The sequence below is a fragment of the Toxorhynchites rutilus genome, chromosome 3 (genome assembly GCF_029784135.1).
Source record: "Toxorhynchites rutilus septentrionalis strain SRP chromosome 3, ASM2978413v1, whole genome shotgun sequence".
Taxonomy (NCBI): Eukaryota; Metazoa; Arthropoda; class Insecta; order Diptera; family Culicidae; genus Toxorhynchites; species Toxorhynchites rutilus.
This window is the reverse complement of record NC_073746.1, coordinates 259,895,210-260,183,567: the sequence shown is the minus strand read 5'-3', so window position 1 is coordinate 260,183,567 and position 288,358 is coordinate 259,895,210. Positions and strand designations below refer to the sequence as shown.

General features: G+C 38.4%; 7 protein-coding genes, 2 long non-coding RNA genes and 1 pseudogene across 11 annotated transcripts in view; 4 read left to right on the top strand and 6 right to left on the bottom strand.

The window, feature by feature from the left end:
* Positions 1-3,304, bottom strand: part of LOC129775594 (uncharacterized) — a 93,443-nt gene extending 90,139 nt beyond the window's left edge. The window contains exons 1-2 of the mRNA XM_055780503.1: positions 3,248-3,304; positions 3,113-3,186 (exon numbers count right to left, since the gene is read on the bottom strand). The gene's annotated coding sequence lies outside the window, so the exon portion shown is untranslated. The remainder of the gene's footprint in view (positions 1-3,112; positions 3,187-3,247) is intronic.
* A 498-nt stretch (positions 3,305-3,802) lies between these two features.
* Positions 3,803-6,161, bottom strand: LOC129775593 (MAU2 chromatid cohesion factor homolog). The gene is made up of 4 exons (XM_055780500.1): positions 5,549-6,161; positions 4,961-5,486; positions 4,425-4,887; positions 3,803-4,366 (listed from the first exon to the last, which is right to left on the bottom strand). The coding sequence occupies exons 1-4, from the start codon at positions 5,951-5,953 to the stop codon at positions 3,928-3,930; spliced, it is 1,833 nt and encodes a 610-aa protein (XP_055636475.1). The 5' UTR covers positions 5,954-6,161; the 3' UTR covers positions 3,803-3,927.
* Positions 6,162-8,805: 2,644 nt separating this feature from the next.
* LOC129779002 (uncharacterized) lies at positions 8,806-9,806 on the top strand. The gene is made up of 2 exons (XR_008743545.1): positions 8,806-9,430; positions 9,496-9,806. It is a non-coding gene; the product is annotated as an uncharacterized LOC129779002 (long non-coding RNA).
* Positions 9,807-11,475: 1,669 nt separating this feature from the next.
* LOC129779084 (uncharacterized) lies at positions 11,476-12,476 on the bottom strand. Its single transcript, XR_008743563.1, has 2 exons — positions 11,852-12,476; positions 11,476-11,786 (listed from the first exon to the last, which is right to left on the bottom strand). It is a non-coding gene; the product is annotated as an uncharacterized LOC129779084 (long non-coding RNA).
* A 5,715-nt stretch (positions 12,477-18,191) lies between these two features.
* Positions 18,192-18,960, bottom strand: LOC129778161 (28S ribosomal protein S10, mitochondrial). Its single transcript, XM_055784894.1, has 3 exons — positions 18,831-18,960; positions 18,547-18,782; positions 18,192-18,487 (listed from the first exon to the last, which is right to left on the bottom strand). Exons 1-3 carry the CDS (start codon positions 18,837-18,839, stop codon positions 18,241-18,243), a joined length of 492 nt encoding a protein of 163 aa, XP_055640869.1. The 5' UTR covers positions 18,840-18,960; the 3' UTR covers positions 18,192-18,240.
* A 2,742-nt stretch (positions 18,961-21,702) lies between these two features.
* Positions 21,703-24,293, bottom strand: LOC129774167 (uncharacterized; annotated as a pseudogene).
* Positions 24,294-26,417: 2,124 nt separating this feature from the next.
* Positions 26,418-114,453, top strand: LOC129778136 (protein neuralized). 2 transcript variants are annotated; one of them, XM_055784867.1, is made up of 3 exons: positions 26,418-26,894; positions 111,319-112,895; positions 113,013-114,453. In XM_055784867.1, exons 1-3 carry the CDS (start codon positions 26,870-26,872, stop codon positions 113,325-113,327), a joined length of 1,917 nt encoding a protein of 638 aa, XP_055640842.1. In that variant the 5' UTR covers positions 26,418-26,869; the 3' UTR covers positions 113,328-114,453. The 2 variants fall into 2 exon arrangements, with proteins under 2 accessions (XP_055640842.1, XP_055640841.1); XM_055784866.1 differs by lacking the exon at positions 26,418-26,894 and adding an exon at positions 108,461-109,132.
* A 16,614-nt stretch (positions 114,454-131,067) lies between these two features.
* On the bottom strand, positions 131,068-243,769 carry LOC129778714 (Kv channel-interacting protein 1). Of its 2 annotated transcripts, none has more exons than XM_055785787.1 (6): positions 242,726-243,769; positions 152,450-152,990; positions 139,137-139,206; positions 139,008-139,078; positions 135,815-136,009; positions 131,068-135,757 (listed from the first exon to the last, which is right to left on the bottom strand). In XM_055785787.1, exons 2-6 carry the CDS (start codon positions 152,603-152,605, stop codon positions 135,629-135,631), a joined length of 621 nt encoding a protein of 206 aa, XP_055641762.1. In that variant the 5' UTR covers positions 152,606-152,990; positions 242,726-243,769; the 3' UTR covers positions 131,068-135,628. The 2 variants fall into 2 exon arrangements, with proteins under 2 accessions (XP_055641762.1, XP_055641763.1); XM_055785788.1 differs by lacking the exon at positions 242,726-243,769 and adding an exon at positions 153,802-153,913.
* Positions 243,770-269,202: 25,433 nt separating this feature from the next.
* Positions 269,203-270,612, top strand: LOC129774166 (uncharacterized). Its single transcript, XM_055777863.1, has one exon. The coding sequence runs from the start codon at positions 269,203-269,205 to the stop codon at positions 270,610-270,612; it is 1,410 nt and encodes a 469-aa protein (XP_055633838.1).
* An 86-nt stretch (positions 270,613-270,698) lies between these two features.
* Positions 270,699-274,507, top strand: LOC129774165 (uncharacterized). The gene is made up of 2 exons (XM_055777862.1): positions 270,699-271,250; positions 271,376-274,507. The coding sequence occupies exons 1-2, from the start codon at positions 270,699-270,701 to the stop codon at positions 274,505-274,507; spliced, it is 3,684 nt and encodes a 1,227-aa protein (XP_055633837.1).
* The last annotated feature ends 13,851 nt before the right edge of the window (positions 274,508-288,358 follow it).

Genomic DNA, 288,358 nt, shown 5'->3' with positions numbered 1-288,358 from the left:
TTTGTCGTTTTTCAATTCCGTTTCTCCTCTGCAGTCGGACCTAACGGAGCATTTAGCGAAATCCTAGGTAACGATGATAATTCGATACCGATGGGTGCCATTGACTATGGATTTGATAGTGAAGAACTCGATATGATATGGTGTAGTGGATATTATACTACATATCAATATTTGTTTACGAATGCTGCAATCGATCGTCGTTATTGGTAAGTTGGAATTGTTGGGAAGGGGGTCTTATTTTTACTATGTAATTCCGAGGAGGAATCCATTCCTTCTCAAGTGTTAATAATCCTACCCCGGATCAACGATGATTCCAATTGTCGTGGCTTGAGGACTGGGTACTATTTGCGCTGGGTATTTCCGAGGAGGAATCGATGCTCCCTTTGAGCGTTAATAATTCTTTTCCGACTAAACGGAGTGATATGTCTAAGAGATGAAATGTCTAAGATTTATATGCTTATTAGTTATTTATTGCTAAGTCAATGTTGGTCCTACGTCCACTTCACGGTTATATCAAAGATATAACCCACTTCTAGTTTTTTTTTATATTATAGTGATTTTCAACACTTTTGGCTGGTTCGTCACATCAGAGATCACGAGTTCAATTCTCACTCCCGACATTCTTCCAAAAATGGAAGTAAAAGTGACGAACCAGCCGAAATGTGTTGAAATTCACTATAATAGAGAAAAAAAATTACTGTTTTCAAACAAAGAACTTAATTTCGTTGTCTGATTTTTTTTACAACTCAAACAGCCAGCCAGCTTTAATAAAAATACTCGAGAGTATTTTCACAAGTGACATTTTGGTATGAATATGGAGATAACGTAGATAAAATTTGGAAGAAAATAATGAGCTTCCCAGAAAATTTTGAAAAAACATTAAACAAATCCTAGCTATAAATATTGGCTATCATTTTTATCAATAAGATATGGAATAGAAAAAAGAAACCAATTTTTGAAATTTAAGCGAGAAAAATTTAATGTTATTGATTTTTTCCCAAAAACTAGAGGAATGTCCACGTGGACAACAGGGGGAGGGGTATAAGAAATGTCCACGCATGCGAAGGTTTGCTGAGCAACTCGAGAACTAATCAAACAAATGGAATCAAACTTAGCATATAGAGGTTTTAGGGATCGATAAACGTTTCTATGGTACTTCGACACTCCTCCCCCCTCTCTAAAGGGGGGCTCTCATACAAATGAAACACAAATTTCTGCATAACTCGAGAATTAATCAAGCAAATGAAACTAAATTTGGCATGTCGTTATAGAGAAAAAATAATTTTAACATTAAAAAAAATAATTTATTTACTACAAATACTAGATTCACATTTGCAAGTCATTCGTGTGTTCGATAATGCTTATACATAGTTTTTTTTTTAATCTAGATTGCATACTAGATTCTTTTTTTAAATTTCGAGCTGCCACCACGATGTTTCACCAAATCCTTTGATCTCAATATAGCGTTCATCGTGTCGTTGCGTCTGATTCGATTTCAAAGCTTATTTTTGATCTGATTATATTACAGGATGTCGATTCAAAATTTAAAAAAAATCCCTGATATTCCCTGATCTTCCAGTATTTTTTTTGGAAATATCCAGATGCATACCAGCAATAAAATTTTTTACTACTTCTGTACTTATATTTTTTAAAACATTTTGTGAGCTTAAACGGTGAAATTTTCGAAGGTCTGTCGGATCAACTTCACGAGACTGCAAAACATGTGGATTGCACCTAAATTCAAAAGCTTTTCTTCTCCGTTTTGAAACTCCAAGTTTCCCTTCTCCTCTTCATCTCAAAATCTAACATTCAGATATATTTGCAACCTCTTTGTAGACTTGTTCAAAGACTCGTCGAAACAAACGATAATGTATAGCTTGAAAATTTACTATGAAAATTACCAAAAATCCATACTTTCGCTTCAGTTAACAGTTGGGACAGAATGCCAGAAAAATTTATGACTCTAACGTAACTTTCTGCTTACGCATACATATCTGCCAACTGCTAGCAGAAACAGCGCGAATGTAGAAGCCTTCTGAAGGACTAACTTCACCTACTAACAAAACCGATCTACATATTTGAAAACCTACAGAGAGTCAAACTAATCAAATACAATGTTTTTGTATCATTGTCTTTCTGATTACTGCAGTAATCAAAATCGTCGGAATTGCATTTTTTTCCAGTTTTGTGACGAAATTCCCTGATATTCCCTGATTTTTCCTGACATTTTATGAATTCCCTGATATTCCCTGATTTTTAAGGTTTTTCCAGGTAGTCGACACCCTGTATTAAGAAATAAATCGCTCGACAGTTGCCGAGGAGTGAGGTAAAGTGAGAACATTACAAACAAGGCATCGAAGCGCCAAAGAGACGAGCCAACCGTCAATTCTTTTTCGGCATCCAATTTTTGTCCAACAACCCTGCACATGTTCGTTTTCTGAAATTGTGATTTCCTTACAGAGTAATTTTATCTTATCTTAGCCTACTACAGAATTAATCCTCCTCATCTTGTACATTCCCATTGTAGAATCCTGGAAACGCTTCTAAAACAACGTTAATGCTAGTCAAATTGGAAAAATTTCTGGGATTTAACATTGCCGTAGACTTGAGCGTCGAATCATCAAAATCGAATCTTTTTCTCATTTGTTTGATCAGCTCTACGAAAAAACTGCGACAAATATGCTTTGAAATGATCAGCGAAACAGCCGAAATCCATAATTTCTTCTGCTCAACAACGAAAGATTCCTCGCAGATATTAGTGAGAATGATCAAATAAAAATCTTTCAGCTCTTCATGTGGGATCGTGAATTCAGGTTTTTCAGCCTGGAATACACGATCCGATCAACCGATTGAGATCTGGGGCAGAACATACGTCGCACCGTCCGACGCAACTTTTTTCACACGATCCTTGTAAGTAATTTGGTCCTCATGAAACTGATCAAATCTGTACTCTGTACCGTACAGAATCTGTATAAAAAAAAACGAAAAAAGCTGTACTGTTCGGACCAACCTAGAACACCAATTTCAACAGCAGCGTTTTGTTGTTAGCAGCTTTAAACTGAAATATTTTTTATTACTTTCTATTTCTTTTCAGGTTCATCTTTTTACTTACATTTATAGTTTTTTCACCTAATCCTTTCTTTTCTTTATTTTCAGGTCAGCTATGGCGCTCGCGATTCCAGACAGCTATAAATTTTCTGATTTTCAATAAATGTTTCAAAATAAACGAACCCTGTATTTTTTTTACCTTACGCTTCTACACTTCTACGACTACAACTTCTTCGTAGCTCTTAAATTCTGCGTCTCTCCACAAATCTGTTCCAATCTAATTTTTCACTCTTAACTTTCTAATTCACTTAGCAATAGCAATCCAATTATATTCAGCCATTACAATTTATTTTTGTTTATAAATTTCTTACGCACACACCCACGTTCTTTCACTGACGTTCAGCACCAACGTCCTTCTTATGAGGTCGGACCCGTCGCAAGATATTTATATGGTGCTCGGAGGTAGGCACATGTACCATTCCAGATAAATCTGTACGTGTAGCAACACTGGTTCTGAAAAAATCATATGTATCAAGTTTCAATAAAATCGAAGGGGGTCGCGTCGAAATTTGCCTTTTTTCGGTTGATTTGGCATGGAATTGCTCCACAGCAACCCGTATCAAAAGTAGCCCCTCAGAACGAATTCAACAGAATAATGTCGTTTTTCATAAGAGCCCGAGGATTCAACTGAGCAATAGAGTGGCTATTTAGTTTAATAATACTGCAAATAAAATTATTGGAATAAAGATTCATCCGAATCAAAAAGAACTTTGAGAACTTTATTCAACTTTTATGATAAAAAAAAACGCGAACACACCGCAGAAAAATCTCGAAGATTTGCACAGTTCAACACTCGCAATCATTTAATTGCGATACCCGCTAATAGATCACCTGTTGTCCTGGTTGGCCAGCTACCCGCACAACGGTAGCCGTTGCCTCCGGTAGCTCCTGGGATAATATTGGTAACGGTGGATCTCCTTGGGTCCAGTGGATAAGTGAATGCTCCGGAAACTTGGTGCACTTCAGCTGATCCGCAATCAAATTCTGCGAGAAATTAAGATGATTATTGTACGCTTCGGTCTCAAGAGCCGGCTCCTTAAGCATCCGATGGAGATCCTTTAATATGGCACTGCCCCACAACTGCACATGGATATCTGGAATCTTGGATGCGAGCTGCATCGCCGGTGTGACCATGTTCATGCTTTCCTTCGAGTTCCCAATGCTCAGAAACACATGACTAAGGAGCACCAACGAACAGGAGGTCAATCGATTTAGATCTTCAGCGTTGGCCATTTTGAGAGTTTCACGAAGGAATCGTCTACAAGAAGTAAATGAAACTTAGTTAAAATGATATAATAATTTCAAATCAAACCTACTTTGCTTCGTGGAAGCTACTTTTATGAAATGCATTCAATCCTTGGACGTAATAGAAACTGCCCATCAGGGCCTGACTGTTGGAACATTGAGAATTCTCCTGCTGCACCTGATCTAAAATTTGTCGCAACTCATACTCTCGTTTTGTACGCAAATAGACGATTGCCAGATTCAGATTCGCGAACAATTTCAAATCTCTTTCGTTGGTATCATGGATGCAACTGAAGAACTGCCTCTCGGCATGATCGAACAGACTGGCAGACATTGCGTACAACCCGAGCAAACAATGCAGCTGAGCGGAATGCTTCTTCAGAAGAATTTTATACGGAGATGATAAGCAAACATCCTTCGCAAGTGCGATTTCCTTGATGGCAAGTGATTTATTTCCCATCACCAGTCGACACATGATGATGTGTTCCAGTAGAATTATTTGAAACACTGCTAAAATAGGTTTGTTCTCTTGAGCTGAAATAAACAATAGTTAATTCGTATTCGATATAATGAACTTCACTAAACTAAACTATGGGTTTATACATACATTTCAACTTCTCAATTTGAGTGAGTGCCTTTTCTGTGTACTTTTGGGCCTTATCCATATATCCTGCCATCATAGAATGTGACACAGTCACCAAATAAACTAGCACATATAGCTGCTCCTTGGGTAGCCACATGAACATCTCAGTACTGTTTTGGCCGAAAATTTGCTCATCAGACGGCCAATTGGGAGCCATGATGGTCTGAATACTTTGCTGTAATTGCTTCAAACTGGTTTTGACGGTTTTAACCTGTCCCAGCTGCAAATAATGACACACTTGGAGCACGAAGAAAAATACTTTTAGATATTCCTTCAAATGGATATTTTGAATGGCGTTATCAATAATTGCCCCTGCTTGATTCAGAATAGCCAACACATCACTGTTCCTTCGCTCGATCATCATTATCATAGCACGACTAAGCAGGAATAATGATTTCAAGTAAGTAGCATTGGATTCATCTGTTGACTCCACTCCGACTGCGAGCAACTCAGAAGCCAAGGCGTATTCTTTATCGGTGGCGTGAGTTTGCTAGAAAAATAAAGCTATATAGAACATTCCGGTGATTTGATTTCCCACCCTAGGCAGCTTACCGCCAACTGAAACAACAACTTGCAATGCCAGTAAACATTATGTTGCGACAATTCGATCGCCTTTCGCAATACCGGCTTCGCTAGAGAGCTCTGCTCCTGCTGTTGATAGAGCTGCGCCAGCAGACTGGCAGTGTCAAACTTTACATCGTCAAAATTGTTGATGTTCTCCGACAGCATCCACGCCTGCTCCAAATGATTCCTGGCCAGTTCAGTATTTTTAGTATACGCCATCAGGATTTGACCGAGCTGCAGATGCGTCCGAGCTTCCACCTTCAGCGGTGGCTTGAATGTGAACAACGCCTGCAGACACTGAATGCACTTTTTAATGTTTGGTGGTGAAGAGGTTCGAAAGTATTCCGCTAGACCAAGTAAGGAAATGTAGCAAGCATCTTGGGAGGAAGTCATTTGGACGGAATTTTTCCGCGTTTTACACTAACTGCGAGCTAAGTTTGGGATACTGACGATGAAAACGAGAAATGGAAATTATGTTTGTTTTTGTTTCTGGAGCGGCCAAACCCTTGTTGACAGCAAGGCGCCTCTATATATACCAGGTGAAACAATCATATGAAATGCACTTTCAGCCATATTGGAATTGCTGTCGGTATTGTTTACAAACAGTATCAGAACGCTGCCGGCGGCCCTCTACAAACTGCTGCGATGCTTATTCGAACGATGCCTACTTTGTTTGGCTTTTGCGAATTTATGTGAAAAAGACGGGATGATTTTGTAGAATTTCATTCTCATCCAGTTCATCCACTACTCTCGCATGTGAAAATGCAAAAATGGCGTATCCTAGCAATAACAAAACAAACAACCCCCGCTCCACAAACCGTAATTCCCTTCTTAATGAAGTGATGATGTTGCTTCACCTGTTATACATTGATATAAGCGCCTTGGTTGACAGCTAAGTGGTGCGGACTCAATCCACTTCATTTTCAAGCAAATTTATGGATTTTTTCAAGCGATTTCTTGCAATAAATTCTCAGACCACCAGAGATGCCAGATTAATAGATATGTTAGTAAATTTACAGACATATCTGTAAAATACTTTTTATTTTTGTTGCAGACTTTTTGGATACAACAATATTTCACAGGTTTTTGAAAAATGAGAGACTCTATTTATCACATCAAAGATATTTGACTCATCGTATTACATTTACCCATAGTTTTAATACATAAAAAGTTTTTATATTTAGTTTATATGAATACACATGACGTTAGACCTATTTTTTGAGTAATTCATAAACACTTTGTCGCCCGGCGTAACCACAGTCGTTATGTGCGCAAACTAGAGCCTAACTGCCGGTATCACCACAGTGATTACGTGCGCAAAATAGGTCGCATTGCAGTGATGTCGTGAGCATAGTATCGCTCAGTGGCCGATGACAGTACTTCAGTATCTTTTGCATTCTGTTGGTGTTTTGTTTGGTAACAATAAATTGTATACGTCAGTGTTTTTCATTATTTCATTTGCCCTGAAATCATTGCAGGCGAAACAGACACTACGATTCTTCACGATGAATGAAAAATTGCATTAAATGTATCTATACTATACTTCAAAATTTCATGACAGTGAGGGAACAGAGTCGAGAACTTATGAGAACTATCGATGAGATTGGTAAAACTTAACAGATTGTAATTTACCGAGAATATCAAGAACAGCCGACGACAAACCAAGTAAACCGAATTAGCGCTGCCGCCGCCAAGCGAATCATTTTTTAGCAAACGTACGGTGCAACATGTGCGTCGCTAATTTCCTAAAAAATGACTCTCCTAGAGGGGTATCCTTTGAGCAAACGACAGTGAGTTGATTCTCAAAGCCTTAACCCTTTCGTTACGGGCGTCGTCTATTGACGACAACCACGTGACGAGCTGTGTGTACGAGCGTCGTCTTTAGACGACATGAAATTCATACTGCTCTTCGATCACACCAGCGCGATGTGCATACTTTTCGGCGCAGTACTCCGTACAGGGGTAGCACTGCGGCGGAGCACACATTTTTGAGTAATATTAAGATTGACTACAGCCGAGCGAAAATGGAAACCCACGGAGTTTTATCCCAGTCCCTGAGCATCCCTTCAACCTCGCACTGTTAGCCTATATCTATCTATATAAATGAAAATGAAAGGCCAAATCTGTTCGTAAGCAAGCCTCGAAGAAGGGATGATCCGATTTTAGACTTCTTTATTTTGTTGTATTCGTCTCTTCCCGTAGATCAATATAGTGGAGAGCAAAATCGGAAAGTTTCCGGAAAACTCAGAAGGAATGTAGGAAAATTCGGAAAAATGAATTCTCATATGACCGAAAATTACATCATGATAAGCGCGTTTAGTCCATTCAATATTTGCGCTAGCGAAGGTGATCTTTGTTCGAAAGTGGAACTGGATTTTCAGGCAATACAACGCATTCCTATATCTTTTATCTATCTATATGAATAAAAATGGAAGGCTAAATGTGTTGCTTATCCGCAAATCCGATGAAGGAAAGGTCCTTTTTGAGCTGTCTTCATTTTATTGTATTTGTGGTATTCTGCCCACAGAACAATGTTATGATGAGGAAAAGTTTCGAAATTCGTTCTATAGAATTCATATCAAAACAATAATGATATGACATATACTACATTTACTAGCTGACCCGGGACGAAGTTCGCCGGGTGAGCTAGTATGTGTATATACAGTTATTCACATTTAATGCGACATGCCGAGGCACCACTCAGTGTCGCATTGGAGGCTATTTTGACTTGTAATTAGACATTGGCGATGAGAGTGATACAGTGTCGACGCCTGGTTGGGACTTTCAATTTGGGACCATAATTTAGGTCCCGAACTTGATGTTTACAAAAACGTCCAATTAAAGGTAAAAATGCCCAATTAAACGTGTCGCATTACAGGTCTGTCAGCCATTTCATGCCAATAAAGTGGTTCTCAAGAGGAAAAATGATTTTTCGGACCACCGGTTAACTTTAAAAAATCATATCTCAATAACGAAAAAAAAGCATCTCTGAAATCGAGATATGTTATGTATAACAAGCTTTCAAGAAAAGTATAAAAAAAATATAGCGCCCTCTAGTTCAAAATAATAAAAAAATACAATCGATAAGTACAAAAACAAAATCCTTTTTTTCCTTACAATTTCAATATATTATATTTTAATGAAAAGCTAGCTCATTGGCTTCAATTAGATATGTCGATAATCTAAATCGGTTCAATGATTCAAAAGTTATGATTTTTTGAAAAAAGTCAGTTTTGGGTAAAACTGGGGAAAAATGATTTTTCGGACCACCCTAAAATGGAAATGGTCACCCTAACGAAAAAAAAGGGTTTAATGTTTTGCAATAAAGAACAAAACTACCACTTTTCATTGAAATCTGAGAACCACTATATCGGTTTGGCATGGAATGGCTGTATATATAAAAGATGTACATATACAAAATATACAATAATATACAAAAGACAATCTAGCGTGCATCGCGATGTACAAAGTATCAATGAATCTGGAAAAATTAACATTAAAAGAGATTTCTACAGATTCGCACGCTTTTACAGACATTTCCACATTTTTAACAGACTTTCTCATATGTTTACAGCCTTTTTTTAAAAATCATCTGGCAACTCTTCTTTCCACTTTTCATCGAATGTTTTCAAATCACAGGAGTAAACATTTACGTGACTGTGACTTCGTTTGTTTTTATTTCGTTCGGAGAAAAATTATATCAGGGAAAGTGGACATTAAAAATGCGTTGCTCAGTGAAAGGCTGCCCGAATACGAGTGAAAATGTTCGCGTTAGCTCTTATAGCTTCGGAAACGTATTTACAGACGCACTGGGTTGATTTTTGCGGAGACGACAAACTAGTTCCGAATAAGGATTCGCGTATCAGTGGAGTAAGTACGATGTTTGAATTATTGGAAACCAAAAGTGTAGCAAACCTTTCATACACATTTTCAAGATTATTTTGATAGCGTCTTAATGCAGTGGACTGTGAAAACTGCTACTTAATCCCGCTGCGAGATACCAAAGCAGCCTTTATGCGGATTGCCCAACGTGAGAACCCAAAATCCCCCCGTGGGCGCGATGCAGACTGCCTTCATTGCAGTGATGCAGCGGGGATTTTCCATTCGCATGGAAATTCACATCACTGTAGCAGATTGAGGGACTCGTTTCATCGGAGACAAAATACAACACACACTTAAACTACTATAACTATGTACATTGTATTTTACTTAATACTATAGAAATATACATGAAATTATACAAGCACTTAAATTTCTTCTTAAATTCTGCTTCAAATTTGCTGCTGTTGCGTACACTCTGTCTTTAATCGAACTGGTGTGCTGTCCTTGTACAGCAAAAACTATCATCCAATCCGTTGGCGGAGCATGTTGGAGTGAACTAAGCGTTATTTGTAGTTTGTTGATATTCGGTCAAGTTCTGATACCTTGCAATATGAGATTCTCTTTCAGAGATGCAATGGCCAATTAAACAATTGACGGAAAAATGAAGTTCGTTCATTTTATAAGTTTAATTATTTTTGCATTTGATAACAATACCTTTTTTATAGTGTTGATTATCATAAGAAAAATAACACTCCTGATCGTTGGATCTCTTTTGACATTTCAATTGGATCTTTTTTGACAGCCGTTTTGATTCAGTCCGCACTACCTAGCTCGGAACATGGCAGTTCAGTATAGTTGTATTGGTGAACACGAGTGCGAACCCGTGAAACATCTCAATGCGAATCCAACAGCTTTGGGTTGAACCTAGTGCGAAACTAGGTTAAAACTGAGTGAATAAAAAACTTTTTGACAGCAGTTAGGTTTTGGAATTGGGGTTGAAACTGAACAAAAACGAATTTTCCATGAGTGATCTAATGCTTGTTTTAGAATGATCGAATTTATCAGGTGCGAAATTGGTTATTGCGAAATGTTTTCGCTAAAGTCATTCACATTGAATTACGAAAACATGCGAATCTGTCAAACTATCGTCCTTACAACGAAAACAATCTGTACCAGATTGGTGGAACAAACTCATATTTCTCACAAATGTGAGTTCAAGTATGTCTCGAATTTGATAGATTTCAATTTTAGAAAGTTCAGTATAATATAAATAGAAATTCGGAAAATTATTTATTATCCTGCAGCAAGCTTGAATATTGCTTACATCGTTCCATCGATGTCTTCTGATCGAAATTCTTTATATCTTGTCGCACCTATCTTGATTGTCTTGTTCTAACTTTCGGATGTGGGCAGAGGCACACAGCAAAAGCTTGGGAGGTTCTATCTGTTCTCGCTCTTTCGCAAGAGATCCCGCGCTTCGTTCTGATTCGAAATGAAATTCGCGTAAATTTGTCTTCATTGTGAAGGATTGAAAAGCAAGCTTAATATATTGTATTTCATTTTGCAACAATATTCAGCTAGAAGTAAAATTCTTTTGGCATTTTGTAAACAAAATCACTAAAATGATACTTCAGTGTATGGTTTTGTATTGCTCCAATCTGGAAACCCTGTCGAGGCAACTGTCAACCTAGGTAGTGCGGACTGAATCAAAACGGCTGTCAAAAAAGATCCAATTGAAATGTCAAAAGAGATCCAACGATCAGGAGTGTTATTTTTCTTATGATAATCAACACTATAAAAAAGGTATTGTTATCAAATGCAAAAATAATTAAACTTATAAAATGAACGAACTTCATTTTTCCGTCAATTGTTTAATTGGCCATTGCATCTCTGAAAGAGAATCTCATATTGCAAGGTATCAGAACTTGACCGAATATCAACAAACTACAAATAACGCTTAGTTCACTCCAACATGCTCCGCCAACGGATTGGATGATAGTTTTTGCTGTACAAGGACAGCACACCAGTTCGATTAAAGACAGAGTGTACGCAACAGCAGCAAATTTGAAGCAGAATTTAAGAAGAAATTTAAGTGCTTGTATAATTTCATGTATATTTCTATAGTATTAAGTAAAATACAATGTACATAGTTATAGTAGTTTAAGTGTGTGTTGTATTTTGTCTCCGATGAAACGAGTCCCTCAATCTGCTACAGTGATGTGAATTTCCATGCGAATGGAAAATCCCCGCTGCATCACTGCAATGAAGGCAGTCTGCATCGCGCCCACGGGGGGATTTTGGGTTCTCACGTTGGGCAATCCGCATAAAGGCTGCTTTGGTATCTCGCAGCGGGATTAAGTAGCAGTTTTCACAGTCCACTGCATTAAGACGCTATCAAAATAATCTTGAAAATGTGTATGAAAGGTTTGCTACACTTTTGGTTTCCAATAATTCAAACATCGTACTTACTCCACTGATACGCGAATCCTTATTCGGAACTAGTTTGTCGTCTCCGCAAAAATCAACCCAGTGCGTCTGTAAATACGTTTCCGAAGCTATAAGAGCTAACGCGAACATTTTCACTCGTATTCGGGCAGCCTTTCACTGAGCAACGCATTTTTAATGTCCACTTTCCCTGATATAATTTTTCTCCGAACGAAATAAAAACAAACGAAGTCACAGTCACGTAAATGTTTACTCCTGTGATTTGAAAACATTCGATGAAAAGTGGAAAGAAGAGTTGCCAGATGATTTTTAAAAAAAGGCTGTAAACATATGAGAAAGTCTGTTAAAAATGTGGAAATGTCTGTAAAAGCGTGCGAATCTGTAGAAATCTCTTTTAATGTTAATTTTTCCAGATTCATTGATACTTTGTACATCGCGATGCACGCTAGATTGTCTTTTGTATATTATTGTATATTTTGTATATGTACATCTTTTATATATACAGCCATTCCATGCCAAACCGATATAGTGGTTCTCAGATTTCAATGAAAAGTGGTAGTTTTGTTCTTTATTGCAAAACATTAAACCCTTTTTTTTCGTTAGGGTGACCATTTCCATTTTAGGGTGGTCCGAAAAATCATTTTTCCCCAGTTTTACCCAAAACTGACTTTTTTCAAAAAATCATAACTTTTGAATCATTGAACCGATTTAGATTATCGACATATCTAATTGAAGCCAATGAGCTAGCTTTTCATTAAAATATAATATATTGAAATTGTAAGGAAAAAAAGGATTTTGTTTTTGTACTTATCGATTGTATTTTTTTATTATTTTGAACTAGAGGGCGCTATATTTTTTTTATACTTTTCTTGAAAGCTTGTTATACATAACATATCTCGATTTCAGAGATGCTTTTTTTTCGTTATTGAGATATGATTTTTTAAAGTTAACCGGTGGTCCGAAAAATCATTTTTCCTCTTGAGAACCACTTTATTGGCATGAAATGGCTGAAAGACATGTAATGCGACACGTTTAATTGGGCATTTTTACCTTTAATTGGACGTTTTTGTAAACATCAAGTTCGGGGCCTAAATTATGGTCCCAAATTGAAAGTCCCAACCAGGCGTCGACACTGTATCACTCTCATCGCCAATGTCTAATTACAAGTCAAAATAGCCTCCAATGCGACACTGAGTGGTGCCTCGGCATGTCGCATTAAATGTGAATAACTGTATATACACATACTAGCTCACCCGGCGAACTTCGTCCCGGGTCAGCTAGTAAATGTAGTATATGTCATATCATTATTGTTTTGATATGAATTCTATAGAACGAATTTCGAAACTTTTCCTCATCATAACATTGTTCTGTGGGCAGAATACCACAAATACAATAAAATGAAGACAGCTCAAAAAGGACCTTTCCTTCATCGGATTTGCGGATAAGCAACACATTTAGCCTTCCATTTTTATTCATATAGATAGATAAAAGATATAGGAATGCGTTGTATTGCCTGAAAATCCAGTTCCACTTTCGAACAAAGATCACCTTCGCTAGCGCAAATATTGAATGGACTAAACGCGCTTATCATGATGTAATTTTCGGTCATATGAGAATTCATTTTTCCGAATTTTCCTACATTCCTTCTGAGTTTTCCGGAAACTTTCCGATTTTGCTCTCCACTATATTGATCTACGGGAAGAGACGAATACAACAAAATAAAGAAGTCTAAAATCGGATCATCCCTTCTTCGAGGCTTGCTTACGAACAGATTTGGCCTTTCATTTTCATTTATATAGATAGATATAGGCTAACAGTGCGAGGTTGAAGGGATGCTCAAGGACTGGGATAAAACTCCGTGGGTTTCCATTTTCGCTCGGCTGTAGTCAATCTTAATATTACTCAAAAATGTGTGCTCCGCCGCAGTGCTACCCCTGTACGGAGTACTGCGCCGAAAAGTATGCACATCGCGCTGGTGTGATCGAAGAGCAGTATGAATTTCATGTCGTCTAAAGACGACGCTCGTACACACAGCTCGTCACGTGGTTGTCGTCAATAGACGACGCCCGTAACGAAAGGGTTAAGGCTTTGAGAATCAACTCACTGTCGTTTGCTCAAAGGATACCCCTCTAGGAGAGTCATTTTTTAGGAAATTAGCGACGCACATGTTGCACCGTACGTTTGCTAAAAAATTATTCGCTTGGCGGCGGCAGCGCTAATTCGGTTTACTTGGTTTGTCGTCGGCTGTTCTTGATATTCTCGGTAAATTACAATCTGTTAAGTTTTACCAATCTCATCGATAGTTCTCATAAGTTCTCGACTCTGTTCCCTCACTGTCATGAAATTTTGAAGTATAGTATAGATACATTTAATGCAATTTTTCATTCATCGTGAAGAATCGTAGTGTCTGTTTCGCCTGCAATGATTTCAGGGCAAATGAAATAATGAAAAACACTGACGTATACAATTTATTGTTACCGAACAAAACACCAACAGAATGCAAAAGATATTGAAGTACTGTCATCGGCCACTGAGCGATACTATGCTCACGACATCACTGCAATGCGACCTATTTTGCGCACGTAATCACTGTGGTGATACCGGCAGTTAGGCTCTAGTTTGCGCACATAACGACTGTGGTTACGCCGGGCGACAAAGTGTTTATGAATTACTCAAAAAATAGGTCTAACGTCATGTGTATTCATATAAACTAAATATAAAAACTTTTTATGTATTAAAACTATGGGTAAATGTAATACGATGAGTCAAATATCTTTGATGTGATAAATAGAGTCTCTCATTTTTCAAAAACCTGTGAAATATTGTTGTATCCAAAAAGTCTGCAACAAAAATAAAAAGTATTTTACAGATATGTCTGTAAATTTACTAACATATCTATTAATCTGGCATCTCTGGTGGTCTGAGAATTTATTGCAAGAAATCGCTTGAAAAAATCCATAAATTTGCTTGAAAATGAAGTGGATTGAGTCCGCACCACTTAGGTTCCGAGCATTATTTTGGAAAATCAAAAAATGAAGACTATGAAAATGGAAAACCTGCTGCTTTTGCTTTTGTAGTATTGGAATCATAATCCAATTTGGATTCTGATTTTAAAAATATTATTCATATAGACGACATTAAGCTTGCGTGTGCTTTCATTGGGAGGCGAAAAAAATGTGAGTTTTCAGGTGGAATGAACATGCTTTTAAAATAAAAACTATGAATAAAAATTTACTTCTACGTATCAAATATGTATTTTATTTGATGACATCAGAAACTTTTTTTTCCAAATTGCAAAAACATATTAAACGAAAACTATGTCTGATGATGATTTTATATTATGATGGTAATTATTTGTGGAGCAAAAGGAAATGCATCGACGAATGGTTAGGTTAGTGTTAGGACTACATGTGTTAGGTGAACATGAAGTAGAAATTTTCATGCAGACTTTTATAATTTTACACTACACTTGGTCCATCTGATCTGATAGAGATTAGTTTACCTCCCAAGCACTAATATCGCCACTGTACATTTATCGCAAATATAAACAAATCAGACTGTATAACGCACACCAACAAACCTCCTCATTCGTGATCCCGAAAACGTTCTTTTATTACAGAGCTTCGATTCAAAAACGAATTCGCTATTACTCATATAGATAAAATAACGTGCAGAATCACGGTATTACATTCGTAAAATCTAACAAATTTATAAATTTCGTTGATTCAAACCTATTTTCCGTTTGTTTTTTTCTCACAAGATTTAACTCAGGAAAAAATCTAACAAAAAAGTCATAACTATTGCCGTGTTCTAATTCAGAAAGTTCTTGAATTTTGTCCCTAAGAAATGTCGACCAAATAGATGCTCCTCCCGGAGTTTAATTAACATGAAGTTACATGAACGATTCAAGTTTACCGATCACTACTGATGATTTTTCGACACAAAGATAGGGATGAATAGGCACAGGTAATTTATTCTTTTCGTTGAGATTTGTCTGCTTTTTGTCTCCAAAGAATGTTAATACAGGTCTGGATACCTCGGGGCCAATTTGGAGATTGGAAGCAACGGTGTAATGCAACCATCAATGTTTCAATAATGAAGCTATTGTTTATGGACGCTACCAACAAGGCATACGACGATGGGCGCTTGCCAGTTGTCAGAAGAGAGCTAATAATCATCCATGCAAAAGTTTTTTATTATTTGAAAAAGGCTGGTTAAGCAAATCAACTCAATGTTTGTGTGTCACAAAAGTTAACGCAGAGGAAATCCTTTGTCAAATTGGCCAAGTTTAGCGAGTAGTTTATAAGACGCTAGAAAATCGACGCATTTTTAAGGGAATCATCACGAGGATGAAACACTTGAGAGCACGCACAGAGGAAAAATGCCTCTTAGAGATATACTGGGACTCAAAGATATAGAGTAAATGAAGATCATCAATTCCTTTTTCAAAAAGGCCGAGATTCGCTTATAAAAATGATATTATATATGTATCTGTATGTAGTTTGTAAATATTTTTTTTTGTTATTTTGTGTAAATCGTTACATTTAAGTTTTCCCTCTTTACGCCTTCTAATTTTTAGTATTTAGTGGATATTTATTAAAGTTTGTAACATGAATTTCCGGCTTTGACATGGTAGTTGCCTTTTGAGCCTTAATAAACGTTGCAAAAAAAAAAGGGAAATACAGGAATATTTCTCTAAAATCTGTACTGCTGATAAGTTCTGCCACTATTACTGAATGTGTTCACATCATTCACCTGGACTTATATCAGATGTATTTTCCTGCTTCTTATACTTTTCTTGGATATTTCTCCCACCAGTGGAGTTATTGCATCACACAACTTTTTTTTAAAATTTGATTTGAGTTTGCAAAAAAAAAACATTGACTGATGAAAAAGCGTATATTTTACTCATCTTATCACTTGGGGCCTGTTCAAAAACCCCGTCCACAACTTCAGGGGGGAAATTAAGAGTTACGAAAAAATACACGCTTGTCCACGATGGGGGAGGAGGGGGATTGGATATTGTCCACGTGGATACGATGAATATTTTTATTTTCAAGAATTTTCGTACTTTCCGCCCACTCTGGATACTCTTTATTCATGAAGAAAAAGGGTTGAGCTGCCTGAGAGTGTCAAACAACCATATTTTTTCATATGGCAGAACTTTTTCCCTAAAATGTGTGTTCTGAAAGCCACCCAAGTGAACTGAGAGCAATAAATTTATTTCCATTGGTAGGAGAGGATTATGCATGCCAGGATGAAGACAATCGAAGAATGTTAAGACGCGTCCACATTACGCCGAGCGGCCTTGGACGCTCAGTAAAGTCGACTAAATGTGGATGTACCGCCCGGGCTTGCCGATTTGCCGAAAACCGACTCGAAACAAACCGAAACTAACCCGAAACAAGTGGGTCCTGTTCGAGAAAGTCGAACCAAAACAAAACGAAGCAAATTAGCGTTGACCACATTGTGCTTCGTGTGGTCGTGACGGCTTCGTACATCCGATGGGGCTTCGGTTTCGTGCACCCGATGTGGCGTCCACATTACATAACGAACCGAATATGCCGCCTGGTACAGGCCGATCGGTATCATTCGGCATAATGTGGACGCGCCTTTAGAATTTTGTAATACACCCGACAAAAAATTAAAGAAACAAAGTGCAAATTCCAAAAATTCTAGGGCGAATCCTCGATTCTATAAATCGAATCGAGGATTCGATTAAATCACAAGCAAAATCTCATATTTCGTGAATCGAGATAATCTTGTACCGAGTTCGAACTTCATGTGTTGCGATTGCATATATTTAGACGTTTCTGAAATGTTTCTCAAGGAAAAATATCAGGGACGCAAACCAAAACATCTAATTCTCTGAAAGTATGCGACAAACAAACCAAACTCGAAATATTCTGAAAGCTGCACCGATAGCTATCACTCGCTCGATGCTATCGAATTGCTCGGTATCTGTAATCGTAAAATATGGCTACAAGCAAAATTCTTATCGCCTCGATTTATATATTAGGGCCCATAGAGTTCCCTCTAATTCGACATACCGAAGTATTACTTTGTGCCGCGTTAGAGGCGATTATGACCTGTAATTGGACATATCAACAAAGACTGCACAATGCGAAAAATAAGTTAAAACAGGAAAATTATTGAAAATCTAACAAATAATCATCGGAAAAGTATGCCAAATTCATACTCTAGGTTAAAAACTCCCAAAGACCTATCGCGTGGTAGAAACTTATACAAAGATATTTATTGAAATGTCCAAATAGAGACGAAAATGTCGAATTATTCGTGTCGCATTACAGGTCTGTCGAATTAGCTAGATGTCGTAACTTACTGTATATGAAATGGATAGATATTGAAGTGAAATATGGTTTATTCATTACTACATAAATATAAAACAGCTTCTACGATTCCGACCTCAAATGTTCCGGCAATTCTTGCAGTTCCACTTTGGTCACTTTCAGAGCTATCCCCTCCGGCAGATTACGTTCAACGTATTCGAGAAACGTGTCCAACGTGGATCCGGTGAGTTTATGAAAGTGCATAAAACGGTAGTAGTTTCTGATTTCATACTGAACTCGATGCTTCTTGTAAATGTGCACTGATTTCAGAAGTGTTAGACGATCTTTAACCGCCTTTCGGAGGGCCCAGCTAAAAGAATTTTGCATGAGAAAATTAAACGTTGAATGAAATTGCTTGAAACAACTTACTGCTTCCCCACTTCGATGTCTAAATGCTCGGCAGCAGTTTTTGCGAAATAAGCATAGCTTTTCATAACGGCCGGATCAATACCTTTCATCTGGAGTTCGACCCGACTATATAATTTATCTGGATTTCCACTTTCGGCCGCACCAGAACTAATCACTGTTCTTTTTTCGGTGAAGAAAAACCTCGCGTTATTGAACCATAAAGGAGCCGGCGACAATCCTCTATACAGGTTAAGCGCCTATAAATATAATATTAGTGTCTCCCAGTTTACGATATTCCGTTGTACCTTCAACATTTTATGTTATGATAAAATTGGATTTATGAAAATTATTGGGTAACTTCTATGTACTACGTGAAAATATGAAAACAAAATAAAGTTACTGTTTGACACAACGGAAGCGATGTTTAAGATAATCACAAAATATGCGATGTTATATGAGATCTTTGCAGTGGCGTACATACCATGATGGGGCAGTAGGTGAATAATCCGATAAAATGCACTGATAGTTTTAACTCCTGCGGGGATAGAGCAAATTTTGCGAGTAATTTGTCCTTACAACAAGCTTTTAAATCGTAGAGGCGCACTTAAACCACGCCAACAAATGAGTTCAACATTACATTGGATCGACCTAGGAAGCCAAGGCAATGATACCGGGCTATCAGGGAATCAACAGTGAGAAAGACCATAATGTCCATAAACAAACTTTGAATTTGACAGATAAATGAGGCGTTACTAGTAAAACAATGACGAGTTACTGATAAAACAAGTACTAATATTATTAAGCAAGGCGCAAATTGAGAAGCGTATAGCGCTCGTAAACGAACACGAGACCACCAACACGATTCATACGTGCCACAAACGTAGCGTGGTGGAGCCGCATATTCAGTCGCAGTTTGGTGTAAATAACGTGCCACTCGCATACAATGTCTGATTCACACATTATTTACCAACACAATCACCCGACCGGTACGACCAGCACGAGAAACTGTGGTTCAGCCACAGTGTCACGCGAGTCGTGTCTGACGAGCGCTCCACAATCTCGCGTCATCTGGCCAATTTGCGCCGTTCTATTTGTTTTCATCAACCACAAAAACAGGCGCTATATCGCGGCAAGATACTCGCGCTATACGCGTCTCAACTTGCGCCTGGCCTTAGTCCGATGTAAGATTATTATGCAATGCAAAATATTAACTTCTAGACTTGTGACTTGTAACTTGTAACTAATACTATGAGGCTGATTATGCAACAGGGACCAGATTAGAAGGCACGAAGTTAGTTTTCAAATTTGAATGAAAATTTTCACTTTATGATATTTAATTGAAACACTTACTTCTGACTTTTATGTTACCATTTGTCTATACATTTCCAACATAGTTACTGGCACTTTTCATTACAATATAAAGTTTTCTCCAAAAACAATTTCACACAAGTTTTTTTTTCATCGCCTGAAAAAAAGTGTTTTTTATTTAAATAGAATACTAATTTGGTACGGAAAAGTTAATTTTCATTCATAATTTCAATTTTAAAAACGTTTTCTTTTCGTCTAAAAATCAATTATTGCCGAATGCTCAATGCCGTCAACGCGGATGGCATACGTTATAGGAAACCATGAAGATTTCCATAAATTATGAAAGAATTCAAGGCTGCGTTTTTCGTTATTTGTTACTTATGGTTTGTCTGAAGTTACTGAGAGAGTGAGAGTGAGTCCAAGAACCGTATTCTCAGCATCACAAAATTTTGTGTACGGCACTCTCATGTAACTTTTAAAATGGTTCAATGTCACATTCACGTCAACTCACGGGAACGAAGCTTAAAATTGTTCAATGAATTGTTTTTAAAAGGAATCGCTACTTTTACTACTAGCAGTTAATCTTCTTCTTCTTAAATGGCTCTAACGTTCCTAGAGGAACTTCGCCGTCTCAACGTAGTATTACTTGCGTCATTTTTATTAGTACTTAGTTGAGATTTCTATGCCGAATAACACGCCTTGAATGTATTCTGAGTGGTAAGCTGTAGAATACGCGTGACCACAGTGCAAGTCGGAGAAAATTTCTTTGACGAAAAATTCTCCCGACCAGAACGGGAATCGAACCCGAACCCCCGGCATGATAATGTGTGACGCTAACCACTCGACCACGGGAGCACCTAACTAGCAGTTAATAATAACTCTGAATAACTAATAAAAAGGTTGTTCCGTGACTTAATTTTGAAGCTGAAAATTCGAAACGGAAAATACAGCAAACAGGAAATCATTCGTTGAATTATACTGAAACGATAATAGCAGCCGAAAGAAGCAATAACTCAAAATGCCCAAAGTACGACTTCGTGTTGTTATGATTGCTTTGACAATACGGACATTTCAGGTGTCAGAGGAATGTGACGTCCAAAATAACAGTAAAGAACTTAAAATCCGAATCTGTACATTAGACATTTTGTGATTAAAAGTGATTATCAGTGATTAAAAGATGAGGGGTTAGATATTTGAGCGCTTCTTTTTGCAATACATTGATTGAAAAGTAATAGTGTGCATCCATTAATTTGTTTACGCGAGAAATGTCTTCAAAATGAAGGCGTATCTTCACATCTTGCATCTCTGCATCAAACCAACAGGGATCTACAGGATTTTTTTTTATTCATACTGATTTTTCAAACTTTTTGTAACCAGAAATCTGTAGTTACAGGTTACAGATTTTTTTTGGGTTTCATACAGAATTTACAGCTTTTTTAAAGTAACGTTCCAATATTAGTAATGGCTTGATGACAATAATTTGATGTCTAAATGTATTTTTCCCATCTCACCAATTTTAATCATATAGCGTTTGAATCAGTCCGAATGAGAGTTATTTTAGCATTCATAAATAGCGTGGGTACATGTATTTTTAAAACTTTTTTTTAAATATTTTTTTTTATAGTTAAATTATTTAAATTTAATTATAAAAAGAAAAGTAGAGATTTCGCGGATGTTTCCTTTTAAATCTTCACTGAAGGTAATGAAAACAAAATGCCGTGAAATTTTTAGTTACATTTGAACTGAAAAGAACAGATATAACAGAATTCCTTCGAAGTTTTTTTTTGCACATCAATTGAATGATGACTTAATATTCCTCCGAATAGAATATTAGAAATGCCTTATTGACACAATGAACACCGCGATGGTTCATGGGGACTGACAATGAATTTTCCGTCTGGTTCGCGACAGTCTCGTAGAACCGCCCAGCTGCAGCACATCCCACAGAAAGCCGTACTCCGACAGATGCACGTTCATGGCAAATGCTTACCGAATTAGTTTGGATGAATATGCTACTTTGATCGGCTATAATAGCGATTATGTTGAAACTGAATTGCGATCTAATATGAATATATTCATGAATTGTCAACGCACCTAATATGACTTTTGCCATACTCATATACGATTTATTACAGATATATAAAAAAAGCAAATGTTGCAAAATATTTTCGTAAAATGTTTATTATGGCCTCACGAATCGCCATTTTTATATATGAGTATTTATATTTGTAGAAATAATAATTATTCAATTTACTTGTGTTGTGAGTGGAATATAAATGTTTAAAATGGCACAGATTGATGTTTAGTGAAAACTGATCCGATGTGGGTTCGAACTCCGGTCGTCTGGATAATCATCCACCAGCTATCTCGCGCGGCTATCTGAAATTTAATTCAACAGCGGTTAGAACTCATACATATGATTCGATATGATATAACCTAATACATTCTATGCAGTAGGATTAGTCATTCCTGGTTGCCGATTTTATTATTTAAAAAAAGAATCTTTGATTTCCCTATTATAGTAACCAAATATATAATATCATTGAACTGGAATAATAAAAAATAAATGAATATCAATGAATCTATCTCAATTTTAAATTATTTTTATCACAATTTCCACTATATAATTTGTTTTCTCAATCATATCCAACCAAATTCTGATTACTATTATAATGAATAAAATAAATCAATCTGGCAATCTGCAAGCGATGCGATGCAATGTGCCAAATTCGATGTGGTATATGTCTAAGATTGGCGTTCAATGGCGTAGTTCACTTCGTTTTGCTGCATATTTCATTAGAAGAGATGTTTGCCGTTGTAACTTTCATCGAACATCCGCAATTTCGAGTGCTGATATTCAGAAGTCAATTTTTGTAAATCATTTGTCATTGTTGAAGCATTTCATTGACATTTCAATATGATGTAATGTGTTCTTTATTAGGATCTAATATGATTTACTGTTTCATGATTTTCTTCAGCATGCAACACGATTTACTGCAGTACTGAATCGAATTAAATTATACGCTTATACGACACACAAACTGCATCAGCGTAATATACGCATTTGATGCGGACTAAATATATATTTATGACAATGTACATCATAAAACTGATGTTTATTATATCGAATTGCGACTTAATTTGATAATGATATATAAAATCGAGTTTTTACATTTTATGCGATTTCAAATATACACGATACATACTTTGATTGATATTATATGCGATTATGATTTATTCTGATATCTTGTAAGACTTAGCACGTGCAAAATTATACGATTTAATGTTTGCTGGACACGTGTCCAGCAGCAGAGCTTTCTAGCCGAACTTGATGCAAATCTCCGGCGAGATATTTTCCTCCAGGCAGCGGTGCACGAATGGTCGCACGCTGCGCCTAGCGGTCACGTTTAGTGCGATGCTTGTGGTCATTGGTGGCCAGCTTCTTGGTGGCTTCGATTAAATCGGAAAGTTCCTCGTTAAGAAAGCCGTCTTCGTGAGAGCGGCCACTCTCCAGGATGAGTGCGATGGTTTCCCTTGGAGCCATTATTACGTCAATATGGGAACTCTGTAGCATTCCGACGAATTTTCGGATCGATGGTATCATGGCGTTGTTACTTTGAACAAGGGAAACCAAATCCCCCGAGGGAACAAGCCTGTGCAGTAGGGCCCAAGTGCTAAGAGCGTAACTCTAAGTGGCAGCATCGCATTGGATTCCCTCGAAGCTCTTCGTCAGTGACAACAAGTCCCCAATATCATCCTAACCAAGGAAATTGAGTAAACCCAAAGCTATAGAGCACTTTGCCTAGACGTCGTGCGAGGCGGCGGTATTCTGTGCCATCGCCAACAGAACAGGCTTCAGCATTTTGTACATTTTATAACATTTATCGATCGATTGTCGGTACTGGGGACCCTTACCGGCAAAAACTATTGCCAGAAACGCGAAGTTTTGCAAACCCCCACGACGGGAAACTACCGCAATGTATTGAATTATATTATCCAGGTTGAGACTTCAAAGTTGGTTTCTTTTATCTGAAAACAGAAATTCATGGAATGTTATGAAACCATGAACATGAAACCAATAAAACCAAAAAAACAGCAAACTCGAGAAGATCAAATATATACGTTCCTCAAAACGTTCTTCCTCCTTTCGAGGATAGTATCTTAACATCATCCAAAACATTTCCAAACCTGATTTCCAAGTCAGTTGTTGCATATTTAATTTCTTTGGACAGCCGTTCGGAATCGGCAGTGAGTTTTGGCTCACCGAGTTGATATCACCAATACAGAGGGCAATGTTGGATGATTCGAATCGTGTTGATGAATACTCCTCGCACATTGTCTGCAGGTTGTGCGCCTCATCTTGAATGATTATTGTGTTCGAAAACCTAGTAACTAAATTCAAACATTTCAAATAAGAATATAATCTTTTATAGAAAATAATAAACTTACCTTACGGCCATATTGCGGAATGTTTACTAACGTTTACTTTCGGGCATGAATGTCAGGTGCACAGATTGATCCGTGTTGCTCAATATTCTTAACATGTCTCAGGCCTAAAATTCATTGAATAATTTCGTTAGGGTTGATAAAATATAAAAAATGACAAACTTAGCTGAACAATTTAAATAGAAAATAATTTTTACACAGATTTTTACTAATTTAAAAATGAATGGATAAAAATTACAATGAAAAGATCTGGCATATCTTTTGGCAGTTTTATTTGCCACTTGCCACTTTGTTTGCCACTCTTCAGTTATCAACAGTGGCAAATAACGCCGAACATCAAAAATACAAAAAAAAATTACTGAAATATTTAACGTACCTCAGTACATGGTTTGACAAATTGGTCTGAAAACCTTTAAGCAAACAAGTACTAAATATTTGCTCGTCGTGTTTGTAGAGTACAGAATAGGGTGATGAAATAATAATAATAACAACAATAAAGAAACATGAGAATCATGCCATGAGAACTATAGACCAATCACATGTAAGGAAAAGATGAGCCAGGCTATAAAAGCGCGAGCGACTCCGCGCAGCGGGCATTCTTACAACGGACGTGATACGAGCAACATCTAACAAGGAACACCAGCAGCAGTGGAGCAGCGAACAAGGAAGCTAACTCGAGCAGCCAATATCGAGCTGGGTGTCGCATCGGTCTGCTTCAATAGCAGCAGCAGCAACAGCAGAAGGAGCATCGGACACTGAAGCTAATCCGAGGAACCATCAAACTGGGCGAACAGCAGGAGCAACAGCAGCAGCGGACATGGTAGTTAAGCCGAACAATCAACAATCGAGCTGTGCCTCGCATCGCATTGGACTGCAGTAACATCACGAGCTAAACATTGTCGGCACTCTCTCTCCGCTGATAGCGCGAGGACGCGCTTCCATTGAGCTGGGAGAGTGTCACAGTGTGGAACACAACCAATGCCGCATTACGTGATTAGCACCCACGTACTAGCCGGCTTCATAAAAGAGTATATAGAGTTTTCCTCGCTGTAACAAGTAAAGAACTTCCCGGGATGAGGCTTCATGTTTGAAGCCCATCTATCGATCGCAATGGACGATTATATTGGCGGTCGCGACAGTGTTTAGCATCAAATATATTTGACCAATACACGTTGATCAAATTTTATCTCTGAAAAATAGTCAAATATTTGACTTCGGCCTAACAGTGTATGAGCACTCTAATACCAGGGACAGACATACAGCTGTACTTGCGTTGTACGTGTACAGCGTTGTACAGATACCATCGTACCATGACAGACATACTTTGGTTGTACATTGTACCGTATGTCAAACTAACAATCAGATATTTTTTCCAATTTCCACCACATATTTCAATGAAAAAGGTTTTTATTTAGTGTCTAAACTATCAAACACAACAAACAAGTTTCCAATCTGAGTTATTAACTTAAGAGAAAGTCAATGAAAAGAACGTTTATCAAGTGATTTGATTCTGCTTGTTCATGCTACCCACCACTAACCGTCTATGGCGCTGTGCACAGTACAACTGTAGCCATGTACAGCGGTAAAACAGGTCGGTACAGGTACAGCGATTGTACCGAGTTGCATGCATGGTTCTAGCGCTGTACATGGTGACAGACATACAATTTTCGAAGTACAACGCAAGTACAGCTGTATGTCTGTCATAAGTATAATACCAGGGACAGACATACAGCTGTACTTGCGTTGTACGTGTACAGCGTTGTACAGGTACCATCGTAGCATGACAGACATACTTTGGTTGTACATTGCACCGCATGTCAAATTGACAATCAGAAATTCGACCAATTTTCACCTCATGTTTCAATGAAAAAGTTTTTTATTTAGCGTCTGAACTATCAAACACAACAAACAAGTTTCCAATCTGAGTTATTAACTCAAGCGAAAGTTAATGAAGATAATATTTACCAAGTGTTTTGATTCAGTTTGTTCATGCTACCCACCACTAACCGTTTGTGGCGCTGCGCACCGTACAACTGTAGTCATGTACAACGGTGAAACAGGTCGGTACAGATACAGCGATTGTACCGAGTTGCTTGCATGGTTCTAGCGCTGTACATGGTGACAGACATACATTTTTCGAAGTACAGCTGTATGTCTGTCATAAGTATAACCAACGTCATAAAGCAAATCTAAAACATCGAATTTTTTATTCATACCGCTGACATCCCTATCGAGTTTTGACAGTTAAGAACATGAAAGAATTTGTGAAAAATGTTATGACAGCCGCAAACCTACAAAACGGGCCAATTGTATTTTCGAGAGGTTTTGCAGCAATAAGAAACATTGAGTGATTGGTTTAAATAAGTATTTTTATTGCCGAAACTAATTTCATCGATTTTACTAAAAGTGATTTGGGTGTCAGTTGCAGTAACCGGAACCGGTGAAATTGATTTAGTCTGTGTCTGTTGTGTTCTAGTTGAATCGCATGCATTGAAGTAGCTAAAGCGTTTACGGAGAGTGAATGTGTTCTTAGTTTCTTATTGGATCTGCATTTGGCTGAAGGAATTTGGTGGAGTCCAATGAGAATACCATGGGACAAACGATCAGTAACTCTGGTAAGCGCCCTCTTGTTTTTCTTGATTCTGCAATTATCTGGAACTTTTAACAATCCTCTCTGAAAGTGGCAACATTCTAACTGTGTCCTTACATAACAGCGTTTGGGAGGATGTTGAGGAATGTAAACAATAATTTTAAGGTGCAAGGAATTCTGATTGGAGTAAACATTGTCGGTCAATGCCCTTCTTCTGAATGTAGCGCAAATGGGAGATTGTGTTTCTCTATCATAATTTTAGGTGCAGTATGTGAAATAAGGGTTAATGGGTATTTTTCTATGATGTATATAATATTTAAAATTCGTATTGAATTATCTATTTTTCGCATTTGCGTATTTTTAGTTTCATTTGCAACATCTCTTCTGAAGGCAATCAGTATTAATAAATCTGTACTGTTCATTTACTGTAGAAATGTATTCTAATGATTATGTTGAGTTTCGGATTTATCTTTTACCAAGTTCTTCACCAATGGCTTGGTCAGAACCAGCTAGCTGCCATTACGATGATATTGAGGTAACGGATTTGGATGTTCATCTCATAAATTTCCCCTATAAATTTTTCTTCACCTCAGAAGAGCTATCCGCCGACTTCGCATACTTGAAATATTCAAAAAAGAATTAGACTACTTTTTTAAAATAGCCAAAATTGTTTTCTTGATTTTTTGCAAAAAATTATCACTCAAAAACTATAACACCCAAAAAATTCGAGTCAAAGGATGAAATGTAGAAAACTATTTAAATTTTCATAAAAAAATAACAAAATGTTGAAAAAAAATTTCGCTGAAATAAAAATATTTTAAAAACAAAAATTTATTTAAAAAAAAATTTTTCTAACAACTTTTCCATGTTTTTTTTTTGAAAAAATTAATCCTAATCCTAATTTTGTTCAAAGTCAAGATAGCAATATAGTGTATTCGAAAAAGTTTCTCTTTAAAATATGAACTTTCGTCGAAGACGTCAATTTTCTATCTCTTATAAATATAGGGCATTTTGGTATGGAGACCTCTGAAAAAAAAGGTTTACTCGTTACTTTTTTGTTTGTAAATTCTCACGTTTGACATGTTTTTGGCACGTTTCTGAATAAGAAAAGTTAGCAGAGCATGTAAATCGCGATAATTTATACATAAAAATGTTACGAATTGAACATTAATAGTAATTTTTCAAAGAAACATGAAAAAATTGTTGTTCGAAAAACTTTTTCCCTGCAAAAGTGCCCATCTTCCGATGTATGGGTGACTTGTTGGAAATTCTATGGGCTATTCAAATCTGTTTTATCAGAATTTGAAAAAAAAAACATGTTTACAAGAAAAATTTTAATTTTCAAATCATTTTTTTTTCAATGATTATTTTTATCTTGATAATTTTTAATAAAAAAATAAATAATTCTCTACATTTCCCTATTTAAATAACATTTTGTAGATCTTATAGTTTTTAAAGTAACATTTTTCGAAAAAAAAGTTGAAAAAACTCAAAATTTCAAGTAATTTTTCACACAAAATCCATCAGACTTACACAATTTTACTCAAAGAATGAATTGTAGGGAATTATTTATGTTTTCATTAGTAAATATCAAGTAAATTGATGAAAAATAAAATCATTGAAAAAAAATATTTTGAAAATTAAAATTCATTTTTGTCGAAAACATTTTTTTTAATCTGAAAAAATAGATCTGAACAGCCCATACAATATCCAACAAGTCACCCATACATCGGAAGATGGGCACTTTTACAGGGATGAAGTTTTTCGAACATCAACTTTTTCTAATTTTTCTTTGAAAAATTACTATTAACACGTTGACTGCCACGTCAGTCACCGGCGACTGACACCAAATTTTCGCTCAGGTTTCGTCAGTCACCGGTAACTGACAGTATATACTAATAATAACTAATATATTTAAGGCAACTAACTAATATAAGCATTTATCTATATGCTCTGCTAACTTTTTTATTCAGAAACGTGTTAAGAACATGTCAAACCGGGAGAATTTACACACAAAAATATAAAGAGTAAAACATATTTTTTTTCAGGGGTCTCCATACAAAAATGCCCTATATTTCAGAAACTATAAAAGATAGAAAATTTGACGTCTTCGAGGAAAGTTAATATTTTTATAAAATCTAAAACTTTGTCCAATACACTATATTGCTATCTCGATTTTAAACAAAATTAGGATTAGTTGTAATTTTTTCGAAGAAAGGATGAAAAAGTTGTTGCTTTAACAATAACTTTTACCCTGTAAAAGTTATTGTTAAAAAAATTTTTTCCCTGTAAAAGTTGTTGTTAAAAACAAATTTTCCCTGTAAATGTGCCCATCTTCCGATGTATGGACGACTTGTTGGAAATTGTATGGGCTATTCATAAAAAATGCCTTTTAGAGAAAAATGAACCTTAATTTTTAAAATAATTTTTTTAAGCGATTTTTTTTTTAAATTGGAAGGGGTTGTATCTACCGCATATTTTCGACGTAGAACTACACAATTATATTATGCAATCCATTCGTCCGTAATTAATTTTTACCCGCCCTTTTGGCAGCGTTTTATTTATATGACGGAGAAACGCCAAATCCTCGGAATATACGATATATCTGAAAACGACTCATGCCAAAGCTTCATTTAGAATCGGGAATTACAAAATCAAGTAAATATAAAAAATGAACAGGGATTCTAACTGAATCAAACCTTAGGTCATGTGTCATTTATCGGAACAAGTGACAATGGGATGAGGTAATATCTTGTGAACACAATGGTCAAACGAAAACTAAGGCAGAACTTCTCCTTTTTTGCGACATGCGGCCGAGCATTGTGGCACCTTAATTTTGAAGTCCAATTTCCACAGGTACATCGATTTTGAAGTCTGTGTTGGGGAAACCGTAAATCGGGCCAATCAAAACTTGGAAGTTAGGGCGTTTAGAAAACGCATTACATTTTACTGTTATTCAATTGTTCATCTCATAAAAAATAATATTTTATTAATTGTGATAGATGCATAGAAATATTTCCTATCAATTGATGCAAACATCTGTTAAGAAATGTTCGAGTTATAAGCATTCGCAATACGAGTAGAGTTAGCAAACAAATCGACAGAACAAATGTATGGGAAAAAGGAAGTTCTTCCAGTTTTCATGAATTCAAACCGTTTAGAGATTAGCGAATTGTAATGTATATCATATCAAACAAATCTTAGAGAATTTCCGATTCGATTGGTATGCAAATCATGAGAATTCGTTCACAGTGAAAATAGTTATTAACGTTAACTTTGTTTCATAAAAACGTGACCTGTTTTCTGATTTGGCACCCTTCCAGAAAGACGTAGTTCTACGTCAAAATTTTTTTCGTTATATAAAGAAACACACTCGATTTGAAATAACATTATACATTTAGCGGCCTGCTGTTTCAACCGGAAATTGACGATCACCGTCAGGTTGGGTTTCGCGCATCTCTTCGATGAATCGATGAATCCCCGACGCAGAGGATACGTGTGTGTAACGATTCACGCTAGGCTCGAAGTCCGAGCGAAGGGATGTTTTGTTTACACCTGTCGTAATATGCACGAACAGCGAAAAACCGAAGGCAAGAAGGGTGAGGTAGAAGGTTAAGGTTAAGTGGAACAAAAAACGAATGGATGCAACAAGTGCATTGCATCTGTAAGGTTAATTCTCAAAAGCTAAAGCCGATCGCTTTACACCTTGCGCTCGTAGTAGCAGTTGTTTGCCGCAGATAGATAACTATTCGCAGAGCATGTCAATCTTGTTGTTACGCGGTTCACATTTTTACTATCTCAGTTTTTATGAGCTTGATGAATTAAATAACTAGCTGATTTGTGTTTCGACTTTGTGTATTTGTGTCGTTTAAGTTCAAAAAAATCTACTTCTTTCGCTTCCAGAAGTCCAGTGCCTTCCTTGGAAAAATCCAAAGCTACTATTGTATTTTTGGAACTTTTTTAAAAATTATTTTAAAAATAAAAAATTTTAAAATTTAGTTAAATTATTTAAATTAAATTATAAAAAGAAAAGTAGAGATTTCGTGGATGTTTCGTTTTAAATCTTCACTGAAGCTCATGGAAACAAAATGCCGTGAAATTTTTAGTTACATTTGAACTGAAAAGAATTGATATAACAGATTTCCTTCGAAGTTTTTTTTGCACTGAATGATGACTTAACCCTTTGCGCTCGAGCGGTGCCTCTCAGGCACCACTGCATGTGATGCAATAACTCGAGCGGTGCCTGAGAAGCACCATTCAGATCGATGTGTCTAAATGTCTTATCTCGGGTGATTCTATCGCCATAGGAGATGAAAGCTGTACCGCAAACTGTTTATGTCACAGACACAAGCAACCTTTTCAGCGTAGCCGACAGGGCCACCATAAGTCCCAAACTATGCGTGAATGGCTGCTTATCGTTACGATATTTAGTCTGCGGCACCACTTTCATCTCTTATAGCGAAGTAGGACTTTGTCTTCGACAACAGTTCAAACTCAGCCTTCTTGGCAATCGCAATATTTATTTCAATGTTAGTGAGCCCAATAAGTATAGAACACGACAAAGAAATTACTTCTAGTGAAGATGCTTTAATAATTGTATTTCATTAACCTAAAAAAGTATGTATAATGTTAAAATATACGAGTTGAAAGTGTCTTATTATGTCTAAAATTATTTTAAGTTAACAATAACGAACTCATGAAATAAGCAGGAGCGCATGAGATTACTCTCGAGTTGCTGGTTCACCCGACAGAAAAGCGCCTCGAGAGCAAAGGGTTAATATTCCTCCGAATAGAATATTACTAATGCCTTATTGACAAGTTGAACCCCGCGTTGGTTCATGGGGCTTGACAATGAATTTTCCGTCTGGTTCGCGACAGTCTCATAGAACCGACGGTAGATTTTTCGTTTGGAGAGCTTCTGCACTGGAAACGAGAATAGCAAAGCTGGAGAATGATTATCAGAAAAGTCTACTATGATTAGGGGGGCATACGGAAACTTCATTGTCAGTTTCCAGCTCAGACGGGGCTCAACGCGGTAACAATTTGACTGCCAGTGGAAGTGTTTTACCAAAACGCAGAGAGCGCTGTATATCTTTAGGTTAGTTTAAAGTAGTGGTCTCACGCTGGCACACATTCTAGTATAGGGAAATTTTTCATAACTATTTTATTAATCAAGAAAATACAACACATTATATCGCACCAGTCCACATATATCGGTTTAAATTGAATACAAAAACAAAATACTTTCAGCAAATAATTTTGCGCAGATTACATCTCGCTGATTCCAGAAAACACACAATATTATCTGCTTTCTAAAATCATCTGGATTTTAGATAGATCCGATGCGGAAATGGCCTTTTTTGACGTAAAACTACGTCTTTCAAGAATGGTGCCAAATCCGAAAACATGTCTCGTTTTTACGAAATAAAGTTAACGTTCATAACTATTTTCACAGCGAACGAATTCTGATGACTCGCATACCAATCGGATCGGAAATTCTCCGAAGTTTGTTTGATATACTATACATTACAATTCACTAGTCCCTCAATGCTTTAAATGAAAACTAGGAGCATTCCCATTTTCCCATACATTTGTGTGCTTACCATCCCGTACCGTCAATAACGAGCAACTGATACATTAGTTTCTGCTCGTTTTTAACTTACTTGGTATAAATAAGCCATCCGCGATTTGAAACCACAAAACTTCTCATTTGGTGGTCATCGAAGTAACATCGTGGCCGGTGTGCGTCTACCGGGAGTAGATTGTCTCTCTAAAGGAGAAGTATGGAGTAGAGTTTATTTCCACAACGGTCCGTCTCAGGGCTAGAGGCAAATGAACGGAAGAAGTTTAAGGTAGTAGCCCGGTGTGACAACCGAAATTACGACGTTTATTAACCCTCTACAGCCCAAGCCCGCCTTTAGACGGGCTTCGCGGATTCTGTTTTCAAATTATTCAGACATTATTTTCAATGTTCACCCCCCAACGTCTTTAGACTATTTTCATCTATCACACATACACATTGTTTTTATGCTGGCAGCTTTCTGCTAGGAGGGAGGCGATCTGGCGTAGTGGTAACATCCATACCTCTCACGCAGAGATCACGAGTTCAATTCTCACTCCCGACATTCTTCCAAAAATGGAAGTAAAAGTGACGAACTAGCCGAAATGTGTTGAAAGTCACTATAATAAAGAAAAAAAAATAATTTCTGCTAGGAGTATTTTTTGTTGAAAGTCGGAAATTCGAGATAAAAGTGGAGTAGTTTTTTTTAGATAAATAAAAAACTTGGGAGGTAGAGGGTAAATAATTTTTTTTTCACAAGAAAATAAAATGCGATCGTTTTACAATTTTTACATGTTTTTATTAGTGTTTCAAAATATAGAAAAAAAAATTTTTTAGTTTATTTTACATAAATTTGTTTTTAATATTTGACGTCAGAGTGGAGTCTTCGAAAAGAAGATGAAGCTGGTTCGGGGATGATGCTTGGTTACGCGTTCGTTTACCAAGCGAACGATCGTGAGTTTAAACTCAGGGCCCTCAATTGACCATCTTTGTGTTGTTATAGAACAACTACGTCCACGCAACCATCATCAGCGATGGAAATCGATCCACGGTGGAACAAAGATCGATTCATCCATACAACTGCTCTGCTCTGCAAGAAACATCGGGCTGCTGTTCTATAAATAACCCAACAATGATCAGTATCAACTGTCTCCGCTGTCCGGTCTGCTGAACAATAGAAGAACAGAAAGAATACCCTTACGCCTAAATATGGCTACTACTGTGTAATTTACCATAATGTAATGGAACAGAAAACTTAACGCCTAAATGGCTACTACTAACTACTGTGTAATTTACAATTTATAGAAACATAAATATGTACACGATTAAAACCCGGCTCTGTTACAGCTAAAATGCTAATGAGCCTGATAAATAAATAAATGGGATAAAAAAAAGGTAACGTATTTAGGTATGTGTGTCTAGAATAACGGATAAAATTTTTAGCCAAAAAGGTTGAATAGTTTTGAGCCAGTGCTTCCTCGAAATTTGGAAAACATGGTTTTGAAAAAAAACGCGATCAACCCTCAAGCGGAATATCGGAGCAAATGTGTTTATAGTTTGTGATCGATATCTTAGTAGCAAGAAGAAAGCCTGGTGCGAGTTGGCACAAATTTTTGGGGTTTGGAGAACGAATTGTAGAGTGCTTTAATTTGGTTCATAGTAACAGCCAAATTTTAGTATGCATTCTTGTGAGAAAATTATAAACAACTTTCAAGTTTTCCGCTTCTTAAATGGCATTTAATTTTCTCAGCATTGAAATCAGTTTAGCAAAAAAAACGAACTGATTTTATTTACAGATATAAGTTCAAAAAAAAATTTCAACGTCAAAAGACAAGCCAATACTAAGTTTTGTCGCCACAGAGCCGATACGGCCCCGACAAGGCCCTTGCAGCCAAATGGTCCACCAAGACACAAGTCCAACCTCCAGCCTTGTTGTGGATTGACTTGAATATCCCATCCAGAGAAATTGAGAAATTTTCCTTCACGAAAAATTTCTAGACCGGCCCTTACAGAACTTTTAAATTTTTATCCTTCATATCTGCACCACGCGCGACGCTCAAACTTTTGTAGACTACTTTTATTTTTTTATTCAACTACTACTATATAAAAACATAAAATAAAAATAAAAATAGTCCATCATCACCAAGATCATGACAGACATAACAGAGATTAATACAAAATAGAGAAAAAAAATAATATAAAAAAATTAAATCATCTACACATTATAATCTGTTCAATATAAACTTCGTCAGATACAATATTCAATGAAACAAATAAAATAAAAAAGACTGTAAATTAAGTAAATTAGAACCAGTTTGAAGCAATTAGCCATATGCGTAGAAGTTTTTTTTCCACCAATTATGATCCTCTATTACCTTCTGAAAGGCTCCAGACATTTTTTGTTGTTGTAAAAAAGATGTTTTTGTATATAAAACAATAAAAAAAATCCGACTACAGTGAAGAACAGTGAAAAAAATAGAGACTGTATATTAAGGTGCCAATGAATGTATGGGAAAAAATCGACCCTAAAATTTCAAAAAGTTACCCTATACAAAATGTTCACCACCTCGAAAAAGCACCCTATGCCGAGTTTCAGCTCAATTGGACTTAAGGGAGATTGGTGCAAAGCGGTCAAAGTCAACGGGGGAGTAAAGAAAATCAGGGGTTTTCGAAATTATTTTTTTGATGCCAAAAGTCTCAAATGCATGAAGCGTCGAGATCTAGTGTCATCTCGAAAACTTTTTTTTTATCAAAAATCGACATTCTGCGACATTTTTTTTCGGAGTACGAAACGAAAGTATGGTTTTGGGTGCCAATAAAAATAGTTATCTCGATTTTTCATTCGGAACTTGCTACGAAATGTTGATTTGCACGATAATATATCCTATGCAAAATATTAGCTCATTCGGGCTTTTTAACGTTTATGACACCAGTTTTTATGGGAATAACTCTAGGTTGACGAAATGTTATTCCATTTCTGCTCCTTCGAGAACAAAAGTTTATCGGTGGTTTAGTGAATATAAAATGGGTCGAACAAGCACCGCAGATGCACCTCGCTCTGGAAGGCCAAAAGAGGCTACGAATCCAGAAATCGTAAGAAAAGTGTACCGACTCGTTTTGAACGATCGTAAAGTGAAGTTACGCGAATTGGCTGAGGCATTTCAAAAGAACGAGTGGGATACATTTTGCACGACATTTTGGACATGAAAAAGCTATCCGCGTGATTGGTGCAAAAAGACTAACTAGAAGATGTAATGAACAGCTTTTGTTTTACATAACAGTAGACAAACTCTCGGTCATGAGCGACCATATATTCTACTCTGACATGAAAGCACTTAAAATAGTAATTTTATTTTATTGTTTCGAATTATAAGTTGCTTGCTTTCAAAAAATAATATCCGAAGAGGTAAACATGCGAATTGAATAAAATGTTTTCGTAGTCCTATGTTAAAAATACGATCTTGCCTTGGACAAAACTCTATAAGTTTTTGGTTCTTTTTTGAAATCGATGTGGTAAATTTTAATAAATTATTTTTCGACGAAGCAATAATTTGTCCTCGTAAGGTAGACCGGGGCGAGTTGAAACACTGGGTAAGTTGAAACGGAAGCCATAACTTTGACCAGGAATGATGGATTGAAATGATATATTTTCCAGTAAACAGTACCTTCTAACTCATCTTATGATAGTCATAACCAGTAGAGATGTGCCATCCGCTCATGAGCTGTTCCGAAGAATCGACTCTTTGAAGTGAGTTGACGCGGAACAGCTCGCAAAAAAAAATCAAACAGCTCTTCAGCTCACTTTGATGATGATGAAGGAGAGAAAAGAGCTGTAGAATTGAAGAGAGTGTGTGAGCTGTAAGATTCAAATGAACTGACCGTCTCTCGCTCTTCGTGTTAAGACATCAGTTTAGTTTCATTTGTCCCTCGTTTTTTAACTGTTATATTCGCGTTGACGGCATTGAGCTTTGTTTACCAGTTTAGGGGGCGCCAAAAATAATAATTGGCTCTCAGGCAGAATGAACACGTTTTTAAAATTCAAATTATTAATGAAAATTAACTTCTGTGTATCAAATGAGTATTCTATTTCAATGAAAAACACTTTGTTTGCAGGCGGTGCAAAAATCTCATAAGATTTTTTTTTTTTGAACAAAACTTTCTATTGTAATGTAAAACCTCAGTAAAAATGTCGGAAATGTTGTACTCGCCGAGTCTGTTGTAAATAATAGTCTGGAATACGTGTTTCAAGTAATTAATAATATGGTGTGAAAAATTTCATTTGAATTTTAACATTTTCAAACTGGCTTCGTGGCTATCGAGTGTGGGACCCAAATTGAAAGTCGGCACTGACAACTGAGCTGAAGAGCTGTTCATAAAGAACAGCTCATTTAGATGAGCTGATATGATCAGAGCTGTTCATCATGATGAGCTGATTTGCACACCTCTAATAACCAGTGTTGCCACACGTATAGATTTATCTGGAAAGGTACACATTTTTTCGTTATTTTTGGTACAGATTCTGTACGGTACAGAGTACAGATTTTCGTTAAAAAGTACAGATTGGTACAGATTTTTTTCCGCGGGTATCTTACATATGAACAAAGCTATATTAAGGTGCTGCAGTATCGCTTGGTGCGGCAGCTCGAAGCTTTAAATTAATGATGTTATGCAATCTAGATTCAGGAAAACTATGTACAAGCATAATCGAACACACGAATGACGAATGAAATGTGATATTTGTAGTAAATAAATGAGCATTTTTTATGCTATGCTAATAAAATGGATTTTTCTCTTCAACGAATATTTTTGATGGTACAGATTTTATGGCACAGATTTTTTGAAGAAAAAGTACAGATGGGAAAGATTTCTAACCCCTCTGGTACAGATTAAAATGTGGCAACACTGGTCATAACAAGAATATTGGAATGCCTTAACGCAATCCACGCCCTTGTTTACTTTCCCCGCTTATGAAATCTAAACGAACATTTCTCTGCGCTGACTCAGTCCCTGCCATACAAATGAAACACAAATTTCTGCATAACTCAAGAACTAATCAAGCAAATCGAGCCTATTTTGGCATGTGGAGGTTTTAGGGTGCAATAAATGTTTCTATGGTGGTTCGAAACCTCTTCTCTCTCTCTCTCTCATGTGAATTCTTTGCAATGATACACTCATTTTTTCCTTCTTTGGAACTTATTCTCACATTTTTAATATTATTTCATTCAAATTATGTCTACAAACAAACTCGTTGACAATATCTATTACGTAAAAAGGAAAAAACAATGGCATCATTCGTTATGACTATCGTCCTGATTCGGGTCTTTTCCATTAATTTCGAGTGTTTGAATTGGAAACAACTAGCTTTACAATGTTGGAAAAACTTCACAGTTGTCATTTTATACTCAAAATATCAACAAATCGATATTATACATAATCATTCATAATGATCGTTCTTTCTAATAAGATGAATAACGGATTATTGTTTCTCTCACACTATCACAGTGACTTTAATTTCCATTTTATGGTGTTGCAAGTTTCTTTTAGTTTACTCCTAAAAATAGAAATAAGAAATTTTTATACCTTTTGTTGTTTAGAAAATATGCTCAGTATTTCGCATTTCCAAAAAAAAAAGAGAAAAACATGCTTTCATGGGTTGCATATTCTGAGAAAAATGTGTTGTATGGGTCACTGTTTCTCTAAATATTGTTATCGTATACATTGTTACAATTGTTGGATTAGCCCCTTAGACTACGATTTTGATGGGTGACGCATCGAGTAATTTCACTATTCTGCTGAGGGTTCTAGCGCCCTGCGATAAGCTAGTGCACAATGAGTGAAACTCGATGTTGTAAGTGAAGGGGTTAACAAAATGAGTCTCCAATTAATATCCTAATCTTATGTTTCGGAGGATTCATTTTCGCCAGTAAACGAGGCCATGAGCTTGAGGAAATCGTCAGCTCACTCAGATTACTGACAATAATCACGCCAGCAGATCGGTAACACCAAACAAAGGTCGACGCATAACCCTTCAAGCTGCATCTACATCCTAATGACATCTGTTTCTTGACGCCTAATTATAATATTTTTTCAAACTTTCATTTCCAATCCCTGAAGCTGGAGAAGTGGAAGAGCAAAACAAGGCAGCAAGTGAAGCCAGCTTGCGTTTTGGCCCTTTTCATCCACTTGCTTCCCACCGTAGCCCGAGAAGAAGTTTGGATGATGTAAAATGTTCAGCTGTTGTCTGCTGATAATGGCCTAGCTGGCCAATACTCACTCGGCAGCGACAGCATGGTGCTTTTCTTCGTCCTGGCCGGGTCTTTGCATATGCTTCGTCTTCTCGTTTTATGGTCATCTCGGCTGCTGTGGTCATGATGCACATGGCTTGCTGCCCGGCTGGAGAGCGATAAATTCGACCGATAAGTTTTATCAGCAGTAGCAGGAATCAAATTGCGCGAGAGAAATGAGTGTGGAACGGAACACATGCCCCACGGTGACAGGAAAAAGGGATGAAATTATATTTCAATATTTTTATCAAAAATAAACTGTTATTTTTCTGCCATACAAGCTGCTGCCGTTCTTTGTCTTTCTTTTTGTTTGGGAAGATGAATTTTATTTCACACGTTTCAAAGTGCTCAAGTGAACGAACAGTGCATACGACGTTGTTATATATTTTTTCATGATGGGTGATTTTGGAGGCGGCTGCAATGTGACACTAGAGATACAATGAAGAATCCGATTGCAGGGAAGATGAGCTGTCACAACACGAGTGTTGAGAATGTTTTCAGACATATTGTGCAAGAAGCGACAGATGATTGAATTCATGATGAGTTATCATATTTTCTTGGAAGTGAAGCTACTCATACTCCCAAATCCAAAAAGTGTACATCGTAAAACAAACCTTATCGCGCAGTATAAAAATATATGAAAATATTTGAATTCATCAAATTGTTGCAAAAGATAACGTCATCTCGTTGAACATAATCAAAATATGATGAAATATTCAATATTCGTAGGAATTTTTATTGAAGATATAGGAAACCATAAGAAAATATGTTTCATGTACAAAATATGTTTTTTAGTATTTTGTTAGGACCTCTGACTGATTTGGTTGTACGATTCTTGGTTAATTTTTTCGAGTTTCTGATATAACCTTCGCACGCTGTTGTAATAAAAAAAAATGTTTTTCGCATATCCAGTCCGTCGTCATTCCTTTCGTCTTTCGGTCGCTAAGACACTTGGAAAATCGATTTACCTACGCAATCTGTTAAGTGCATACCCTCACGAAAATCTTCTTTTGTTTCTCCTCTCCGTTATTTCAACCATCATATCCAATGCTTGTTCCTGAAAGGACAGCTGGCACAAAACACACAGACGACGTGTACACATATCCAAGCAACAGAACTAGAACAAGGGTCCTCCGAAAGCTAGGAACGAAAAGAGCAACAACGTAGGGAGAAGTATGCCAAATAATGCGCAAAATCGATTACGCCAAGCTTCGTTTGGACCCTTACGGTTGGTTAGCGCAAAGACCCTTATTTTTCCCATCGTTGTCCCTAATGATGTCTTATATCAACAGCGATATTGTTACCGTGACTTCGAGGTACGACATTTTTGTGAGCGAAGGAGTGTGTAGCGCTCGAATCTTACGGAATAAGAAGCTAGCATGCGTAATTAAACAATGGGTCACGTTCATTGTCTTGAGTTGAGGTCCCACCGGGTGGTACGATCCTAAAGTGTTTGCACTCGGTTGAATTGTACCACAGGTTAATTTAATTCTTTTCTAATGAGAATTGAATTGGGAAGGGGGGTGCAATAGATGGACATCTGGCAGATCAATGAAAAGACTTAGACTTCGAATCTGAAGAAAATGAAACTTTTCCCAATCTCACAATAAGCGGGAGAGGCGAAGAGCACCAACGATCGAACAATTATAAATGCAAAAAATGTTATAGTTAAATGTAATATACTTCTAGTGATATTATTATTTAACTCCTTAAGGTCACACATTTGTTTGATAATGGAAATAGCTCCAGAATATTTACCCTCATGAAAAAATCAAAAAAATCATGAAATATGGTATGTTGGTACATCATATTCGTCACTCAAAACACATGAAAACGTGGTGAATAAAAATCGTAACTAATTACAATAACATCTCAATTATATAAAGTTCAAATGAAATTTTAGCGTGAATTATTTGAAACAAAAGCAATCCTGATTTTTTTCAACAATATGTCTGATTCCGAAATTGTTATTCAACATGGCAACATGTACCGTACATAGAAAAATATTCATGATATTATTCATCACATGAAAACGCAATGAAACGTATCATAAAGCTTGTTATTACTTTATTTGGTCGCATAAACTAGGACATTTCTTAGCATAGAAATAACGTACAAAAGAGGGAAGGATGGCATTTTATAGGTTTTTCGATAAACTTTAAGGAAAAAACACATGACAGTTATTCTTCAACTGTCCGGATGAATTTTCGAACTTTTCGTGTGATACCATTCTTCATTTTCTGCACAATACTGCCGGTAACCGTATTTGCTATCTTGTTCCACCACATTTCCATTTGAGATGTTTTTTTATGGTTCTGCCACATTTTTTCAGTTTACCTTCGATAATTGCCCAATATCTCTCGATGGGACGAAAATCCGGCCAATTTAGTGGATTGATAGTTTTTCAAATTTAACTTATGCTTATTCATAGACTTTGCTCCTTCCGATCACCATTTGTTTTCATCGATGAGACGCATTCTCGCGGCGCAGGCACATCAATTTTTACGGAAATGGTCGAAAGTGGTTCGATTTTGTCTCAAAAAACGAATGTTTTCCGACGAAGCATTCATAAATAACCTGAAAGATGGGAAGAATGTGCAGCTTCCACTGGCCATTCCTTTAAATTAAATATTTGAAACAATACAGAAATAAAACAGTACATTTTTGAAATAAAAGTTCAGTTTTATATTTATACACCAGAAAATTGCAAATGCTTCAAATAATCGAATTGGCGGGGTAAGACGGATAACTTCTAGCGGTAAGACGGACAGTCAAAAGTTAGCGATGGAAAAAACATCCAACTCGCACTTTCTTTATTTCACTTTGTTTGTTTTTATTTCATTTGCAGAACAGACAAACTTTGAGAAAGAGAAAATATAATTATTCCTCTCGCGAGCGATAAACTTCTTCGCTTCGCGTATTATGTTATCTGTTACGCATCGATAAGTGATCGAATCGATAATTTTGTAAAAACAGGATCTAAGAACAGTATTTTAAATTGCATTAAAATTTTGGAAAACAAAAAATAAAATGGAAGTTTTTCTAACTCCGTCAATTTTATTTTCTGTACCTCTACCTATCAATTTAATGTTTTTTTTAAATTAAACCCTCCACTCTTCCCCACACCAAGAAGCTCTATAGTGAGCTCCCTGGTAGTAGACACACTGAACTCAAACAATAATAAGGATTATAACAAATTAAAAAAAAAATTGAAGCTAAACTGTTGAGGATAACTAAAGAAAATCAAAACAATAAAAGGAGAAAAAGACAGTACATGTGCTTCTAGTGGATTTGGAGTTTATTTAGTTTTTATTTAGTTTCGACCTACTGGCCCTACCCCATGTTACGATCAGATATCTCATGTGTGTGTGGATATGGGCAAAATAAAAAAAGAGCATTGCATTCCGAGGGAGAAAAGTACTGACTCGTCTTGAAATTCCACACATTGAAGCTACTTTACCTGCGACCTTGTTTTTGTGGACATCCCAAGATAAAGTGGAGTCTAGATAGACCCCCAGGTTTTCGAACGAGTCAACTTTTTCAATAATGTTAGCGTTCATACCTAAAATTGTGACTTGTGGAAGTGTTTTTCTCGGCGAACGGAAGATCATGTACTTGGTTACTTGTAAGTTCAGCGAGAGAAGATTAACTGAGAAGCAATGGTGTAATTGTAAATCCTGATTCATGTTTAACATGATTATATTCAAGTTAGAATGCGGATAAAACATAGCTGTGTCATCAGCAAACAGCCTGGGTGTACCATGGAGGTTTCTTTGGCTTGAATCGTCAATATAAAGATGAAAAAGTTAAGGACCAATGTTGTTTCCCTGTGGAACTCCAATGCTTATTTTCTTTCTAGGGCTAATTTCTCCATCATATGCAACATATTGACTTCTGTCCCTCAAATAGCTCCGAATAATGCCGTTAGCAACACCTCTTATGCCAAATTTATCTAATTTTCTTAGCAAAATATTATGATTGAGAGTGTCAAAGGCCTTCTTTAGATCAAGGAACAAGACACTCACATTTTTTCGAATCTGTGTTTTCTGTTCTGACCTAACAGTTCGGCTGAAAAGTTCATAAGGTTGACGTCTAGATGGCGCCTCTTGCAAAAATCTACTTGACTATCACGAAGCACCATCTTTCAATGGATACGTGCCAAAATTTGACAGCAATCGGTCGTTACACGAACCGTTACAGCATTGAGAGTGAAGCAACTTTTGTTGTTGTGAAAAAAATGCAAAAATCACAAATCAATGAAAACGATGGCAAATTTGCATGAATTGGGCTTCGAATTGCTTCCGCATCCACCGTACTCTCCAGGTGTGGCCCCTAGCGACTATTTTCTGTTGGCACACCTGAAGAGAATGCTCGCTGGCAAGAAATTTAAAACATATGATGAAGTGACTACCGAAACTGAGGCTTGTTTTGGAAAAACCGAAAGAGTACTATAAAAATTGTATCGAAAAGTTGCAAGATCGCTATGATCGCTGTATCGGCCCCGAAGGCAATTATGTTGAATAATAAAATTGAATTTTGCAAAAAAATATTTTTACAAAAAAATACTTTTACTTTTCAGCCGAACTGTTACAAGTTCGACTACAGCCACAGATGTACTACTGCCATTACGAAAACCATATTGCAGGTTGTACAGTATGCTATGTCTGTCTAAGAAATTAACAATACGTTCAATAGTAATTTTTCAAAAAAAATGTTGAAAACCGACAAGGTCGATATGGGCCGATAATTGTCGGTTTGACCTGAGTCGCCAGGTTTGAATATTGGTATTACTTTAGCCGTTCTGAGACAATCTGGATACGAGTCTGTTTGAACCATCGAATTGAAAGATTCACTAAGAATACGTGAAAAAAGATTGTTTTCAACAATTATGGTCGGAACATTGTCAGGACCTGGGCTTTTTTCCAACTTAAGATCGTTCATCAGAAGTATATCTTCATTCACAGATGTTGGTCGTAGAAAAATTGAATCGGGAACAAGGTTTATGTAACGTAACGGATTACCCCTTCCAGCAACTAGCAACATTTGCAAAATGTTCATTGAATAGTTCACGAATAGATTTACTGTCAGTAATCGGAACACTATTACTAGTTAACGAAAGCTTTGATTTGTTTACGGATTTACCTAAAATAGCATTCATATTTTTCCATAGTTTAGAGTGAAATGTATTGATTAGCAGATTTTCGAAATAATTTGGCTTGTCTCTTGGCTAAATCTAATTTTTTTTTAGATATGTTTCAAAAGCTCAGCTGCTCGAACATTATCTGGATTTCTGCGACATTTTTTCAGATAATTAGTTTTAATTTTTGTAAGTCGTCATAAGTACAAGTTCCTCCAAGGGCACTGTGTATCTTTAATGTTAACAGATATAACAGTTTTACAACAATTTTTCAAGATAGTGCTGTAGCTTGGAATAATATTTCCTAAGTATCCGTTTACATCACGAACTGTATCAATGCTTTCCAAATATCTTTTGAATTCTTCCTCAAGTTCATCATGATTGATTATGCTTTTCGATAGAAGAGTCCTGCTGGAGCTAACATTTAACTTAAATTCAGATATGATCACTGATATCACTAAAAGCAGTGTGATTGCAAAGTTGATATGCATCAGCCATTTTACAAAGAATATGATCCAATATTTTAGAGCTAAGAGGTCTTGTAACAAATTTAGTAGAACAAATAAACCCATAAACTGCAGCAAGTATTTGCATTTGAGAATTGTATTATTGTTGTCCAGATTCACAGGTATATTTATATTAGTGATGAAACGAATAGTAGTTAGGCCAGATACCGGATACCGGAAATCCGGCAAGCTTCGATGCCGGATAGCCGGATATTCGCCTCTTTATTCGAAACTGTGAGAAACTGCAAGTGTGCATGAAGCGTATAAATGTTGTATTTTAGGGAGTAATAAACACATCTTTACATAAAAATAATGAACTGTGAATCAATTTTCCGTATAGAATGAATATCCCTTAATAAAGTATCAAGTTTTCTGCAAGGAATATTGAACATATGATTACATTTTTGTAAATATATTGAAATAATTTTAATACTAGTTGAGGTAGAGTAAGTACTACGAATTCAAATAAGCAAAAAACATCAATCAGTCATTTTCATTCTAGATTAAAAAACTTGGAACTGTCTTCAGGGATGATAATCTGAGAGAGGGTACACTAACTTCACCACAAATAAAATTAAACGAAGCAAAAGGCGAAACTGAATTAAATCTGATACGCGAAGTTCACGACACCTTTTGGGACAGTTTTAACGAAGTGTCAAATGAAAACGATAGTCACCGTCCCGTTCAGCAAAAAATCCTACTGCTTACGAAATCGATTGTTATGTGAAAACATTTCGAATGGATCGCAATCGCGTTCCTTAAGTTTGATAGTCATTAAACTCTAAGCAGTACCCCAATTGGCAAGGTTTGCTAGAGTTTATCTTTCAGCTCTTTACAGTAGTGTTTACGAAGAAAGACGGTTTTCTAGAACTACGAAGCAAAGCGTAATCGGTCGGTTTAAAAAATTTATAATAATAATCATAGTGTTGACCCTAAGATGTCCAAGACTAAATATGCCATTACAACACAATATTTTAGCTATTGTGGGTGCAAAGTGAGAGAATATTATCAGAAAAACATAGCACGGTGTATAGGTTTCCTATAATTTCATAGAAAATAGTGTTCCCTATGGACCATAAAAGTAAATAAATGAAGAGTTAGGTTTATTATATCGGTATTTTATTTATTGTTTTGTAATACAAACAACATAATAAAAATCATCAGAAAAGTAAAATAAATAGTTAGTTGTGGTATTCTACGAATGGGGGCTTATTGTTAATTTGCACATGCTTCTATTTCTGCTTTCCCATGGTCGCATTCCCATGGTTCTCCACATTGATTCGTCATACTGTAACGATGTCAACAGCAACTGTATGACTCAAGGATGTGATTAGAAACATAAATATCTACTAGAGGACCGGTGGTGGTCGGTTGGTTCTCATCCCAGATATCGGGATGTGTCCAGTTGGGCAGGAACCAAATTGATTTCATGCCTCGTTTGGGTTGCTTCTTGCTCTTTTCGAACAAATCTGTTACTCAAATATTTACCATTCTCTTGCTTGATCAACTTGATCAACTGATTTTGGAAACTCTTGAAAATGAATCAAAATGAGAACTTTTTCCATAACTGCGCCATTCCTTTTTAGTTCACTTTACGTAGCATTGCTTACATACTTTGAAATATATTTTAGTTTAGGTCTCCTTTTCCATTCTAAAATGGTATAAGCTAAATTGGTAGTACACCGATTGTGAAAAGTTCGAAAAAAATAAATAAAATTTGTTCCCATTTCTCCGACAGCAGCTGATTCGATTGACGGGTAAAAAAGCTTATTATATTGAATGTTTCTTGAGTTCTAGAAAATATCGACTAAAAACTTTTCATTTGATGCTCTAAAATTAACTTCTGATCGGTGGAACTCAGGACCAGGGTCCAACATTTTCGAAAGCGAAACATGAAAATTAACTTTCCTCTCAGTCGCTTCTTCTCGAACATTTCCATAAACTTCTTCTTCTCTCTTGTTATTGGCTCACAATGAACGCATTCGTTGTCAAATATGACTCGTTCGTCAGTTAATTCCGCCCCTACCGTTCGTTAATTCATTTTCAGTTGAAGCAAATGGTTGTTTCAATTGGCGTGGCGAATGAATATAAATCTGCTTCTTCATTCAATTTAACTACTACTCCTCCTCGACATGTACTTCGTCGTCCGCGTGTATAATCTTATTTTAACTTATTTCATAGTCCCTTGGTGATTTTCAAGTATTTACAAGGCAGCAAATGTGAATATAACTTTGCACAATCCTGCTCAGGACTATTGATCGTATAATATTGGAAACATTGGTAGGAAACAGAGAATCTCCTAATTTTAACTTATAAACAAATATTCAACACCTTCGATTTAAAAACCAAAGTTGAATAGTACAAGCTAAACCAAATATACACATAAACTAAATGCCACACATCAATCACCCCAAAATTCATCGGAATGAAACGAGCACGGGACCGAGACGTAACTTAATTACAGCACGTGTCCGGAACCGGGCGTCCCTCCAGACGCCAACTATTTGTTGTTGGTTACCGGTTTATGGTTACACTTCCTTCGCGTAATCATTCTCTCGCCCATCAGGTCATTACAAGCGGAGGTTATTAACTATTCATGAAGTTCCATTCATAAGCAACACACGGCGCCGACTGGCGCAACAGTTGGAACAGAAGTTGAAAAAAAATGGAATATCTCCACTGCACGCAACTGGTGCGTCAACGGGCGGAACGCATAGCGTCACACTCGTGGTTCTTGATTAAGAACACACGCGTAGCGTTATTTATTGTTTTCGCTGCTTGTTGTCTGGTGCTGAGATGCGAATCTTCGCGTGTGCCAATGCTGTGGAATCACATTTTTCTCCTCGTTTAACATACATGGTGTTGTGTTGAGAGAAAACACTATGAGGTAAAATGTGGTAAAAATACTGTTGGATTGCAGCTGTTGGCAACACGCTAGTGACGAAAACTTATTTACGGCTCTCGACCAATTGTGAGCGAAAGAATTTATTCCCTCATGCCCATTCCCTGTGGATGCCGAAATATAGATTTGTTTGAAATTCCTATAAAAGCTTTGTTCAGCTATTCAATCCAATACATTGTAATTGAATTCGGCTTGAAGATAAGAATGTACGAAGAAACGCTGCAGTTCCATATCAACCATATGGCTGAATACATGTGGATATTTCGAAACTACTTGTTCCTAGCTTTAGAATTTGTTTACGTATTTTTATAATGAAAAAAAATGTAGTGAAAGTTTGTGGGTGTAACAACATTATCCATTTAAGCAACTTTGCATACATGAATTCTCCAAAAACATTAGTAGGGGAGGTGGGGGTAAAACGGACATGTTGAGGAGAACTTCAATTATATCTTTGGAAACTCATGTTTCCCAAAACTTTGATGCAGTTTCTTGCAATTCAATATACTGTTTTTTTACCTAATAAGCCAAATATTTCACAAAAAAGTGTTTTTTAATGTTTTTTACTAAAATTAAAACAGACCGAAAAGTACAAAAAAAATTTCGATACGAGTGATATGGACATATAGTGGGGGTAATATGGATAGGTTTGTAATTTATGAAGCATAAAGGTTTATCGATCGCTAGAGGAATAATTTTATTCAACCAAGGTCTGAACTCATCCAGAATGTCCGTTAAATGATGGAAAAATCCAATTATTCCACCTAGAAGTGATATCGTGCTTTTCAGCAGTATAAACGGACAGACCCTCAACTATTTTGCTTTTGGTTCCAGTCAGCTTCTAAACAGTCCACATTTGGCGATTTAATTTCCATTTATAGACGCAAGGCACTCCTTAGGAATAGATTGAACAGACTTTCCACAGCCCATCTCACTCCCACTGGAAACTATCCGTTTTACCCCACCAGTACAATTATTTCAATAATTTAAATTTTCCACTTGAAAATGAATTTACTTTTCCGTACTTACCTACGGTTCCCACGGTTCACCTTCTTTTTGAAAAAAGGGAAAGTTTTTTTTTCTCAACTGTTTACAAAAATTTCTAACTCAAAAACTAGAAGACCCACAAAATTTTGGTCAAGAAATGAAACGTGGGAAATTGTTTAAATTGCCATTAAAAATACAAAAAAATGTTTAAAAACAAATTACCCTGAAAAAAATTATTTCAATAATAATCAACTAGTTATCGACCCCATACAATAATAAACTAGTCATCAGTGTTGTCGCACGTACAAATTTATCTGGAAAGGTACAGAGAAGGAACGCGGAGCTCAATGTTGTCTATGTCGAATTGCGTCGTAAGGTTGACACATTTGCACAGCTCGATTGGACTTGAATCGGACGGATTTCATAATGCAAATTGCAGTCCTTCCGGATAATTTTGACTTTGACGCTGTTACGGCGTTGCTCATGATAGCGTTTCTTTTTAAATCGAATATGCTTTTGCTCACCATAACATTGATCTACGGACAGAGACAAATACAACAAAATAAAGAAGGCTTAAATTGGACCATTCCTTCTGCGGGTTTTGCGCTTAGCCTTCCATTTTTTTATATAAATGTTATTTGAACGCATAAAACACGTAGAATTGAATCAAGAACTCAGGTAATTTTATATACTTTTTCTGAAATTCTAACTAAAACTCATTATTATAAAATAAAATTACTACCAGATATAATTTTAGTTCAAGATTTTTCACCATTTGCAATGAAAAACTCTTAGCCGTAGGACTGTCCTTCTTCCGATGTAGCAATGACTTATCGGTTATTTTATGTGCTATACCTATTTTTTCCATAATTCCATAATACATTTTTTCATGGAAACTCCTGAAAATTTAATGTTTTACTCGTGACAGTGACAGAAAACATGAAAAATTTGTTGTTACAAAATCTTTTCCCCTGGTAAATCGCCCATCTTCTGACTATGAATGACTTGTTGGTTATCGTATGGGTTATACAGATATTTTTTTCGTGGTTTTTTAAAGATACAGTTTTGAGAATTTAAATTTTTAAAATATTTTTTTCAGTGTAAATAATTTTTTTTTTAAATTTAAACAACTTCTTACATTTTATTCTTTGATCAAAATTTTAGAGTTGAGAGCTTAAGAAATTTAGAGTTGTAATGAAAAATAAAAAAAAAACTTTGTCCCTTTTCAAAAACTAGTCTAATTTCTTTTGAGAGCTTAAGTATGTAAAGTTGCTCGTGTGGCCAATGTTATTACACCCGCAAAGTTTGACTGCAAAGGTGTTGGTGTTGCAAACTTCTAAGACGAGTGTGCATGAAATTTGTTGTAACGTTTATAATGTTAAAATTAGTGATGAGACGGATAGCATTTTGGCCGGATACCGGATACCGGACACCGGCAAGCTTCGTGGCCGAATGACTCTTTGTTTGCGACGAAACTGGAAGAAACTGCATGTGTGCATGAAGCAAATGAAGGATTACATTTTAGGAAGTAATACTCATTTTTACATAAAAATAATGAACTATGATTATATTTGATTAGAATGAAAACTCTGAATAGAGTGTCATGTTTTCTGCAAGAAAAATTGAACAGATTTTTTTTCTGTTGATGATTATCTATTACAGTGATGATATTTTTGTGGAAATATTGAAATAATTTTAATACTAATCGAGTAAGATTGAGTGCAGAATTAATATAAGCAAAAACATCAACGAATTATTTTCATTCAAGATTTAGAAACATAGAACTGTCTACAGGGATGAAAATCTGAGATAGAGTACACATACTTCACCCCAAATCAAATTAAACGAAGCAGAATAGACGAAACTGATTTAATCCTTATATGCGAAGCTCACGACACCTTTTGAGACAGTTTCAATGAAGTGGGAAATGAAAATAATAGCCAGAGTTCGAGTTCAGGAAAAAGTTCCATTGCTAACGAAATCGACTGCTATGCGAAAACATTTCGAATCGATCGCAATCACGTTCCTCACGTTTGGTGGTTATAAAACTCTAAGCAGTACCCCTAATTGGCAAGGTTTGCTAGAGTTTATTTTTCAGCTCCTGCAGTAGTATTTACAGTGAAGGACTGTTCTCTGAAGCTGGCCTGAAGTACGAAGCTATACATAATCGGTCGGTTTTAAAAAATTATAATAGTGATAATAGTGATAGTGCTACTTTATTAATGTTATGAGTTAATATTAATTTAATTTTGAAAATAAAATGATTTTTCTTGGGTTAACACATAATGGACCGCTCACGAGTTTTCTCGTATTTTGCGTCCCATCTGTTGCAGATCGCTCACAAGTTTTCTCGTGTTTTGCGTTCCGTTACGGATGGACCGCGAAATAACCCGTGATTTCTACACTTGATGATTAAATGCTTGGTCTGCCAAGAATCTAACAAGACCCACCGATGGCTCGCCTTCGCCACACCGAAGGAAACGGATCTCATTCGTGGAATCCGAAGAAATAAAACGCATAAGTTTGCCTGAAACGTGCGGTCCCAGGCGTATGTCTTATAGATTTCTTTGCGGTCCTTAATATGTTAATGTCACTATCCGGTATCCGGCCAGATAGCAAATATTTCATCTCTAGTGAAAATGTTCATGCCGAATATGAACCACGAATTATAAAGTCATTGTTAATTCATTCATAGTTGAATGGAACAGTAGTTTTACACAATGTTTTACCTCGAAACAGGTTGCGAAGTCACGCTTTTATTGAAAATCAAAACATTTCTTCTTTTTATGTATCGAACCACGAATTGGAGAAACATGTAACAATAAGAACCAGTTATAGTTACATTGGTTTTATTGGTATGGCTTAGACCAAAAAGCTTTATGGCACTTTATGGTACTTGTCGTCCTCATAAGTATTGCTTTTATCATACTTGGATTCAATTGAAGTGCAGCTAACATGTATTTTTATTGAATTAATTTCTGAACAGTTGGCCCGCCAGTGATATAAAATATATTTGCATAAAAATACTTTTTTCTAATTAATTTTTTTCTTGTCCAAATTATTTAGGTTAAATAAATGAATAAATTAATAAAAAAATATATAAAAAACTAGCTGACTCGACAAACGTTGTTCTGTCATATAAATTATTTCTAGAGAATATTTTGGGTGCTAAAAAAAATAACTAAGGTATTTTAAGCGTGTTTGAATGTTTTAATGACCTATAAAATTATTCGAATGTGATCGATAAAAAGAACGTATGAAACGATTTTACCTGAAGTTTGTATGATGTTTCTTGATGCAATGTATTTCATTAATGTAACTATTGATATGTTTGATCTCTTAAAAGTAAAATGTAAAGAGAAGAAAGTATTAAATTTTTGTCGTAAAGTAGAAAAATGAAATGAAGAAAATCAATATTCATTTTGTTCAAATGCTATCTCGCTGGAGAAAAATATGCGCTTCTCATTTTCAATATGGACGGCTAAATTTATAACTGCTGGGTATCGTTCATAAATTGGGAAACCAACGATACGCCAGGCAACTGCGATGGAGTTGATGTGCCGTTCCTATTTGGAACCGCATTTCTTTTTTTATAATTCGTTTATTTACGATTTGTTACTCAACGATTTTCAATTTCAATATCTACCTTGTTGATATTTGTGAATGATTGTCCACCATTATCAGTATTTAGTTGTGATATATTAAATATCCGCCTACGCTTGTGATCGTGTCGAAATCTCTAGGAAAACGCTTTGTACATACTCCATCTACCATGAAATGCGATAAAAGTTTCAAATTACTGCATAGATCATACACCATGCCTGTAGTGACAGTATCTAACAGTTATTCATATTCCGGAATCCAATTGGTTTGAAACTTTTTCTTTCTTGAATCCGTTCGACTCAAATTCAATCGTTCTATGCAAATGTGGCAGCCTTACCTTGTCGCAAAATAAATGTCTAAATAATTCATACGTATTCGTAGAGCAATTCACTTTCTACCAGATGGGCAGACCCGAAAACAATTTTGAATTGTTAAATTTGAATGAAAATTATCACTCGACGTCGTTTAAATACATAGAAGACATAGTCCTAAACCTAACTTAACTTTTTGGTCTATAAATTTCCTTGCATTTCCACCAAAACTTTATCCATAACATAAAATCATCGTCAGACACAATTTTCGTCCAAGATTTTTCCCCAATTGCAAATAATGTGTTGCTTTTTCACATCGAAAACATATTTGATATCAAATATCTATTTTGCATTTTTGCTTCACAGAAATGAAACACGGAGCTCAATGTTGTCTATGTCGAATCGCGTCGCAAGGTTGTTTCATTTGCACAATTCGATTGGACTTGAGTCGAACGGACTCAGTGTCGGCGTGTCGGCGTTGTTCATGATAGCATTTCCACAGTGAATGTATTCTTCCTCACGCCACTTATGTTGATGAAATCATAGGAATCGCAGTCTTTCGCTCTCTACGTTCGTGTACATGTCGATCATGAATTGTTGGCGTAGCTGACGACATCATAGAATGACATCATACGATACATATAGAATCCATCGAGCGCACTCCTTTGTTTTATTTGTCTAATATAGTGTTGTCGGCGTCGTTAATAAATATTATTCCAAAATGAGTAATTGTTTATTGTTTATATGTTGTAATGATGTTCATAATGAATTTAGTACATGTGGCAGGATCACGTCGTCTAATGTTTGTGCAATATTCGTCTTGTCCTTTCAAAACGACCGTTACGGAGTTGTTCTATAACGGCCGTCGGAGATATTACTTTTGACTTGCATTGTGGTAACACACATTCTAGAGCTTGCCACTCAGAATATATTCAAGGTATAGAAATCTCAACTAAGTACTACTAAAAATGATGCCAGTAATACTACGATGAGAAGACGAACGTTGTGAACGTTAGTGCTATTGAAGAAGAACATGGAGAGAGTCGTATGAACGATGTGCGTCAGCGATGAATTCCAGATTATTGTTTTTCCTTCGAATCACAATTTCTCGCGTCACTGTGCAGTCGACTTCTATGATTCTAGTAACACATGCGCATTGAATCTAGACACGTGCCCCCCAGATGGTGTTTCATCGGAATTGCGTGAATAGCGTGATTGTCATTTCGTAACCCGAGCAAGTATGATTTGAAGTATTTCAATGATTCGTTGTGCTCATCTAAAAATACTTCCAGCTCGCCGGAGATACGCCATACTTTAGACGAAGTGAAGTTACTTGCGAATGTGTGGATGAAAGTTCGATGTAGCGGGCCTAGTGCCATCTGTCATTTAACAACATAAATAAATAAATTCTGTTTGATAAACGACAGACGGTTAAATTATTTGAATATTGTTTATACGAAAATACTAAAATCGCGATCAAAAATAGGGTATGGGGGTTTAAATCTGTGGTTAGATGTATTGTTTGAAGCAAATTAAAGAAACAAAAAAATCAAATTTTTTTCTGCATAGAGGCACTCTAATCGGCATTAAATATTTAGTAATCGGTATCCTAGCGTTATCGTATATAGTTTACAACCTATTCTCATGCTTACCAAGTTTTTTGTGCATAATTTCATCAAAATCGCTCGAGCCATTTAGGAGGAGTTCGGTTACAAACACCGTGAAACGAGATTTTTATATTATAAAAAATATTCATTGAACAGAAAAGAGTTGTAAAGTATACGAAAAATAGTATCGTAAAATAATTGTTCTTGTTAATTACTTTCCGAGCAGCCAGCCGGCTAGTAATGAAAAATGTTTTAATATAAAAAAAATGATTGAATTTTTTCATGTCAAAATTATATATGTGAGGTGTTGAACAGATTTTGCACACTTTGTATAATGTAGTATAAGCAAAATAGTATTGTTACTAGAATGAATGTTTTTGTTCATATTAATTCTTTGGCCTGTTGCATCCGTTCCGGATATTTCATATACCTAGGAACCTCGCCAAGCACAAACGGTGTCACGCATTACCGGTGATGCATGGTGGATCCGGTGCGCTAGACCCATAAAGACCCGCAACTGGTCACGAGCGTAACGATATAGACGGGTATAACGAAAAAAAAAACGAACAGGATAATCATGACTCCGCCGATGAGGTTCATGTGACTGAACGTACGTAAGCTGCAAGCCATTCCGTCGCTTCACGTACAGAAAAATAAAGAGACGCGCGGCGTCAGTGATAGGTGCGGTGCGGTACTGATCAGATCATATAAAAGGCTGACATCGGGCACGCTTCTGTTGCGGCGGCTCGATTTAACGTTCTGTTGTGCTCGAAGGTCCAAACGAAACCACACATTTCATGAATGCAAGGACGGGGGAACGGCGAGCGGCATATGACAAGAATATAGCCCAAAAAGTGATCGTGAAAAACCGATGGCACGCGTACGAAGCGGAAGTTGGCGTTTTCTTTCTGCTCTCATCTTCGTCGCCATCCGCTGACTTGGTTTGTGATGCGTGCTGCCCCTGGCTCGAAGGGACGATGTGCGGAGGAAAGCATAATGGAAAATTCAGAACGGTTTCCAACAATACACTACACAGCACACAGCAGTAGCACGTATGTTACCTTTGTGCGCTCTACATATCATATGGGACGATACGAGATGGCTTCAGGATGTGTCTAAGGAGGCCCTCAACAAGAATAAGCAGGATGCTGTTCGACATAAAGGGAGAAAAATTGGAGAACATCAGTGCGGCATAAATTTTTTCCTCGCTGTACCAATCAATTTATGTGAAGCACCAGTAAGAAGTGCACAGTTTAGAAACAAGTTAAGTTGGCACATGTTTTTCGATTAAATCCTGATGTGTAAAGCTAAGGGAAGTTTTAATACATGAATGTGAAAATTGGATTTTTTTTACACAGAACCAAACTTGTGTCAAATATTGAATCCTTGTATCAATCATTTGTGATCACAAGTTTAACACCTTCTGGTCTTTGGTATACTCTTCGATAGTATCACCTTTCCGGTCGAACTTTTGCAGCGAGCTGTGCTCGCTTGCATCCATAAAGGATAAACATAACAACAGAAGACAAGAATAACCGCAAGCTTTCTGCTGATTGATCTCATCGAAATGCAAGAGGGAAGCGTAAGGGATCAGTAAAAGATACCATCTTGAGCGACTAGACGGCAGCATGCTGCCATTCGCACGTCTCGACTAATAAAAAAACGAAGATGTCTCGCTTTCGCAGAGCAATTCCTTACCATCATTAGGTGCATGTAGTCCCATATGCGATTTGCTCTTCTTCCTTGTTGTTTGCTTTGTTGAGGTCGGACTCGATGATCTCCCGTTCGGCACAATTGCATTTGAAGAAAGGAAAACATTTGCTGAATGCCGTTTCAGGGTTCCTGCTGTTTTGAAGGTAGATTTCTGCTTTTACGACAATCTTGCGGAATTGTATTGGGGTCGATGATGAAATTTTTCACATACACATACATATATCGAATGAGGACATTATTCAGAAAGCAACGGCGTTTGTTTGTTTTATCGCCAACATTTCATTTATTCCCTTCTAAATATCGAATCATGTCGAAGAATTAATATTAAACGTATAAATTAGTTTGGTAACTTTCCGAAAATTGTGAATGGCTCGACGGCTGATTCGGTCATTTCATAGCTGGAACCTGAAATGTAAAATCAACTTGCTTTGTTGGATTTCTTATCTTGAATTTTGAACCTGTGCAATCTGTGATTCTTTAATCTGCTGTTGTCCAAACAGTATTACGGCACTACGGCAGTACAATATCTTAACAGGTAAAGTCGTTCACATTCTAATAAGTCAATGCAAACAGTCATTTTGAAATTTATAAACAGCATAGACACCCATATTGAAAGTCGTGATCTTACATAAAAAATAGTATCTGTAACATCAAATTGCGTCATTGGAAAATCTGGAATCTATACCTCTAGCCGAAGTGTGGAACATGACAATGAAATTAAATTCAAAACATGAATATGTAATTCGTTTATCGAACGTGAAGTCTGATACATGAAATCTGTAATTTAGGAACAGTAGTCGGTATTCTAAATACTAATCCTGTATTGTTTCTGTGCTTCGAATCCGAAATGTGTATTCTAGATCCTGGATCACGAATCTAGAATCTGAGTTCATAACAGAATAATACCATCTGAAATTTATAGAAATCCAGAAATTGAACAAGCGCAGCTCTGTTATTAGAAATTCGTCTGAAATGTCTGAACTCAAGATACTCAAGAAAATTGTCGAAGTCAAGAAAAAAATATCAGATGCGCTAGTAATCACTACTGGAATTGTTTTCATTACCACCTAACATCTTCAGGCAGAAACTAATTTAAGGTCACATTTTTTTACACCATACATTTCTATAGTTCCATCGATTACTTCATACAATGATGCTTATGCAACCATCCTTTCACAACGAATCTTCACGTTCCCGTGACCTTTTCGAAGGGCCTTTTGTTCGTTCCTCTTCGTCCTGCGCTCTCATGCTAGGAATGTTTTCATTTGTCAGTAGCTCAACCCTTGATCCCGAGAAACCGCATCCCAGGGGATTATGAGAAAGTGAAGGTCGATTGCACTGTCAAGTATTGTGTCAGGGCAGAGGAAAAAAATAGAAATAGACTGGAGAAAAAAAATAACAATTAATAACTGTGAGAAGCTGGGGCAAGCGCTTACTGTTCTGTGCCTCTAAGAATCGATTTAAAAAATAAATATTCAATTTTATTTACGAATTAACTTTGATAAAATTACTTATGTTACGATGAATTCGTAATTCGGCGATGATGGTTTGTATGTTTTCGAAGAATAATGGAAAACTGGGGTAACAGGCAGGTAAGTTTGCTACGGTCCTACGTTTGTCCCCACTAGTGAAGGCATTGGACCGAATGTTTCTTCTCCAACGCTAACGATAATCATATGTTCTGGCGTTTGTTTCATCCTTGAAATATCTTTTTCGATATTACGTTTGCCAGTTAATTATGAGGATCGTGGGAATCGGTAGCAGCTGCTCTCGAAATTGTGTGTTTTGTTTTAATATACTCTGCTATTAATTATAAATTGGACATATTAAAAATACGCTTTTGGATTCATGTATACCTGGCTTGCGTATACTTGTGATACTTGTACAATGTACCTTCTTCTTTTTTGGTGGCACTAACGTTCCTAGAGAAACTTCGCCGTCTCAACATAGTTTTTTTTTGCGTAATTTTTAGTGTGGAAAAACGCGCTTAGTGGTGTGTGATACACCATCTTATATGTACCGAGCGCCCAGCACGCGATCAGCCGATCGCTAAGTTCAATTGTACTGGTGTATTTCGTGTGATTCACTGTGAGTGAGAACGTGAGAACGAGCACCGAACTGAAACGTGCACAATCACAGCGGAGTCTGCGATCATTCGATCGAGCAGCAGCCGTTACCGCAATCATCGCAATGGTGTAGTAGTTTTTTTTTATTGCTATTATTGCTTTTTTATAGGTTTTAGAAATCATTTCAACTCATTGTATTTATCAGCCACATAAATGATGGACAGGGGGGGGGGTCTTTTAATATGGAGATTTCTTACGATGACTCGCTTTCGATGTGATACAGAAGAGTCGACGATTAAAAAGCCCCTCTCTAAGAAATCTGTAAACCTCGCCACTCATCCCCCGAACCCTCCCTCAATACTCAACCATCGACCTCGCATTCCTCATATGTTGCTCCCAATCCCCCTCAACCATCCACCTCATCTCTCCCCTCTAACGTCACCGTTCCCGCGCAAACATCGTCCTCGTCTTCTCCTTCTGTTGTGTCCTCTCTCCGTGTCAAGGTTTATCCAGAAGATGCGCCTGGAACTGGTCCCTGGGTTGTTTTCTTCCGACCCAAACCCAACGGGAAATCGCTCAACGTCATTCAGATTATGAAAGATCTGACAAAAAAATATTTCTCCGTGGCCGAAATTAGAAAGGTTAGACCGAACAAACTGCGTGTTTTCGTGGCTGATCGGAAGCAAGCTAACGAGATTGTTGTCGACAATAGGTTCATCTTAGAATATCGCGCATATGTACTCTGCCATAACGTAGAAATTTAAGGGGTGATTACAGAAACGGGTCTGATGAGCGAATTTATACGGACGCGATTGCTCTAGTCATCAAATCGAATGCATTTAAATTTTTTGGGAAACGTGGAACCATTGAGAATTTTCAAACGTATTTAGCCCTTGAAAATCAATTTAAAAACTTGATCAAAGGGAAAAAAACATGCTTATAGGCGAAATTTCGTGGGAGGTTTGTCACGAGAACCGTCAATGAAAAAAAAAATGGAAAGTAGCTCGAAACATGAGAAATCGCTCTTCAACGAATGAAAGCGAGGAATATCCACATCGATGGATTTTGAATTTTGTACGGAAGGTTTGTCCCGATTCCGTCCCGGTACAAAAAATTGTTCGAGATATTTCACAAGATAGGTGCGATCTTGATTCCGAGTTTTCGATGATAGAATTCTCTCTCGCTCTCCTTTCAATTCCTAACAATTCTGCTCCGGGATCGGATAGAATTAAGTTCAACTTGCTAAAAAACCTCCCTGATGTGGCAGAACATCGCTTGTTGAATTTATTCAATCGGTTTCTGAAGCATAATATTGTTCCAGATGATTGGAAACAAGTACGAGTTATAGCTATTCAAACACCCGAAAAGCCCGCATCCGACTTCAACTCATACCGCCCAATAGCAATGCTGTCTTGTATACGGAAATTGTTGGAGAAAATTATCTTGTTTCGCTTTGATCGATGGGTTGAAACAAATGGCCTACTCTCAGATACACACTATGAGTTCCGCTGGGGCAAGGGGACGAAGGATTGTCTTGTGTTGCTCTCTTCAGAAATTCAAATGGCTTACGCCGAAAACAAAAGGATTCAGTATTCTTGGACATAAAGCGGGCCTTTGATTCTGTTTCAATAGAGGTTTCGTCAGACAAATTACACTCTCGGGGTCTGCCGCCTCTTTTGAATAATATGTTGTATAATTTGCTTTTTGAGAAACATTTAAACTTTTCTCACGGAGATTCGGCAGTAAGTCGGTTCTCTTACAAGGGCCTCTCCCAGGGCTCATGTTTAAGCCCCCTTTTGTACAACTTCTATGTAAGCGACATCGACAATTGTCTTACACAAAATTATTATTAGGTACCTGAGTAAAAAAATGTCAACAAAGAATAAATTTTCTCCGTACAATTACCGGCCATTGATGGGGAGCCCACCCAGAAGACCTTATAATGTTGTATCGAACTACTATTCTCTTAGTGATGGAGTATGGCAGTTTCTGTTTTCAATCAGCTGCCAAAACACACCTCATTAAACTCGAACGAATTCATATCTTTGTCTCCGTATTGCGTTGGGATGTATGCCCTCAACGCATACCATGAGTCTCGAGGTTTTGGCAGGCGTACTCCCACTAAAAGATCGCTTCAATTTATTATCTCTTCGGTTCCTCATCCGGTGTAAGGTTATGAACCCAGTGGTGATGGGAAATTTTGAGCAGCTGATCGGCCTAAATTTTCATTCTGGATTCATGAGCTCATATCATGAATTCATCTCCATGCAGGCTGATCCTTCTTCGTATACTCCCAACCGTGTTTGCTTTTCTGACTACATCAATTCCTCTGTGCATTTTGATCTGTCCAGGAAGTAGAAAATCCATGGAATTCCAGATTATTATCGATCGGAGTTCGTTCCAACGATTGATACGCAAAGTATGGGCGTATCAATTGTGATAATATGTACTTTACTGATGGGTCCTCTATGAATGAGTCTACAGGATTTGGAGTATTCAACGAAATTTTCAGCACCTCCCACAGTCTTCAGTTTCCTTGCTTAGTGTATATTGCTGAATTGGCAGCAATTCATTGGTCACTGGACAGCGTCGCCTCAGCACCTGTTGAACACTATTACATTGTAACGGATAGTCTTAGTTCTGTCGAAGCTATCCGTTCAGTGAGGCCGGAAAACACTCGCCGTACTTCGTTGAGATAATACGATAATTTTTTTATGCGTTCTACAGGGTTTTCCATTCGCTATCCAACTCTTGACGAGTAAAGTTCAGTGTCGGTATTGTGCGTTGCCACTTTTGCTATTGTGCTATTGGTACGAGTGAACCGTGTACGAGTGAAGGTCATTGCTGTCCGCTTTCGACCTGACCATTTGTGAAGTGGAACGAAGGAACAAAGGAAGCAGCTCTCTTGCAGCGAGCCGGATTGCGGCTGTTGAACTGATTCGGCATAACGGGATCGCCATCGCGTGACTGTCGCAAACGGGATTCATCATCACGTGGCTGCGTAAGCTATTCTTGCGCTATTGTGTTGTCTCCGTAGCGCGTAGCCTCTGTCTCTCCCTGATTAGGGCAGTAGAGCGCATTATTGGAACAACTTATATATTAAGGTACACATATTTATTATTAATATTATTATTCAATTCATTTGTTCATTGTTTGATATTATTATCATTATTTTTTTTTTAAGATTATTGTTAAAATCAATAATAATTTAGAAATAAGACAGACATCTTTTTGAATGGAGAATAGTGGAGGATCTCCAGAGATGGAGATCTCCGATAATGAATCTCATACAAGATCTGGGAAAAAACATAAACGAGTCCCTCATAAGGAAGATAATTCTTCTGGGGACGAATCCGCTCATCCTACCAAGCCCCCCTCTAAGAAAATTGCAAGCCTCCCTTCTCAACCCACTGTTACTTCCACTCCCCCTCTCCCATCATCGATTTCGCTTCCCCCTTCTGATGCTTCCGATCCAACCCAATCCTCGTCCTCGTCCTCATCCTCATCCTCGTCCTCGTCCTCGTCCTCGTCTTCCCCCTCTGTTGTCTCCGCTCCACGTGTCAGAGTTTATCCAGAAGATGCACCTGGAACTGGCCCTTGGGTTGTTTTCCTCCGGCCAAAACCGAAAGGAAAAAACCTTAACGTGATTCAGATCATGAAAGATCTGGCCAGATACACTTCTGTATCTGAAATTCGCAGGGTTAGACCGAACAAATTGCGAGTTGTCGTGAATGAACGGAAACACGCAAACGAGATTGTTGCTGATCAACATTTCACTCTCGAATATCGAACATTTATACCCTCCCATAACGTAGAAATTGAGGGGGTGATAACTGAAACGGGTCTGACGAGCGAACAAATAAAAGCAGAAGGAAAAGGCAAGTTCAAGAAGCTCCCCTCAATGGAAGTGAAAATCTTGGACTGTCGCCAACTCGGGAAACTTTCCCATGATGGGGACCAAACTACATTTACGCCGTCCGACTCGTTTCGAGTCACCTTTGCTGGTGCCGCCCTCCCTGACTAAGTTATGGTGGACAAATTGAGACTACCTGTGCGACTCTTCGTGCCAAAGCCCATGACTTGCAACAAATGCAAGTCAGTTGGTCACACTTCGGATTATTGTGCCAACAAGGAGCGCTGTGCCACTTGCGGAGAGCAACATGAGGGGAAATCCTGCAGTGCGACTGAGCATAAATGTCCATATTGCGGGGGATCCCCACACGAGCTCTCAGTTTGTGAAAATTACAAGAGTCGCTGGGAGAAACAGAAGCGCTCTTTGAAGGAACGCTCGAAACGCACTTTTGCGGATATTTTAAAGGGCGCTTCTCCACTGGCCCAACAACAACAACCAATCAACACACAAAATGTCTTCGCCACGTTGCCCGTTGACGAAATAGAAGCGGACACAGCTAACGGGGGCACACCGTTCATTTTCCAAGGGAATCCCCGGCGCAAAAATGTGACCACTCCCAAAGTTCAAGGACAAGCCCCTCCGGTGATACCCCCTGTTAGCATGCCTAAAAAATCGAGTGCAGCGGACAAGCAAAATCAGGTTCCTCCTGGTTTCCGTGGGAATAATTCACCTTCGAATGGCCCAGCACTCGAGGGGACATCAAAAACCCCAACTGTCCCTGTTATTCCGTCCAGTTCAACTTCCCAATCGGGATTTATAAAGTTGTCTGACCTTTTGGACCAAATCTTCAAGTGTTTTAATGTTTCCGACTCCATCAGAACCCTTGTCATCTCAATGCTTCCAGTATTAAAGACAATTTTGCAACAATTGATGCAAACATGGCCCCTCCTTGCAATGATTATCTCTCTTGATGTCTAATTCAAATAGAGAGGTCGGAGATATCACTGTTTTACAGTGGAATTGTCGTAGTCTTATCCCTAAATTGGATACATTCAAATTTTTAATTCATAACTACAATTGTGATGTTTTTGCTCTGTCCGAAACTTGGCTTTCTTCGCGAGATGATATCTCTTTCCACGATTTTAATATTATACGCTTGGACCGTGATGATAGATACGGAGGGGTGCTTTTGGGGATCAATAAGTGCCACTCATTTTTTAGAATTGACCTTCCACCTATTGGAGGGATCGAAGCTGTTGCTTGTCATGCAAACATCAGAGGCAAAGACCTCTGTATTGTCAGCTTGTATTGGCCTCCGAGAGCTGCGGTTAGCCGCAAACAACTTGATGACATGTGCTCACTCCTTCCTGAGCCACGATTGATCTTGGGAGACTTCAACTCTCACGGAACTGCCTGGGGGGAACAGTACGACGACAATCGTTCATCGTTGATATATGACCTTTGTAACAGCTTCAATATGACCGTTTTGAATACTGGGGAAACAACACGTGTACCTAAACCTCCTGCTAACCCAAGTGCTCTTGACCTCTCGCTTTGCTCGAATTCACTATCGTTAGATTGCAAGTGGAATGTAATCCAGGACCCCAACGGTAGTGATCACTTGCCAATCAAAATTTCCATCACCATTGGGTCGAATTCTTCTGAATCTATAAACATGGCATATGACCTCACAAGACACATTGACTGGAAAAAATATGCGGACGCGATTGCTCTAGCCATCAATTCCAGAGATGGTTTACCTCCATTGGAGGAGTATAACTTCCTTTCTCGTTTGATCTATGACAGCGCGGTTCGCGCTCAAACGAAACCCATCCCAGGTTCCACCATTTCCCGAAGGCCTCCCAATCTATGGTGGGATAGCCAATGTTCCAAGCTTTATGTAGAAAAATCGAATGCATTTAAAGCTTTTCGGAAACGTGGAACCCCTGAAAATTTTCAAATGTATTTAGCCCTTGAGAATCAGTTCAAAAATTTGATCAAAGGGAAAAAACGTGCTTATTGGCGAAATTTCGTGGGAGGTTTGTCACGAGAAACGTCAATGAAAAAATTATGGAAAGTGGCTCGAAACATGAGAAATCGCTCTTCAACGAATGAAAGCGAAGAATATTCACATCGATGGATTGTTAATTTGGGCGGATGGTTTGTCCCGATTCCGCTCCCGTACAAAAAATTGTTCGAGGTATACCACAAGATAGGTGTGATCTTGATTCCGGGTTTTCGATAGTAAAATTCTCTCTTGCTCTCCTTTCTTGTAACAATTCGGCTCCAGGAACGGATAGAATTAAGTTCAACTTGTTGAAAAACCTCCCTGATGTGGCGAAACATCGCTTGTTGAATTTATTCAATCGGTTTCTGGAGCATAATATTGTTCCAGATGATTGGAGACAAGTACGAGTTATAGCTATTCAAAAACCCGGAAAACCCGCGTCCGACTTCAATTCGTACCGCCCAATAGCAATGCTGTCTTGTATACGGAAATTGTTGGAGAAAATGATCTTGTTTCGCCTTGATCGATGGGCTGAAACGAATGGCCTACTCTCAGATACACAATATGGGTTCCGCAGGGGCAAGGGGACGAATGATTGTCTTGCGTTGCTTTCTTCAGAAATTCAAATGGCTTACGCCGAAAAAAAACAAATGGCTTCAGTATTCTTGGACATAAAGGGGGCCTTCGATTCTGTTTCAATAGAGGTTTTGTCGGACAAATTACACTCTCGGGGTCTGCCGCCTCTATTGAATAATATGTTATATAACTTGCTTTGTGAGAAACATTTGAACTTTTCTCACGGAGATTCGGCAGTAAGTCGGGTCTCTTACATGGGCCTCCCCCAGGGCTCATGTTTAAGCCCCCTTTTGTACAACTTCTATGTAAGCGACATCGACAATTGCCTTACACAAAATTGCAGCCTAAGACAACTTGCAGATGATGGAGTGGTGTCTGTCGTAGGATCTAACGAATCCGACCTGCAAGGACCCTTACAAGATACTTTGAACAATTTTTCAACCTGGGCCATTGGGCTAGGGATCGAATTCTCCACGGAGAAAACAGAGATGGTGGTTTTTTCTAGGAAGCATAGACCAGCAAAACCAAAGCTTCAACTTTTGGGTAAACCGATCACTCATGTGATCGGTTTACCCAATGTCATTCAAGTATCTTGGGGTCTGGTTCGACTCCAAATGTACTTGGGGGGCCCATATTAGGTATCTGAGTAAAAAATGCCAACAAAGAATAAACTTTCTCCGTACAATTACCGGCACCTGGTGGGGAGCCCACCCAGAAGATCTTATAATTTATTTGTCAATTCATCAATTCATCATCAACGGGCTGTAAGGGCCCCAATGATGTGCTTAAGGATATATAAAATTCTAAATCTACATTTAAATCTAAACATGAATCAAATGACATCGTGTTACAACTGATTACATCAAATTACAGTCATCACATATTAAAGATACACTTAAAAACAATAATCACGTGACTGTTTGTTCAGTAAAAAAAGAGCTAAATCTCCGACGAAGAAGCGTTCGGGATAAATGGTAATCGAACAGCTGGGCTACCCTGTTGAAAAGTCTTTGTAGACCATTTAATCCACCGAACATGCCGTAGTTTGTACGTAGGGCGGGCAATCGTAACATCAAGTTATTTCGGAGAGCCCGAGGTCGAACGTTGAAATTAATTTTTTCCAGAAGACCGGGACAATCGATGCGTCCTTGTAAGGTATCAGCTATCATCAAAGCCCTGGCTGTGTCTCTACGAACCGACAAAGTTTCCAAGCTGATCAGCTGACATCGACTCTGGTAACTCGGTAATCGGAGGGGGTCAGTCCACGGCAATCTACGCAGAGCATATCTTATAAACCTTCGTTGAACTGATTCGATCCTTTCGACACCGTTGCTGTAGTGTGGAGTCCAAACAGCTGCACCATACTCTAAGATGGAGCGAGTGAGGGAGCAGTAGAGGGACTTCAGACAGTAGATGTCGGTAAAACTTTTAGCAATCCTGAAGATGAACCCCAGAGTTCTGGATGCTTTATTCACCATGTATGTGATGTGCGGTTTGAAAGAGAGTTGCACGTCTAAAATGACACCCAGATCCTTGACTTCGCTGACACGCTCAATTTCCGTGCCGAACAGGACATAGTTGTGCAATATGGTCTGTCTCGTGCGCGAAAACGAGATGACAGAACATTTAGCGGGGTTAACCTCCATTCGGTTTAGAATACACCAATCGGCAAAAGCATCCATCTGTCGTTGAAGGAAGCGACAATCTTCAATCGAGCTGACCTGAAGGTAAATTTTTAAATCGTCAGCATATGATAGCCGTGGACCTTCAATTACCAGATTTACGTCATTAAAGTATATCAGAAATATCAAGGGGCCCAGATGGCTACCTTGTGGTATACCAGACGTAGCAGCGAAAAAAGGGGATTGGCAATCACCTATAACGACGGCTAGTCGACGGCCAGTGAGGTATGATTGAAACCATTGTAGAAGGTTGCCGTTAATCCCAAGCCTGTCCAGTTTGGCGACAGCTATACTGTGGTTTAATCTATCGAAGGCTGCAGTCAGATCCGTATAAATAGCGTCCGTTTGGGCATGCTTCAACATGCTGTCGGTAATGTAAGAAGTGAGGCACAGTAAATTTGTGGTGGTGGAGCGGCCCGTCATGAATCCGTGTTGGTCAGTACTTATGTACGGTTTGCTGAGAGCGTCTAGCGGTTCCAAAATAACGAGCTCAAATAGCTTTGCCAAAGCGCAAAGCGAAGTGATGCCGCGATAATTGTTAATATCTCGTCTATTTCCCTTTTTATGGACTGGGAACATATGCGATATTTTCCAACAGGTCGGAAAAACACCGGTGGCTACAGAGAGTTGAAATATGTGGAGCAGCGGGATCAATAGGTCATTCATGTGCGTTTTGAGAAAAGCTGAAGGAATACCGTCGGGTCCCGGGTTGAACAACGTTTTGAGCTTTGAGAATGACCTTGAAATCATCTCCGTATTGATGTCGAACCTACTCAGAGTTTGGCTAGAACGGGGGAGGTAGCTAGCAGCATGCCTGATATAGTCGTCGGTTAATGTTTCATCGGTGAAAACACTGGCGAATTTTTCTGAGAATAGGTTGCAGATATCCTGCTGAGTAGAGGCCGCAATTCCATTGAACGTCATAGACGATGGCAGGCCAGCTTCATGGCGCTGCTCGTTGATAAAATTCCAAAATTGTTTTGGGCGGGATTTGAGTTTCCTCTGTATTCTGCGCTGATAATTCAGGAAAGATTGTTTCGCGACACGTTTGTATTCGTAATTGATTCTCGCATACTGGCATTGAAGAGATTGTGTGCGGTATCTGGTGAACTTTCTTAATGCGGCCCTCTTTATGGATTTCATTCGTCGAAGTTCGCGTGTTTGCCACGGTTTTCGGGACGTATGGAGGCACTTCTTCTTTGGCACATATCTATCAATGACATATGCCAGGACGTTGGAGAATGTTACAGCTGCAGACTCAACGTTAGCGGTATCTAATATGTCGCCCCAATTGAAGCTAGAGAACAACTGGCTGATATTACGATGGTCAGCATTTCGAAAGTCGTAAGAAACGACTACAGGTGAAATATTGATATCCTGTAACAGTTTTGTGCCAACGGCAACCAGCAAGGGTGGGTGATGAGGGGTAAGTTTCACGAGAGGAGCGGGAGCCTCGCATAAGAATGGGGCTGTGTCCTGCGCACTCACAAAGCAAAGATCCGAACAACTATTCTCTCAGTGATGGAGTATGGCAGTTTCTGTTTTCAATCAGCTGCCAAAACACACCTCATTAAACTCGAGCGAATTCAGTATCTTTGTCTCCGTATCGCGTTGGGATGTATGCCCTCAACGCATACCATGAGTCTCGAGGTTTTGGCAGGCCTACTCCCACTAAAAGATCGCTTCAATTTATTATCTCTTCGGTTCTTCATCCGGTGTAAGGTCATGAACCCATTGGTGATCGGAAATTTTGAGCAGCTGATCGAGCTAAATTTTCACTCCGGATTCATGAGTTCATATCATGAATTCATCTCCATGCAGGTTGATCCTTCTTCGTATATTCCCAACCGTGTTTGTTTCCCTGACTACATCAATTCCTCTGTGCATTTTGATCTGTCCATGAAGCAAGATATCCATGGATATTCAGATTACCAACGATTGAGGATCGCTCCAACGATCTTCGATGAAAAGTATGGGGGTATCAATTGTGATAATATGTACTTTACTGATGGGTCCACTATAAACGAGTCCACAGGATTTGGAGTGTTCAACGAATTTTTTAGCACCTCACACAGTCTTCAGAATCCTTGCTCAGTGTATATTGCTGAATTGGCAGCAATTCATTGGGCGCTGGACAGCGTCGCCTCACGACCTGTTGAACACTATTACATTGTAACGGATAGTCTTAGCTCTGTCGAAGCTATCCGTTCAGTGAGGCCGGAAAAGCACTCGCCGTACTTCCTTGAGAGAATACGAGAAATTTTGAGTGCTTTATCCAGACGCTGTTATGTCATTACCTTTATCTGGGTCCCTTCACATTGCTCCATTCCGGGTAATGAGAGGGCTGACTCATTAGCAAAGGTAGGTGCAATTGAAGGCGATATTTATCAGCGTCAAATCGCCTTCAATGAATTTTATTCTTTAGTCCGCAAAAATACCATCGCTAACTGGCAACGCAAGTGGAATGAAGATGAATTGGGTCGGTGGTTTCACTCGATTATCCCTAAGGTTAGCCTCAAACCGTGGTTCAAAAGTCTGGACTTGAGTCGGGACTTTATTCGCACCTTCTCCCGACTCATGTCCAATCACTGTTCGTTAGATGCACTACTCTTCCGTTTCAATCTTGCCAGCAGCAATCTCTGCGTTTGTGGCCAAGGTTATCACGACATCGAGCACATTGTTTGGTCGTGCGAGGTGTATCTGGTCGCCAGATCGAATTTAAAAAACTCCCTTCGGGCCCGAGGAAGACAGCCCAATGTGCCGGTGAGAGATGTGTTGGCTCGGTTAGACCTTGATTACATGTCCCATATATATGTTTTCCTTAAAGCTATAGATCTTCGTGTGTGATTGCCCCTACATCCTTATACCCTCCTTTCCTTCCTTTGCGGGTAATTCGTCCCCTTGCTATAAATAGTAGAATAAGTTGAAATGTAAATACACTATAGATATACGAATAGATTTATAAATTGAGTGTTCATCAACATTGTCACAATTTCCTTATATCCCATCCTTCTCCTAAAAATATGTCACCCTCCTAAACTCGAGTACACCGCGAGTAATCGGTTTTCCACCTTACTAACCATAGATGTAAGAAAATTGTTTATATATATAGTTTTAAAATTATATTTAAGAATTCGGCTCCTTTAAACTTAAGTAACTGAGCCTGTAAAAATAAACGAATTAAAAAAAAAATAAATACAGGGTTTTCCAACTTTAAATTGCGAAAGTAAATTGAAATAAAACACACTTAGAATTCGAATTTCGATGAAACTTTTATTTCAAATTAAAGTTTGGTTTATGCCATTATGTGTGAAATACAACATCATTCAAATGTCCACCTAGGGCTTCCTCGCACACCTTGATCCGGAATAGGTAATGATCAGTAATGACTTTTCGGCACATATGGGGCGGTATCTCGGTAATAACTTCACGAATGTTGTCTTTCAAATGTTCAAGAGTTTGCGGAGAGTTGGCATAGACACGGTCTTTCGCATAACCCCACAAAACAAAGTCTAGCGGGTTCAAATCGCATGATCTGGACGGAAAATTGGCATCACCAATACGCGAAATTATGCGTCTCTCAAATTTCGTTCGCAATATGGCCATGTTAGGTCGTGTTGTGTGGCACGTGGCGCCGTCCTGCTGAAACCACATGTCATCCTTATCCATATCTTCAGTTTGTGGCAAAAAAAAATCGGTTAACATGCGGCCATAGCGCTCACCATTCACAGTTACCGTCTCGCCGTCCTCATTTTCAAAGAAATACGGCCCGATGACTCAACCAGACCATAATGCGCACCAAACAGTGACTTTTGGCGGATGCAATGGCCTCTCAACAATCACGTGTGGATTTTCTGAGCCCCATATACGGAAATTTTGGGTGTTCACATAGCCACCGAGCTCGAAATGTGCCTCATCGCTGAAGAAAATTTGATGCGAAAATTCAGCATTTTGCTGCTGTTGTTCGTTCACCCAATCGACGTATGCCCGACGCATTCCATGCTCACCACGCTCTAATTTTTGTACCAGTTGGACTTTATATGGATGTAGGTGCAAGTCCAAATGCAAAATTCGCCACAATGATGTGTTTGACAAGCCCAATTGCTGAGCACGCCGTGGAATCGAAACATTCGGGTCATCCTCCACACTGGCAGCAACAGCAGCAATATTTTCGGCATTTTCACATTTCGATGATGCACAGGTTTCACAATATCCGCTACGGATCCAGTTTGTTCGAATTTACGCACTACATTAGCGATTGTGTGCTCTGTAGGCCGTCCATGACGACCAAAATCCGTCCGTAATGCTCGAAAAACATTTGCCGGTTTTTCATCATTTTTATAGTATAATTTAACAAAATTAACACGTTGTGCGATGCTAAAACGATCCATATTGTAAAATGGCAGACATTCACCTAACGATAAGACGCTTTGGTTGACAGCTATGTCAAACGGTTGTCAGCGCAGGGCTGTATACTTTCGGAAGCCCGAAATGGAAAACCCTGTATTTTGTATCAGCAGTGTTTGTACAATCTTAAAATCACGTCAAAATCGAAGATTTCACTGTCTTGACAAACAATTCATCATCTTTCATCCCAAAATCATGTATTTTGGATGAACCGATCCAATTATCAGTGTGCCTTGGAATGATGTCTGATGATGTCAAAATTTCAGCCGAATCGGACTCGTAGTTTTATTTTGACCGTGTGCGGAAGCGGGCGTGTCCGCGGATTTTAGGAAAATGGAAAAACGGAAATTCCGCCGTCGCCAAGGCCAAATTGGTCGAAATGTACTACGAACTGCTGCCCCATCCACCGTACCCGCCCTACTTTTTTTTGTTTCCAAACTTGAAAAAGTCACTCGCCGGGCAGAAATTTGAGTTGAATGAGAAGGTTATCGCCGCCACGGAGGCCTTCTTTGCAGACTTCGAGAAAACGTATTTTTCAGATGGATTAAAGAAGTTGGAGCATCGCTGGGTCAAGTATATCGAGCTAAAAGGAGACTATGTTGAGAAATAAATCGCCACATTTTTTTTGTGAGATAGATACTTATCGGAATGTCGTCGTAAGTCAATAATCTATAAATCATTTCGTGTATTGTGTGTCCTATAGTGGAATTATTTTTCCGCTCTCAATGAATGAAATTTTGATCGAAAAGAAGGAACTAGAATTTGAACTAGGATGCCACTAAACTTTCACGTTAGTATGTTCAAGAAACCAAATTAGCATAACATTATAGACTAAAATAATATTCACTAAATATATTTTTTTGTGTTGACATGGAAGTATATACAGACAAAGGCACATATGATCACACACAAAAGCATTATATTTCCATCGAATGAAGCTAGAGACATCTTGCCATTCGCAGACAAGCATCCTGTCGGACAGCTGTAGGCTCAACAAAATAAGTGAACATGATCGCAAAAAAAGCAAAACAAATGTCGCTCGTTTATGACAGCCATCATTCTTTCAAATGCCCCTGTGAAAGGGTTAGAAGAGGAACTATCCGAAAAGAAACACCGAAAAAATTGATGATTCGCATAAATGATATATTGAATTTCAACGTAAATGAATTTATACCGTGCAGCACATAGATTATCAGTAGGGCCAAATGTTTACATTTTCTAGCAGCGGAAAGCGAAATTTCGCTGCACAAAATTTGAACTTAGTTAACAATACCATAGGGAGATATCCCTTCGACTGCCAGTTTCCTTTTGTGCTATTCGCATCCTTGCTTCTCTTCTCTGAGGAACTCCTCGTTTCTCGAACATTTTCTCACTCGCCCAAACAGCTGTTCAAGAAATCGTCATAAAAAAGATAAACACAACATACGTCGTCCTATCGGAGCATATCGAGAGGACCCGAGTTTCAGTTCCACGGCAGTGGGTTTGCTGTGTATTTATCGGAGTTCTCTCTGATTCTCTTGTTGAGGAAAACAACGGTGCATCTGGCATGCGACCTGGCGTGCGAGTCGTCTTATGTATATACCTCTAGCACCATGCCGTATGAGTATATACGTCGTTTGGGTTTCTTTCGATTTTTGTACGGTTGTGCGTAAACACCAAGCAAGAACACCACGACCGGCCACAAAAGAAAAAGATGAAACTTTCAGATTACTATAGATCGTGGAAAACGTATCGTGAGATACGGCCAAAGCGAGTACAGGAGAATCGTTTTTGGCTATCCTTCCTCGTGTGTCCGCCGGGAAACTAGGCCGGTTGAGCGCAGGGAGTCGGGATCAAAATAAGTGTGATATTTCCAAGTAAATTCGGACGAAACACGATTTTTTAAATTGAATTCGATGAAAAATCTAGATGTTACAGCATATTTCAATGTCACAATTTTGTGAATGCTTCAAAAATTGACACCAGCAAATAGGAAATACGCAATAATTTACAGTTTTACATCGATAATACCGAAACCCCAATGTGAATAGAATAAATGGCCCAGATATTGTAACAACCAATCACGCGTAATTTTAGTTTCGTCGATTCCTCTCCTGTAATTTTATGTCAAATCTTTTTCGATGGCGCTAGCGTTCTCAGAAGAACTTCGCCGCCTCAACATAGTATTGCTTGTGTCATTTTATTAATACTTATTTGTGATTTTTATGCATAATAACACGCCTTGAATGATCTGAGTATTGAGCTCTAGCCGGCCACTTGTCAAAAGTGGTGATAAAACAATGTATAAAGTACTACCGTCATGTAAGCATTGTTTCGATGTTCAAAAATTTGAAAAATATCATAGGAGGTTTTGTCCAGGACGAGATCGCATTATTGATGTAGAGCTACGAAATTATTTTATTCAATTCGCTTGTTCATCACTCATAATGCTCTCTGTGATTTATCTGAATTACATTTGAGAATAGCAGACCATTCTCATTGTGCGAATATCGGGGATTCGAGCTTTAAATAGTCAATAACGGTGATGTCCTTACAGCTAAATAGCCCGGTGATGTATTCCATTATTTATCGCGCGTATGCTTTGTTCTCCAATCCAACATATACTTCAACCCCGACGACGGAGAGTAATTCTTGGGAAACCTGAGAAGGTAATCTAGAGAACTTTTCTGAAACCAATCGTCCTGACGATATGTTTTGTTTTATGCATCGCCGAAGGTAGATCGGAGTGATTAAGAGGCCAGGCATGAATCATCAATCAACCATCTGGAACAACTTCTAAGAAACCACACATCGGTTCTTTTGAGGGCCATCAAAACTTTTAACTAAAGTGCTATTACTAAAATTTCGCTTCATTCTACAATAGTATTCGAAGTGATCGACAAGCGAATTGAATATACAGTGGTCCTAAGTTAACAATGCTGTCATGTTTCGAACATAACGCCTTCTATTTTTGTTTACTCCCCATACCATGTTTCGAGGGTTGCATGGACCATGAATGCATGGCTAAAATCGCATCTTTTATCATTTCCAATGGAACAATCTGTGCAGTTGGATCACTTGAAATCTGAAACTTTTGAAGAGTCACCAAACATATTCACTATCATGACGGCCTTGTTTGAACCAGGGATTCAACTTAAGTATACATGAAGCTGTTATAGCACAAAATATAACAATTGTTCACTTTTGAGCAATGAATTCATGTAAATACGTCGTTATTCCGTTCGTTTCATTCAATATTTGCTAAAGTGTTTCCGTAACAAATATATTGGCTTGCATGCTAATCTTACATATCATGTGTAGCAATAAAAACGTGGATTTTGTTCTTTTTGGCATTTACATCAACTATGCTATCATGGACAGTGTAGGTATAAATATTCACCAATTGATTATTTGGCACTGAATTATTAACAATTATTCACGCTTTGTTCAACAAATTGATAACAATTGAACTTGGTTACGACTTCATTTTTGTTAAAAATCTTGAAATAAAACGTCATAAAACACGAGAAACACCAAAATGCACAGATTCAAACAAACAAAAAATCATTATCCAAAGATAAGTAGGATGGTGTACGTCGTACCAAACCTTAGTAGCTAGGTAGAATCCATAAACCTGGAATGCCTAGTATCAACATTAACTCTCACAAAAATAGTATGATCTTTTCCTTACAAAATAGGCCCTTGCTAAAAATAATTTTATGGTGGTAAAATAAGTAAATCGTTTATCTAACAAGTGTTTTGAATTTTTTAGGAAAAATGAAATGCGTTCTTGTTTTATTCCGCTAAAGTTTTTCTGAAAATATGTCTCCTCTTCAATACGGCAGTAGTGTATGATAGTAGCATACATACAATCAAATGTTGGAAACAAACTTGCAATTAGTTTGTGTAAATGAAATTCAATTTAAAATCCGGTATACATTTTTGGACTTAGGGCATCATATCCTACACGAAAATATCAGTTGATCCTTCAATATGCTTTAATATAGTCGAGTTTTGAAATGCTATCCTGAATTTATCTGTCTGAAATGCTCGTTTTTGGACACACCGTACCGAATTTCCTCCCCTAAAAGTGCAATGTGCATGCGAAGTAATCCCGTATAGAATAACACAGCCCCGATAGGCCAAAAATAAGCGTGGAACCATGCGAGCGAAGGAGAAGCGGCAGCAGCAGCAGACGAAAGAGGATCACAGAGATGTAGCAGCCGGCAGCAGGCCAAAATCGAAACAATTATGCTGGCATCGTCCGCAGACACGCGACAGCGACCAATCAGAGAGCAGAGATCCTTCGAGCAGTCGCGCGCCTGCTGCTATTTTTCCCGAAAACAACAATCACTCTGCTGCTCACGGTGACGACGCCGACGACTTCAACCCAGCCACAAGAAGAAGGAATCGAAATCGTCGAATGTCGAAGGAAGGGAATATATAATGCTGCGCAGATGTTTTACATGTGAGAATGCTGCCAATTTTTTTGAATGGAAGAGTGATACTGACTTTTGAAGAGCGCTATCAACTTCTTCCGCTTTGAGGTGCGGAAGCTAAACGAAAGCCGTGGCAATCAAGAAAGCACCTTGCGTTTTTCTGCCAACGGCATCATTATTATCGGAGAAGGAGCAGTTGCAACCTGAGATGATAATTTAGTAAGCGGTTCCGAGGGTGACAATGTATAGTGGTTTTCATAAACTTGTTTTGTTTTCGCAATGCTCTTGGCCCGCCACTTGGCCGGTACAATGTAATAAACATGTAGAATGCGGTCTGCGAATAAAAAAAGTCATTCAACACACACGGCATACATTTGTCGCGTGGGTCAACATTGAGCGCGCACAGCTGCTCCGGTTGGCTGTAAATATTTGAATAATGACAGAAGCGCGATAAAAACCAACAAGTTATACACAGCCAAGGCGCGGAACGCATTCACCCAAAAGCACGTTTTTATCATGCGGGTGCAGACCGCTAAATAAACAACAACGTCTCCGAACATCAGCCAGGCTATGTAAATTTGTGAATGCTTCAGCCAATATTTATAATGCGTCCTGATAACAATATTTTGGGGAACGCAAAGGGGACAAAACCTCCCGCGACGCTATCATTTTTGGTGAATATTTTTGTTCTATAGTTTTCTTCTCAGAAGAACTGATAGCATAAGTTTTATCTAGGTTGCACAAATGAGGCACAATTCGATGGAACTATGATATTTGGAATTGGGTAGTTATGATAGAATTTTCAAAAGAGTGTATTGGATTTAGAAGGATTTAGTTTGGAAATTTTTTCTTATTAACAACGTGAAAAGAAAATGGTACAAGGAAAGATTTGCTTCTAAAAAAACTTTAAAAAAAACCGGATTTCCGCCAATACTCTTTTCTGAAATCTTCGATAAGCACCTGTCATGGGCTAGAGTTATCAAAAAGAGTACAATTATAAGAATTAATGCAAAGATCATTGAGCCAGATGAACCGATGATGTTTTGTTTGAGGTGCCGCCGTACTGATGCCCGAAATTAGGATACGGTGCCAAACATCATCGGTTCCATGTCTGGATTAGCATCCGGCATCCATATGCCATACAATTTAAAAACAAATTTCTGAATTACTCAAGAATTAATCGAGCAAATGAAACCAAATTTGGCATGTGAAGGTTTTAGGGTGCAATAAATGTTTCTATGGAGGTTAGACTCTCCATCCCCTCTCTAAGGGGGGGCTGCCATACAAATGAAACACAAATTTCTGCATTACTCGAGAATTAATCAAGCAAATGGAACCAAATTAGGTATATGGAGGTTTTAGGGCACAATAAATGTTTTCACGGTGGTTAGACACTCCACCCCCCTTTCTAAGGGGGAGCTGCCATACACATGAAAGACAAATTTCTGCATAACTCGAAAACTAATCAAGAAAATGCCAAATTTGGCATGCGAAGGTTTTAGGGGACACAAAACGTTTCTATGGTGAATAGACACTCCACCCGTCTCTCTGAGGGGGGAGGGGGGCTGCCATACAAATGAAGCATGCATTTCAGTATAATTCAAGAACTAATAAGGCAAACGGAACTAAATTTGGCATGTGAAGGTTTTATGGGGCAGAAACATTTCTAAGGCGGTTCGACACTCCTCCCCCCTCTCTGAAGGGGGCTCCCATACAAATGAAACACAAATTTCTACATAACTCGAGAACTAATCAAGCAAACGAAACCAAATTTGGCATGTAGATGTTTCAATAAATGTTTCTATGGTGGCTCGACACTCCTCCCCCCTCTCTTAGGGTGGGCTGTCATACAAATGAAAAACATATTTTTGCATAACTCGAAAACTAATCAAGCAAATGGAGTCAAATTTGGCATGTGAAGATTTTATGGGGCACGAAAAGTTTCTGTGGTGAATAGACACTCTAGACCCTAGACCCTCTCTAAGGGAAGAAAAGTGGAGGGGTCTATTTTTATTCTATCATGTTTTCTGTATCAAACATTTATTCCATGTAACGGAGAAACATGTTATTTGCAAGTGGTTGAAAAATCTTGAATGAGAATTGTGTCTAAAAATAATCTGATATTATAATGATGAGTTTTGGTAGAAGTACTAGTAATTTTATAGTAAAAGGTAAATTCAACGGGGTCGATTAGAAGATCAATCAATGAACAGTTCTGCGATTAGGCTATGAATTAGAGTATGAATTCAATCAGTATGAAGATCATTTGTCAAGCAGGAACATTTTCTGAAATTATTGAATTTGAATGTTCATATTTAATGAATCCAGCTGACTCGGCAAACTTCGTCCCGCCCAAAATTTATTTTTTGTTATCAATGCCTTGAAACATTCACGTTTTCTTACTAAGCGCACGTTCATGGGTCCAATCGCAGAACTGTTCATTGATTGATCTTCTAATGAACCCTTTGAAATTACCTTTTACTATAAAATTCCTAGTTATTTGCATGTTATTTGCTATTACCAAAACTCATCATTATAATATCAGATTATTTTCAGACACAATTCTCGTTCATGATTTTTCAACCACTTGCAAATAACATGTTTCTCCGTTACATGGAATAAATGTTTGATACAGAAAACATGATAGAGTATCTATTATAAGTTTTGCATAATATGAATAATATTAGTATAATATGAGTTTTGCTCTTAGTAACACATTCGGCGATCCATTTTTATTTATATAGATAGAAGAAGATATGGGAATACGTTTGATCACATTAAAACCCTTTTCTCGTTCGATCACAGATCAATTTCGTTAGCGCAAACATCAAATGGACTAACAACGCTTGTCACTACGTAATTGTAGAACATATGGTAATTGAATTTCCCGAATTTTCCCATTTTCCGTTTTCCGAATATTTTCAATTGTCATGTTTGGTTGGAATATGCTTGGTTAAAATATGTGTAATATTGTCATAGGATCCACTCTACATGCTAAATTTGGCCCCATTTGCTTGATTAGTTCTTGAGTCAAGCAGAAATTTATGCTTAATTTATAATTGTTCTAAAACACATCTCGAAAATATGACGGAATACACATAATGCAATTCCCAAAAACTTATCGCAGAAGAACTGCAAAGAGCATTATTCTGAATGAAATTTTGAAATATCGTTGCATGAAAAATCGTAGGATTGAAATTATTATTAAAATTAAAATTAAAATATTGCATTTGCATGCCTATAGGAATGTACGGAATATTGATAATTTATGGCGGAAACTGCATTTTATTACTTTTTTGATAGACTGCTAAACTATACTATACTAATAAAAACTAAGAAACGGAACTAATGACAGAAAATCCGGGTATTGTGGATTTCAGACATGTTGATTGATCGATGTCGCTTCAAATTTAGTGTATGGTTTATGGTTTATTTATTACTTTCTAATGTACTCGCAATAAACGCCAATATATTTCTATCGATGTGAGGCAACCTTTTCCATTGCATCGCTGTCTTATGATTTTTCTTGAACGTAGAACTTGAACACGGAATTTGCGGTATACGATTTGTTCAAAAGTGAAGTTTTGAATAATTTTATATAGTTTACGTTATGTGTTTGTTCGATTCGCAGATCATTTCGAAGAGGGTAAAGGATTTTCACTGCATACATCCTCAATTTCTACAATCTCGGAACAATGATGATGATGTCATTTATATGTCCATCCAAAGATTTACGATGAACATATAATTGGCATTATCATCATAAACAGCCTTTCAATGACGAAGAATCCTAGTTGGAATCACATTTTAACAGTAAAAAATTACGGAAGAACACTGTTAAACTCGCAGTGGTATAGCACCAGTACAAGTGACCGTACCATAGACGCTTTTTGAAGCTGAAACAGTGTGCATATTACTTCTCAACCGACCTCGTATGTTTTCTCCAAGTAATAAACATATTTCATATTATTCCCCGGAATATGCTAGCGATTTCTAACAACACCCATCCATGCACGGCTTAAGATTCATTCTCACGTAACCTGAATCCTAATTGCTACCCAAAATCCAGATGCTCATCTGTTCTCCTCCTACATATGCCATCCATTGGGTCTTCTGAGATGAAAATCCTAATTCTAATTTAATACTCCGGCAGCTCCGGAGCTATAGAAAACTTCTTTCTGCTGCTACATTTTTTTTTGTTTGCTTCATCCTCCTTCCCCATTAAAATCGTTTCCTGTGGATAAAATTTCGAAAAAACAGCATCGGAAGTATTTCCTTTCGTTCCACCCTCGCCGTGCGATTTATCACAGAAGCATCACATCCTTCTTCCTTTCGCTTGCCATTCCCATCTCGGATATCCTGTCTCGCAGCAAAGTTCTTTACCTATGTGCATGTGTACATGGACCAATACACGCTGACACATTTAAGATCCCCGCGTTTATTGACCTTCAGCCTCACTGATGTGCACATTTCCCTCCGTTTACGACTTCTGCGGAGGAGACATGCATTCGGTGGATGGAGTTCTCGGGGAAAATTACCTCGTAGCATAGACTAAAACATCTGGTTGTTTCAGTCATGGTCCTCTGCTTGTGGACGATTTGTAATGGGGGAAATTCCCGTGTTCCTAGTCTCGGTTATTAATCACAGAAAGTAACCGGAGAAAATTAATGCAAATGCTATTTTAAGGTGAGCGCCTCCAGGGAAGCGCATCTTCCATATTTGCATTGCGATACCTACGGAAGGAAGGGCGCGATAATGAAATGCAAACACATCTGGCGTTAAGTCTGCTTGCCGTTTTGTATCCCGACGGAAGGTAATTAGAAGTAAGATAAAAACCAACCGAAAAGTCTCACCTTTGGCAGTGTTGTATTAACGGGCGCTCATCACCCCGGAATAATTTTTGTTTTATTGCACACCCCTGCCATTATTTAGCACATTCCGGAAATACCGTCTATCGTCCGGAGGATAGATCCCAGCTGTGTGGCGCAGAAAGGAAGAAAGGAATTTGCATATCCCCTCATTATCCAATCGATATCTGTTGTTTTAAGCCAGGAAAACCACACCAGCCGAAGTTTTACACGTCAATGTTAATCATCGTAAAACAATTCCCGTTTCGTGGAGACTTTAAGCCAAGAGGCGATTCCTGGAAGCCAGTGAGCGCCAGCTAATGGCTAACAATTTCACAAAACGTTCCCAGCCAAGCATTTTGAACGATGGGAAAGTTTTGTCGTAAAATCGAGCGATAGCGGAGGAGGGAGAGCATTGATAGTTTCGAGTTGGTTTTTTTTGCTCGTCTTCCCAGTGCCCAGGTAAGCGCACACTATTTCGGCTATAAATAATATTGGAATAAATGATGTTTTCCTCCTCCTTCTCCTTCTGGAACAGAGCAGATTCAGTCGATCAGTGCCTTTGTCATCAGACGATGAATGATATGCTCCGATGTTGATGGGTGAAATCTAAAAATAATAATAATGCATCAATGTACAAATACGTTGCTGCTGTTGTGCAGCAGTACATGAGTGAAATTGAAAGCAGAGATTTCTTTTGGTTAGGTCGAACAGAGAGAAGTAAGCAAAGGCAAGCAAAAAAGTACGAAACGGATTCATCGGCTCTCGTGGCACACGGGATTCAACGAGAACAATTGTTTTTTTTTCTTTTTTTTAAAGCTCCAGCAAAAGAGACGAAAAGTTGGATTGATTTTTTTAAAGATTTAAATAGCTCTCGATGGAGGAATGCCTGTGGATTTGAAGAGAGAGAAAAAGGACTTTTTTAAATAGTTTGCAAGAAAAAGTGCATACATAGAATTGCACAATCGCTTACAATATATTATTTCACAGGAAATTTCGATTCGAAACTTAGAGTAGAGGAGAGTAGAATAATTAAAATAAAATAAGAAAAATAAGAAACCATATTTGATGGATCGTTGAACGCAGAGTATAATCGTTCAGAAAACAAACTAGTGTCGTCACCATATTTATTTGTACATGAGACTTCAGCTCAAAGTTTCAGCAATTTTTGCGACGAATCGCCGAAGTCGATGTGATTATGTCTATTTTGGAAGTGCATTTTATCACGAACATCCATTCCATACAGTTCAGATATTTTTTTTATTTACGTTCCATGGAATAACTTGTTTAGTAGACTCTCATTACACATTTTCGACAGAAGAGCTTCCCACGGTCTGTCTTACGATGTCGGCAATAATTGGAATGTCGCTAGATGCTGCAAGCTATATTGAAGTTATCGTTAATATTGGTGATTGTTGGTAAAAATAGCTATTTAATGAAGTGATACAAATACAAAAAAATACAATACTTCCTGGTAGGGGCGACAGTTTATTTCTGTAGCTCATAGTAGTCGTCTTGGGTTCTATGGTATATTGTATATGGTATATGGTAGATGTTAGATGGTATATTGGGGGTCACTTGTCTTCAGACAGGCTTGTCATTAATTCAAAACCATCGATTGCGTCGAGAGATCGCAGATTGGACTGCGATAGAAATGAGGCATATAGCCTTCTTTTGTAGTTACATGCAAACCTGTTTTTGTGCGAAGGATAGGGACCGAACAAAAAAATCGTACTAAACTTCACCGGAAGCTTAAAAAATAGTTTTTGATTCACAATTTTAGAAAAAAAATGCACTAGCGAAAATAAATATAAAAGCATAAAATGCATAAAAAAGTTTCTTTTAAGTAACTAACCCCAATCCTACACCCAAAGTTGATTTTTAGCACATGTTATGGCATGTTATTTATTACATTAAATGACAGAAAATGTTATACTCTGAAAAATAACAGAAAATGTTATACTCCCCAACACATGTATATCATTTGTATAATATACATGCTAGAGCCAATATGAGCGAACAAAACAGGAGACACATTTAAATGAAAGCATATGAGAGCTTTTCCTATAGTTTTCCAAATACACGGCCCAGATAGAGAAAGATATATTCTCGTTCATGTTCTTTTTTACCTCTTAGAAGACACTTTCCAACTTCATGTAATATTATCACGCTTCTATATAACAGCACTGGCAGCTATATGGATAGCGTGGTCGTGTGAAATAACTTTGCATTCCAGCCGGCCTTGGTTCGATCCCCATTGACGTCGTATGTACTTTTTTTTGGCACAATCCCAGCAAACGAAATTGCATCCTTTCTGCCAAAGATGAAATGTTTTCAGCCAACGCTAGTTTGGGTGAACTAATTCCATTCGAGATCAACGTTCGATTTCCTTTTTTCCTTCTTTACGTTGAGACATGTTGCCTCTTCGTCGAAAAATTGCACAAAAAAAATCGCTCATAAAAGAGTTTACAAAAACAGATTTTGCTGTACAAATGATGTATTTTTTCCGATTATTTCACAGTCGCTATTCATTGTTCTTTTATCTAGCTGTTCTCATACGTGCCCGACAGTAATGAGCATGTGATGAATGTTGGGCCTGACCAAGCCTTGTGAATCATGAATTGATTCAGATGCAACTTCTAACAAATGATTCCCAAATTAGAGGCGAATGAACTGCAAAGTTTAAAGCCTCTTAAAAACAAAGAAAGAAGAAGTAAGGATTTTTCTGCCTTATAATCTAATACTAGATCAGTTACATCACTGTATTGAATGAATCCTTAAGCAATGTTCGATGTATCAAAGAATTTATATTATCATTCTCGCAATTCGCGATGAGCTTCGGCTTATTGATGAACGATCGTCATTTAAGTTCCAACACTTCTCATTGATTGATCTTTTAATTGGCCTTTATCTAGTTAGAGGTCAAAGCTTTGTACGCCCAAAATTAATTTGTAGCACATGTTTTGACATGCTGATTTATAACATTAAATGAGCTTAAAAATAACAAAAAAGACGGGTGTGTAATGTCGGGGACATAACCGGAGAGACGTAGGACTACACCAACTACACCAATTCCATTATTCGAATATCATGGAGCATAGATCTTAGAATGATCAACTTTTCATGTACAAAATTACAGAAACAAAATCAATAGGTAAAAAAAACCTCAGCACTCAGCAAACACTCAAACGTTTAGATTCAAATACGAAAAAATCAAAATTTGTCGTGCAAATGTTGCAGGGGTTATTGTTCAGCCGGCAACGAACACATACTTGATGGTAAGCATATCGTAATAAGAATTTACCGTCTGGTATCGTGATATAATTGGGCTTTGCACTCCGCATGAATAACTGTGTTCTACTAGTCAAGTCCTTCATTTGATACCCATATTGATGGGGTTTAGAGAAAATATGTAATCCGCCATTTTGTGGTGGTGGCCATTTTGGTTTTGCATTTTTCATAAATAACTGTGTTCTACTAGTCAATCCCTTTCATTTGATACCCATATTGATGGGGCTTTGAGAAAATTTGTAATCCGCCATTTTGTAGCGGTCGCCATCTCGGAATTTTAATATCATGAAATATGCAGTTTTATAATGACTGCAGAGATAAAGGATGTTTCAAATTTCAGATCAACCGGTCAACAGGTAAAAGAGGTAAAATTTCAATTAATGTGGTACAGCGCCATGGACAAACATAATACATACAAACATACAAATATGTCACAGCTAAAAAAACCGTTTAAAAACTCCAGCATTCTATCTAATCGAGCGCGATTAGCCACTCATTCACCCGGCGCGACGCTTCCACCGCTTTTAATACACTTCGATAGGCTCTCCTGCTCCACATCCCATTGAAACTCCTGTCTCTCACTCTTGCGGTATCGCACCGCATACATCCGCGGCTAATGCAGCAATCTCTTATGCTGAAAATCAATTCCAAGATAGCGTCTTTCCTGCTTGGCGTCCGATGATAGAATGTGGCCAAGCCCCACCATCGCTCACTTTATATAGCCATATAGTTAACGTTGTAGCGACCGCATATATTTATTTATAATCTCTTCTTTGTCTCCTTCCTACGTCTTGTCCTTACGGTTCGTCCGTTCCCGTGATTGCTTGTAATGAATAGCTGTTTATTGCGGGAGCGCAGACAAAATGTATGGGAAAATAGGGAATTCTTTCTTCCAATTTTTCATCAATTTGAACTTTATATGAGCTGAAATCCCGTAATGTGTAGCACACAAACAATTGCTGAGGATATTTCCTATCAATGTGTGTATTTGGAACCAAAATCCATTCATTAATTGAGGAGGTATTAGCGTTCAAAAACTGAACACTTTTTCACACCGAAATATTGAAATGGGCTCCTATATTGAAAGGTTAGACGTAGTCCTACGTCAAAATGTGTTACTTACCCATATTAGTACAGCATTTGTATATTATCTTATATGCTCTAAGATAATATTGCTATAAGAACAATAAGAAAGAGCGAAACAAGAAACAAATAATCACGCATTATCCCTTTCTCATACTCTGCTACATACACGGCCTCGATCGAAAAGGATACAAATTCACGTTCATGCTTTCCTTTTCACTTTTAGAAAAACACTTTCCATGCATAGGTTTAGGATCCAACTTCATTTTATACTGTGGTGTAATATTTTCACATATTTGTACAACAGCACCAGTGGCTATGTAGATAGCGTGGTCGTATAAAACAGCCGTGCATTCCAGCCGGCCTTGGTTTCGATCCCAGCTTGGCATCGTTTGGATATTTTTTTCCAAGCTAACGTTCAGTCTAAGAGAGAGAGGTCTGCTCCCATACATACAAACGTTTTCCAACTCGTGAAAAAGTGCTTTTATTCGTTCATTCCACCCTTCATCTCACGGAAAGCATTTTTTTCTGCCAACGCTAGTTTGGGTGTAGTCTGAGTCTCTATAATTCTAAAAAAATCATTCAATTTGTGATGACAAATGTGTGTTGACATCTACCGTGGTATGAAGCAATTTACTCTATCATATTAGCAAGCCCGAAGGCAGTTTTCATTTGTTAAAATTTGAATTAAAATTATTCTTTGATAATATTTGATCACATGAAACACGTAGTTCTGACCCTTAGTTAACAATTTTTATGTGAATTTCATAATATTTCTGTCAACGCAAATTTCAATGGGAAAGCGAAACGTGGAAATTAAATTTTTCTCGAATTTCTCGAAATGTTTATTATTCCGAATATTATCCTAGAATACAATACAAATTTTGGAATTAATTTTTAGTAAAAAGTTTCGGTGGTCTTGAAAAAGGCCAATGATTCGTGTTGTGTTGTAGAAGCACCTAAAAATGGTCGATAAATGATTCATTCTTTCCCTCGCGAGAACAATACACAAGATGGCCATATGCCTGATTTGTTTCGTTTTTGTCAATGCGCGCTGCACTGAATATATATGCATCGCAAAAGTTCTTCTTCTACAGACTATCGAAGGTTATTTTTTTGTAATTTCTATATTATCACGAATATCCTTAGTTTATTTTCTATTTTGGTGGTGCTCAAACGCACCATGAAAAATGTAATCTGATAGCTATACTTGACTACATCACCCAATCCGCGCGCAACACAACCTTAACGAGAGAGACCACGAGATCACGAGAGTACGCAGCACCAAACACCCCAAGCGAGCGTGATGTAAATAAATAAACGAACAAATTCATTCATTATTTCTGTGGATGTGGGGGTGTTCTTTTGTTAATGTGTGGATTTAATTCAAGGGTTTTTGTCAATTTGGCTCATTCGACAACTTGAACCTGGTATAGTACACATTTGTCTGCTTACGTTTCAAAACCGCCGCTGTAATGGCCGGACATGTGGATGAAATAGCTGCGTACTTTGATCTTAAGGATGACAAAATTGTGACCCAGAGCTACGATGGCGCCACTGTAATGTCCGGAGATAAGTCTGGTGTACAAACATTGGTGAAAAAACGGTTTCCAAAAGCTGGAATGGAAAAAGTGGAAAAAGTGAATATCACTGTCGCGCACACGTATTTTAACTTGGTGTTGCTTCCAGGGCCCGAAATCTTCGAAGGTGAAAAATGAAAACCGACTCTTCTCTCAGTAGCTTCGCTTCGACTAGAACTGCTTCGGTACTCGCCCACAACAAAAAGTGACGTGACTAGAAAATTAATTGACTAGTGTTGACTAGCGAGGATGACTGGGGAACTTGTCTAGTCAGTGGTTATTTTAACTGACTCGACCAATGAATACAAATCTGCCTCTTCATTCAACTGACTTCAATCATCACTTCCATTTCCCCCTGACACTAATTTTATACCCGCGTACGCAATCTTATTTTTACGTCCATATAAAGAGGAACTAAAACATGATTTCTGATGCAAAAAAGAAGTTACCCCATCATTGGACGGTTTATTGTCTACCCATCGTGAACTCAAACCAACGAATTTAGACATTTATCAAGTATGCTATAAAGGTCCTCGCGTTAGTATTAATAAATAGCGTACAAAATAGCGCACGCACACTCCGCGCTATTTTATACGTGTACGATACAAAAGAATCTAGCTCACCTGTAGCGTATGTCAAACCAAGTTGATTCGTTTTGGGGGAAGTCACTTCAAAATGCAATGAGGACAATTTGACTGGGAAGAATGAAATGATATAGTCGAGTCGGTAGAGGGAGATAGCGACTAAACGCCCGACTGACTGTTTAGTCGTTTTGGCGTAGAAACTGCCTGAAGAAGCCAAAAGTCATTACCAACTGAATACGGATATTGTCAGTCAGATAGTCAGCTGACTACCCTCAGTTGACTATGACTATGCAGAGCCCTGGTTGCTTCAGGCGGCTCGCACACCGCAGCAATAAGCAACTAGCAAACTGCAATACGCAATATACAACATGCAACATATTTTGTTGTTCTTCGCATACCAGAGCAATGAAAACCCCTGACATTATGCAAGCAATCGATTTAATGTACGAAACTTGTCAAAATATGGGCGATAAGTTGCTCTGTTGCTAGCGACATGTATTGCTCTATAAAGGCGACAGCGATATCGTATTGCGTCGGTGCGCGAGATGAACAAAAATTAAATGGAAAAATCAATTGGCGATAATATTGCTTATTGCATGTTAACAGTTGCTAGTTGTTTATTGCTCCGGTGTGCGAGTCGCCTCACTCGTGCCCAAACAACAAGAGAACGTGAAGGTATATACGATCACATCTCTTGCGGAATTTTTCTCGCAGTCACCAAAACGCACTGAGACATTGATGCAATTTAGGAGTTTGGCTCCTTTAAACTTATGTAACTGAGCCTGTAAAAATAAACGATTTAATAAAAAAAAATTGATGCAATTTATGGAGACCAGAATACCAAATGTTTGCAAAACCATATAGTCATATAATTGCGAATGAACAGAATAGCTGATTTGAATTATGCACCTACCAATGAATGTTTGGGTAAGATTTACCTTGACGACAGTGTATTTGATGCTGAAACTTTTACTACATCCAGAGGTCTTCACGCATTCATGCTTGAGTTCAACACTGTATTCTTGTTCAACCTATTTGCGAATATTTTTGCACATACTTCATCAAACCTTCTACGAAGCGGCTGGCCAGAATGATACTGACATTGCCTAATAAAACGGCATCCGCCGAAAGAACTGTTTGTGTTGTTCGACGGATCAAGAATTATTTGCGGTCTAAATCTGACCAGAAACGGTTATTCGGAATTATGATGATTTTGAAGTTCCGCTCATAGTTGACTGAAGGATTCTTTTGTTATATAGATAAATGTTGAGAAATAAAAATGTAAAAATCTGTCATCGCAATACTGTTGTTTTAATGTTGAAAATGTAGATTGAACAGGTAGCTCATTTGGTCACGTTTGGTCCAATCAGCGGCGACATTTACTCAAGCGAGAGGCGAGTTTGTGTATACGATGTATATGTCAGCATTGAAAAATAAGACACATTTGTGCAAATATCAAAGATTTCACGTTAAAATACAGTTTTTACGCTCTCCGTCTTACTCTCAGCATATTTTCAACTCTGACGTGTATACTTATTAGATCCAATTACATTTGAGAATGGGGTGTAACATTCTCGTGCACTGGTATGACGGCGCCAGTAGTTGTGTGGTTAGCGTGGTGGAGTAGAACAGCTTCACAACCCAGCCGGGCTGGGTTCAATTCTAGTTTAGCATCGTTTAGGATGTTTCTTGGTACATAGAATGATGATTGAATGAGAAGTCTGCTCCACATCTACAAACATTCAAAATTTATAAAAAATCTTTTGTGCCAAGAATGAAATATTTTCTGCCAACGCTAGTTTCGGTGTATAAGATAATGAAAAATGGGGGTCTACAGCTACATTGCTACATTGGTTGCGCGTTCGTTTACTAAGCGATCGATCATGAGTTGAAAACTCAGGGCTCTTAATTGACCATCTTTTTTTCGTTATATAATAACTATGGCCACGCAACAATCATCATGCATGTTCTGCTATTGGAGAAGCTCTGCTTGCAAAAAAAAAACACCGGGCTGTTGTGCTATTTATAATACAACAATGATTATATCAACTGACTCTGCTGTTCGGTCTGCTGAACAAATGAAGAACGGAAGGAATACTCTTACGCCGGTGCTGATGTGGAGCTTACGCTGTAATGGTTTTTTTTGCGCAAAACGTTGGGTAATTGTAGTGGTATATAGAAACTGTGCATCGCAGCTGCATTAGTTGCTCATTATAGACGGCGTGGGTAGCCAAGCACATAAATGCCAGAATAAACGTAAGGGAAAATAGGTTTGCTACTCATTTTCGTTAATTTAAACCATTTTCGGATTTGGGAATTGTAATGTATAGCATATTAAAACGTTGAACCGTGTCGGTCCCTAGGGACTAATAAACGGGATAATAAAAAAAAAATTTTCGGAGGTTTTACGATATGTGGCTACATTCTGGACGAACATCTGACTATTTTCTTTTTATACAATAAATATCTTTGGGAGCGGGTTTCATCACTGCTATTATTTAAATGCTCTTGATGCAGCATGAATTGAATGCATAGCAAGAACAATTCGGGACTCAATGTGTTAAACAAATCTTAGAGTTTAAATTAATATGCAGATCATCGTTGAAACGTTAAAACTATTTCATAAAAACGTGAATAGATGATCCGCGGGAGGATGAACTGTTTATTTTTTTGCATTCAATGATGCACAAATCGATTTTGGACACAATCTTTTTTTTGTGTTTGACGTAGGAAATCGTCATTGCAGATACACAATTACGAACCCTCAGTCATCCAGCTAACGACCGAACGGCAACTTGGTATTCTCGAGAAGGAATGAATAAATCATAATTTGATCAGTATCAGTTGATTCTACAAAATTACAATTTGTTAACGGCCGAACGGCAACTTGGTATTCTCGAGAAGGAATGAATAAATAATAATTTGATCAGTATCAGTTGATTCTACAAAATCACGCAAACCACCTGCTATTAACGAGAAAATTCAATAAAACAATTTCGTAGTCCTATGATGCGGTCGTACCCTGGACACAACCGCGAATTTTTTTTCCTTAAAAAAAAACCTGCAAAAAATATTTCACTGAATCGACCTTCAGTTTCTGATACTAATTATTTTGCGGAGAAGGCAGAAATTCCGTCATGACAAATAAATTTCAAACAGCATCCAGTTTTAGTAATGCAAAAAACGCTGTTTGTCGATTGTCGAATGAAAAACATGGCCAAATTCCTCAGCCGAACGCAGCTGTTGAAGTCTAAAAGTTTTATTACAACTGGCAATATGTTTGATGATGCTCGACGCAAAGTACTATTATTTTATAACCATAACGATTGGTATGAAAGATGAACTACATGACTTGTCAAATATATAAATGTGTTGACAATATTGCAGTGTTCGTAATTCTTCCGTGCACAGTCATGACTAGTTTAATAAGCTACTTTATTTTGAAGAACTCATCTTGAAGTGTTACTGCATTTCAGAATCAAAGTCTAGTGTTGTCGAGGTCTTGTATTATGCCTCTTGTGTAAATTTGTTGAAGAAATAACTGAGAATTTTTTATTGAGATTTTCATTCATTATCTTTCTCCCGATTCTCCCTCTCACCATATGCACGTTACGCATAATGATTCTGTCTTGCTTCCATAAATATCCGGAAGTGACTTCACCTGTTCCATGGAGACTCCATTTAGGTAAATAATTACGGAATTGGTAGTAAAAGGAAAAAATTAAAATAAAATATCATCAAACCCAGTCATTGTACATTATTACTGGGAAAGTTTTCAATCTGCTTGCGTTATAATTAACAAACAGGGGGAAAACTTACGCTGCTCGCAGAATGCGCTTTATTCGTGCACTCTTTCATGTACCTTCAACTGTATGCACTGGTCAGCTGTCATCAATTAATTACAAAGATTTATAAATCCCTACGATGTCGCGCATGAGTTTTCTCTCTGTGTAGATAGCTGGATACTACAACACCCAATGTGGCTCCAGAATTACTTTTTAAGTGTTTCTCATATCTATTTAAAAACTATTTAAAAACTCCATGTTTCATTCACTTAGGCGATGTTTACTTTATTTTTGAATGTCACAAGGCGCAGCAACTTCGTAGCGAGGTGCAAGGCGCAGCAAGTTTGTTTCTGTTTCGAATAGTGTCTGTTTTTTTTTTCTTCGGCCGAGCCTGAGGCTATCCTTTTTAGATTTGAATATTTGGTCAAATAATTCACCCTTTCGAATTATGCAATATGCAGATTCAGTAAAGCACAACTTACCGTGCTTTATATCGATCAGCTCTATGAGGCCCGAGGGAATATATTCCCCATGACTTGAGGCTAAAGTTATGAATCAGTAATGGGATTACACTCTGCGGCAGATTTTTTTTCAGTTTTCGCGACCGAAATCAATCGCGTTTTTTATCATAGTTGATAGATGCTAATGAAAACACATTCGTTCCATTTTATAATTTTTTGTTGCTATTATGGCTCTGATTTCATGATGTTGGTGTCAGGATTATGACGTTGAATGTTGTAGAGCAACGCAGAGAAGATTTTCAACGCCAACATTCATTTTTACATCTTTCTAATCTCACTTTTCTATACTAGTTTGGAGTCAAAATATAAAAATCTAGAATATTGAAAATTAGGGAGTTATTCGGGAGTGTGTTAGAAATCTGGAATCAAATATCTCTTCTCTGAGATTTGAAACGAATTATAGAGATGGTTGAAAATTAAATCTGAAGTCTAGTCTGGGATCCGGATCTGAGTCTGGGTCTTAAAATTCAATTTCTAACTAGGATTGGAGTCTGCAACCTCTTAGAAGTGCTCAACAAGATGTTAAATTTACTCATTTTACCCATTTTTACTTTTCAATACAATCATTATTTACCGCTAAAATACTGATTCTTTGGCAATAAACAATACAAAGAGCTCATTATTCAGCCGTTAATAAAAATTGCCACCTTTTATCAACCGAGTTCGTCTTGCAACTTTTTATGATAACAATCTAGCCTAGACTCGCGAAAGATCACCGCTTTAAATCTTGCATATCTACTCGTAGGCTCACCAACGACAGTCACGATCGCCAAGTTTGTCCGAATTGGCTATGGTCCACCCAAACCTATAAATCAAATCATGTCCAATTAAAACTCATTTGTTAACTCTCATTTGATTTCATGGCCATTTCAGATTAATTTCATGCCGGATAGCCTAGTGCATGGTGTATCTATACACACACACATCCTGATGTGTGATTGTGGAAGACTAGTGTTGAAACAAAAGACCTTCGGCACGACTTTGCTTAATTGACAGGTAATGAAAAGCAATTTCACCAATAAAAACGAGTGAGAGGGCAGAAATATCACCACCAGTCTATGAATGCGCTGGAACGGTTACCAAGGGGAGCCCGATGGGCATTGTGGAATAAATAAAAACAACCACTTCACGGTACCTACACATTGGCAGGCAGCGACGACGACGACGATCGATGATGCCGCTGAGATTGAACCGTACCAAGTCAGTTTTGAGCGCGTGGGAACCAAACGGTTCGCGCATATACACAGACTTATCTTCTTACATAATCGTCGGTCGGACACTGTTTTGTACATTAGTAGTCTCCGGCGAGTTATCTCCCGGTCTCTTCGTCTACCGTCCTGCAGTATCTATGTTCAGAGTAAGTTAGGATTAGATGGAAACCGCGACAGTAAATATAGCTTCTCCGCTATCCATTATCGTACGGAGCTGCTTTTTGTCTCGTCTCTTGTGTGGCAGGTCAGGCTACTGCTGCTAATAGCGTCGTCTTTAGTCATCGCACGAAGTTGAGTCATTGTTTTGTATTAAACAGTTTCAAATTGATTGAAGAACCTCGTGAAGCCAAATTGGTCTACGAGTTCAAGTCAACCGATCGATATTGGGATCGTGGTAAAGATGATTGGCAAAATATACAGAGTTTCAGGAAGCTACACGACTGCTATGACGCGACTTTGCGACTCGGTATGGGGACGGATCAAGTCAAACGGCTCAATAAGCAAAATTATCTAATTTCTCATGGCTGAGACAGAATGATGGGAATAGATGACACCGTTGCATGAAATTATGAGGTACAGGTTTCGAAGCACAACGTCTCTGGAGGCAACGAGAGTTGTTGCAGTAAGTGTTAGGCGGAACAGCCTAGCCAAAAGCAATCACCATGGATTGCGCCTCCAAGTCGTTCATTAAAATATTTTCCCATCCATACTATTCGCTGGCCAAACAGAGCCCCCATGTGGTCCCAGGCGAACGGGTGACGGCATATAGACAGTGTTTCGTGTATGTCTTTGCTGCTCAATGTATCGCTCAATATTCCACGGTCTAGTTGGTATCTTCTTTCGTGTATCATTTTCGCCGGTGCGCCGGTGCTGGGGATGTACATGAGGTATTGTGTAACTGCTCAATTCGTATATTTTTCCGGTTTCGATATGATTTTGTTTTTGGACTTGTTTGAAGGATTCTATTATCAATTTTTTTAATAATAATTTGGTGGTCTTGGATAGGATTGTTTAGTTTGATTCTTGGATATTGTTTGTTCGTTTGCTCCACCAGTGTTAATGGCAGATGCTGAAGGTGAATGATATATGCTCAAACAGTCCTCTGCGACCCTGGATTTGGACTCCTGCGTTTTGTATGCATAAAACAATGAAAAGTATGAATAATGTGAAAAAATAATTTCTCCATTGAAATTTACGCTTCAAACCAACGGAATACGAAGATAGATTCTTCAATGCGAATTTCAAATAGACAAAAAAAAATACCGTTCAAATCGAACGATCCGTTCTCGAATGATGCGCGAACAAACATTAGTGGCAATTGATATTGATAATTGAAGATTTGAATGATTGGTTTCAGTTTTGAAGCTATTTCTAGCAAAACTGCTATCAGATAGTGTTACAATTACATTTATACAGGCAAACTTTTTTTTGTGCGATCCTTTCTCATGAGAATTTTTTTGTGTGAAATTTATCCCTGTGCGATTTTTTCTTGTGCGGTATATGAAAAGAAGCATGTTTGACGAAGTAATGGCCCATTTAGTTTTCTTCGATGTTTTATATGCATTTCAGTGCGAAAAGAGCATATTTGTGTCCACTATATTGCGTATGACATGATTTCGACATGCAACTAAAAGCACAACACATCCACGTGCAACCGAAAAGGCAAACTATTCGTGACCAAATTTTGTAACATATTCCTCTTTTTCTCCATTGCACCTGAAAAGCCACTCCACTTGCGCGTTTTTGACGTAGGACTACGTCTTTCATATCTGTATTGGGGTGTAAGTTCAAAGTTTCGAATACAAGAGCGTTACGTTGGAGGTGCAAGGTTTTGAGTGTTAATATCTGTTTGCTGGTTAAACGAAGTGATATGATAAAATAAAATGTCCAAGAGTCATATGCTTGTTAATTATTGACCCGAAAACTTGATTCAATAAAATGTCTAAGAATTATATACTTATATTACTGATCTGCAAACGGGTTTCCATAGTTTAAAAATTGCTTCGAAAATAGCATATTGAAATCACACAAACCTGTATATAAACTGGGGCACGACCAAAATCCATTCAGTTATGATTGCGAAGTGATTAGAGAATGGTCTCGCTCGCTCGCCATAGCAGTGATTATCACTTTATTCGAAAGATAAAATGTCTAAGAGTTATACGCTTGTTATTTATTGACCCGAAAAACATGTTTCAATAGTTTAACCCTTTCAGTACGAGCGTCGTCTATAGAAGACATCCGCGCGATGAACTGTGTGCACGAGCGTCGTCTTTAGACGACATGAGAGTGATACTGCACATCGATCACACCAGCGCGATGTGCATACATTTCGGCGCAGTGCTCCGTACAGCGGTAGCACTCCGGCGGAGCACACTGCCATGCTGAAAGGGATAAAAAATGCTTTGAAGACAGACTATAACAAAAATTTGTATATAAGAAGGTGCCAGCTCAGAAATCCACTAACACGGACGAGTGACCTTCGGTTCAAATACTCTTGAAAAATAAGAACAGACCAGATGATTGTGTAGTGGATGGAGCATGTACTCGCTGACAGCCAAAACACCTCACCAATCCCGTTTCTGTTTTGCTCCCGTTCTGAACGAAACCTCTAGCGAAAAACGACGTAATGATAATAATTTTGAATCCTATCCTATTGAGAATGCAAATTGTACACAAATCTTGTATATTGTTCTCACGAGAACAAGAATGAATCATGTATCAACCATCTTCATTTGATTCAACAAAACCACGAAAACCCTTCGATTCTTTTCAATACCCAGTTCAAAAAAGCTGAATTTTATATATTTCCTTGTATTAATTCTAACTCAATACATATGCTTATCCACTCACACACTTAGAAGAAGAACGTTCTGCAAACTTTCAAAATATCCATTCATTCATTCATTGAGAATTGATTCAGATATAACTTCAAACATACTACATGGGCTGAAAAGTCCCGGGATTTTTCAACAGATGGCGCCGCTAAAAATGAACAAGATTCATTTCGAGAGGTTCATCTGTCACTAGCTTATGTGTGAAGTTTCATGACATTTCGTTCATATGTTCACAAACTGCAGTTGTTTAAGTGTCATTATCTGAGCATTCGTATAGAAAATGGAAAAAGAGGAATATCGTATGTTGATCAAACATTGTTTTGACGTAGAACTACGTCTTTCATTAGGGGGCCAAATCAGAAAACAGGTCACGTTTTTATGAAATAAAGTAAAGGAGAAAGTAAAGGTTTCCAAGGACCTTTTTGAAGGTTAGAGACGATTGAACTGAAGAAGTTTAAAGTCTCACGTGTCTTAGTTTCGGATTGAGCTGTGGACGCGACCAAATTACTGACTCGCTGATGTCTCTAGCACTGCAATAATTGCATCAAACTGACGCCATTCCATTAAGGTTCTGAGCTACACAATTGTGTGGGGAATCATCATGCTAGGCTATCTTCAGCTCACCAAGAAAATAAATGTTCTGGAATTTTGTCTGTGATTTGGTTTCACATGACGGTAGCAAAACTCTCTCCACAAAGGATGACAGCTAAGCTGATTTAGACCGGCAATATTAACAAAAAGGGTTTCTGTAGAGAAGAGCGCAAAACGGAGATGAGTGTGTACATATTTAATTGCTTCAAACCATCGATATATGAAAAAATTATTTGGGAATACCAAGTTATTCAATAAGTTATAATAAGTTATAAATTTATTGGGGTTCGCGTGCCAGTTGCAAAACTCTCTTCAACTAGGATTGCACTTATCTTGATCATGATGAAGCAGTGCTACTCTTCTCGAGGTTGTTGAGATTAACAGGAAGAGTTTATTTCGTTTATTTAGTCACCAGGAAAGTAAATGTCGTTCTGGAATTTTGTATGTGCTTTGGTTTCGCTTACCAGTAGCAAAACTTTCTCCACTAAGGATGATAACTGCGCTTATCTCGAGCATGTATTGTTCTGAGAGGACAAGAATGAATCATCAAACAATAATCGTCAAATGATTCTACAAGAAAAAAATATTTCAAGGCGATCAAACTGGTAGAATGGTTATTCCTAAAATTTCGTAGCTTTATAAAGTAATATTCGCAGTTATAAACAAGCGACTTGAACTAAACTACAGCGTAGTTCTACGTTAACAATGCGATCGTGTCTTGGACACAACCTCCTATAATTTTTTGATGGGAAGAACTCCTGACCACCAATGCAGTGGTTGACGAAATGTTGTTCCACTTCTGCTTCTTCGAGAACAATAGTTTATCTGTGGTTTAGTGAATTTAATATGAGCTGTACAAGCACCACAGATGCACCTCACTCTGGAAGACCAAAAGAGGCCACGAATCCAGAAATCGTAAAACCAGTGCATTGATTTTTTTTTGAATGATCGTAAAATGAAGTTACGCGAGTTAGCTGAAGCCGTAGGCATTTCAACAGAACGAGTGGGATACATTTTGCCCGACATTTTGAACATGAAAAAGCTATCCGCGCGATGGGTGCCGCGTTTGCTGACCATTGACCAAAAACAGTGGCGCGTTGATGATTTAACAGCCGGTTAAGCGTTGTTGAAGCGTAATCGAGTGGACTTCTTTCGACGTTTTGTGACAATGGATGAAACGTGGATCCATTACCACACTCGTGAGTTCATTAGGCAGTTTGCAGAGTGACTAATAAGCATATTTCGAAGACTACAGAAATGAAATCGAAATGTTGGAAACTCGCTATACCAAGTGTATTGCCCTCGAAGGAAACTATATTGAGGGATAAATACAGCTTTGCCCAAAAACGATTGTTTTCATGTAAAATCTCGGGACTTTTTTTCATATCACAGATATAATTCATCTTTAGTTTTTTGGAAGCTGCTGAAGATGGTTGATTCATGATTCATTTCGCCCTCGCGTGAACAATACACAAATTGACCATATGTCGTTTTTGTCAATGTATCTTTCAATCTCAACACACTATCGAACAGCCGAAGCAGAGGTTTCGTTGTAATGTTTTCCATCTTTTGAACGGAATTTCGAGCAAGCGATTCACGCTTGACTAATTTGCACAGCAGAAACCGATTTGATATTGTTGGCACCCGAAAATATATTCGTAATATTCGTTCCCATGATAACCTGGCACTTGTAGGCAACGATGTCAAATTAACTCTCAGCATTAACATGATCAACTGTTCACTGTCTAGAGAAACACTAAAACACTGATGATAATGATGTATTGAATTCCTCAAAACACTAAACTACATAAAACACTAAAATACTAAAATTGCGGAAAACAGCTTCTACAATTGCTGCACAGGCACAATTGATCGCCGCTTGCTTGTTTTAAAATGTTGAAATTAAGGGGCACAATTTGGACCAATAAAAACGTGGAATTTGGTGTAGCAGAAAATCAAACCAAATACATATTGTATTGCACAGTCCCGGATTCGTATTAAATTAGCAACTAGGAGCAACTAGGTTTGCTTGTTTCAGTCGAGCAATCTGAGACCCAAATGTTTGTTTAATTTCGTTTGTTTGTTGTTTGATAGTTAGTTCCATAAAATATATAACTTTATTCATTGTAATATATTGTGCCCAAAATCGATTGATGTAAATATCTCATAAATCTCTAAATGATTGTACCATAAGCGTTTTTCTACGTTTTTCTACGCACCCCCAATATGTTCTCGAAAGACGTAACCTTACGTCAAAACCAGCCATCTAAATCACGAATTTTTTTTCCTACTGGACATAGGTTTTGCTGTTCAAAAATGGATAGCAACGTTGAAAATGTTCGCAGAAGTAAAAAGAAAAATTAATTTTTTATTTGAACTCCCTGACTAGAGCGACATCCCTATTGGACGAATTGGTTTTTCTCGCGCATCATCAGCCATCCCAATACCGTACACTCCAAACTGTTTTCAGTATTTAGAAGTTCCCTTTTCGCTTAGCCCATCCGCTACAATGATTACAACAAGCATTCGCATCACAGTTCAGTAAACACCGTGGGCAAAAAGAGGCTTGTTGCTGCGGTTACCTCCGTTGCAATTGCGGGTGCTGGTGATGGCGGGCGGTGGTGGGCACAAGAAGATGAGGTGATGGCGCAAATCACGACCGTATCATCAGCAACACTGGAGGCGTGCATGTTGGAGGGAAGTCGGGTGATGGTCGAGGCTACAAGCGTTTGCTGATTTTGATATCCCAGAGAGATTCACATCACTGAGCAAGCTACGAACCGCGTTTTTTTCTCGCACTGTTCACTAATCATGATAGAGCCATTCGATCGAGGAAAAGAGAGTGAAATCTCAGCAAAATTGAACTGCGAGAGAAAGAGATAATGTTTGTTTTCATGCTGTATGATGAGGGGTGCGGAGGCGTGTGTCTTTTCCGCTGCAATGCCGCGTGCTACCATGTTTGTGTTCGTTCATTTGGGGAAACCTCGATGTGCATTGTGGCTCCGCGGTAATCATAGGGGCATCCCTATAGGGTCCAAAGACGTGAGAAACGACAGAGGAATCCCACGAACTAAAAGTACCGTACTTTATGCCCCCCTCCCCTTCTCAACTGCACACAGGTATCCTACTGAGAGGTGGTTCCTACTAATAGAGTATTAACAATCGTTCGAAATGAATCATCCCACTCATTCATGATTGCTTTCGGTTTTTAGGACGCTTGGGCTCGGTTTGGTTTTGTTGGAGACTTGTGTAATACAAGTGAGTTTATTGAATCATTGTGCGCCTCGTGAACCTCCAATGGATGCGCAACATGGAATAGATAGCTATACGGAAAGAGAAATTGTTTGTATACTTACTAGAGAAAGATATTCACTGAATGAAACTAGTATACATTGAAGTCAATTACTCCTATGATTGTGGGCCTCTGAGCAGATGAAAGGGTGGGTGTAAATTGGAGATGGAATGTGTTGAATCGTGCAGAACATGTAGTAGCGATGTGTGTAATTTCCAGGAAATGAGGAGTCGGCGTATGTATGTCTGCTTGGAGTCGTGGGAACGGCGATTCGCATTCGCGGAACGAACGGCGTTTGAGCTCATTAGTAAGACGGTTGTGTTTCGCTTGTTTTGCGTAAGAGGATGTAACCCATTCAACGGCGTGTTAACAGTTTGGGAATACTAGGCGTCATTTTGACCTGTATTTCCATATGCAAATATACATCACACCAGCTGTACGCGAGTGCTATTGGTTAACAGCGGAAATTAGATGGTTGATTAATTTATCAAATAATCTATTTACGACTAAAAGAGTAGGATAGAATCACCATGATTTATGATTACGGAATTACCATGATCAAGGTATTGAAAATCCGTTAACATTAAGTCTTTCAGCAATACTTTTGGAGGATTGTATCACGAGTGATCAATGCCTTGATCTTTGAGTTGACCGCTCTACAATTTTTTTTACATCACATCATGATTTTTCACCATACTAATGAAGAAAACTAGTCTTGAATCAAACCTTTATTCCTTAATGATCGATTCAGGACTACTTTTCGCGTAAGTATGGATACAATTTATTCAAACTGTGCTCCACATCAGAGTACACATACTCCGTTAAAATATATCTTGTTGAGATACCAGCTTATCTTAACGATAAATTCTTAAATGTAGGGCGCACATTGTTTGTAGACAACTTTTACACGAGCTATGACTATATTTATATAATATTTAATGTTTTATTTTTAAATTTAAGACGTGTCACCCATATATGAGTGACGGGGCGACGAACGTGTCAATTAAGATAATTTTGACTTTGAGGATCTTACTGCTTGTCGGAATATAATCAATTGTACGATGACGAGTAATCTGGAAAATGTAAACAAATGTAAATAATTAGTAGAGATGCCGCTATGGTATGAACCATGGACAATTTAATTTTTTTTTCATGTTTTACGAATGCCACTGAAGGAAATGACTTCTGCAAGATGATTACATGATTACAGGACCAGCGTGAACGTGTTAAACAGTGAAAAGGCCAGGATTCGTTTCGATTCGGTTGGAAGCAAATCACAGAATCTTCTAAACACGCCGGCTACATGTACCGGTTTTGCACCTATTCCTCGAATATGGCCGAGCATTTCAGTTCAAGTCATACTCCCAAACATCCACTCAATTAACAAGCTTACCGTCGCAAAAAATATTCAAATTGACCTCTTTTCGAATTGAATCGCATGTATTTTGTTTCAGTGATAAAAACAGTGAGGTTGTGTTGGTTGATCCAATCTCTCAATTTGTAAAGATTTTCCGCCAAACGGACGTTGGAGTTGTTCACATGATTCGTCAACATAAACCAGCACAATATCATCCGCACACACGAACAGAACAACTCGGAAGGTTATGTCCCTCAAATTGTTTACAGAACAATTTAAAAAATTTGGCCCTAGAGTGCTATCTTGAGTCACAACATAATCTATATTTCACATCATACTGTTCACATTTTGATCCTGTACAAACTGAAATCGGCGTCCCAAGAAGCTCCGGAACTATTGCATAGACCGACCTTCCACACTCAACTCACTAAGCCTTCGCTTCAAAATTTGTCTGTCACATGTATCAAATGCCTTACTCATGTTAAGGAAAAGCATTTTTTTATTTTTCATCACAGTGTCTCGACCTCAAAGAGAACAGTTTAAGTATTTGATTTAGTACGAGATCCGCATTGCTTCGATGAAATCAGCGTATTGTATCAGGATGATTTATTACCTTCTGCTTTTTTTTTTTCAATGGCAGAAGGTACATTTATTGGGCGGAAATTCAAAAATTTTCAGCCTGTAGGATTTATGAAATGTCAATTACTTCAAATGACTTCAGAACTGATGGAAAACAACGCTGCAAGATGAATTGAAGATCTGTTATTGCTGAGGTTATGGTTTCGTCTTTACAAATATTGAATATTTTTGTCTGAACTTTATCAAACTCTGTTGACGCAGATGGAGACCATCGATTATTCGTTGAACTTCAGCAACCGTCGCTGTAGTTGATTCCAAGACAGTAACAGGCGTACACCGGCGCACACAACTAAAACTGAGAAGGATGCAATAAAAGTTCTTAACTGGAAAACGTTATTGCACCCTATGTATTCTCCAGATCCGATCCCGTCAGATTATCACTTTGCCGAACATTAAGATGCCGAAAAACGGGTTGGCGAATGGTTTTCGACAAAACAAAAACAAGTTTTATTGGAAAAAAATAAACAATTTTACTGAGAGATGGGCGAAATGTGAAGAACCTACCGGGGTTACTGAAAATTCCAACTTGCACACCTGGTATATTAACATTTAAAACCAAGATTTTTCGAAACCTTGAATGTTGAATTTAATATTAGATATGTCCCTTCCTAGACGACCGGTTGCAAGCGTCGTGACATGCTTTCAACCATTTTTTTTAAATGGTTTTCATCAATTTTCCGTCAAACGCATTTGATGGCTTCGTAGGGGTTGTCCTTTTGTTAGACTTGGCCCCAAGAAAATCTATGGACGATTATGAAGGACGAGGTTGCAAAACACCATTCGAAGATTTATCTGAAGCCGTGATATGCCTTCCACGAAGATTACATATGGTCCTACGAGCCGATGGTAAGTGCTTTGCCTTGCTTCTGCATGTAATGTTCCGGACAGGGATAATATCGACGAGGCAACGAAGGAGAAAATACTGATCATTATGAAATATTTAGGTTTGAACTTATAGTCATGAATAGTAGTGCCCCGATTATCCGCGGAATCGGTGTGGATAACAAAAATCAAGAATAAAGTGATAAAATACTAAAACTGTGATGGGAACATGAAAAAATATGTTTCAGCATGAAAAGTATTTTTCAATAACACAGTAACGTCCAGATTATGTGACTATGCGTTTTATCACGTCTCGTTTATGTTTATGACACATTTTTCCGAAACATGAAATATAACATGAAAAGTTCAATTCTTCCTTAAAATATTGGTAAAAAATAGGATGAAGCAAAAAAAATACTTTTAAGGGTCCATGCCAACTCTTGTTAACAGCATTCACGGTTTTCATGGAAAATTTTCTTGCCTAGCTTACTGTAGCTAATTCTACGTATTTCTTTAGAAAGCTGCTCGTACTATTTGCATAAGTTCAGAATCAACAACTAATGTATCGTTTGAACCTAGTATATAATTGCGACGAATCTAGTTGTTTTTTTTTGTAAAAACTGCAACCGTGTATTAATATGGTAGATAACACTGCACTGCGTGTCATTGAAGGATAGGAAGCTTTAGAAAGCTGCTCGTACTATTTGCATTAGTTCAGAATCAACAACTAATGTATCGTTTGAACCTAGTATATAATTGCGACGGATCTAGTTGTTTTTTTGTTGTTAAAACTGCAACCGAGTATTATTATGGTAGATAACTGCACTGCGTGTCATTGAAGGGTAGGAATTTTCTCTGATAATAGATTAATATGAGTTTTTTCGAGCACCGTATGCAACATCTACACTGTGTTTCACAACTATAGAACCACTCCATTTTTCTGTGTTTCCAGAGATATGTAAAAAGTCGGTTGAATTGAAGTATATAGTGCATAATACAATAACTATCTTCATTTATAAGACTGGCCATTTGAACTTTATTTTTGTGTCCAGACGCGAAACATTCAAAAAACTGAAATTCCAGTATTTCATAACTTTAGAACTCTAACCCCCTACAAAATTAACGTTAATTTCGCATGTAGGTCAGCTTTAGTCCTCAATCAGTTCAAATAACACATTCGGGGAGGTTTCGACCAAGCTGCGCCATATTGTAGTGTGTATCTCGTTTTACGCAGAGGATACTCCTCGTTTAAGTTCTTCAAATCACTCATGCTGCTTGTAAGCTGCATCTACTATTCGTTCGATCACTCCTCATAAGTTTTGGACTGTGTTTTGATTTGGTAAACAAACTGACCAGTCCAGAATCTGAAGCCCCTAATCATTAAACCATGCCATGACTTTCCGGATTTTAAAAATTAATATTAAATTAACCAATTATCATGGTGTTTTTGATGCAAAAACAGAAGAAAATCATTCTGAAGTACTTTATTGCACTTCTGACTGTGCATTCGTGTTGATGAAAAGCTATCTGAACCAGGTCTTTTTGAAAACCATCAAACTGCTGCCTGTAAAGTTATGAGTTGAAAAATAACATGGCACGTTCTGTGAGTCGCTTCAGTATGAAGAAATTCTATTCAAGATGAATTTCTTTTTATCAGAGAAGTTTTCCTGAAATACTGAAACCCATGGGATTAGATTCTACATTAGTTTTTGAATCCGCAGGGATTTTGATGGTTTGGTGAAAATTTTCTCAAAAAGGCCTGGTTTATATAGCTTACCATCAACACGAATGAACAGTACTTCGGAATCATTTACTTCTGTTTATTTATCAAAAACAGTGTGATAATAAAATCCGGAAGGTCATGGCATGGTCTAATGAATAGGGGCTTCAGATTCTGGACTGGTCAGTCAAGAACTTATGAGGAGTATCCTCTGCGTTGAACGAGATACACACTACAACATGGCGCATCTTGATCGAAACAGTCCCGAATGGGCTATTTAAATTCATTTGAGAACTAATGATGACCTACGAATTTGAAACTTATTATAATTCATGTGAAAGTGGCGGTAACTTTGTAAAGAAGTGAGAGTTTTTAAATCTGGTTCTATAGACTCAAATAGTGGTACCGGAACTTGTAGAAGATAAAACATGACGCAGTGTCACATGTTATCAGTATAGAGAATGAACAATTAGAAAGGAGTGAAGATATTGATTTCAATGAATAGAATAGTGAATAGTGAATAGAGGTATCACCCGGAAATAGCAACTCTGAATTATGTGGTCGAATAACATCAGCAGAAGTTCATTCCCACAGAACGATATGAAACAATTCAAGTTATACGATCGAATACGCAGAACAATTCGAAAAATTGATATGAGAAAAGCTTTGCAACAATAATTTCGATTATGTTATATTGTGTTTCAATATGTTTAATAGAAACAAAAATCTATTTCTAAAATATCAAGTTTCCATTACTTCAAGCGAAGTTTTTTTAAGTTATATAATCGGGCCGTTACTGTAAAACATTAAACTCTCTCCCATGATCTTGAAGTCATGTAGTGATCAGTGACCAGATGTCCTATTCGGGAAAGTATATATTATAACGATGCGCGACAAACCCGTCATCAATGTTCGCATTATAGCAAATGCAAATGTGCTTTCTTTGTTGCTGGCACTTGAATTGAAATTGATTTCTTTGAAGATCGTATTTTTTGTGTGGAGTTGGAGTTCTTTGGTAAAATATGACAAGTGGAGGAAACGGTAGCATTAACAAAGCAAGCACTTTGATTGTAAGAAAATGTAAGTTTTCGATCATGGTTTTAAGGTTTTTTTTTTCGCTGAATAAACAAACTTTTCGTTTATTGGGCAGTACAGTTCTGTTCGTCTACACAAGAGGAATTATTTGGTGCAGCGAAAATGTAAGTTTGATAACAATAAATGAAATGAATTGCATTTTAGTTTTTATATGCTGTGTGGGGTAGGGATTGCATTACCGTGCCAAAATTTCAAAAACCGGTTATTCGGTAATGAAAATTTCTGTAAATTACCGGTTAAAACAAACTTTAAAAAAAACATTTACTTGAAGTAACGGCTTTTATTGATAATCATTAGAAAGACTTAGTTTGTTAGTTTGTTGGTTAAAGTAATACTTAAGGACACAAATAATGCTAATTTTGTCGTCTTCTAATCTAGATAGGATCTCATTAACAAAATTTCCAGAAGAGGAAAACGCACATTCAGAGTTCAATGATGTTAGGCATACAATATGAAGAGCATCGATTACCATTGGCATGTATTAGCCTCTGATGCCCTGTGTACAAAAACTCTTGTCTGAGGGTTTTCATCAATCCGTTTATATATGATGAGCTTGAGCTGGACGTTGATTGCCGCAATCTCGTTCAAGTTTTTCCTGATGCTCAACTCTGCCCATGTTTGCATAGAAGACGTAATCACCAACACCATTAGTGTTGGGAAAACTGAAAATAATAATTATATGAGCAATGTTTCAATGGTTTCTTATATTCATCTATTAGGAAACACTAAGTAGTAATATACTATGACAGGCATGTTTGGACTCTACAAAGAATGTGATTCACATGTAGATTTAGCTTATAGCACATAATACTGACAATTGTTGATTTTCGAACGATTTATGAAAGCTGTATGCAACTGTATGGTGATTTTTCGGAAACGTTTTTTTTCAAAATTGCTCAAATGTTTTCGAATAAAAAATGTTTGTTTGCATGTTGAGCAAACGTAATACGTAGCGTGGAATGCAAAATGGCGAAAAAGTCGATTTTGCTCATTTTGTCGTTTACGTCTCCTATACAAACATGGGTAGTAACTGTTCTGCAGGTTCTGCATCTTCCAGTGGATTTTTCCCTCCCGTTGTCCAGTTACTGAATCAATACCATAATCCTCAAAATTTCATCATATCACGAATTTTTTCAAGCGCCTGCTTGATCAATGCAGTCCGTGACATTTGATAGAAGACGCCGTAGTCATCATTAATTCCGAAGTCATCATAACAAATCTGCATATACGAATTTTTTTTTGCAATCCTTTCAAACAGGGCTTCAACTGCTTCGAAATTTCTGATGGTTGTTCCGATAGCTGTTCTAGCATAAATTGCAATCTGACGTCAACTTCATAAAGGGCGCAGTTCTTCCAGCATAGCAGTTCAACAGCGACCAAAACTGGTTCGAGAGCATCAACCATTTTTTTTATCGCTGTTAGTTCTTCATTGCTAAAGCTTATCCTGTATTTCGTTTTCAGAACGAGCAGCGATTTATTTCGAACTGAGGTTCGGAAGTGGTAGAATCGGCTCAACATTGCCAGCTGTGTTTTCTCGATCTTATTTTGATTCTCGAGTAATATTTCGTAGCAGCATAAAGGCAAATATTTTTTATGATGTAAAAATTAAAATTACCGAAATTATCGGTTATTAATTGTAAAATTACCGGTAATTCGGTAATGAAAAATGCTCCGGTATTACCGGTAAAACCGGTTAACAATCCTTAGTATGGGGTGATATGGAAACGTTTTTATCGGGTGAACTTCAGCAAAAAGAGGGTCGACAAATTTGCCAAGAGGTACTTGGCGTGGCAGGCGATCTGTGGGTGCGGCAAATTCTACAAGCCGTACGGTTCCGACCGGCACCATCAACGAACAAATATATATAGAAGAATGATTCCAGGAGCATCCGTTTCCCTTCTTCCGGTCCCACGAAGGTGACACTCTGTTTTGGCCGGATCTAACAGTTTGGCTCAAAAGTTTAAGAGGTAACACAGTTTGTTTTGCAAAATTCAATTTTATTATTCAACATAATTGCCTTCGAAGGCGATACAGCGATTATAGCGATCTTGCAACTTTTCGATACCATTTTTATAGTACTCTTTCGGTTTTTCCTCAAAATAGGCCTCAGTTTCGGTAATCACTTCATCATCAGCCTTAAATTTCTTGTCAGCGAGCATTTTCTTCAGGGCTGCGAACAGAAAATAGTAGTGGAGAATACGGTGGATGCGGAAGCAATTCGAAGCCCAATTCGTGCAATTTTGCCATCGGATTCGAATTTTGGATTTTTCCATTTTTTTCACAATAACAAAAGTTGCTTCACTCTCAATGCTGTAACTCACGAACCAATTGACCGATTGCTGTCAAATTTTGACACGTATCCATTGAGAGATGGTGCTTTGTGATTGTCAAGTAGATTTTTGCAAGAGGCGCCATCTAAACGTCAACCTTATGAACTTTTCAGTCGAACTGTAAGAGTAAGTCCAAGATGCTAGTTTGTCAAGCAATGAAAAAATCTGGAACCTCTAAGGTAAATCATGTAGGTTTGTCCAGTCGAAATATGCTCTTGGTTTGTCCAATTTGTTGAATGCACTAGTTCAGCGTACCTGTGTCAAATCAGATATTCAAATGTTTCAAAACAGAATATTTTTACGGATTCACGTGTTTTAGAGGTAGGTGGGAGCCCTTCATTTGAGCTGATTTTTATAAACCGCCAGATGATTATTTGGTACGTATTCAAACATCTTCTGGATTATAACACTTATCAATATAGTAAACATCATGTTTGCACACCATTTGTATCAGATTTATGTATCTAAATCATGTAATTAATGCATCTCGATTACCTCAATTCTGATCATTGTTTGTCCGATGCGATGATGTTGGTTTATTCACATGGTTACCATGGCAACCGATTAGAACGCTGCAATTTGTTTATTTTGTTTTGTTGTCCTTCGCGTGAAGCACAAATAAAGTTTCCCTGTGTTGAGTGGTGTTCACCTTTAAAATGCTCAAGAAAAGGCAATATTCTGAAGAGTTTTTTCATTCTAAAATGGTGATTTCAAAAACCGGACAAACCACGATCATTTTCGGAAAAAAACATGATCAGAGGTGGACAAACCAAGATCATTATTTCTCTTCGCAGGAGATCGTTAAAAAACATAAACATTTGGGTAATTTTAACGCTTTATGGTATTATTAGTAACTAGAGACTTGAGGCTTTTCAACAAACCCAAACTAGTCTCGATTATATGTGATTTTTCATTTTCTAAAGCATAATCGTCGTGATCAACCATCTTCCGAAATACCGACATTTATCCGCACTGTTTCACATAGTCCGAAACTGACGAGGTGAGATGTAAGATGATTGAAACAGTAGCGGAAGCCGCTCATGTGTGAGAGATAAATATCTTGTGCTGTGGGAGAAAGCACTCGCCGTCATGCGAGAGGCCAATCAATAGTTGATGACTTAATGCTGCTAATCCCCGGAAAATGTGGTCGGATGGAAGTACCACCAATGCAAGTTTGGTTTCCATTTTTAGTGGGAAGCGAGCAAACATTTTCAATTTGTTGAATTTCGGCACGCTGTGTGTAAGATTTATATTGGAAATTTCTCCGCAGCTTTTGCTTTTATTGATAGTGGATTTGAATAATGTCGAGTTAGACCTCTCATCTCCTGGAATACTGATCAATTATTAAGCGGCCCAATCGGTTCGCTTCGAATTGATTGGCTATCAATCAATAAATACAACTGAAACCGACCCAATTTTATCAAGCCTAACGTCACGAACTGTGGGAAACCACAGTTCTGCCAAGCGGCAAAGTTTAATAAGTTTTTATAATCTTTTGTTTCTAACCCGTGGGAAGTCGAACTTCTCCATCAGGTCCGCAATCCACTCGTCGTGCCTTGTCTAAATTATTCCACCAGACTATAATTTTTCAATGTCTGTTAAGGAATCTACAACTTCAGCCCAACCATTTCGCCACAGTAAGGAAGATTCGATGACCCTCGGCCTTTGGAATATGCCATCGTTAAGTATACGGTGTGGGTAGAGAAATTAAAACCATTCCTATGCATAGAAAATTGCACACGGTCGGTACCGATCCACGGCTGCTGTGGCGTACAATCATGGAAGATCATCCAGTGGTGGCCGATTGTCGCCCGTTGTTCCTCTTCTGGCCCATCTTTGTTGGGCGGATTGGGAGTTTCAACATGAAAACATACATGATCCTCAAATGTTCACACGACTCTTTGAACTTGTGCATTCTTTCTCCACTCTTTCTTCTTTGGCGAGATGGACACGGTCTGTTTCGCGAGAGTATTCTCCAGAAACAGAAATTGAATCTACAGCGGGGGGTTGTGTGGGGGGTCTGCATCACCGTGGAAGGTGCCGATTGTCGCGATCTATGTGGGGAAGCATTCGCGTTCGCAATTCGTCTGGTTTTTTTTTCTTGCTTCTAATGCCAAGTTTTGCGTACATCTCCCGTGCGAGAGCACGACGGGAAAGGTAAAACAGGAGACACAGAAAGATGGGACAAAAGGAGCTGCCGAGGGAAAAAGAGCAGATGGAAACATTGAGAGTAGCAGCAGCATATGCACGCAGCCGGCCTCCTGTCGTATACATAAGCAACCGTGTACCGGTGCTATGGGAGTAAGCGAGAAAGAACGATTGGCAACATAATGCTGTTTCGGTGGGCCGCGAGTCGAAATACGCAGGAGAAGTTCACTACGATCATTAGTTCTGAGCAAGCCGTCCATCGACGAAGACGTGTTCTCTCGTATTCACATCGGGGAAGTAGTTCGGGGTTTAGGTTTTATCCTTGCATTGCATTGAACTTTGTTGAATTGAGCAGCTGATCTATAAGGAGATCAGTTCAGTTCGGGGAAATAGTGATTGTGCGTTGATAACAATTTCGTAAAGTTATATTATTCAGTGCACAAACGTTTAAAGGCTTAGTGCCGTGAGAAAAGTCAGTTGAAAAAGTGTGGGAACCTACTGTGGATGATCAATAAAACAAGAAACGATTTCTCGTCATAAATACACAAACAACCACGCGCGGTAAGAAAGGAGTACGCGCGGAGCAAAAAACGTGAAGAAAGAGTTAAAAGAAAGCAGTTGAAAAACAAAACATAAGACGGACGATCGGCCTGGGAAAAAGAAACTGTTATGTGTGATTAATTCAGTCGCGAGTTTTCGAACGTGTACGACGGTACTTGGCTGATTTTGGATTTTTCGGTGGTGCTAAAGCTTTCGAACACTAGTGATCCTATGGGTGTACTGAACGTGATCGGTCACGGTGCCGGTGCAGCAGTCGAGTGCCAACCGAAGTGCAAGAAGAGCGATAACATTTTTTCGCCCATCAAGAACAAGATGAAGGTCCTCAAGAAAATCAAGAAACGGATGGGACTAGGTTAGTATCAGTGGATGTATGGATCTAAAAGATGTTCAACAATTAGAGGAAAGCTAAGCCTCAGGATTGCGACACTGTAATCTCCCGCGAGAACAGCAGCTGCAGTTTTCCCCCTGTGCTAGGTGAACTGCATTCAACGGCTTCTGGGAGTGTAACGAATTTTTTCCGACTGTTAGCCAGAGTATTTGCCCCCTTTATAATACGCGTTCTAGTTCGTTAACTGTCTGGCCGTTGGAACGGGTGAAATTTGAGCGAGGGGAAGTTTTTTTTCCTCATATGTACCTTTCATTCATACTTATCGAAGCGTGTAGTTCCCCTTTACTGGGTACTCGCTCAATAGTAACGCTCTTTCCCGTTGGAGTCAGTTACACAGCATAATAGGGTACATGAAGTGCGAAAAGTGAACGTTAAAACAATGCCAAACAGGAAGGTCTGAAGTAATCTCAGATTTTTGAGTCCAACGTTACAATATTTTCTTCTGTTCAGACGCTTCACTTCGGAGGAACTGTGCTACCCCATTACGAGCTTCCTGCCCCGACCGGACGTTAAAGTATGTTACGCTTCCATGGGTCGAGCTAAAAGAACGACCCGACCGGCATTCCTGTGCCGGTGCCAATCAGCGGTAGACGCAATTCATTTAATTCCTGTGCAAACTCCCAGCGTCCAGTCATCCATCGCCGCCGTTACCTCGCCGCTGAATTATAATAATACCAAATAATTAATTCCTTCATGCGATCATATTAAACTGTCTTCAATTTATTTTCTTTCCCCGTTTCGCTCGTCTGTCCCTGCTTCACATCAAACTTTTATTGCATTTCTTCAAACTTGAAATCTCCAATGTGTGTTCACCTCAAGCTACGGCTCTTCGCAACCAGTTCTGCCGGGCACATTTATAACTGTGGGAATCGCCACTCGCGCCACCGTGTAGTTAGCTGATTAATATTCCGTCTCCGAATGCAGTTCTTGTACTACGATGGGAACTTGAACCGCATCTCCGGCGAAATGTCACACGCGCACTCACGGCGACCTCCCGGCGGCGGGGATGTTGCGAAAAAGCGTGGAACGCGCGTTCGTAGCCTAAATACGGGAAGGCAGGCAAGTCGTGAGTTGCGCTTTTCCTAATCGAATCGTTTTGTGTTTTCTTCGCTTGGTTCAATAGCAACCGTACACTTTCTCCCACGATCGACGCTTGGCTGGAAACATCATCGGCGCGGCAGATGTTTCGTTTTCTTGCAACATTTAGTAACGGTTTTTTCTGTCACCTCGATGAAACTGCGTTCCTTTTTCCTTTCCTCCCTTCGGTATCTTTCAAGGATTTCAACCCCTATATTTGAGGGAAGAACATACAGCTGTCCGTCTCGAAAGCAAGGAAGAGGGGAAGAACGCTAGAAAGAGTCCAATTCTACAAATCCATACGCCTATTTTCTCGAATGTTGTGTTTCTGCATCCCTTTTGTAATCGAACAACGCGGCTTTTCGTTCCTACCACTCGGTTTCGGCTATTTACATTTTCAATCAATACAACTGTCTCTGTTCTCGGATGCGAATAGATACCCCGCAGAAACCTCCAGAGATTTTTGACGTAATAATATTGCGAGGGTGTCGTTGTCTTAAAACTTCTCGCTAGCGGGGGTGTTTTTGCAAAACTTTGCACAGATGTGTTTGATTAACCGGGCCCTCTTGGGGGATCTTGTTTGATCAAACAACTTCACGACAGATTCCGACCAGTGAGAGCGGGAGATTCCTATCGGCGGTCTCTTAAAGGAAATTATTTCCTACGACGGAAACTACTGAGACACACATTAATGCCTAATTGATTGTGCGTCCCTCCGGCGGAAAGAAACGGTTTCTCGCATTAAGCACGTGTGATGTACATACCGCAAGAATTAAACGAAAAAATAAGGGGAACGACGCTTGAAGCGCACTTGAGTCGTACGTGCTCAATCGTCGTCATCTCCAGCAACGACCGGATGTCAAAAACTTAAGATGAAGGGAAACTATCCGGAGAAGCATATGAGTGGAAAGGAAATCGGAAATAGCGTTTCCGATCTCTCTTAGTTTTTCTTTATTGCTTTTGTTTCTGTGCGTGTTTGCGTTCAGCGTTGCATATGTTTCCAGTATTGAGATTGATCACCTGCTCGACATTTGAGACTAATGGTTTACTTTCTTTTCTGCCTCTGTTTACAGCTCCCCGCAGTGCGTCGTCCTGTCCTGGTCCAAACAATCTGCCACCGCTTCTGTTCCACAACGTGCATGGTGATAATATTCGAATTTCACGCGATGGATCCGTAGCTCGGCGGTACGAGTCATTCTGCAAGGGAGTTACATTCAGCGCTAGGCCAGTTCGTGTCAACGAGCGGGTGTGTGTTAAGTTCCTTGATATCTCAAATAACTGGAGCGGAGTGATCCGATTCGGATTCACCTGCAATGATCCAGCCAGCCTCCGTGGCAATCTACCCAAGTATGCCTGTCCTGATCTGACGAACAAGCCAGGCTTCTGGGCGAAGGCACTCAATGAACGTTACTGCTATCGCAACAACGTTCTGTTTTACTACGTCACACCTTCGGGAGATGTTCACTTCGGCATTAACGGCGAGGAGAAGGGAGTGTTCATCACCGATGTTGATGCCCGTGGCCCCTTGTGGGCTGTGATTGATGTGTATGGAAATTCTACAGCCATCGAGTTCCTAGATTCGCGCATTTACATGTTCCAACAGCAGCAACAGCAACATCAGCAACCACAAACCGCACAAAGCCAATCTTGTGGTCGTCGCTCGGCCGATCAGGAAATCGTACCTCACATGGAATCGCTCAGCATCAATCAACGTAACCAGCAGCTGTTGGAAGAACGTCCTGCTCCGGCCAACACCGTAGCTAACTCCGCAGCCAGCATGCGGTACAACAGTCCAGCACCTGGACTTCTACCTCTTCCATTCCATCCAGTGCGTGGCCGAAACATAAAATTCTCGACTGACCGCACGGTCGCCACACGCACAGAAAGCGAATTCTGTCAGGGCTACATTTTCAGTCCCCGGCCAATTAAAATCGGCGAACGGCTAATCATTCAAATTCTCAAAACTGACAACATGTTCGTTGGATCACTGGCCCTCGGTCTCACATCCTGTGATCCTGCCACCTTGCAACTAACCGATTTGCCCGATGATTCCGATCTTCTTCTCGATCGTCCCGAGTATTGGGTAGTGAGCAAGGATGTCGCTTCTACGCTGGTTCGTGGCGATGAACTCTGCTTCTCTATTTCCGTCAACGGCGAGGTTTCCGTCAGCAAGAACGGTGGAGCTCCATCTGTGATCATGCACATCGACCAAAGTTTACAGCTGTGGGCGTTTCTGGATGTCTACGGATCGACGCAAAGTGTTCGCTTGTTTAGTCACTCTATTCCTGCACCGATGGCTGCTGCTTCCTGCTCAGCTCTGTATGATCCTCGTCCGCTTGCCTCTTCTGCCAGCCAACGTAGTCTACAGGTGCAACAGTCCGCGCAACCCCAACCATCCCAAGCTATACGATCGGATATGATCCAAATAAATCCAGGAGGCACGGTTCTGGTAGTGAATTTGCCACCAACAGAAGTAATTTCCTCTGCTGCCTCGCAACCATCTGTCCAACAAGCTCAGGCCACAATTGTGTCACGCGGTCTACAAAATTCTGCATCAACGCTATCTGTACCCTTGTCGACACTCTCGCTTTCCTCGCATACTGGTTCCACTGGAACCGGTGAAATGGCGCCCGCATACAATTATTCTGAGGTAAGCATCACACTTACTTTTCACTCCTCAATTGAACCACCCTAAACAATAAAACCCCAAAACAACAGTAAGACAACAATCATCTAATCCACGCTTTTTCTCCATTTCCACTTTCAGCCTCTACCTGTCTTCAATAACGCAACCAACTACAACACGCTGGCGGCCGCCGGAACGAATGCATGCAGTGGTGGTAACGCCGGCTCCAATGTGGCTCCGGCTCTCGCCACCGGGATCGGTGCTCCAATCTACAGCTCTACCGGCGTTGACTGCACCATTTGCTTCGAGAAACCGATCGACTCGGTGCTGTACATGTGCGGTCATATGTGCATGTGTTATGACTGTGCGATCAAGCAGTGGCGTGGGATCGGTGGCGGACACTGTCCGCTGTGCCGGGCCGTTATTCGGGACGTGATTCGTACCTACAAATCTTAATTCCGGAGGCGCGTAAGCAATTGGAGGCAGTCAGTTCCAGTTACGATACCAAAAGCAAATTGAAATGTGATTTTATTTCCCAAAAAAAAAAAAGTAACGAAACCTATGGGCATCGAATAGAGAAGAAAACAATTTTGGAAACATTCTGGTCAAATTTACACTTATATTTTATGCAAGTAAACTATAAAGTAGTCAAAATTTTAGTCGAGAGAGGTTCGTCGGTCAGGCAACAGCAACAGTTCGGGCATTTGTTGGTTTATTCTACGCTGTGCGCTAGAAGGCAGTCAAATTGTTTAGGAATTGTTACAACGGCGGCATTTAGTTCCACTTTTTTTCAAAGTCGCTGACGAATGCATTATCTAGTGTGTAAGATAGTAGAAGTAATTAATTGATGATGACACCAAAAATAACTGAAGTTCGCGGGAACATAAGGAAAGCAAAAAAGGTAGAACAATGAGCAAATGGCCAAATAATCATCACTTCCCAATGGAACGTTGAGTGCGAGCGAGCCGAAATGCAAACGAGTGAGAACAATGGATGGACACAGACTCATAATTAGATTTTCAGCGTTTTTGATTTGTATCATTCCTTTCCGGCAACATCGTAATTTCCCATTAATGATCAGCTGGATATGTGAAATGGTCAACATGAATATTAAGGCATAATTTACAAAATTAGTACTTTCTAGTCAAGAAAAATTGAATATTATTGAAGCGAGCGATAACCCCAAAGGAATATTTAACTAAGAAAGGGAACCTTTTTTTTGCAAATAAATTATTAACTTGCGTCCGTTTTTTTTACGATTTTCCTAACATCGTGTACTAAGGCCCTATATCCTTTTGTATAGCATATGTACATATATAAATATTTAGAACTTAATTAATAGTTGTTTTTCCAAAGGCAAACAATGATTCAAAGTGTGACTCTTTAACAATTTGATTGAACGATTGACGGATGCTGTGTGAGAGCGAGAGAACAATACTTATAAAACTAAAACAAGGAAAAGGAAAACAAACGAGTTGACACTTCTATTAATTTATTGTTATTCAACCATTTACAAGTAGGCCAAGCAAACATCATATTTTTGAAGTTAGCCAAATGAAGAAAATAAGAAAAAAATACAACTCATTGTGCTAAAATTTAACAAGCGTCTACCAATTATGGAAGATATCACATTTCTGTCACCCACGATGCACGTTTCTTCGTCACTTCAGAACCAGCGTTTTGTGCACCATGGAAAATAAATTTTTGTATGCAAAGGTAAGGTAGATGCAATGTAATGATTTCTAATTAATTATGGGTGTGCTTCATTTTAGGCTTCTGTGCGAGATGGGACCAATCTTGGTTACAGCGGTGAAATAATTCATTACTGAATCACGATTCAAAGGAATGCAGGTCTATTCCTCCACAATGATTAATTAGAAGAACACGACATGATAAATATAAGGTAGGTAAGGCTATTTTGACAAAGAAAACATTTCTTACCCCCAAGACAATGCACTGGTGCACATGTGCGGTGTTTCATTTCATTTACAGTGTCGGACAAAACATAAAGACCTCTGCTCAAGCAAAAAAAAGAAAGTGACAAAACTTTGAGAAAAAATAATCCATTCAATATATGAATATAAATATATCAATATATCAATATAAATGAAATAATTTATTTACATTGTTCGAAGAAAAGTATGACATCTGTAGTTAAAACAATTCTCATACATTAAAAATTCGTTTTGCGCATACTTAACAACTAGAATGAAGCGACAAAAATTAAGACCGGTTTTAAAATTCATTTAGCATTGAGCAAGTTGCACAATATCGTAGGTGGTACGAATTCAGAACTGTTAAGTCAAAAACTAGCCCACATCCTCATTTAGAGTTTTTAATTTTTAGATATTTGGATTTATAGATATTAGATTTTTGGATTTTCGGATTTTTAGATATTTTTTTTAGATCATTAGATTCATAGATTTTAAGATCTTCAGATTTTTTGATTTTCAAATTTTTATATTTTTAGATATTTGTTTTTTAAGATTTCTATATCTTAGATTTTGAAATTTTAGGATTTTTAGATTTTAGATTTCTGGATTTTTAGATCTTCAGGTTTTTAGGTTTTTGGATGTTTAGATTTTTAGAATTTCAGTTTTCAAATTTCTTGGGTTTTTAGATTTCTATATTTTAAATTTTTAGATTTTTCAAGATTTCTAGATTTTTGCTCTTTAGATTTTTAGATTTTTAGATTTTTTAGATTCTTAGATTTTATAGATTATTAGATTTTTAGATCTTCAGATTTTTGGGTTTTTAGATTTTTAGATTTTTATATTCATATTATTTGCTTAGAACTTTGATTTCCGGGATCGTTCTAACAATCGTTTCCGGAATAGCACCGACACCGAGATTGCTACATCGGTGAGTGGAAAAACACCATCACTATCTCGCATCATCAGCGAGCAAGGAGAAGTTAACTTCTGTAGCATCCGATTTAGCTGGCATTGCTGCATGTAATACCGGTTTTAAAATTCATGGTAAAAAAGTAAAAACAAGAAAATTCATACTGTGAAAAGCTTCAAGGGTTAGTACTTGGTCGTGTATCCTTTGTTACGCATCACTTCACGCACCCGGTTCGGCATGGATTCCGTCAGCTTCTGGCACGTGGTGACCGGGATGGCGTACCAACAAGCTTGGATCCTATCTCACAGTTGCTGTTTATTCTTCGACTTCTTCGTGATGTACACGATCTTTTATAGGATAGGTTCTCTATAGGGTACAGATCTGGTGACTGCGCTGGCCACTCCATTTCTTCAAAAATCGGTTGAAACAGCCGAAACAAGGAACTGGTCCTAAATTTTGTCGCGTCATTTTAGTTGTTAAGTATGCTTGAAACGCATTTTTTATGAATGACTATTTTTTAAACTACATATGTTATAAATTTTCTTCGAACAATGCAAATAAATTATTATAAATGGATTGAAGCACTGGATTGGATTATTTTTTCTCAAAGTTTTTTCACTTTCTTTTTTTTGCTTGAGCAGTGGTCTTAATGTTTTATCCGACAATGTATCTATGAAAATTTTTCGGTTTCACTATGTAAAATATTGTGGGGCTAGTGCATCCGATATTTTCTATTTTAGCATATCTGTCGTGCTTTTCGAAAAAAAATTGAGCGTCTGTCTAGCAGCAACTAAAAATTCTCATTTTTCTGAAAATATTAGGGTAGTTTATAGCTTCCACAAGTATGTTACATTCTGTCGAATGAAGGTTGGACACGAAGAAAAAGAGACACACAAAAATGATCACCAGAAATTCAGTTTAAATCGGATACTTCGCGAATTTTCAGGGATAAAATAACAATATATTAGCTATGTTTTGGCATAATTTATTTATTGAATTTCCTCCCCCAAGCTGAATACTCGTACATTTCTCTTGACACTGCTCATGAGATCTTGGGCGAGGCTTTGCCTATCTTCCTTACATAATTTCTCCCAGTTTTTCTTCAAAGCATCATTGGTTTTGAATGTTTTTCCGCTTTTCTTCTGCGAGATCCGGCCAGAACAGCGTGGGATCACGGTGAGAGCGGGGGAAGGGCAGCAAGCGCTTCTGCAAGCATTCCTCTCGATAAATCTGCCCGTTTATGGTGCCGGTTGTAACGAACGGCTTGCTGTACCGTCCGCATCCGCAGATCGCCTGCCACAACAGCGAAGCAATTAAATTTTTAAAATTGGCCACCGAGGTTGTGACATTTTTCCACTTATATTGTGTTGCCACCTGATGATATTCAATCGATGTCTGAACGCCCGCACAGGATGGCCGTAAGTGTGTCGATTGTCTCGAAATTCGGATCAAACTCATCCAGCAGATTGTGAACGCTAGATAATTCCGAGTGTTGCAATCGGAAATAGTGGATGAATTTGCCAGCGTCCAGCTTTGGGTGACGAAGTTTGCATTCGCTAATCAGATCGATTTTGCAGAATGCTTCCTCGCCGTCCAAGCCTATGTAATATTTAGCAATTTCTATGAATGTGCGAGCTGATCTTGCTCGTTTGTTGGCATTTCCGCTTGCACACTAATTTGCGTTGCCGGAGTATCTTCAGGAACAACTGACTTCAGAATAAGCGAAACTCTCTCAATGAGAAAATCACACACTTCTCAGCAGCGACGTAGTGAGGGTAGACAGCGCCCCCGGCAAACTATGAAAATGGCGCCCCAAAAAAATACCACTTTGTTCGATTTTTTCACTAACTTTGAGTTTCTGATATTTTGAGAAAGCTACGCACTTATACCAAAGTTCACTTTGAGCAGTTTATCCGTATTTAGAAGGTTAGGAAAAATCATTACCAGCTTCGCTTATTCTCTAGTCGAATCTTTGCCTTGCGTGCTTTAACTGAAGCAAAATGATCCTTAATTGCATTTAAATCAAGATCTGTTAACGATTCATTTTCGATCGAAGAAAACTGCCAAGCCATTGAGTCGGCCTTGGTTCATTTTACGCAGATAATTTTCAATCAATTTACGATTGCTGAAACTGTGTTCGCACGATGCGCGGTCTGTGCCATTTTTTCTATAGTGTAAACCATACTAGCAAGCTCCAGCACAAAAATTGCCTTCCAATAACGCATACATTATTTAGAAGTATGCGTTCTTATCATGCAGCTTAAAAAATAAAATGTGTTTCAGTTAGAATTTGGTCACTTATTTTTATTCACTTCAGCGCCCCTAGTTGTCACATCGAGAAACTATTGACAGCGTTTTGATCCGGGTGGTTTGTTAATTCAGTAGTACAGAATTCGTCGAGATTGAAGGATACATCCAAAGTTATCGACGATGGAACGCGAAAGGAGAAAAAAAAATCGCACAATCACATTGAGAACCCGACGTGGTTGACAACGATGAAAAATTGAAGAAAGTGAAAGAAATGGTGCTTGAAAATCGTCATACCAGCTTAAGAGAGATGTCTAGTGAATTTGGCATTGCATATGGAACGGCACAGCATATTCGGCCTTATTCTAGTTTTCGAACGAATAGGATACGTACGCAAATCCCATCATTGTTTTCGAACGAGCCATTCGTCGTATTTTCAATTTACAGTCGTACTAGATCAAATTATTGATATACTTATTTGCATAAACTACATTATCGATCTCGATGACAGATGTTTACATTTTCACACTTGTTTTTCTTGATTGAGCTCGGTTTTTCCGATTAGCTTGCTCGGCTGCAGAAAAAGTATTCCAAAGAGGAAAAATCGCAAAGTGGTTTCGATGGGTATGCTACGCTACGGAGGTTGGCTCTCTCGTCGAAAAATTCCTCTGGAAGTCTGTTGGACGGTACCCGGAACAGACATGCTCACGTCGATTCCAGATACAGCACAAGCGATGGAGGTTTCAATGGTAAACATTGGTCCTAGGAAGAGCCGCACGATATCGATGGCACCTATTCTCCCAAATGGTCGCCCATTCCAATGCACACAGGCTGCAGTGGAAAACCACCACCAGCTTTAGTTGCACCAACAGCAGCATCTGCAGGTGCAAATGGTCTTTCAGTTCTGCTCAGTGATGATAGCCACGGTAGTGTTGGCATAATAGGTTCGCTTGAGAAAGAGTTCATGAAAGGTATCGCGCTGCAGGATCAGCTCGAGCGAAATAAGCTTTCGAATAAGAATAAGTAATATGATCGCATTCGGAAGAGTCCCAGATCAACCTATTTATTCATCCGTAGGGTCGATATTTCTCCAGAACAATATTTGACTCTTGAAGATGCGAACGCTAGAAATTATCCAACCTTACAGGTATATCTGATCGCTATATTTCATTCAAATTGTACCTCATAACATATTTCAATATTCCTCTTGCAGGGAATACAAGAAGGTGTCGGCAGTGCAATCAGGTTGATATCTACCGACCCAAAGAGCAGCAAATCCAAACACGCATCACTCTTCGATCAACATCTCCACGCTTGCCGCGTTACACCTGAATATTATACGTTTCTTATCCAAAAAATAATAAAGGTTGGATAAAACTCTTAGTCTTGAGAAAACCGCCGTGCATGACTATTCGAATTAAAATAATGAGACTTTGTAGTAAACAATACGTTCACTTGAACTTCTTTATCATCCAACAATCATGAAATTATTTTTCGCGACTATTGCTGAAATTCATGAGCTTAGCTCGATCTGGTTCTATAGTTCGTCCAGCATCCATTTCGACCATTTTTTAATGAGTTGTTTTATTAACCAACTTTTTTAGAAAAATGTATAACTTCTCTTTTCTGCTAGCTTTTGTGTCAGAAAATAACTGATAGCATCGATTCAAATTCACTGGACATCCTGATGTATCCGGGTTAGGTCTTCTACAATCTTGATTATATCATCTACGGCCATTTCCTTCTTAGTTCCAGCCACGTAGGTCTGCAATCCCAATGCATCGTATATTATTTCCCGATTTAAATCCAGAAAACTTTCTACAAGGTCTCCATAAATAAATCCCTCGCAACGTCCCGTTTCCATTTCGGTATGGAAACTACGCCAATACGAATAATCAGTCTTGCCAACAGATTTGATTGTATTAAACTTTCCTGTAACTTTCGAAGAAATTCATAATAATCGAACGTTATTTGTGATCAGTCCACCATCAGTTGTGATCGCACCGCTTACCGTGCCAAATAGCACACAGCCCTCGTTGTCGGCGTCGTTACATACATTCACCATATCACCGAGATGGAATTGAGGAACCTCTGGCATTTGTTATCATTCGTCGTCCGTTGTTGTGACCCTTCAAATAAATACAAAAATTGTTCTTATGATAAACAGAGCTACGGAAACCCTACTTACCTATCTCTCAGGCAAACAAATAGATAGTTGCTGTTGTCCACCCAACGAACGCAACGTCATCTAATATTACTACTGCTGTCATCCAATTTGATTGATAATCGCGAGCGATCTCCTCACAACAACCTTCCATTTGCTTGTAATGCAGCAGTGTGAGAGATGGCATCTAATCACCCACCAAAATGAAGTTATTTAGAAATTAGTGACAGCATACCGTTATCAAACGTTTGAGAAGCTTTCTGGTATGCGAGACGACGTGGTGATACACCCATCAGCACCGTTCGATTGTCCTTCTGATTGAATTCGAGAAAACCAACTTTTGGTTAGAGCTGTAAATAACAGTTGGGCGATCCGAACAGGCGAACACTTTGTCGTCGAATGTGACCGGAACGTTTTTAGAATAGTCGGCTGGGTTCCAAGCATAACTTTTGTTTTGGTCTTTTAATCGGCTAGCATTTTTCCTCACGACGAAGTAAAATACTGAACCGTCTCTGAGGGCGCACAATAAACAAGAAAAAAGTGAAGGTAAGCCATCAAAATAAAGCAAGGAATGATTTCCGAAATGAATAGAAACAATAAATCTATTTTCCCAGAATGTTTCTCACAATCATACCTTCTCCGAGTTTCTCAGTGTGAACAAATTCAAGCATACGAAGGATACAAGCAGATATGTCGGACCAGAAGCCTATTACAACCAGTTCCGAACGGCTGGAACTTTCGTTCAAGGGTGAGATTTCCAGACATGCTACCTCATCTAGTGTGACAGTGTTGAGGGTAAAAATGTTATTATGAACATGTGCAATTGAACATTTCATACCTCTTGTGCACCAACTTGCCTGCTTAAAATCGTCATCGTGGTAAACTACCGATTCTTGTCCAATCACAATTGATCCCCCAAGTGCAGTTGGCACCGGGATCAACTTTGCTTCTGCCTCAGCGTTATCCTGTTTTCAGGCGATTTTAAGAATGTCCTTAATAACCTAATGACATGAATACTTTTTTTTTATCCCATTTATGTATTTATTAGGTTCATTAGCATTTTAGCTGTAACAGAGCCGGGTTTTATAGTGTACATGTACATATGTTTATGTTTCTATAAATTGTAAATTACACAGTAGTAGTAGTAGTAGCCATTTGGGCGTTAGGTTTTTCTGTTCCATTATTATGGTAAATTACACTGTAATAGCCATTTAGGCGTAAGGGTTTTCTATCTGTTCTTCCATTGTTCAGCAGACCGGACAGCGGAGACAGTTGATATTGATCATTGTTGGGTCATTTATAGAACAGCAGCCCGATGTTTCTTGCAGAGCAGAGCAGTTTTATGGATGAATCGATCTTTGTTCCATCGTGGATCGATTTCCATCGCTGATGATTGTTGCGTGGACGTAGTTATTCTATAACAACACAAAGATGGTCAATTGAGGGCCCTGAGTTTGAACTGACGATCGATCGCTTAGTAAGCGAACGCGTAACCAAGTGGCTACGAAGACCCCCACGACTTGAAAACTTGAAGACTGAATTTCAAATCAAAACAGAACAGAAGTGTAAAAATGAAAAACATCTGTCATCGATAAAACAGGTCACCCTAAGCAATCTAGTACACAGAAATACGGCCGTAAATCAGAACAGCTTTTTCTCTGGCGACGAATCGTATCCGACGAATGAATATACGGATACGGCCGTAAATGAGAATAAGGGTGATTGTTTTGGGTATGAGACGCGTGGTAGCCAGGCTCGTTCCGAAGGATCTGAATTTCGTGCAAAAACACCATCAACAGACAGTTGCTGAAGAGATGATTTCTCAAGCTCAAAGTGATACAACTTTCGTGAAATGATAGTTACGGGCGACGAGACATGGGTCTATGAATTTGACATAGAAACGAAGCAAGAATCGTCCGAGTAGCACTTCGAAGACCTGAAATAATCGCGTCAAATCCACTCAAAAGTGAAGGTGATGCTGACTGTTTTCTTCGATTGTCAATGCGAAGTGTACTATGAGTACCTTCCACCGGACTAGACAGTCAACAAAGAATATTATTTATCCGTTTTGAAGCGTTTGAAAGATGCTGAACGTCGCAAACGACCAGAAATGTGGGCCGACAATTCTTGGATTTTGCATGATGATAACGCGCCATCGCATCGAGCTAGAATTGTACTGAATTATTTGACCAAACATAGGATATACAGGGTTTTCCAACTTTAAATTCCGAAAGTAAATTGAAATAAAACACACTTAGAATTCGAATTTCGATGAAACTTTTATTTCAAATTAAAGTTTGGTTTATGCCATTATGTGTGAAATACAACATCATTCAAATGTCCACCTAGGGCTTCCTCGCACACCTTGATCCGGAACAGGTAATGATCAGTAATGACTTTTCGGCACATATGGGGTATCTCGGTAATAACTTCACGAATGTTGTATTTCAAATGTTCAAGAGTTTGCGGAGAGTTGGCATAGACACGGTCTTTCGCATAACCCCACAAAACAAAGTCTAGCGGGTTCAAATCGCATGATCTGGACGGCCAATTGGCATCACCAAAACGCGAAATTATGCGTCCCTCAAATTTCGTTCGCAATATGGCACATGGCGCCGTCCTGCTGAAACCACATGTCATCCGTATCCATATCTTCAATTTGTGGCAAAAAAAAATCGGTTAACATGCGGCCATAGCGTTCACCATTCGCAGTTACCATCTCGCCGTCCTCATTTTCAAAGAAATACGGCCCGATGACTCCACCAGACCATAATGCGCACCAAACAGTGACTTTTGGCGGATGCAATGGCCTCTCAACAATCACATGTGGATTTTCTGAGCCCCATATACGGAAATTTTGGGTGTTCACATAGCCACCGAGCTCGAAATGTGCCTCATCGCTGAAGAAAATTTAATGCGAAAATTCAGCATTTTGCTGCTGTTGTTCGTTCACCCAATCGACGTATGCCCGACGCTCTAATTTTTGTACCAGTTGGACTTTATATGGATGTAGGTGCAAGTCCAATTGCAAAATTCGCCACAATGATGTGTTTGACAAGCCCAATTGCTGAGCACACCGTGGAATCGAAACATTCGGGTCATCCTCCACACTGGCAGCAACAGCAGCAATATTTTCGGTCGAACGCACATTACGATGATGCACAGGTTTCACAATATCCGCTACGGATCCAGTTTGTTCGAATTTACGCACTACATTAGCGATTGTGTGCTCTGTAGGCCGTCCATGACGACCAAAATCCGTCCGTAATGCTCGAAAAACATTTGCCGGTTTTTCATCATTTTTATAGTATAATTTAACAAAATTAACACGTTGTGCGATGCTAAAACGATCCATATTATTATCGTGGCAGACATTCAACTAACGATATGACGCTTTGGTTGACAGCTATGTCAAACGGTTCTCAGCGCAGGGCTGTATACTTTCGGAAGCCCGAATTGGAAAACCCTGTAAAGGGCGAACACGAAATTATTGCGACACCGAAAATGTCATGCCAATTTTCTTATAATGTTTAGAATTAAACCAAAATTTTAGGGTAGTTTTATACATATATTTACTTCAAAAATCAAAAGAAAAGTTAATCGATGGAGCCTTGAGTGTAAAACTGAACGCATTTTCGCTTGATGCCCTCCATCAAAGTCTTTACAGTGTCATCCGGTACCAGTTTCTCAGTTTTTCTCCATTTTCTTAACATGTCCTTCTCGTCTTTGACTGTCTTCCTGCTCTTCCGAAGTTCCCGCTTCATTATTGCCCAGTACTGCTCCACCGGGCGCAGCTCCGGACAGTTTGGCGGGTTCATGTCCTTCGGAACAAAATGGACAGAATTGGCCTCATACCACTCCAGGACACTTTTAGAATAGTGGCATGATGCCAAATTTGGCCAAAATAGCGGAGCTTCGTCGTGCTGCTGCAAGAACGGCAAAAGGCGCTTCTCGAGGCACTCATATTTGTAGATCTCGCCATTTACTGTGCCCTTTGTCACGAAAGGCTCACTCCTCAGTCCGCAAGAGCAGATGGCCTGCCAAACGAGATATTTGGAGGCGAACTTCGACATTTTCTTCTTCTTAAATTTGTCGTCCACATCGAACTTGCTTTTGCCGGTGAAAAACTCCAACCACGGAATTTGCTTAAAATCGGCTTTTATATACGTTTCGTCGTCCATCACACAGCAGCCATATTTTGTCAGCATCTACTCGTAGAGCTTCCGTGCCCGAGTTTTAGCCGTCGATTGTTGCCGCTCATCGCGGTTTGGAAAGTTCTGTACCTTGTATGTATGAAGTCCAGCTCTTTTCTTTGCCTTCTGGACGTAGCTCTGCGACATGCCGATCTTTTTAGCCAAATCACGGCTTGAGACGTTGGGATTTGCTTTAATCATCCGCTTCACCTTTTCCTCCGTCTTTTTGTTCTCCGGTCCCGGTTTTCTTCCAGCTCCTTTGCCGTGGTCCAACGTCAACCGCTCCTGGAACCGCTTCACCACTCTGGAGACGGTAGAATGGTGAATGTTCAACATTTTTCCCAACTGCCGGTGCGACAGGTCAGGAAATTCCAGGTGTGAATTTGTTCTCTCGACTCGCGTTGGTTCACCACCATTTTCGTTGAATCGAAAAACTCGACTTCGAGTTTGACAGCATGTAGACAATACACATCAATGAGGAAGTGTGCAAAATTTGGTTGATTTTTACCCAATGGTAAAAAAGTTATGCCCTGTTGAATGTGTCGCAATAATTTCGTGTTCACCCTTTAGGCGCCTTGGATGAGATCAAAGAGAATGTGACGAGGGAACTAAAATCATCCTTTCGTTAGCCTACCAGGGATGCATGGAGGACTGGGTCAAGCGTTGACACATGTGTGTTGCCTCAGATGAATCGTATTTTGAAAGAGATAAAACAAATTTGCCTGAAATTTATCTTTATTTTGTTTTATTTAAAAATCCCGGTACCTTCCGATCATAGGGTACGTAAAAATGGATTTTTAGACAAATAGTCGGTAACAAATTTTATCTTGTCCAGCGTAGGGTAAATTTGTTTACGCAGATAAATAGTTGATGATTTGGCAAGGGATCTGTAATTGTGGAACGACGGCAATGGTTGTCATCACTGGGGCAGCAATTACAAGGAGGAGTGTCTCCAGAACAGGATCTCGTCATTCATTCTAACACACAATGGTCCAGTGAAGTTCTGGCCTGACTTGACAAGCTGCCATTACAGCCGGGATGGCATCGAGTGGTATAAGAGGAACAAAATCGACTTCATTGAAAAGACTATGAATCCTCCAAATTGTTCGGATTTTCGAAAGATGTTGGACAATATCAAAGGCAAATTGAAGAAATGTGAACCATCAAAAATACAATTCAAATGCACCAATTTTCCAAGAAGATAGCAAAACAGCTACCAGCAGTACTGTGCAGAAAATGATGGGTGGTATCACACGAAATGTTCGTAAATTCATCCGAACAGATGACGAATAATTTTCATGTTTTTTAACCTTAAAGTCGATAAACCTACAAAATAACATCCTTCCCTTTTTGTACGTTATTTATATGCTGAGAAATGTCCTACTTTATGCGACCAAATTCTAACTGAAACAGGCTTTAACTGTAAAACATCGTACGGCCATTCACGGCCTATTTCGGCGCCCCTTCCATGCATCTGTTCTGCATTGCATGGAGAGGCGCCCAGGTATGCGTAGCGAATAATCAAAAGGGTATTGATGTAATATATGTGGTGTTGGGTGTTTCAATTTTGCGAAAATCAGAGAGAGGTTATTGGTTTTATTAATGTACGGACAGAAGCAACTACTCATGATGGGTGTTTTTTCCTCAATTGAAAGATGAAATATAATTGTAGGAAAAATGCTATTCAAAATTCCTGGATTTTGGCGCCCCAAAGGACCAGCGCCCCGGCAAATGCTGGGTTTGCCGCCCGCACACTACGACACTGCTTCTCAGGATATCGAAAATGAACAGTCACAACATTCCTGACAATTCTCGCGTAACTTTTGAAAATGTCCAATGTAACATTTTCGCCAACTAGAGAAAAACGAAGTTGAAGACCCGAACATTATTTCGCGAATTGTTCTAAAAGCTATCGATCGTTATCACTGTTTTCACCACTAGCTGTCAAGAATAACTCCGTAAGACCAATTGTAACTGTTGTTCCGTGATTTGAGATTAAGGTGGAAGCCTCGGAGCGAAAAATGTTACATTGGACGTTTTGACTGCCCGCGTTTGCACATTGGACATGTTACGTTGCACTATAAGAATTTGAAACTGACTAATAAACAACAATCCAAATATCAGCATTTCGTTCTAAAGACTGATTATTATTGTTTTCACTCGTTGAATTGCACTGAAATCGATAACAACACCTGTAAGAAACAAATTCCAAAACGACCGAAGTACGACTGCGAGTTGTTTCGAATGCTTTGTTACTTCGGACGTTTCGGCCGTCGGAGGAAAGTGGCGTCCGAAGTAACAGCCGGGTGCTTAAAATCCGAATCTGTACATTGGATATTTTTTGTATCGGCGACAAAAAGAAGAAGAAGATAGATACGTGAACGATTGTTTTTGTAATACATTCAATGATTAAAAACTAATAGCGTGCATCCATTAACTCGATTTGTTTACATTTGTTACATAGGACCTTTTCAAAAGTTACGCGAGAATTCAATGGCAATGACTAAGTGTGAATGACTTCTCATGATTCGAACTTTGGAGAAAGCTCAGATAGAGCAGAATGAACAGGAATGAACAGCAGTAAATTTGTTTGACGTCGAATGAATGATGACAGTATCGCCAAGCAAAATAAACCAGGTGTATGGCACGATTATCGCTATCTCACTCTACCTACCGTCATCGCATATCTCACTATCCCTCTGCTGTAAAAGTTCATCATCGACATCACGATATGTCAGATGGTGGTAAATTCAGGGGTTAGACATCAATTGAATATAGGCTACCCAAAATCAAAATCAATATGGCGTCATTTGTTTGCCAACATATCATTTGCGAGGATGGAAATCGTTGAAATAACGAAGATAGTAAAAATAAAGAAAAATGCGCTGCTTTATTTGTAACTGCAAGAGCGATTTTCATATTCCGGTTTCACATGGAGGTGTTCACATTTAACATGGCGTTTAAAGTTAGCTACTATTCGACTATATAACCGGACCGAGTTGTAAACAACAGTAATTGACAGAACCAAAATGTCAGTGAACCGCAGCAATATTGGGTACACTAGTAATAAGAGGGATTTGACGTTTTAGTCATACCCCTGGGTAAATTGGTAATTCGCGATGGTGTCGACGTCTGGTGGCGATTTCAAATTAGGGCCATAATTTGTGTCCCAAACTCGTTAGTGTAATCTCTATCAGATTAGAAGACACGAAACCGATTTTTAAATTTTAAAATTTGAATGAAAATTTTCACATCATGCTATTAAATTACTTGAAACACGTATTTCTGACGTTCATTCAACTGTATGGCTATACAATTCCAGAATTGTTGCTGATTTTTTTCATTATAATATAAAATTGTCTTCATAAACAATTTTCGTATGAGACTTTTTCACCAACTGCAAACAAAAATGTTTTTAATTCAAATAGAATACTAATTTGATATGCAAAAGCTAATTTTCATTCATAATTTTAATTTTGTAAAACTCTCATTCCGACTGAAAACCAGCTATTCGTTGACGCTCCCCTAAACTAGTAAACGAAGCACAATGCCGCCAACGCGGATCGCTGTTTTGAAGAAAATAAATACTTTTGACGCTTGAGATGTTGGCACCAAAAACATGGCGGGTGTCATACAGCTGAAATAAACGCATTACACTGATAAAAACGTATTTTCAATGTTACTTAATAAGCTCGATATTTCCAAGCCATGTGCTTCTCACCACTGTACTGCCGTTCTACGCATAGCTGTCTCATGTTCCAAAATCAGTAACTGAGAAAAACGTATTCAAAGTTTTCTAGCACATTTGTCTACCAGAAGCTCTAAGCATTTTGGTTTAGCAATGCACTGGATTTTAGATAAGCAGAAAACTATTGTTTAATGAAATGTGAAAAGATCCTCTCATTTGAATCAATCAATCTTGGTTACGGGCTTAAAAAATAATGTTGGGACAGTGCCGGGTTTGTCACATCAAATTGCATCACGGAAAAAACGCTGTAGAAATTTAATTTTTAGGAATTATATATTCAGCTTTCGCTTATAATCAGATAAGAGTGTATAGATCACGTTGGCCATGCTTCACTGTCAATTTTTTGTAAATTTGGAAAAATGTCGTCGAACGAAAAAGAGCGTCGTGAATTAACCCTGCGCACTCATTTCGAGAATCCGGAGTTGTCACATCGGGACATCGGTAAGATGCTGGGAATCGTCCAATCCACGGTTAGCAGAGTACTAAAACGATACTTCGAGAACCTAACCATCGACCGGAAGGTGAAGAACGGCAAAAATGGATGCTCCGTCAGTGAAAAAGATCACAAGCGCGTAGCTAAGCAGTTTAGACGTGATCCGAGAAGTTCGGTCCGGGATGTCGCCAATAAGCTGAATTTGTCAAGTTCATTCGTCCAGCGGACCAAGCAGCGGGAGGGCCTGCGTACATACAAGGTTCAGAAGGTTCCTAACCGCGACGAAAGGCAAAACATGGTGGGGAAGACGCGAGCCCGGAAGCTGTACACCGAAATGCTGACGAAGCCGCATTGCCGGGTAATGGACGACGAAACCTACGTCAAAGCGGACTTTCGTCAGCTGCCGGGCCTGTTGTTCTTCTCCGCAGAGGACAAATTCAGCGTTCCGGAGGAGATTCGCAAGCAGAAACTATCCAAGTTTGCCAAAAAGTACATGGTGTGGCAAGCGATCTGCTCTTGCGGAAAGCGGAGCGCCCCCTTCGTGATGACCGGCACGGTAAACGGGCAGGTTTACCTTAAGGAGTGCCTACAGAAGCGCTTACTACCATTATTGAAGCAGCACGAGGGCCCGACCATCTTCTGGCCGGATCTCGCTTCGTGCCACTATTCAAAGGACGTGTTGGAGTGGTACGAAGCCAACGGGGTCACCTTCGTGCCAAAGGAAATGAACCCGCCCAACGCGCCGGAGCTTCGCCCAATAGAAAAATATTGGGCGATTATGAAGCAGGCCCTCCGGAAGAACCCAAAAGTTGTCAAATCGGAGGCGGACTTCAAGAGAAAATGGATTTCTGTTAAAAAAAAAAACTACAACCTGACGTTGTACAGAACCTTATGGACGGGGTAAAGAGGAAGGTGCGAGCATACGGGCTTGGCCTCGAAGTATGAATAAAAAGAAAATGCCAAAAGTTGTTTAATAGTTTTTATTTTACTGTCTAAAATTTTCAAAAGGATCGGTCTACTGGGCGAATTTCTACAGCGTTTTTTCCGTGATGCAATTTGATGTGACACACCCTTTAGAATATCAACATGGGACAATTGAACTTGATGTTGTTTTTTGAAACACTGGGAACAAACAATAAGTTTTTTTTGTGTTTTTCCGAAAGATTATGCATAAAAACATTATTTTATGAAGAAGGGAGTGGTCTGTAATACTTTGCAGAATATAAATCTCATTGTTATTAGGCAATCGCTAACAGTTATGAATAGAATATTAAAATTATAATATAAATTTATTTTCAGGCACAATTTTCGCTGAAGATTCTTGATTCACTTGCAAGTAATATGTGTAACATGTGTCTGTCAAAGAGCTATTAAGCGAATTTTTTATAGAAATTTGATAGCAGAAAATAATGCAGTCAGACACAAATTATCTTCTTTGATATCTAAGTCTTAGTTGAGCTAAATAAATCAAAATATGGGCGAATAAACTTTCCCGCCACATCTTGGAGTTGAATAAACTGGGTATAGCTTGAAAATTTCTCTTGATATGCATGACAAAGGTTTGAATAGGGGATTTGAAAACAAATAGTTCAGGCATTATTAAGAATCGATCTGAACGAAACTATCATTAAAACGTCACACTGATTGGAAATTGTGGCCAAAAGACCACATCCTGCTTCGCGTGATATTTCTTGATTAACGCGGCAACTCCCAGCATTGTAAGAGAACTTGGTGTGGGGGATATAGTTGACATCAAGCTTACCTCCTCGTTCAAACACGGCCGGCCTAAACTGACGCTTCCGCATGAAAGGTCAACTTTGACCAATCATTATTCACCGTTTGTGCTATTAATAACACAACAATGTTCATATCAACTGTCTTTGTGTCCGGTGATCTAACTGAACAATGGAAGATCAGAAGAGATACATTCACGTCTAAAAATGGCTACTGTGTAATGTATCATTTATATATACGATAAAACATGTAACATGTACACAATTAAAAATCCGCCTCTTTTACTGCTAAAATGCTTATGAGCCTAAATATATATACAAATGGGCTAAAAAACGGGATTGCTACGATTGGCGATGTATGAGTGTATTCACCACCAAGTGTCAGGGTAATAGCATGGAAAATCACTAAAACCAGTTCATTTTATGAATGCATACGTTATGAAATGAAACATTGAATTTCATTTAGAGAATTGCCCATAAAATTACCCCTAACCAATCATCATGCCATTTTAGTGAAGCGAAACAAGTGCGTGTCCCATCGGTGCAAACAAACAGTAATAGGACGAATCTAATCTGGCGAATAACCGCATGCGAAAATATTTCCCAAACAAACACGTATAAATCACTTTGTTCTTTCTTTCTTTGTTTTTAAGAGGCTTTAAACTTTGCAGTTCATTCGCCTCTAATCACTTTGTGTTATCTTTTTCGATGTTATGGTCGTTTTCCACGCTTTCCATTAAAATTCCTTCTACATACAATATTGTGATACACATAACAGGCATTCCCAAACATCAAAACTACCAGTTTGCTTCATTTTTCATAAACATATATTCTTCATTATTCTGGTTTACGTTTCTTTGGAACAATTGCATTCGTTTATCCGTCTTCTTCGTAATATCATTTAATTTTACACAACTTCTATCCTCATTTTCCTTCCATCCTCTCGCTTCGCTGCTAGAGTTAATATAGTAAATAACCTAGACGAACATAATGAAAACAACAGTGTTTTATTTCCTCGCAAAATGATCCCCCTTGCTGAAATAAGTTTCAAATTTTCATTGTGGGTGGATGCTTTCCTGTATCCTGCTCATCGCACTTGTAGCTGAATGAACATGATTCGATTGTTGATGTAATAGCTTCGGTATCTACAAATAGCTTCAATTCAATACTATACATTACACTAGAGATAAACTTTGGTGGGAGAAAATTTTCGGTTCTGTTCCTGGTTTTATTTTCTTCTTGCTTATATGGCTACGGCTGAGTTCTCCAATTTATTATTTTTCATTGTTCGATTACAAGCTACTTTTTACACAGGTACATTAAAACTGTTTTGTTTTACTTCTGCAGCTATTGTTTGTTTTCTGGTTGCCTAAATTTGTATGTTCTCTATTTCTCTCTCAGTTTGCTGAATACGTTAGTTTACGCGCTATAGTTTGTTGGTGCATTGAACAAATTCTATGCTGATTTTAGTACTGTTAGTTGCGTGAAAATACGCACAAAACATTCGATGATTTCTATCTCTTAGCAAAAACCAACGTTGGCACTATCCTATCTAGCGGATAAAGGGCGAAGTTCAACGAATTAGATATGGTTTATGGAAATGGGTTCCACAGTACGAAATTATTGATTAAGCTACTAGAGAAGAAAACAATTCACGATGTAGACTATAATTGACAGACCACTTCATTGGCTTCCCTTTAGGCTGAAAACATTTAGAAAACCTATTTCGCACTCCAATACGATTCCAAATTCTGAAGTATATTTTAGTTATTATCAAAAATATGTTCTTTTAAGCCTCTCTTTAAGATGATTGTATTAGAATTCTGAGTCGAAAAAGATCGTTTCTTGGTATGGTTTACGTGGTTGTTTGGGCTTTCCAAATTGATCAAAATATTGTTCGGGTGATGAATGAATGCGAAGAAAGGCACAAGTTCGTACTCTTTCGGAATGCATCGAGGGTGTGTATACATGTATTTGATTCAGTTTCAAACTCGGCTGCATAGCCATGAAGAACTAGGTGACCTAGATGAACTAGATGTTTTTGTCTCTACTATCGAAGATTGTCTGGAGGAGTGGTTTAAATGAATGAAGGGTGTTTCGAAAAGTAGCGTATCCTTATACATCTGAAGAAGAATGAGAGCATTGAACGGAAGCCTGGTTCTACGCGATCGTAAACTGCAGCTGAAGATGAAGCAGAAAACGGAAAGAAAGGTGGCTACATTGTACCGGGCTTTGGGCCGGGAGTTCGGAGCAACGGGCCAGATAGTAAAAAAAAATCCAGCGGAGATGGATATCAACCTGCGGAAACGTTAGTTAAGACTGGCCGTGTCGGAACAACGAGCTGTGACCCAAAAACAAAGGCTGAGAGCGATGGAGAATTAAATTTCTCCAGCGAAACGAGAATTTCTGAGCGAACCTGAAGCGGATGGTCTACTCCAACAAATTCTTGGTGAAATCGGAGGAGGAACTAATAAACAAAGGCAGTTTTATATTATCCGGCACGTACCGGCACGGGCCGACAAATACTTGATGTGTTTATATTGTCAGGCGTAGCGGTTTCTCAGTACGGACCGACAGCACAAACGAAACGAAGATATTTGTACTTGGAGCGAGAAGACACTGTAGCCAAGCGTAGTTACTGGTGTGCCAGTTGGACTGATGCTGAACCGAAGAACGACGAACACACCCATTCTATGAAATTTGATATTTGATTTGTATGTATGTGGCTACTCGCTCGTGCAGTACGCACTCGAACACGGGACCAGCAAAATATTCTTTTCGAAAATTCCTTTTTGCATTTGTCTGAAACGTGCTGTGTATGAGCGGAGCCATTCCGCTGTGTATAAGCATACACATTTAAAACACGCAATAATTTTTGTCTTGCATGAAACGTGCCGTGCCGGATAATATAATATCACCTTAGGCTAAAAAGAGATGAAAATATGCCAACAAGTATATTTTCGACAGTAAAAGTTCCGGCGAAAGTTCCGGACAAATTTCGGAAAGCCGCCCTACGAAATACTTTTGTAAAATGGTTAATAAAATTATGTTTTATGAGAAATTTGTTCCATTAATTTATCTTTTGTAGTTTTTTAACACCATCTGAAGATTGTCCATTTCTTTAATGCAAGTGTTAGAACGTTTAAGTACAGTGTTGGTTCTTATGTTTTGGCCACAATGATATCAAGGAACCACAGACATTTTGTTCTCTTCTTTTGGAGATAGAACGAAAAAGAATGGTAGCGTTACAGCATGCCGGAATCTTCAAAGAACCATTCTAAATTGTTACAAAATGCCAAAGATGAAAGTGGTATTAGGGGACATATTTATCTAAGTCAAAAAAACTGGTCTTCTGAGAAGATCCACGCATAGATCTAAATTTTAGCAAGCAACAAAATACTAGTGAGTGTTGGTAATCTCGTCGTGCGCCATTGACTAAAAACAGCACACGATCTTGGAGCCGTAGATGTTCTATCCTTCGTAAAAATTCGGTGCAGTGTAACTGTGGAGATGACGAGTTTCCGAGAACGATGTGATGAGTAACGTTAATTTACATTATTACAGAAAGATTGAAAATTCATAAATGAAAGAGTTACTGGAAGGTGCACAAATCTAGTAATGTTGATGTGACTGATCAAAAAAGGAGAATAAACTCGAAAAAAATTGAATAGTAATTCCGAGAGTAATTGATTCCAACCACTAGGTCGAATTCCTCCAACGGATCTGAATCACTTAGAATGACATAATTGACATAAGAATGAGCGAGATCGTGAATTCAATATGCATCAATATTTTTGTGTTCTTCATCCGGTGGTAACAACGAATTGTACCTCCGTTAATAACCATGATTCTATTCTTGATAATTATCGCTAATCTAACAATGTGATGAAATGTTTATGTTGAGTTAAAGCGCTCCCAACAATATTAACTTGTTCAATTTTGCGTTTCCTTGTACTGTTTTGTTTAACTACAGACTTCCAACGAAAGTAGATTCTACGTTGTAACAAACAATCACTACAAGCAGATTATAATGGCGTGTTTGTAATCAATTGAGTTTCAGGCGAACTAGAAGATTCTGGGTATATTAGATTTGTTTCGGTTTTTTTGTGCGAGCTTACAAATTTGCTTTAACACATCAATACTATTCTTGAATACTTTGAGTATCGGCGTTCATAGGTAATAATAACCCATAGGTAGCAATTACGTTAGACACATTCGTTTAACTTTTTTGTTTCTTGTTAGTTCAAGTGGTAACTTGATAAATATTCTCTAGCCATAGTGTTACCCCCCTTAGTGTGTCTTTTATTTAGTTAATTTATTTAATTGGTGTTGTTACCCTTTTCGAATTAAATGCTATGAATTTACAGTTCTTTGTGACTGGAAATCGTTTCCAAATTAACAGAAAAATTAACAAACAAACTATTCTGAACCAATAAAATGCCTAGTTACTGATGTTGATGTGTACATTTCATATCGTGTGGATATAGTGATGGATTCTCTATTAATTAACATGATCGAACTAGACCAACTTTCACTAACCTGATGCTGATAAAACTCATCAATTCTTAGAATACATGCTGCCTTTTCGAAGTTTCTCTTCGCTATTTATAAATAACATTGACAATTGTTAGCCTACCGTTTGAAGCTACATTCTTTTGTCAAAAAACGATTGTCTATTGTCAACTAACGCCTGTGTCGTAATCATATGTTATTTAGTTGTTTTTTTCATGGGATAACGTAACAGTATTCCGCTTGCTGTTACCGAATTGTTTCCCTATATAACTGATTCACACTAAGACTCATGAAAATACTGATTCTGCTTTGTTTGCATTTTTTAAATACTAATGTAACATGCGGTTTTGTCTTTTTCTCATTTACAGCTACGACAAATTTCGATACTTCGAAACTATTTTACCCTATTTACAGAACGGTTAACGAAGGGACGAATTCTAGTAAAATTAACGTATATCTGCTTCAATATTACATTATCTGTTTATAATATAATATTGCTTTGATTTGCATGAAACATGATATGAAATTTTAAAACTTATTTGCCTCTACGTACTTTAACTATTGCATTCCATTTTACTTACAATAAGGAATGTGTTGAAAGCCGTGTCGCTTTTGGAAGTGTAGAACTGATATAAATGCCGGACGGTGGTGTTCGACAGTACAACTTGAGCTGTAAATGATACGCTTTTCATTGAAGAGAACCAATAATAATAAAACTTTGAGCGAGTATCCCCAGTTCGTCAACCTTTGGTTGCCTTCTTTTGTATAAAACCCGTTCCAACGCCATCACACCACTCGTGTCCTTCTACAGATTCATCAAAGCCAAACGATCCGAATCGGCTGCCTTCTTGGAGGCGGCGAATACACTGTCGTATGAAGGTCATCAAAGGCAGGTGTCGAACATTTGTAACGATTCGGTAACAATGTCATCCCTTAGGCAGGCCTCCAGGAATTCTTCGATCGTGATGACACCGTCCTGATTGAGATCCAACTTCCGAAACACGTTGTCAACCTGAAGTGAAGGAACAACACATTAAACTCAAACTCAATTCGTACTCGACCTGCTTACCTGCTCTCTCGCTTTTCTGTCGTCATCCGGCTGGTTGGGCCTTCGACCCATCAGCTCGTGTACTGCCAAAACTATTTCGGCCAGTTCGCCTCGGGTAATACTGCCATCGCCATTAAGATCGTACAGGCGGAAGGTCCACCGTAATCGTTCGTATACGGACCCACGGAGCAGTGTTGAAAGTGTCACTAGCAGATCCTAAAAAAACAATGACTGAGATTAAAAGGAAAATTCACAAAAAAAATCGGGACATGACAATCGGGCTAGCCCCAAACAAAAACGGGCTACAGATTGGAAACTCGGAACAGGGCACTGCAAGTTTCTCAAATTTCTTGCGAGTAATGAGTTCTTCCGGAAATTTGACGCTGCAAATGGGATGCTGGAAAGGTTCGATGGTGCGATCGTTTCAAGGTGGTTATATCATACACCACAGCTGTGGTGTATGATATGTGTGAATGTGTGAAGGATCGGAATCCACATCTTCAACATCATAATTATTGTCCAAAGTCACCACAATAGATCAAACTAATGGTCGCAGTGGTTCAATGCTCCTACAGAAGAAGATTGTCCAAAGTCCTCATTTAGGTAGCACCGATGACAATAGTGAATACGATCCCTACCTAAAACATGACAAAAACGTTATCGGCGATTTAAACGCTCAGGTCGACCAAAAGGAAGAGTTCAGACCGATAATTGGTAGATACCACGAACCAACGAAAATGGTTCTTATAGACTTCGGTGCCTCCAAGAATATGACCGTTCATAGTACCTTCTTCCAGCTCAGTCTCCAATATCGTTACATCTTGAGATCATCACAACGAACGAAAACACAAATCGATCACGTTTGGAACGATGGTTGGCACTCCTCAAACATCATCAGAACTTAACATTAACATCGATAACATGAACAGTCTTGCTAATGGTCACCATCATACGACTATTTATGAATATGTGTGTCATTAATGAACGTTATAAACTGAATATTCATTCGACGGTCGAACTTAAAAATGTCGTCTGACGCCTCGATATTTGTTCTTTTAATTCATTTGACGGTCATCGTTCCGTAATCAAAATGATCGCTAACTAATCGTTCACCTCTTAAAACGCTCAACACAACACATTTGTAATTGATAGTTTTACGGTTGCTTTGATATGAACAATGAAAATGGGTGTGAGTCAAATGTTCATTAAATAACCCTCGAAATAATTTTGCTGATCAAGCTTAACTACCTAACTAGGGGACTATTTAACAAAATTGTATGGTAATATGGTTATTTTATGCGTGACATAAATACTAAATGCAGCGAAAGAGGTGATTTCTTGTCAGATTCATTTAAAACTCTGCAGATTTGTACTGATTTGACATGTTTGATTTGGCACTATTTTTTTTTGTAAATTACCTAGCCCTTGTTTCTTGTGAACTGATGGTCCATAGAGGTGAATGAACTGAAAAGTTTAAAGCCTCTTTAAAACAAAGATTGGATTGGATCATCCATCGTCTATGGAAAAACTGGCATTCAAACTAAAATCAAATGAGCCGTAATCAGAGGACAGTTATAACTACGAATAGTAGAATGAAAATAGCATATTTTCACCGCTCTTCTTTATACGTTTGATAGTAAGAGAGAACATATAAATATTCAACTGACGGTCGTATTCGCGACTGTGCATTCATTTCTGATGTGACTGTTACAGCCAAGATAATGCATTCATAATCACGTTCACAGTACGTATCGAACAATAACTATCGCGCAAGAACGCTATGTGAACGTCACCAAAAATGTCGACAGTTTACAAGATTGGTCAGAACGTATGGCTTCAGTCTTCTTGGATATAAAGAAAACCTTTGATTCATTAGAAATTTTCTCGCGGAGATTCGGCAGTTAGTCGGGCTCCTACATGGAATTATGATTTTCCATAATTTGTGAGTGACATTAACAATTGTTTTAATGGAAATTGCCGTTATAGCCAACATGCAGATTGTGAAGTGGTGTTTGTCGTTGGATCCAAAGAATCCTACCTACAAGGGTTCTTACATGATATTTTAACACGTTAAGTGTCACGCGTTTTTACGACGACTTTCCCGTCAGGCCGTGCGCTGATATCGCAGTACAGCAATGTGAAGTACAATACTGGAAAATTTGAATTTACTCGATGTAAATTCTTGAATATATTAGGGCCATCGTTTCTTATCTTAAGAAAGTATTTCTACTCGAAAGCAGTAAAATTTTTGCGAATTTCTACCTTCATCATCATATTTCACAATGTCAGTCACCAGTCACTGTCACACCTCATAAAATAAATTCAGTACCCTTGTCTCCGTATTGTGTTGAGTAATGAGTCCATGAGTCGAATTAAAAAAAGAATTTTATTCTTCAAAATCCACGAAACTAAGTTTATGAAAATAAATGAATTAAAAAATAAACGAAAATAATTGGATCGATTGAAACATTTAACCACCTGTATATACCACCTTTGCGTGGTATACCGTTTAGTGTTTTGATTACTCAATCACACCTTAATCAGACCTAGTAAACGTCTGAATGCTATATAATATGCTATGAACATTTGATGTCAGTAGAAAGCATTAGATTTAATTAGAGGTGATTTTTTGTTGTCGGTTCTGTTATGATTTATAATGCTACAAATTGAGCACTTCCCCTTATTTGCATAACATGCAAATAATATTCAACAACAGAAGTTACGATACCTGATATCTATTTAGTGCTAATTAATTCGCTCGAGGTAGTTATTATTTTCCACGGATTTTCCGATGGCCACAACCGTCGTGAAACAACCCCAACTATGACTATTTATTTAGTCAAGGCAGAAAGAGAATGACAAGTTGTGCTCGGTTACTACGGGAGCCACCTCATGGTGTGCAGGTGTGTCCTAATAGCGAACAGATAAATATTTCTCTAGACATAAAATTCGCAGTCGACAGTCGTAATATTCTCCAGCAGTTTTTTTTTTGCCATTGGCGTAGCATTAGCTAGTGCGAACAGTCGAAGTGAACTATATCCGCGCTTGTGAAAATGGAACTTGGCAAACAGATTGCGTGATATGGCTAATTGGCCTCCACTAGTTCGGCGTGTGGGCTAGACTAATTGAATTTTAGCTCCCCGTAGCACGGTTGATCGAGGTTGTTACATTTGCATTTGATAATGAGGTAGAATAAGATGCTGAAGTTACTCACCCGAAAGGTAATTGCTCCATTACAATTTACATCAAATGCTTTGAACACATAGTGTGCGTAAAGGCTTGAATCTGCAATTAGTAAATTGTTAGCATAGCACATTTGTTCGCTACCATCTCATGTACTTACTTCCATGTGGGAAAAATTTTGCGTAGATATCCTTAAAACTATCTTCGTGTACCACTCCATCGGGGCATTCCTGGAAGGAATGAACACAATCAGATAATCTACTTAATATAACAAAAAATCTTCTACTACTAACTGAATGATTAAGTTTTTTCATTTCAATCTGCCTTCTTCAAAATATTTAGTAGAGATTTCGTTGATAAATTATGTGGAAATATACTCAATCCGTCAATCAGTCTTCCATTCAGGCATATATTCATTCTGTTACTATATACAACTATATCACTCGCTCGCTTCCTGGGTGGATTAATTTTCAATCGTTTATTTTGTCACGATAGCCGGTATTTTACCAATAAATCAATCGCTGCTGGGCAACTCATTTCTTTTTTTTTTTTATTTATTCTTAGTCTTCGGTGTTAAATCGTACAGACTGTGACTTAAACTAAACTAAATTTCTAATTCTGTTAACGAACACATCCTTGCTGATACAGAAATCAAAATTGTCATAAACTGCGTTAAAAGCACGAATACATGCACTAAAAGGATTGTTGAACCCGTAGTTTGTTCTGTTATCTGGTAGTCGAAGAGCGTTGTGATGTCGAAGAGTGCGAGACGGGACGTTTATGTAGATACTCTGAAGTAATGCCGGGCAATCCATACGATTTGTGAGAATGTCGAAGATAAACACTCGCTGCAGCTTCAGGCGTCTGGCTGATAATGTCTCCAAACCAATCAGCAGGCAGCGTGATGTGTACGGTGGCAATTCGGTAGGGTTAGCCCAGGGAAGCTGACGAAGAGCGAATCGGATGAAATGCTTCTGTACTCGTTCAAGTTTCAGACCATGTGAGACGTGATAAGGTGCCCAAACTGGCGCTGCATATTCCATAACACTGCGTACTACGGAGCAGTATAGTGATTTAAGAGCATATACATCAGTGATGAATGCTGTGTGGCGACGGATGAATCCCAGTGCAGAGAATGCCTTGGCTGCAGTTGACACAACATGTTCACTGAATCTCAGCTTACTGTCCACGGTCACACCTAGGTCACGTATGGAATTAACCCGCTCAAGAGCGGTCGAATTAATATGGTAACTGAATTTAATAGCGGTTTTACAGCGGGTAAAAGAGATAACTTTGCATTTTTTGATATTTACAGTCATACCATTTGCATCGCACCACAACAAAAGTTGATCTATATCAGTTTGCAAAGCTTCACAATCCAGGTCGGATGCAATCACCCGGAATATTTTCAGGTCGTCGGCAAAGAATAATTTTTTCGATGACAAACGGTGGGCGAGATCGTTTATGTATAGAACGAAGATAAGAGGCCCGAGTACGCTTCCTTGAGGAACTCCAGATGTAATGTTAAACGATGCCGAGACTTCGTGATCAACTTGTACGAAAGCTATCCGCCCGGTAAGATATGACTTCAGCCAATCAACTATCCAATTTGGGAAACCTAAATCTGAAAGTTTGTTGACAACGAGGATGTGAGGAACCACGTCGAAAGCCTTTGAGAAGTCCACGTAGATCGAATCTACTTGGCAACGGGATTCTACTGCAGGAAACAATGTGTTACTGTATTCCATCAGATTGGTCGTCGTTGAACGACGCTCGACGAAACCATGCTGGAATTCGCTGATTAAAGGCTTGGCAGCATTATTCAGAAAACGATGGACGACTGTTTCGAAAACTTTGCCCAGACAGCAAAGTATCGATATTCCACGGTAGTTTTCGACGTGATTCATGCTTCCTGCTTTATGGATTGGGACCATTTTAGCACTTTTCCACATTGACGGAAACGTACGCTCGGCTAATGAACGATTAAAAATTAACGTTATAGGTGAAACCAGTTCTGCTGCGCATCCCTTGACGATGAATGGCGTCAATCCATCCACACCAGGTCCTTTGGAAACATCCAGATCGTTCAGCGCTTCGAAAACGTCTCTAGTAGTAAAACGGAAATGAGGAAGATACACATCATACGAAGGTGTGAGACGGAATGTTTCCGTATTCGATGCTGGAGATGTGGATCGGAAAACAGTTTGAAAAAATTCAGCAAACAGGTTGGCGGCTTCTTTGGCTGTGCTTGCTCGGCGTCCTTTATATTCCACATTGCATGGAATGCGTTTCGATGATTTTTGAGCTCTAACAAAAGCTCAAAAAGATGAAGGATTCAACTTCAAATCAGATTGGAGCTTATCTACGTACGCTGCATATGTTGTCTTAAGCAGAACATTATATTCACTTTCAATGTGTCGTAGGATGTTGCTGTTTTCTTCAGATCTGGCACTAAAGAATCGATTGCGGGCTTTACGAAGCTTGTTGCGCAAGTGACGGAGCTCGGGCGTCCACCAAGGTTTACGGATAACAATGAAAGTGCCAGTGTGGCGACGTGGAACTAGCTTATCGAAAACGTTATGTAGCGTAGCATAGAAAGCAGCCACAGTTTCATCCAGTGGAGTACAGCTCAAGCGTTGTGCCCAGTCAATTACCGAAAGTTCATTTTTCAACGAGCTAATATCACATCTTTTGAAGTCGAAATACGTGGCTTCCGCCGGAGCGTGGCTGAAACATGGCACAGTTAATTGAGTGTCCAGCCTCAGAATGAACGGTTTATGATGTTCATCTAATTTTAGGAGTGGAATTGGAGGGCTAAAATGTTCGACGTAATCAGGAATGTTGACATACGCTAGGTCGAGAATTCTACCATTCACGTTCCGGAGTCCGTTCATCTGAACAAGTCCAATAGCGGACATTGCTTCGGTCAGCATTATCTCCTGCTCTGTTGATGCGTTCACGGGTAGATAACCGATTATATCTTCGTCAAATTTCCATCGAAGGTCTGGTAAGTTGTAGTCGCCTAATGCTAAAACAATGTCATCGTTAGTTGAGTTGTCCTGGATTGCTTTAGTGTGCGCAATATATTTGCTTGCATTAGACGACGGTCTGAGGTAGATTCCGACAACATAAAGTGAACGGTTTGCTAATTTGATGCGAATACTAGTTTGTTCAAGCTGATCGCAATTATCCACAGGGATTGCACTGCATTGATGGGAAATCTTGACGGCAATGAGCACTCCGCCACCTCTTGATAGTTCACTTGTAGAATCACTTCGATCGCATCTGAAGATATGATAGTCGGATGACAGTTCGCTATCAACGATGTCAGGTCGAAGCCATGTTTCTGTCAGCACAAGAATGTCATAATCGCAGCTGGAAAGCATCAATCGAAGCTCGTTCGTTTTGGTACGCAGTCCCCTGACATTTTGGTAATACACCGACAGAAAGCGATTGGTTGACGTCGTGTTTGTGTTGAACATTAGAGCCGAATCAATTGGAGATGCGCCATTCGTTTCAGCATGTCCAGGGCAACTGAAATCCGAAAAAACTTCAGGCCGAAGAATGGAGGAACAATTCAAATACTTGCCTGCGAGTGGATTGAGGAAAACCCTTTCCCTTTCCACGAATACAGGGCCGGGATGACTCTGGTGAAATAATTCGACTGAGTCACGTGTTGTGCGATTGCTATCGGTGGTTGGCACGACTGTTTCGGGTGGGTGGGGGTCTTCCTTACGGCTTTCGCAGGTGCATCCCGGCGAAGGTAGTCCTTTTTGTGTGTATTGCGGTAGACTAACTGGTGCGAATGTCGTGTGAGTTGAGTTCAGTTGATCGTCAGCGTTGGTAGCCTCGGGGCGTGCACTGCTGCAATCCGAAGAAACTTCAGGCAGGAAAAGGGATGTGTAATTTAAATACTTGCCTGCGAGTGGATTTCGGAAAACCCTTTCCCTTTCCACAAAAACAGGGCCGGGATGACTTCGATGGCAGGACATATGTGAGTGTCGGGATGTACATTTTTTACCGGTGGATTGCGCGACTGTTTTGTGTGGGTAAGGGTTTTCCTTATGATTTTCGCAGCTGCATCCCGGCGAAGGTTGGTTGAAAATTAGTGTATTGTCCGATTGTTCGTAATTGGTGTATGATTGTTGTCCACAGGTTTGAGTGATGCTCCATGCAAGTTTTTTGCTCGGTCTACAAATTCCCGGAATATTACTCCTTCCGGCCATGTCGATGGAAGCAGCGCACGTTGTTGCATCGATGGATCGAGACCAATTTTAAACGAAAAGAACGACATGTTCGAGACATCCTTTCCTTTCGGAACCAAGCGAATCACATCACATGATGATGTTATATCAAGACAGCGAGCCACGATTTTCTGCACATCTTCGGCTGAAATGAGAGGCTGAAACCCCGACAAATATATCCAGAATTTGGGGGGCTTAGAAGCAGGCATAATAGAACCAATAGACAGATCACTCAGGTCAATTGTTCTAGTGCCACGATCCGTTGCCAAAGATAACGAGTCGTTTTGCTCCACACGAGGGCGTTTTACTCCAGGCTTAGGCCATGCACGAAGCGAAGGTGTGAACGATTGATACATTTTTTCTCCAGCCGCTTGCGTTTTGGTCGACGCGAGATCATCAACTTTTTTGCCCAAATTATCGACTGCAGTAGCGAGCAGTTCGATTTGGCTCGATAAATCAACAGACGCAACGTCAGCAGCAGGAGATGCGCTTTGAGTTTTTAATGTGTCTTCCACGTAGCGTTTAACACTCCGGCCGTTTAACTCAGATCGGCACTCAGAGCAAATGAACATTGCTTTCCCTTGAGTGAATAGATCTCGGCTGGCACGGTGATTGAATCCACAACATTGTTGACTGATGTGGAACACGGCATCGCAAAAACCACAACAAATTGGTTCAATATCGTTCACTTCTAACAGGCATTCTTTGCATTGTTTCTTCGCCATCGGTTTGCTGGGTGATATGTCCAACGGAATATAGCTAGTGTAAGCACTCGCGAGGCGGCGGGATGACAGATTATGATGGGAAATAATGTTGTTATGATGATGAGTTCGGCGTCGAAAACTTGCAGATTGCGCGGAATCGGAATCTACTCCAGTGTCCACACACACAGGCACAGTGAAACAGGGACGATATAGTCAATGTAACAGCCAAAAAAACAGAAAATTTATAACACGATGAAAAAGTACCAACAACAACAATAAACAGTGATGCCAGATTTCGTTGTTTATCAGATAGAAATATAATGTCCAGATGCTTAACATTTCTCGCAAGTATTTCGTGCCACACCAATTTGAATGCAGTGAGATTTATATTTTTTGTATTGTTTGCATTAAAAAAAATGGACGATTTTTCATGGGTTTACTTTCACACGCACTGACGAAACTACCCATGCAGCATCAATCATAGTAACCCATGAGTCAGCAGAAAAAAAATCGACTGCTCTATCAGTTGAACTCTAACCGTGATGACGAAAACAGTGAAGCTACTCCTTTCAAAAGTGTGTACGTTCAAAGAACGGTACTTTTACCATGGAATCCCAGATCATCTTCAATCCAATGCTATTCCGTCGATATTTTCGGAAAAATATGGGAAAGTTAGATCTGATAAAATGTTCTTTACTGACGGTTCATTCATAAACGGGTCCACTGGCTTCGGCATCTTCAATGAAAATTCCAGTGCCTCTTTCAAACTCAAAGATCCTTGTTCCGTGTATGTCGCAGAAATGGGTGCGATATACTATGCTCTAGGGATCATTGAAACACTTCCCATCGACCATTATTTTATTTTTTCAGACAGTCCGCTCAATGAAAGTTGATAAACGCTCATCTTATTTCCTAACAAGAATAAGACATCTATTGAGTGTTTTGGTCGAAAAATTATTCAAGATTACCTTAGCATTGGTTCCCTCTCATTGCTCGATTCCGGGGAATGAGAAAGCGGACTCGCTAGCTAAGGTGGTCGTTTCAGAAGGCACACTTTTTGAAAGGCAAATTGCCTATAATTAATTTTTTCAGATTCCTCGTCAGCACACACTCGTTAGTTGGCAGCGCATGTGGAGTGAAGATGAGTTCGGTCGTTGGTTACACACGATTATCTCTAAGGTCTCGACGAGTGCTTGTTTTAAGGGATTGAATGTAGGTCGTGATTTCATTCGCGTGATATCTCGGCTCATGTCCAATCACTACAACCTAAACGCGCATCTCTATCGCATGGAGCTCGCAGCAAACAATCTTTGTGATTGTGGCGATGGCTACCACGACATAGAGCATATTGTCTGGTCGTGTATCCGGTTCCATGCTGCTCGCTCTCAGCTCTCTATAGCACTGAGAGTAAAAGGCAGACAATCGGATATCCCCGTCCGGGATATCTTAGGTAGCCGTGATCCTGATCTTCTGCTTCATCTATACCTGTTCCTCAGAAACGCCGATGTCAACGTTTAATGATGTTTCCTTCGTTGTGTCCCTGTTTCATATCCCTCCTATCCGATCTATAAACTTTTACTTAGTCGCGGCAATACATACACACACTCTTTACAGATACACGGGCCAAAGGTTGTGCAGTCCACTGATGATTCAACAAGAGCCAAAGGTTGTACCGCTCATGACAACTCTACACGAGCTGATGATTGCGCCGGCTAGTGACCATTCTATCATGGATTCCTCGAGTCGAGAAGACGCACCACGCTAGATATGGGGTACAGACTAGGGGGCGTTGCTGATTAATGGTCAGCTGCATCCCAATAGGAAGTATCCCGTGTCGGGCACACGTACAGAGCATTGGAGACAGCAACATCCCAATTACGAGAACACTTGTAATACTAACCTCGAGCCAACCGCGAGTAATCGGTTACATATTACTAACATAGATAATAAGAAAACTGTCAAAATATTGAACTCCCGGCTCCGTCAGGCTAACGCCATATAAGCCTTGATAAAAATATATATTTTGGGAAAAAAAAGAACGGTACCCCGCCGTGCCGAAAACGGACATTGTGTGGCACTTTGTGGACGCCGGATACGCCCGTTCCGGCATCTACAACATCTTGGCACTATTGGACAACACTCAGAACAACGAAAGAAAGCCCGGTTCCGGACGGCCAACGACCCTGAGCGACAAGAAGCTCCAAAGGTTGCTAAAGAAAAAGATTGAGGGAAAAGTGGCTACAGCGCTGCGTGCGTCCTGGGAGGTCGGTGCAACCGGCCAAACATTGAAAAAGTACACCCAATCTAGCGTTGTCAGAGAACATTTCATTTTTGGCAGAAATAATGACATTTCGTGTGCTGGAGGGTCAGATGCGCAGATAATGAGCTGTTTTAAATGTTTAAAAAAAGGTTTGTATGTATACGAGCAGACATCTCTTTCTGTTTTCTTTTTCATTTCATTTGGGATTGTGCCAAAAAAATAGTCCATACGACGTCAACGGGGATCAAACCAAGGCCGGCTGGAATGCAAAGATATTTCACACAACCATGTCATCCATATAGCTGCCAGCGCTGATATATAAAAGCGTAATAATATTATACCTCATAATAAAATCAATTTGGAAATTGTTTTCTAAGAGGATAAAGAAAAACATGAACGAGAATATATCTTTCTCTGTCTGGGCCGTGTATTTGACAAACTATACGAATAGCATTCATTGAAATGTGCCTGCCGTTCCGCTCGCTCATAATGGCTCTAGCATATATATTATACAAATGATATACACGTATTAGGGAGTAGAACATTTTCTGTTATTTTTCGGCTCATTTAATGTAATAGATCGGGATGCCATTACATGTGCTGAAAATTAACTTTGAGTGTACCTGGTGAACATGGACATACATGTTAGGAAGCCCCGTCCAATGGTCTCGGAGCTGCAGGCAATGACGCAGCGGCAGCGGCTGAATAAGATGGTCACGTCGATTTTTTTTGATAGACGACGAGCCGTTCTGGCCGGGTCTGGCGTCGGCCCACTACCCGAAGCGATTGTTAGAGGGTATGGAGCGGCTGAATATCAATGTGGAATGAAACTCTTCAGTACAAATATTTGGTGGCACTGACAAGGACCGATGAATGAATGCTTGCACTGAGTGAGAGGCGCGTTTTTGTTGTCTCGAATGACGGCGTAGCGACCGCTGCGGAACAAATTTTTACATCCAGTTTTCCGCCGAAGAACACAACTCTCATCCTTGGAAAACACTTTCTCTACATCAAGCTTGAAATGCGCTGTACTTTGAAGCATTTTCCAATCCGAAAACTGCTCGAATTTACGAAAACGATTTGATCGATAGGAAAAAGACACCAATAAGTTATTCACGATTCATCAGTCATCCTGCTAGCGATTAGATGGCTGCGACAAAGAGGTTTTCCAAATTGTCTTTCTCAAGGCCGGGGTTTAATTTTCCGAATTGGTCGAATGCAAATCATCTTAAAAATGACATAAAAAAATACGAACACGCTCCTAAATTCACAGAGCTTTTTTCCCGCAAAAAATTATAAAAATCAATTCGCTTTTGATAATTTTCTATATTATTTTAGGATGCATCGATTGTTTTTTAAATAACTCCCGATGAAGTGACCGATGGGTTCGTGTGGTTTTGTACGAACAGTTCAAAATGGGTGATTCGTGATTCATTCTTGTTTTCGCAAGAACAATACACGAGATTTGTGTCCTCATTATAAATGCACGTAGCGCACTCAGTATGCATCGCGAATATTATTCTCGTGCTCTCGTGCTAAACGGTGGTGGAGGAACAAATATGTAATCGCCTCCGCAGGCGGCCTGATTGCATATTTGTTCCTCCACCACCACTATCTATTTGATAACGCATAAAATCAACAATTCTTACGTGTGATCCAATCATACACAACCAATCTCCATATAGTAAGAAAAACCAACGCGGTACGTCCTATTTAGTATTTCTCTTCTGGTTCGCTACTGATCTGTCAGTGCAAGCTCTGCACTATGCTTACTTCCCACATATTCTGAGAATTCATTCTGTGAAAAACATTGCACGTTCATTCAACACGGTAGCAAAATAGAAACTGAGGTTGGCCGGGCGAGCACAATATTTATATTGCTTTCACGGCTATCCGACGACATGCATCAATCGTTGACCACTCTTGACTTCGATGGACTTTCAAGCATATTTATAGTTTTTCCTGATTTCGCCAATATTTATAGATTCTTGCGATTTTAATAGTCTGCTTTCAAAGCTATTCTAGAGCTATTGAAAATTGGGTCAAAAAGTAACAAACATCACTTTAACTTTTATCTTTCGAAGGTGATTGTCATACCACTTTTCTCAGATCCTAATCGCTCCTCACACCTCACACCGGACCTAATCGCTCCTCACACGCTCGCTGAGGACGCTGATTTAGGTCACAATCAGGTTCAGGTTTACCTCCACCGACCGCTCCCGTTAGTTCAGGATACGTCTTGAAGGAAACTGCTTCCGCTTGTGGGTACTGGATGACTCATTTACGGTTATCCTCGGTGTTCACCCACGGCCTGTCTTAGCGATGCTCGTCTGTCTTAGCGGTAGGCTCATCTGTCTTAGCGATGTCTGATTCTTTTGTATCGGCTATGAGCTATGTAGGTCATCATCATTGAGAAAAACTGCTGCCTGCATGCTGGAGCGAGACTGTGAATAATGATAATCATCGTTTGAGTAATAAACACTTTAAAATTTCTCTGTTCATTCGTGTTTAGCCTTGAAAAAAGCCAATTCCGAAAACTAAACTAAACTCTCGGCCTTGGGAATGGCCATTTGAAAAACGTCGCTGTCGTCTGGTTGCTTGCAGGATGACTGATAAATCGTGAATGCTGTAAAATCGCGAATAGCTTGTTTCTACTCGATGAATTGCAAATGGGCGGAGCTCAAATTGCAGTATTTCCATTATCCACATTGTCCGTAAAACGAACGCTGCATTATTCTATAACAACTCAAAGATCGTCAATTGAGGGCCCTGAGTTTTGAACTCACGATCGAACACTTAGTAACGCGCAACCAATGCGGCTACGTAGACCCCCATTATGTATTTGTTTGTTTTCATTCCTATTTATCCATGCGCTCCATGCGAGGCACAAATAAGTTGTTTCTCTGTTGACGTGTTCCCTTTGGAATGCATGTTCGAAAACGTGCTAAGAAATAAGAAAACAATAGTAACTTTGGATCCGTCCTTAGACAAAGTACCTAATATACAGATAAGCCTTCCTTTTACCCTGATTTTCTAAAACGATCCTGAGGTTGTGTCCAGGACACGACCACATTGTTGACGTAGAACTGCGCTGTTATTTTATTCAAGTCACTTGTTAATAACTTCGGATATTATTTTAGAATGCTTTGAGATTTTAGAAATAACTCTTTAGTAGAATGGTTTGGTTGCCTTGAATTGGTTTTCTTTTTAATGTAGAATCAGTTGACGATAATTGATTGTTGATTCATTCTTGCCCACGCAGAACAATACACAAGCTGATCGCATGTCGCACTTTGTTTCATGTCAATGCATTGAACTTTTATCTCGAACGCTATTCTGGTTGCCTTTTTCGCAATTGACATACCATCGGATACAAGCGGTTATATACTTGTTGAATCATCAACATTATTCCACATCTCATAACTACATCAATCTTTCTTTGGCACCGCGAGGAAACAACAACAATGGAAGTACATGTTATTTAGTATTGTCTCAGTGGAATCGCACTTCTAGACATCGTTCGACAACGTAAACAAACCAGCGTCACACAAGCGTTCAGCATAGCATTCATACAGAGCCATATATAGGGGGCTTGAAGCGACTAAGAATGTGAACACTTCTCATCATTTTGCGCTATTCTCAAAAGAAACGCTTCTGTTAATATTACTGGCCTCGAAAAAAGTTGCATTACTTTCTCATGCTCGAGATAAGCGCAGCTGTTATCCTTAGTGGAGAATGTTTTGCTACTGGCAAGCGAAACTCAATCACATACAAAATTCTAGAACGACATTGTTGATAATTGCCTGCCTCGCGATAATGTCAGTTCGATGCATTGATGCAATACCAAAGGGGCCAACGAAGCCCTCATGATGACGAAAAATAAGTGATGTTAATTGCTTCGAATGAAGAAAAAGTCTGAATATTTGCTTCAGCAGAGATCCATTATTCATACCCTAGCGCAAATATTCCTCTTTTGCTACTTCCCTTTTTGTTTATATTTATTATCGCTCGAAGCAACTAAATATGCACACACTCATCTCAGTTTTGCGCTCTTCTCAACGGAAGCCATTTCTATTCATATTTCCGGTCTTTCATTCTTGGCTTTCATCCTTGGTGGAGATAGTTTTACTACTGTCATGCGGAACCAAATCATACATAAAACCCACAAAACACCTGAACAATTATTTTTTTGGTGGGCCGATGATGATAGCCTAGTCTGATGATTACCCACACAATTGTGTAGTTCAGAACCTTAATGGAATGGCGTTAGTTCGATGTAATGATTATAACGCCAGAAACAAAAGCGAGGATGTAATTTGATCGCATCCACAGCTCAGTCCGAAACGAAGACATGTAATGACGCAAAACAAGGAAGCACAAGCGAAATGCATTGCTTCGTATCTAGAACGATACTGCCTCAGCGAGATCCGATATTTATGCTCTAGGTAAAAATTCCCCTTAGTTCTTAATCTTCTTTTCTTTGTTCACGGAGACTTTAAATCATTCCCCTTCGTTTTTTTTTATCTGTATTATAGTGACTTTCAACTCATTTGGCTGGTTCGTCACTTTTACTTCCATTTTTGGAAGAATGTCGGGAGTGAGAATTGAACTCGTGACCTTTAGCGTAAGAGGCATGAATGTTACCACGACGCCAGATCGCCTCCACTCCCCTTCGTTGCTCTTCGATAAGTTGCTCGTTATTGACGGCACGGGTAGAGAAGCTCACAAATGAGCAGAAAAAAAATATTGGAAAATGGAAATGCTTCTCGTTTTCATCAATTTAAACCGTTTACACACCAGCGGATTGTAATATATAGAAACAAACAAATCTTAGGAAATTTCCGATTCGCTTGGTAGGGGAGGTGGGGGCATAGTGGTCACCCTAAGGAATATGTCCATTACCAGCGTCCACATACCGCTACAATTCCCATTTTTCTAAGATTATTACAGTTCAACTCATTGTTGTTCAAGATAGCATACGGCTTTTACTATAAAAATACAAAATAGTACATTTTCCATCATTAATAGAAAGAAAAAAAAATCGAATTTTTTTTTGCTTGGATGTAATCTGGTCACTTAGTGGAGGCAAGGTGGTCACTCGTACATATCTAGCTAAATAGGATAGATTTATGCGTTTTTTCGTCAAAATTTGTTCAAATCATATTCGATTTAGTAGGTAAAGGTATGAAATAAGCTTGGTCTATTCACCTAGAGTCTCAACTCAAATTTTCAAATGCATACAAAAACGTTATAAGAATCACATAACTTTCCGCATAATAAGGCATGATTTAAATGGAGTGGCATATTTTTCCCAGGGTCAAAGCCACAAAAAGGACCTCTTCAAAAGCAGAATGTGATGAGGTATATTATCTTTAGTAAACAGAACATTGTAAGTCGTTATGCACCTATGACCACATTGCCCCCGAACATCAAGGTAATTGCTATGCTAATTAATCGCTGAGATCAAACAGAATATCTATTTCCCCTCCTAGAATATTTGAACAGTCGTCCAAACTGGTGATTTGTCCAATATATAAGATCAGATCAGAACTAAATTTCACGAGAAATTCCTTAGATACCATGCGCACAGAACTACGGCCGAATGGCAATCGAGAGAGCAATTTATGTTTTTATTTATATTTCAACATGCGACAACTCTACTGAAGTGCAGGGTGACTCAAAATTCATGAAATTCTTCAAACATAAGGTGCCTATCAATACGGTGTTAATAGTCAATAGTTATACTGCCAAACATGCCGGTGAACACTTTGCCCCCACTACACCTATGTAAATCGCCAAAATCCGTTCGCGGCCAAAAATAGTTATTAAGTTAGAGATAGCCGCTTTCCAAAAAAACAAGCAGATAAAATGCTCAATCATGTAAAAACGCACCAGATCATTGTTAGGATTGTACTAGGACTTTGCATCATCTGTTATAGTTATACCACAATTCAAAAACAGCAAAATGTATGAGGTTTTATTAAAACCAACGGTACTGAAAATGAGCAATGATTGTGGGTTCTAAAATTGTTCGTAAATTGACGAAAGATGCATCCATAGAAAAGAGTCCACACAATCATGCAAATGAGACATTTTGTTCCCACTGTTCTGAAACACCAGCATTAATTGCGCCATCAATCAAACCGAGGGGTTCTAGTGTTTATTTCGATGTAATATGCTGCGGGCGATTTATTTCGCTGGTGATTCAGAACATTAACGCCGCAGCCCGAATTGAATTATTCAAATCCTCCCCCTTCGTACTCACCGTTTTGAAGCCCCGATACATCACTCGTATCTCCTGCCGTGTAAACCTCGTCAGTTTACAGAGGTCCTCAAGCGCCACGGGAACTGGCTTCGGAGCTCGGGTGGGTTCTAGCTCGTACACGACCTCCTCGATTGGGCTGTCCGGTGGGGTTGCCATTTTCGTGTTGACTCACTCAGTCTCGCCTCGGGTGGTGCTTTTCCAGCTGACGTCAGATGATTCACTCGTCTCGTAATGCACCGGTGAAGTTTAATTAGCTGTTCGTAGAGATGCGAGCTCTGTTGTTTCACACGTATGTTTTGTTTTCTGAAGGAAGTAGCAAGAGCTAGAGTGTATGTGTTAACTTTCTAAATGAGGAATGTTGGCCAATGGATTTTGTAAAGTTTTCCTCGAATACTACTACTACTACTTTCGGAATTCCATCGCTTCGATCGAATTGGTTGGGGGGTTTGAGTTGTTCCGTTTCGAGGCTATCTTGTTGAATAAGTTCTCATATAAGCTAGGACGTTTCGTTGATAGAATCAATGTTGGTTGCATGGGTGTTCTGGAAGAGAGGATATAACAAAAAGTGTAAGTTTTCAGTTGCAGATTGTGCAGGACATTACGTAAAAAGACCTGATTTAGTTTTATTTTCTATGTTTTACAAATCTCTGTTTTCTGAACGTTTTATTATTTGTTTACTCTATTCTCGATAGTCCGTCTGCATTAATCTTTCGAACGATTTGGAAATACGATTTTGGGCAAATCGATAGTTGAGAAATGGGAGTAGCATCGAAATCAGTACTACAGTTCAGACAGAAATCAACAAGAGCTCAAGACCATTGGGAGAACAGCTTGTCCGGTTTAGATAGCAGGGGTTGAATCTAAAGTAGAAATTTGGGTGTACTGAAAATTTATCTGCTAACATTAATGCTTACTGCAATATTTGCAAGGTTGCAGTGGCTTTACGTTAATACATTACATAATCTCTGTTTCTAGTACTTTTGTTAAAAACGATAATTTTTTTCCAACAAAGCAACAAATGAGTCTTGTACAGAATATATGGAGTTTTGAAAACTGCCGTTTTCAAAACTCTCTTCGCACTCTGTTACTCTAGTTTGTTTTTGTCGAGTGTACATAGGTAAGAGTCAAGAACATTTGCAAGGTGATCTTGCGGTAATATTTGCCTTCTCTTCTTGTCTCTACTTGAAAATTTCGTTTGCATTTGTTCAAATTGTATCTGCACATGCATGTGCACACATACTACAAATAAAATGAATAATCTGCAAATACACGACTGATTCGATGCACTGTAAGGACATCGGAAAAGCATCACATTTGTGTAGAAGAACTAACAAAACAAAATATACACATACACCAGTTACGATTTGTTAGAATTTGAAATTAAGTTGTCATCCGCTTCGATGGTTCTTCCTTGAAAAATCAACAGTAGTCGGAGCAAATTGTGTTGTTTCTCGGTGAACTCCACAACTGCTCTGGCGAGGCGGTCGACATTGTGTACATTCCCAGAGTGATACACGAGAGCAATCATATTGATACAATTGTCTCTCGGTTGGGCTCAAATGGTGTACATTGATTGGACATTGTTATGCCATCATCGATGTATCGTATTAAATGGAAACATTGATACAATTGTCTCTCGGTTGGGCTCAAATGGTGTACATTGATTGGACATTGTTATGCCATCATCGATGTATCGTATTAAATGGAAACATTGTTTGCCATACAAATGATTCATTTGCGTTTCGAGATTTCGATTGACGATTTTAGTAGTGCTTTGGGTGGAGTAAACATTTTAACGGATCGATTACGAGTCGTTATGTGTTTTTTGTCACACAGATAAAGCATTATTTGAAAATTCTTCAGAACCTTAACGCACTTGTACTCGCGTGCAAAATCATAGCTCGTATACTCGCGCAAGGTGTCACAGACTGAAAGCTGAACTTCTCTGTAATATTGCTATTGTGTACATTTTAGGCGTTATTGGTATTTATTTCAAGAAGAGGATATAATTGAATGAAAAAACTTTAGAAAATATGTTTTCTTCAACTCTAATTCAGCCTTCTCAAAACAGTGTAGTTTTTGATACTTCATCACAAATAACGAAGTTTGGCTTTTTCCTGTTATAAAGTAAGCAACTGAATATAATTCATGAAAGTACAGGGTTTTCCATTTCGGGCTTCCGAAAGTATACAGCCCTGCGCTGACAACCGTTTGACATAGATGTCAACCAAAGCGTCATATCGTTAGTTGAATGTCTGCCATTTTACAATATGGATCGTTTTAGCATCGCACAACGTGTTAATTTTGTTAAATTATACTATAAAAATGATGAAAAACCGGCAAATGTTTTTCGAGCATTACGGACGGATTTTGGTCGTCATGGACGGCCTACAGAGCACACAATCGCTAATGTAGTGCATAAATTCGAACAAACTGGATCCGTAGCGGATATTGTGAAACCTGTGCATCATCGTAATGTGCGTTTGGCCGAAAATATTGCTGCTGTTGCTGCCAGTGTGGAGGATGACCCGAATGTTTCGATTCCATGGCGTGCTCAGCAATTGGGCTTGTCAAACACATTATTGTGGCGAATTTTGCATTTGGACTTGCACCTACATCCATATAAAGTCCAACTGGTACAAAAATTAGAGCGTGGTGACCATGGAATGCGTCGGGCATACGTCGATTGGGTGAACGAACAAAATGGCAAAATGCAAAATGCTGAATTTTCGCATCAAATTATCTTCAGCGATGAGGCACATTTCGAGCTCGGTGGCTATGTGAACACCCAAAATTTCCGTATATGGGGCTCAGAAAATCCACACGTGATTGTTGAGAGGCCATTGCATCCGCCAAAAGTCACTGTTTGGTGCGCATTATGGTCTGGTTGAGTCATCGGGCCGTATTTCTTTGAAAATGAGGACGGCGAGACGGTAACTGTGAATGGTGAGGGCTATAGCCGCATGTTATCCGATTTTTTTTTGCCACAAATTGAAGATATGGATACGGATGACATGTGGTTTCAGCAGGACGGCGCCACGTGCCACACAACAGGACCGGACATGGCCATATTGCGAACGAAATTTGAGGGACGCATAATTTCGCGTTTTGGTGATGCCAATTGGCCGTCCAGATCATGCGATTTGAACCCGCTAGACTTTTTTTTGTGGGGTTATGCGAAAGACCGTGTTTATGCCAACTCTCCGCAAACTCTTGAACATTTGAAAGACAACATTCGTGAAGTTATGACCGAGATACCGCCCCATATGTGCCGAAAAATCATCGAAAATTACCTGTTCTGGATCAAGGTGTGCGAGGAAGTCCTAGGTGGCATAAACCAAACTTTAATTTGAAATAAAAGTTTCATCGAAATTCGAATTCTAAGTGTGTTTTATTTCAATTTACTTTCGGAATTTAAAGTTGGAAACCCCTGTATAAAGGGCTATGAAATAACATTAAAAAGGTATTGATTGCTTGAGGTTTCATTGGTATAACAATCGGAACATACCATGACTGCGTACTCGAGTCAAACATATTTGTTACATCTCATGCAGTTGTAACAAGTCTAACTTTCCTACACAGATTACTCCCATAGTTCTTACTGGGATTTATGTTGGAAGATTTTGGAGGAGTTTCAATAACTTTGAAGCAATTGTAATGTGACCATGTGTGAATTTAATGTGCCTTGCGCTTTGGGTCATGGTCTTGGTGTAACTTGAATCCTCGATTGAATCTCATTTTGTTGACACTTTGCTTCATATTTTCGTTCAGGATGTTCAAGTGAACATTCTGATTCATTACACCATCAATGAAAACCCAATTGAATAAAAAAAAAGTTTGTAATGTGCCGAGGAAGAACAACTAGAATGCTCGAGCACGAAGTAAAATAACCGTTTATCAGCAAAAAAAAAACAGTAACTCCAATTCGATTTTTTCAAACAGCATAAGACACATCATTCTCTTACAGGGATAAGTCCAAATTTAACATCTTTGGCTCCGATGGTAGTGGTTTACTATGAACGAAGCTAAACGAGGGATTAAACGTAAATAATCTGAAAGCTACGTTAAAACAAGGTGGTGGTAGAGGAACGGTATGAGGGTGCATTAGGGTGCCAATGAAAATGGTCATCTCTAATTTGGAAAAGTTAAAATAAAAAATCATAAAAAATGTTCACCACCCAGAAAAAACACCCTATGCAAAATATTAGCTCAATCGGACTTAAAGGAGAGCGGCGCAAAGCGGTCAAAGCTTGAGTTTTTTGAAAATCGAAAAATCACGGGGTTTTCGAAATATTTTTTTGATGCCAAATGTCTTAGAATTGCATTGCAACGTCGAGATCTAGTGTCATATCGAAATTTTTTTTTTTGTCAAAAATCGACAGTCTGGGACTTAGTTTTTTTTCGGAATACGAAACGAAACTGGTGGTTTTGGGTACCAATAAAAATCTCGATTTTTCATTCGGAACTTGCTACGAAATGTTGATTTGCACGATAATATACCCTTTGCAAAATATTAGCTCATTCGAACTTCGTTTATTAGTGTCACAGACGTAAAGATTTGAGTTTTCTTGAAAAACGAAAAATCACCGAAAATCGGGATTAAAAAAAATTAAATGCCAAATGTCTCAAAATTGCATTACACGTCGAGATTTACTGTTATCCCGAAAAAAAATTTTTTTTTGGCGCTTGGTCGTTTTTCGTCTGAAAAGTCGATTTTTAACAAAAAAAAATATCTTGAGATAACTGTAAATCTTGATGTTTCATGCAATTTTGAGACATTTGGCATCAACATTTTTTTTTGAAAACCTCGATTTTCGGTGATTTTTCGGTTTTCAAAAAGCTCAGATTTTAACGTCTGCAACACTGATAAATGAACTTCGAATGAACTAATATTTATATAGGGTATATTATCGTACAAATCAACATTTCACAACAAGTTCCGAACGAAAAATCGAGATAATTATTTTTACTGGCACTTAAAACCATATGTTTCATCTCGTATTTCGAAAAAAGTCCCAGAGTGTCGATTTTTGACAAAATTTTTTTTTCAAGATGACACTAGATCTCGACGTTTCATGCAATTTTAAGACATTTGGCATCAAAAAAAAAAAAAAAATCGAAAACCCCGATTTCATTTACTCCCCCTTTGGGTGATTTTTCGATTTTCTAAAAACTCAAACTTTAACCGCTTCCCTTAAGTCCGATTGAGCTAATATTTGGCATAGGGTGTTTTTTCGAGGTGGTAAACGTTTTGTATATGGTAACATTTTGAAATTTTAGGGTTATTTTTTCCCATGTATTGACAATTTGGTTTTCATCGATCGTGTAAGGAATATAGCCTACCAAAGTCTTTTTTCCATGTGCATATTTAGAAACCATAAGGTTGTCTTATCGATGTATTGAATATAATCGAAATGGATATCGATATGAAGTTCCTTCTAGTCCGGAAAAGATATATTACCTAAATTCAATTTAATTAATTTATGAGATTCAAAAGCAATAATCTAAATAGATTCAAATCTCTACGTCTTCTTGGATGGCTCTAACTCTCCCATTACTTACTTACGTTATTTTTTATTACTAGCACTTAATATGCTGGATAACACGCCTTGAATGTATTCTGGAGTGGCAAGCTCTAGAATACGCGTGATTACAGTGCAAGTCGGAAGAAATTTCTTTGACGAAAAATCCCCCGACCAGAACGGGATCGAACCCGAACTTTGAAAAATCATAACTCAGAAACTTTGATATGTCGATCGTTTGAATCGGTCAGTAGTTCAAAGGTTAAAGTTATTAAATAAAAATTTAAAAAAGGGAAATAATGATTTTTCAGACCACTTCAACACTTTCGTCGCCCAACACGACGTTTCTGAGTTTCTGTGGGGCCCAACATACAGATAAATTAATAAATGAAGATCAAACTTAGTTTGTAAACAACTTTTACATGATTGAGCCATTTTTTTTAATTTGAAGACGAATCGACAACGATAACACATGCCAAAGTCGTATTATATGGGTTTCGCAAAAAAACAATTGCAGTACAAACCATCCGTACTATAAATAATCAAAAAGGATAGTACAGGGTTTTCCAACTTTAAATTCCGAAAGTAAATTGAAATAAAACACACTTAGAATTCGAATTTCGATGAAACTTTTATTTTAAATTAAAGTTTGGTTTATGCCATTATGTGTGAAATACAACATCATTCAAATGTCCACCAAGGGCTTCCTCGCACACCTTGATCCGGAACAGGTAATTTTCGATGACTTTTCGGCACAAATGGGGCGGTATCTCGGTCATAACTTCACGAATGTTGTCTTTCAAATGTTCAAGAGTTTGCGGAGAGTTGGCATAGACACGGTCTTTCGCATAACCCCACAAAAAAAATTCTAGCGGGTTCAAATCGCACGATCTGGATGGCCAATTGGCATCACCAAAACGCGAAATTATGCGTCCCTCAAATTTCGTGCGCAATATGGTGCTGTGTGGCACGTGGCGCCGTCCTGCTGAACCCACATGTCCGTATCCATATCTTCAATTTGTGGCAAAAAAAAAATCGGTTAACATGCGGCCATAGCGCTCACCATTTACAGTTACCGTCTCGCCGTCCTCGTTTTCAAAGAAATACGGCCCGATGACTCCACCAGGCCATAATGCGCACCAAACGCACATTACGATGATGCACAGGTTTCACAATATCCGCTACGGATCCAGTTTGTTCGAATTTATGCACTACATTAGCGATTGTGTGCTCTGTAGGCCGTCCATGACGACCAAAATCCGTCCGTAATGCTCGAAAAACATTTGCCGGTTTTTCATCATTTTTATAGTATAATTTAACAAAATTAACACGTTGTTCGATGCTAAAACGATCTATATTGTAAAATGGCAGACATTCAACTAACGATATGACGCTTTGGTTAACATCTATGTCAAACGGTTGTCAGGGCAGGGCTGTTTACTTTCGGAAGCCCGAAATGGAAAACCCTGTATAAACGTTTTTATATATGAAACAAGGTTCTTTCCACGTGCGTATAACTCATCATCACAGGAGAACAGCTGATCAGATTTGAGTCGTCTATATATTGTTGAGTTTGTCTTCACTCAAATAAAAAACGAAAAAGAATACTTTTTCAGTTAAACGGTTTTATTATGATAAAACATACTACATAATACAGATCATGTACTAAATGCTAGAACATAATTAGGCAAGTAGCAGTTAGTAGTTATCACACTCCTTCCTTTAATCTAGGACATTGATGAGACTAAAAGAAAATCGTGGGGCATATGATGAAATTATTAACTATGGAAAATACAACGTGCCCACGATTTTATTGTAGTCTCATCAATGTCCTAGATCAGGGGTTTTCAGTTTTTTATGGCAGAGCACTTTTTATAGCAAAAACATCTGACGGAGCACCTGCATTTTTTAATCAATAAAACAAATCCTATTTGCATTGACATTACCCAACTCGGAACAGCTCTATTTCGGTTGCGCGTCACAGTTACACAACATCTGACCCGTAGTAAACAAGAAAAAAACGCTATATGTCCCGTGAAATTAAAGAATGTTTCTCTTCGAGATGAGTTTTCAAGTGGGAGCATTTGCTATAACTTCGCGGAGCACAAATTTCCCGCGGAGCACCATTTGAAAACCCCTGTCCTAGATTAAAGGAAGTGGTGTGATAACTAGTAACTAGTAACTGAGATTGCAAAAAACAGCATTTCGTACATGCGACCCATCTGAATTTATATTGTTCATAACGTAGTTTGTTCTCCAAGTCAAGTCTATTCATTTGATACACATATTCCAATTAACTTTTTTATAGCGGCTACCAAATTTTCCAAGATAATGAAATACACAGTATTATAACTAGCTCCAGTACGGATTTCGGCGTGGCAGCAGCACTGTAACTGCCGTCACTGAGCTTGTTGATGAGCTGATAGATGGAATCGATCACAAAAAGGTAGTTGGAGCACTATTTCTTGACCTAAAAAAGGCCTTCGATACAATCGATCATAATGAATTACTAAAAAAATTGAATATCTATGGTATTCGAGGAATAGCCAACGACCTCGTGCAAAATTATCTCACCGATAGACACCAATATGTTGCATTGAATAATGCCAGAAGTATCCTGCGTCCAATAAATATAGGAGTACCCCAGGGTAGTAATATCGGACCTCTGCTGTTTCTTATGTACGTTAATGATATAGGTAACCTTCCGTTGATAGGAACAGCTAGACTATTTGCTGACGACACTGCATTATTTTGTCCTTGTTCTGAATCAAAAACCGTCGTCTAAAATATTGAAAATGATCTAAATGTTCTTCTCACTTATTTTCAAGACAATCTTTTGTCACTTAATCTGTCAAAAACAAAATATATGTTCTTCCACTCACCTAGGAAAAGAATCATCGTTTGTCCCGACCCAAAGGTCGGGGATATTTCAATTGACAAGGTTAACCACTTCAAATATCTTGGAATTCAGCTAGACACGACCTTATCATGGACACAACAAGTAAATTCTTTGGAGAGAAAAATTTCTTCACTCTGTGGTTTACTAAAGAGAGTATCCCACTTTGTGGCCAAGAAAGCGTGAATCAATTTCTACTTTGCATGTATACACTCACTATTGCAATATGGATTAATAGTATGGGGGCATGCATGTAAAACAAAACTAAAAAAATTACAAGTGTTGCAGAATAGATGTTTGAAAATCATATACAGACTACCAATTCTTCATCCTACTTCTGACTTATACTCTGACGATTCTCATAGTATACTGCCTCTTATTGAACTGCGCGAATTAAAGACTGTAAAATTTATTCACAGCGTTATAAATGACAATAATATCCATCACAACCTGACAATACCTACAGCAAATCACCAACACTCCACACGACAAGCCCAAAATTTAATGCGAAGTCGGGCAACAACCAATGTTGGTCAACAGCGCATTTTGTTTTATGGACCGTCCCGTTTCAATGCTTTGCCACCGGAAATCCAAGCAATAACACGTTCAGATCTTTTTAAAAATAAATTGAAGCTATACCTAAAATCGATCATAAGAGTTTTCCTAGTATAGATTTCGATCAACCACAATAAACCACCTCAGAGTTTAGCTTTCTTTTTTTTGTATACTCAGTTTTCTCATAATTTTCTACAATCTATGTTTTATATTCAAATTTTTGTTGTTTCTATTTATCTTTTTTACTATGTTATATTCTTATATTATATTGGATCCATTAAAAGAAATCCTATTTTCACTGGGATCCATACATCTTTGCTTTACATGTTATTGTCCGCTCACCTCGTACCTAAATATCTTGTTTTGTCCTGTGGAATTGTAAATTATCTTAAATTTTTTTTAAAAAAAATGTACAAATAGGGCATTGGCGCAATCATTAGGATTTGTTATTTTTCAAGTGGGTTTTAATCAATCAGCAAATAAAATCAATCTTTCGGAATTCTAAAAACATCTGTTCTTTAGTCCCCTGCCTGAAATATAAGCTTATATCCTTTCTTCTCTTATTATTCTGAAAAACATATATTAGCGCCTATGGCCAACACACGCCACCACGGTCACGGCCAATGAATCACGATTATAGTCCGAAAGGATAACACTGTTCGAACCAGTGCCCGCCATACGCTTTTCGGTTTCATCCTACGTTCAACCATTGTTGTATAACAACGTAGCATATCCACAAACTGCCAAACCAAATAATCCCGAGAGAATGATGTAACCTCGGTTAGTTTCAAGCGTTTGTTCCCATACTGGCGCAATCTGCCGTGGGACCACACGCGATTCGGCGACACCCCCAAACTTCCAGTGTTCCAGTGGTCGTGCGTCAAATCAGGGAAACATCCATTTTCCACCGTCAGAGACAGCTATACGAGTTTTATCTTCATGACGACAATAAAGGGTGTGTCACATCAAATTGCATCACGGAAAAAACGCTGTAGAAATTCGCTCAGTAGACCGATCCTTTTGAAAATTTTAGACAGTAAAATAAAAACTATTAAACAAATTTTGGCATTTTCTTTTTATTCATACTTCGAGCCCAAGCCCGTATGCTCGCACCTTCCTCTTTACCCCGTCCATAAGGTTCTGTACAACGTCAGGTTGTAGTTTTTTTTGAACAGAAATCCATTTTCTCTTGAAGTCCGCCTCCGATTTGACAACTTTTGGGTTCTTCCGGAAGGCCTGCTTCATAATCACCCAATGTTTCTCTATTGGGCGAAGCTCCGGCGCGTTGGGAGGGTTCATTTCCTTTAGCACGAAGGTGACCCCGTTGGCTTCGTACCACTCCAACACGTCCTTTGAATAGTGGCACGAAGCGAGATCCGGCCAGAAGATGGTCGGGCCCTCGTGCTGCTTCAATAGTGGTAGTAAGCGCTTCTGTAGGCACTCCTTGAGGTAAACCTGCCCGTTTACCGTGCCGGTCATCACGAAGGGGGCGCTCCGCTTTCCGCAAGAGCAGATCGCTTGCCACACCATGTACTTTTTGGCAAACTTGGATAGTTTCTGCTTGCGAATCTCCTCCGAAACGCTGAATTTGTCTTCTGCGGAAAAGAACAACAGGCCCGGCAGCTGACGAAAGTCCGCTTGACGTAGGTTTCGTCGTCCATTACCAGGCAATGCGGCTTCGTCAGCATTTCGGTGTACAGCTTCCGGGCTCGCGTCTTCTCCACCATGTTTTGCCTTTCGTCGCGGTTAGAAGCATTCTGAACCTTGTATGTACGCAGGCCCTCCCGCTGCTTGGTCCGCTGGACGAATGAACTTGACAAATTCAGCTTATTGGCGACATCCCGGACCGAACTTCTCGGATCACGTCTAAACTGCTTAACTACGCGCTTGTGATGTTTTTCACTGACGGAGCATCCATTTTTGCCGTTCTTCACCTTCCGGTCGATGGTTAGGTTCTCGAAGTATCGTTTTAGTACTCTGCTGACCGTGGATTGGACGATTCCCAGCATCTTACCGATGTCCCGATGTGACAACTCCGGATTCTTGAAATGAGTGCACAGGATTAATTCACGACGCTCTTTTTCGTTCGACGACATTTTTCCAAATTTACGAAAAATTTACAGTGAAGCATGGTCAACGTGATCTATACACTCTTATCTGATTATTTGATTATAAGCTGAAGATATAATTCCTAAAAATTAAATTTCTACAGTGTTTTTTCCGTGATGCAATTTGATGTGACACACCCTTTAACAACAAATATCAATTTACACTCCCCGGGGATGAACTCGCGTTTTGCACCTTTTAGGCTGATGTCATACACAGCGGATATGTCCGAGGCGGTTTCCGAGAGCAAACCCGCTACGGAGGATCGAAAGTGTGTTGTGAATGAGATATGTCACCGAGGCGCAATTTTAGAGGCGTTTTAAAGATGATTCAAAATGAGATGCAGGTGTAAGGTATTCCCAGTCTGTGGGAGGATTGGGAGGATAAGAGCACGTACACTACTATACTGCTGATGTTTTTAAGCGAGAGGAGTACAGGTTCCAGCTGGTTGGGCACTCTAAATGTTACTGCATTTTTCCTTCGGTGGTTATGAAATGTTTACCGGAGATATGTTTCCATTGTCAACGGTGACATATTGTTTGGTTACCTGGTACAGTCGTTTGTGGAATAAAATGTGAAAGACAAGCAATACACGGAAGTACAAAAGAAGTGCTGGAATACATCGTTAAGGTGCAGTGTTTGCACAAAATTTACCGTCTAACGATGCAAACGATTCGGAATGCAAAACATTGAAATTGAATTATCCCAATTTTTGTTTGTTCATTTGATGATCGAGATATACTTGATATTCTGAAAACATAAAAACATCAGGTTGGAGTTACTCAAGATGTGCCAAGTCGTTTGGATGAAAAAGAATTGTGTTTGGCATGGAATAGCTTATAGACTTTTATTGAAAGACTATACGTTGATTTGCAGTTCGAAATGGAATAATTTGGAATCATTCATCATCAGTCATAGAAGCTGCTTTCTCTTCAAGTGTAACCAAAATAGCGACTTGTCATTGCGTTGTGTTCCAACATGACACGAATAAGATTATTTCCCCGGGATTGAAAATGTAAGTCCCATTTTATAAAAAATATTGTGGATTGTGTTTATACTATGATCCTCTCATCCTTCAAAAGCAATTTGTTTCATTTGTAGCGAATAGAAGAATCGTACTATTTGTATTCTACTAATTAAATCTATCTATGATGATGCTACTTTACTCTCATATAATGATGCTATTTGCGTCATTTGCTTGAAAAATTTATTCAAACGCCTTGCTCTAATAAAACCGATCATCGATGATAGCCAATCACACCAAAATTGTGCGTTTCCATAAGCGAACTTCAATTCGACATCGAAATCGAACCAAACATCAATGGGAAATCCTAAGAGTGATTGAATATGTATCCGCGTCGAACGTTAGCCTCACTATTCCGATTTTTTTCTCGCTATATCGCCTGTTTGTGGATTGTTTTTGGTTATATTGATCGGTTCCACAGATAGTTCGATCACCGCAATGATGCGGTTGACCATTGTAATCAGACGTCCGATTTGTTTCAGTGCTGCATTCATATGAAAGGTGCATATGGCTTTTGCGTTGCGAGTATTCGGTTCTGTCCTGGAATACAGTGAATTGTCATTCGATGCCTTTGTTTCTAAGAAAACATTTTGCTCCCCTTTTTCAGTCCATCAATTATTGCTTTGAATTTGAGCGCTACGCCTTATAATGACTGAACTATTTGTCATCAAAACCTGTATTCAACTCTACTTCTTGGATGGAACCTTTGCCTTCTCAACGTAGTATTACTTGTGTCATTATTAGTTTTTTTACAGCTAATAATCGGTTCGTGTTAGATAGGCAGAGTGTCGATAGTCGGATAAATGTAATATATTTCAGGCTTAAATTACGTCTTTTCTCCTTTTCCATGAGTTGTTGAACGAACTAAGATAAAAGCACCCTCCAAACGTTTCATTGGCAATCACTCAGGTAAATATTAACGATTGAATAAAAGCTTCAATTTGGGCTGAATAATATTTTCAGTACAGAATATAGTTTTATTAAGCACTCAATGCTATTGTTCGACCATTATTCGGCTGAATAGTTCAATAACAGCTAATGATTGTTTGCTGGGAATTTACTTCTAGCCCGGAATGCATTCCGATTTGTATGTCTTTTCAATCGAATGACCTCATTCACCCGGCGGTTTTTCGGCGAAGGACTATCTGATGAGGTCCCTTTTTTATGAAATGGTCGGTGTTAAGTCAGACCGGACGAAGTAACAAAATAAGAAAAAAATGAGTTAATAGCAGCAAACAATCAAGAATTTCTTAACCTACGAGGGCGGTCCGATTAGTACTTAGCCTCATCGCCCGATGGTGCCAGTATCGCAAGAGAGATTACTATCGTGTAATACATTCTCGTAAACGGCTACTGTCAAAATTTCACCCGAATCGGATTCGTAGTTTTGTTTTGACCGTGTGTGGAAGCGAGCGTGTCCGTGGATTTTTGAAAAATGGAAAAAATGGAAATTCCGCCGTCGCCATGGCCAAATTGGTCGAATTGCACTACGAACTGCTGCCCCATCCGCCGTATTCTCGAGATTTGGCCCCGTGCGACTTTTTTCGTTTCCAAATTTGAAAAAGTCACTCGCCGGGCATAGTTTTTTTTCCTGATCAGCAAAAACTGATAATAGTATGCAGTCATATTGGTGCATACGACCATAGCGTCCAGAGAGAGGTCGCGTTCTCTGAAAATTTCAAATGACATGTTGGATTTCTTCGCATCAGAAGATTCTTCCCTTTGTCCTCCAATGAACTCGGAAAAAACTCTCATATTGTAACACAATGTATATCAGACAAGACAAATCAGACAAATCATAGTAATTGACAACTTAATCGAATATATTATTATTAGTGAAGAAACGGATAGTAGTTTGGCCGAATACCGGATATCCGGCAAGCTTCGAGCCGGCTTTTTATTTGCGAAGACAAAAGTGGGAGAAACTGCATGTTTGCATGAAGCTAATAAAAAATTACATTTTAGGGAGAAATAATCACATCTGTACATAAAAATAATTAAATATCATTAAATTCTCCGTATACAATAGAGTATCTAGAGAGTATCTGTGTATCTGTGTTCTACAAGGAATATTGATCTTTTTTCAGTCAAGGATTTTCAACTACAATGATGAAATTTATAATAATTTTCATACTAATCGAGTTCAAGTAAGTAATACAAATTTAAGTAAGCTAAAAATAACAATAATTTTTTTTTTATCCCATTTATTTATTTCAGGCTCATTAGCATTTTAGCTGTAACAGAGCCGAATTTTAATCGTGTACATGTCACATGGTTATCATATATATAATTATAGCACATTACATTACACAGTTGCCATTCGCCAGTATTCCTTCTATACCATTGCATATGGTACATTTACACAGTAGCCATTTAGGCGTAAGAGTATTCTGTATTGTATTTTTCTTCCATTATCCAGTTAGACCATCGGACAGCGGAGAAAGTTGATTGATCATTGTTGAGCTATTTATAGAACAGCAGCCCGATGTGTCTTGCAGAGCAGAGCAGTTGTATGGATGAATCGATCTAATTTCGACCGTGGATCGATCTCCATCGCTGATGCGTGGACGTAGCTATTCTGTAACAACACAAAGATGGTCAATGAGGGTCCTGAGTTTTGAGCTCACGATCGATCGCTTACTAAGCGAACGCGCAGCCAATGTGGCTACGGAGACCCCCTATAAATAAATTATTGTCATTCCAGATTAAACACTGGTGATAATTTGATGATAATCTGAGAAAGGGTACACTTACTTCGACACAATTAATGAATTAACCTGACACGTGAAGCTCGCGACACTTTTTGGATCAGTTTCTACGAAGTGGCAAATGAAAATCATAGTCGCATTCAGGACAAAAAATCTCATTGCTTATGGAATCGACTGTTATGCGAAAACATTTCGAATGTATCGCAACCACGTTCCTTACATTTGGTAATGCAGTAGAAACCCGATTATCCACGGAATAGTCTCGAAAATCGCGGATAACGCAATAGAGTGCTAAAAACGAGGTTCAAACACGAAAGAAAAGATACGGAGAACCCCGATTATCTGCGAAAGTGAGTTCCATAGTAAATATGTAGGGCTTCCCGGAATTTGTCAGTGAGTGACAGGCTCATTATCTTTTGTTTTGGTCATGGCTTCCAGATTATCTGACCATTGGGGTACTCGACCTTATAGATGAATAGTTTAATGATTTCTGTAGTGGCAAGCTATAGTTTTTTTTGCTAAAATATTTTTTTTGCGTTTGCACTTAATTTTTAGTGCTTTATTACGTTATCCGCGATTTTCGTTATGCGTGATGACTTTGCCAAACTATTTCGCGGACAATCGGGGTTCTACTGTACTTCAGCATGAAAACTGTGTTTTATCAATAAAGAAATCATTAAAGGATCCAACCATAAGATCGTGTACGACAATGGTTAGATAATTGATTCATATTCTCAAACTGGAGAGGATACAATATCGTTGCTTGCGTATAGCCATGGGGTGTTTGCATTCGACACATACGATGAGTATCGAAGTTTTGGCAGGAGTACCCCCGCTTACTCTTCGGTTCACAGAATTATCCTACAGATTTCTCATCCGTTGCAAAATCATGAATCCATTGGTGATTGATAACTTCGAAAATCTACTACAACTGACTCCTCAGTCAAGTTTTATGTCTTTATACCATGAGTACCTTACCCACGACGTGCACCCTTCACCGGGCATCTCCAACCAAGTTTGCTTCCCATACTTTTGCAATTCCTCTGTTATTTTTTATCTGTCCATGCGACAAAAAATCCATGGAATACCAGATCACATACGCTCCAATGTTATTCCGTCGATATTTTCGGAAAAATATGGGAAAGTTGGATCTGATAAAATGTTCTTTACTGACGGTTCATACATAAACGGGTCCACTGGCTTCGGCATCTTCAATGAAAATTCCAGTGCCTCTTTCAAACTCAAAGATCCTTGTTCCGTGTATGCCGCAGAAATGGGTGCGATATACTATGCTCTAGGGATCATTGAAACACTGCCCATCGACCATTATTTTATTTTTTCAGACAGTCTCAGCTCAATAGAGGCAATCCGCTCAATGAAAGTTGATAAACGTTCATCTTATTTCCTAACAAGAATAAGACATCTATTGAGTGTTTTGGTCGAAAAATTATTCAAGATTACCTTAGCATGGGTTCCCTCTCATTGCTTGATTCCGGGGAATGAGAAAGCGGACTCGCTAGCTATGGTGTACACATGATTTCATTCGCGTGATATCTCGGCTCATGTCCAATCACTACAACCTAAACGCGCATCTCTATCGCATTGGGCTCGCAGCAAACAATCTTTGTGATTGTGGCGATGGCTACCACGACATCGAGCATGTTGTCTGGTCGTGTATCCGATTCCATGCTGCTCGCTCTCAGCTCTCTAGAGCACTGAGAGCACAATGCAGACAATCGGATATCCCCGTCCGGGATATCTTAGGTAGCCGTGATCCTGATCTTCTGCTTCATCTATACCTGTTCCTCAGAAACGCCGATGTCAACGTTTAATGATGTTTCCTTCGTTGTGTCCCTGTTTCATATCCCTCCTATCCGATCTATAAACTTTTACTTAGTCGCGGCAATACATACACACACTCTTTACAGATACACGGGCCAAAGGTTGTGCAGTCCACTGATCATTCAACAAGAGCCAAAGGTTGTACCGCTCATGACAACTCTACACGAGCTGATGATTGCGCCCGCTAGTGACCATTCTATCCTGGATTCCTCGAGTCGAGAAGACGCACCACGCTAGATATGGGGTACAGACTAGGGGGGCGTTGCTGATTAATGGTCAGCTGCATCCCAATAGGAAGTATCCCGTGTCGGGCACACGTACAGAGCATTGGAGACAGCAACATCCCAATTACGAGAACACTTGTAATACTAACCTCGAGCCGACCGCGAGTAATCGGTTACATATTACTAACATAGATAATAAGAAAAACTGTCAAAATATTGAACTCCGGCCCCGTCAGGCTAACGCCATACTCATATGGCCTTGATAAAAATATATATTTTGGAAAAAAAATGGTTAGATAATGTAAAAGCCATGACCAGAACAAAATAGCAATAGCCTATCACCGACGAATTTCGAGAAAGCTTATGAAAGAATTACTATGAAACTCGCTTTCGCAGATAATCCGCACCGCGTTTCATCCGCTCGCGGATAATCGAGCTTCTACTGTAATTAAACTCTAAGCCCTAAGCAGTACCCCGATTGGCAAGGTTCGTAAGAGTTTATCCTTCAGCTCCTTGCAGTAGTGTTCAAAAAGAAAGATTGTTCTCTGAAGCTGGCCTGATGTACGAAGCAAAACGTAATCGATCGATTAGATAATTCATAATAAAAGTAACAGTGTTAATGTATTCATGTTATATATTATTATTGATCTAATCTGGGAAAAATATGATTTATCTTGTTTTATTGGGAAAATATTGATATTTTTCGGATATCCGCTTCATCTCTAATTATTATATGAGGGGCTTAGAATGAAAGGGGTGTAAGTGATTTGATCGATTTCTGTACATCGACTCTCTCTTTTGGTCATAACTTAGCTGCAAACTCATTCCCAGCTGTATTTGACAATGTGGAAGGTAAGTCAGAACCTCATCTATCAGATTCTATAGTAAACTCAAATTGGAACGTTTTTGCAGTTGAGTTATTAATCACAGAAAAAGTTGACGAAGGGAAATCGATCAAGTCACTTACACCCCTTGCATTCTGAGCCCCTCATATCTTTCAGACTGAGTGAACCAAGTGCCAGAGTGTAAAAAATGATTGATCTTACTTCATGATCGATTTAAAATCCGACCGTGGTTATTTTCAAAATCATGCTAACCCGTTTGTCGTTGAAATAATATTTTATTATATATATTTTTTAAATCATGAATTGTACTTGAAAACTCCTACTAATCGATTATTTTAGGTAAGCAAAATACTCTTGAAGACATAAAATTGTGTTCTATTGTGTAGGTTTGATGGAGAAAATTTTACTGAATAAAATGAAATGATTTTATCAGCAAATTGTTCAGTCATAGTGGATCGAGACTTTGAAAAATATTTTTCAGTTCAGTCAGTGGACTAAGTACACATTAGGGTGGCAGCGAAAATGGTCATGTCAAATTTCGAAAACCGATCATGTACATTTTGTTTATTGGCCCAAAAAAATCATCTGTGCCAAGTTTCAGCTCGATCGGACATGGTTTAGGGGTGCCTCAAAGCACTCAAAGTTTTGATTTTTTGATCCTCGAAAATCTTCCAAGGGGGGAGCAAAGGAAATTCGGAAAATCGATTTTTTTCAAAGCCAAATGACTTAAAAATGCATGAAACGTCGAGATCTGGTGTCATCTCGGAAAAAAAGATTTTGGCCGAATATCGATCTTTTGGGACTTAGCCTGAGAGGCAATGAGGATATGGGAAAAAAATTATTATCGAATTTAAAGAACCGACCGTGTACATTTTATTTAATGTGGAGGCGATCTGGCGTAGTGGTAACATCCATGCCTCTCACGCTAAAGGTCACGAGTTCAATTCTCACTCCCGACATTCTTCCAAAAATGGAAGTATAAGTGACGAACCAGCCAAATGAGTTGAAAGTCACTATAATACAGAAAAAAAAAAATTATTTATTGATCCAAAAAAATCATCTGTGCAAAGTTTCAGTTCAATCGCACATGATTTAGGAGTGCCACAAAGCATGCATCATTAAAAGTTTCATGCATTTTTAAGTCATTTGGCATCGAATAAAAATTTCGATTTTCTAAATTTTCTTCACTTCTCCCTTAGAAGATTTTCGAGGATCAAAAAATCAAAACTTTAAGCGCTTTGAGGCACTCCTAAATCATGTCCGATCGAGCTGAAGCTTTGCACAGATGATTTTTTTGAAATTCGATGATGAAATTTTTCCCATGCATCCATTGCCACCCTAGTACACACAGGCAGTCGTAAAACCCTCTTGATTGACTTTGAAGAGGTTTTTTTGTAATAATACTACTATACGACTTTGGCAAAGAGTAACCGTGAGCTTCAGAAAAACAATTGGGGAGAATAATTAGAAACTACTAAAATTACACAGCTTCAAACTTTGAGTTCGACTTACTTGGAATCATAATTATGTTACTTGGTCCGGTATGACAGAACATCGACCAAAGAGTTTTGAAATAAATAATTATCATTCAGCAAACGCAGATTGATAATTTATAGATGAATCGAGTCAGAATTTCGCGAAGATTCGTTTGATGAGTAACGATTACATTGGTCCGCAAGTAGCTTAAATTGACAAGAAATTGGAAGCATTCATATTCTTCCTTAAATCTATTCAGAGCCATCAGTAACATTCCCTCAACGTAACAGCGAAGCACAATTTAGAAGCGAATGAACTTTTAAGTTTACCCGTTGTGCTAGTTTAAATTGTCCGTTTTTTAGGAAAAAAGCACATCATTTTCAGGAGAATCTAAAAAATTTTATTCGCAGTAATTCCCGTTTGATTCTACACATTTCGTCCGTCTCTCTGGCTCCTTTCCTTTCCATAAAAACTTTTTTTTTCGATGATAATCGCCGATTTTTGAATTGATAAAAGCAAAAAGGTGACACCTGAAGGGGGCAGGATATAGGATAAAAATAGTATAAACATTCTAATAAAAATAAACATTAAACTTTGTTTTCTTGTCAGTATTCTTCACAAGACATTCATGATTCAAATCTTTCATGCTCGAATTACCTGCATCATTTTCGCAAAATATTCCAAAGCCCGTGTTAAAGTATGGATGGCCTCTTGATTTTAGAGAACAGCACGGATAGATAAAACAGACATGTTAACACTAGTTTTACGCGTCATTTTTATATTTTTATGAGAATTTTAAAAGGAAAATTACAAAAATCGGCTGCATTTATATTCCATCTAATAAATAACTATTGATGTCTATTTTATCTTTTCTTCCTTGAAATTGATGCGTGCTCGTAAAAATGGTATATAAGAAACGTCCGTAAACCTAGTGTTAATTGTGTTTATACTAATTTCTATAAATGAAACGTTGATGAGTTTTCCTCATTATTTTTATACTACGATATTACAATTTTCCCTCTTCCAGGTTTGTCTGTTGCCCTATCACGCTGTATTCAGTAAATCATGGTCATAGTCATAGTCATAGTCAATCATAGTCTGATTTTTGTATTTTTTCCTCCTTCTTTCAGGAAAATGTCACAATCGGGTGAATGTTGCATTCGGGAAAATGTCATATGATATAACCTTTGTTGAGTAAACATGAATTTGAATTGTGTATGATTTCCGGGAGTTTTCTGCACATATGAAGAACATAAAGAACAAGTCCATAGGCCAATCGATAATGTTCTTCTCGAAAAGTTCATTGCGGGATTATTTTCAACGGTAATTTTAATCTCATTAGTAAAGATGTTCGTGACACAAACTTTTATTTTGCTCGCTAGACTCAATGTGAAGCTGTGCCTCTCGTGTGCCGGAACCAACGACACTCTAATTGGTTACTTTACTTATCCAAATTTTGGCTTCTTCAATAATTAATACCGCTTCTGCGGGGAATTTTCCGTTCCCATTTACGCTAAATTTAATTAAATTAGGGGTAATTGCAGAGGGAAAAAAGTGATAATGTGCTCGCACGATAGCATGGTGGATTGAATTAGTTTCGATTCAAACTTGCGAAAGCTTGCTCGTAGCTTCTCAACTATACGACTAGTTGGACACTTCGTTTGTCCCTAAAACACTACTGCTAGAGGATAATCCACAGCTTTTACCGTTGTTCAAGATCAAGGATGGAAATTATGCGATCATGATTCGATCCATGATTAATTGCAAACTGCACAGATCGCGATCTGTACAAGTTGCGATCAACTATTACTCCTCTCTCTTCCCAACAGAATGATGTTCTCTTGGTTACTCTGAGTTTATTAATAGATCGCATCAACGGATCTAGATAGAAGAAACGAAAGACTCTTTCCAATCGGTTTGTGTGCAAATCGCAGCAGTAATTTGCTCCACGGAGGCAAGTGTTTCTACAGTATACGATTCTCAGTATCTCGCCTCTCCGCTCAGTTTAGCTTGCAACAGCAACAGTTGCAACAGTTTAGCAATTTTACCGAATGTAAAATTGACTCTCCGAGTGCGTCTTTGCAGGTGAGACAGGAGACGGATGTGAAGCAAAACCGTACTCGTTATCAGCCACTCGTTTCGGCAATTGAAAATCAGAGCGATTTAATGCTCAGATCATAAATGTTCGTCAGTAGTAAACAGTCCGAACAATATCTGATTCCCAGCTTCGCCAGCTGAGAAAAATCGTTTGTTGCGTGCCCTCACGATAAACCTTCAATCGAATGAGCAAAGCTTTGGGAGTGCGGACAGTAATAATTCCACTGCCATATCGCTTTTGTGAGATTTTGGCAGCTCTCCGTTTATTGTGTTCTCTATGTGTAAGCATGACGTAAACGAAAGCATCGCTCGTTGCTGGTGACGTCAATACATCTGATTAGTGGTATATATAAAGTGACCAGATGGTCAGAGGTCTAACGCGGGACACAAAAAACAAAACGTTATGTATATACATAAACCATAGTTTAGCGAGTCTAAACTGATCAGTATTGTTTCTTTCTGAGTAATTTTTCGTCGATTTTAGTGTTAACGTATGCATTCAAAAAAAAAAAATGGAATAATTTCGGATGGCGATGAAAGATAGGAACAAATTTTCTTTAAATCTTACGTTTATTAAGTCTACAACAAAAATCATTCAAGGCTGTTGATTCGCAGCAGCAGCACTGTCAAGCAACTTGATTATTTTTCCATACTGCAAGCCCCACCCCACAGCGAAGGAGTTGGACATCCTGAGACACTTTGTGTCCGCCAGATACAGCCGATCTGGTATTTACAATATCATCTCTTTGCCGCTCCTTAAGCCGAGAGATCGAAACGGTGAAGAAGAATCTGGCCAAAATGGACATTTTTATGCGGAAGCATCAGACGAGACCGGCCGTATCTAAGCACCAGGCAATCACCCAGAAGCAGTAGCTTGAGGTGCTGGTGAAAAACTTCATTCCGACGAAAGAAGTGAAAAACTTCTTTTCGTACTCATAATGAAAGACGAGAAGTACTTGATGCTAGAATTTAACGAATGGCAGGGGCCCGGGTACTTTACGTTTCCCAGGTAAGCAATGACGTCGAATATATCATTCACATCAAGTTCTCGAAGAAGGCCCTTCTCTGACAGACGTGAAGGAAATGTCCAAGCCGCTCTTCTTTCGAGTCATATGGTGAACGGGGAGATATATAGTACGAAATGCTTGCCGTAGTTGGGAAGGTGATGTGGTCTTTATGCCGAACCTGGGATCAGCCCATTATGCCGAAAGATCACTGGAGGATGGATCGGCTGGAGATAAACATTGTCGCAAAGACCACCAACCTTCTCAACATTCCCAAGCTGCGCCCGATAGAAAACTTTTGGGCGAATGGTCAAAATAGAGAGACAGACGACCCCCAAAGCCACGAAAAGGTAAAATAACACGCCGATATACATCTTTTCATCGGCCATGGTTCAGGTTCCGGGCAACTTCCGTAAGACCGCCCAGCGCTTCATTTACGATACTTTATCAAACAACTCTGCCTCTTCCTGTCGAGTATACACTAGTTCTTCCGGCTTATTTAAAACGTTAAGCCCCGACCGAGCAAGGGAACCAAAGATGAACTTTTCGTCTGACTCACGTTGGTCCCTGCGGGTTGATAGGGGACTTTTTTAAAAATCATTTTCTAATTTTGTTGTTGTCGCTACCAGTTGACACTCTCTAAACAAAAAGCCCAATGTCGGTGTGATGAAACCAGCTCAACGTATTAATCTTTGGATGCATTTGAAGCGCCCTTGAACAGTCTGCCAAATAAAAGTTTTTTTGAGGTTTATCCATTTAAGAAAATCAACATGATCAAATTGTGATATTGAAATATATTGATATCGCGGGACATATTCTACACATTTCGTCCGTCTCTCTGGCTCCTTTCCTTTCCATAAAAACTTTTTTTTTCGATGATAATCGCCGATTTTTGAATTGATAAAAGCAAAAAGGTGACACCTGAAGGGGGCAGGATATAGGATAAAAATAGTATAAACATTCTAATAAAAATAAACATTAAACTTTGTTTTCTTGTCAGTATTCTTCACAAGACATTCATGATTCAAATCTTTCATGCTCGAATTACCTGCATCATTTTCGCAAAATATTCCAAAGCCCGTGTTAAAGTATGGATGGCCTCTTGATTTTAGAGAACAGCACGGATAGATAAAACAGACATGTTAACACTAGTTTTACGCGTCATTTTTATATTTTTATGAGAATTTTAAAAGGAAAATTACAAAAATCGGCTGCATTTATATTCCATCTAATAAATAACTATTGATGTCTATTTTATCTTTTCTTCCTTGAAATTGATGCGTGCTCGTAAAAATGGTATATAAGAAACGTCCGTAAACCTAGTGTTAATTGTGTTTATACTAATTTCTATAAATGAAACGTTGATGAGTTTTCCTCATTATTTTTATACTACGATATTACAATTTTCCCTCTTCCAGGTTTGTCTGTTGCCCTATCACGCTGTATTCAGTAAATCATGGTCATAGTCATAGTCATAGTCAATCATAGTCTGATTTTTGTATTTTTTCCTCCTTCTTTCAGGAAAATGTCACAATCGGGTGAATGTTGCATTCGGGAAAATGTCATATGATATAACCTTTGTTGAGTAAACATGAATTTGAATTGTGTATGATTTCCGGGAGTTTTCTGCACATATGAAGAACATAAAGAACAAGTCCATAGGCCAATCGATAATGTTCTTCTCGAAAAGTTCATTGCGGGATTATTTTCAACGGTAATTTTAATCTCATTAGTAAAGATGTTCGTGACACAAACTTTTATTTTGCTCGCTAGACTCAATGTGAAGCTGTGCCTCTCGTGTGCCGGAACCAACGACACTCTAATTGGTTACTTTACTTATCCAAATTTTGGCTTCTTCAATAATTAATACCGCTTCTGCGGGGAATTTTCCGTTCCCATTTACGCTAAATTTAATTAAATTAGGGGTAATTGCAGAGGGAAAAAAGTGATAATGTGCTCGCACGATAGCATGGTGGATTGAATTAGTTTCGATTCAAACTTGCGAAAGCTTGCTCGTAGCTTCTCAACTATACGACTAGTTGGACACTTCGTTTGTCCCTAAAACACTACTGCTAGAGGATAATCCACAGCTTTTACCGTTGTTCAAGATCAAGGATGGAAATTATGCGATCATGATTCGATCCATGATTAATTGCAAACTGCACAGATCGCGATCTGTACAAGTTGCGATCAACTATTACTCCTCTCTCTTCCCAACAGAATGATGTTCTCTTGGTTACTCTGAGTTTATTAATAGATCGCATCAACGGATCTAGATAGAAGAAACGAAAGACTCTTTCCAATCGGTTTGTGTGCAAATCGCAGCAGTAATTTGCTCCACGGAGGCAAGTGTTTCTACAGTATACGATTCTCAGTATCTCGCCTCTCCGCTCAGTTTAGCTTGCAACAGCAACAGTTGCAACAGTTTAGCAATTTTACCGAATGTAAAATTGACTCTCCGAGTGCGTCTTTGCAGGTGAGACAGGAGACGGATGTGAAGCAAAACCGTACTCGTTATCAGCCACTCGTTTCGGCAATTGAAAATCAGAGCGATTTAATGCTCAGATCATAAATGTTCGTCAGTAGTAAACAGTCCGAACAATATCTGATTCCCAGCTTCGCCAGCTGAGAAAAATCGTTTGTTGCGTGCCCTCACGATAAACCTTCAATCGAATGAGCAAAGCTTTGGGAGTGCGGACAGTAATAATTCCACTGCCATATCGCTTTTGTGAGATTTTGGCAGCTCTCCGTTTATTGTGTTCTCTATGTGTAAGCATGACGTAAACGAAAGCATCGCTCGTTGCTGGTGACGTCAATACATCTGATTAGTGGTATATATAAAGTGACCAGATGGTCAGAGGTCTAACGCGGGACACAAAAAACAAAACGTTATGTATATACATAAACCATAGTTTAGCGAGTCTAAACTGATCAGTATTGTTTCTTTCTGAGTAATTTTTCGTCGATTTTAGTGTTAACGTATGCATTCAAAAAAAAAAAAATGGAATAATTTCGGATGGCGATGAAAGATAGGAACAAATTTTCTTTAAATCTTACGTTTATTAAGTCTACAACAAAAATCATTCAAGGCTGTTGATTCGCAGCAGCAGCACTGTCAAGCAACTTGATTATTTTTCCATACTGCAAGCCCCACCCCACAGCGAAGGAGTTGGACATCCTGAGACACTTTGTGTCCGCCAGATACAGCCGATCTGGTATTTACAATATCATCTCTTTGCCGCTCCTTAAGCCGAGAGATCGAAACGGTGAAGAAGAATCTGGCCAAAATGGACATTTTTATGCGGAAGCATCAGACGAGACCGGCCGTATCTAAGCACCAGGCAATCACCCAGAAGCAGTAGCTTGAGGTGCTGGTGAAAAACTTCATTCCGACGAAAGAAGTGAAAAACTTCTTTTCGTACTCATAATGAAAGACGAGAAGTACTTGATGCTAGAATTTAACGAATGGCAGGGGCCCGGGTACTTTACGTTTCCCAGGTAAGCAATGACGTCGAATATATCATTCACATCAAGTTCTCGAAGAAGGCCCTTCTCTGACAGACGTGAAGGAAATGTCCAAGCCGCTCTTCTTTCGAGTCATATGGTGAACGGGGAGATATATAGTACGAAATGCTTGCCGTAGTTGGGAAGGTGATGTGGTCTTTATGCCGAACCTGGGATCAGCCCATTATGCCGAAAGATCACTGGAGGATGGATCGGCTGGAGATAAACATTGTCGCAAAGACCACCAACCTTCTCAACATTCCCAAGCTGCGCCCGATAGAAAACTTTTGGGCGAATGGTCAAAATAGAGAGACAGACGACCCCCAAAGCCACGAAAAGGTAAAATAACACGCCGATATACATCTTTTCATCGGCCATGGTTCAGGTTCCGGGCAACTTCCGTAAGACCGCCCAGCGCTTCATTTACGATACTTTATCAAACAACTCTGCCTCTTCCTGTCGAGTATACACTAGTTCTTCCGGCTTATTTAAAACGTTAAGCCCCGACCGAGCAAGGGAACCAAAGATGAACTTTTCGTCTGACTCACGTTGGTCCCTGCGGGTTGATAGGGGACTTTTTTAAAAATCATTTTCTAATTTTGTTGTTGTCGCTACCAGTTGACACTCTCTAAACAAAAAGCCCAATGTCGGTGTGATGAAACCAGCTCAACGTATTAATCTTTGGATGCATTTGAAGCGCCCTTGAACAGTCTGCCAAATAAAAGTTTTTTTGAGGTTTATCCATTTAAGAAAATCAACATGATCAAATTGTGATATTGAAATATATTGATATCGCGGGACATATTCGTTTCTTTTGGCAAATGCGGGACGTTTCGCGGGACGGAATCTTACGCGGGACATTTTGTTGAAATGCGGGACTGTCCCGCGTAACGCGTAACGTAACGGACGTCTGGTCAGTTTAGGTATATACCTATTCATTGATCGCTCGAGACGATTTTTTCCATCACTGTTCAAGATACGCATACAAATTTGTCGTTCCTCTAGATCAGGGATTCTCAAAGTGGTCGATATCGACTCTTTGGGGTCGACAAAACGAAAATTGACTTTGTTCTGACCAGTTCTGAAATCGACCCCTATTAATTGACACAAGTTCTTTTTTGAAACTTTGAATATACGGTATAAGTTGTGTTACGTGAATCAACTTGTTATAAGAATGACTAATATTTTAGTAGAAAGTATTATTGTTGTAATTTGTATTTATAATTATTAATTACACTTGATGTTTACTGAATCTCGGAGAAGTTTGTTTGCCGCTGTGAACGTATCACCACAGGAGAAATCGCTGGCATGGCATGGTCTGAGAACGGCCGCATGAGCTAAGTTTTTTAAATTTATTTTTGGATTATTTCATATATCATACATTTTGCATTCTAATCAGCTGATAATGTTGTTTTCTGCCGATATCCGTATAATATGTCACCTTCCGCTCCAAAGAAATATATCAGATTTGGATAAAGATTTCAGATGATGGCTGCTGCTTTGGATTAACATTCCGGTGACGGGTTGCGGTTTCGGATCCAAATGATTTTTTTACAGCGCTCTACTAAATTTGCTCGTTGGCATTGCGCTTTAGTTGTGCGGTGTGGATCACAGTTTAACAGTGCAATGGAGAGCCGATAGATGTCAGAAGCTCAGTGTTAACATTGATTAAAATTTATAATTTTGTTCATTCTGTTACAGGCGATTGTAATTTCAACAGAATACTCTCGTGTACTGTGGTGGTGGATAGGTGTAGTGTTTTGTGGGGGTGGATGCGGCTGTGTGCGAGAGTGTGGCCGTACGAGTTGTGTACGGTCGTGGAATCGCAACTGCATGGAATGGTGTTGGTGTGGGTGTATTGCTTTCTCTCGCTTTGCTCGGACTCGCTGCTTCGGGTGGGCAGAGTGGTTTGTTTGTTTTCGTCTGTCGTATAGCCAAATTTTCGTGTGAGCTCAGATTCACTGTCAACGCAGCCTTGAGTGCAGTTATATTGAATCGGAATACATACGATGGTTTGATTGTACGATGACTGACGAGGGGAGGCCGGCTTTTTTGTTCGCTTGGTGTGCCCGATTTTGGGTGGAGCGGGAGGTCGCTTGTAGCCTCAATGGTGCAATTCGATATAGTTGTTTACATATCGTGATTGCATACAATCCTTGTGCCCGCATTTTCGCACAGAGGTTCATCAAATCCAACTGAAACAGTACGGGTCTAGTCAGAATGTAACAGCTTTAGTGTGTTAATCTTGTTTCGATTGTTTTTAGATGAGTTTTCTTGGTTACCTTCTCAGGTTTCCCAATGATAATCCTCCATCGTCACGATTGGAGCTCTATTACGCACGATGAACAACGGAATACATTGTAATATGTTGTACATCATCGAATCGATGATTGTAGAAGAATACTCTCGGTTACCTTCTCAGGTTTCCCAAATATAACGATCCGTCGCTGCGATTGGGAGAAGATTTTTCTAGGTTCGCTTATTAGGTTATCATTTGAAATCCTCCTTCGTCACGCATCGGAATGAGAGAGTACTACGCGCTTATAGTAATAGTAGGTATATTATCGATTTGATGTGGTTGTGATGATCTTCCTCGGTTGATTTCTATTAGCATTACGTGCGACTAGGCACAAGATATATTGCAGAGGAGATCTTTTCAGGCCATCCTTTAACATCTTCGTTTCGTTTCGTAAAGTAGTTGTATCCTTGCTTAGGGAATCAAATCAGTTACCGTGTCTCCGATCCTATTGCAGAGAAGACCTTTTCAGGTTTAATATCTTCAGCCGCTGCGATGTGCATTTGATTTTTGAGTGGTCGTTTCATCGAACATAGGAACCCTTTTCAGTTGCCACGAAATGCATCTGATGTTCGAGTTATTGTTTCGTCCGGTTATTGTGTCCTCGCTTAGAAAACCAAATCACTTACCGGAGTTTCGATCCTATTACAGAGGAGACCTTTTCAGGTCACCCTTTATTATTTTCAGTTGCTGCGATAGCATTTGATTTTTGAGTTTTCATTTCGTCGAACAGAGGAGACCTTTTTAGGCAACCCTTCAATATCTTCAGTTTTGTTATAAAATGGTTTTCAATTTAGAGTTTTCGACACCGCAAGAATCATCGACAGGGATGGACTGAGCGGGAAGCTGCTTAAGAGGTGTTTTTTGTACACATTATCTCATATGGAGAACCTGTTTGTACGCAGCGAATCACAAAGAAATACACAATCCGCGAGGAACGGTGGACAGAGAAGGTGGAAAAGAAGAGAACGTTACAGAATCGGAAACCAAAGGAATAATTCACGAGCATGCAGTGGCGTCAGCTAAGTTTTATTTCTTTCGTATACATACAGTATATAATTTTTTTCGTTGCATCATTGGTTAATCTTTTATTTCTTTAATTCTCCAATTTAATTTCTTAATTCCGTTTTTTTTTTCTTGAATGTGTTTATCATTTCCTCATTAACTCTTCAATCTTGAATACTTCAATTCTTCATTTCTTTAGTTATAATTCATCAATTCCGTCCAGCCATCGCTAACAGAATATATCGCCAGTTCGATTCATTTGGAGGGAGTTCTCTCGGTTACCTCAGGTTTCCCAAATATAACTCTCCGCCATCGCAACTAGAGTTCAATAAAGAAAACTCGCGGTGATCAGCGATATAAATTTTCGGTCTGGGGTTCTCTCGGTTACCTTCTCAGGTTTCCTAAACATATCTCTCCTATGTCGCGATTGGGTTTCGATGAAAACTACGTGTCATAAATAATAGATGCAAACGGAGCCAGAGCAATAAACTTTCCTTCTCAGGAAAAAAATACAAAAATCTAAAAATTTACAAACCTAAAGATACAAAAATCTTAAAATCCAAAAATTTAAATATTTACAAAGCTATAAATCAAGAAATCTGAAAATCTAAAAAAATATAAAAATATAAAAATATAAAAATCTAAATATCTAAAAAATCTAAAGATTTATTAATCTGAGAATGTAAGTTTTTTAAACTCTAAAAATCTAAAAATAAATCTAATAATCCACAAATCTAAAAATTTGAAATCTAAAAATCCAAAAATAAATTACAAAAAAAAAAATTGTTCAAATGCTACTTTGCAGCATTGTGTACGCACTTCTAAATATCTAAATGTCTAAATAATCATTTGGAGAAAATTGAACATGACAGGTAGTTTGTGTGTAGACATGTGACATCATTGTAATGTACGTTGTAATTTTGTAATTCTTCCTTCTCTAATTCTTTAATTGTTTAATTATTCATTCTTCAATTATTCAATACTTTAACTCTCCTGTACTTTAGAGTTTTTATGTGTTATGACCTTCTCAGGTCAAGAAACATATCTATGTACTACGAACAATGAATAACGAAATGCATGACCGGTCCGATAACAATGTATATTTTCTTCTAATCTCATTTCGTCGAATAGTTGAGATTTCACGTTTTTAGAACCACATCACTTACCACAGTGAATCCTGATTTTTCTTAACCATTCCCACTAACAAATATCCCTTCCATGATAAACGCTAGGGAACCACGCTATAGAGGCGACCCTTCTGGCCTTCGGGCGGCGAATATCATACTAACATTCCTTCCCTTCCCCTGGTGACTGTAAGGACGTGGCCGGCGACGTTATTGACCATTTAAAGCTCGATTCACCGAAAATTGCACAACGAGAATGATTTGCTAGTCCCAAGCGTCATTCTGTGTGTTCTTTGTGCAATTTGGTTGGTTCAGGTCAATCACGGAGATCAACTACGAATTGTACAGTCTACCCAAGCTCAAGCTCAAGCTCACTTGATGTTTACTGAATCTCATGTCTATTTAATGATGAGAAAATTATATCAAGTTTACTCACTCAACCAATCGCAATTTTTTTGAATTGATAATAGTTTTGTATGAATAAAATAAAAATGGATTTTTCAAGGAAATTTGGCTATAGGGATCGATGGTATCACTTCATTCTAGAAAAGAGATCTCTCACTCAACATAGTTCGAGAATCCCTGCTCTAGATCCTATATACATATAGTGTCGAATGCACGATCGAGATGATTGACCTTCTCAATGACTTCACAATTTATTTGCAAAAATACTATTGAGCCGAATTACCGAACACCACTAAAATAAATGGTTTCTATAATCACATGAATCCAACGCCAAATATTGATGTTTCCTTGTTTTGTGTGTATTATTTCACCATTTACCATGCGTTATTGTACGACTCCATTCTTTGAAAACAACATTGTGATTCCTTTGAATGATCACATGATAATGTTTTATTGTTAATTTCAAACTTCTGTCTCAATAAAATGGCTAAAACTACATACAATTATGAGCCACCGATACTTATGAATCACATATGTAGCGTTGGCCTCATAATCCTTAAGTTCTTTCGTGAAAAAGGGATACTTCTGGAACAATTCGTCGGTAAAATGACACTTTCGTTTACACATTTGAGAAAAAAACTAACTTGGAATATCGAGACAAAACACAAAAATATCGCCGTGACCAGTGAAACAAAATCTCTAAATGGAAGTAATTGAAAGTTCTCGTGGAAGATCCAACTGCTACTCTTTATATACTCACAAAACTTTGGTCTTCAATAAAAAAGGTTTTACTCAAAAACATAATACCTGAAAATAGCTCGGATTCTTGAACAAAATTGAATTACTCGTGAAAATCAGGGCAAAGGCTAGATTGTAAAAAATGAATCAGGACGCCCCAAATAGATCTTAAAATCAGGACATGTCCTGCTAAATCAGGACAGATGTACCCCTGTCTTTCGCAAATCAGATCAAAATTATCGAATGTTCTTCAATTTCTCGGAACACAACTACATCATGAAATTTACACTGTGCTCTTCGAAACCGCTGGACAGCGTATTGATTACCCAATCATCAGACGCTTCCCCGTTCACTCGACCTGAACAAAAATAAATGTGACGGAACATTAGTTTTCAATAGAAGTTTTAGGTAAATTTGTATTCAATGAAAAACGATTTTATACGAACTGAAAATATGAGGAGTACAGGTTGAAGAACTACATGATGGCAACACTTTTCTATATGTACGCCAACTTGTTTTGTGTTCAGTTCGATTTTGCATCTCATCATGCATAGATTGGCACCTGAACAACACCCGATAATTGTGCAAATTTTTTGAACAAACTTATTGAGTTCTTCATAAGAAAGTTTTTTTTAGTCTTTTTGTTTGGTTACTATGAATGGATACGAGAAAAGAATCATTGTGAAACTGTTGAAACACCGTCACACCGCCACAACACCTTTAAGTCACACTTACGTGCAATTTAAAGGCCTGTGGAATCAGTTCATTCAAAAAGTATGCTAGTTAGAATGTAAAGGGTTATGTTGATCGCTCCAACGCTATGATAAAAACGTTGCGACATGCCACGCAGCGCGTGTCATAATTGATTTATTGAAAAAAGTTACAGTCCGACACGATCGCATAGTTGTCGTAGGATTACATTAGGCTATTACTTGCTTATTGATGTTGAATATGTATTCTATGTGCCGAAGTGAAATGGTACATGTTGAAAACCGCCCTCTGTGCCCCTGGAAGAGATGGCTCCTGCGTACGGATAAATTATTGAAAAGTATGTATGAAGGGGAATGAATAGATTCTCCATCGCCGTTTTTGCATCAAATCAACGGAACACGAAGCAAAACTCGTCAACACAAATTTCAATTGGACTAACCAACGCGTTCTACGGTAGAACATATGAGTAACCACTATTTCGCATTATCCTTCAATGTTCCATTTTTTCTCGTCGTACAAACATTCCTCGAAATGAGACGAACACAACAAAACAGACAACTCAAATCGCATGATTCATTCTTGATGCGCGAACATACGAAAATAACGGCGGATATATGAATATTGGAAAAATGCTATTCTTGCTTTGATGCTGTTCCCAGTAAAACATCTATCAGATGTTACACTATCAATTATACCAGACGTTTCGCGAATTTCAATTGGGCTAAGAGCGCTTTCTACCAGTCCAAAATGCTGAAAAGTATGTATAAAAAAAGAAAAAAAAACGGTGTTCTATATTTAATTTATATATCTGTATTTTATAACAAACTAAAAATATTACAACATATATCCCAAGAATTGTGAGTCTTGCCAGAAAAAGCTTCCATATTTTGTTGAAACACTCTATACAACAAATTCATTACTATTGGATCCTACACGATGACAGCCTTTTGTTCACTAATTGTCATTATGAGTCTCCAAACGATTTAATTCACTCCCAACAAACCAAAGAACAATTCGCAAACCTCCGTTTCATAACTAACTAATTGCTATAATACTAACGCTGATTGAGGTTCTAAGAGCTACATTTTCTCGAGCCCAAATGGGTGCCACCCTATTTCCGTCAAATAAAACCGCTGAGCTAGCCAACCTTTCTCTTTTCGCAATACTGACCCCCAAACGAGAACAAAACAAGGTCTAAGAAAAACAAAAATGTTTTTTTTCTACCGTACGGATTACCCAACAATCCAACAAGCCAAATTCGGTGATGATTACTCAAACTCGCAAAACGTCACCCTAGACCAGAAGTGGCTAAACTTTTGGGCATTACGGTCGACTAATTGTCCAAATGTTAAGCTGTAGTCTACCAACGTCGACTGTATCAAAAAGTCATTAGAAAATGAATGAGGTACTAGATGATAAAACAAAATTTCAACTCTTCTGTACTTGCGCACGTAATCACAGACTCTGCGTGTCTCTGTAATTTTGCTATCGTGTATTTTTAGGCGTATTATTTATTTAAAGTAAAAAAATATATAATTAAAACAAAATTATTGATTCTCGATTTGTGAGTACGTATGCTAGAGTATAGAAGGGTTAATTTAAGGAAAATCATAGGTAATACTTATAAATATTCAATAAGAAATTATTTTCTTAAGAGGCGAATGAAATTATATTTTTGAAGCCTCTCTAAAAAAAGTATTCTCTAGAATAAAAATAATTATCGTTCACTAAATAATTGATAAGTTAAACTTTATTTTCTGTAAAGTCTCATCAATCAATATCGTCTCATCAATCAAAACATTTTTTGAGGAAATTGTCATTTGTGAGCACACAAAGCATACCCAATACACCCAAGATGGTTATTATATTCCTCAATTACCTAGAGGTATTAGAACTAGAGGTGAAACGGATATCCGGTAACTATCCGGTAATTGGATTAATGGTAATAGATTTTTCAATGGAAACCAACTATCACTTTTACTCGACTAGTATTAAAATTATTTCAATATATCCACAAAAATTTCATAATTGCCATAGAAAATCTTTAACAGAAAAAAATCTGTTCTATATGAAACTTGATACTTTATCAGTGAATATTCATTCTATACGGAAACTTAATCATAGTTCATTATTTTTATACAAAAAATGCGTTTATTTCCCCCTAAACTGTAAACCTTTATATGCTTCATGCTTCCCATAGCAAAATATCAGGAATGCAACAAACAAATCAAAAAGCTCGAAAAATTATTCCGATAGCTTTCACCCGACTGTACCTATAACATCAAAATAGAGCTGACGAGAAAAATTCTGTATAACTAGAATTACATAATAGGACCCAATATTTATTTTTTATGAAATTTTTTACTTCTGACTCATCATTTATATTCTATTCATGACTATATTTCTAGAAAGAAATCTACACAATTAAATCACATTACTCATTATATTATTAAAATAGAAATAACAATACTTCATTAAAATCCGCTTTCGCAGTCTTCAAAGGCAAAGTTTCCTAAAAAAAGTTTTTTTTTATTTTCGTTAACTTATGCTGGATATTTCTAGTATTTTCTATTGTTCATTTGACAAATGATATGCCTGGAGAAAACATTGTTGAAATTGTTCTTAGTAACCATTAAAAAAAGTGACAATTTAAAAAAAAATATTTCAAGTTATGGTCGAACAATTGGATGTGTTAATATAAAATAACTAACAATCTGAAAGAAAATATTAAAACGGGAATTTTAATGGAGAAATATTTTCTTGGATGGCACTAACGTTCCCAGTGGAACTATTGCTTTCTCAACGTGGGTATTACTTGCGTAATTTTTATTAGTAAGTTCTTAGTTGAGATTTCTATGCCAAAGAACACGCCTTGAATGTATTCTGGAGTGGCAAGCTCTAGAATACGCGTGACATCAAAGCAAGTCGGAAGAAATTTCTTTGATGAAAAATAAAAAAAAAGACGAAAGAAATATCTACTCTTACATTTTATTGTGGTTTACACAAACACATTAAAATATAATAACAACAAAAGGTGGAGGGATATTTAATCCATTGCGTTTGGAGGTGACACTTTCTTAGACCAGGTGGCGGGCGACCGATAGACCGTGGACTACCGTTTGACCATCTCTGCCCTAGAGAAATCGCGCGAGTCCGTTCGATGCGTGTAAATGGCAAAAAAAGCTAACGCTCTGTGTTCCGTTCCTACTTCACGGTTCGAAATATTAGGTTGGGGAAAAAGTTATCCATTATTTTCTCGATAGCTGGCTTTAGTGATCAATATCTCGCGTAATATCGATCATACAATTTCAAGTTTAGGCTCGTTGTGAAGGTGCATTTCACACAAAAAAATTCTTACGCTGTTATTTGTTTGTTCCATTCAGTTGTAAGTTACAGGGTGTTAACAATGGAGGTCAACAAAGAGAAAATTCAGTACATTTTACACTTTTTCTTTCAGACTTCTATGATTGAGACACAATGAAGCTATCTTTAAAATGGCAATAAATTTTCGAACAAAACGGTGCATATTTAACCCAAATCGGACAATTCGAAGCATATTACAAATAGTTTTGAATTTCGCCCAAAAATAATGGATTACTTCTTACCCAACCTAATATACCGAATGTTTCTCGCTACTAGACCGCCGCTTATATACATATTTCTGGCTGGCTAATGAAGCACTGAGAAGCGAGGTAGTTGTTTGGAAATTATACCGGTTTGAGCTCGTAAGCTTTTTTCCGTTTGCAATTAGGAACAAATTTTCTGAAGCCCAATTTTGCTCCTCCTTTTGCGGCTTCAATCAGTTTTTCTTCACAGCTGATTCCAATTTCACCAGTAACAATAATAATAAATGGAATATGCAATTTGAGCCTCTAACCGTTGGAAAATATATTCGGTGAGAATTCAAATCAAACTGATTCGTACGCCATTCTCCAATTTATCTTGAAATCAAAAAAATCCACCCGTATTCAGGGCGGAAACTCGTCACTCTTTTCGTTTCAATTTTCTCCCACGATGGCTTTCGAGTAATTTTTCACATCGGCGGAGACCACCTGCGGGTTATTCCGATGTTGGAGCACTACCGCAAAGCTGGGCGACAAGAATATTTGCCTGGAATGCAAACATCGGTAGCGTAGATCTAATTTCGCTCCCCAGGTCTGGGAGATAGGATGTGGGATATCGCGTGGCAACGGTGGATAACTGTAATTCAAGTTGCCGTCCCATTAAAGTTGGGCACTGATCCAAGAAAGAAAATATTTGAAGAGGAGAGAAAATGGAATCTCCTAAACGGTGTCGTGAAACGCTAGAAGGAAAAACAAGTGTGAAGAAACAGGCAACGGGCCAATATGAAGAGAAGTCTCCAAAATGAAGCACCGACATAATATTTTAGACTTATGTACTTTTATTTATGGCCGCATTCAATGCAAATGTTCGGTCCTAGAGATAAACCATGCATTCGCTTAGCGAATGGATTTTATGAGGGAAAAGACGGGTTACATGAAATTTGTTACGCTCATAAAACACGTTGCAAATAAAGGATGCATCCCGTTGTGCGAGAATTTTTTCTTTCTAGAAGGAAAGTTATAAACTAAGTGACATAAAAATGTCGGGCTTCGTATAATATGATATTTAATTCAATGACACACATATCACGAGATGATTTTCTTTTTTTTGTGCGATCAGAAATCGCGTAATTTCGAAAACTAGTTAATCACCAAAATTCTACGATTCACAGTAGAATAAATTGGGCAGTTAAAATCCCAATAAAAATCAAGTCATGGCTCGGATACCAGCCAAAATGTGTAGAAATGTAATGATAAAGACTAGACTCTAATAAAGAGATAACATGTATCACGTGGATTACGATCATAACCTTAGCACATGAACCCAGTGTTGCCACATTTTAATCTGTACCAGAGGGGTTAAAAATCTTTCACCATCTGCACCATCGAAAATATTCGTTGTAGAGAGAAAAAATTATAGGACGTTGTGTCCAAGATACGATCGCATTGTTGACGTAGAACTACGCTGTTATATTATAAAAGTCGTTTGTTTAAACCTTCGGATATTATTCTATAATGCTATGAAATTTTAGAAACAACTGCTTAATAGAACAATCTCTGAAATGTTTTTTTCATTGTAGAATCAGTTGACGATAATTGACTGATGATTCATTCTTGCCTTCACAGAACAATACACTAGCTGATCGTATGTCGCAATTTATTTCATGTCAATGCATTGAAAATTTACCTCGAACGCTTTTCCGGTGGCCTTTTTTGCAATTGACATAGACTCGGTTACAGTCGATTATATCAATATATCTTTGGCACCGCGAGAAAACAACAACAATGACAACACTTGCAAGTATCAAATATCATGCTACATGTTATTTAGTATTTCCTCAGTGAAATTGCACCTCCAGGCGTCGTTCGTAAAACGTAAACCAAGCGCCAAACAAGCGTTCGCCATAGCATGCATACAGAGCCATACATTGGTGGCTTGAAACTACTAGGAATATAAACACTTCTCTTCATTTTGCGCTATTCTCAAAAGAAACACTTCTGTTTATATTACTGACCTAGAAAAAAGTTGCATTACATTCTCATACTCGAGATAAGCGCAGCTGTGTCCCTTAGTGGAGGAAGTTTTGCTACTGGCAAGCGAAACCTAATCACATACTTCGCTGTTGTTCGATGCGAAGGCTCGGTTCAATGCGAGCGCTTTTCACTGCATCAACATCGCGTGCATCATCTGATGACGCTTGCCTCGAACTGTTATTGCCCCTGGCAATGCGTTCGTTTTTTGCAGGGCTCGAGCCAGCCTTCCTCTTCTTTTTGCTCATCACACACTGTGCAAAGTGTCCAATTTATGACGCGGAAAAAAACACACGATACGAATAACGCAAAAAACGGAATTGAAAAACCACAAGACGATATCCAAGTTGAATTACCACTGGTGGGGTCCAATCTTAGATCGAAGCGCAGCAAAAGCAAAGTGAACTGGATTGCTCAACAGTCCGATGCCGAATGAAAGTTTGCCTTCACGTTTCTTTGTTTTTAAGAGGCTTTAAACTTTGCAGTTCATTCGCCTCCAAGAAGTTTGCCTTAGCGAGATCCACTGTTTATACTCTAGGCAAGTATTCCCCTTCATTCTTCTTCTTTTCCTTTGTTCACGGTGACTTTATATCCTACGATTTCCCCCCGTTGCTCGTCGATAAGTTGCTCGTTATTGACAGCTCCGTTCGGGAAAGCACACAAATGGACTGAACAAATGCATGGGAAAATAGAAACGCTTAAAGTTTTCATGAAATTTTACCATTTACAAATAAAGGGATTCTAATGTATAGCATATTAAACAAATCTTAGCGAATTTCCGATTCGTTTAGTATGTAAATCGCCAAAATCCGTTCGCGACAAAAATAGTTATTAACGTTAACTTTATTTCATAAAAACGACCTGTTTTCTGATTTGACACCCTTAATGAAAGACGTAGTTCTACGTCAAAAAAATTATTAACATGAAAAAATACTCATTCATTTATCACAAATACTACATCTACATTTGCAAGTCATTCGTGAGTTTGATGATGCTTATACATAGTTTTTTCTGAATCTAGATTGCATAATATCATTTATTAAAAATTTCGAGCTCCAGCCACGATGATTGACCAAATCTTGTGATCTCAAAATAACGGTCATCGTATCGTTGCTGAGTCGATTTCGAAGCTTATTTTTGTTCTGATTATATTCATGAAATCGCTCGACGGTTGCCGATGAGTGAGGTATAGTGAGAACGTTACAGCGCCTAAAATGCGAGCGAACCGTCAATTCATTTTGGGCATTCAATTTTTATCCACCAACCCTGCACATGCTCGTTTTCTGAAACTGTGATTTCCTTACGAAGTAATTTCATCTTTAGGGTACGGAATTAATTCTCCACATAATGTACATTCCCATTGTATGATAGAATCCCGGAAACGCTTCTAACACAACGTTAATGCTTGTCATGGAAAATTGGAAAAATCTCTGAGATTTACCTTATTGTTGTTTTGTTCAAATGTAAGGAATGTCACGCGTGGAAAAAATCTGTACCAATCTGCAGTTTTTGACGAAAATCTATACTCTGTACCGTACAGAATCTGTACCAAAATTAACGAAATAATCTGTACCATTCCAGATAAATTTGTACGTTTGACACTGCATGAACCTACCTTGTGCGTAGAAAGAAACCATAACATTGGGTTATCAAAATATTAAATTCAATCAAAATGGATATTGATATGGAGTTCCTTATAGTCCGGGAAAGGGGCTGTCCACATACCACGTGGACAACTCTAGGGAGGGGAGAAGAGCTTACGAAAATGTCCACGCCTGTCCACGATGAGGAGGGAGAGGGTAAGGTGATTTCCACGTGGACACGTGCAATAATTATTTTTATTGATATTGATATTGATTCTTCTCAAAAGTGAATTTTTAAATGTGCCCACCTTGAGAACTTCCTATTTATCAACAGAACCAATTAAACCCACCCTATTGACACTGCCTGTTGAAAATCTTAGGCAGATCCTTGTATGCAGAATCTACACTGAGGGAAAACGGTACACCACGATTAAAAAGCTCAAGGTCGCAATTTCGGAAACATGGAAAAATATCGAAAAATTCGTTCAACAGCATTTGGTAAATAGTATTCCAACACGAATTTTCCATGTTATTAACCGAAATAACAAGGTTGCCAATTATTGACATGTAAATCAGCCGATCGTTTTGAATTTTTCATTGATAATACTTATGAATTTTGAAATGGTCTTATAGAAACTGGACAGCTGAAATTATGATGTTTAAACACAATAAATAAACAAATAACTCTTTTGAACGAAATTGACGTTAAATATACTTTATTCTAAGCATTCAACAATGTTGGACAGAGTGTATATGGGGAACATAATATTAAGATCGCTACTACTCAAGTTATAATTTGATATGCGTGAGTATACCCTTTCGAACTTCGAAATCAGTAGCTAGTTATCTAACCAACTTGCTCGATATTATGACATCCTGGATCACAATTACATAAATTGTTAGTAACAAGACCTACACGATAAAGACGTGATTCGAGCCCGAATTGATTGAACTTTGGTGATAATAGAGTAAAACACCATCTTCCAAGATCATCCCTCCATCGATTCACATTGTAAGCTAACGCCGAATTGTAGGCAAAAGATTGATCGTTGCATCGAGAAGGAAAGCGAGTGGTTAGTGCAATCGAAAAAATATACCCTTTTTAATCGTCAAATTGTTGAACTTTTTTACTATATTTTATTTTCGAGCTTCAAGCAAAAAATTGCTGGATAATTTTCCTGTTTAATGGTATATAACACAACGATTTTGTGTAATATGCGTTTGAAATCTCTTAATGAATCGTTACATTTTTCGTAGAGATACCCCCCTATATAGAAATAAAAGATATAGTTCTATGTCAAAAGAGGAAAAATGATTTTTCGGACCACCCTAAAACGGAAATGAACACCTTAATGAAAAAATTAAAAAATTGGGATCTAATATTTTGCGATGAGGAACAAAACAAGCAATTTCCACGAAAATCTGAGAACCACATAATCAGTTTGTCATGGAATGGCGATAGATTATGATTTTTCCAGGGAGCTTTGGGACTACAATTGGGGGGGCATCTTCGCCGCGCTAGCACTTTTGTTATACAGTAACTAAAGTAAAGAATGATTAGAGTTGACTTACGGTTAACTAATTAACGTGCATACGTAATTGTTATCTTTTCATAGCACATCAAGATATATTCTGTCGTTATTTCTCAAGGGAGGCATATTATACTTGTTTCCCCCATTTGGTTCTGATCAACTCAAGCTACAGGGATATCACCGGTATCGGTATTCAGAACACGTGATTTTGTGTAAATTGGACGCAAAGTTTCCAGCTCCACAACGAAAGAATGGACGCATCTACATAGCCGAATCGCACTAGCACCTGATCCGAAGAGTGGGCACGTTTCCCGGTTCGTCCGTTAGTGGTTCTCGATGCGCGTCACACCTTTTGTTCCCACCGGGCGCTCCCTAGAAATAGAAAACTCGTTTCGTATGCCCGTAAATTGAGGTCTTATCGTATCTACCGCTCATAAATGTACGGCCGACATTTTCCACGAAGATATTCTTTCTGAGATCTCCCCTCGACTATTCTGTCGGAACAAGTTTGCAAAAGCCGCTGACACCGGTCGGACTTGGCGAACTTTCAGAAACACGTTACAAGAACTATTAACACACTCTCGGGAAGCCCATGGAGCGTGTATGTGCTTCAGCACTTCCAAGTGGAAAGTTATTTTACCCGAACCAAGGTCCATTTTCTTCATCATCACACTTTTCCCTGTTCATGGGGTTTGATAACGAAATAGGAGGAATATTTTCTAGTTATTATACAGTTTGAAATTGTTAATCACGTCAGATCTAGAGTTTCGTTTTGTAGCTGATTTGTTGAATTAGTTTGCCGTGTTATATGGAAATAGGGCGTATACACTAGGAAAACCGAATTCAATGATGCAAAGTTATGACTATTTATGCATGAGGAAATTCATCCAACGTCAATTTCTATATTAGTAAGTTATGCTCCATTAACATTACTCCTTCATGCGATTAGCTTTCTCAGTCTCTGTTGACCCATTAGCTGCGCCATCGAAGGATCAAGTGATGATGCAGCGAAAATAGTTTGTGGATACTGGCGGCTGTTAGCAAAAAGGCAGCATCTACTGAAAGCAGTGTGGCTCGAGAGTCATGGGGCACATTATTATGGTAAATACGTTTTATAGAACAGTGCAAATGGCAAGACCACTTTCGGATAAAGTAAACATGTACCGTTTAGCTCGCTAATTAATTTACGATTATGGCTGAACCGATACGAATCGGAATCGGGTGCTGTAAGGGGACCATAAACACGCAATTGGTTGAAAGCAAAATGCTAATGGGAATGAGCGTTGAAGTAATGACGAATAATGGATGACTAATCAGGTAAACAACGACACATAAATGACTTCCGGTTTTCCGGGTTCCGTCAGGAAAGTGCTAATCATTACTCATCCATGATTGATGTTTATACATAGTTTCTATGAATATATAGTTATTTGTATCCTTAAACGTTTCATTAGAGATTGTTTCCTGTTGGATGAAAAATATTTTACCAACAAGAACATGTCTCAAATAGACGAGAGACGTCATGTGTCGTATAATCGCTGAAAAAGACTCCGATGCTTCACTAACCCAACGAGTACTACTACTAAAGGAATGATTGATTCTGCCCATGATTTGGCTATGTATGATAGACGATTGACTGAGGGTGCAATTGCTGAGGCAATAGACATCTTTACTGAATGGATTTTACAGCGATACTGTAAAGGCGAAATTGGTCGAGTTAACGTACATCGTTCTCTCCTTTTTCCTTTTTTCCCTTTCAAACCATGAACTTGATTTTTTTTCCATTTACGCTTGTTACTGTACCATCGAGCTAGTTACCTTTGATCAATCGTTTGCGTACGATCGCAGCAAACTCGTGAGGAAAAATTCTGGACATTCTGGAAAAATCATCTCTAGCGTGCAGAAGGCTTTTTGTGTGAAACATTTTTCAAGTTATTCTTGTTATAAATCTGAATCTTTTATTTTGTAAATCAACTGATTTGTGAAGGTAAGAAAATGAATTTGTCGTTAGATGTTCCTAATGTATCATACAAATATTTAGGGCATAACCGAAACGGAAGTTGGACAGGCCAATTGAAAAGGCTAGAATAGAAGAAATCACTGAATTGTAAGCACAGATATTTAATATGAATTCTGTAGATCTAAATTAAATTATTATTTTAGTTTGAAGCATATATTAAAGTATCGCTAACAAAAACGGTGAGTTGCCTTTTGATTGCTGTCGCAACAACGCTCATTGAATTTTTCAACCAGCGTAGTAGTTACGATTATCATTCATGAATTCACAAGTCGTGTGGCCTATATTTGAAAAACGTTGTGTTTAGGTAATCCTTTTATATAAAATTGTATGTATCATCATCAATTACAATTTTAATTATTAACATAAACTCAAACCAGTCATTCGTTAGTTCTAAACAGTATGTACCATTCTAGTAAACCCGAAGGGAAAAGCATACTAATGAATTTACACACCATTACTAACTGCCATAATTGTAACGCATTCCTTGCCACGAGCAAAACTGCTTAATGAGTGGGGGAAGGAAACCCAGAACGGTATTCCGACAGACACTTCCGGAAGTGAAAAATGAATGAACGGCTTGTTTTACTTGGTTATTTATAATAATAATGGGATCACTTTCTCGCTCATCCGGCTCGCTCACGGAAAGTAAACATAACGAACGAAACTTCAATTAAGTGCGCCATTAAACCATCATAAAAGGGAAAATCGTCTTTGTCCAACTACGAGAACGTGTTTCCCCGTCCCGTTTCGTGCCTCTGGTGTACACGATAAAATCACGATTTTTAATAATCCTAACGCATTGGAGTTGTTGTGGATATATCCAGATTTTGTTTCTTACGAACGTCCTCATAATCGTACCTCTGATCTGATCTAATATGCAAGACCAAACTTTTCCTATCCAATCTTCTTCGGTGTTATCCTTCCACAACGTTTTGATTAAACAGTGACGATGAGATGATTTCATATAGGAGACCAGTGTGGTGGCAATGGCGGAATAGGGCATGTCCCGTTCAATAGCACTGGTAAATATTTGATATCCGGTTTCCATCCCTCAGATAGAACAAAAAACAAGGCACAAATGGGTTCAGCAATGTGTTGCTCTGCAACCTTGCTCTTTGTGAGAGGATAACTTCGGAGCAATCGGAAGAGTGGGAAAATTGCTTATGGCATCATGTGCTGGCCATTGACGATAGACTGAATGACAACGGGTATAGGTGAACTATTTTCACTTATGAAAAAATGGAACAAAAAATGACGTGGGTGTAAATTGAAAATAATCAAGCTGTCGAAAAAAAACACTAACCGATAAGCATGACGTTATTAAAGGTAATGCAGAATAATCAATTAGACAATACAACATTAAATATTCTACCCAACTCAACTACCGGTCTATGGATAGTAATAATAAACATAAATCTGACTATTCAATGATAACAAGAATACTCTAAAATCATACCAACTTGTAGTGTGGAGTATATTTCATTTCCATACGCTCATTCATCATGAATTTAGTGCCTTTAAAATATCATCAAAAATTTTCGATTTTTCATTTTACTTTGCTGATCTGTTTGCTACTCACAATTAGGTATTAGGTCAATCGGAAATGTTTGTTTGTGTTTAGAACAAAACAAAATAACTAATTTACCTTGAATAAACTTCTTTTGTGTGTATATATGTTAGGGCGGCAATGGATGTATGGAAAAAATTTCATCATTGAATTTCAAAAACCGACCATGTACATTTTGTTTATTGGTCCAAAAAAATGACCTCTGCAAAATCTCAGCTCAATCGGACATGATTTAGGGGTGCCTCAAATTTTCATTTGTGGAAAATTTCAGCTCAATCGGACACGATTTAGGGGTGCCTCAAAGCGCTCAAAGTTTTGATTTTTTCATCCTCGAAAATCTTCCAATGTCTCAAAAAGTCGATTTTCAGTCAAAAAATTTTTTTCGGGATAACACCAGATTGAAACGAGTAGGTCGTTTCATGAAAATTTTAAATTGAGTTACGCCTAATGTTAGATATCAGACCACGAATAGAATCAGACGCTCAGAATAATCGATCACGAACTTAGTAGTCCTCGACGAAAATTCTAGATTAGAGAATTCCTAAAGATCCGGAAGTAGAGACAGAAATATAAAAAAATTTACTAGAAGATTCGAAAGGTTTCGCAATCGGAAAGAACAGAGGAATCGACCTTTCCATTCTGAGCCACCGAGCGAAGAAGTTCAATTTTGGTGAAAACGAGTGACATTATTTTGAGTAGTTTTTTTTTAGGTAGTTTTTAGGCATCGAAAAAAAAATCGATTTTTAAAATTTCTCTTACTCCCAATTGGAAGAATTTCGAGGATCGAAAAATCAAACCTTTGAGTGCTTTGAGGCACCCCTAAATCATGTCCGATTGAGCTGAAACTTTGCACAGGTCATTTTTTGGGCCAATAAACAAAATGTATATGGTCGGTTTTTGAGATTTGACATGACCATTTTCGCTGCCACCCTAATATATACAGTATAGCTATGATAATCATTTATGAATTCTTGTCTTATGGTAACACCATGAATTAGTGAGATGATACGGAATGAACATCGTTGGTTTTTTATTATTCCTGGAATTTACGTAAATTAAGTTATTGAACGAGGGAACTTTCTTGATCGAGGCACATTTTTAATAAAATCAAAACGTAAACCATGAGGCAGCATCGCATTCAACATTCATGTTTCTATGCGATTTCATTCTTTTCGGTCGGATCATGTAAAACAGTACGAGGAACACGTTTGAATAGTCGAAAAGAAGTAGACGAAAAATGGAACACAAAAATGATGGATTGAGTTGGGACATCCCATCGCAACATTTTCATGTACGTTTTGAGAACTTTCGCTACATGGGGTTTAGTCTTGTCTTGCCACAAAACCACTTTGTCGTATCCGTCGTTGTATTGTGGTCATTTGTTTTTCAACGCTTGGCTCAAATGAATTACCTGTAATTGTTTCGATGGGTTTTAACGATTATAAATACACTACATCGAACTGTTTTTTATGCTTCAGATTATCGTAGGGACCACTTTTTGTTCCAGTCATAACGCAGATGTCTTCACTGTTTCTGTAAAGCCTCTTAGAAACAATGAAGCAAAGCAAGTTCACTGTTTCTACTGTGCCTTCCAAACTACTGTTTGAAAAATATAGAGGGTTGTGTTCAAGACACGATCGTATTGGTTGACGTAGGACTACTGAATGATTTATTATTATACTATTTCAGAATGAAACATATACATTTGAATTTAAGATTTGAGAAAATTTTGAAATAAACATAATGAATTATACAAACGTATCGAATGTGTATTCAATGTAATAGAGTAACGCATTTTCTACATGTGGTGAAAAAAATGTACACGAAAAGTGTGTCTGATAGCGATTCTATATTATAATGATGAAGTTCTAGCTGAAATTCTAGGAAATGTATAGCTTGGTTAGGGTCAATATGAACCGAGCCCCACAATCGTCCATTGAAGTGTTATTTTTAGCCATTTGGCTCATGAGCACAAACACACAAACAATAAAAAGTTTAAAACCAATCCTCTCATAGTCTTTGATAAGGCAGTTGTAAAAGTGTTAAAGTTATTGAGACAATGATTTTATTCATTTTAAAGTCTCTGTAACTTAATACATCATCACTTTTACAGTTAACACTCAGGCTAAAAGAACCGCTGGCTGTAGTGAGACAAGAATTGGTTTTTGTTTTTATTCAATCAGGAAAATGATTTATCCCTGAGAATAAAAATTGTGAATGATTTTTTGCGCCCGGTGCAAGGGCGAAGGTTATGAGCATATTTGTACATTGCGTTAAGCTGAATTGCCAAATCAATCAATACCGAATCGCAGAACGTATTACGTACCCATGCCATAAAATTAACTCCCGATTTGTGTGTATGCAGCGTACGAGCGCGAGTGAAAACAAAAATGTAAAACGAACTATTCAATTACTGAGGTATCGTATTTGATAGCCAATCGAACAAATCTCAGAGACATGCTCACTAGCTGGAGCTAGAGATGGGCGAGCGCTCACGTGCCGCTCATTTGAGCCGATTAACCAGAACGAGCGTACGATCCACAGGTCTTTTCAGACGAACCGCGGTTCAAAAAAGAGCCACTTTTAGAAAGAGTCTCAGCTCAGAAAAGAGTTGCGGTTCAAAAGAGTCTTGGCTCAAAAATGAATCGCGGCTCAAAAAAAAACCACTTTTCGAAAAAGTCTCGGCTCAAAAAAGAGTCGCTTTTCGAAAGAGTCTCGGCTCAAAAAAGAGTCGCTTTACGAAAGAGTCTCGGCTAAAAAAAGGCTGCGGTGCAAAAGAATCTCGGCTCAAAAAAGAGCCGCTCAAATGATCCGGCTCGTATCAATGAACGAGCGGCCCTAAGCCGATCACTCAAATGAACCATTTTGCCCACCTCTAGCTGGATCAGAAGTATAGAAGGCTAGGATTGTGCGATCTTTATGCTTACTTAAAAACCGAATATTTACTTTGTCGTCTTCTGTAATGAAAAACGGGTTTCTATTTTTTGCCATCGGAGACCACCAATCCAAACACCATAACGCTAGCAGGATGCTTGGTCAGACAAACGTTTTTATACTCGTCGGTCACTTCTTTTACCGGATCTTCCGTGCCGTAATGTCGATCAGCGTGTTTCTTCGCTATTTTACTCGTTGAACGCGCTGGATTCACCCGAGTCTTCCTTCTGATGGTAACGATACCCCTCGGGAACCAAGCTGTCCTCGGACGACCTGATGTCAGCTTCGCGGATAGTTGTCCTTTCTTTTCTCGGTCTAAGAGCCATTTCACGGTCCACCGGGACACTCCCATGGCGATTGAAATGTCTTTTTGCGACATTTTTGCAACTTTTTGCGAAAACAAAAACATTGTATGCATAGGTGAAACGTGAACCTTGTTTGTACGATGGTACAAACATTATCATGCAAACGGTCTACTTATTTCATATGGATGTCGTCTTTTCTTTAAACAGAGAAATATAAAGTTCATATTACTATAAAAAAAATTGAAGTCCAGAAAAAAAAACATTTTCCAGGGCATTCTTCTTCCATCATGGAATGATTAATTTAAAAAATAATTGTAAAATTTTTAAATTTAAATTATTAGAAAGTTAACAACTAGTATCCACTCAGAACTCAGCTGACACCGAACTCATAAATGCCAACCGTGTTATACTTCTGCCATTTAGTCGAAACCGATTCTTGGTTTTAGCGTCAGTTCTAAAAAACAAACTTTCGGCAGGAACTAATGTCACCATTTAGTTCAGTGATCGTATGAATCACTGGTTACAGTAGATTGTACGGAAGTAAATCGTAGAAGAATCAGACTGACTTTGTCAACAAGTTTAATGGAGGGAGGCGATCTGGCGTAGTGGTAACATCCATACCTCTCACGCAGAGATCACGAGTTCAATTCTCACTCCCGACATTCTTCCAAAAATGGAAGTAAAAGTGACGAACCAGCCGAAATGTGTTGAAAGTCACTATAATAAAGAAAAGAAAAAAAAAAAAGTTTAATGGAGCGATCCAAATGTTCACATTGTGTTTATTAAATTTGTTAGGTGGTATTTGGTGAGATTCAAACCGATATGCACTGCAAAACAAATATACAAAAAGTTTTTCTAAGATAAAAAAATCGAAAGTAAAAAAAACATCGATTTTCACGATCTTTTTTAGTACAAAGAAGCGATCCAAAAAATCGAATGGAATCGAAATGGAAAAAATCTATTTTTTAAATGTCGTTCCAAGATCGTCCAATCCTATAATGAGCAGGCTTGCTTGCATGCTTATTGAATTATAGAAGCTTCAAAATTATTTCAGTTTTTTCGTCTGTAGACCTGAAAATGGCCTATCAGGACAACTCACTCCAAACTCCTCCTTCTTGGCAAAGACACTTCATTGTTATTCAACGCTCCTCAGCAAGCCGTATCTGCTTTCGGCACAATCAAACGAAGATCTGTTGGCAGTAGGCATTGGAGAATGATTAACTTTATACTATTCGACCGCCGCAGTAAGCTGCGAACGGGCGGAGCTTTTGTTACAATAATTCCCTCCTGGCTTCGTTTCCGGCTCGCAATGGTAATGGTATATGAAGTTAATTCGTCTATTCTCTACTTCAATCTTCTTCCTAACCTGACTTGAAAAAGACACGTTCGACGCTCGTCAGCAAACCGCATCCGCTTTCTACAACATCAGGCAACGTTCTTGATATATTGCGCTTTGTTGTTACATTAGTTACCTGTTATTGACAACGTTTGTAGGAAAGCACACAAATGCAAAGAAAAAAAGTATGGGAAATCGGATTGCTTCCAAGTTTTGTTAATTTAAACGATAAATGTTTAGCACAATCATATCTTAGAGAATTTACATTTCGATTGGTATGCAAATCATTAAAATTCGTCCGTAAGGAAGATAGCTATTAACGTTAACTTTATTTCATGAAAACGTACCCTGTTTTCTGATTTGATACTCTTCCTGAAAGGTATAGTCCTACACCAAAACAAAACCATCCATGAATGATAGTAATTTGGTAAACTTCAATCGAAAATAGATGGGGTACAACACCACCAACATTTTATGGAATTTTGTCACGAACACCCTAGTTTATTGTAAAACGTTCATTTTTATTTCAATCACTACTTGCAACCATTTAATTAAAAATTAGACACAAGCAATTTCGGAATTATTTTGAAAAAAAAAATGGGGTCAATATGAGGATTTTTATTGTATTTTTTAGTATCTTGCATCGTTTACAGATCGACTGTCGACTGTAGTCCTCGATTATGCGAAATTGGAGGCAATCGGGAGGAACGGCAACCTAAATTGCTACCGATCGTAAATTCTACTACGACGATGGCTTTGATCCATCTAAACGGAAGTTTTCCATTCACACAAACCAAAATGAAGATAAATTCAGCGATTTGTCAATTCTATAATCTGACTACTATGGGATTTCCAATGCGGGTGCCTTAAATTATTGGTTCATCTAAAAAGTATTCGTGGTTATTTGCCGCTAGATGGTGTTGATGGTCATAAGGGTGCCAGTGAAAGTGGTCTTCTTGAAATTCAAAAAGTTACCACATAAAAAACGCTCATCACCTCGAAAAAAGACCCTATGCAAAATATAAGCTCAATCGGACTTAAGAGAGGGTGGCGCAAAGCTGTCAAAGTTCGAGTTTTTTTTTTTGAAAATCGAAAAATCACCCAAAAGTGGGGTAAAGGAAATCTGGAGTTTCCAATTTTTTTGATGCCAAATGTCTTAAAATTGCATAAAACGTCGAGATCTATTGTCATATCGAAAAAAAATTGTCAAAAAAGTGACACTCACCAATTCAGTTCACCAAACGTGTTTAAGGTTATTTCAATTTGAAAATCGGTGAAATTTCTGATGAAATACGCTATGTGAAATGGAGACCATTATCATTTGCTCCGATCTCTGCAGAACTTACTCAATGAACATTGAACATTGACTGTCAAAATGAAAATATATAAAATAGTAAAAATATTAAAACAAATTTAGGAGGTTGTGTCCAAGACACGACCACATTATTGACGTAGAACTACGCTGGTATTTTGTTCAAGTACTCCGCTTTGCGCTCTTTTCAACAGAAGCCCTTTCTATTACTATTTTTGGTCTCGATAGGTGTCATCCTTGGTGGAGATAGTCTATCACTGTCATGCGAAACCAAATCACACACAAAATTCCAATTATTTTCATGGTGAGCCGATGATAGCCTAGTTTGATGATTCCGCATACATTGCTTCGTATCTAGAACGATACTGAAAGTTTGCCTCAGCTAGATCCAATATTTATGCTCTAGGCAAATATTCCCCTTCGTTCTTCTTCTTTTTTTCTTTGTTCACGGAGACTTTGAATCATTCCTCTTCGTTGATCGCCGATAAGTTGCTCGTTATTGACGGCATGGGTAGGGATGCTCACAAATGACAAATGTATGGGAGAATTGAAATGCTTCTAGTTTTCATCAGTTTAAACCATTTATACACCAGGGGATTGTAATATATAGCATAAAAACAAATCTTAGGAAATAGTTTTACGCCGATAAACCAGAGAAGCTCTGTATGGATGGAATTATGAAATTACACGAAAAAGGGTGAGTTATAAATAATAATGACCAAAATACACTTGATAAAAAAAACGACTACAGAATATTCAGGAGCAATTTTCTTCCAAATTTCGGCCACATTGAACTAACATTTCGTTCATCCATTTTCTAGAAAACGCCCGAAATCGACAGCATCGAAAAAAATCGCACCGAACATATTATTCGGAAGAATCTCGATTGAACTTTTATGACCGTGCTATGTCTCTTCTCTGCGGCTAATGACTTTGTCAGCTGCTCCAAAACACGCGGTCGTTAGGGAGAACGAAGTATAGAATATTGCTATGTTCCGCTCTAAAATCGTTCCGGTCGCTGGAGCAGATAAACTGGATGCCACGAGATGGCAAACGCAAGCAGTAAAGTTACACGACAAAACAGCGCACTCATGGCGTCCGCTTATGGCGATGGAGACGCACAAATGCCTGTAGCGATTAGAAAAGTTCCCTTGATGTAGCGGTCGGATCCAGCACCGAATGGATGTTCGATTTGAATCGTGTTCTATGAGTATAAAAGGATTTGCTAAATACTCACAAAAGCAAAACTTCAACGTTGTGTGTACCATTCTAACGTTAACTGCGTAAACGAAAAATAAAACCAAAAAGGACCCTCGATTGATAAGTGCACTCATGTTGCTGATATCGCAGAATAGTTGATTCGACTGTTGTGGAAACTTATTTGGATACACGCAATTCCGAAATAATAAGTCAAATGTTGCACACAGGAGTGTTTTCCAATGTTTTTTCGCTGGAATAAAAACAGAACAGAAAGTTAAGCAATTTTTGTAGTGCGGGTAAAACGGACGGGTAAGTCCAACATATCGTAGAAGTTCATCACTCGAGAAAGAAATTTTATTCCACTTGGGTATGAAATCATTCCGAATGTTCATGAAATGTTACATCACGGAACTAATTCACCTTGGAATGACATCGTATATTTCCTATACCTCAGAACACATTTATCTCATATCTCCGAAACCTGTCAAGTAATTTTTCTACTTTGCGATTTGATTATAAACACTTATGAACGCAAGGCGTTCCATAGGAATAAGACTTGAAACATTCAGAATCCGGAATCACTGCTCAAAAGTCCGACATGGTCAGGTACTAAAATCGTGAAATCGCTGGAAGTGGCTTAATCGACCGTGTATGATGTGCTGAAACGTTTCCGTAAACGTACAACTGTTGTTCGGATGGATTAGAGGACGCGTCGCAGTGAAACATACGATCGGAAGCTTGGAGGTATTGAGAACAATTAAGGCAAACCCGGTGTTCCGTCTGATGGGAACTGTGAGTGGACTGTAGGGGAAGACGGGGTAAGACCGTCCCCCTAAGAAAACCAATTTTCAGTCAAACGTCCTCTAGGATTTTCCCTATTTGTTGTGAGACATATCATTGAGTATATACTAATCTACTACTGAAAAATGTAACACTTCTTAATTTGCTGGTGGGATAAGAAGGACCACGCGGGGTAGACGGAGCGATACTATTTTCAAACAGTTTAGTCTAGTAAAAATAACAGGAACAGTGTTGTCTAAGATACTAAAAAAGGTTATCTATATTCCATGTGCAGAGTTTTCAGAAAATTCGTGAAAAATTTATCAAATTATCGGACGATTATCAAAGTGTGTCTAAAATCTCTCAAAATAAGTTCCCGTGAAGTCTTAATGACCCCGAAGTAGGTATTTCTGGTTCCGATTCGATATGTTGATATCACAACGTGCGGCGCTTTTACCCCGTCCAAAATGGTCCGTCTTCCCCCCAGAGCACCTTTTGCATTATTTTGCACTTTACACGCATTTTATATTATATTTTACATACCTTTTCATGCAGGAAGGACTGGGATACTGGAAACTAACGGAATATACAATTTTTGCTGGAGAAATCCTCATTTCGGATACTTTGAAAATTAGATCGCTTGCAATAGACGAAAACTTTGTTTTGTTTACAATTTTGATATTTCGTGCGCTCAAGTGTTGCAAGGTGTTTCGAAATGACAAAAGTATGAGACAACGGGTGTGTGGAAGAAACTCTTGTGTTTCTCACGCCTTATTCGATTGGTGGAAGCCCCAATGGCTCCGCTCAATGCTGCGAAAAAATACTAAAATCTTTGGATATGCTTCGAGAAAACTTTCTAGGGATTCGAGTGAGCACATGATGTTTCGAACTGTTTACACTGTATGTATTTTTATTACAAAAACTGCAATGAATGTGTTATCTACAAAGAATTATATTATCTATTATTATTGTATAAACTAGCTGACCCGGCGAACTTCGTCCCGCCCAAAATTTATTTTTCGTCATCACATCCACGTTTTCTTGCTAAGCGCATGTTCATGGGTACAAACGCGGAATTGCTCATTGATTGATCTTCTAATCTACCCTTTAAAATATTTTTTTACTATAAAATTTCAGTACTTCTACCAAAACTCGACATTATAATATCAGATTATTTACAGACACAATTCCCGTTCAGGATTTTTCATACACTTGCAAATAACATGTTTCTCCGTTACATGGAATATATGTTTGATACAGAAAATATGATAGAATGAAGACAGCCCTAAATCGGATAATTCCTTTCTCGAATTTGCTCTTTTCAACACACTCGGCGATCCATTTTTATTTATATAAATAGAAGACGATATAGGAGTGCGTTTTATCACATTAAAATCCAATCCATTTTCGAACGATTCGCATTTCGTTAATGCAAACATCAAATGGACTAAAAACGCTTTTCAATATGTAATTGTAGAACATATGCGAATTGAATTTTCCGAATTTTCCAATTTTCCTTGAGAGTCTTTCGAAAATTTTCAATTGTCATGTTTGGTTGGAATATGTTTGGTTGAAATATGTGCTTTATTTTTAAGGGACTCCCTCTCCTTTCCATAGGAGGAAGGGGTGTAATACTATCATAGAAACATTTCTCGTACCCAAAAACCCCCACATCCCAAATTTGGGTTCATTTGCTTGATTAGTTTTCGAGTAATGCAAAAATTTGTGTTTCATTTGTATGACAGCCCCCCCTCTAGAAAGGGGAGAGGAGTGTCGAACTACCATAGAAACGGTCATGGATCCCTATAACCTCTGTATGCTAAGTTTGATTCCATTTGTTTAATTAGTTATCGAATTGCTCAGCAATCTAGGTTGTTGAGGACGGAACACCCGGGACTCTTGGACTACGATATCGCTAAAAACACAACTCTAACCAATGTACCATCCGGAGAATCTGTATGCGGGAAGGTTATCGTAATTTTCGTGCCTTCAAGCAATTGAACAAGACGCTGAAACAAAATCGTGTGGTCCAAAGACACGCACAAGGTTTCGACGAAGTGCGAAGATGGATCATCATGGAAGTTTTGGATATGTTATCTAAAAAAACTTTAGCTTTCAAGGAAAAAATATGAAAAAATAGCGCTCTTGGTCCCGAGACAATGTAAACTAAAAAAAAAAATACAATCAATAAATACAAGACCAAAATCCAAAATTTCTGCATGTATAACATTTTCCGAAAAGAGACTAGCTGAGTGGCTTTAATTTAATATGTCGATCATCTGAATCGGTGCAGTAGTTCAAAAGTTATGAGCGTTTGAAAAGCGTCATTCGGTGTGTTCTTTGTGCAATTTCGCTGATTCAGGCCAATCACGGAGAGCAAATACGAAATGTACAGTCTATCCAAGCTCAAGCTCAAGCTCACGCTCAATCCTTCCAATTGTTCCCGATTCCGCCCAATCGAAAAATATTGGGCAATTGTCAAGCGGAATACTGCAGACATAAAGAGATCGTGGAATATAGGTGCCGCTGAGGTTGACCAAAAGAGAGTCCAAACTTTGATGAAGGGTATCCGAAGAAAAGTACGAAAATTCGATAAAACTGTACCGAAATAATTTGTTCAATATTTTTCCTGAAAATAAAACTAAATTGTCTACAATTTGATTAAAAAAAACATTTTTTGTACCTTTAACTAATCTATAACTGGTTTTATGATTCCGTATGTTTCAAGCTTTCGCATGGGGAAACTCGTCTTTCGTGTACTAAAATTTTTTATACTTTCACAATCGTGGTGCAGCATCTCCACCACTATCTAATCGTATTCGATAAGATTTTTTTTTCATAGTGATTGTAACGAAAGTTCCGTTTCCAGCAGTAAATCATACGCGGAGACCGCGTGGTGATTTACTTCACACTACGCAAATAATCCGCAGTGCTGCTCCACTATTTAAGAGAAATGGTCAATTGTCTGATTTGAGTTTTTCCTGAAGAAGCGTCTAGCAATAGATTATGATATCTTCTCTTGATCACGAAGTTTTTCAATGCGAGAAAATGGTGGTAACAGCATGGTGCCAGGTCCGGACTATATGGTGGATGCATTAAAACATCCGAATCAAGGTCTCGGAGTTGTGTGGCCTTGCTCTTTGTAGACTTCCTCTGTAACTCTGTAACTCACGACTAGAAAAGTATTAGGTAAAAAACAGTAATTATGTTTGTGTTATTTAAACAGCATTGTCGGTAAAGTCGTTTTATTCGTTGAAGTTGAGGATTGTAACAAAATCAACAAACATGAACTCTCTCAATAGACTATTTATTGATAACATTTTTCCAAAAACTATTTCCGACGTAATTGCATAGAATTCAATACTCAAAAATTTCATTGTTTACGCTTTGAAGTAAATTCAGATTTAACAATTAAGAAAAACCTAGCAGTAGGGTAAGTGGGGGCAATTTGGACCTTCTAAGCAAATTGCCTAATATTTCCAATCCAATGCGGTCTAAATATATAATGTCACCTTGAACACTGAGCTACACTTGTTTCCTCTCAATCAATAATGCTTAATCAATCTATCATGCAGTTGATCTATATGTTTGTGAAACAGTCTAGTATAAGTATTTAATGCTTTTGTGTTTTTCTTTTTCGTTATTAATTTGTTTGTCATGTTCCCTCATCTCACCGTCGCCCACCCTCGGCAGATAGTCGAACACCAGATGCTATCCCTGGTCATTATGCACAATGTTACAGTGCGTGCGGCAACTCTCGGTTGAGACAACGATACCTCATATCCATATCCCTAACTTGACCCGTCCCGCAAAAAATGTTGCCCTTTTAACCTCGAGTAAACCGCGAGTATTCGGTCGAATCCTACTAAACATAGCAATTAGCTGAAACTTTGTATAAACAAACCTTGAATTAGCGGCTCCGCAAAGCTTATGCGATTGAGCCTTACAAATAAATGAATTGGAGAAGTTGGCCTGAGTTGCTCTATCAAGCTCCTCCATCTTCCAACGTTGTCTGTCCATCCTTATTTTGTAGATCAGCGGCATCTGCGATCAATTAGACCAAAAAAAAAAGCTTCAAACCTGTAGCACCAATTAACCCCACAAAAACGTGTCCATGTAACCCCACACAACATTAAAAAATTAAAATGCAATTATTTTCATTAATTGTTATCAAACTTACTGTTTCGCTGCATCGAATTGTTCCTCTTCTGTTGGCGAACAGAACTTTACTGCACAATACACGAACAGTTTGTTTAATCAGCGGAAAAAACCTTAAAACCACGATCGAAAGACTCACATTTTCTGACAATCAAAGTGCTTGTTGTGTTCATGCTACCGTTTCCTTTCAAATTTTAGCTAACTTTTCTTACGTTAGGTACATACGGTTCAACAATAGAAGGAGATGACATTAGAAAAAAATCCAATTGAGCCATATTTTATGAGATAAAGGGGTGGTCCAAATCACCCCGTATGACCAAATCACCCCAACTTACCATAATAGGAGAAAAGATAGAATGGTTATATGAGGTTGGGGAAACAGTTATCCATTATTTTCTCGGTAGCTGGCTTTAGCGATCAATATCTCGCGAAGTATCGATCATATGATTTCAAGTTTAGGCTCGTTGTTAAGGTTCACACTAAAAAAATTCTTTAGCAGTTTTTTGTTTGTTCCATTCAGCTGTGAGTTACAGGGTGTTAACAATGGAGATCAACAAAAAGAAAATTCGGTACACTTTTTCTTTTATAAAGACGAAACTGCAAGCCAGGCTGCTGAAATTGTGAATGGTGTTTATGGTGCCGATACTGCAACAGTAAAATACGTGCAAATTAATTTATTTTTATTTCTTAATGTTTTTAAATTTGTTTTTTTTAAATTTTTTTCTTAATTTTGTTCAGTGCAATACACTAAATTCAAATCTCTACTGTCAACAAATGGACCGTTTGAATCTAACGATTGACCAGAAACGTCCCGAATCGGGCAACAAAAGAGGCGTTGCGTTCCACCAGGACAGCGCAAGGCCACACAATTCCGAGAGCTTGATTGGGATGTTTGAATGCATCCAACATATAGTCCGGACTTGGCACTAAGCGTTTATCACCTTTTTCTCGCATTGCAAAATTTGTAATTGGGATCAAGATAATATTGCTAGAGTTTTTCGCCAATAAGAATCAAGACTTCTATGATAGAGACATTATGAAGCTACCTTTAGAATGGTAATTTTTCCAACAAAACGGTGTATATTTGACCCAAATCGGACAATCCGAAGCATATTAAAAATAGTTTTGAATTTCATCCAAAAATAATGGATTACTTTATCCCTAACCTAATATTTGTTATATTTACATCACTCAAGTCAATTCTGTTCTGAATCTGATGAATTTTATGAACATATCATAAAATCGTATTACTTTTACTCAAATTTAGAAAAAAATCTATTTACCCCTCTGAAATGTACATCTAGCGAAATAGACTGTGATTTATATTTACTAAAAAGGTAAATTCAAATTAACGAGGGGCAGTAGACTCAAACACAATTAGAAGGGGTTGGGTTGCGATTTACAAGTCCCTGATTAGACAAGATTAATTGTCTAAATAAAATATTATGGCCTTGGGTACGGGTTCCCCCTTTCAAATATTCATTCCCAGTTATTTCCAGATCTGCTTGATTAATACTCAACATTTTGGAGTCCAAACGTTCGTACGCTCGGAATATTAATCATAAACTTGAACGCGTATGCCCGGGTCAGTTTTCCCAATTCATAATGTGGAATCCATGCACAATAGACACCTGTCTTAAGATCGTGAGTCATCGACGGAATTTTCAATCTAAAATTTTACTTTTCAACGATAAAAGCAGTATTGAAATCCTGACAAAAATACAAATTTCAGGGAACTTCTATGTATCGTTTTTTTATGTGATAACCTTTAAAAAATAGGAACTTATTCTAAAAGAAGCAGAAGGCAACCGCTTGCTGGCTCTGTGTGGATAGCATAATATTCAGACTACCCCGTGAAGGGATTCGGATGATTTATGAGGGTTAGCACGACGGCCGGCGAGAAAAATGTTTGCATTTAGAGCTGGTTATTGGAATTTTTCACAAGCATTTATATTGAAGATCGTTTCTATAATAATTCTTTCCTTCAACGAAAGCGGTTTGAAAAATCAGAGGAACGCTTGACTTCGCATTGGAAAAAAATGCAAACCTACATCGCAAAAATGGAATCATTACAATCGAATCATTCACGGTTGAATGCAGATGAATTCTCTGTTGTCAATCGCAGTAGCACTTTATCATTCCAACAGTTCTACTTTAATACCAATTTTTGGCAATACTAGATTCAAAGATGTAACCAGAAATGGATGAAAGAACAAAAAAAAACTGGTTATTCAAACCTCCCCCACCGCCAACAATAGTTTGCTGTGAAAGTCACACCAATAAAACGAGTCCAATAAGCATATGCAACTCGTGGCTCGTAAATTTTCCACAACTATAACAGTAATTTGTGGCGGCGTTTGTGCTTGTGTTTATTCGAATATTTTTTCCGCCAGCTCGCTTTGCTTTGGCATTACAAAAGGATGGCCTCAAAGGACTTGTTACAGTGCTTTGGAGAGTGTTTCCTTCCTCCTTCTTCTCCCCTATCGCTCCTTCACCGTATTAAGTAATCAAAACGGGCTGCTTCTATAAGTAGCATTCCTACATACTCATACATACGAGTACACTTAGAGTTTGCTTGTTTTTGGATGCTCTGCCCCCTCTTGAATCATTTAATGTTTTCGCTAGCCACATTCGTTCGAGTCCATCCATGGCTCCATTGTCCGAAGTACGAGGCAAGTGTTTGTCGAAGGCCACGATTGCTTGAAGCAGCAGTTGTCCTGTTTGTGATGCTATGCTGTATATTCATCGTACAGACAGACAAATTTAGACAAAGGAAAGGGGCGAATCTTTTGCGATAGTAGCGATTTAATATGTAATGTGAGATATACGGGGCTTTCCCCACGCCGAAGGATGTTTTCTATGTTAGCCACGCCATAATCATTGTTCTGGATGCGCAACTTGTAGTCACGCTATGGTAGGTACATTGCGTTCGAAGCATGAACCGCTTGGGAATAAATTTAACGCAACACGTTCAAATGAATATGATATGTGGCTGACCGATGCTTGAATACAGCGAAAAACATCTTTATATTCAATATTTGTAGAAGGGTCTGTGCGTTTCCGAATAATTTATTGATAATTTGATATTTTTTCTCTGTCTATAAATGTGCGGAAACTAGCTTCCAATACAAAAAACCAAGAAACGTTTCCACGAGTTTTTTTTTTGAATAACCGAATCGTTGGGATTCAGCATCTCTTGAAGCAAAAGAGTGCACGGCGACTCTGGAGAGTAGGGATAGGTGTCCTAAACCGTCTCCCTAAATTGTAAAGCATAAAAAGTGCCTAAAATATATGTTTATGTTTTGGTTGACCTCAGCATTGAAATGTGTAGTGAAATTTTTTACTATGTTTTCTACCAGTTGGTATGGTTCTCAGGTTTCGCAATCGATGCACGTGTTCTCTATTGTAAAATTCGAAACTAAAACGATAAATATGAAAATAATTATCCTTCATTCCGTAAACCGCTAGGTCATCATATTATTCCATTTTTCCAATCCAACTTTTCGTGTACAAATTCCCCAAACCAAAATCGTAGCGGTCCCCCCTGACAGCATTTTAGTTTTCCTGCTATGATCGGCAAACAGATTGGGATTTATGCTCGGTATACGAGTAGTAATCCTGCGCTTCCTACCACTTGCCACTGGCGACCGAGCGCCCCTTCCAACCGATTTCGTCGATTGGCAACTGGCCGTGGTTCGCAAAGAGGCGACAGCTTGTCTCGAAAAACAAGCTTATTTCCCGGTGATTCACGGTGGCTACAGGATTCTTTTCCGTTTTATGTTCAGTGAAGAACAGCACTTTTTCTGATGATATGTGCCAGTTCGACACAGGGACGTGAGAATACTATTCAGGGGTGAGCGCTTATTTGTGGAAGTGAAATTTTGTGTTGTTGTTCTTGTTTTGTTTATTACATATTATTCTACGCAATGATGATAAGTTAGGAGGAGCTTCCGCTGATAATTGGCAATATGTTCACGTGCTATGTTTGTTGAGCAGATTCGATTTTACCCCCAATGCAAGAGTTTTATTTGCTGATGTAATGATGAAATATGAGACTAGCAATAAATAATGTGGCGGCACTCGGAGTCGCAGTCCTCGAAAAATTTATATATCCAGAGTTTGTAGCAGCACATCGAGTTGGATATAAACCATGCAAGACGAAAAGATTCATTTATGATACTAAGTTTATAACCTTATTTGTTTTGGTCACTCAAAATCTACTCAAAACTTTTCTTAACGTTGGAAAACCAATTAACATTAACATTTAACTTACCTGATTGGCACCTATCTCGCTTCTTCATCAATAAGCAGTAGATAAGCTTGAAGCGTAGTATAAAAAAATGGGGCGTACCACAATAGTTCATAATAATAGACACAGTGGTTCACACCCAACAAGAGAAAAAAAAACATTAACTTAACCAGAACGATCATTTAATTTATTTTTAAAGGACTTTAACCCGAAGGTCATTCATCGTCGATTCCCGACCTGGCACCCGTTTATACATTTTTTTAAAAATATTTTATGATTTCAATAATCTGTATTCAAAGTAATTATAAAGCTTTTGAAACAAGTTTTTCGGGTTAATGAGTAACAAGTATCACTCGTAGCTATTTTAACATTTGCAAAAAAATGATTACCATACCACTTCGTTAAGCCGGAAAAGAATTATTATTAATCAAAGGTGGCATCGATTCCTCCTCGGAAATATCCAGCGCAGATAATACCCCCTTCCCACCAATTGGAATTAACTCGATTGTGGCTTTCGTGAACATTCGATATTAGCATAGCTGCTTTTATCAAACAATGATTGGGAAAGAAGCAGCATAGTGTTTTGGCGAGCGAGCGAGAACATTCTCCAGTCACTTCACAATCATAACTAAGTGGATTTGAGAGCGGGCACCCGTTTATATACAGATTTGAGTAATTCCAATAATCTGTTCTCACATCAATGTTAATGCTATTGGAACAAGTTTTCGCGTCAATAAGTTATTTACACGTTGAGCCCCCGGTGACCGACAATGAACTTTCGTCTGGTTCAAGTCGGTCCCTGCGGACACCAACACTCTCCAAATGAAAAGTCCGATGAGACCGGCACGAAAAAATCCGATCAGACCGGCACGAAAAAGATGGAAAAATCAATGTCAGTCCCCAGAGATCGACGCCGGGCTCAACGTGTTAAGAGACGTTTGATAAATGAAAACAGTTAGCATACATTGTACATGTATTCCTTATGTACAACATTTCAACCGTCATCATCCTGTAGAAAGTAAAGAAAAATATTGGTTCTTTACACCCGAATAGAAAAGATGCTTTTTCTAGTGTTGAAGCGTCAAATGCACCAATAAAAGCAGTTTTTACAAGAGTGTTAAAATATTTATGGAGCAGGCCTCTCATTCTCTCAGGCTGAATGTCAGCTTGAAATTGTACCCAAAAAATCAAAATCTCAGACGATGCAGAGAAGGGATTGAACCAAGGACGGCTGAGTTGTAAGATTGTTCCACAAAACCACGCTACCCACATAATCACTTGTGTTGTTATACCAATTCACTCGAATATTACACCACAGTATAAGATGAAATTGAATCTCATAAGTATACACGAAAAGAGCTTTTTTTTCAGGAGAGGGTAAACAACTTTTTTACCCTTGATACATGCTTATTTGCAAAGTGTCTCTTATTTTACTTTTTTATGTTACTATGACATATATGTTATATCGGGGTTTTCAATAAGAGCGCTACAAAAGTTTTTTTTAAATAAAACAAAAACGGTTTTGGATTTCAATGAAATTCTTTATTCACGTGAAAGTACATTTGATGTATGGAACTCGATTTCTTTTGCATGGCCACCACGGGCACGCTTGCAGAAGTCCAGACGCTGAACCCAATTTTCGACAGGTTTCAAGCATAAATCGGCCGATACTGCTGCAATTTCACGTTCGATTTCCGTACGAAGTTCATCAATCATCGCTGGTTTGTTGGCATAGATCATAGACTTGACGTAGCCCCACAAGAAATAGTCTAACGGCGTCAAATCGCACGACCGAGGCGGCCAATTGACTGGGCCATTTCGTGAGATAGCACACTCACCCAACTTGGTTTTCAATGAATCGATTGTTAAATTCGCTGTGTGGTTTGTGGCGTCGTCCTGTTGAAGCTACATATTGTCCTAGTCCATGTCATCCAATTTAGGTAAAAAATATTCGGTTATCATTGTGCGGTAGCGATTCCTAGTCACAGTAACGTGCCGGTCTTGATCATCACGGAAGAAGTACGGCCCAATGACGCCGCCGGACCATAAACCGCACCAAACCGTATTTTTTTCGGGATGCAATTGTGGCTCATAGAGTATATGTGGATAGCTGCTTGACCAATAACGCATATTCTTCTTATTGACGAAGTCATTCAGCCAGAAATAAGCCTCATCGCTGAAGATGATTTTTCTATCAAAATCCGGATCATTTTCAAGTTGTTGCTAAGCCCAATTCACGAACATACGACACTTCTGGTGGTCAAGCGGCTTCAGTTCTTGCGTCAATTTGATCTTGTAAGGATGGAGGTCAAGATTTTTCACAAAATTCGCCACAACGACATCACAGAGATGCACAACGCTTGAGAACGACGTATTAGAGACTGATTTGGGTCTTCGTCAATTGATGCTCTAGCGGCAGTAATATTCTCAACACTACGGGCACTTCTTTGTCTCGCTGGCACGGGAACATTTTGTACTGTGCCAGTGGATTCGAATTTTTCCACTAGACGCTCAATTGTTGATCTGGCAGGACGATTATGACGATCATAAATTGGACGTAGTGCTCTTAAAGTTGAGGCCATTGAATCCGTATATCCGTATATCTAACCAATCTCAGTTTCTATTTTGCTACTGCGTTAAACAATTTTTTTCGTCACAGAATGCATCTTCAGAATATGCAAGAAGCAAACATAGTGTAGAGCGGAATCAAAGCAGAAGAGAAATATTAAATAGGAGGTACGTCGTCGTCACTCAGTGAAAGCATTCATTTTTCAGTCCTTGTTATTGCTATCAAATATTTGTATCGAAGAATTTTATTATTAAATTTCTTCAATGTTTGTGCTTGCCGGCAATAATTTCGTAGTTCTATGTTAACAGCGCGGTCGTGTCTTGAACATCACCCTTCTTCATTCATCTTGTTTTTCTTTGCGACTCGCGGCACTGACACGTTTTTGTGACCCCTATGTAAAAAAAGGTTGAGTACCGCTGTTCTAGATGATCGACGATCAAAAGTATGTAGGAATGCTAAGAAGGAAGCCATTAAAGATACGATACAGTTCCAAACGGTTGCACTTTCCGAAAATACAACAGAAAACATAGAAGTAAAACCTTTTTTGTGTATGAATCTTTCATCCATATATTTTATGTTGATATTGTGGAAAAATATTCTGATTGTTCTGTTCATTATATAGACATCCCATGTCAAATCGATAAGGTGGTTTTTAGATTTTTGTGAAAATTGTTCGTTTCATTCCTTATCGCAAAATGTTAGACCCGTATTTTTTTTTTTTCGTTAGAGTGGCCATTTCGATTTAAGGGTGGTTCAAAAAATATTTTTTTTCAAAAACTCCTAATTTTTTAACTACTAGACCGATTCAGATGATCGACATATCAAAGTAAAGTCTATGATTGAGACACTTGATTCATACCAGGGGTAAACGGTCACTTCTGTAAAAGATGTGATTTTCCATAAGCGATATAATTCAAACGCACATAATTGATCGAGAATGTCCCATTTGGGATTCCCCTCAAGGCGCCCTCGTGTTAAATTTGATTTTTTTTTCAGGTGTCACATATAATGTTCTTTTATTATGATAATTCCACAAGGGTTGCTAATTGAGCACGTTATAGGCAATTCAAGGAAAATAACCCCTCCCACTCTTGTCACGCTAGATCGATAGTACAACGGCCTTGATCTGTAGCACAATTTTGTCGGAAATAAGAATCCTCTATAAGGTTAGAATCACGAGGTAATTCATGTGGCCATCTTACCCCTAGTGGTAACCAACCTTACCCGGCAGTATTTTAATAGCATCATTTTCATACCTTTTTTGATTAATCATATAACGCTATGAAATGAAAAGCAAACTTTCTGGAAATCAATTAGATTGCGGGAAATATCGTAAAGATCGATGTTGACCTAATGAAATGCTTCAATTTTGTGAACATTGTGTTTGTTTGCACGCTAGGTTTAGGGTGACCGTCTTACCCCGTCGTCTCCTACATGATTATTTTCTTACCCCAGACAAAACGTCATTGACAGCATATAACATCGTCATATAATTGAATACAGAATTTTCCTCCAAATTCACGTTATCAAGGGTGGTGCAGTAAGTTTAATATTTTTTTCTTGTCCTAAATTTTACGAAAACTCTTGAAGTGTCAATGTATTAACCCTCTATAACCTAACCCCGCCTTTAGATGGGTTTCGTGGATTTTTTGAAAATTATTTCGACATTATTTTCAATGTTCACCCAAACTAGCACGTCTTCAAAATACTTTCATCTATCATATACGTATGCTGATAGGATTATTTTATGTCGAAAGTCGAAAGTTCGAGATAATATATTTATAATATATATTTCGATTTCGGCATTTCATTGGTGGAAAAAAAATTCGGTAGGTTTATTTTGATTAGTATTTTACATTCGACATCAAGTTTTGTTGTTATGGTAATAGAAAATTATGGTAATAGAATTCGATAAAATCTATAACCCGTCCTGAGGTGGTGTTGGTCAATCGAACAAAAAAAAAATCGACTCTTGCCTGAAGAGTGACCTACTGAAAATTAACATCGGATACTGCTGTTTTGCAGAAATTGAGCCTATTTTTGTATTTTTTGATAGGCTTGTTTTCAAGCACGGTATGGGGACATGTCGGAGAGGAAATTTGTCTAAGTGATCAGCAAGCCGAAGAGCTACTTGATTCACTGGATGTTGACATCGACACCGATGACGAAGTAGATCTTGAAGACGACTTCGGAAGCGACGGTGAATACTACAATGACCAAAAAAAATTTAAGAATCATTTCCGCCGTCACCTTCATCCAAACAAACAAAAAGGAAACACTAAAAAGCGGAGATTGGAGAACTATAAACTGTGTCAGACATGGGATGTGTGGACAAGGCAGATAGGTTTATTGGACGGTATCATATTCGAATAAAAAAAGGTGTGCGAATCGCTTGCTGTATTTTTTAATCGATATGACTATAATCACGTTTTGTTGAAACAGTACACAAGACAAATCTATTCTCCGGCATTGTACCACCTACCAAATTTTCGAACTAAGGTTACGAAGTCGAAGACCACGTATGATCACCACAAAGAAACCATCCACTCCAAAGTGAGCATATGTTCCACCCTCTGATGTCAGGCATGACAGAATCACTTTTCAGACATATTTCCGAGTTCTGGAAGGAGGACTTGCAAAAACCCGGGATGCACATCGGAAACGCAAGTCAAATGCTTTAAATGCGACATCAATTTGTGCCTGCAGCCAAACCAGAATTGTTTTGATGCTTTCCATCATAAGGAATAACTGCTATGAGCGGTTCAAAAGAAAAAAAAATCGATCTGATACCCAACCTCGCCATAAGGGGGAACCCCGGTCTGGAGTTTCGAAAAAATCGATTATTTTTATTTATGCATTTTTGGGAAGCTTATGCCCTCGGAAATGTAATCCTGAATGGATTTTTCGATTTTAGATTACGTTGGAAAGGTACAGCCAAAAGTACGAAGTCACCTCAAGGGATATAGTACTGCTGTACGAATTTTAAAAACGCGTTTTTCTTGCAACCATGTTTTTTCAACTGGTGGTACCGATATCTCAGGATCTACTCGACCGATTTGGCTGAAATTTTTAATCAGTATGTAAAAATTAATTATCTAAAGGGTTACATAGCCGTTTTTTGATATCTCATTTTTCCGGTTTTTTAGGAGTTTCTAAACAGCGATTTTTCATGAAAAATAACTAATTTTTAACAAAAATGGCAGCCATTTTGACAATTTTTCGAATTCTCAAAAACCTCTATGTAACGCTTTAGGTATTGTCCTTAAGTTTCAAAATATTCATTGGAATTCGTTTTGCTTCAGAAACGATACCACCAGCAAGGTAACGATTTTCAGACAGCATCTATGCACTCAGCTGTCAGCAGCGTAATAATCATTATTCGTGTACTCAAAATATGCAAAATACATCTTCAAATATACCTTAAACAATGACCAAAGTACCCGAGCAATTCATTTTATTCCTAATATCCGAAAAAATTGACGAAAATTCATTACTTTTCATCCTTTCAAACAGGGATCCCCCCTTAAGGCGGATTACTGGTTTTGTGGTATAAGCAAAAAATCAGTCTTTTAAAAAATTGCCAATCGATGTTCTCCTCATAAATATGAACTACTTTAGTTTTTTCGCGTAAATAAAAAAATGGGTTTTAGGGGGTTAAAAAACTAGAACATCGATTTACTAAAACCGTCTAACGGGAACACACTCTTGAACAAAAATACTTTCATTAAAATGTTGCACAAAAATAGTTAACTTCTACTGAATAAAAAATGTTCCCATTCTCATTCGTTTTTTGTATGTTGTTCGTAGAATTCTACATTCTGAAACTGAAACGTTACTACATTCTGAAACAGGGATGTTTATTTGTCATAATTTGAGAGCAACGGAAAGAAAGGACATGATTCTGCATCACAGTATGATGTCGCGCCATGAGTAATCGTACAGATGAATGATGAAATAAATGTTAATCTCGGTAAATAAAACATTATAGTGATGATTGGGTGACTCCAGTCAGATCGCACATTAATTCGCAGCCATTTACAAACTGGTAATAAAATTCACAGCAGTGTTTCCATGCGTGTCAAACCTCGACGGGGCGAGTGATTTACGAACCGAATATTGACTTTATTTCCTGGTAACGCACTTGCAGAATAATTGATTCGCTGTTGTAGGTAATTGGAACCTATTTCAGCCATGCCGAGAGAAAAGCAATTTCTGCCATTCGAAGCATAATCCTCGTAGGATTTATGGCCATCATCAAAGGTTTTATTTCCCGCTCGACGTTCGGCAGGTAACCGGAAGCGGGGCATCGAAATTGCATGCTAGACTGGCAGGCTGACGATATATTCCACTAAAGCACTACTATCAGCGAAAGGTCATGCAGAAAATAGGTGAATCGAAACTAATGCACTATAAAACACAGAGTGGTTTACACTACATTAATTAAAACAGTCTGACGATACATGTGTTAGAGTGTTTATGGATAGCGAATTTGCAACTTCAATGTCGGAACTCCGACAGCATTCGATGAATATATGTTAATGAGAGAAATAATTTACAATATATTTCGATAAGCCAACCAAATTTGGATTTGTTTACCACAGATGGTTTTCCATCCGAAAATCACAAACATCGTATGAATACACAAATAAAATAATTGCAGAATGCGATTATGATGGTATAACGTAAACAATATATTTTGTTTTCCTATACTCGCGCATAGGTCTGACAGACCGAGAATCAATGTGGTGGCTGACTGTTAAAACTAATTGAAGTTAAAGAAAAAATATTTTCTGCAGTTTTTTCATTCAATTATATCTATACCAATAACGCCTAAAAAAACAAAATAGAGATATTACAGAGACACGCATAGTCTGTGAGTATAAGAGTTACGATTTTTCGCGCGAGTACGAGAGAGTTAAGTGATATCGCTCGAGTCACACACTATAGTTGACTACAGTTGTCGATAGTTGAGATTTGAAGTCATGTCCTTCTGTTATCAACTCAGGTATTCAATAGAAGCTTCAAAATAAGGAGGCTTCTAGAATAAAGTGAGTGAGCTTGTTATCCCATGCTCCCCAGACCTCAACCTCATTGAGCGCCTGTGGACAAAATTAGATGGCGAAATTTCTTTTGGATTCGCGGAAAAAACTGAAAGAATTTTTGCCGAACATCCACATAGAGTGGGATTAGATTCCTTAACGAATGTCGCAAAACCTGGCAGAATGTAATCGAAAATAATAAACATACTAAATATGACTATTAACCATAACCATCTTTTCAAATACAATGGTTCATTTTATAAACTGCACACATTCTTTTCATTGTATAATTTGCTCTCCGAATAATTTAAATCCAAATTTCAATGTTTTTTTATATGGTACTAGCATTTTTAGACGAACAAAGTTACACGCCTGGAATGAATTCTTGCCGACATCTTCAGCGATATGCGTTACGGGCTATTCACCTTTTAAAAATTCTATCTCCATAGGATTAACAAATATTAAATTATTGTGTAGGTGAGAACATTCAGTATAATATGGAAATGATTCGTTGTAACTGAGCATTGTTCTGGCAAATTGCCAACTTCATTTTTCAGTAGGTATTTGTAGTATAATAGATAATTCACATCGTTGTTAGTAGCATCAGCGACGTAGTGAGGATGAACAGCGCCCCCGCAAACTATGAAAATGGCGCCCAAAAAAATACCACTTTATTCGATTTTTTCACTAACTTTGAGTTTCTAATATTTTGAGAAAGCTACTCACTTATACCAAAGTTCACTTTGAGCAGTTTATCCGTATCTAGAAGGTTAGGAAAAATCATTACCAGCTTCGCTTATTCTCTAGTCAAATATTTGCCTTGCGTGCTTTAACTGAAGCTGAGCAGATTGTGAATTTGGCATTGCATATGGAATGGCACAGCATATTGTTTTGGGTATGAGACGCGTGGTAGCCAGGCTCGTTCCGAAGGACCTGAATTTCGTGCAAAAACACCATCAACAGACAGTTGCTGAAGAGATGATTTCTCAAGCTCAAAGTGATCCAACCTTTGTGAAACGGATATTTACGGGCGACGAGACATAGGTCTATGAATTTGACATAGAAACAAAGCAAGAATCGTCCGAGTAGCCGAGTAGACGAGAAAAAACCACGTCAAATCCACTCAAAAGTGAAAGTGATGCTGTCTGTTTTCTTCGATTGCCAACGCGTAGTGCACTATGAGTACCTTCCACCGGGTTAGACAGTCAACAAAGAATATTATTTATCCGTTTTGAAGCGTTTGAGAGATGCTGTACGTCGCTAACGACCAGAAATGTGGGCCGACCATTCTTGGATTTAGCATGATGATAACGCGCCATCGCACCGAGCCAGAATTGTACTGAATTATTTGACCAAGCATCAAGTGAAAACCACCGAGTAAGCACCATATTCACCTGATGGCCCCGTACGACCTTTTTTTTGTTTCCCTAGTTGAAGTTGCCACTTCGTGGAAAAATATTTCAGTCGATCGATGAGATCAAAGAGAACGGACTAGAATGGAGGACTGAATCAAGCGTTGACAAATGTATGTTGCTTCAGATGAATCGTATTTTGAAAGAGATAAAATAAATTTGCCCGAAATTTAACTCTATTTTGTTTTATTTAAAAAATCCCGGTACTTTGTGATCTTAAGGTATGTAAAAATGGATTTTTAGACAAATAGTCGGTAACAAATTTTACCTTGTCAAATGTAGGGTAGGTTCAATTTGTTTACGCAAATAAATTTGCCCGTAAGTTGATGATTTGGCAAGGGATTTGTAGTTGTGGAACGACGACAATGGTTGTCATCACTGGGGCAACAATTTCAAGGAGGGGTGTCTTCAGAACAAAATTTTGCCATTCATTCTATCACACAATGGTCCGGTAAAGTTCTGGTCTGACTTGACAAGCTGCCATTACAGCCGCAATGGTATCAAGCGGCATAAGGAGAACGAAATCGACTTCATTGAAAAAATTATCAATCCACCAAATTGTTCGGATTTTCGAGAGATATTGGACAATATCAAAGGCAAATTGAAGAAATGTGGTAGAACCATCAAAAATCCATCAATATAGCAAAAACAGTTACCAGCAGTACTTGAGCTTGAGCTTGAGCTTGGGTAGACTGTATAATTCGTTGTTGCTCTCTGTGATTGACCTGAACCAACCAAATTGCTCAAAGAACACACAGAATGACGCTTGGGACTAGCAAATCATTCTCGTTGTGCAATTTTCGGTGATTCGAGCTTTGGATGGTCAATAACGACGCCGGCCACTTCCTTACAGTCACCAGGGGAAGGGAAGGAATGTTAATATGATATTCGCCGCCCGAAGGCCAGAAGGGTCGCCTCTATAGCGTGGTTCCCTAGCGTTTATCATGGAAGGGATATTTGTTAGTGGGATAGGTTAAAAATCAGGATTCACTGCGGTAAGTGATGTGATTCTGTAAACGCTAACTCTAAACTGCTCGACGAAACGAAATCTCAAAAATCGAATGTATTTAAGGTAATAAACAGCCGGACGTACGATTCTATATTTTCTGGAATATTATAACAAAGAATATAATACAATTATATATGATTATATATGATTTCGACATCTATGAGAAACCTGAGAAGATCACTAAGAAACCTCTCTACAATAAGAAGGATCTACAATACATATCGTGCCTTATTGGTAATTTTCTACATATTTTGACATCCAACGACGGAGGTAATGCATAAGAAACCTAAGAAGGTCACTTGAAAGCCTATCCATAATAAAACAAATCTATAATATATTTCGTGGACTATCACATCGCATGCCGAACCCCCGGCATGATAGTGTGGGACACTAACCACTCGACCACGGGGGAACCGACACAGATATAAAGGATATTAAATTGAAAGCTATTTAAGTGCCGGTCTAGGATTTTTTCGTATAGGAAATTTTCTCGATTTCTCTGAATGAGAATATTTATTAGGGTGCCAATGAAAATGGTCATCTCCAATTTCAAAAAGTTACTCAATAAAAAATGTTCACCATCTCGAAAAAACACGCATGCAAAAACAGTTACCAGCAGTACTGTGCACAAAATGATGGGTGGTATCACACGAAAAGTTCGAAAATTCGTCCGAACAGATGACGAATAATTTTTAACTTAAAGTTGATAAACCTACAAAATAACATCCTTCCCTTTTTTTTACGTTATTTCTATGCTGAGAAATATCCTACTTTATGCGACCATGGATCTGTTTTGCATTGCATGGAGAGGCGCCCAGGTATGCGTAGCGAATAATTGAAGAAATGTGATGTTGGGTGTTTCAATTTTGCGAAAATCAGAGAGAGGTTATTGGTTTTACTAATGTACGGACAGAATAAACTACTCATGATGGGTGTTTTTTCCTCAATTAAAAGATGAAATATAATAATTGGGAAATATAATTGTAGGAAAAAATGCTATTCAAAATTCCTGGATTTTGGCGCCCCAAAGGGCCAGCGCCCCCGGCAAATGCCGGGTTTGCGGCCCGCACACTACACCACTGTGTAGCATTACTAAAAGTATTTCACGAAAGGTTTACCAAGGATTGCTGGAAGGCTTTTCCAAAATAATCAAACTATCGTCTCGATTGTCCTCATTCCAGCGGACACTGGAACCTTGTCACACTTCACTGGCGGGGATTTTTTCCTTATCACCCTTCTGAAAATTTATTGCCGACAGTAATAATCGAAAACCAACACCAACTGATGAAGCTGTTGTTTATTTCGAGCAGCGCAAAAAAGGCAAATGATTCTGTGCGAAAATATCAGTTGTCAAACCATGTTACATCTAACTTAATCCAATCGTTTTCTTGCAGCCGGCCCGCTGAAGCGTTCCATGGGTCCACAAACATTCTTAATTTCACAGAAAAAACAAAAAAAAATGCTTCTCCATGCGCAATTTATGGTTTGGTATGGGAAAAAAGGACTGAGTCTGCTGTCTGTGGAAAGAACCCAACCCGTATCTTTCTTTATGCATGACAAGAGTTCTTCTTTAAGCCCAGTTCTCTAAAGTGGTTGGTTTTCGAAGCACTAGAAGAAGAAGATTTTCGGTTTTGGAAAATAGGTCATTCACCACTTTTCTAATGTTGTGCAACTGATGATACTGCTGAGAGAATGTCAAGAGCATTTGTTTTGTGTCATAATTCCGATCAAAATGGTTGATGTGGCCGATGATGGAATAAATGTTATTGAGACCATTTTGCAATTTTCCATGTAGATAATAATGTTTTCATTCAGATAGGTACAGCTTCCAAGCAAAAACGATATTTCCGGTGTGATTTTCATCAATTAAAGAAGTAATTTAACCTTTGAATATCAGTTTAATGCCACTGTGATCAGCGAAACATTTATATAGTCATAACAGAAGAAGAAAAGTGATATTTTTGGGTACCATTTTTGCTCCCACATTTTCATAGAAAATAATTTTTCATTATTTTAGCGCTTCCGAAAGATTATACTAAATGTTCACAGTATAGGTGTGTGTCATGGGAGAATACACAATGGGCCTTATTTTCATACACATGAAAGCAAAGTAAATTGAGGACACCTTACACCGGTTCACACGCAGCTGTAAACGTTTGGTAGAATTCATTATGAATACACCGAGTTCGTCCATCGGGGTTATTCTGGTTTCCACCACACTCTCTTTTTACAAAAGTAGACCTACAAAAAATTCTCCAAATACACTGAAGTGGCTTTTTACGCGGTTTTATTTTACGCGCCTTTTTTACGTGGTTCTAGGAATTTACGCGGTTTATTTTTACGCGGATTTTGGAATTTACGCGGATTTCGGAATTTACGCGGTTTTTTTTACGCGGATTTCGAAATTTACTCGGTTTTTTTTACACAGCACGTATCAACCACGTAAAAATTCAATGTGCTAATTGATGTGACTTCACGAAATAAGTCTGTATTGTATCACTGATTAGTAGCTGAGAAATAAAAGGAGATGCAGATATCATGATTGTAGCATGCAAAAAAAATCAGTTAATCAATTGTTAGAATATGGGTTGCATTTTAAACTAATAATTCACTGTTTGTTAGATTTTTATACAGATTTTGAAATTTACCCAGTTTATTTTTACGCGGATTTTGGAATTTACGCGGTTTTTTTAACGCGGATTTCGGTTTTTTTACGCAGATTTTAGAATTTACGCGGTTTTTGTTTACGCGGCACGTATCCCCCGCGTAAAAAGCGACTCCAGTGTATCTTCAAATATCTTCAAAGTTTTTTATAACAAAATGTCATTCTTAGGGTCCCCTATACACTCTCCCTTTATGACTTCTGACCACTTCTGACCACTTTGCGAAAAAATGCCATAAATATTTTGATACCCCACACGTGTTTTTCGATTTTTTTAAAATTTATTTCCTCCCCCTGCACCCCCTTTTGTGTTTTAGGTAAAATGAAAAATGAAAACGTGTTCAGGAAGTTTGAAAACATATTTTTAGACACCCCACACGTGTTTTTTCCGAAAATTTCAAATCTCCGTTATTCTGTACACCACCGTATATTGTTCTGAGCACTCAGCGTTTCAAAACACCAAGCGCTTGTGAGTCCTCTTCAAGCATCGTCGATGCTTCGTGCCCATAGAGGACAACCAGTCGAATTAGGGATTTTTAAATGGTACACTTCGTACGGGGTCGGATCATCGGCTGTTTCCAGAGCCACCAAAACTTGAATAATAAATTCAATGCTATGCATTCTTAAATAGTATCCGAATTGATAGACGAACGAATTGATTAATATGAATTCGTACCCCTATGTCAACCAAGCGGTCGTGTCGCGGACACAACTCCCAAGGTTTTTTTGAAAACTGTCTGGGACAATCAATTTTGGTGAAATAAAACGGATGAAATCAATCAATCAGAAACTTCGAGCGTCCTTTCGCATACAAAATGATACGCGTGACAATGATAATGAATATACCAAGTGTGCAAGTTGAAATTGTCCGACAATACCCTTTTTTCCAACGTACAATCCAGTCACCGAAACACTTTTTATAGCTGTATTCACGAAATACCTTCAGTTCCCGCAGCGAATTCGTTTTTATGTCTTCAGTGCTGTCAAAACGGGTCCCACGAAGCATATTTGTGTCACAACAAAACAACAAAAATTGGTAGGAACACTGAATGTGTCCCGAAAAGCAGTTGGCCATCGTTTGAAAGCCATGGGGAAGATCCAGAAGCAAGGAATTTGGGTGCCACACGAATTGAGCGAAAGGCAAATGGAACATCGCAAAATCAGTTGTGAAACGCTTCTTCAACGGCAAAGCAACGGCAAGAATCAATGTGGTGGCTGACTGTTAAAACTAATTGAAGTTAAAGAAAAAATATTTTCTGCAGTTTTTTCATTCAATTATATCTATACCAATAACGCCTAAAAAAACAAAATAGAGATATTACAGAGACACGCATAGTCTGTGAGTATAAGAGTTACGATTTTTCGCGCGAGTACGAGAGAGTTAAGTGATATCGCTCGAGTCACACACTATAGTTGACTACAGTTGTCGATAGTTGAGATTTGAAGTCATGTCCTTCTGTTATCAACTCAGGTATTCAATAGAAGCTTCAAAATAAGGAGGCTTCTAGAATAAAGTGAGTGAGCTTGTTATCCCATGCTCCCCAGACCTCAACCTCATTGAGCGCCTGTGGACAAAATTAGATGGCGAAATTTCTTTTGGATTCGCGGAAAAAACTGAAAGAATTTTTGCCGAACATCCACATAGAGTGGGATTAGATTCCTTAACGAATGTCGCAAAACCTGGCAGAATGTAATCGAAAATAATAAACATACTAAATATGACTATTAACCATAACCATCTTTTCAAATACAATGGTTCATTTTATAAACTGCACACATTCTTTTCATTGTATAATTTGCTCTCCGAATAATTTAAATCCAAATTTCAATGTTTTTTTATATGGTACTAGCATTTTTAGACGAACAAAGTTACACGCCTGGAATGAATTCTTGCCGACATCTTCAGCGATATGCGTTACGGGCTATTCACCTTTTAAAAATTCTATCTCCATAGGATTAACAAATATTAAATTATTGTGTAGGTGAGAACATTCAGTATAATATGGAAATGATTCGTTGTAACTGAGCATTGTTCTGGCAAATTGCCAACTTCATTTTTCAGTAGGTATTTGTAGTATAATAGATAATTCACATCGTTGTTAGTAGCATCAGCGACGTAGTGAGGATGAACAGCGCCCCCGCAAACTATGAAAATGGCGCCCAAAAAAATACCACTTTATTCGATTTTTTCACTAACTTTGAGTTTCTAATATTTTGAGAAAGCTACTCACTTATACCAAAGTTCACTTTGAGCAGTTTATCCGTATCTAGAAGGTTAGGAAAAATCATTACCAGCTTCGCTTATTCTCTAGTCAAATATTTGCCTTGCGTGCTTTAACTGAAGCTGAGCAGATTGTGAATTTGGCATTGCATATGGAATGGCACAGCATATTGTTTTGGGTATGAGACGCGTGGTAGCCAGGCTCGTTCCGAAGGACCTGAATTTCGTGCAAAAACACCATCAACAGACAGTTGCTGAAGAGATGATTTCTCAAGCTCAAAGTGATCCAACCTTTGTGAAACGGATATTTACGGGCGACGAGACATAGGTCTATGAATTTGACATAGAAACAAAGCAAGAATCGTCCGAGTAGCCGAGTAGACGAGAAAAAACCACGTCAAATCCACTCAAAAGTGAAAGTGATGCTGTCTGTTTTCTTCGATTGCCAACGCGTAGTGCACTATGAGTACCTTCCACCGGGTTAGACAGTCAACAAAGAATATTATTTATCCGTTTTGAAGCGTTTGAGAGATGCTGTACGTCGCTAACGACCAGAAATGTGGGCCGACCATTCTTGGATTTAGCATGATGATAACGCGCCATCGCACCGAGCCAGAATTGTACTGAATTATTTGACCAAGCATCAAGTGAAAACCACCGAGTAAGCACCATATTCACCTGATGGCCCCGTACGACCTTTTTTTTGTTTCCCTAGTTGAAGTTGCCACTTCGTGGAAAAATATTTCAGTCGATCGATGAGATCAAAGAGAACGGACTAGAATGGAGGACTGAATCAAGCGTTGACAAATGTATGTTGCTTCAGATGAATCGTATTTTGAAAGAGATAAAATAAATTTGCCCGAAATTTAACTCTATTTTGTTTTATTTAAAAAATCCCGGTACTTTGTGATCTTAAGGTATGTAAAAATGGATTTTTAGACAAATAGTCGGTAACAAATTTTACCTTGTCAAATGTAGGGTAGGTTCAATTTGTTTACGCAAATAAATTTGCCCGTAAGTTGATGATTTGGCAAGGGATTTGTAGTTGTGGAACGACGACAATGGTTGTCATCACTGGGGCAACAATTTCAAGGAGGGGTGTCTTCAGAACAAAATTTTGCCATTCATTCTATCACACAATGGTCCGGTAAAGTTCTGGTCTGACTTGACAAGCTGCCATTACAGCCGCAATGGTATCAAGCGGCATAAGGAGAACGAAATCGACTTCATTGAAAAAATTATCAATCCACCAAATTGTTCGGATTTTCGAGAGATATTGGACAATATCAAAGGCAAATTGAAGAAATGTGGTAGAACCATCAAAAATCCATCAATATAGCAAAAACAGTTACCAGCAGTACTTGAGCTTGAGCTTGAGCTTGGGTAGACTGTACAATTCGTTGTTGCTCTCTGTGATTGACCTGAACCAACCAAATTGCTCAAAGAACACACAGAATGACGCTTGGGACTAGCAAATCATTCTCGTTGTGCAATTTTCGGTGATTCGAGCTTTGGATGGTCAATAACGACGCCGGCCACGTCCTTACAGTCACCAGGGGAAGGGAAGGAATGTTAGTATGATATTCGCCGCCCGAAGGCCAGAAGGGTCGCCTCTATAGCGTGGTTCCCTAGCGTTTATCATGGAAGGGATATTTGTTAGTGGGATAGGTTAAAAATCAGGATTCACTGCGGTAAGTGATGTGATTCTGTAAACGCTAACTCTAAACTGCTCGACGAAACGAAATCTCAAAAATCGAATGTATTTAAGGTAATAAACAGCCGGACGTACGATTCTATATTTTCTGGAATATTATAACAAAGAATATAATACAATTATATATGATTATATATGATTTCGACATCTATGAGAAACCTGAGAAGATCACTAAGAAACCTCTCTACAATAAGAAGGATCTACAATACATATCGTGCCTTATTGGTAATTTTCTACATATTTTGACATCCAACGACGGAGGTAATGCATAAGAAACCTAAGAAGGTCACTTGAAAGCCTATCCATAATAAAACAAATCTATAATATATTTCGTGGACTATCACATCGCATGCCGAACCCCCGGCATGATAGTGTGGGACACTAACCACTCGACCACGGGGGAACCGACACAGATATAAAGGATATTAAATTGAAAGCTATTTAAGTGCCGGTCTAGGATTTTTTCGTATAGGAAATTTTCTCGATTTCTCTGAATGAGAATATTTATTAGGGTGCCAATGAAAATGGTCATCTCCAATTTCAAAAAGTTACTCAATAAAAAATGTTCACCATCTCGAAAAAACACGCATGCAAAAACAGTTACCAGCAGTACTGTGCACAAAATGATGGGTGGTATCACACGAAAAGTTCGAAAATTCGTCCGAACAGATGACGAATAATTTTTAACTTAAAGTTGATAAACCTACAAAATAACATCCTTCCCTTTTTTTTACGTTATTTCTATGCTGAGAAATATCCTACTTTATGCGACCATGGATCTGTTTTGCATTGCATGGAGAGGCGCCCAGGTATGCGTAGCGAATAATTGAAGAAATGTGATGTTGGGTGTTTCAATTTTGCGAAAATCAGAGAGAGGTTATTGGTTTTACTAATGTACGGACAGAATAAACTACTCATGATGGGTGTTTTTTCCTCAATTAAAAGATGAAATATAATAATTGGGAAATATAATTGTAGGAAAAAATGCTATTCAAAATTCCTGGATTTTGGCGCCCCAAAGGGCCAGCGCCCCCGGCAAATGCCGGGTTTGCGGCCCGCACACTACACCACTGTGTAGCATTACTAAAAGTATTTCACGAAAGGTTTACCAAGGATTGCTGGAAGGCTTTTCCAAAATAATCAAACTATCGTCTCGATTGTCCTCATTCCAGCGGACACTGGAACCTTGTCACACTTCACTGGCGGGGATTTTTTCCTTATCACCCTTCTGAAAATTTATTGCCGACAGTAATAATCGAAAACCAACACCAACTGATGAAGCTGTTGTTTATTTCGAGCAGCGCAAAAAAGGCAAATGATTCTGTGCGAAAATATCAGTTGTCAAACCATGTTACATCTAACTTAATCCAATCGTTTTCTTGCAGCCGGCCCGCTGAAGCGTTCCATGGGTCCACAAACATTCTTAATTTCACAGAAAAAACAAAAAAAAATGCTTCTCCATGCGCAATTTATGGTTTGGTATGGGAAAAAAGGACTGAGTCTGCTGTCTGTGGAAAGAACCCAACCCGTATCTTTCTTTATGCATGACAAGAGTTCTTCTTTAAGCCCAGTTCTCTAAAGTGGTTGGTTTTCGAAGCACTAGAAGAAGAAGATTTTCGGTTTTGGAAAATAGGTCATTCACCACTTTTCTAATGTTGTGCAACTGATGATACTGCTGAGAGAATGTCAAGAGCATTTGTTTTGTGTCATAATTCCGATCAAAATGGTTGATGTGGCCGATGATGGAATAAATGTTATTGAGACCATTTTGCAATTTTCCATGTAGATAATAATGTTTTCATTCAGATAGGTACAGCTTCCAAGCAAAAACGATATTTCCGGTGTGATTTTCATCAATTAAAGAAGTAATTTAACCTTTGAATATCAGTTTAATGCCACTGTGATCAGCGAAACATTTATATAGTCATAACAGAAGAAGAAAAGTGATATTTTTGGGTACCATTTTTGCTCCCACATTTTCATAGAAAATAATTTTTCATTATTTTAGCGCTTCCGAAAGATTATACTAAATGTTCACAGTATAGGTGTGTGTCATGGGAGAATACACAATGGGCCTTATTTTCATACACATGAAAGCAAAGTAAATTGAGGACACCTTACACCGGTTCACACGCAGCTGTAAACGTTTGGTAGAATTCATTATGAATACACCGAGTTCGTCCATCGGGGTTATTCTGGTTTCCACCACACTCTCTTTTTACAAAAGTAGACCTACAAAAAATTCTCCAAATACACTGAAGTGGCTTTTTACGCGGTTTTATTTTACGCGCCTTTTTTACGTGGTTCTAGGAATTTACGCGGTTTATTTTTACGCGGATTTTGGAATTTACGCGGATTTCGGAATTTACGCGGTTTTTTTTACGCGGATTTCGAAATTTACTCGGTTTTTTTCACACAGCACGTATCAACCACGTAAAAATTCAATGTGCTAATTGATGTGACTTCACGAAATAAGTCTGTATTGTATCACTGATTAGTAGCTGAGAAATAAAAGGAGATGCAGATATCATGATTGTAGCATGCAAAAAAAATCAGTTAATCAATTGTTAGAATATGGGTTGCATTTTAAACTAATAATTCACTGTTTGTTAGATTTTTATACAGATTTTGAAATTTACCCAGTTTATTTTTACGCGGATTTTGGAATTTACGCGGTTTTTTTAACGCGGATTTCGGTTTTTTTACGCAGATTTTAGAATTTACGCGGTTTTTGTTTACGCGGCACGTATCCCCCGCGTAAAAAGCGACTCCAGTGTATCTTCAAATATCTTCAAAGTTTTTTATAACAAAATGTCATTCTTAGGGTCCCCTATACACTCTCCCTTTATGACTTCTGACCACTTCTGACCACTTTGCGAAAAAATGCCATAAATATTTTGATACCCCACACGTGTTTTTCGATTTTTTTAAAATTTATTTCCTCCCCCTGCACCCCCTTTTGTGTTTTAGGTAAAATGAAGAATGAAAACGTGTTCAGGAAGTTTGAAAACATATTTTTAGACACCCCACACGTGTTTTTTCCGAAAATTTCAAATCTCCGTTATTCTGTACACCACCGTATATTGTTCTGAGCACTCAGTGTTTCAAAACACCAAGCGCTTGTGAGTCCTCTTCAAGCATCGTCGATGCTTCGTGCCCATAGAGGACAACCAGTCGAATTAGGGATTTTTAAATGGTACACTTCGTACGGGGTCGGATCATCGGCTGTTTCCAGAGCCACCAAAACTTGAATAATAAATTCAATGCTATGCATTCTTAAATAGTATCCGAATTGATAGACGAACGAATTGATTAATATGAATTCGTACCCCTATGTCAACCAAGCGGTCGTGTCGCGGACACAACTCCCAAGGTTTTTTTGAAAACTGTCTGGGACAATCAATTTTGGTGAAATAAAACGGATGAAATCAATCAATCAGAAACTTCGAGCGTCCTTTCGCATACAAAATGATACGCGTGACAATGATAATGAATATACCAAGTGTGCAAGTTGAAATTGTCCGACAATACCCTTTTTTCCAACGTACAATCCAGTCACCGAAACACTTTTTATAGCTGTATTCACGAAATACCTTCAGTTCCCGCAGCGAATTCGTTTTTATGTCTTCAGTGCTGTCAAAACGGGTCCCACAAAGCATATTTGTGTCACAACAAAACAACAAAAATTGGTAGGAACACTGAATGTGTCCCGAAAAGCAGTTGGCCATCGTTTGAAAGCCATGGGGAAGATCCAGAAGCAAGGAATTTGGGTGCCACACGAATTGAGCGAAAGGCAAATGGAACATCGCAAAATCAGTTGTGAAACGCTTCTTCAACGGCAAAGGAAGTCGGTTTTGCCTCAGATTGTCACTGACGACGAATAATGGATTTATTTCGAGGACCTAAGCGCAAAAAATCATGGCCTTCACCTGGTGGAGCTGCAAAGCCAAATCGTTTTGGACGAAAGACGATGCTCTATGTGTGGTGGGAACAGAGGGATATGGTGTAACATGAGTAACTTAAACGAGGTGAAACAGTGAATACATATCGCTACCGACAACAAATATGAAAATCATATCGAAATTTTAAAAATAATTTTCAGTCGAAAGTGTTGGTGGCCCTGAAAAGGCCCGATGTATGTTTTTGTAGAAGCAGCTGAAGATTGTTGAATTATGCTTCTTTCTTGTTCTTTCGAGAAGAATACACGACTGTCAATGCACATACTATGCACCACGAACATTCTTCTCTTGCTAGACGCAGTGCAGCTCCAGGCGATTACATATTTGACCCAATCACCGCTATCTATTTGATAAAGCCAAAAATCAACTATTCGTACATGTGATTCAATCATGCACAAACAATCTCCAACTTACGACATGGAAACCGACACGTTGCTTTCTATTCAATATTTCTCTACTGCTTTGCTCCTGGCCATCAGTGCAGTGCGTCAAAAAATAGGTAATGATTTCTTAGATTTTAGCAATTGTTACACCAGGTGGGTCAACCAGACGAGCCCAAAAAACCGAAGGTTGAGTATAGTTGGACTAAATTTTGCCCAGATGTAACACGACGGCTTTCATATTGGGCACTTCAGGGCGTTTCAATACATTCCATTCGTCCAGTTGCAAGCAGAACTTGTTGAAATTCATCGACGGGTAACTAGGTAGAACCTTATTCTATAGAATTTATTTCCAATCTCACTAGACACACTCCATGAGCTCGAGTGAAAACCTGCTTTTGGAGCAGCTATTGGTGGCTCCATTTGCATACTTCAAGATTGTTTTCGCTCAACATTGTTCTAAATGACCCCTTTTCTATCATCCGTTACGATTTTCTCCACATCGGCGTGTTGTCATTGCGTTTATCAAGCCAGTCGCAGGTGGAAATACGACCCATTAAATGTCAAATTGTGTGGAACCCGTACATCGTAGCGATTTACATAACGCGATGTATATGAACGATGGTTTTGGATATAACATATGTAGTGTATGTAGCTACTTTATATTTGGTGTACCGAGGATTATTCCTGATCAACGTCTTGATTTGATCATCATCAGTGGCGATTCAAACTTCCCGAACAGCCCAATACACTTTTAAGCTAGTTTTTATGATATCACTCAATAATTGTTTTCACATATTGAATTTCGGTCTTTGAATGTTTCTTAAGCTCTAAACTTCCAAAGGTCCAATCCTAAATCCATGAAATGTAACCACTATGAAAATTACACATATTTTACCATTCTACAGTGTACCAACCTTCACACTGGCTACTTCCAACCATTCCTGCAAAATTCAAACGCATGCAATTTCCGCCAATTAAATCACGTAACAACATGCGAGATCCAAATGGTGTGCACACATTCCACGGGCGCGTGTACTGATGATGGCAGTTTTACGAAACGGTTATTTTTCGTTCATTTCCTCATTAACCATTCACGAGCGCCGGGCTGATCCTGCCATTGGGGATACACGCGAGAGCCACAGACTATTCGAGCAATCAGGAAATCGGCTCGAAATCACTTGCTGTCACGAGAGGTTATCCAGCTCCATACAGTCTGCCAGTAAACAAGCACTTGCGCCGGTATATAGCAACGTGGAACCGACGGAGTGCTCACAGTAATGACGTCTACCTATTTTTAGCGCTCACTGCACTCGAGCAGGCTAAACGGAAAAGGGTTGAGTGGGTGGCGAATGGGCAGTGGTAATGAAGTAATCCCATAGAGAAAAAAAAAGAGCGGACAAGACGGAGAGCATAAGTGAGTGTTTGTGTGTGGATGCTGCCTCTTAAACCGGATACTTTCCTGCAACTGCCATTCATCCAGGATGCTCTTCTCCGCGCGGATCGGCTCATCTCGCAGTTTTTCTCACATCCTGCATGATATTCATGACTATTATCGCATATGAGGTGTGTCTGTCATATGTGCTATTTTATGCGGAATTCCTCACTTGTGGAACAAGTTGCATCCGATTTTGATGGTCCTTTCGGGACAGAGGATGAATAATGAAGGAAACTGTTCTATTGCGGCATCTTGTAACATGTGTTCAAGCATCGTCGAGTCGAACAACATAATAGACCATATAGAATGCTAATTGCGTTTTTGAAACTGCGATGCAGGAATTCAACCTCATAAAAATAAGTGAGGGCTGTCGTCTGGCAAATCACAATATGATGTGTTATTCTACAGGGTGAAGAATTTGGAGCAGGGCTTGGAAATATTGAGCTTATTAAGTAATATTGAAAATAGATTTTATCAGTGTACCCTGTTTATATTGCTGGCCGTCAAACGTCAAACAAATTTACTAATGTTTTAATTCATGATCATTTTGTTGTTCTCTCTTTAAAATTCGAGCCATGAGACTCCCTTCACGTTTATTTCATAGAATTGTCTGAAATGTTGTTACTGCTCATTTTCAATATGTGTGTGATTTTCTCAGTAGGACAGTGGTTTACTTATTCTGAAATCAGTCATTGCTGACCCCACAAATCAGTGGCTTGAACCACTGATCTGCATATCAATGAAAGAACAAGATCTGCACGCACATCCACAGAAATTGTCGTTTTACAAAATCGATCCGACTAGTGAATGCAAACTTCGTCAGCCAAAGCTGGATTTTGGCAATTTCATCCGTCATTTACGATCGCAACACTGCAACAATAATCAAGCGAAACCCGTCTACTGAAGGAGTTTGACCCGTCTGCCGTAAAAGGTTCGAGTTATTCCCAAGCGTCCGGTTCTAGTTGATCATCAACTGTTAGCTGAATATGTGGTCGAGATGATCGCAAACCAGAGTCTTCCCAATTCATTTATCGAATGGAACGAAACAAATTTTGTTCTTGGACCAGAAATTCCACTCAACGGGAAGACATCGAAGAATCATCTGCAGCTGCGAGAAGAGTGAAAAGTTGGATAGCTGTCGAGATGAAAAATAAGCTCATCTCGATGAAGCTTGACTTCGCTAGGCGTCATAACCGCCACATATTGTGCATAAATGCTCAAAGGTAAGGGACGGCACGGTATTTTCCTGGCGTTTGTTTGTACGAGAAATACACAACATTTGCCTCGTGTTTTGAATGTGATACTGGTCTCTTCAAACCGTTTAACTCATATTTTATTTGAATCCTATTATTCAAACTTTACCCGGAACGAAACAAACGACGAATAATAATGCAATATCGACTATTTTAGTAAAATGTGCACAATGAATAGAATCCGAAATAGCACATAAAATTGAGACTGAACATATGTACAAGAAAACTAATTTTCAAAAGAAAATAATTTCATTTCGAGGGGTCGTAAGTGGAAACTGAAATGAAGCTGGAAATTACGTAACCTGAGAACTCGTCAACTCACCTGTTATCCGGTTATAACGAATCTCGTTTAGGTTGTGGCAGATCTGATTGTAAATTTTGATGAACAAAATTATATCAAAATACTGAAATGGAGCTGGGGACCCTACCTGAATAGTCATTTGTGCTCTAGAAATTTCTTGACATGTCTTGGGTTTATTGCCAGAAGTATCGGCTAGAATTACCTTGAATTTGATCATCTGTAGGGATTCAAAAACTATAGCCTTTGCAGACCGTTGTCGGAAATATAGTGGAGCAGGAATTCTATTATAAAAATGCAGCACGTGCGGATGTAGGTAATGAGTCTAGTTCCCGATCGGTCAACGATCTTTCCGAGATGTAAATTTTCTTGACACGCCTTGGGTTTACTGTTGGGCGTTAAGTATGGGCTAGAATTAGGCTTGAACTGGCACAGATGTCTGCAATCGAAAACGATTGCATTTGCAGACCGTTGTCGGAAATATAGTAAAGCAGCAATTCTCTTATAAAATCGCAGCACGTGCGGTTGTAGGCAATGGGTCTAGTTCCCAATCAGTCAAGGATCTTTCCGGGATGGAAATTTATTTGACACGCCTTGGGTTTACAGGTTGGCCCTAAGTATGGGCTAGAATTAAGTTTGAACTTGCTCCGATGTCTGGACTCGAAAACGGTATCAGTATCCTAAGTATGGCGGGAGTTCCTTTATAAATTCCCAGCTAGTTTGCATGTAGGTTTAACTATTTATTTTTCATCAGTGCCCGTAACTGTTGGTTTGTCGGAATGTTTTGGAAGCAATTTGTTTTGAGAGTGTTCTCTTCCAGTGCCGAGAGATTAAATATAATTCGTTTGCTTTGCCGTTTTTGTCTGGAACATTCAATTGTCAATTAGTTTTTCTTCGATAAAGGCGAAAATATGAGCCACCCGAATGAAATTATGAATGATGTTTATGGTTCTAATACTACTACTGCAATTTCGGTCGTTTCCGTTTAGGTTTTTTTTTATGTTAAAAACGAACTTCGCACAAGTTGGTATGTTAGCACTCATTGCCCAGGAGCTAAATATTGCACGAAAACGTTTGGAACCAATTTAAATGCATGGGTACCACACCCATTGTGCTCGCGATTAGCAGGGAATCATCTACTATGAGCAGCTCCTTTACAATCAATCACAATCAATTTAATTCACAAGTGTACTGTCAACAATTGAACGACACCTACATTCCAGCTCAGAACCACAAACGTGATGATTTTTGTATTTCTACGCGCTCAAAAACGCGATTCGGTCGTGATTATTGTTAATAATTCCTATTTAAATTCGTTCTAACCATTACTTGTCGTCAGTAAATGGTAAGTAAGTTGAATTGTTTATATTTACAATGGTTTCAACATGCAATTTGACCAATGTCATATATAATTTTCGAAATGTTTAAGTTTGATAATGCATATACTACATGGGCTGAAAAGGGATTTTTAATGAAAACAATATTTTTTTGGGCAAAGCTGTATTTATTCCTCAACATAGTTTCCTTCGAGGACAATACACTTAGTATAGCGAGTTTGCAATATTTCGATTCCTTTTCTGTATTACGAAACGTCTAAGTCTTCGAAATATGCCTCTGTGCCACTCTGCAGACTGCCTATTGGACTCAGGAGTATGGTAATGGATCCACGTTTCATCCATTGAATCTAATGCGACACATATGTTAGTGCTCAGAACCACAAAAATGATGATGTTTGTTTATTCTACGCACTTAACAGCAAGATTCGGTCGTGATTATTAATTTTATTTCTATCTAGATTCATTTAATATTCATACCACATTCATACCACCATTTTCTAACCTTTTTAAAGTAGAAAGAATACTTGAAACCTGGAATTTTAAAGAAAAATGCAGATTTTATAATGAATTAAAAAAAAATGTGTGGATTATATCTATGATATAACCGCAAGGTTGACGTGGGACTACCATTTCCGTAGTAATCATAAGTAATGTATTGATAAAACTGTTGATTGAATGAAACAATTTTCGAATTCAATTGAATTCAACATATTTGCTATCTAAGTTAAGAACACAACAAACGCCATGTAATGTAAGGCACCTTGGTTTTGATGGCTGTGTTGGGAAACACATTTCGGTGGGACCAAAAGTTCCCTCAACTTGCATGTATTTGCAATGCCAATTTCCACAAGCACCTCGGTTTTGATGGCTGTGTTGGGGAAACCGTAAATCGGGCCAATCAAAACGGGGCATTTGAGACGTTTAGATAGCGCTCGACATTTTACAGTTATTCAATTGCTTATCTCTGGAAAAATAACATGTTATTAATTGTGATAAATGCGTAGAAATATTTATTATCAATTGATGCAAACATCATTCCGATCTATTGAGAAATGTTCGAGTTATAAGCATTTGAAATCTTTCATTCCTGCATGTTCTGTGTTTAGGTTTTCATTTTACACCCATATATTCCGGTTAGACGTAGTCCCACGTCAAAAACGAAATATCATCACTTTATTTGTTGCGCCATCTGGTTGTAAGTCTAACGTGAATTCGTCAAAAGCTATTTCATGTCCAAAATGTCGTGCAAAATGTATCCCACTCGTTCTTTTGAAATACCTACGGCCTCAGCCAACTTGCATAACTTTACTTTACGATCGTTCAAAACGAGTCGATGCACTTGTTTCACGATTTCTGGATTCGTAGCCTCTTTTGGCCTTCCAGAGCGAGGTGCATCCGCGGTGCTTGTACAGCCCATTTTAAATTCACTAAACCATCGATAAACTATTGTTCTCAAAGAAGCAGAAGAGGAATAACATTTCGTCAACCACTGCATTGATTGTTTAGGAGTTTTTCCCATCAAAAAACAAAATATTCGATATATAAAAAAACGATATTCCTCTTTTTCCATTTTCTATACGAATACTCACTACCTAAGCGACACTTAAACAACTGTAGTTCGTGAACAAATAAACGAAACGTCATGAAATTTTACACATAAGCTAGTGACGGATGAACCTCTCGAAATTAATCTTGTTCATTTTTAATGGCGCCATCTATTGAAAAATCCCAAGACTTTTCAGCTTATGTAGTAGGTTATGAGTATTAACTTCCGGACATTTTTCAGAAGCTCATGCTGTGTATAATGGCGATGCTATCGATATCATATTAATTTTGTTGATAACATTAAGCAGGAGATTCCGTTCGGACGATACGAGAAGGATCTGCAGTATTTGAAGTGCAACACATCGTTTTCCTAGAAAAAAAAATGTAAATTTTAACTCTTATAGCAAACCATTCATCATATGTTATGAATGAAACAATATAAAATAATGATTTTCTAACTTTTTCAGCATAGAAAGCATAGTTGAAACCAGAAAATTTGAAGAAAAATCAGATTTTTCTAAAAAATTCAAACTAATTCCGAACCAAAATTTACAAAACATCATTATTTTACTCGCTGCGTCACCTGGTTGTAAATCTAACGTAAATTCGTCAATAGTGTCCCAGAATATAATCAATGTTAGTATTTAAGGTGACGAAGTTTTAACGGAAATTTGTATCTTCTTATCTTTAGACTATAATGGTGATTGTTATTATTTGTTTTTTTTTAATATTTCTTCCTTTAGCTGTAAACATTAACGTAAACAACACTTATGGAATCTTCAATAGTTTGTGTCCACGTGCGTTAACAAACATAGATAACTTGAGATAGAACATACGTAAAAGCAATTTTCTTTGAATAAAATGAAAGCATTCAAAGAGGTTTAATTTGGAAACCTGAGATAAACCAGGTATAGCTCAACCGGAATAATTGTAAATTCTTCTCAACAGATATTTTAACGAGAATTGTGTTGTGGCAGATCTCATTGCTGATACAGATTGACACGATTATTGATTCGATAAAGGGCCTGAAGTATCAGCTGGAGTTAGGCTTAGGTTTGCTCAACTCTCTCGACATGAAAACGATCGCCATCAGCAGACCATTGTCGGGTATCTGATTCCTGGATTTCCCTTGTAAATTCTTGTCTGATGCTGACATAGGTATTGGGTTCAATTCCCGATCAGTTTATGGTCTTCCAGGGTCAGAATTTTTTTCGACATGCCGTTTTCACTTCAATTTGATTTGCTTACTGATTACTGTAATGTCATGGAACAAATGCAGTTTTAAATTATTATCAATAAGATAACTCGTCCAGCTCGAATCTTTGTAGGGGAATGAGGTGGGACCATACAGGAAAAGTATGAACCTGTAACAAGCAATTTACAAGTGGCAACTGAAGAAGAAATGCGAGAGGAAGAAAGGAAGAGATGGTTGAATCTAATTGTCGTTTAAGTTAACCAACAATAATATATAATGAGAGATGAGAGGGAACATCGAAATAATTTCTCGAGATTTTTTAGCTATCATTTTGGCAACTCATCATTTTGCTAGTGCCGAATCAATGCCGAATTAATTTCTTGATTTTAAATAACATTATTGTCTCGTTACCTCCTGGGACATTAAAATAGCCAAATAGTAAATGGCAAATAAATGCCGAAAACCCGGGATCATTTCTCGAATTTCCGAAGTAAGCAAGCCGTCCCACAGCAATGGGAGAAATTACCTGAGGAGCACATTCGAGCAACCTGAGTTAGCTGATTTGTAGGATGCATTTCGAGAAAAAAAATTATTGCTTCGTTAAGAGCAACATAATTGGTTACAAAACACTTGTAACACTTGAATAGAGTCCTACTGATATTAGAATGTGCTCGAATGTTTAGGAATGAACTTCAATAATTCAACTACCCGCGAACAGATTTTCGATCTTTTCGTAAAGGATCAAGGAATTTTTTGAAATAAAATGAAACGTGGTCATTCTTCAATAATAAAATCGTAAAAATTAAACTAAAGATAAGTTTTTTCCCATACAGCTTAAGGTTTTACCCAAACACAGATTTAAGAATCAGGCACCAACATGTTTTGAAAAAAAATCTCAAAGCCCACATAAATCATGGTAGTTTATTTGAATTCGCACCAGTCTTTTTTCAGAATTTTTCAAGTCGAGAGTGAACACGGAGATAACAATTTAAAGAATATATATTTCAAGACTTCCTGTAGTGAGGATGAACGATGTCCCATATGTATAAACCCAACACATGAGAAATTACACTCTTGAGAACAAACGAGGAATCTACACCGGAATGTTTCGCCGTTACTAACATATGAATGTCACTTATAAAATTTCCACATGAAGGGCTTACTTCAACATGGGTATGCGGGTGTTCGGAGTTATTTGAACTAGTGCATCAAACTTTGTTTATTCATTATGAGGCCCCTATAATAGTGAATTATGTGACTACCGTGGACGTTATACATGTCATACCAGGAGTTTCCGCTTACCCGCTTCAATACAATTAAGATACGTTATATGACATAGAAATCAGAACCGTGTACTAAAAATAAAAATTACGTAAATAATTTTACGTTGAGGCGATGAAGTGCCTTTCGGAATGTCAGTACCATTGAAGAAGAAGACGAAATAGTGAACGCGTCAAATATTCCACCTGATGCCTGAAATTCCATTCGCGCCCATCACGAAAGATGTCAATACACGTTCGAATGAAATCGGGAAAACATCAGTTGTCAATGGCTTAGATTATATTAATGGAGCCATTTGTGAATGAAACTTACTTCAGTTGTCCATATGAATGTGGCAGCCAGCCAATTCTATTGCAGCTCGTATCCTTTTCGCAGTCTATTGTAGGCGATGTGAACTCTCCATCCAGATCAAGGATCTATGCTTTATTTGCATGCTGACACAAGTGCTTGTGCTGAGAGCGAAGCCCAGCGCATAGTGAAACAAACACGTGCAATCGGAAACCGCCGCTGGTAGTGGGTGGGAATGGCGAATGAAGACGAGTCTGTAACAGATTTGTGTGTAATAAAAGAAGATTCTTCCACCCACACACTCACACACTTGATAGAAACACCTCGTAAGTTTAATTACACGTTAGTGTGCGTGGCCCGTACCAATATGACGAGCGACGTAGAGAGTGCGAGGATGTCGAGATTGATCCCTTGGTTTTTCCGCCCAAGTCCCTTTGTTAGAAAATTCCGCGTCAACAGTTACACACTTTGCTATTACCAATGCTCAGTTACAAACCACTATTTACCTATCACTGCCACTCTTAACAAGCCAACCATGTTATCTTTTTTTTTTTTTTTTAACGCACAAACACTGGGGAACACATCCTGATTCCATTATCAAATATCATACTGGTAGCGCTGATAAAAGAATCCGAAAATCTATACCCTACACCAGTGCTCAATTCCTTCCTTTTGCATTGGGCAATATTTCAATTGATATTTTCCGCACATTCAGGATTCTCATCTGAGGCATTCTACCTCTTCTCCGTTCACTAAGGTTTGCTATCCCATCTCATTCCCCGTGAAACACTTCATCGTAGCCCACCGTTTCAAGCTCGCCCACACTGAACTTTTTATATTTTTGCACGTTGCCCAATAACGTGCTGAAAAACCTGCTAATTCCACCAGAGGACAACGAGCCCACTTTTATTTGTCTTTCTATCCAAACTGAATTATATTTTCCTTCCAGCAGCCTGGCTGCGTGTGTATCGTGCGTCTTTGCACTGTTCGTGCTAACTTACTCATCGGATGCGACTGTGGGACTAAAGCTCCGATTTGACACCCTGAAAAAATAATAATGATCTACCACTTGATGAGCCCAACACTGATATTGGAGAAGTTCTCGCGGTTCTCACAGGACCCTCCACTGTGATATGTTTCACGCTCACGTTTTCCCTGTGTGAAAGATCTCACTTCGTATTTGAGAGAAAACATTTCCACGAGAGATAGAGAGGACAAAAACCTGCTGCTTGGCGTTCATCTCTTATCACATTCTATCAGAACAACGAAGCTTGGATGAGGGTTGCCAGTACAATTTCGATTACGGGTCCAGAATATTGATCATCTTTTGAATGGAGAACATTGCGTTGTTCATCACAAGCACAAAAACGATGATATATTGCATGAGTTTCTAAATGGGAAAAGTGGAACATTAAATGGCGTGGATATGACAATCCTCCAGCGTACAGAAGTGATGTAAAAGGAATTTTATTCTATAGGCTTTACAAAAATTAGAGCAATGTATTCATGTTACTCTTCGCTTTGCAAACATATCCAAGCTTCTATATGAGAGTAAACTTGTTATATTGAATTATGGTCAGCCTTTAACATTTGCGCTTGTAAACACATAAATTAATATTTGAGAAGATATTGCTATCAGCCAATTTTGATAGATTCCGAATGCTTTTAGCTGGTCCGTGCATCCGTATTCAGTACAACCTCAAACAGTCATTTCCTAAACCGTACCGTTTTCGAGTGACGGATAGATGACAGTTTTGATATCAGTCAAGGGTGCTCGAAAACGGAAGCGAACTGTCAGGGGAAGAATAGGAGAAGAAGCAGAAACAAAAAAAGGTTTGACAAGACTATGCAAACGGGAGTTTTATTGTGATTATTAATTTCGATCGGAACACGGTTAGGAGTGATAAGGCTGATATTCCCGTGGTCCAAGTTTACCTTAGCAGCTTTCGTAGCACACTGGTGCTGAAGAGACGGCACGGACTGTAGCCGAACGTAACGAATTCTTGGATGCGGTTTACCATCCAAAGTCCTACCGTAGCATTACGTGGACTGATTAAATAATAGGAAATATAAACGGGAAAGAAACAAGCAGTAGAAAGAGCTAAGGAAGGCCAAAAATCGTAACGAAAGAAGAGACTATTTTGAGTAAACAATGCAAATGCAGATTGTAAACAAAATATTCATTTATGAATATAATTTCAATTTTGAGCCACTCCAAAAGTGTTACTGTAAAATGTCTAGTTATCCGAACAGGCATGTTTTTCAGTTCCTTCTTTGTTATATTTATTAGTTCCTCCTCTTTTTTTACCACGAAATTGTTGAAATAGATCCTCCACTAGAAGTTTGCCAGAAATTTTCGATGGGACGCAGCTGAGGGACGTTCGGAGGCTTGACGGATTTCGGAACAACATCTATCATCAAGCGGCTCATCTCCTCTAGTCACTTCGTCGCGTAATGGGCGGAGGTCAGGTCCTGCCAAAAACACCACTTCTTCGTCTGAAAAACTGTTTGCCAGTTTCCACAGAGAATGTTCGATCACTCTGTATGGAATGTCATAATTGGTCCTAGGTCCAATCCAATCACTGTTCATCTCTGAGGCTGATCCAATGGGTAAGAGATTCAGGATACTCCAGTGACCAGTTTTGTCCCCGTCTAGTATTTTTTTTCTATCTTTTATGTTTTAGAGCACTTTTTTTAGTCTCTAGCTGAACATATTGGTTCAAAGGTACCAGGTGAAGGATAGCCTCAAATACCTTTGAAGGAGTGCTTCGCATTGCTCCAGTAATTGCAATGTATGCTAGTCGTTCGGGTTTGTTTAGCTTTTTTGTAGCTACAGTCTCCTTAGTCTTTGGCCACCATACAAGTGAGGCATAGGTTATCCTAGTCCGCACAATTGCTGTGTAGACTCACATAACCATTTTCGGTTTAAGGCCCCATGTTATTTCTATCATTTTAGAGCATTACCATAGGGCTGAGTTGGCCTTGCTGATTATTGAATCTAAGTGCGTATTCCAGTTTAGATTTGCAACCAGGATAACACCTAGATATTTCACTGAAGCTCTGCTTTTTATTTCCTCTTCCCCAAGATGTAAAGACTGCAGATGCTGTTTTTTTCTTTTTGGTGAAAGCAATAATTGTTGTTTTTGAGGGATTTATGCTCAGACCTTCTGTGATACAAATTGTGTAAAATTTAAGACCATCTGCATTCTGCTCGATATCACGTCGTCGAACTTGCCACGTACCATTATGACTAGATCATCGGCAAAGCCCACAACTTCGAATCCTTATCAGAAGGTCGTCAACTACTGCTTACCTTCAGCTGCAGTTTACGATCGCGTAGCACCATCGGCCTCGCGGAACCAAGCTTCCGTTCAATGCTATCATTCTTTTGAGGTGTTCTATAACCCTAGCAAAAAATGAATCCGACAAGCTGCGGAAATACCATACCATTAGAAAGTCCATTACCTCCTGCTTAGATTTGAATTCCGATTCTGTCGCTAGCTTTTAAACCCACACGGCCATTCATCCCTCGGCACGCATACCTTGAAATTATCTACACAATTTAACAGAGCTTGGGGCTGATTTTTGACACTAATGCTGCTCATTTCCGGGTTTGAGAACGGGAATCGATTTTCTGGTTTTTAAAATGCTGTAACTTCGTGAAAACCACGCAAAGAATATAGAATAGCGATTTGAAACACGTGACATGGACCTGCAAGTCTCTCAGTTTTCTTGCAAGTACCCAAACATCGAATTTCAACATCTTAGCGCTGCAGGCGTGCCGGAAAGGTTCGATGCTATGTTCGTTTGAAGGTGGTTATACCATTTACCAGTGCTGCACATATGAACTGGGTACAGCTTTCATCGTGATGGGGGAAATGACTTATGGACCATAGATCTAGTGAATTAGGAAACTGTCAAAAATGTTTGGAATCCTACCCACACGTGAAGTAAGGATTTGATCTCACGTGTGTAACGTGCTTATCATATTTTGTGAACAAAATTGCGACCACAGCCCACTGTGGCTCGACAACATGAAACGGACGATCTGGCTGAAAGATAAATTGATTCCCTTCACAGAGAGAATCTTCGAATGAGATCCTTTCGAAGTAAACTCACCTCTTGCTCACCCATACACGTCCGTCCGCCATGAAGGCCATTTGCAAGTGAAATTGATTCAAATTGAACCAATTTCGTGTAGGTAAACACTTACCGTTCTCAGAGCGACTGTTGTCGAGTGAGAAGTTGATACATAATGCATACGGTCACTGGGCGATTCCAATCTGGAAAAGGTCCCACGGCTAACACAACGGCAAACCCGCCCGATAAACGGCGTGGAGAATTAGCAAGAATGTGAGAGCTCCCATATGGGAGAATACATATCCACTTAGCTTCTTCCACACATCCACGTTGTGTGGGCCATGGGCCTTGGGTGGCACAAGCCGGGCGAGATAAACAACAAGATCTAACTGGACTTGGCAAATGTAGTGCAATACATAATCGTAAAAGTGATCTAACCAAAGGGGAAAACTGAATGAATTTGCCGGTCACATTCGTCACATTCGCAGGGGTAGGTTTTGATAAATATCGTTGAGTTTAACCAAATATATGGTGTAAACCCTTTGAGGCACAGAATTTTAGAAAATAAAAATACCCATGTTGCACAGAAATTTTATAACATTCTCAATTGCAAAAAAATGGTCTGTTTTTATCAATAAAGATATACGAAGTATATGATGATATCATTTTCCAACGCAATCAAATATATTTCGGACATTTTCTAATGCGTGCTGCGTGCTCATATTTTTTTCGGAACCTTCTTATTTAAAGTAGTTGACAATACTACTTTTAAAAAGAAGGTTCCGAAAAAAAAATATGAGCACGCAGCTACTCTAATATTTATAGGTGGGTCAAAAAATGTCCCACCATGCGTTATTATGCATCAAAAAGGTGGGACATTTTTAATACCACCGTGCTCCAAAGGGTTAATACGATGATACGGTCAGTTTTTTATGCGAGGTAATAAAAAAGCTTAATGTGATGTAAATGTCAATTAGACTCATACGTCATATTTATCTACGACAGTTAATCACTGACTCCCAACACTAGGTTTTTTTTATTTATCACTTGAGAAATTGCATTGAGCCAAACACGAATTGTGGACATGGACTGTAGATTTCTTAAACGACAAGACAGACAAATATTTTACATTTTTTGATAATATTGGTAAGGTCCAAACCGACGGTTGGCCTGTTTTTGCCTTTTTTACATTGTAACCCAACGTTTGGTTACACTCCATTAATTAGCTCCATTAATGATCCATCAACAGTGTCAAGTTGAACGTTTTACACTAAATCACATAAACGCATTCAACAGATCTATAATTCCATGAGGAGTGTTTAGCTATATCTATATCTATTTTACACTGAAGCATTGTTGGCAGATAGATTTGCCCAAAGGCTATGTCGTTATGTCTGAATCACCCGGACATTACTATTTCCCTCGAAACATCGAAATTAAAAAAAGGTAATGTAGTAGTTCTTTTAAATGACAACATTTTATTGAGATGATTTTCTGCTCGTACGGATCGACAAATTCCTGTACGATGTAATGTTTTGGGTGAATAGCATCAAACTCAATTGAACAAAAAAAAAATCAGAAAACCCTCATGGATAACAAAAAAATACTCCACAGTTTTTGATACATAAATATATATATTTTCATATGTCAATCTGTTGTCTTCTATAAAGATTATGAGTACCCACTACATGTGCGTTACCGATTGCACCTTTCCGAGCAGACCACGATTGTGGCTTCTCGCTATTTTTAGCTTTCCGCGGAGGACTCTCCACAACGCTATTTAATCCAAACACACCTAGTGTAATTTTCAACGTGAAAGTGTGGGTGTAGGAAAAATCTATTCTCTGAAAGAGAAACGTATGAGAACAGCGCTCCCTCTCTGGAGAGTCTGTCCTTTTCAAGGCGGTGTATGAGATGTGCTTGGAGCTCTGTTTACCTTACGAGAACATGTAAACAATGAAGTTGATAAAAAACTGACATTTGATGGGTGGAGAAAGGATAGTTGAGACGCGTTTCGGTCAAGTGACGGAGGGAAATGGCGCAACGGTTGAGGAAGAAGTTCTCTCAAGGCTGGTTATATAATTGTCTAATGCTTTTTTAACCACTATCGGCTGTTATCTGCATGGAAGCAGATCATCAATTTCACGCGATGCCTGTGGCTATCATTAATTTTGCACGTAACTCGTGTAGGAGTTGGGGCTCGTTTCTTTATCGCTTTCATTAGGACATTTTCCCACTTTCACTATCTCTCCCATCGCCTTTTTTTGTTATTCGTGATTCGTGTTTGTCGAATTTGACGGGGTGTGACGGATGGTGTCATTCATTCGTAGCGAAGGTCGAATTGACTTTTATTTGTCTTCCTTTGAATATGACATCAAGAACAATTTCGGAACTGGGGTACGTTTGAATCTTTTATTCGAAAAGAAATTCACCGAATAACCCAAGACATGTTATGTTTCAACTTTTTCCTTACATTGCATTGACATTGCATTGACAACTTCGACAAGTTCCCATGCTGTTCCACAGGCCAGTTTTGAAGACTTTCTTTTATTAAACAGACTAGTTCTACTGTTTTATCGGCAAATACAGTCAAAGACTTTGTTCTGGCCAAATGATGGACAGCTTCTTTGCTTCGCTCCTTTTTTTTTTGAGAGATTTTAAAATTTGCAGTTCATTCGCCTTTATGGATGGACAGCATTTCTATCTAACGTGTTGTCATGTCCTCAGCTACAAAGCCACGAACCATCATAAACTTCCTCCTTCTACCGAAACATGTAAGTGCGGACGGTTGGTGGAAATACGGTGGAAACATAAAATCGGTAGCAAAGAAGTATATTGTGAGGAAAATACACGAACCCAAGTGTGTCTTCCGGCAGATAATAGCAGCGTATAAAAACTGCAGGTATAAAGAGGAAGTTTTCTAGATTAATAAATTTTGTGTGCGCTAATGGATAAAACAAAAACCTAAAAATAAGAGCAAGATAAATCGGATAACTATCCTTTTTGTGCTTGGAAAACTTTTCACCAATTATTATTTTCTGGTTTGTTTTCTAATCGGGAGCAAATTAAACTCGATAATTGAGATATCGCTTGAGAATAAGCCATAGTATGTTTTTTTTTGTTCTTCCCTTTTGCAACAATTTCGACACGTCATTTGCTACAAAGTCGTTGAAATAGATCATTCTGTTAAGATTTTCCCAAAAATTTACTATTGGACGTAGGTGGAATATACCGTTCTGAATGATATTTCGGACAACACCATATTTCGGAAACTAATATCTTAAAATGCACTGATCATTATATATAAAATTAATATCATAATTGCTTCTTCAGAGTAATCCCTTGGTTTCACTATTATTTCATATAAGAATTACATTTGAATTATAACATAATCGGCGAAAATATGATAACACTACTCATTATCGTTTGTGTTTGACATTTGCTTAGCGTGAGCACGTAGAATTTACCCGTTCATCAATATTTAAATTTCTCCCATGTTTCATCAGTTCTCATCATCGTTAACAATTTACTGTGATTGCTTGGTGAGTGTTTTGCAGTTGATTATAAAATATAATCAAGTGTAATGTAATTTTCGTTCAACAAATTTCAAAATAAACTGTCCGAAATTTGAATTCAAACTGTCCGAAATTTGTTTTTTTTATAAATAGTGTCCGAAGTTTGATTCTTATTCGCTTCATTTGAAAAGCATTTTACCAAAGTCGAAAGCCTCAACGCAAATTGAACTATTTTTTTAAATATCAACCAAATAATACCTGTGAATCGATATCATTGGTACCTGAATCCTTAGGTACCACTGATATCGAGAAAGGCATAACAAATTTTCCTAACCATCTTATTAAAATTCATATTTGGTAAATTATTAGTTCTTTATCAAAAAATATAAATGCTAATTTTGACAAATTTGACAAATTTTTGACTAAATTTGACAAAAATTTCAGTATCCTTCTTGCAAATATTTATTTCTCTAGCAGACAATACCGGTTTTAATAAAGGGTGTGTCACATCAAATTGCATCACGGAAAAAACGCTGTAGAAATTTTATTTTTAGGAATTAAAGCTTCAGCTTTCGCTTATAATCAGATAAGAGTGTATGGCCATGCTTCACTGTCAATTTTTCGTAAATTTGGAAAAATGTCGTCGAACGAAGAAGAGCGTCGTGAATTAATCCTGTGCACTCATTTCGAGAATCCGGAGTTGTCACATCGGGACATCGGTAAGATGCTGGGAATCGACGCGAGCCCGGAAGCTGTACACCGAAATGCTGACGAAGCCGCATTGCCTGGTAATGGACGACGAAACCTACGTCAAAGCGGACTTTCGTCAGCTGCCGAGCTTGTTGTTCTTCTCCGCAGAGGACAAATTCAGCGTTCCGGAGGAGATTCGCAAGCAGAAACTATCCAAGTTTGCCAAAAAGTACATGGTTTGGCAAGCGATCTGCTCTTGCGGAAAGCGGAGCGCCCCCTTCGTGATGACCGGCACGGTAAACGGGCAGGTTTACCTTAAGGAGTGCCTACAGAAGCGCTTACTACCACTATTGAAGCAGCACGAGGGTTCGACCATCTTCTGGCCGGATCTCGCTTCGTGAAGCGAAAAGAACCCAAAAGTTGTCAAATCGGAGGCGGACTTCAAGAGAAAATGGATTTCTGTTCAAAAAAAAACTACAACCAGACGTTGTACAGAACCTTATGGACGGGGTAAAGAGGAAGGTGCGAGCATACGGGCTTGGGCTCGAAGTATGAATAAAAAGAAAATGCCAAAAGTTGTTTAATAGTTTTTATTTTACTGTCTAAAATTTTCAAAAGGATCGGTCTACTGGGCGAATTTCTACAGCGTTTTTTCCTTGATGCAATTTGATGTGACACACCCTTTAGTACAGTGGAACCTCGATTATCCGTTAGCGGTAGGCTGATCAAATAGTTCAGGCTTGAAAACAGGACACGTAAGCCAAAAGAAAAACATTAGGTTTCCTTCCTTACATGCAAAATGAATACACGATATTTGTTGTGTAGGGTGGATTTATTAAGTTATATATGCACCGTTCTGTACAAAGATCTTCTTCCATCTCTCAGGAAGCCTACCTATGCATGCTTTCCAATATTATTGAAGCTTGTTTGCAAAATATTCGCCATTGTGCGTGTTTCTTTCGTTGTGGATTTGAAAGATTTACTACGGAGTGAATTTTAAAAGGAGAGGAATCATCGGATGGAAGAAGGCCTGGAGAGTACGAAGGATGAGGTAGGACGTTCTAATCAAACTGTAATGATTTTTGTCTTACGGCCAACGCAATATGCGGCGTTTCGTTGTCGTGATGGAAAACAACCGCTCGTTAGTTCGCCAATTCTGGTCGTTCGAAACGTTCTTTGAGGAAGCTCTGGGACGACTAAACCCGATGCCATAAACGGCTAAGCGATAAGCCTGCATGTTTATATAAACACGGCCACTCAGTGTCACTCATGACGTGGCACGGAAGAAATTTATGGAACTATCTAATACAAAAAGACATAATACTTTTTGAATACACCCATACCTCACTATACGGCCGCTCTTTATACGGCTTTTCGCTATAACGGCCCTCTTCAATTTAGGCACGTTTTCGATTTACGGCCTAAAATGTTTCGTTACAACGGAAAAAAAATCTTCTAATTAATCCGAACTATCTGAAGATGTCATGACTGGGTAGCTTCATTAAAAGCCACTTTTAAGACATATTACCTACGTCGAACTTTCCGACAACTTATAAAGGAAACCGATGGTAAATCTTCAATTAAAACATGTTGGTGAAACTATAACATCAAGGATCTTGTTGACAGCATCAGTGAATCATGGAATGAATTAAACATTGAATCATGTTTGAAAAAAAAAATTTGGCAAAATGATTAGAAAGTACTGATGCAGAAATTATTTCCTTCCTGGAATTAGGTAAAACATTTTGGATCTAGCAAATGATCTAAGCTTTGAAGGTTTGAACAAATGTGATGAACTTTATCTACTTGAAGCTGATTGGGAACCTTTTTCATATGAGAAACTCATTCAGTTGCCAGCAGCAGTATTGCCACACGTACAGATTTATCTGGAAAGGTACAGATTTTTTCGTTATTTTTGGTACAGAGTAGAGATTTTCGTCAAAAGGTACATATTGGTACAGATTTTTTCCGCGCGTGATTTTTTTTTACATTCGAACAGAGCAACATTAAGGTACATGACGACTTTTACACCACAGAATCGCTTGGAGCATTTTTTAAAATTTTAATTCATGATAGTACGCAAACTATATTCAAAAAAACTATGTATGAGCATTATAAAACACACGAAGGAGTTGCAAATGTAAATGCAGTATTTGTAGTAAATAAATGAGTGTTTTTTCATGCTTAATTTCTACGACGAGTATTTTCGATGGTACAGATTTTCGGACGAAAAAGTACAGATGAGTAAGATTTTTAATCAAAAAAATATATTTCGAGCAAGGAATAAACATACTCCTTGAAAACGATCTTGACGTCGAACGTAGCGCTAAAGTTTCTCGAGGAATTAACTCAGCCATTAGCTTTAATAAATCACTTAAGAACGAAATAGACAAGAAGACAAGACAAACAACGCAGGATAATTTTTCAAGCCAGGCCCATCCTTACCAGCGAAAAACGATGTCGACAGTGATCTGTGGGTTACTATTTATTTATCGTCTTTAGATTAATGTCATTGTTATTATTTTATAAACGGATTCAAGTACTTGTTATGTATGTATTTTTGATAAAAATGAATTAATTGGATGCATTTTGAATGAAAAACTATGTTACATTCTTGACAAATTTGGAACCGATCTGATTGAATTTGTATCAATTGGTATTAGAATAATTGATTCCAGTAATAGTAATAGTAATAGTAATAGTAATAGTAATAGTAATAGTAATAGTAATAGTAATAATAATAGTAATAGTAATAGTAATAGTAATAGTAATAGTAATAGTAATAGTAATAGTAATAGTAATAGTAATAGTAATAGTAATAGTAATAGTAATAGTAATAGTAATAGTAATAGTAATAGTAATAGTAATAGTAATAGTAATAGTAATAGTAATAGTAATAGTAATAGTAATAGTAATAGTAATAGTAATAGTAATAGTAATAGTAATAGTAATAGTAATAGTAATAGTAATAGTAATAGTAATAGTAATAGTAATAGTAATAGTAATAGTAATAGTAATAGTAATAGTAATAGTAATAGTAATAGTAATAGTAATAGTAATAGTAATAGTAATAGTAATAGTAATAGTAATAGTAATAGTAATAGTAATAGTAATAGTAATAGTAATAGTAATAGTAATAGTAATAGTAATAGTAATAGTAATAGTAATAGTAATAGTAATAGTAATAGTAATAGTAATAGTAATAGTAATAGTAATAGTAATAGTAATAGTAATAGTAATAGTAATAGTAATAGTAATAGTAATAGTAATAGTAATAGTAATAGTAATAGTAATAGTAATAGTAATAGTAATAGTAATAGTAATAGTAATAGTAATAGTAATAGTAATAGTAATAGTAATAGTAATAGTAATAGTAATAGTAATAGTAATAGTAATAGTAATAGTAATAGTAATAGTAATAGTAATAGTAATAGTAATAGTAATAGTAATAGTAATAGTAATAGTAATAGTAATAGTAATAGTAATAGTAATAGTAATAGTAATAGTAATAGTAATAGTAATAGTAATAGTAATAGTAATAGTAATAGTAATAGTAATAGTAATAGTAATAGTAATAGTAATAGTAATAGTAATAGTAATAGTAATAGTAATAGTAATAGTAATAGTAATAGTAATAGTAATAGTAATAGTAATAGTAATAGTAATAGTAATAGTAATAGTAATAGTAATAGTAATAGTAATAGTAATAGTAATAGTACAATAACAAGCTACGCCAGTAACACCGGCTGAGTGTATCCTATGGCTTACCTTCCCTACTAACACATTCCTGAATTCCCGAGACATTTATGAGAGGTCGTAGAGTTCTCTGCATCTCTCTTAAGTAAATGTCGAACTAACATTCCTTCCCTCTCCTTAGCAGTTGCAAGGACGTGGCCAGGACAGTTCTCAACTGTTGGAGAAAACATGCCTTCATCGAAGAGATATTACCAATCATCAGCAACGGATGGAGGCTAGTTTTTAACTTAACAGTTCTGAATTCGTACCACCTACGATATTGTGCAACTTGCTCAATGCTAATGCTAATTGGTATTAGAATAATTGATTCCTTATACGGCTTTCGATTTGCGGCCATATTTCGTGGAACGTATCTAGGTCGTTATTTGCTCATTATTTGACCCTCCAGCACACAAAAAACATTATTTCTGCCGAAGATGAATTGTTTTCTGCAAACGCTAGTTTGGGTACACAATGAAGGAATATCTTGCGAACTTTTGCGACTTTACGGAGGAGGTTATGATTTTAATAAATTTTTCACGGAATTGTCATATCGCAGTTCAAAGTTCTATTTCACAATCATCTACCGGCTTTTCCGTTGTTTACACATTATTCTCCGTAGAAAACAATCCTTTCAATCGGTGTGGTACTACCTAACAGACGCTAAATACGATCAGTAAGCGTTATGAATTCTTTACACTGTATTAAATTGTTTTCCATTTCTGAAAGCATTTGTACCCAACAATTCGAAACTGGCATGGATTCTTCGTTCCACCTTTATCAATTATAATTCCTTTCAACATTGTCCGCTCATCAAACAAAACTTTTTTCATCTGTCTGGACAGGAAATTTTTATACTAATGTTACTTTGAATCACTTTGAGAATCGACTTTAATACAATCATTTATAATCCTATGCTTCTCCTAGATTAGCCTTTCATTTTCATATAGCCCAATGCAGTATCGTAAAATTTGTCCACGATTTTAAGAAATTTAGTCTCCGGTGTTTCACCTGCAACAACTAGACTTTTGAAAATAATTTGCACCTCACGTGTCAAAAATGTCCCTTTCAAGTTGAAAATTTCTAATAAAATTATAAAAATATTCAGCATTTTCAGTAGCTGATACATCTTTTTTTTCGCCAATGCCAATAAATGTTTGAAAGGACACTAACTGATCTTTCAATTTAGCATAATGTTCACCGAAATATCTTCAATTATTCTACACGAATCGATTAGAGTAAAAAAAAACATTAACAAGCCTTTATTACAGATAGTCAAACTCTCGATTGTATATTCATTTAAAAAAAATATTTAAAATAATGACAACATTTTTTTTATTATATTCAAAATACGGTACAAATTAATAAAAAGACGGGACAATGAAAAAAGATCGAAAAAACGGTATAGTCCCGTTCAAAACAGTACTAGCGAGCGGATGATCCGCGGTGCGATACAAAGTACAATTTTGAATGTGAAATGTACGTTATATCGAAGTTACCATGTACATACAGGGTCTTTCAGATTAAACGCTCACCCAAAAAAATCGAATAGCTCCTTATAAATTTTTGTTTTCGCTCCGTCGATGATAGCACTGCATTCCTAACTTCGGTACGATAATATTCGACTACTCGTTCAGTCTGATTGGATAGTTTTTAGTGTCAAGATGTACAATTTACAAGAACGTGTATTTTTAGTGAAATCGTATTACTCGAGCAACCGAAGTTCTATTGAAACTTTGTCCTCTTATGGTAAGAATTTCAACATTTCTCATCGTCGATTACTTCCTCTGGGGGTACGTGAAGGACCGTTGTTATGTTAATAAGCCACAAAATTTGGAGGAACTTAAAAAAGAAATAACTCGGATTTTCAACAGCATCGAAGTCGTAATGTTAGAGTTGTGCATGCGAATTTTTCCTATTCAAACGACTCAAGAAACCACGTTCAGCACACGCGATGAGACAATGGAAAAACCTTCATTAAAATTAGTGTTCGGAATATGAATCAAATTTCTACGCATAATTCAAATTGCGAACACTCCATTTTAAAATGTGAATTTACTGAACTTTAATGTTTTTTTATATCCAAAATATATATTTTTATTAAGGCTCATATGGCGTCAACCTGACGGGGCCGGGAGTTCAATATTTCGACAATGTTTGCCTTATAACTATGTTAGTAATATGTAACCGATTACTGGCGGTTGGCTCGAGGTTAGTATTACAAGTGTTTTCGTAATTGTGATGTTGCTGTCTCCAATGCTCTGTACCTGTGCCCGACACGGGATACTTCCTTTTGGGATGCAGCTGACCATTAATCAGCAACGCCCCCCTAGTCTGTACCCCATATCTAGCGTGGTGCGTCTTCTCGACTCAAGGAATCCATGATAGAATGGTCACTAGCCGGTGCAAACATCAGCTCGTGTAGAGTTGTCATGAGCGGTACAACCTTTGGCTCTTGTTGAATGATCAGTGGACTGCACAACCTTTGGCCCGTGTATCTGTAAAGAGTGTGTGTATGTATTGCCGCGACTAAGTAAAAGTTTATAGATCGGATAGGAGGGATATGAAATAAGGACACAACGAAGGAAACATCATTAAACGTTGACATCGGCGTTTCTGAGGAACAGGTATAGATGAAGCAGTAGATCAGGATCACGGCTACCTAAGATATCCCGGACGGGGATATCCGATTGTCTGCCTTTTGCTCTCAGTGCTCTAGAGAGCTGAGAGCGAGCAGCATGGAATCGGATACACGACCAGACAATATACTCGATGTCGTGGTAGCCATCGCCGTAATCACATAGATTGTTTGCTGCGAGCCCAATGCGATAGAGATGCGCGTTTAGGTTGTAGTGATTGGACATAAGCCGAAATATCACGCGAATGAAATCACGACCTACATTCAATCCCTTAAACCAAGCTTTCGTCGAAACCTTAGGGATAATCGTGTGTAACCAGCGACCGAACTCATCTTCACTCCACATGCGCTGCCAACTAACGAGTGTGTCCTGACGAGGAATGTGAAAAAATTCATTATAGGCAATTTGCCTTTCAAAAAGTGTGCCTTCTGAAGTGCCCACCTTAGAGCTAGCGAGTCCGCTTTCTCATTCCCCGGAATCGAGCAATGAGAGGGAACCCATGCTAAGGTAATCTTGAATAATTTTTCGACCAAACACTCAATAGATGTCTTATTTAATTTTATTTAATGTTATAAATAATTTAATATTATATTAATATATTAATATTTAATATATCTGCATGCAATATCATTTTATTTCATCCATTTATTGTAGATTCTTACCATATCTAGCACTTGAAAACATGAAAACAACAAACAAAATAGTTGATAAAACTACAAAAACTTAAAAATTAACGATGTTTGTTTTTTGCAGAATTTACCAACGCAAACATTTTATCATTGGTTTTGACTGTCACTTTTTTGCAAATGTCTAATATTATAGATTATAGGCAGTGTCGATACCTGTAAATGATGTAAAAATGAAGCGTATACCTCAAAGAATGTATGTGTTCTCATTATTCAATTGTTTAAAACGAAAACCTATAAAAAAGGCTATAACCCAAAGAATTTCAGGGTTTTGATTATTCAATTATTTATAACATTAAAGTTCAGTAAATTTACATTTGAAAATGAAGTGTTCGGAATTTGAATCATGCGTAGAAACTTGATTCATATTCCGAACACTTATTCAATATTAATTTTAATGAAGATTTGCAACAAAAAATATCTTTTTTTTTTTTCATCCAATTAATGTAGGTTCATGCATTCTCTAGCACTTAACATGAAAACAACATACAAAATAGTTGAAAAAATAACGAAAACTATACAATGGACAATGCTTGTTTTTTACGGAATTTGCTAACGCATACATTATATCATTGGTTTTGACTGCCACTCTTTTGCAAATGTCTAATACAGTCAACTCTCCCTAACTCGATATCCAAAGGGACCATCGAGTTAGGGAGGTATCGAGATACAGAACATTTTTTCCTAATTTTTTTATGTCTTAAATTGTCATATATTAGGGTAAGTGTCCCAATTATGGTATTAATTTGAATTTTTGATTCATTCCCTTAAAGGGAAAAAACACCTTTCTCATATAAAAAAAATATTTTTTCCAGAATCTTTCAGGAGGTGACGGTTATATTTCACGAAAAAAATCCTTCTACGCATATGTTAGAATTTCAACGATGACAGACTTATAGAACTTTTTCTTTGTTTCGGATTCTGTTGGCTCAAACTGACTCTACATTGAAAAGTATGCTACGTAATCCGATTTTGTTGCTTTCATTTGAAAGATGAGAAAATTTAGTAGAGGATATAGTAATGGAACATCTAAATTAGTGGATTAAAATAACATTTTTGAAGTGGAAAATTTAAAAGTTTTTTTTTATTTGTAATTATGAATTTTATCCTAAAAATTCATACTAAACTTGATTGTTTCTATCAATTAAAATAAAGCTCTCTAACCTCTCTACAATTTGTTCTTTGACGCCCAACTTCTATCTCTCTTAATTTCGCTGCAATATCGACATAAACAATTCCTGATGAAGATTCAATCAAAATCTTCAAAAATCGCGATTTTTAATCCACTGTACTTATAAAAGCCACTTAAATTTCACCTTAATGCAGAAAGGTTAATTTTTTTTCTTGAAATTATTCATATCTGAATTATAAAAAAAAACTTTTTTTTTCAAACTGTATACGATCGAGTCCTAAATTTTACATAATCGAATCATATATAATCGAGTTTGTATATAATCGAGTCCGACTTGCACGAGGCACTAGGTTAACAATGAAAATATTGATTAAGTATGTTACTCAAACTGAATTGTAACGATCACGCAGGAACTGTTCAATCACAAAGAAATGTTCGAATAGTTTCACAGGGACATTTTCGGTTGATTTCAATATTCCGGACATATTTTTCAGGTTTGATTTAACGTTCGAATCAACATCTCAATAGAACTACTATCTTCAGCGTTTTTCTCAGGTTTTTCAACACTTTCTAGTATATCGGTATCTGGCATCAGATCACAGCAAATCACGTTTTGGTCCTTTTTGCACTAATTATTAAAAGACATTGAGCAATCGAACGGTATTGTACCGTCGACATCGCTCACGACACATTAATTATGCCAGCGGAATATCACTCCCGTCAATGTTGGTTGTGCTTTAAAGTTAGGATTTCCCAGTTTCTGGACAAATTCTCAAGCCATATCCCGAAGAATAGAAGAGGGGTAAATTATTTTGTCTAGCTTGACAAGACAAAAATTCATTGACCGCTCCAGCTTCTCGATTCTGACCAACCTTATATGCTTTTGGTCTAGATACAATTTTCCATTCCGATTCCATTTTTACTTTAGTTTGAGTAGTGTTGATACCTCACTTTGTGCAATACTGAACTTATTTGCAGCTTCAGACCCCTTCCGTCCATATTTTTCGACCTGTTCGATGATGCTCAAACCTTGCGCAATGGTTAGCGTTTTGATTGTTCGCTTGAAAGGTTTCTCGTGGTTTCCATACTTGAAAAGAAATTGTTTGATGACACGAACACTCCGTCTTCACTTTCAAGGGCAATTGAAATCTGAGGTAATAACGCACAAAAACATGTACGCGAAAATCAATCGAGTTAGGGAGGTGAAAATCCATGGAAAAATGAATCAAAACACATCGAGTAAGAGAGGCATCGAGTTAGGGAGGTATCGTGTTATGGAGAGAAGCATGCTTGTAAAATCGAAAGTGCCATGAAATCCATCTAGTTAGGGAAAATATCGAGATACAGAACATCGAGTTAGGGAGAGTTGACTGTATTATAAATTATAGGCAGTATCGATACCTGTATATGATGTTAAAATGAATCGTATACCTCAAATAATGTCTGTGTTTTCATTATTCAATTGTTTAAAACATCAAAGTTTAGTAAATTTACATTTGAAAATTAAGTGATCGGAATTTGAGACTGTTCGGAATATGAGACAAAACGGTAAGTGCGTTGCAGTCGATGGGAAGTACTTTGAAGAAGACAATATCGATATTGATGTATAATCTTTTATTTTTAATTTCCTGAATAAATTCCAGGAACTTTCTAATCAAGGTAGTATGTTCCAGATGATCGTTTTATTTTTGCTCGGCCTTTTCATAATTCAATACCCAACAATACCATTCCAACTTGATTCCAGATGAAAAAACTCCATTTGCATTATATGCAAATACAAAGACTGCACGTCGGATATATAGCCCTTTCGTGAACCTGTGCCATCTGCGTCAATCCGTATTTACCATTGAAATATTTCAGGTTAGTGATTAACACAGCAGAAAAAAAAGCTATCTATCAATAGCTTCCTCTAGGTTCTTGATGATGGACGAATGAATAAACAAAACGCAAAATAAAGCTCTTCCATGTTCATCATCGTGGGACTCCAAAATTGGCATTCCTTTCTTTCCATATTTCATTTCGCTCCAGTAATATAAACGTTTTCGAGAGCGAGTGATTCGCATTGGCAAAAGGAAGATGAATTGTTCTAGCAACAAAAAAAGCTAGTACTGCAGTGTAAAAAATCTGTAGAGAAAAATATTATTTATGGGAATTTTGCTACCAAGCTTCATAGGGTGCTATTATTATCCTCATACCACTTGCACGTTAGCCACACAAGCTGACCACTGGTTGAAAAGAGAACGTTTGTACCCGGATAAAGTCATGTGCTGTGAAAAACGATTAAACGCGGAACACTATGTAGAACAGGTATGAACGAATAACACGAAGCAAAAATACCCCCGGTAGAATCATTAGTATGAAACAGTCAACATGTTCGAATTTTCCTCTGGGGGACCCTCGTTAGACTATCATGAAGCCATAAACCATGTCTGATACATCGACGGCTCAATTTTTCACGTTGGCTTGACGTGGCATACGCTAACAATAATACTGGGGTAGAGGTGAGAATGAAAGACAAACACGAAATATTGGATTGAACATATCGTTTAAATATTTTTCATTTCAACGGGTTGAAAACACAAAACCTATCCCAGTCAGCCATACCTTATTAATGACGGATAAACTATTCACTTCCATATAAATTTTTGTAATGAGTGTAATGGAATATTGAAGTCATCTTTGTAATACGAATACGGCTTACCAAAGCCGAACATTACTAGAAGAACGAAAAAATGAATTAATGAAAAAAAAACACTATTGTAGAGTGATTGAATATTAATGCTCTGCAGCATTGCTGAATGATCTGGTTGGAACGATAGTTCCGTTTGCAGGATGTTGTTTACGTTATACTTCCTCCGTACGCTAATGACTTTATTTCCTCATTTATTTGTCACCATGCAGAAGGCTTATTCAAGCGTAGAAAATTTGCACTTGTGGCCCTCGCTAAAGGAATTCTAATGGCTTCGCGTAGAGACGCCGTCTTTACGTTATTGCATTGCAGTGATTGCAGAGGAATATCTCGAAATATACTTCGAGTTTGCTGTAGGTGGCATGCATAGGCGAGTACGGTGGAATATAAGTGAATAAATTAGTTTCATTCACACTATGATGTACACATCATTTTCGGTTCAAGACGTGAGTCATACATTTTGAAAATAATTGGAAGAAGGTAGTTTATGCAACTCGTGCATCGCTATAGATTTTATTACATTGATATCCAATCAATTCGTATTCAATTCCATTTTTTATCGTGTAGGTGTTGCTACTAACAATTTTATTTTTTTTGCCCGCTTCATTTCCCTGAATTCACTTATCTGTTCTCCATTCCCTTCCCTATAAATAAGCAGAGCTTAGCGCCCGATGAAATCAATTACAGCAGCTATACGAACTTCCCAAGAAGGCACTCATGACCATGGGATACTTAATCTACCTGGCTATAAAGTTATTACAAACCTCTACAAATAATGTTTCGGACAACATGGCACAACGTAGGAGAAAATGCTATTTTTCCAAGTTATTTAGACTTGTGTTCAAAAATGCACTAATAAGTGGTGGCTCTTTGTCTTAGTCTGCATAATTAAATAAATAGAAGGTGGTAATGGTGGTAATGGTGATAATGTATTTCGTGCACGTTTCTGAACATCGATAAAAAAAATCAAATAATTTCGAGTCCCTCGTGTCCATGTTACAATGTGGATACGGATTCTACTTCATCCTACTCGTTTAAAGGATACTAGCTGACCCGGAAAACTTCGTCCCACCCAAAATTTGTTTTTTGTTATCAATACCTTCAAACATTCACGTTTTCTTACTAAGCGCAAGTTCATGAGTGCAATCGCAGAACTGTTCATTGATTGATCTTCTAATCGCCCCGTTGGATTACCTTTCAAAACATTATAATATTAGATTATTTTCAGACACAATTCTCGTTCAAGATTCTTAAACCACTTGCACATAACATGTTTCTTCGTTACATGGAATAAATGTCTGGTACAGAAAATATGATAGAATAAAGACATACCCCTCCCCTATTCTCCCCTTAGATTAGGGGGAGGAGTGTCTATTCACCATAGATACGTTTCGTGCCCTCTAAAATCTTCACATGCCAAATTTGGCTCCATTTGCTTGATTTGGTTTCGTTTGCTTGATCAATTCTCGAGTAACACAGAAATTTGTGTTTCATTTGTATGGCAGCCCCCCTTAGAGAAGGGGGATAGAGTGTCTAACCACCATAAAAACACCCTCAAACCTCCATATGCCTAATTTGGTTTCATTTGCTTGATTAATTCTCGGGTAATGTAGAAATTTGTGTTCCATTTGTATGGCAGACAACACCCCCCCCCCCCCTGAGAGAGGGAGAAGAGTATCTAACCACCGTAAAAACATTTATTGCACCTTAAAACCTTCGCATGTCAAATTTGGTTTCGTTTGCTTGATTAATACTCGAGTAATGCAGAAATTTGTGTTTCATTTGTATGACAGTATATATGCAAAAAAAATCAATAATTTTTCAAAGCAGTGTGTAGAAAATTATCGTTTTCGCACACTTCCCATCAAGTAATAGCAACCAGACTCTAATCGATTACTCACAAGATGTTAAATTTTCATCTGCCGTCGTAATGTTTAATGAAAAACGTTGGAAAACTCGAGCTAGAGCTCTGAAAGTTAAATTTTCATTTTTCAATTTTCCACAATAGTTTTATTTGTATTGGTGAAAGCATCGTTATTTTTTCGACACTGATGCAGGAAAACATCATCGAAACAGCTATAAAAACCACTCAATAAAATGTTATTCCTAAGTAATAGCGTTTCATGTCATGAAAATCAATAAAATAAAATTGTGTTGATATCAATATAATTATTATTTTCACGTTTCCTTTAGTATTTTTCGAATGTATTTCAAGACGCATGTCAGTGAAGCGCCACACGGTTTGATAAGTGAATTGATCTGTTTACGTACCAAAACCAAAACAAACGGTGTGCTTTACTCTTCTCTTACAAACACTATTACCCCATGAAAACACGTAGTTTTACCTATACTATTACAATGACTTCGTTCCATCTTCGTCTTTACTTATGAGTTTTTATTGTTGAATCCAGTCTTCAGTTCTTCCTAAATGGTTTACGGCATTATAATAGTCGGCTTTCTTTAAAACTCAGATTTCATGTCTATATGAAATAACAAGACGGCAGGCCATTGAAATTAGTGCAGATATTATGGTGTGATACGATGTGATGGTGTACACAGTCCTTTTCGAAGAACTTCAACAATTCTTTTCAGAGTTGGCGGCTGAAACCTTTTTGTAAATATAACATTTATTTTTCGTTAAATCTTTATTGTATCACGTTTCAATTTTTACTGAACGGTGACCATGACCTACTATCGTATGTGTTCGACCTCGATTGCCGTCGGTGAGCGGGAAAACCTACTGGTAATGATCAGCATATTTTTTTCAAAATAGTTGTTTTAAGTTTAATACAATCGTAGTAATCGTAGTGAGATTCTTATTTTGTTCAAACCAAATAAGATTGTGGATTTCCTCAGCGATTTCAAAGTAAAATAACATACCGGGCTCTATTGATCATTTTCAATAAACCACCAAGCGCCTCCCTGCTTAGTGGATAGTGGATGATGCATCCGCATGAACCATAGTGCTGTCGTTTTGGCCCTTTTGAAGAGCGGTGTGCTCGATAGAGAACGGACGCACCTCACTAATGGCTCGTCAGTAAGTACCTTGTGCGGTCCGATACTGGACTGTATACACGTGTCCGTCTCTTCTGGGGAAATTTTGATTCACCCGATCAAAACCCGGGGCGAGTTTCTAGGGTGTCACCTCTCCAATAATACTTTGTTATTAATTCTTTGTTTTTGTTTTCGAATTAAATCAAATTTATAGAAACAAGAAACATATTTATTATACAGGGTGGCAACTCAACCAGGAAAACCGGGAAAACCAGGAAATAGCTTGGATTTGCTCTTTCACATTTGAAGACATGTAGGTTAATACAAAACGCAGCGATAATGTTTTTCAACGTAACTCCTAAACATATAGTTTTACCATAATGATGTATCTGGGAAAGTTGTTGAAAATTATAAGCAAATTCATACAATTTCATGAACATGGCGGTATAACACGACAAACATATTAAAAGAGTCTATTTACTATAAAAAAAAAACAATAAATTAGAAATGTTTTTTTGAAATATCTAGAGTATGGCTGCATTTAGAAGGAGATTGTTAAAGAACCTTTTTTATTTTAAATCACATCAGGATTCTTAATTTGTGGCTAAAAATGATTGTTAACATACAAAAACTCGAAGTTTCGAAAATTCATAAAAATTCGATGTTCCACATAGTTTGTCAAAAATAGTTTTACCATCGTGTACCCATTTTTCAAATTTTCTACATGACTTCTATTTTATATGAAAAAATAAAAAAAATTAAAAATATTTATTTCAGATATTGCAAATTAAAGTTTTTTTTTGTAAATAAAAAAGGACTATTTTTTTCTCAGTGTATATATTTTTCACATTTAAACATCAATACTCTATAACTCTTTCTAAGACACTATTGGGTAGGACTCCTAGTTTTTGAGATATAAATTATCAAAGATTTCTTTTACTAAAATCGATACACCCTTTCCAAAAGTTACATTTGAGTCAAAAAATTTCCAAAATCTGTGGAAAACTCATATTTCCTCTAACCCAAACGGAATACAAACATTCATTCGAATCAAAAAGACTCATGTTTTGTCATTTATCGATTTCATTTGGAATTGCTCGTAGATGTCGATGAATTGCCAAGTGAAGCGTCGAGTGAAACCAAGAATTGTAGAAGCTTTGGCCGTGATGACGTGTTCGTTGAATCTTAATTGTATTGTATCTGGGTGAATTAATGTTATTGTCATCGATGAGCAGCAGCATATCCTTCGTTACACAGTGGAGGTGGTATTTGATGGCCTTGACAGAGGACTTCATAGGTCTCCACAATGGAGTGATTGCGCGGGGTTAGAAGCGAATGTTCCTTAATTGTCAGCACAATGTGCAGCGACTTTCCCGAAAGAATGGGCATACGGTTTGCTCCGACGAACAACGAACTGTGCATTATTGCAATAAATGAACGCTATTCTGCAGAACGTCCATGACACTAACGCGTCTTTGACGTTGGACTACAGAATTCTTTTTTTTTCTTCACGACAAATATAGTTGAAGTTTCTTTCATTATCAGCGATTTTTACTCCAATTTGCTGATTGAAACGACGTTAGACGACTTAGGAATCCGCTTTCTACATGGTCGTTTTTTATTGTTAGTTTTGAATCAATTTCCATCAAAACGAAAGCTACCCAGCAAACATTAAATCGCATAACTTGGCATATTCTAAGTCGCATATGAAGTGAGATCGTATCAAAATCATGGGTTGGGGAAAAAGAAATGTCGTATTTCTGATCGAAATTTGACACTTTATTTAACATACTTAAAATTATCCAATTTAAGCCAAACATGCGCCGTTTTGTTCGCAAACTTGTTGCCATTTAGAAGGCAACTTCATTATCCCGCCCTTTGTGAAGAAATTACGGCAGCCAGTTTTCGCAAGCCTCTTTTGAGGCCAACTTAGTATCACTAAGAGCGTTTTGCATGGACCGGAAGAGATGATAATCACTTGGAGCCAGGTTCGGACTATACGGTGGGTGCAATAGGACATCCCATCCGAGCTCCCGTAGATTCTGGCGAGTGCTCACATGCCGGTCTACTTGGATGATTTCAACGATTTTATCGGTTTCCACGACGATTGGCCTACCAGTATGGGTTGTATCTTTGACAGCCACTACACCAGAACGAAATCGATCAAACCAACGCTGTGCTGTGCGAATCGTTACAGTATCGGGTAACGGGTTTTTTTCGGCCGCCTTCGTTGCTGTTTTACCTCGCAGGTAGTAAAAACGTAAAATATGGCGATTTGAGGACAAATTAATTTTTACTCGATCAGCAAACCCGAAAGCAGCTTCAAATTGGTGAAATTAGAATGAAATTTGTTACTTCATGTTATTTGATTACTTTAAACACGTAGCATTGAACCTTACTGGACCATATCTAAAAAAAATTCAAGACATTTCCACTAAAATACAATAGACGACCAGGAATGACGTATCCGATTACATATTTTTCGTTTCATATGCACGAGTTTTAACCGCTCTACAATTATATTCCAGAAACCCTTGCGAAATAGCTGTTGCTCATCACCCAAACAACCGGATTTCGAATTCCATCAGAACAAATTATTAACATCACTCATCTCTCCCTCCCTCTAAAAGTCAATTGAATAATTCCTATTTTTGGAAACATAAATGTTGTCATGTATACAAATTTTCCGCCATTAATTTATTTTGGCTTGTCTGTAATAAATTGTATAAATGTATGACAATAGTCGCAATAGATGCATGTGTAATTCGCGTATTCATCCAAACTAATTCGCCAGCAATTGTCATGTATGTATATCACCTCCACTTTTGCATGTATATGCCAGCTAGGCCAAAAATGTGGGATATATGATGCTGCATATACGCTGGTTATAGGATTTTATGATTGCTGGGTCATTACTTGATCTTCTTTTAACCGATAGCCCCAATCCAGTTTAGACATTTAATCAAGTATCAATGTCTGGAGTTTCTCATCATGATTTGATCTTCTGTTCACTTGAATTATCTATGAGTTATGCTAATGATGAATTCTACTAACGTGATTATAAAATTTGTGAGCTTAGTGAACATGGACAATGTTTTCTGCAATGTTTCTGGATCTGCTTTTCAATGATTTTTGTGTTCCAGTGGAGTTGTGCAAGCGCAGAACAAAAATAAATTTGGGTATTTAACTTTGCAATAGAAAAAGGCGGTAGGAAATAGCGTCATTGAATATATTGGGTTGGCTTCATCGAATTCAGAAGGAGCGTATCATCGATGTCAAAGCCGCCATTTTTTTACCTTTGTTAGCGCAACCCTAGCACATAATTACCATCCAGCATATAAGGCTATATTGATCGCATTCGATCACTCTCAATTACTTTTAGTGTACTCTTCCTTATCATTAACCTTCGGCTAATGAGAGAAGAGAATCGGATAGTTCGTTTTTCGTATCCCTTATCACCACTGAATTTGTATATTTCTATGCACAAACCAGAATAGTATAGAACACGATATACTTTCAAAGCTTACACATCGGTCTATCTTCACAAGTCAAGAATAAAGAATTGGTAATTGGAATAAAGTGATTTACGTTTGAACAAAATTCGGTCGTTTTTCCATGTGCTAATCAAACTAGAGTCTTGCCAAAGTGCCCGTGCCAACATATTTTGGTCCTACAGACCCGGATAAAACCGTGATAAGTTCGATAAATCACGGTTGTCGACTACCGTCGCGGGTTACTTTTCGGTAGTGATAAGAACATCTAGTGTGAAAACCAAACTTATATTCAGTTCACGCGTAAGTTCCGATCACAGTGCTGCTATACAGAGCCTGTGGATCAACGCGGGTCGTAGTTAAAAAACGAACAATAAGTGCGCGAAAGATCACGTAAAAATCGTTGATCTCGGAAGTTATTGAGAGTTGCCGATCTACGCGGAAACCAGCAAGCCAGACGGCCATTGCAGCGCATCTTGGCTTGGCTTGGGTCTTTTGTGTACCGCTGGACAATAGAAGGACGATGAACTGACGCCATCGTTGATCCTCCTTTTGTAAGTACCGCATGCGAGTGGAACGGTCGAGTGATGACGAGCTTTTGATGATTAATAAAGGGATTCACGTAGATTAATTTATTACTGACTGCTAATGTGATAATTTCTCGTGGAGCATTTGGTCGAATTTGTATTCGCTTGCTTTCATCCCTTGCTAGTTGAGGTTGCATAGTGTGCTCTGGTTGTTCAGGTTGGTCACCTGAGTCGTATTGTTGTACAATTTATTGTTCGGCGGTTGAAGAATGGCGTCAAATTTGAGACAGCTCAGTCGACAAGAACGATTTCATTTAGATACGATGGCCAATTTGAAGCAATTTATGGATCGGTTTGATGCAGATAGGGATAAAAACCAATTGGAGGGATGGAAGCAACGAATTGAGACGGTCTACAGGGAATTCCAATCGAACCGACTACAACTGGAACTTCTGTTCGATGACACAAAAGAGGACGCAACTGATGAAGAAACGGAGAGTAGTAATCGACTCATTCGGCAGAACTTTGAGCTCGATTATGTTCGTGCATACGGGTTCCTAACCACGAAAATTCGTGAGCTTAATGCAGGCTCACAGCACGTTTCCCAAGCCGTAGCAGTAGTTAATGCGCCAAATCCACCACAGACACGAATTAAAATCCCTGAAGTAAAACTTCCAACGTTCGATGGATCCATTTCGGAATGGATCACATTCAGAGATACTTATCAATCTCTAATTGATTCTAATGCGCAGTTATCGCAAATAGACAAATTATCTTACCTTGTTGCATCGTTAACCAAGGATGCACGAAAGGTTATTGAAGCGATCGAGCTTACCGACGCAAATTATGCCGTTGCGTGGCAGTTGTTGGAGAAGCGTTTCAACAACAAAAAGTTAGTAGTAAAATCATACATCGATTCGCTTTTCGCAATCGAACCAATGAAGAGGGAATGCTACGAGTCCCTTATGCGCTTGATCGACGATTTCGAGCGCAACCTATGCCTAATCAACAAAGTGGGCATCGAAACAGATGGTTGGAGTGTGCTTCTATCCCACATGGTCTGCAGTAGACTTGATTCATCTACCTTGCTGCACTGGGAAGCTCACCACAAGTCCACTGAGGTTCCAAAGTATCGGGATCTCATCGATTTTCTACGCACGCATTTAATGGTTCTACAGTCATTGACACCTTCGAAGTCTCGCTTATCTGATTCGCACAAATCGGAATCCTATCGGCCGTCGAAATTCTCGAAAGTTAATACAGTCCACACTATCACTAATTCGACAACTGGTTCCTGTCCGTTCTGTTCGAAGACTCCACACTCACCATTCAAATGCGACGTGTTCCTGAAAATGGCTGTCTCTCAACGTTACGAACAAGTGAAGAAGAAGTTCCTCTGCATAAATTGTTTATCGTCCTCGCACCTTGCGAAGGTCTGTACGTCCGGCGGATGCAGAGTATGCAACCAAAAGCACCATACTATGCTGCACCATCCTCCTAGCGATCGCTCGTCTGTGCAACAGAAATCCAATGCACCTCTTGTTCCTGGTTCGACTTTACAACCTTCGAACCATACAAATTCCTCCGATCAGTCTTCCTCGCAATCTCGGTACAATTCATCGTTTGAAACCCAGCGCCCTCAACCTCAACCCAACCAACTAGCCTCGTTTCCACTACTCTCGTTGCCAACAGTCGAAATGTTCCGGCTACTGTGCTGCTGCAAACAGCGATAGTCAAAGTTTTTGGTCCTAATGGAGACGCCCAATGGGCAAGAGCGCTGTTGGATCCTGCATCGCAGCTTTGTCTTATCACCGAGAATATGGTTCAGAAGCTGAAGCTACGTCGTTTTCCCACTCGTCAAGAAATTGGAGGCGTTGGTAACACTCTCGTCGTATCGCATCACGCTGCGAATGTTCGGATAGGGTCACACTGCACCGAATATACTGTCGAAGAACCCTGTCATATACTGAAGAAGATAACGCGTGAACTTCCGGTCAACACTATCGATTCTTCTTGCTGGAATGTCCCGTCCGGAATCACACTGGCCGATCCTATCTTCCACCAACCGGGACCAATAGATCTCCTTTTAGGCATGGAGCTTTATTTCGAACTTCTCTTGGAAGGAATAATCAAATTGGGACCGGAGAAACCGATTCTACAAAACACCGTTTTTGGATGGGTAGCATCGGGAAGAATAGGACTTCGTCAATCTCGTAATCAACCCAAGGTGGCTCACGTGTGCAGCACTGAACCACATGAGGACCAAATCTCCCGTTTCTGGGAGTTAGAGTCCTGCTGGTCACCCAGCACACGTTCCCCGGAAGAAACCTTCTGCGAAGAACATTTTACTACACCTTTCGTGACGAATCTGGTAGGTTTGTAGTCACTCTTCCTAAACATAGCGACGTGGTTTCTCAACTGGGAAGCTCGAAGGAAATAGCCACACGTAGGTTCATCGCCCTTGAACGCCGTCTTGATGCAAATCCCAAATTCAAGGAGTACGCAGCGTTTATTACGGAATATCTGCAGCTCAAACATATGCGAGAAATTGATGACACAGACAACGCTGCTCCGGTTTATTATCTCCCCCATCATGGCGTAGAAAAGGCTGACAGCACATCCACAAAACTGCGGGTAGTGTTCGATGCATCGTGTCGCACTGATAGTGGAATATCACTCAATCAGACGTTGATGGTTGGCCCTGTGCTGCAGGATGACATACATGCGATATCTCTTCGCTTTCGGATGCATCGTTTCGCAATCATTGCCGATGCCGAGAAAATGTATCGGCAGATTCGGCTTCACCCCGTTGATTACCCGCTGCATCGTATCCGCTGGCGTTCTTCTTCTTCGGAACCGCTCAAAACATTTGAGCTCACCACCGTCACCTACGGCACCGCCTCAGCACCGTATTTGGCAACTAGGTGTCTGCTGGAATTATCAAATCAGGGAGCTGAGGCCTATCCTTTAGCTGCGAAAGTCCTATCGAAGGACTTGTATATGGACGATATGCTGACTGGGATCGACGACGTAGAAGAAGGGCAAGAACTTTGCAACCAACTACGACAGTTGCTTCAATCAGGCGGGTTCAACTTGCGAAAATGGGCGTCTAATTCGTCCACCATTCTATCGATCATACCACCCGAGCTACGAGAACAACGAGCAATGTTAGCGCTGGAGTCACCCTCGACCATCAAAACCCTGGGGCTGATATGGGAACCCTCAACGGATCTGTTGCACTATTCCACTCCCAAGTGGTCACCAACGAACACCATCACAAGGCGTACTATATTATCTGATACAGCCAGACTTTTCGACCCCCTTGGTCTCATCGGGCCAGTGATTGTTTTGGCAAAGGTATTTGTCCAGTCTCTTTGGCGGACATCTGCATCTTGGGACGATCCTCTCGATGAAAACCAACAACATTATTGGCTCTCATTTCGTGACAGTCTAAACGCACTCTCGTCAATTTCCATACCTCGATGGGCAGCACTATCTAATGCACCAGTCATCGTGGAACTCCATGGATTCTGCGATGCATCGGAACGAGCGTACGGTAGCTGTCTGTATATTCGAACCGTTTCCCAAGATGGGAGCATCTCCGTGCGTTTGCTGACTGCGAAATCCAGGGTGGCACCTCTCGGAGACTCCAAGAAGCAGAAAAAGGTCAGTCTTCCCAGGTTGGAGTTATCGGCTGCTCTTCTATTGAGCCACCTGTATCACAAGGTGAACTCTGCCATCGGACTAAACACTCGAGCGTTCTTCTGGTCGGACTCAACTATTACGCTCCACTGGATCAATTCGGTTCCGTCGAGATGGAAAACTTTCGTGGCGAATCGGGTGTCGGAAGTTCAACACCTAACAACCAACGGTGTCTGGGCTCACGTTTCGGGTATGGATAACCCAGCGGATATAATTTCCCGTGGTATGGAAGCGAACCAATTGGAGGAGTCTTCGATCTGGTGGACAGGACCATCCTGGCTAAAACAACCCTCTCGGTTTTGGCCTCCAATAATCCAAAGCGATCCACCTGAACTGCCCGTTGAAACCCTGGAAGAACGACCAGTATCGTTACCGGTCAGAGTTCATGAACCGAACGAATTATTTAGACTACGATCATCATTCTCCTCCTTGGTCCGACTGACTGCTATGCTTGGTCGATTCATTCACAACTCCAAACCGGAAAATCGATCCAATCGAAAATTTGGTTTTCTGCGTTCATCGGAGTTAGAACAAGCTCTATCAATATTAGTGAAGCTGGCACAGTATGAAGTCTTCTTCAACGAAATCGACACCGTATCTAGTGCAGGTCATGTAAATTCGAAGTCTGCTCTGAAGAATCTCTGCCCAATTTTGAAAGACGGAATATTGCGGGTTGGTGGCCGACTGCGGAACGCGACAATATCAGAGGATAGGAAACATCCAATGATCCTCCCTGCAAGACATCCACTAACAGAAAGCATAATGTCACACTATAATCTGAAACATATGCATGCCGGACCACAACTGCTTGTGGCATGCGTCCGGGAGAAGTTTTGGCCACTTCGCATCCGTAACCTGGCACGGCATACGGTCCACTCGTGCATCAGTTGCTTCCGTTGTAGACCATCGGTTGTGGAGCAGATTATGGGAGATTTGCCCGCCGAAAGAGTAACGCCAACTTTGCCGTTCCTGAACACCGGTGTGGATCTGTGCGGACCGTTCAAGTTCCGTAAACTTCGCAAAAGCCCTCCTACCAAATGTTATGTGGCAATTTTCGTCTGCCTTGTCACAAAGGCTATACACATTGAGCTGGTCTACGACCTGTCAACAGCCGCTTTCATAGCTGCACTTCATCGGTTCATAGCTCGGAGAGGGAAGCCACATGTCATCCACTACGACAATGCACGAAACTTCAAGGGAGCCGTTCGAGAACTGGCAGAGCTGCGAAGCCAATTCTATTCACAGCAACACGAAGCGGCCGTTGTCAACCGTTGTGCAAACGACGGTATTGAATTCAAATTTATACCGCCCCGCAGTCCCAACTTTGGTGGGCTGTGGGAAGCAGCGGTAAAATCCTTTAAGAAGCATTTCCGATCGACAGTTGGTAACTCTATCCTTTCACAAGACGAGTTCGTTACACTGTTGTCCCGTATCGAAGCTTGTCTCAACTCCAGACCACTTACGCCTCTCACCGCGGACCCAAACGATCTGGAAGTATTGACTCCGGGTCACTTTCTTGTTCACCGTCCGCTCACTTCCTTTCCCGAACCTAATTTATGCGAGGTACCTCGGAATCGCCTCGACCGGTGGCAGGAAAACCAGGAGCTTCTCCGTCGAGTATGGAAACGGTGGTCAACGGACTATCTTTCGGGGCTTCATCCACGCACCAAGTGGACACAGGCTCGAGACAATATTGCTGTTGGCACCATGGTCCTCCTCAAGGAAGAAAACCTTCCTCCGCTCAAGTGGAGATACGGTAGAATCACCAACATCTTCCGGGGGGAGGACAATAACATCCGAGTAGTCAGCGTGAAAACGGCTGAGGGAGAGTTTCGCCGGGCCATCTCCAAGGTTTGTGTGCTGCCTCTAAATCACGAATCAACCCTGCCGACCGATGGGAATAACCGGCAAATCGATGATCACTAAATACTATCGCAGTATTATGATACTGCGCAACGATCGGAGGTCTACGGGCCTCCGGCCCCTGTAAGTATAATTTTTTATTTCAATTTCAAAAAACTGAAGAATGTTTTGTCCTCCAACATGTACCTGGATTCACCGACGGCGACTCCTACCACCCCCGAGTGCGCCCAACTGCATCAACGGCGATTATCAATGACGAAGGACCAGACCTGGGTGAAGGTCAACGACCCTTCTCAGCGGCTAGTGATGGGATCATCTGATCAAGGACCAGTCCTAGACGAAGGCCAACGACCCTTGTATAGAAGAAGAAGAACCCAATTCAGGATGATTCCAAGACGACCCTACGACGACAAGAACAGTTACCTACCAGTATGTCGGTTGAAAGGCTTCACCTTTCAACGGGGGCCGGCATATGTTAGCGCAACCCTAGCACATAATTACCATCCAGCATATAAGGCTATATTGATCGCATTCGATCACTCTCAATTACTTTTAGTGTACTCTTCCTTATCATTAACCTTCGGCTAATGAGAGAAGAGAATCGGATAGTTCGTTTTTCGTATCCCTTATCACCACTGAATTTGTATATTTCTATGCACAAACCAGAATAGTATAGAACACGATATACTTTCAAAGCTTACACATCGGTCTATCTTCATAAGTCAAGAATAAAGAATTGGTAATTGGAATAAAGTGATTTACGTTTGAACAAAATTAGGTCGTTTTTCCATGTGCTAATCAAACTAGAGTCTTGCCAAAGTGCCCGTGCCAACAACCTTTGCAAACCATTCCCGTGCTGTAGACCTTCTCCATACACGTCGCAAATGTCCCGGGATGCTTCGACAGCTTTTTGACCTGAATGAAAAGCAGAGAAGAGCAGGTGTAGAAAATGTTGATTTTTGCCTTGTGGGTATTCCATTTGTAAGCCTCATAACTAATGAAAAATAACTTTAAAATACAATTAACATAGTTTTGTAGAGCAGAAAGAGTTCTATCGAATGAATACTTATCCTTTGCCAAACAGCAAACAAATCCTTGTAAAATAAAAGAAATATAAAAACGCTATGAACTTATTCCCCAACCCAATGGAACTTGGCAAAGGAGTAAATCCCTGTTCGATGAAGCACATTACATGCAGCTGAGGAATAGATTTTTCTTAGTGATTCTTAATGACTTAATTAGCGGAACAAAACTATAATGAACGATCGTTTGATGCTAGTAGTAAACAGTTGTGGAAGAATATAAAAACTAATGTGTTTCCTCTACGGATCCAGTATTACTCCTAGCATCAATGTAAATGGTGACACCATTATTGACGTTAAATTTTACAACAATTTCATGCCAAATCGATATAACGGGTGTTAAATAAAAAATGAGAATTTTTTCAATCACATAATTTTTTTTTTCATCGATTTCAGTATTTTCTATTAATAACATAATGTATTTTCTTCAAAAATGTCAGTGAATGTTTGAGTAAGGGCCGTGGTCTGCTGTTCGACGCAACTTTGTCGCAATGCTCTCACTAGAACGTTGTTCGGCACTTACGTCCATTTTCCGGATACAATTCCGGATTCTTATAGTCAGTTGCTTCGTGTCCTTGGCCCTCCAATTGTTTTTATACACTAGGGCACTGAGTGAGCCAAAGAAATCCTCTATTGGGCGGCACTGGGGCAAGTTTTTTGGGTTACGATCTTTCGGCACGAACGGTATCTTTTTCTCCTCAAAATACGCCAGCGTCTTCTTGGCGGGAAGACGCCTTGTCCGGCCAGAAGACGTACTTCCCATCCGCGTGATGCTCGTTCAGGAACGGCAGCAGTATTTTATCGAGGCACTCTTCTCGATAGATTTGTTGGTTGATTGCCAGACCGGTCGGCTTAAACCAAGGCTTTGAAATGCCCCGGCCGGAAATGGCGATGTACAACATAACCTTTTTTTCAAACTTGTGCTTGAACTTGTATTTCACTTCAGGCGGTGTGGATGACTTGTCATTGGAGTAGTAATTATCATTTCCTGGAATATGCGTTTTGGACAGCGGAAAATAGCTTTCGTCGTCCAGAACGAAAGACGTCCCGCGGTATTTTTTGGTCGTCCACCGACACTGTGATTTAACCGCCTCAATCTGCTCCTCCGTGTACTCCGGCGACCTCGTCTTCTTCCTGCAGACGATTCCTTCCATCTTGAGGGTCCGATGGATCAATACGTGGGAGCAGCCATATTTCCGACCGGCGTCACGCAGGCTGGTTGCGTCCTTGTTGTCAAACAGCTTCTTCAACGATGTCTTCCTCTGCTTCGTCATTATCATCACCGGACTCATGACAACTCTACACGAACTGATGATTGCGCCGGCTAGTGACCATTCTATCCTGGATTCCTCGAGTCGAGAAAGACGCACCACGCTAGATATGGGGTACAGACTAGGGAGCGTTGCTGATTAATGGTCAGCTGCATCCCAATAGGAAGTAGCCCGTGTCGGGCACACGTATAGAGCATCGAAGACTGCAACATACCAATTATGAGAACACTTGTAATACTAACCTCGAGCCAACCGCGAGTAATCGGTTACATATTACTAACATAGTTGTAAGACAAAAATTGTCAAAATATTGGACTCCCGGCCCCGTCAGGCTAACGCCACATGTGCCTTAATAAAAAATATATTTTGGAAAAAAAAAAAAAATCACCGGACGACCACTTCCGACCTTCCGCTCTACGTTCAGGGAACCCAGGATACGATATACCGTACTGACAGGTACATTTTCTTCCTTAAAATGTGCCACCGTGAACTTTTTTCCTTGCTGGAAATGCGTTTCGTAGAACCGTACAATGCGTTCGCGGAGCACGTGCTGATTCGAAGCCATCTTTGCTTTGACTAAATTCAAACTAGCAAAACCAAACACGCCTACTGTTTCTAGGGAGCCCAAAGAGCAATTTTCTTGGAGAAAGAAAATTTTACGCTCTTTATTTGAGTTACTGAAAGGTATTGAAAAAATTCTCATTTTTGATTTAACACCCGTTACGACATCTCTTTTTCCCCAACCCAATATAATGTCGATCAAAGGATACATTGTGTACATTTAAAATCGTAAATGCAAAAAAACTCGCTTTGATTTATCACCACAATTCGGTGTAACAAGCATCGGTTCAAGCAAGATCCGCGATGTCTGTACAGTGTCGACGTCTGGTGGTGAAATGGTGATTTGAGGACAAATTAATTTTTACTCGATCAGCAAACCTGGAAGCAGCTTCAAATTGGTGAAATTAGAATGAAATTTGTTATTTCATGTTATTTGATTACTTTAAACACGTAGCATTGAACCTTACTGGACCATATCTAAAAAAAATTTTACAAGACATTTCCACTAAAATACAATAGACGACCAGGAATGACGTATCCGATTACATATTTTTCGTTTCATATGCACGAGTTTTAACCGCTCTACAATTATATTCCAGAAACCCTTGCGAAATAGCTGTTGCTCATCACCCAAACAACCGGATTTCGAATTCCATCAGAACAAATTTTTAACATCACTCATTTTAAGTATTTATACTCTCTCCCTCTAAAAGTCAATTGAATAATTCCTATTTTTGGAAACATAAATGTTGTCATGTATACAAATTTTCCGCCATTAATTTTTTTTTGGCTTGTCTGTAATAAATCGTATATATGTATGACAATAGTCGCACTAGATGCATGTGTAAGTCGCGTATTCATCCAAACTAATTCGCAAGCAATTGTCATGTATGTATATCACCTCCACTTTTGCATGTATATGCCAGCTAGGCGCATCATATACCGCCAAAAATGTGGGATATATGATGCTGCATATACGCTGGTTATAGGATTTAATGTTTGCTGGGTCATTACTTGATCTTCTTTTAACCGATAGCCCCAATCCAGTTTAGACATTTAATCAAGTACCAATGTCTGGAGTTTCTCATCATGATTTGATCTTCTGTTCACTGGAATTATCTATGAGTTATGCTAATGATGAATTCTACTAACGTGATTGTAAAATTTGTGAGCTTAGTGAACATGGACAATGTTTTCTGAATGCTTGTTGAGATTTCTTTTACATTTAATAAAATACTGATAAGCTGATAGAAATATTTAATGAAAAGGATCTGCTTTTCAATGATTTTTGTGTTCCAGTGGAGTTATGCAAGCGCAGAACAAAAATGAATTTGAGTATTTGACTTTGTAATAGAAAAAGGCGATAGGAAATAGCGTCATTGAATATATTGGGTTGGCTTCATCGGAAAAAAGAGTTCTATCGAATGAATACTTACCCTTTTCCAAACAGCAAACAAATCCTTGTAAAATAAAAGAAATATAAAAACGCTATGAACTTATTCCCCAACCCAATGGAACTTGGCAAAGGAGTAAATCTCTGTTCGATAAAGCACATTACATGCAGCTGAGGAATAGATTTTTCCTGATGATTCTCAATGACTTAATTAGCAGAACAAAACTATAATGAACGATAGTTTGATGCTAGTGGTAGTAGTAAACAGTTGTGGAAGAATATAAAAACTAATGTGTTTCCTCTACGGATCCAGTATTACTCCTAGCATCGATGTAAATGGTGACACCATTATTGACGTTTCATTTTCGATTTTCGTGAAAAGTCGTAGTTTTTGATTATTTCGTAATTATTGATTGTATTTGTTTTCCATAGTTTACATAGTTTCGGGACCAAGGTCGCTATATTTTTTAATATTTTTTTTCTCAAAGCTGATGTTTTTTACATAACATAACCAGGAATCAGAGATGTGATTTTTTTTGTTTTCGAGCTATGATTTTTTAAGAAGACTAGACTCATTCAATTTTATATGTCAATCATCTGAATCGGTCCAGTGGTTCAGAAGTTATGATTTTTTGAAAAAAAGTCATTCTTGGAAAAGGTGCAACAATTGATTTTGCGAACCATCGACTTTGAACTGTCCTGTTAACTAACTGTTAACCTCCGTTTTACCCAACCAGTACAATTATGTTAATAATTTAAATTGTGCACTCACAGATGAATTTACTTTTCCGCACATACCTAATATCCTTTCTCTGTTAACTCACCAACCGAAATATATCCATCAGCGAATTCAATTTTTATATTAAGCCACTAAAAATGCTTAATATCGAATCCACTAAAATTACGTCCACACGCGGAATCATGTATGATTTCCCACTTTTGATCAGTATAGGGTAGTTTAAATGTTATAGAATAACATGTAGAAGGTGTTCTCATTAACAGAAATCTAAAATTCAAAACGTAACTATACAAATCAACCACCTGTCCATATTACCCCCACTGTCCATATTACCCGCAGTTCACCTACTACGGGGCTTTGCTGCATCTAAAAAAAATTAAAAAAACTCGGGTCTAATATTTTGGGATAACGAATAAAACTACCAATTTTCACAAATATCTGAGAACCTCAATACCGGTTTGGCATGCAATGGTTGTATAAGAACAGCGCATAACAATCCTCGAATTCGCCTCACATGTCTTACATTTTTTTAAACTAAAAAATGCAAGTAGCTCCAAGCAAAAAAAAAACACCCGTGCGGGAAAATTAGTGAACAAAACACCAGTGGCAATGTGCATTAGTCATATAAAAAATGTGTAACATTATATAACCTGGAATGAAAAGTTAATCTCAAAGATGACATGTACGATTTGATATTAGAAGTAATAACCATCAGATGAGTTTTCAAGTTTTCTCAATTAATTTTAACGTTCTAAAACATCGAGAACAGCGAACATGAAACAATTCGAATACAAATAATATCCAGGTATCACAAAAAAAAACTATGGATACACAGAAAACCCGAACTATGTATAGTGTACCACTGATTCATATTAATTCTGTTCGGTTGCATGCAGCGAGTAAAAGGTCAGGATGCGAAAAAAACCAAACATTTTCCGCAGCCCAAACCATGAATGGAGAACTAAAGTTCGGCTTTGCTGCATGGTAATAACCGTGTCGAAACAACTCGAATGTGGTAGTCCGGTCTGCATTCTACCATGCTTCGGGGTGTTTTTCGACGATATATTTTAACGCTATTATTATAAAAAAGACTATACATCATTATTCCTCGCAAAAGTGTACACAAAAACAGAAAACTTTGGGTATTTTCCATGAAAAATGCTTCCATTTTGCAAGCTTCTCAATGAGAGTTGCATAGGACAGAAGGATAATTGGCGATTTATTAAAGCTTCAATTTTTACACCAATATAATTCTACTTGGTTATACTGCTGAAAAATTATGCACATCGATCGTTTTATTTAAACACGATTCGCGTACACTGAGTGAAATTATCTACCTACCTACCTACCTACCGTTCGATTAATTCAAATAATCGAATATCGGAAATTAGAATCGAGTAATTTTGTATCGACTAATTTAAAATCAAAATATGAATAAATCAAATAATTGCCACTGAAATCGCGATTAACGAAAGAAGCAATTTTTCTCAAGGTTATACATTTGTAGGTTAAGAATTAGGCTATTTAATTTTTTTATCCAACATTTTTTTATCCAACCATCTAACATCGACAACCCGATAGAACACGCGAACAGAATGACAACGTGATACGTGGTTATTACAAGAAATGAATGTTCGCTCGATTAATCGAATGTTAAAAAACAATTCTCGCGTGACTTTTGAAAAGGTCCTATGTAACATACACATCAACTCGAGAAAAACGGAGTTGAAGATCGGAATATTGTTCCGCGAATTGTTTCAAAAGGAATCGATCTTTATCACTACTTTTAATACTAGCAGTCAATAATAACTCTGAAAAACCAATCGTAACTGTTGTCATGTGATTTTAGTTAGAAATTCAAGCCTTCGAGCGAAAAATGTTACATTGGACGTTTTGACTGCCCGCTTTGTACATTGGACAAATAACGTTGCACGATGAGAATCTGAAAATAACTACTAAACAACGATCCAAATACTTGCACTTCGTGCTAAAAGCAGATCATTATTGTTATAACTCGTTGAATTGAACTAAAAACGATATCAACACCCGAAAATAACAAAAACTCAAAATGACCGAAGTGCGATTTCGTGTTGTATTGGTTGCTTTGTTACTTCGGATGTATCGAGCGTCAGAGGAAAGTGGTGTCCGAAGTAACAGTCGAGTGCTTAAAATTCGAATCTGTACATTGGTCATTTTTTGTATCGGCGATAAAAAGGTGAAAAGGATAGATACTTGAACGATTGTTTTCTCAATGCATTACATGATTGATAACTAATAGTGTGCATCCATTAACTCGATTTGTTTACATTTGTTACTTAGGACGTTTTCAAAAGTTACGCGAGAATTATTCGAATGAATCGAATATTGGAAAATGCCCCAACGATTAATCGATAATCGAATAAATGAAAAATTTAGACATCACTACTTACGATTAATCGTGTGTTTTCTTACCGATGTGTTCACACCAGGCTGACGTGCCGTGAGTGAGCTTCTGGCGTGCAAACGAAAACACTTCACGTCGGCGATATTTGTACTTCTCCGCTTCTCTCTTGCATATGTTTGTATGTAGTAGTGACAACTGTCTTTGAGACTTTACAACTGCGTGTATGCGGGAGGAGGGTTGCCGAATGTCTTTACATACATTCATTTTTATTTTATTCTATTATTTCCATTTTACTCACTACGAAGACATTTAATTTTGTGAAGATATATTCGGCCTGATTCTACGCGACGTGTGAGGTGAGATGACAATTGTCACGTATATCACGCGATTCCACCAGGCGTATGCCGTGAGAATTCTCACTTGAATGAACTCTCACCGTATTACCGCTCTCAAATCTACGTGACGATTGTCACATGAACTGGGATTTCTAGGTGACAATCGTCGATATGTATTGAGGTGTCGACAGCGAATACAACAGCTGTTCATCATGATGAGATGGATTGCACGCCTCTAGTTACGACGGTACTGACTGTAGCAAAACAAATATCTAGCCTCTCTGAGCGAAACAAATAAAATTCTGGGATGCCAGATGTTTTTTTCTCAAATATATGCGAGAAAAATCTGAAATATCTGTAAATATGTGCTAATGTCTACAAAACCGGCATTTTTCGTTGATCATTTGGAAACAATCATGTTTTTTGATTATTTTAACACTCCTATACTCGCGCATTGGTCTGTCAGACCGAGAAATCAATAATTCGTTGATTTCTCAGAAAATATCAACACTACGACTTTGCGATTCTCTCTAGCTTAGTTATTCGTCGTTCGTCATCGTTTAGCGTATCGCATGTGTTGGTACAAAGGGGACATGTGCCCCTTCTTTAACACTTTCGGTCTGACATACCGACGCGAGTATAGGAGTAACTTTTTTGGACAAGTGTTGAACGAAATTTAAATGAAGTGTCCAAAAACTTTTGTGCCGCCTTAAAAGGTCAACCAACCATCCAATCAGCAAAAAGTGGTTTACGCAATAGAGAAGCGAAAAAACCTCTTTTATCTCCACACAGACCAGTTGAATTCCGACCGAGAAAGAGATCAGATCCAATATTATATCCAATCCATTTGTATAAACGTGAACGGTGATTAAACCAATTTTGAAATTGTTAAATCGAAAAAGGTGTCTGAAGAAAATTACATCGCTGAAGGTGAAATAAATAAAATCAGCATCGTGAATTAGTGCATGTTCGAAATCTTCGCAACGATTTATAAAAGGTGTCCGAAAATAGCGCGAGAATTGCGGTGCGGTTAATCTCAGTTCGTGGCTGAGATCGTAAGCTGGAAAATTCACTTTCGATCCTTTGGGCCGCTCTAGGAAGCGGAAGAAAATCCTTCGTCACCGGACCCCCTCTGGTAACCCCCCATCATTTGATCCTTCGAACCGGATCCCCTCTGGTAACCCCCCATCATTTGGTCCTTCGAACCGGATCGAAGGAAACCCCCAACCAAAGAGATTGATTGCGGTGAGTACAGCGTTTATTGTTTGCTGAGGCGTTGACAGTTGATTGAATCCGAGCGAACGAATTGGTTATCCTGAGTTCCTCTTTATGCGGATGATTCCCACATCTCAAAGCGCAGTGGTGTATAGAAAAATATCCTAATCTGCATTATCTATTGCTCTGGCGAAGCAACGGTGTGTTGAAATAAAGATTTTAAGAAAATTAATGAATACAAGAATATCCGAATATATTATATGAAAATATATATCAAATTGATTATTTTATTCTGGTGGTGGTGAGTGGTAAGCGTATCGCGTAGATTGATACGTCGCGTCGGGAAGGAGATTTCATACGAATTAAAACGTATCAATCTCGGTCAATCGTTTCGTGGAAGGTGTGACACTTCGCGACGGGAAGGAGTTTATCGTTCGATTTGTGTCATTTCCTCGTTATTTAAACCGCGTAAAAACGGTACGCCGCGACGGGAAGGATTTCGTTATAGAATTACGTACCATTTTCGATTTATATTTTTCGCAGTCATATAAAGTGGTGGTAGTGAAGTGCATTAGTGCAGTGAAACACAATGACGTCTAAAATAGAAAGGAAGTTGTCAGCTAATTCGAGACACATGCCAGATACTTATTCGCCTTGAATCATTGGATCACGTTTACAGGGAGTTCCTGGAAATACAATCGGAAATAGAGCAAGGAGACAATCCTGAAAATCTGGATACTCACATGGATGAGAGATTAGACTTCGAATCACGATATTGTAGAGCGAAGGGATTCCTTCTGACGAAACGCACGGGTACTGATACTCAACAAATGATGAATAATTCACTCAATGAAAATCAGCAGATGTCCTCGAATTTTCAACTTCGTTTACCAAAAATTGATCTTCCAAAATTTAACGGTGATTTTTCCCATTGGCTATCGTTCCGAGACAAGTTCAAATCAATGGTTCATTCAAATGCAAATATTCCAACTACAATACTTGCTACAATCTTTAGAGGGAGAAGCCCAAAAACCTTTTGAATGTGTGGACATTGAAGCAGACAATTATGCATCGACCTGGGATGCTCTTATGAAGCGTTATGATAACCGACGACTGCTTAAGCGTCAACTATTCCGTGCCATTTACGATCTTCCGTCCGTGAAGAGAGAATCACCACAAGAGTTACATTCATTGATAGACGACTTTTAGCGACATGTGAAAGCTTTAGCGAAGCTTAATGAACCCGTGATACATTGGGATACTCCGTTAGTGAATATTCTCAAACAATTGTTTACACTGCCCTGTGTAAACAATTGTTTCTTTTTCCGATCGCAATATTTATCGTAATTTTTTGTGTTTTTTACGTCTTTTAACATCGTTACCGTGTTCATATTCTCCAGAAGTGCCCCACTTCTGAAAAACATTCGTTCGTGCATTTATTCGATATACCGTTGTTATACATTTACATTTTTCGCGAGTGTTTTGAGCTTTTGTTAGTGAAACAAAATAATAGACGCACTACTTTCCACGCCGATTTTTTGTCCTGAAGCGACATCTGCTGGATAACAAATCAACGATCGCTCCTAAGCTCAACATCTCTAGCGTTTGCATCTTCACGGATCACTGAAAGCTCATTCGTCTTGAGTGCAGCATAACCGTAGGCGCTTCTGGAACCTGTTTTCACCGTCGTATAGTGAGACTTTGCAACATACTCTTGGCGTTAGTAGCTGCACATTTGCACAAAACTATGACTTGCCCACGCTGCAGAAAGGTTACTTCTGACGCGGACCGCATCATCTGCCGCGGTTACTGTGCCGCGTCTTTCCACACTGTCTGTGTAAATGTCGATTATCCCGTACTTGACATTTTAAAACTGCAAAAGAGAAACCTGCTCTGGATGTGCGATGCATGTGCCGATCTTTTTTCAAACGACCACTTCAGAAGAATGACTACTCGATGCGACGACTCTAGCGGATCTACGGATGCAAAAGTTATTGACTCGCTAAAAGTAGAGATGGCCAAGCTTAATGACGCGGTAAACACGCTTGCTGCCAAAGTTGATTCTCAGCCTAAGACACCCATTGGGTCGCTTGGAATCAGTTTCAGTGATGCAGCGAAGAAATCTTACACGCCGAAACGCAGAAGGATCTCTATCGGTAAGTCCGATCCCAATCTAAGCACTGCACCTGCCATCAATAGAGGATCCAAAAAGAGTACCAACGAAATTATAAAAACAATCCAAGTCAACGATGACTTGTTTTGGTTGTACCTCTCGGCGTTTGATCCAGCTACTACAGAACAGGAGATCAGCGACTTGGTTCGAAATTGTCTAAACATGAACAACGATCAATACATCCCGAGAGTGGTAAAATTAGTGCCCACAGGTAGAGACCTATCGACCATGAGATTCGTGTCATTCAAAGTTGGCGTCATCAACACTATGAAGAATGCGCTGGAAAGAATTTCTGCCCTAATTCGCTTCCGCGTTCCAGGCCTAACCATCGTTTCGATGATGCGGATTTATTGACACCTCGTAGCCTCGTTTTACCATATCCTGAAAGTCGTCCTGCCCCTGCGGTTGTGGTCGATGAAATAGCCTTTCAGCCTGTGCTGACAGTGAATAACGATTTGGTTCCTGCGCTTCGGATTTATTATCAGAACGTTCGTGGCCTGAGGACAAAAATTGACCTGGTGTTCCTCGCTACTGCTGAACTGGACTATGATATATATGTCTTCACCGAAACTTGGCTCGACGATTGCATCCAATCTGCACAGCTGTTCAGCAGTAATTACAGAGTGTTTCGAGTAGATCGCTGTGACACTAACAGCATCCGTCGACGTGGTGGAGGGGTGTTAATCGCAGTGAAGCAGGTGTATGGCTCTGCAGCTGTCCGTTATAGTAATGTCATAACTATCGAGCAGTTATGGGTAAAAGTATCGGTAGTAGGAGGTGATATTTTGATTGGTGCTTTATACATACCCCCAGATAAAAGTCAGGATAGCTCTTTTGTGCAACTTCATTTTGATGCAGTATCTGAGGTATTTAGAACCCAGACGGGTGTAATCACTGTGGTTCTGCTTGGCGATTTCAATCAACCACGCTTGGTTTGGTTAGAAACGAACAACGGAGAATATGCTTCTGTGGATCCGTCGCAGTCATGTATCAATATGGCCAGCCAAGTTCTCCTCGATAATATATCATTTCATGCACTGCGACAACGCAACTTGATTCGCAATTGCTCGAATCGTATACTTGAACGCATCTTCTCGAATGGCACGCTCGTGAGCAACGGTTCCGTATCCGTCACCCGGGAACCGATAGATCCGATTGATCGCTATCATCCTGCCTTAATTTATTCTGTGGAATGCAAACCGCCTGTCCAGTATGAAGAAGCTTATGACTTCGAAAGACTCGACTTCCGCCGAGCTGATTACGACGCTCTGAACCAATTACTATCACAAGTAGATTGGTCGGAAGTTTTCCAATCCCTTGATGTCGATAGTGCCACCAACAGCTTCAACCATATTCTTATGAGTTGCATAACACAGACTGTTCCACGTAGCAGACCACCAAGTAATCCCGCATGGTCTAATGATCGTCTTCGAACACTACGCAAAAGGCGCGTCAAATTTTGGAAACTCTTCTGCCGCCAAAGATGTCCCATCCTTAAACGTCAATTCAATGAGGCCAGTCGAATATATCGTGGATACAATCGCTTTCTATACAAACGTTACGTTAAGAGAAGACAGGACGATCTTCGCCGAAATCCAAAACGGTTCTGGAGTTTTGTAAATTCTAAACGCAAAGAGTTCGGGCTGCCGACCGTTATGCATCTTGGAGATTCGTCGGTCAAAACTCCACAAGCGAAGTGCGACCTATTCGCGCAACATTTTAAAAGTGTTTTCGTGGATAGTATTCCTACTGAGGACGAAAAGACAACAGCGATCAATGGAACCCTTAGAGACGTTATTTATTTCGACGTTTTCGAAATTACCGAAGAGATGGTAGAGTCTGCGATAAATAAAATCAAGTTCTCCTACAATCCCGGGCCGGATAAGATTCCCTCTTGCATTTTTAAGAGATGCAAGACCTTGGTACTACGACCTCTTCAAATTATTTTCAATCGCTCTCTCCAACAACAAAAACTTCCGACTGTCTGGAAATCGTCATATATGATTCCTATGTTCAAGAAGGGCGACAAAACCGACATCTCGAACTACCGTGGCATAACATCGTTGTCGGCGGGATCAAAATGTCTTGAATCTATTGTGAATGCTGTCTTGTTTAGTTCATGCAGAAGCTACATTAGTGCTTTCCAGCACGGATTTTATCCAAAGCGATCAGTAGAGAGTAATCTTTGCGAATTCTCTTCGACTTGCATCGGTGCGATGGACGACGGATTACAGGTGGATGCAGTGTACACGGATATCAAAGCTGCTTTCGACACCGTAAATCACGAAATCCTACTGGCTAAACTATTTCGACTCGGAGTTTCGGAGAAAATGTGCAACTGGCTTCATTCGTATCTGCGCAACAGGCAACTTTGCGTCAAAACTGGATCCTGTGAATCGGCGCTTTTCTCGCCACGTTCTGGTGTACCACAAGGCAGTAATCTAGGTCCATTGCTGTTCACACTGTACTTCAATGATGTGGTAACTCCTCTGCGAAACGGTGGGCTACTGATTTATGCTGACGATCTTAAAATTTTTCTAATTGTTCAAAATGAAGCTGACTGCAGAGAGCTGCAGGAGCTCTTGGATCGTTTTGTGTATTGGTGCACTATAAACTTTCTCGAAGTGAGTGTCGCTAAATGTTCGATTATAACCTTCCGGAGATGTAAAAGGCCTATCATATACAACTACACCATTCGTGGAGAACTACTTGAACGCATCGAGAAAGTTAAGGATCTTGGAGTGTTATTGGATTATCGACTC

Bases quoted from the DNA above. Each gene is read 5' to 3' on its own strand.
- LOC129774165 (XM_055777862.1), top strand. From the start codon at position 270,699: ATGGTTCAGAAGCTGAAGCTACGTCGTTTTCCCACTCGTCAAGAAATT. The intron at 271,251-271,375 runs GTAGGTTTGTAG...CCCAAATTCAAG, and splicing joins CACCTTTCGTGACGAATCTG to GAGTACGCAGCGTTTATTAC.
- LOC129778136 (XM_055784866.1), top strand. From the start codon at position 108,991: ATGGGTGTACTGAACGTGATCGGTCACGGTGCCGGTGCAGCAGTCGAG. The intron at 109,133-111,318 runs GTTAGTATCAGT...CTCTGTTTACAG, and splicing joins CAAGAAACGGATGGGACTAG to CTCCCCGCAGTGCGTCGTCC. The intron at 112,896-113,012 runs GTAAGCATCACA...TTCCACTTTCAG, and splicing joins CCGCATACAATTATTCTGAG to CCTCTACCTGTCTTCAATAA.
- LOC129778714 (XM_055785787.1), bottom strand. From the start codon at position 152,605: ATGGCAACCCCACCGGACAGCCCAATCGAGGAGGTCGTGTACGAGCTA. The intron at 139,207-152,449 runs GTGAGTACGAAG...CATTCCTTCCAG, and splicing joins TGTATCGGGGCTTCAAAACG to GAATGCCCCGATGGAGTGGT. The intron at 136,010-139,007 runs GTGAGTAACTTC...TTGTTTTTTTAG, and splicing joins ATGGAGCAATTACCTTTCGG to GATCTGCTAGTGACACTTTC.
- LOC129778161 (XM_055784894.1), bottom strand. The intron at 18,488-18,546 runs GTAAGTTGTTTC...AAATTCTTTTAG, and splicing joins GACATCGAAGTGGGGAAGCA to CTGGGCCCTCCGAAAGGCGG.
- LOC129774166 (XM_055777863.1), top strand. From the start codon at position 269,203: ATGGCCAATTTGAAGCAATTTATGGATCGGTTTGATGCAGATAGGGAT.
- LOC129775593 (XM_055780500.1), bottom strand. From the start codon at position 5,953: ATGACTTCCTCCCAAGATGCTTGCTACATTTCCTTACTTGGTCTAGCG. The intron at 5,487-5,548 runs GTAAGCTGCCTA...TTATTTTTCTAG, and splicing joins AGTTGTTGTTTCAGTTGGCG to CAAACTCACGCCACCGATAA. The intron at 4,367-4,424 runs GTAGGTTTGATT...TACTTCTTGTAG, and splicing joins AGTAGCTTCCACGAAGCAAA to ACGATTCCTTCGTGAAACTC.